At 46.1% G+C, this 288,358-nt stretch overlaps 4 protein-coding genes, 1 non-coding gene and 2 pseudogenes across 16 annotated transcripts; 6 read left to right on the top strand and 1 right to left on the bottom strand.

Annotated features, from left to right (window-relative positions):
- Positions 1-65,902: 65,902 nt before the first annotated feature.
- P4ha2 (prolyl 4-hydroxylase subunit alpha 2) lies at positions 65,903-171,025 on the bottom strand. Of its 10 annotated transcripts, XM_036195828.1 has the most exons (17): positions 107,497-107,743; positions 98,879-99,005; positions 90,383-90,482; positions 89,674-89,770; positions 89,150-89,301; positions 86,451-86,588; positions 82,374-82,613; positions 80,603-80,796; positions 79,693-79,869; positions 72,601-72,671; positions 72,312-72,411; positions 71,504-71,557; positions 71,032-71,091; positions 70,918-70,983; positions 68,872-68,940; positions 68,419-68,515; positions 65,903-66,365 (listed from the first exon to the last, which is right to left on the bottom strand). In XM_036195828.1, the coding sequence occupies exons 3-17, from the start codon at positions 90,462-90,464 to the stop codon at positions 66,295-66,297; spliced, it is 1,668 nt and encodes a 555-aa protein (XP_036051721.1). In that variant the 5' UTR covers positions 90,465-90,482; positions 98,879-99,005; positions 107,497-107,743; the 3' UTR covers positions 65,903-66,294. The 10 variants fall into 10 exon arrangements, with proteins under 10 accessions (XP_036051721.1, XP_036051716.1, XP_036051719.1 ...); XM_036195823.1 differs by lacking the exons at positions 71,032-71,091; positions 107,497-107,743 and adding an exon at positions 170,605-171,025; XM_036195826.1 differs by lacking the exon at positions 70,918-70,983.
- Pdlim4 (PDZ and LIM domain 4) lies at positions 134,501-148,395 on the top strand. 2 transcript variants are annotated; one of them, XM_036195829.1, is made up of 7 exons: positions 134,501-134,690; positions 139,564-139,715; positions 143,343-143,421; positions 147,019-147,200; positions 147,386-147,549; positions 147,857-147,974; positions 148,090-148,395. In XM_036195829.1, exons 1-7 carry the CDS (start codon positions 134,598-134,600, stop codon positions 148,292-148,294), a joined length of 993 nt encoding a protein of 330 aa, XP_036051722.1. In that variant the 5' UTR covers positions 134,501-134,597; the 3' UTR covers positions 148,295-148,395. The 2 variants fall into 2 exon arrangements, with proteins under 2 accessions (XP_036051722.1, XP_036051723.1); XM_036195830.1 differs by lacking the exon at positions 147,857-147,974 and having other exon boundaries at positions 134,536-134,690; positions 148,090-148,160.
- On the top strand, positions 169,719-224,834 carry Slc22a4 (solute carrier family 22 member 4). 2 transcript variants are annotated; one of them, XM_036195815.1, is made up of 10 exons: positions 169,719-171,032; positions 192,871-192,974; positions 195,230-195,384; positions 204,520-204,691; positions 209,309-209,447; positions 215,863-215,963; positions 217,188-217,402; positions 219,321-219,503; positions 221,703-221,838; positions 224,267-224,823. In XM_036195815.1, the coding sequence occupies exons 1-10, from the start codon at positions 170,640-170,642 to the stop codon at positions 224,340-224,342; spliced, it is 1,674 nt and encodes a 557-aa protein (XP_036051708.1). In that variant the 5' UTR covers positions 169,719-170,639; the 3' UTR covers positions 224,343-224,823. The 2 variants fall into 2 exon arrangements, with proteins under 2 accessions (XP_036051708.1, XP_036051709.1); XM_036195816.1 differs by having other exon boundaries at positions 169,721-171,032; positions 209,309-209,435; positions 224,267-224,834.
- On the top strand, positions 181,351-181,453 carry LOC118590456. The gene has a single exon (XR_004945758.1). It is a non-coding gene; the product is annotated as a U6 spliceosomal RNA (small nuclear RNA).
- A 2,861-nt stretch (positions 224,835-227,695) lies between the features above and the next one.
- On the top strand, positions 227,696-255,593 carry LOC118589010 (solute carrier family 22 member 5-like). Its single transcript, XM_036195817.1, has 10 exons — positions 227,696-228,101; positions 229,276-229,379; positions 243,850-244,004; positions 245,061-245,232; positions 246,372-246,498; positions 248,790-248,890; positions 249,958-250,172; positions 252,076-252,258; positions 253,797-253,932; positions 254,283-255,593. Exons 1-10 carry the CDS (start codon positions 227,709-227,711, stop codon positions 254,368-254,370), a joined length of 1,674 nt encoding a protein of 557 aa, XP_036051710.1. The 5' UTR covers positions 227,696-227,708; the 3' UTR covers positions 254,371-255,593.
- LOC118590136 lies at positions 229,934-240,498 on the top strand (annotated as a pseudogene).
- On the top strand, positions 240,395-242,896 carry LOC118589014 (annotated as a pseudogene).
- Positions 255,594-288,358: the final 32,765 nt, after the last annotated feature.

Genomic DNA, 288,358 nt, shown 5'->3' with positions numbered 1-288,358 from the left:
AACTTACTAGAGATAGTAAACACCATATTTTATAAACATTGATTATACATTTTGCTAAAAGAATATAAAATCAATCTCAATATATTTCTATAAACATTGATTATACATTTTGCTAAAAGACTCATAAAAACAATTTTAATGTATTTCCCAAAGCAAAATATTATCTTGATTTTTTTGAACCATGATATTATAATAAAAATAAGGAGAAGGTTAAATAAAACTGCCCTAAATAAATAAAATAAAACATCATCTAAGTAACTTTGAACCAAATGAATCTCAGACTTCAGTGCTGAGGGGATGGCTTGGTGGGTGTAGTGTCTGCTCTGCAAACATGAGGACCTGAGCTGGGACCCTTGGTCCGTAAAAGCTAGGTGCAGCCTGTACATCTATAACCCTGGTGCTGGCGCTCATTGGCCAGCTCAGTTGGTGAGCTCCAGGTTTGGTGAGAGACCATGGCTCAAAAAATAAGGTTGAGAGTGATGGTGGAAGGCATTTGATGTTGACCTCTGGCCTCTTTGTGCATACACATATGTATGCATGTACATCACCTACACCTGCCACATGCACATAAACACATACCTATAATACATACACACACACACACACACACACACACACACACACACACACACACACACAAAGAATATAAAAATTTCAAATAAATAAAAGCAAACACCATAGTATTTATGTGTTAAAAATATTTGAGATGGATTACAGAAAACAATTAATTCAAAGAAAAATTCCAGGATGTAGAAAGTTGCAAAAGTACTGACAACACCCTTATACAACATCTGGATACATTATAAAATCATAACCTTTCCCAAGCCAATCAGAATCCCAAGATCCCTGGGTAACCAAAATGCTTAAAAACCTAAGAGACAGCTAGGTACAGTGGTGCATGCCTTTAATCCCAGCACTCGGGAGGCAGAGGCATGTGGATCTTGGTGGGTTTGAGGGCAGCCTGGTCTATAGAGTCAGCTCCAGGGTAGCCAAGGCTGCACAGAGAAACCCTGTCTTGAAAAAAATCAAAACAACAACAAAAACCTAAGAGACAAACTTGCAGCCCCCAGAATGGTAAGAAATAGAAGTACTAGGTCACCTGTGGCAGAACACAGATAAAGGTAAGATGACTTTATGTAGACCACCTAAGCCCATGCAAAGGCACAGCAGGGCTGGTGTGAGAGTAGGCAGCTCCTGGCATTACATAGTATAAGAGGAGCCTCACTGCTCATGTGGTGTTTTGCACAGGTCTTACTTGCTCATAAAACAGAGTGGTCCCTATCGCCGGGGACCTCTCAGGGATGCCTTCATTTTGAGGCAGACATAACATTCCTTCATACTTCCCACAGCTGGTGGCAGGAGAGTGTAGTCTCCTTCCATAGCGGTAGAACAGCCCAGTGACCTGGGACCAGGTAATTTACTGTCTTCTCATTGTTGACACAGTTTCCAGAGTCTGGAAAAGGACAGCAGAGCACTCTCACTGTCTCCACCACTGGGCAGGCAGTTGTAAACTGGAGGGCGAAGGGTGTGTCGGGAAATATCCCTTAAACATCCACACACAAAGTCTAAAAGCTGTAGAGCAGGACCACAAAACACACAAGCAAGTACTCTTGAGAGGCAGCATCTGCCTTAGGCTCAATGTTTTGAAGCCGGAGGTCCGCAGAAGGCAGCCATAAAGTTAAAAAAAAAAAAAAGACTAAAGTTAGCAATAATAAGAATAGCAAGAATAAGATACCATGGGTTTGAGAGGCAAGGGCACATGGGAGGAATTGGGGGAAGGAGAGGGAAGAGGGAATGATATAATTATTTAAACTAAATTAAAAAATAATTAATTCAAAGCCAAAGTCGCAATTAACTATGTGACCAAATTGCCCACACCAATGGCTTAGATGGAGTACTAGGCACATTGTCAGAAAACACGAGCAATAATAGCAATAATGTCATTGCTTACATGAATTTGCATATTAATCTCAGTGTGTGATCAGAATTAAAGAGGCAGGCATGTTAAGAGACATAGCAATTATTTTAGGAATGACTGATATTTGAAATATCCAATTAGGAATTTACTGTATCTATGGTTAATAAAGTTAATTCTTGAGTTTAGGAAAAGGATGGCATGCATAAACACATAGAGAATTTGAGGAGAAGTTGGAAACCTTAAGATCTGATGGGAATGCCAGAAGTAAAAAAATAAAATAAAATAGAGAGAACCAAGAGGTGCCTTGATGTGCTTATTGTACCCAGGATGCAGCTTCATGGTCTCAATCTATCCTGGAACCTGAGACCTAGTGTGGTGGTGCTGAGGAGTAGGGGGCGCTTTAAGAGGATAGTCACAGAGTAGAATGCTTGGGAATGGGCTGAAAGGCTTCATGAAAGATCTGAGGGACTGACTAGGGACTGCCCTTCTATTACTTCCTCCATGTGAGGACACTGTATTCAAGGTGCTGTCCCAGAAGTGGAGACCAAGCCTCAGCACCTTGATCTTCGTTTTCAGTTGCTAGAACTGTAAGAAAACATTATTACTGAAAATATTAAAAAGGCAATACTTGAATTTGCATATGTGTTGCAGAATATTTGCTTTACTATGCAAAGACGTGTTTTATTTGTTTATGTTGTGGAATAGTTAACTATGTAAAGATGTGCTGCTGTTTTACCTTGCCTGTCTAAGGCACCTGATTGGTCTAATAAAAAGTTGAATGGCCAATAGCAAGGGAGGACATATAGATAGGACTTCTAGGCAGGGAGAGTAAACAGGAGGAGCTCAGGGAAGGAAGGAAGAAAGAAAAAGAGATGCCAGGGAGACACCAGGGACCAGACAGACAGACACAGAGGAAGCAAGAGAGTAGGACATACAGAATGAAAGAAAGGTAAAAAGCCCTGAGGTAAAATGTAGATGAATAGAAATGGGTTAAATTAAGTTTAAAAAGCTAGTGGGACCAGACTAAGCAAAGGTCGAGGATTCATAATTAATAACGAGTCTCTGTGTCTTTATTTGGGAGCTGCTTGGTAGCCCAAAGAAAAAGCCAGCTATATATATATATACCCCACCCTGTGCTGGTCTGTGCAGGTGAAGGGATGTGTAAGCACACGTGCAGCCTCGCAGATCTTCAGTCTTGCTTCAGCACCATTTGCCTCAGGCCCCATTCAGTGGGCTTGGATTTCAGCCCATGACAGATATGTCTGCACTCAAGTCCCAGGTCTGTTTTCCTTGTCACTCCCTAAGCAACAGAGCACAGCTGTTTATACAGAATTTACATGAAGTCTGGAGATGTTTTCAAGGACATGGGACGGAGCTGGAGAGACGGTTCAGCCTTTAAGGCCGTTGTTGTGCTTGTAGAGGGGCCAGGATTTGTTTCCAGCACCCAAATGGTGATTATGATGAACTACAGGGGATCCAACACCTTCTTATGCTCTCTGCAGGCACTGGACATACACTCAGCATACATACATACATGCAGGCAAAACACACACATACAATAACATAAACAAATCTTAAAGAATAAAAAAATCAAGTATATGGAAGAATGTGCACATATGATGGCTAATGCCAACTTGACAGGATCTAAAATCATTGTGGAGACACATCTCCAGACACATCCATGAGGAACCTTCTAGGTTGGGCTAAACCTAGATGGCAGCATTTTGTGAGTGCATAAAATGCAGACAGTGAGCTGAGCACCAGTCTCAGTCTCTCTCAGTGTCTGTCTGTCTGTCTGTCTGTCTGTCTCTCTCTCTCTGCCTTCCAGCTATGGACACAGTGTGAATGGCTGCTCCATACTTCTCCCACCATGCCTTCCCCACCTTTAAGCTGTGAGCCAAAACAAACACATAGTGGCTTTTTTCAGGCATTTTGTCACAGCAGAGACATATAATTGCTACACATAGGTAATGTGAAGATACTATCTCCCCCACCCCCCTTTTTTAAGAAGGAAGGGTCTTGAGCATCCTAAAATGTTGGGTTCCTAGACAGCAGAGTGGATTTTTAAACAAACTATCAATCCAGAATTCCATGACTAGAGAAATAATCTTTAAAATTAATTTTAAAAGACTTGATGGCTTAGAGCAACTTGCACACACACACATGGAGCAGAAAGGACAGGGTTTGCATGTCATCTACCCTTGTCCATGTCCAACCTCCTCCACTGCTAGACCCCTCCCCACAATGGTGTATGTGTTATACCAACAAATCTGCATGCTGACATGTGGTTAATGCTGTAAGTCCACGGTTTACTTTATAGTTCACACTGGGCATGGATATCTGAGGATATTGACAAAAACATTCTGTAGTATCCATAAGAATGCTTCCATTTCCCTATAACTCCTCTTTGTGGTGTCCATTGACCCCTAGTCATCACTGACCTCACTATCTCAAGAATTTAACCTTTGCCAAAATGTCTTAGATGTAGTAGAGACTTTATGTAGCCTTTCAGATGAGCTGCCTTCACTCAGCATGCCCTTAAGCCTCCTCCATATCTTCTTGTGCTCGCTAACTGAATAGTCTCAGTGTAAGAATGTCCCATGTCTTTGTCTGGAGGCAAGCAGGGTTTGGAAACTATAAAAAAAAAAAAAAGCACCTCTAAGCATCTACATGCAAGTTTTTCTGTGAGCATACATTTTTTCACTTTTTTAAGTGTTGGTGTTTTATCTTATTAATTAAATTTGTTCTTTGGCTATTTTATATACTATATAGTCAGGGTTCTCTAGAGAAACAAAAATGATAGAATGAATATATATATATATATATATATATATATATATATATATATATATATATATATATATATATATATATATATGGGGGGATTTTTAGAGGCTGTGTCTAGCTAGTCCAACAATGGCTTTCTCCTGTGGAAAAGCAAGGAATCTTGGTATTTGTTCCTTCTGTGAGGCTTGATGTCTTGACTGGTCTTTGGTCTGTTAGAGTCCCAAAGAAATAGGATCTAACACAGTGAAGGAATGTCTCAGCAGCAGGATAGATGAACTTTCCAGTAAGAGCAAGCAGGCAAAAAACAAGAGTTTCCTTCTCCTATGTCCTTTATCACAGGCTGCTACCAGGAGGTGTGGTCCAGATTCAGGCTGGGTCTTCCTACCTCAAATGATCCAGATTTAAGGGAGGGAGGGTCTTCTCATCTCAGATGATAACATCAAGAAAATTCCCTTACAGATGTGCCTGGCTGCCTGAGTTTTAGTGGATTCTAGGTGTTAAGTTGGTGACCAAAATTAGCCATCACAGTATGACCAGTTTCCTATGTAATGTGCATGTGCTATCTGAGCTCACTGAGAAGCTAGCCCTAGAGGCAGGATCCCCCTGCTCTATTTCAGAGCTAAGCATGTTTGTTTCGCAGTGTCCTCCCTCTCGTGTGAGGTGGGCTAGTGCCCTGACCCTGTGACAGAGTGGGGTGAACAGCAGCCCAGGAAGAAAAACACTGTGCTCTGATGACTGCTAGATGCTGAACCACCCCCAACAGATGGATTAAAAGCACCTGCAGTGTGAAATAGAAGCCAGATGTTCCACAAAGGGAACCTTCATTCCAGAACTCCAGGGGTTGCCTCAACTTCCCCATTTGGTTTCTGCTGGATACTTTGAGTAACTGGTTTGATGATATCATTATCTGTTGCTATCTCTTTCATTTAGGAGTCCCAAATCAAGGGCACACTCTGCTCTGCTGCTGGCTGCCTTACAGGGGTGCCCTCAGACAATTTCTGCTGGATGTTTTGAACATTTCCATGTTTTGCTCTCTGCTGCTTCTATCCACCTGCTACTTGCTATTTCATCTTTTACTTTGGCTTGCTGTATACATTATAAACTCATTCAGAATAAAAAAACATAGCTATCATTGATCGTTCTCCATACTGTACAGAGCACATGTGTGTGTACTGCATTCCAATGCTCTCACTCCCTATCTTCTGTCTCCCCCGACCCTGCCCACCCCTGTTACAAATTCTTTCCCACATAAATGTCTTTTTGTTTTGTTTTGTGACCTGCTGCTTTTAACCAGGGTCACTCATTGTAACTACCCAATGGAGACCGATAGACTCACCAGTGAGTACAAACATAAAGACAACTAATGGTCCTAGTCCTAAATCCTAGTGAACAACAGTTCATCTGGAAGGAGTGAGGCCTCATAAACTCTTTCCTGATCCATGAGTGATAGCTGACAAGCTCAATCTTGTACAGGCCAATTAAAGGCAACTATAGCTACTATGAGTTATTTTAATGACTGCGTCATACTCTGAAGACAGCATTTTCAGCCTTTCTTCCTACCTTCCAGCTCTCATATTCTTTCCACTCTCTCTTCTAAGATGTCCTCTGTCTTAGTTAGGGTTTCTATTGCTGTGACGAGACACCATGACCAAGGCAACTCTCATGAAGAAAACATTTCATTGCAGTTCAGAAGTTTAGTCTATTATCATGGTGGGATATGGTGGCATGTAGGCAGACATGGTGCTGGAGAAGGATCTGTGAGTTCTACATCTTGATCTGCAGGCAACAGAAAGTGAACTGTATCACTGGGTGTAGCTTGAGCATAGGAGACCTCAAAGCCCACCCCAACAGTGACACACTTCCTCCAACAAAGCCACACCTCCTAATAGTGCCACTCCCTATGAGGGCCATGTTCTTTCAAAACACCACATTCTCTGAGCCTTAGAGGGACTGGTATAAACATCCTGATTAGGGCTTAGCACTCAATGGTCACTTAGTCTCAGTACTCGGAGCAGCTGTGAGACTCTCTGTTGATTGCTGGTCATTACAATGAGAAGCTTCTCTGATTAAGGCTGAGAATAATGTCTATCTATGGTTTGTGTCATGTCAATTTAGCTGAACAACAGTAGCAAACTCTCTGCTATGCCTATGACCTCCCAGCCATGGCTTTGTCTGTCTTTGAACTTAAAGTACCAGGCCTGAATTTCCTCTTGTGGAGGAGACCTCAAATCCATTTAGAATGATTAGTTACCCCACTACAGTTGCTCCACCACTGTACCAGTGGACCCATCTTGCCTGGCAGGTTGGTGTTGTAGTTTATAAGAGTTTACAGATGAGCAAGACAGTTGATGCCTTTTCTCTCCTCACAGTCCACATAGCTATGAGAGCTCATCAGCAGGGAGGAAGTTTCCAGCACACTTGTCTTGAGTTCTCTATGTCTTGTAGCCAAGGTGTGTGGTGTCGTCAGCCATAGGGTCTTATCACCACGGCAATAGCCTGTATTGTTTGGGGGAGGCCTGGGACCTCCCTGAAGAGAAGCGTCATGTGGGTTTAAGTTTTCAACGTGTGTGGGTTAATACCAGAGTGTGGTTATTGGATCACAGAGGAAGAATATATTTGGTTTTGTGAAAGCCTGAGATTGCCTTCCAGAATGACTGTAAGTTAGTACTTAGCCTATTTTCAGACCCCGTTCTTTGTTTCTGTTTTGGTCTGCCACTTTCTTTATGCGTTTTGTGATATTCCCCAAGCATCTGAGCCTTCCATTTCTCTCCTTTCTTAGAAGTCATATTTTCTTTCTTTGCCGTCTTAAGTGGTTGCCTTAGAGTTTGACACCACATTTCCCACAGTGTCAAGTCCAGTGTCAAAAACTCACATTGCAGCATGTATGTTACAAGTACCTTATGTACATGGAGTGAAGAAACGTTTGTAATTCTTCTTTCCTGTTGTGGCGTAACTGTGATAGCTCCAATTAAGGGTGAGAAAATTGTGGGTGGGCTCAATGCTAGGAGGATTTGTTTAGCAAAGAGTAAGGCTGTGATTCCATCCGCAGCGATGGAAAAACGGAACAAAGCTCAAAATGAAAAGGTGTTCTGTGCACTTTAGAGGCTACGGCTGTGGACTCCAGACCCTGGGCCTCCACTAAGTCAGTGCAGGATACACCTAACAAAGGTACGTTACTAAGATACATAAAGGGACCCGTTTGTCCCTGTGCACTGGACAGATGTTTAAGCACTGTTAAAACAGTACTACTAAAAGATCTGTTAAAAAATCAGGAGCTGGGGAGATGGCTCAGTGGATAAAGCATTTGCTCCTCCAGCATGAGCACCAGGGGCTCCATCCCTAGAACCATGTAAAAGCTTGGCAGGTGTGGCAGCAACCTGCAATCCCAGCATGTGGAAGGCAGAGACTGGGGATCCCCAGGGCAAGCTTGTTAACTAGACTAGCTAGAATGTGTGAGTTCCAGGCCTTGCTTCAATAAATAGGAAGACATGCGACATCAACTTCAGGCCTCCACACACATGTGTGCATGTCAATATGCATACAGACCGTGCACATGCCCAATTGTTTCCAAAATCACTTACTGCTAATCACAAGTCCTTTAAGTGTCTACTATAAACACTCTTAATTTACATTTTATGTAAATAGGCAAAGATGCTGGGCACAGGGCAGTTTGACTCCCTTGCTGCCCTGGTTGCCTGGAGCTAAGAAACCATCACTCCATCAGCCAGCTGGATTTTCGTTGGGACAGCAGCAGGCCTCTTGAACACTCCAAGGATGCCTCAAGACAACTGCAGTCTGTAGCTGACTGTTGCAACTCCGGCCCTCCTGTATGACACAGAGGAACTACAGATGACCCTCCAACTATTGCCAGCTTGGCGAGAACACACTTCCCATGGTGCTCTAGCAGAGGGACTGCTGCCATTCTGTAAGGGCAAGGCTGGGCTTTGTCCCAACAATCGACTGTGATGGGTCCAAACACCCCTTCTTGGGACGATAGGCCGGCAGTTCAGGCTCACTCAGTCAACTGGGAGGTTTTGAAACCCAAAGAAGAGATCTCATAATGAAAAATCCCATGGAAATCTAATCCCACTGCAAAAGGAGGCCCTCCCCCGAGAAAGTAAGGTGACTGGACTCACCTTCAACTACTGGAGAATAGTAAGATGTAGGGATGGGTACTGGATGAATATTCCCAACATTTGACAGTATGACACAAAAACTGTACAACCAAGTTACCAAGAAAGGATGTGTGTGTATACACACACACACACACACACACACACACACACAACAAAAAAAAAAAAAAAAAAAAAAAAAAAAAAAAACCTCATGTTTTAATTGAGTTTTTAAGGTTAGATATGCCCAATTGTTAATAATTTAAAACTCTGTCATAAGGCTAGCTAAATATAGAAGTGAAATGGAGACAGAGTAGGGGTTGTGGTCAACAAATAACTTTATAAATGCAGAGGGCCAGAGGTTGCCTGGCCACAGCTGTGAAGTAAGAATGCATCTGAGGCTGACATGGCTGCTCAGGGGAAACTACAAGGTCAGTTGTTAGTTTCCTGATCTGTGCCTCCCTAGGAAGTGTCTCCCACCACAGACTAATAGAACCCTTAACATGTTAATTGGAGCTCTAGATTCAGATGTGGTAATCCCAAAACCTTTGACTTAACTGGATCTTTGTGCTTTTAGGGAACTGGAGAGATGACATAGTAGATGAAGAGCTTCAAGTATAATGGCCAGAGTTAGGGTCCCCAAAACTCAAGTAAAAAGCTGACTGGAGATAGAGGCCTGACTGTAATTCCAGCTTTGGAAAGCAAGATGGAGGTGTGGGGGGAATCCACAGCACAAGCTGGCTTGCCGGAGGAGCCCTATCAGCAAGCTCTGGGTTTGATTGAGAGACCCTGATTGAAGTATAAAACAGAAGAGGGCTGAAGGGTGATGCTAGAGTCAACATCAGACCTGCGTTCCGTGGGGAGTCTGTGCCCTGGAATATGAACTTCTCCAGTGTATCTCAGAGTCTGTCCCCTTAGGAGCAGGACCCCAAAAGTGCCCTGAAGATGGTCTTTCTCTTTCCCCCATGTTCTTCAAGTTTTAATAAAACCCTAGCAGGCCATGTTCTGGCAAACAACTGCTCCCAAAGGAAGACTTTGTTAAGAAAACAGAATTTTACAACATTTCAAAATGAGTCTTTTCTTCCCTCTGAGAATATGAAGATCTCCTGGAAGGAAATAGGGAAAAGTGTGGTGGTTGCCTGGGTACCTGGGGGCTTGCTCAGTTTTTACCTCTTAAGTGTATCCACCCAGAGCTCCCAGCAATCGGCCAATCAGGCTCTTCTGTGTCAGTCCTGGGGCTTCTGAGAAGTGGGGCTTTTGCTCTGGGAGACTCTGGGTTGGCTTCATTTGTTTTGTGTTTTGTGTGGGGGGGGGGGTTGCCCTTTATTTTCTCCAGTTTAGGAGACAGAGGCTGTGTTGTGACCTCACTTTCAGACCCCTCGGAAATTGTTTGGCTTTTTTCTCCCAGTCTGACCATCTTTCTACGTATTTTTAGGACACAGTAGCAACTTCTGTGCCGGAAGTTCTAAATCTTTTCACACAAAAGCTGACAAAATTCATTGTCCACAGACTTGTCCCACAAAAGAAATAAAGGTGATTGGAAATAAACAAATGAAGATAATAATAAATGTTTTCAATGCAGGGGTGAAGAAGGGTGGCCCTTACAGAGGGATTGGTTTCCAGCACCCACATCACACGGTAGCTCACAATCATCCAAAACTCCAGTTATAGCAGATATGAAGCCTTCTGATCACCACAGGCACTAAGCACACTGCACACATGGTGTGTGTGTGTGTGTGTGTGTGTGTGTGTGTGTGTGTGTGAAAGAGAGCACACAAGTATGTGTGTATATGAAAGAGAAGGCATACATGTGTGGGGGGGGAAGAATGTGAGAAGATGCTAAACATCATGCTGCAGATCATGCTGTTGCAAATTAAGACCACAATGAGACTCTTACACACGTGTGTTATGCACCTGTGTAAGAACAGAACAATGAGAAACAGAAACATGTATAGTGTCAAATGCTGGTGAGAACAGGAAGTTACAGAAACCTCAATCATTACTAGTAGGAGTGAAGAAATAGTACAGTCATTTTGGAAGATAGTTTGGCAAGTTTCACACAAACCCAAATGCTCTTAACCAGTGATCCAGTAACCACACTGGCTGGTAGTTAGCCAAGTGAGTTGAAAATGGACGCCCCCACAAAAGATTTGCATATACATATTTTGGCAGCTTTATTCATGGTTTCCAAAACATGCTTGCAGCCAATAGATGAAAGGACTGACAAGCTGTAGTACAGCTATACAACGAAATAGTGCTTTGCAATAAAACAGAGCCACTGGGAAATACACACAGAACTGTGGAGGACTCTAAATGTGTATTGTTAAGTGAAAATGCCTCATTGAAGGGCTATATAGTGTAAGACTCTATAAGACATTTTGGAAAAAACAAAACTACAGAGGCAGTAAAGACTAGTGGTTAGCAGGGGCCGGGGGATGAATTGGTGGAAGGCATAACTTTTGGATTTTTTTTTTTTTTTGGTTTTTCGAGACAGGGTTTCTCTGTAGCTTTGGAGGCTGTCCTGGAACTCGCTTTGTAGACCAGGCTGGCCTCGAACTCACAGAGATCCATCTGCCTCTGCCCCTCAAGTGCTGGGATTACAGGTGTGTGCCACCACTGCCTGGCTGGAATTTTTAGAGTATACTTACTCTGTGTGATCCTCTAAGGACTGATACACCTTGCTGAACATCTGTCAAAGTCCATAGACCTGTGTGTCACACAGAGTGAATCCCAATAACCTAATAACTTTGGTTGTCATGAGATAGTAACATCTGCTCATGGGTTATAACAAATGCATCACATGGATGCAAGGTGTAGGAGGAAAAACTGTGGAGAGACAACACAGGGCAAGTGAGAACACCTCCTGTTCAGTTTCTCTGTAAACTTAAATAAAGTAAACCTGTAAACCTAAAAATAAAGCCTAAAGGCTGCAGACAGGACTTCAAGATGGCTCAGCTGGTAAAGGTGCTTGCCACCAAGACTGATAACCTGAGTTCGAGCCACAGGACCCATGTAGTGGGAAAGAAGGGAGATGACCCCCACAAGTTGTCCTCAGAATTCTACCTGCATGCTGTGGCAAGTATGCACACACATACATTTGCAATAAATAAATAAATTAAATGTGACAAAAATATTTAAAAGTTTGAGGTATAGTTAGTTCATTGGTCAAATGGATACTAGATTCAGTTCCCAGTCTCAAAGGTAAAACAAGTTTAACAAAAGCAAGATGACTATTTTGTATTATTAAAACATAATTCAGGGGCAGTGAGAAAGCTCACTGGGTGAAGAAAGGCACCCACTGCCAGGCCTGACCAACTGAGTCTGTTCCCTGGGATCCATAGAGTGTAGGGTAACAATTGACTCCAGCAAGTTGTCCTCTGACCTCTAGACATGTGCTGCGGGGCGTGAGCACTCAGCAGTATACACACAATTGTAATTTTAAAAAGTTTTATAATCACAAGTCAGAGCAAGGCTGGGGTTATATTAATATCAGACAAATAAGAGTTCAGAACAAGAAATCTGAATATGTACAAAAGGAATATCTATATTATAATACCTATGTATAATATAAAAGTAGATGTCTATGCTGATAAAGTGGTAGGTAAATTAGCGCAGAAGATATAGCAACCCTAATTTCCTGTACACTTGACAAACAAAGACTTTCCCAATAAATGAAGCGAAGAGATGACAAACCAGGAGTGTAGTTCAGGCCTGCAGTCCTAGAACTCAGAAAGCTAAGACAGAAGGATTGCCAAGTTTGAAGGCACCCAAGGCTACACAGGGAGACGCTGTCCCAGAAAAACAATATCCCCCCCCCAAAAAAAAACAGGATCCTAAGAGAACTGAGTAGAAATCTATAATTATATTGAAATGTCAACTCTTCTCTGTTGTCAATGAACAGAGGAAATCGATCAAAACATCAAAGTCCTAAACAACACTACTAACCCACTGACCTTGCTGCTATCAACCCAACAACACGGACCAGTCACTGAAGTGGCCACTAGATTCTTGACACAAAGGCAAATCTCAACAAGTTTACAAGCATTTGGAGCACACAAAGAATGTCCCCTGACCACAACAGAATAGAATTACAATTAAATAACAAAGGTATCTGGAAAACCCCCCAAATACTTGATAATTAGGCAACATGCTATGAAATAACTCATGAGTCAAAGTGGAAGTCATAAAGGAAATTAGATAATATTCCCAATAGAGTTGAAACACAAAACAGCTCAAAATCTGTATGGTAACCCTGACTAAATAACCATAGTTTACTTCATCAGTATTGCTGTGTGCCTCTAAATGCTGCGGTACAAGGCCATACAGCCCATCCCTAACTTCATCTAAGTCATAAGAAAGCAGCAGACAAGCCTCAGGTGATGGTCATAGTTAAAAATATCTGAACAGAATTCTTTGTCTTGTCAAGACCGTGGACAATAAGGAAGAGATGACCACAGGACACATGACAAATACATGTTCTGAGATGTCCTGGAACAAAGGAGGGACATCAGCAGGAATGTTGGTGAGGGCTGGGGAGATGGCATGTAGTGCTCTTACAGAGGATCCAAGTTCAGCTCCCAGTACCCAGACTGGGTAGCTCACAACCATCTCTAACTCCAGCTCCAAGGAACACAGAGTCTTCTGGTTCTGCACACAACTGCACCCATGTGGCGCGCGTGCGCGCGCACGCGCACGCACACTCAGAGAAAATAATTTTTTAAAATCAAAGTCAACATAAATAGTGGAAAGTATGCTCAAGTGTCATAAGAGTAGAACTCTGTTACCATTTTGTTTTATTTTGAGACAGAGGTCTCCACATGTAACCTGACTGCCCTTGAACTCACGATCCTCCTCCTGCCTCTACCCCTTGAGTGTTGGGATTGTAACAGTGCATTGGTTTTCAAAATTCTTAAGGCATTAATTCTCTTCAAAATGAGCTGTAGAACCAGTGATAATCCCAACAGGAACCCCAGTATTCATGAAAATTAGTAAGACCTTTATTTACTCATAGTCTGTCTGGATGACTATCACACACATCTGAAGCTGGACAATTCATTGATGAAAGACCTTGTTTCTCATACAGTTCTGAATGTGCAGAAGCCTAGGATCAAGGAGCCTGCTGATTCATTGTCTGTTAGGATTTATTCTCTCCTCCACAGATGGCTGTCTTGCTACAGTATATTCATGTGATGGAAGACTAGAAAGGGTTAACCTTACTCCTTAAAGCCCTTTATAAATCAGTGATCCCAGGAAGGTGGAGCCACCATCTACCCCTCCCCATAGACCCTGCCTCTTGATACTATCATCTCAGAGGGGCTAAGTTCCAACACATAAATTCTGGGGGAAGGACAACATACAGACCAGAGAAGACCTACCAGCAATGAACACTAGAAACTTGAAGCTAGAAAACAATTCCATTTCAAATCGTACACCCAGAGGCAGACAAGATGATTCAGACACTTGCTGCTGAGCCTGAGTTGGTGATCTCAGACCCACAGGGTAGAAAGAACTGACTCCAGTGAGTTGTCCCATGACAGCTGCATGTTCTCTGCAACACGGTCATGTCCCCTCCATCGCTACACATATACAAAAATGAAAAAAAAAAAACAGTATCAAGAAGAACAGCATATGATACATACAGAACCCCATTACAATAGAACCTGAATCCACAGGGAGCTGCAGGCATGAGCCTCTCACAAACTCAAAATGGGGATGTGCCTAAGGAAACAATGAGAGCTCCTTGGAAGGGTTATAAAAAGAAAGTACCTAAAAAACAGTGTATGAGTGAGAGCTTGTCAGCCCTCAAAATAGAAGCACAAAATAAAGACATGTCTGAAGAGAACGTGGAAAATATAAGCATTTTTTAAAAATCCCCAGAAAAGTGGGGCACAGCAAATTCATGGCTGTGTCTGAAGAACGTGTTATCTGTATGTCAAAATTAGAAAAACTTAGTAAAAAAGTAGCCATTAAAGAAAACCCAGAACAACCTAACACTGTGGTCTGCTTATAAACTGTAGGGCGTGTAAGGTGGTAATGTTAATCCTTCCAAAGTTAATTTAGAGAGGCAGTAAAATCTGAATTAAAAAAAATCCCCAGAAATCTATGACTTGATGCAATGGGGACTCAGCAACACTGCATCCTAATTCAGAATCAGAGGAGGAGGAAGAGGGAGGGAAGAGGAGGAAGTGGGGAGGAGGGAGAGGAGGAAGAGGGAGGGAAGAGGAGGAAGTGGGGAGGAGGGAGAGGAGGAAGAGGGAGGGAAGAGGAGGAAGTGGGGAGGAGGAAGAGAGTGGGGAGGAGGGAGAGGAGGAAGTGGGGAGGAGGAAGAGAGTGGGGAGGAGGGAGAGGAGGAAGTGGGGAGGAGGAAGAGAGTGGGGAGGAGGGAGAAGGAGGAAGTGGGGAGGAGGGAGAGGAGGAAGAGGGGGAATGGGAGGAAGTGGGGAGGGAGTGGGGAGGAAGGAGAGGAGGAAGCAATAAGGGAAGAAGAGGAGAAAGGAAGGGGAAGAGGAGAGGGAGGAGATAAAGGGAGTCGGAGAAGAAGATCAGGAGGAGGGCAAAGGAAGGATGGGAAGGAGGAGAAATAAAAAGAGGAAGAAGAAGAGAAGGAGGTGTTGGAGGAAGAGGAGGCTAACTCTGGACTTGATACTAAAATGCAGGTGAAGAATGCGTTGGGATTCCTGAAGAAACAGAAGACAGTGTGAGGAAGCCAGACAATGGTGGATATACAGAGAAGCAAACTCAGAAAGCTGGAGACTTGGCAAAGATTTCTCTGAAAAAGGAGCCGTTGTGTGTGGGCGTGATGACGAAGAGCTGCCACAGTGGATGATGCTGGCCAGGAATGTGCGGCACTGGTGCCTTTTAGTAAGAATGCTATTTCTAGGGCCTGGAGAGATGACTCAGTTGGCCAAGTTCTTGCCACGGAAGCATGAGAAGTTTCATTCCCACCATCATGTAAGAAGCTAGGTGTGGTGGCTTGCACCTGTCACCCCAGCATGGAGAGGCAGGGAGGGACAGGCACATTCATGGAGCCATTGGCCAGTCAGTCTAGCCTAATGGTTCAGCTTGAGGTTCAGGGAAGACCAAGGTTCAAAAAATAATTGTGACTAAGGAACACACTTGACATCCACCTCTGGCTTCCATATGCATGTATAATTTCATGTTTTTTATTTAAAAAGACCATTTCTAAACCCAAATTGTTGTTAGGCTGATCATGTAGATTCTTTCAGGCTTTTCTGCTTTTGGAGTGTGGGACTTTTCCAAATCACGCCACATACTGCCCTCAGATCTGAACAGCCACTTGGAGAAGAATTCAGCAAAGACTAAATCCCTGAATACACTCAGTTTGAAAGTACAATAACAAACAAACAAAACAAAACAAAAAATCTGGTCACTAAAGAAACATGGAACTCAATGTTCTATCATAGGTGGTTTGAAAATGAGGTGGGATTCAGTTCAGAGGTGGGATTCAGTTCAGTTGTGGAAAACACAAGATGCTGTCTCACACTGGCCTCCTGAGTGTGGGGCTTGTTTCTGCTGTGTTTTTGTTACATCCATGCACAAGAGAGGGTCGACAAATCAGAGTGGAATGAGCAAGAAAACATGGGATGAATGTTTGGGCAGGAGATTTAGTTTTGTTTTTTTCAAAGGGCAGTAAAGATGGCTCAATGGTTAAGAGTACTTGTTACTCTTGCAGAAAACATGGGTTCAATTCTCAGCACCTACATGGAGGCTCACAACTGTCTATAACTCCATTTCTAAGGGACCCAGTGCCCTCTTCTATTCTCTATGAGCACTGCATGCACACAGTACACATACATGCATACATAACTGCAGGCACAATACCACATCTACATATGAATGGACTGAAGTTAACGCCCATTATAATCAGTCACTGTTGACTTTTACCCTTGTTGGTTCCTCACTTCCAACTAGTGCCTTTTTTACATTAGCATTTTAGTTTTATTTATATACATAATTATGGTATATGATCATATGTAGTGTATTAAATATATATTTAAAATCCTTGTCAAAGAGAACACTAAATTTGCTGGGAAATGTGGAGTGGCTGAGCAATACTGAGTATTTTTTGAGGTTTGTGGCTATGAAGCATCAATTGTCACTCTGATTCAAAGGACATTTCTAACTATTTGTAAGTGGGAGGGTAAGCTAGGTGGGGGTCCTGAACCCCTGGATAATGTGAAGTCTAGAGAGGAAAGCTTGGTTACTGAGAGCCAACAGTGTAGCCATGCCATGTTTAATACGTTAGGTTTTAAAATGTAGGGCCGGGGAGTCAACTCGGTGCTTATGAGCACTTGCTACCCTTTCAGAGTACCAGAGTTTAGTCCCCAGCACCCACACTGGCCCACTCACAGCCAGCTTTATGGGACTCTAGCTACAGGACATCTGACACCCTTTTCTGGCCTCACATAAATAAAAAATGATAAAAAAAACTGAACAATGCAATGCAATGTTTCCTAACAATTATAAAACATAAGTGGAAAAAGCAAGCCTCTTATGTGTCAAAGAAAATCATCAAGAAAGGGTTCAGAATACAGTTAGAGCACGCATAACAACCAACTTGACTAACTAGTCAAGAATCTAGTAGGTATTTTCCAAAGATATACAAATGACTGGTAGGTACATGAAAAGATACTCAGCAGTATTAACCATCATGGAAATATAATATTAAACCACAGGATATCCCATGAAGCAGGGGCTAGAGACATGGCTTAGCAATTAAGAATGCTTCCTACTCTTGCAGATGACCCAAGTTCAGTTTCCAGCACCCATGTAAGGCAGTTCTGCCTATAGCTCCTGCTCCAAGTGATCTGACGCCCTCTTCTGGCCTCTGTGAATGCCTGTATTTGCTTGTACATACCTACACATAGACACACATATGCATTTTTTTTCTTTATTATTATGTATTTAAATTTTATACATCAGCCATGGGTTCCCCTGTCCTCCCCCCTCCCGCCCCCACCTTCCCCCAGCCCCTCCCCTCCATTCCCATGTCCTCCAGGATCAAGGCACCCCTGGGGATTCATTTAAACCTGGTGGATTCAGTCTAGGTAGGTCCTGTCCCCTCCTTCCAGACTGAGCAAAGTGTCCCTGTGTAAGCCCAAGGTTCCAAACAGCCAGCTCATGCACTAAGGACAGATAATGACATAGCAGAAAATAGTGTTGACAACAGCATGAGGAAGTAGGAACACAGACATGAACTTCCAATTTGTCAGGTAATGAGACCCTTGAACTGATACCATCACTAGAGGAAGTTCACAGCTACCTAGCTAGTTAAACTGGACCCCTTCCACCCAGAAATTCATTCATGTTGATGGAGATCAGCTGCCCCAGAGACTCAGTCAACACTATTACCTAAAAGCAGAGTGTTTGGCCCACCATCATGGGATCCATGAAACATGTCTTCAGACTAAGACATCCACTAAGCAAAATGCATGTGGGAATGGAAAATTGACCAAAGCAACAACCACTGGTCTCATTATGCTATCCATCACCAATAAACTGGTCGCTTGATAGGATAAAGGATGGTCTCTTGAAGCTTTGCACAAGACGTCAGCTTGAAGATTGTGTTCTGAAAAGACAGCTTCCTCTTCCAAGGCTGCACTGTACATCCCATATCATCAAGCATGACATGTAGAATACATGGGTCTGGAAACTGAAGGGTGAACATAGGAATGACCCCTCTGAGTGCTGGAGTGACTCATCGGAAGAGTCTGTTCCCTCCCGTTCATTCTCAGACGACTGCACTATCTAATAAGGTAGCCATCTGACTGTGCGTGGGTGTTTACACTTAAATGTAATTAAAAATGCAGTTCCCCATTCGCAGGTGGCACATCTCAAGCGCTCAATGGCCACGTGAGAAAGTAATAAGGATGTTGGACAGGGTGGAAGGTTTCCAGTATTGCATAACATCCTATCCGACTGCACTGCTCTATGGGCCTGAATCCCAGAGGGAAATGCTTGCATCAGAGGAGATGGGCCATCTCAGTGGAATTTAAATTATGTCCGTTCCCCTGTCACATTGAGGCTCTCATGTTTTGCAGACCAGCAGGAAACATAGAGTCACTATTGGCCAAAGTCAGTAGTCCTACTCATCAAGAGGGGGTAGTGATCCTGTTACATAGTGACAGGGTAGAGTGTGGCTCTAGGTGATTCACTGGAGAACTCTCAGAACTCCCTGTCAATTTTCAGCAGCAGATGGGCAAGTGCACTGTACATGCTTATAGAAGAGAACGGTGAATGGGGACTCAGAGCCCTAAAGGATGAATATTATTTGTTTTTGGGGGGCCCGCCACCCAGCTCCCAAATAAATCACACAGAGGCTTATACGTAATTATTAATGCCCGGCCTTAGCTTGGCTTAATTTCTAGCCAGCTTTCCTTAAATTATCCCGACTACCTTTTTCCTCTGGGCTTTTCCTGTTCTCTTTCTTCTTTAAATCTTAATCTTACTCCGTGGCTTGCTGCTTGTGTAGCTGAGTGGCTGTCCCTGGAGTCCTTCTTCTCTGCTAGGTCTTAGCTCCTTCCTCCCAGATTTCTCCCTCTATCTAGCCTCTCTGCCTGCCAGCCCCACCTATCCTTTCTCCTGCCTCACTATTGGCCAGTTCTTTCTTAGACCATCAGGTGTTTTACACAGGCACAGTAACCCAGCTTCACAGAGTTCAACAAACGCAATATAAACAAAAGTAACACACCTTAAACTATTCTATTACAGATGAAGGTGTAGGTCAGCCTACCCAAGTGAGTGGCTGCTTCAGACTCAAGGTCCAAATGGACAGATCTTGGTGCTTTAGTTACTGTTCAAAGCTCCTTGGAACTCATGCATCTGAAAGTCCTAACTTTGAAAGCTAGGTGATTAGGATTGTCTGTGGCTAGATTCCGGTAAATACGGAGAAGACCATAATTTAAAGCAGGAAGGGCGACTTCCAAATACGGTCTTGATCAGGCTTGCCTTCCCCCTGCCCTTTGTACCTGATTGGCCTCGAATACTCACTTTCACAAGTTGGCTCCTCACCATTCCAGTGTCATTTTCCTTTCAATATTTGATGTGACTTGATTGGTGTGTGTGCAGGTGTATGTGAATGGACATACATGCGTGTTCATGCAGAGAACAGAGGTCAACCTCAGAGGCTGTCCACCTTATGTTTTAAATTTACTTTATTTTTAATTACGTGGGGGAGAGGTGCACATGGGTGTGGTGCTCACGGAGGCATCCGATCTGCCTGCAGCTGAAGTTATAGACAGCTGTTAGCTGCCTGGTATGGGCACTGGGAATTAAACTCAGTCCTTTACAAGAGTGGTCAGTACCTGCTCTTAACTGCTTACCTAATATATTTATGTAGTTATTTTGAGACAGTTTTTCACTGGGGCCTGAGACTCATGGATTCAACTGGCTTACCTGGCCACTGGGCTCTAGGGATTCACGAGTCTCTGCCTCCCTGGAAACAAGATTATAAATACGTGCTGCCAAGCCCAGGTTTTTACATGGGTGCTGGGGATTCCACTAGGGTGCTCCTGATTGCCCAGCCATCACTTAACTGAGCAATCTCTCCAAGTCCCTTAAATTGGCATCTTTAAAAAAAAATTTATTTGTCCCTAACAAACTCCTCCTCCATAGATAATTTCCTTCCAACCATTCTAACTACTGCCTTTACCAGGATTCTGAAATACATAATATTTTATTCAGTATTCAGACTGGGATTTCATCTCCGTAAAGGCCAGACCGCAGCAGCTGTTCCCTTCAGCCTCTTCAGCTCCGACACCACTTTGCACATCACAGGTATCCAGTGTCTAGTCACTGTCTGACTGTTAAGAGATAAGCAGAAGTTGGAGACAGTCATCTTGATAGGTCAACAAGAGCTGGACAAGCTGGAGCATGTTTGTAATCCCCATACTCAGGAGGATGAAGCAGGGGAATTACCATGAGTTTGAGGCCAGCCTGGGATACATAGTGAGACTCTCAAAAAAAAGAAAGGAAAGAAAGGAAGGAAGGAAGGAAGGAAGGAAGGAAGGAAGAAAGAAAGAAAGAAAGAAAGAGAGAAAAGGGAGAGAGAGAGGAGGGAAGGAAGAAGGAAAGAAAGAAAGAAAATAAGAAAGAAAGGAGGAAGGAAAGAAGGGAGAACAGTCAGCAATGGCAAAAAAAACAAACAAATAAACAAAAAACCAAACCACATCTAGCTTCTAGAAAATTGAGCCTCAAAATCACAGCTGTGTGGTAGCGAATGCCCAGTTCTTTCCACGGAGTCATTTATAACGAAGGAAATGGTGGATACTAGGATTGTTCTAGAACATGGCAAGCAGCACTGAAGCCAGACAAGAAAACAAATAAGTGAACTGTAATTAGTGTCAGCTTTGCCCCTGCCTCCTGGCTGTGTCACTGAGGGTCACACAGCTGCTCCCAGAGGCCCACTGTGGCAGCACGGCCTGGGAGAGATCAGTACATTCAGTCCATGGCAGGGTGTGCTCTGCCTCTCTGACACCCTTCTGTGTCTCCCCCATTGCTCCTTGAGACCTCTCAGGTGTGACTGCAGGGCTCTGGTGCAGAGGAGCTGACGTGAGGTTTTGCTGTGGATGATCCATACTGTGAACAAAACACTCTAGAAGCAGGACAAGGAAAGAGGTCCACAACATCATGTGCTTGGTTTGGGTTTGTAAACTTGTTTTTCCTGCTTCACCTTGGAAAAACAAATTGTGAGCACCTTTCTTTAGACTCACGTCCTGAGCCCATGTTCTGAATCATATGTACACACTGCCACAAAGAGAACAATCCATGCAAAAGAAAAAGTACCTGTAAGAAACCTGATCAAATCCTTCGATCAGGATCCTTTTGTCCCCCACTAAACTGTGATGCTGTTACTGAGACCTCTGAAGAGGATCGTCACAGACAATAACCTCAAACTGGGTTTAAAAAAAAAAAGTAATGTAATTTCAATATTATTAGTCATTTCTTCTTAAAAAGAGTGAGTGGGACACAAAACACTTTAGCTCCAGGGCAGAGAGAAATCAGTAAACTTCTTCCCTACTGTCTTACTTTTAGAGTGCTGGAACGTGCCATTCACCCGACAGGAGAAAAGGCATCGGTAGTATTACCCATCTGTGAACTGTGAGTGTGACAATACTGACCGGCCAGGCACAATGTGCAATAGAGGCTGAACTGTTATAAGGATAACCAGCTTCTTTCTGCCTGGATCTGAGGTTGAATCCACAGGAAGGGATTTGTGTTTGGCACTGTAAACCTGGTCAAAAGCCCATGTCTTACAATAGATATGTTGCCAACCTGCCTTCCAAATATGTGTGTTTGTAGCTATAGATCATTTCTGCTCTCAAGCATGGCTAGAGAAGGTGCTTCTGTGGTGGCCAGCAGTTAATGCAGAGACTCAGGACTAGTCAAAGTGCTGGGTTAAGTGACCGCTGGGTGTTCAGTCCTGAACGGGATTTCTATATTAACAGTCTCAAGGCTCGGGGCACATTTTGGAAAGGAAGGCAGAAAAAAAAAATAAGTAAGAGGCAGAGGAGGAGAGAAGTGCTGTGACATGCTTTCTTCTGGATACAGCATGGCCGTCATACTCCTGAATTCACAGCACAAAATCAAATGATTACTTACCTGCAAGAAATCAAACCAACAAGACCAGCCAATATTCCCACACAATGGGTTAAAAAATGCAAAGATGTGAAGATCAAAGGGGTGTGCTGGCAACGTGAGGGGGAGTTACAATTAACATGTATCTGTATGAAATTGTCAGTGACTAAATAAAAGATTTTTTAAAAAGAGTGAGTCAAATCTTCGAAGCAACCACCAGCTAAGAGCGAGTTGTCCCTACTCTGGTGATCAGATGGCCAAACACCCTAACTATCGTGCTAGAACTCTCATCCAATGACTGAGGGAAGCGGATGCAAAGAGCCACGGCCAGGCCCCAAGTGGAGCTCCAGGAGTCCAACTGGTGAGAAAGAGGAGGAGATTGTATGAGTGAGAATTGTTGAGACCAAGATTGGAAAAAGCACAGGGACAAATAGCCAAACTAATGGAAACACATGAACTATGAACCAATAGCTTGAGGAGCCCCCAACTGGATCAGGCCCTCTGGATGAGTGAGACAATTGAATAGCTTGGACTGTTTGGGAGGCACCCAGGCTGTGGGACCCAGACCTGTCCTTAGTGCATGAGCTGGCTGTTTGGAACCTTGGGCTTATGCTGGGACATTTGCTCAGCCTGGAAGGAGGGGACTGGACCTGCCTGGACTGAATCTACCAGATTGAGCTGAATCCCCAGGGGAGTCCTTGCCCTGGAGGAGATGGGAATGGGGGGTGGGCTGGGGGGAAGGTGAGGGCGGGAGGAGGGAGGACAGGGGAACCCATGGCTGATGTGTAAAATTAATTAAATTATAAAATAAAATTTAAGAAAAGAGCAAAGTTGTCTTTTGTTTTTGTTTTTTGTTTTTGTTTGTTTGGGTTTTTGTTGTTGTTGTTGTTGTTGTTTGGTTTTTTGAGACAGGGTTTCTCTGTAGCTTTGGCGCCTGTCCTGGATCTCACTCTGTAGCCCAGGCTGGCCTTGAAGTCACAGAGATCCGTCTGGCTCTGCCTCCCAAGTGCTGGGATTAAAGGCATGCGCCACCACAAAGCTGTCCAGTGTTATCACCCACAGGAGTGAAGGCCTAAGTCTGCCAGGGCCTTCAGAAACAAGAAAGCTGAAAAGCAGGGTGCCCATGACTGAAAGCTATGGGGTGCAACTTGGAGCAGAGATAGGAAAATATCTTGTGTGTATTATCTAGAAGGCCTGAGAGTCATTTCTTAAATCTCCCGTTGTCATTTCATAAAGATTAGCTAAGCCAGGGGGCTCAAGAGCTGGCTGAGCAGGTGTAGGCGATGGCCATGGGAGACTGAAGACCTCAGCTTGGGCTCCAGGACTTGGTTAGGAGGAGAGAAGAGATTCCATGCAGTTGTCCTCTGATCTGCACATGCCCCCCACCATGATAATAATAAATTTAATTTAAAAATAACTAAATAAGGTATGGGGGAGGGAAGACAAAGTAGGTAATGGGGTAATGAATATAAAAATAGGATATATGGAGGTAAGACGCCCAACATTGTATGCAATTAACATGTGCTAGTAAAATCAGCTACAATGGAACAATTACTTTAAGAAGAAAAAAAGTAGTCTTAATCTAGAGGAGGGAATAACAGCTGACTGATAAGACATGGCCCTAGGTCTTGGCCCCTCAGTGGAGAGACTAATAATGTAAGGAGTCATAGAGTGAAGAGGTGTTGGTAACACGGCAGAATCCTGAGGGGCTGCATCCCTTCCTTTCTACCCTACCTTCTCTTTCCACCTCTAGCACCCTTGAGATAGAGGCCACTCCACCAGGCCAATCATTACAATTCAGTTACATGATACAATCTCTAGTATGTGGAAGCTTTAGAAAGACGGTAACTGGGTTATGGAATGGTGGTCCCAGGAGGCTGGAAGGGTCCAGGGCAAAGTTGGCTGATTGACATTAAGATAGTTAGGTCAAAGGAACAGGTTCTGTGTTTGACAGCACAGTGGGCCGATCACAGTTCAGTACAGCCTGGTGTGTGTTTTCCAAGCATCTGAAAGTAAGGAGTTCCAAGGTTCCAGACAAAGAAACCACACAGCAAGGGGTATGTTGACTGCCAGCTCACACTCTATGCCTCTGTTGTTGTACAGTTAATGCAGCTTAAGAAAAAGAAAATGGGAGTCTGAGGCTGTAGCTCGGTAGTGTGCATGCCTAACATGAATGAATCCCTGGGTTACAAACCAGTCCCTGCATGAACCATGCATGGTAGCACATACCTATCACCCCAGGTCTTGGGAGGTGGAGGAAAAGTTCAAAGTATTCTTCAGGAAAAATAACAACAATTTAAAATGAACTAAAGACACCTGGAGAGTGTTATGTTCATGTTTGCTTTCTAAAGACAGATGTTATTGGATCTTAACCCTCAAGAGCTAGATTCAATGTGAGCCTTTCAACTCATGCTGTGGGGGAATTCTTCACATCCTATTAGCCTTACTCAACACATTCAACAAACATCACCATACAATGCCCCATCTGATCAGGTTCCAAAGCTTCAGTCTCAAATGGCCATGAATTTGAAGTGAAAATAAATATGGCAACCTTAGACATTTCTTTTCAAAAGCATGGAAGACAGTTACTGCCCTACCATTACAAATAAGGATGTGGGTGATACGGAAAAACCCATCTCAGGCCATCAATGACCACACCTCCAGGATAAAGGGCGGGGTCAGACCAGAAGGGCAGCCCCAGAACAAACACCAATGTGTGCATTTGTTGATGGTGGCATAGAGGGGTCAACACAGGGAGTGAATTAGAAACAAGAGCAATGGGAATACTACACCCAACATATGCTCTGGCCCAGGACTAGCCACCCTGGGGACAGTCCACAGACTGCTCAACAGGGAAGGGAGGTTAGCTTTTGCTTTCAAAGTGCATGTGGCTTTCTTGGGAAAGTTATTTTGACAGCATCGGGATCGAGAGGGCTGCAGTGGGCAGCAGCATAGCAATGGGATTTGGAGACTAGAGACCCTCAGAATAAGCAGGCAACTGAGGCAAACCGCTCCAGGAAAGGGCAAACAGGAAGCCGAGCCAGGCTGTGCTCAAGACAATCGGCACTTCTCACAACAGGTGCATCTCTTTGGCTCTTTGGCTCCAATAAGCTGAATTCTTTGACCATTCACACAGACTTCCTCCATTTACAGAAATACACAAGGTGGACAAATTCAGGAGGGAACGGGAGAGGGAGGCAGGGAGCGTGTGAGTCAGGAGAAACGGAGTGAAAATGATGGGACCCAGGGGTTGCTCAGACACAACTCCTCTTATCTATGGATATAATAATCATGACAGTTGCTTCTGGTTAAGATATGCCCTGCAAGAAGGTTACAGATCCTCACAGTCGACACCCATGGGGCCCTTGGAATTCTCCTCCCCCACCCTTCTCATCTGACAGTGGGACTCCTAGGGGCCTCCCAATTATTTAAGCAAAACTAAGTGAGTCAAATTCCTGTCTAAGAACAACATGCAGGGTAGAAATCATCACTCCTGGGACCCACAAATCACACGAACAAAACTAGAGAGATAACTCTATGGGTAAGGGTGCTTGCTTTACAAGCAAGAAGACCTGATTTTTTTTTTATCCCAGTACCATTTTTAAAGTCTACAGACATGCCTGTGATTCTGGTGCTGGAGGTTGGGGGCGGGGAGAGAGTGAGGTGACTACCAGGCTTACTGGCCAGCCAGGCAGAGTAGTGGGAAATGGAGGAGGGGGGAGGGAAATGGACTAGTGAATTTCAGTTCAGTGAGAGACTCTGTCTCAAGGGCATAAGGATAAGCTAGGGAGTGATAAAGGGGGACACATGCACACACACACACAAAATCCCACTACACACAGGCACACCATCACATGCACACACACACTCACACACAAGTATGGACAGATGCACATACGGAAGCATAGTGTGAGAGGCAAGCCGTAAACAAGAGGAGGAACACCAGGTGGACACCCTTCCCAGGAAGGGATCATGGGAAGCATGCCAAAGTATGCTACCCACCAAGTTACCTTTGCCTGACCCTGGCTTTTGACGAGGTCAAGAAGAAGCTGAAGTGGCAGGAAAGAATCTGGGACCCTCGACACGGACAACCCAGCTTGCATAGTCTCACTTCACCCCCACTTCCAATGCTCGTGTCCAGGGGCCCTAGACAGAGCCATCATTCATTCTTTTGAGGTTTTATTCTGAACTACTACAGCATACAGTTAAAAACAGCACATTCACAGGTATTTCACCCATGCCTGTCAGTCTGGACATTAATCATAAGAGGCAAAAACTAGCTAGCTACTCACAGGGCTGGCTGGAGAGCTGCTAGCTCAATGGTTAAGACCACTTCCTGCACTTGCAGAGGAACTGAGTTGAGTTCCAAACACCCATGTCGGGCAATGCACAACTGCCTCTAATCCCAGCTCCAGCAGACCCAACACCCTCTTCTCTATGTGTAGGTCACGTGCTACGATACTCACGTGACAAAGGACACATCGAGGGAGTTGATTTTCTCCTTCTACCATATGGGTCCCCAGGATTGAACTCAGGCCCTCAAGGTTGGCAGCAAGAACTTTTCCCCCATTGAGCCCCTGTACCTCCCTTTCTGAGTCAGCATCATATTCTGTGAGATATCTAGGAGCGCAGCACTTGTTTCCATAACAACTGAGTGTTGGCTTGTGTGCAGGGTCCACCGACTGCGCATCCATTCTCTCGGATGGACATTCAGCTTTCTACAGCCTTCTGTGATTAAATGACCCTTTCATTTCAGCTCTGTGCTCACACGCTCAGGTGTGAATGATACTGGTCTTCAGATCAGGGTATAGATAGATACCGTGAGGTCTACACAGTTTAGTGAGAAGCACACAAGATCTGATGACCAGATCTTTACTTTCTTTCAAAGCTTTGTTCAGCTTCTCTTTTAGAATAGTATTGCTTTCCACTATTCAAAAGAAAGGCCTACTCTTTACATACCTACACTTTGACTGGGACGTGCTATTCCCAGGCATGTACTTTGCCAGGGCATCAGTCATAGAAAGCAATATGGAATGCTTTTTTGGTCTAACGACTAGTCAAGGACTCGTGTCCTGGCTAGTTTTATGTGAACATGACGCAGGCTAGACTCATCAGGGGAGGGAACCTCAATTAAGAAATTGCCTCCATAAAATTGGGCTGTAAGCAAGACTGTAGGGCATTTTCTTAGTGATTGATGTGAGGCAGTGGTTATCAACCTGTGGGTCCCTATCCCTTTGGCAAAGCCCTCTCTACAAAAATATTTACATTATGATTCATAACAGTAGCAAAATTACAGTTGTAAAGCAGCAATGAATGTAATGTTATGGTCGGGGGTCACCACAACATGAGGACCTGTATTAAGGCATTACAGCAGTAGGAAGGGTGAGAACCCCTGAGTGGAGGGGGGTAGACCTGTCCCATTGTTAGTGGTGCCATCCCTGGGCTGGTGGCCCTAGGCGCTGTCAGGAAGCAGGCTGAGCAATCCATGAGGAGCAAGCCAGTAAGCAGCACTCCTCCATGGCTTCTGCAACAGCTCCAGTCTCCAGGTTCCTGCCCTGGTTGCTTTTGGTGATGAACTGTGATGTGGAAGCTTCAGTGAAATAAACCCTTCCCTCCCCAACTTGCTTTTACTCCTACTGGCTCATGACAGCAAGAGTAATCTGTAGCTGAAGTTTTTTCCTGTGTCCTACCCAGTCCGCATACAAAGCAATATCCACAGCAGTAACCCTGGCTATGACAATTCATTACTTTCAAAATAGGGTTTTCTGAATTTAACTTCCTTCTGTTGAACATCACACATGGCATTTTGTTGTTGTTGTTTTCAAAACAGGGTTTCTCTGTGCAGCTTTGGAGCCTGTCCTGGAACTCACTCTGTAGACCAGGCTGGTCTTGAACTCCCAGAGATCTGCCTGCCTCTGCCTCCCAAGTGCTGGGATTAAAGGCGTGTGCCACCACCGCCTGGCTAACTTGTTTTATTAGTCCTAGCTGGGCTGTTTGGAATAAAAATCTTTTATAAAGTGGGGCAGTGGAAGTAATAGATACTTTTGGTTGATAATTTTGTCTCTTCTGCCTCTTGACCATTTTCAACAAACACCAGGTATTAGCAGGATGTTCCAGGAATGCCTAATAAAGAATCAGTTTAGAACTGTAGAGACAATGGTACTAAATATCACGTTTTGTTTGTTTGTGAGACAGGGTCTCACTGTGTAGCCCTGGCTGCCTTGGTTTGGAACATGTTGCATAAACCAAGATGATGTTGAACTCACGGAGATCTGCCTGCTTCTGCCTCCCCAGTGTTAGGATCAAAGGTGTGCACCTCCACGCCTAGCTGACATGTAGTTTTAATGGTGGTGATAAATACCGAATATCATCTAAGGTCTTGCTTCTAGAAGGAAAGGACTCCTCTGTGTTGGAAAAGCACTGAGAAAGTATCTGAGAACTCAGACCATTGCACCGGCTTCTGGATATTTTTGACGAAAGAGCTTAGAAAATGTGCTCGACCACAGGTCACAGTGCAGAGAAGGTACTGTCTAGGGGTGAAAAAGGAACCTTGGAAAGTAAAATGTCCTTTAGAGGTTTGGTGGTGAGGAGAAGGAGGAAGTGGCTGAGGGCAAAGGTCTTTTATAAGCATATAAGAGACTATTCAAAGGAGGCAGAACAAGAAGCATCACTAAAGGGACCACAGTTCAAGTAGAAACACTTGCCCTGGGAGCAATGATACAGGAAAGTCCAACACAACAGCCATGAAAATAAAGGAGATGCCACCGCCTATGCTGACTATAAACAGCAAAATACAAAACAAAAACCATTTCTTTAGAAACTGAAAACCCAACAACACCATTAAGCCCTGGCCAAGAAAAAGAGACGATAATAAAATAGTTACTAATGAACTACAGCCAGGCAGTTGTTAATATGATATCACAGATCAGAAATGATACTCATAAGAAAAGCTCAGGAGTAAGAAAGAGTCAATCTCAGGACAGACTACAAGAAACACAGCTCAGAAATGAAGGTTAAATCATAAGGTATCCAAGAAAGAAGGAGATTTGTCCAAACGTGCTTAGAAACACAGAGGTCAAAAAGAAAAAAAAAAAATTAAGAAAATAAAACAGAGATGGGCATAAAAGGAACAGGACCAGAAGCAGTGGAAGACAAATAAACGAGAAACACGGATGTGGATGGAGAGAAGAAAAGGGAAAAGGAAAGCCAGGCTGGGACTGACAGCTCTGTCGGTAAAATAAAATGTTTATCATGCAAGCAAGCGTGAGGACCCGAGCCCACGTGCAGAGACTGAGCATGGCGGCAATTGCATTCGAAACCCAGTTTGGGAGAAGCAAAGGCAGGTGGCTCCTGGGGCTCCAGCCAGCCCAGTTGGTCTTATAAGAAAAACCCACAGCCACCACCTCTCACCTCACCAACTCCTCAGCCTGTCTCCTCCCACCTTATATTCTTCTCTCTGTCCAGCCATATCACCTCTTGTCTCAACCTTCCTAGCGCTGGGATTAAAGGTGTGTGATCCCAAGTGCTAGAATTAAAAGTGTGTGCCACCATTGCCTGGCTCTGTTTTTCTTTTAGACTGGATTAATCTCATGTAGCCCAGTGTGGCCTTGAACTCACAGAAATCCAGAAGGATCTCTGTGTTAGGATTAAAGATGTGTGCCACCACTGCCTGACCTCTGTGACTAACTGTGTGGCTAGCTCTGTCCTCTGATCTTCAAGCAAACTTTATTTCCTAGATTACAAACAATATATCACCACATTTCCCCTTTTTTTTGTCTAAAATAATAAAAGAAGGTTATAAATAATAAGTACAATAACTATATACAATATATACAGGCAATAATTACATCAGCAATATTTATTCTATTTTGGCAAGTCCAAAATGTTGTACCTAATTCACTTTCTAACTTGTATTACCAACAGAAAACTGTCTTTTGATGTCTTTCAAACTGACACACTTTACACCTCTTCATTGAATTTCTTTTCTGAATCTGTTAACAAGAAAAAACTATAACTATCTAATCTTCAACTCCATCACAGACCCAAGAAGGAAATAATATTACCTGAGTAAGCAGGAAGTGCAAACAAGGGACTTCCAAAAACTTGTGAGAAATGATAGAAACAGCTGGCTGCCTGGACAGTCACCCAAGGTTCCTCTGCAACGTTGGGGCATCCATCTTCAGCTTACAGGCCTAGCATATCTGACAGACTCATCTGTGAAGCAGGATCTTCTAAAGGGCAATACTTTCTTTTGTGTCCTGCTTGTCCCATTTGGACAGAATACTGTCAGCAGTCGAGGCAAGGGCAGTTTCTTGCCCTGTGGCTAATTTTTGCCACAAAGAAAATAAACTCCATATGGAGTTTCTTTGATGCCCATAGTCTTCTCTGAAGTAAATTGGTGCTGCCAGGAAAAAACATGTCTCATAGTCATAAAAAAATATGTTATTAAAACATCTTAAATGCCATATTCTATAGATCTCTGAAGTGTTTGAAGACCACTTGTCTATCTAAAATATATCTCTGTTTGACCTTGAAAACATACCTAATATGGCTACAAGTTCAATTATAATAGGTGACTAACTACTAACCTGTATTTCTTTATTATCCTAAATAGTTTGTAACAATAACTTTAAAGGAATAGAAAATGGCATTACATTGTTAAATAAGCTGTATAGGTACAATAACTTGAATAAGAGTAGAAATATATGTACTGTATGTTCCAACAAAAAAAAATCTCAACTTTGTATCAATATATACAATTTGCATATACAAAAATCCAATCTAATATAAAATATTTAAAACTAGTAGTTGCTTTTTAAAAGTAGATTCAGTAATCTACCTTTTTATCTTACAATATCCATTTTCCCTTTTTTCTTTTCAGAGTAGATTCAATAATCTACCCTTTATCTTATATCTATAACCTCTTTTTTTCTTTTCAAAACAAGAACCTTGAATCTAATCTCCTTTGTTTAGCTTTTTTCCTGACCACTACCAATAACAACTTGTAATCAACCACCAAAACAATGAGAAATATCCATAACTCACTGAAAGACCAAAAACCACCCACCCCATCTCTTGGGAATGTGGGCATCGTGTTCTTAAATTTAATTATTACTGTCTGGGGGCTAAGACATCTTTAGGGGATCCTGAAAAGGAAATGTGGGGTTCATTGTCAAGTCCTGGGGGAGGTGGCTGTGTCATTTGTTGTCCAGTCTGCACAATGGGGAAGTGCAGGGCTTGTCTCAAGTCCTGGCTAGAGTCGTCTGTGAGGCTGGATCATCTCAGCTAGCCATCTCAAAATTGTTCTGAGCAGTTTGTAGTCCAAAGACAATCTTTGGGTGTTTGTCAGCTTAATAGTGTTATCATAGTCCATGTGGAATCATCCTATGGAGATCCTATGCAGAGGCAGAGATCCTTCTGGATTTCTGTGAGTTCAAAGCCATACTAGGCTACATAAGATTAATCCAGTCTAAAAGAGAAACAGAGCCAGGTAGTGGTAGCACACACCTTTAATCCCAGCACTATGAAGATTGAGACAGGAAGTGATATGGCTGGGCAGAGAAAGGAATACAAGGCGGGAGGAAACAGGAACTTGTTCTCTTTCAGGCTGAGGAGTTGATGAGGTGAGAGATGGTGGCTGGCTGCTCTGCTTCTCTCATCTTTCAGCTTTCACCCTGATATCTGGCTCTGGGTTTTTATTATAAGACCAATTAGGATTCATGCAACACCAGTTGAAGAATCCCAGGTCCCAATGAGAGACCCTGCCTCAAAAAGTAAGGTGGAAGCCAGGTGTGGTGGTCCATGCCTTTGATTCAAGCAGATCTTAGACAGTCAGATCTCTTATAAATGGTGTATTTTAATTTTTTCTTCAAAGCGTCTATTGCTATTATATAAAATCTTACTAAATTCACTAAATGACAGTAGTATTTGTATTGTTTTAGACTTTCTACATTTAAGGACAATCATAGCTATCTATGCTTTTCCTTTCAAATACATATTGACTTTTCTTGCATTAAACACCAACACCTCTAGTGTGCATGTAAAAAACATGAATACTGAGAAGAAATATCTAGGTTTGTTCCTAAATTCATAGAAAAGTGCTAAGTGCTTCACCATTAAGTTGGGTGTAAACTGGGGAGTTCTCGTTTTATTTTTACAAACCCTTTATCAGATTAAGGACATTCCCCTCTGTTCTTTGAGGTTTTATGAGAAGCAGGTGTTGGGTGTTATCAAATTCTTTTCTCACTAGCTATAAAGAGGATCTTGTAGCGTTTTTTTCTCTTAATTATTTTATTGTGGTAAATTAGGTTAATTTACTTTTAACAGGAAACCAACCTTCCACTAATGAAACAGATCTAATTTGATTAGAGGCTGGCTCCTTTCATTTCTGTTGCTGTGACTAATACCCTAACCAAGGAGCAGCATATGGGGGAAGCATTTGCTTGACTCACAGTTCTAGGTGTCAGTCCATTACAGTAGGGATGTGTCAGCTAGTCACTTCATATTCATGGTCAAGAGCAAAGGGAGGGTGAACACATCCTTGCTTGCTTGTCTCAGCTAGCATTTTCCTCTTACACTGTTCAAGACCCCTGGCATAGGGAATGGTATCACCCACAGTGGGCTGGGTCTTTCCACGCCAATTAAGAAGACAATCCTTTACAGACATGCCCATAGTCCAGCCTTATCTAGAAAATTCCTCAATTAAGACTCTCTTTCCCTGGTGATTCTAGGTGATCAAATTGACATTCAGAAATCGGCCATCGAAGACATCTTTGTGCATTTTGCACATTGTTGGATTCGATGTGCCTAAGATTTTTGATCTGTGTTCAAGGAAGATGTCGCCTAGAGTTTTCCTTTTATACGATCTTCGTTAGATCTTGCTGTAAGACTTTAGGTAGCCTTCTAAAAACAGCTGAAAATTTTTAGATAATCTTTAAAAACAGATCGTTCTTTTGCAAAATTAGTCCAGGACATAGAGAGAGCAAAAGTGACACAAAGTGTCACAAAGTGGAAGTGTTTCACTGCAGGCACAACTATAACACCAGATAGTTCATTAAAGCAGCTTAAAGCACACAGCTATAAAATACGCTTCAATGGTAAGAAAGCTTTGAGGGCCCATGAGATGGCTCAGTGAGTAAACCCTGACATCCTAGGTTTGATCCCCAGGACCCACAGAGTGGGAAGAAGAAAACCAATTCCCACATAGAATCTGCATGTGAGCACCCATACACACCACACAGAGACGAGGAAATTCTCTCCTTCTCACTAACAAAAATAGAAGCAAAGTTGTAGGAATATTAACAAGTAAGATTCCCTGATGCCTTCAATATATCCTACGAGACTGAAAAGGAGAAATAGACTGTTCAGTTTCTGAAAGATCACCACAAATTGATTACAAAAACAAACAACAACAAAAATCCCCATAACTACCTACTAAATCTATTTTAGAAAGAAAAATGCTTTCCATGGAAGCAGACTTGCCCAGAGGCATCAATCACCCAGAATCCGTGTGTAATTTATTTGAGAGCTGGGTGGCAGGCCTCCCAAAGAGACAAAGAGTTAAAAAAAAACAAAAAGCAACATAACATCATCACTTTGGGTTAAGATTCCAGCATATAAACTGGCCGGCTGTGGCGCATGCCTTTAATCCCAGCACTCTGTGAGTTCGAGGCCAGCCTGGTCTACAGAGCGAGATCCAGGACAGGCACCAAAAACTACATGGAGAAACCCTGTCTCAAACAAACAAACAAAAACGAACAAAAAACAAAGAACCAAGATTCTAGCATATAAACATTGATTCAGACTACAGCAGTGACCCTGGTACCCTCTCTGCAGCAGACACTCTCACAGGCTCCCTGTTGTTCAGATGGTCCAGTGAATTCTCAGGGACATTGGTGAATGTCTACTTCTTGGTCTCTGATGGTTCTCATAATTTCTTGCCCTTTCTTCCTCTGTCAACCTCAAAGTACGGCAGCTTTAACTGATGATGTTCACGACAGACACTGAATAGAGGAAATCTGAGGAGGGGAGCGTGGTAACCATCGGGGAAGTCACTTAGGAAAGGCGTAAGAATCCTCTCTATGAAGCCAATCTGACAAGCCTGTTTGGAATTTGAACATGGTCCAGAATAAGACTGTTGTGGTCTGGCTGCGAAATGTGTCCTTCAAGCTGATGGTTGAGCACGTGGTTCCCAGCAGGTGGCGCTCTTTTGGAAGGTTGTAGAATCCTCACTGGGGGAGGTGGGTGACTGGGAGTGGGCCCTGACTTCGTTCTCATAGCTTTGCTCCACTCACTGTCCAATCTCCACTGTAAGATTAGGAGTCTTGCATACTCCCACCACCGTGAAGCTGCCAGCCACCGTGCCGTCTCTCCCACGACGGACTATGTCCCCTTGAACTGTGAGACGGAGTAAACCTTTCCTCCCTTAAGTTGCTTCTTTCCAGGTATGTGATCGAAGAAACAAGGAAGCTGACGCAAGGACTGAGGAGAGAAAGCCTCACTGCTCCCACAGTCCCAAGGGCTCTCGACAAGGCAGGCAGAGTTCTGCCTTTCCCCACCCATCAGCTTACACCTGGTTCCTAATGTTTCTATTACAGTTAACACGTGCCAATCACGCTAGGATGTACACTAGAGTCCCGGGTGACCTGGGTCTTCCCAGATATCTTCAGCCTGAGTCATCGCCTCACAGGCCCTCACCCCTCACAAGGGGAAAGTGCGCTGGACCCCACGGTAATCAAAGAGCTGAAGTCAGGGTCATACTAGGGGGGAAAAATGAACCAATCAGAACTACGGCCCAGATGTCTCTTAGTCTAAGGGACTTACCAAAATGTTCAAGGGAGTTTCCAAAGTCGTGAAGGATATGAAGGATACTTTCATACCAGCCAAGGTCTAAGAATCAGCTCTTGCAAAAGTGTCAGCACACTGACTCAGGGAAGCAGCGAAGTCAAATTGTGTGAAAATCATCCCAAATATAAAACAGGTTTTTGTGATGGCATAGTTGCTTTTAATGAAAAGAAAACACAGGGTAGTTAAATTAGATGTGGCTCATCTATCATTTATGAATCTGGCATTTGACTACTTTTCCCTGAACACAGTACTTGGGACTCCCAACATACTGGTTTCCATAAGGCGTTGCTTGATCTACCATCCCTGTGTCCAGCGAGAACCTCTGCCATTCTGAGCACAAACTGAACAAATCTCACTTGTGTGCTGAGGGGAGCATCTAACATGAACAGGCCCTGGTGAGTTCCCCAAATTTATAAAACAAAATGTAGGTTGTTCCATCATACCCCTTGTTCATTGTCTGCTCTGCGGCTGAAGGTCTGTTTGAAAGGGAAGGGAAGGCACCGTCTGCCAAGGAGCTCCTGGATCCACTTTTTAGAAATTATGTCTGAAACGGGGGTGGGTGGGTATCATCATATTTCATCATACACACATAGGAAGTTCTCAAAGAAAAGATTAGTAATAACAATAATAATGATGAAATTCTGTTTAGTTTCACTTCACTTCAAACTCAAGCTTATCTAGTCATCATAACTTATCTGTGTGTTTGTGGGCCGATCTTCAGGGCCATAGGCAGCAAACACAACCGGCTGTGCTACATCCTTAGTTTGTCTTTCAGTGAGGGGCAGGTGGGAGCGACAGCAGAGGAAGTCCACCAGTGTTCCGGTCGCTGCAGGTCGCTGCAGGCCTTGGGAATCGTGACTCTTAGCCTTGCATCTTACAGCTCTCAGGCAGGCTTAGGAAGGGAGGGTTGACTCCTCAGCCCTTGGCAGCATCTTACGCTGCATCTTCTGGGCAGGCCTAGGTATAGGGATTCCACAGCCTCTTTTTCAGATACGAAGCAGCCAAGGGGCTTGACAATTAATTTAAATATTTATTTATTCTTGGTAGTGGGGTTGAACCCGGGGCCACATGTGTGCTAGGCAAGTAAGTGCTCTCCTGTTTAGCCACAGCTTCAGGCCTGTCTTCCCAGCTCTTCTGCTTGGCCTGCTGAGCCCTCTCATGTCACGGCTCCTCCAACTGTCCCCCTCTGCCATTGCTCCAGGTCCGCTGCCTCAACTCCTTCTGTTCTCACTTTCCAAGCCTAGCCTCTACTACTGAAAATGGGAAGGAAAAGACACCAAGGGGAGCCTTCGCTGGGCCTCATGGGAAGGCAGTACAGGAAGGTGTCGAGAGTCAACTCTCTAAGTGCCCTGCTCACATAATCTGAGAAGGGGTGTATGGACCAACCACAGCACACCCTGCATGAAAACAGGGGTTTGTGGGGCCCTACTCACAGCCTTCAGCACTAGCCAGCCCTCAACCAAGGTGCTCCCCATCTGACCTAAGGGAGATATAGTTGCAGGGTCATCTAGAGTTCACTGAGGACTGTGCTAGCAAAACCCAGTTAGTTATAAACTGTTCCAAACATTCCTGGCTGCAGCTGCACCTGCAAGACCCAGAGACATCTCTTCTGGAGACTTCCATGTGTGTTCAAGACAGCTAGCAGCTGGCTGCTCAGTTGACAGTTCTTTCATACAAGGCAGCCAGGATGGGAAGGAGGAGTCCCTCTGCTGACCAGGGAATCATTTGCCTCATCTCTCATCTTGAAAGTCTGAAATGATAGCTCAACCAGTAAAGTGTTTGATACACAAGCTTGACGGCCTGAGTTAGATCCTCAGAATTCACATCAAGAGAGCTGAACATTGCAGCTGGAGAGACAGCTCAGTGTGTAGGTGTACAGATCGCTCTTGCTGAGGACCCAAGTTCAGTTCCCAGTACCCTTGGGCAGCTCACAACTGCCTATAACTTCAGCTGCATGAAGTTCCAATTCTTCTAGCCTCTGAGGGTATTGGGACTCATGTGTATATAACACACACACACACACACACACACACACACACACACACACACATTAAAAGAAAGGCATAGTAGTAGAGTGGTGTGCATTTGTAGTCCCATCATTAGAAGGCAGAAACAATTGGATGCTTGGGGCTCACTAGCAAGCCAAGCTAGCCTATTCACCCAGTTCTAAACTAATGAGAGACCCTGCCTCAAAAACACAAGGTGGATGGCAAGTAATAACACCTTTCTTCTCCCACTTACTGTTAGTATATAAATAAATTCCAAAGAAGTCCCAAGACTTCCTCAAGTCATACAACTGTAGAATAGAGTCAGGATATGAACCCAGGTATGGGTAACCCCTAAGCTAATTTTTATAACCATGAGACTATATTCACAATGGAAATGGAATAGGCTCAGAGAGAAGATAAACCCTCTTGTACACTGTCAACCAGAGAGACACTTCTGAAGGGCAACCTTGCAAGTCTAGAACATAGCAATTCCATTTTCATGATTCTAAGTCCATTTTTTAAAATGGACCTCTCACTGAAGCTGTTTGCCAAGTGTTTTAAATGCTCGGCAACATGATTTTATTGACATGTGACTCAGATACATAACTGAAATCTACAATACCATTAAAATGAACATATAGGGGGCTAAAGAAATGGCTCAGTGGCTAGATGTGCTTGCTGCTCTTGCAGAGGACCTCTTGCAGAGTTTGATTCCCAGCACACACAATGGGCAGCTTACAAGCCCACCTTTAGTTCCAACTCTGAAAGATATAATGCCCTCTTCTGGCCTCTGAAGGCACTGCACACACATGTGCATACACATACACAGACATATAAAAGTACACATCATTTAAAATTTTTAAGTCTAAAACAATAAACATTTGGTAACAGAAAGGCACAAGAAGCCACAATGTCAAAAATGAAGGTGAAGAAGAAGCAAGAGTAGCAGTAGAAATCTTAAAAAATAAAGATGATTTTGTAAACCGTGAATTGGCTCCTTGAACTTCAAGGTAAGACTATTGCTGAAGACACCACACATTTTGGACACAGGATTGGGAGGAGGTGATCTAGAATTGACTTGGAAGCCTCTTCCATGAGGACCAGTTCTCAGGGCATCGGAAGGTACCATGCAAGCTGCTAAAGGAGAAAAGTAACCCAAGACCCTACCCAGCTGTGGAGCCTAGGAAGCACAACAGTGGCCTATCCAGCAAGCTATCTTTATAACACAATAGTGGCAGTTTCATCTTGTGGGTAACCAACTGCTGTCTAACTGGCCGACTCAATGGGAGGGAATTCAGGCCTGGTACTGCAGACTTCACACACTACCTGTAAGAGAGGCCACAGGCTCCAGAGGAGAACCGACTACTGGTATATATTTTTTAAACCAATGCAATTTCTAACTGATATTTAAATACTCACTTTTATACCCACAGACAAGTGTTCTGTCACTCCTCATCAAAGCAGCTTCTTTTCACACCAGATGGGGACTGTTAGAGAAAGCCACAACTTTCTGTGAAAAATTAGAGCATAAGTGACTGTGGGTGCCCAACCCCAGTGGATATATTTGCAACGCAACCCCTCTACCTAAGGCTTGGGGAGCATCACAGAACGGGGTGGGAGGAGAAGGACTATAAGAGCCAAAGAACCGATGCCTACTGCTAGACAGACATGACAGAAAAGCTGACCCCAAGACACCTCAACAGTATAACAACATTTGCAATAACAACACAAGCCAGCGTGTGGATGGGGGGAATCTCACAAGGCCCCACTCATAGATAAGAGCTGCAGGCAATCAATGGCTGCTGAGAGACAGGCTCTCTCTTCTTCAGGGATGAACCCCAGATGGGATAGGGTAATTTATCCCAAGGGGTCAGCCCTAAACACATCTGCATAGCAGCAACACTGAATGTACTCAGCATGGTGTGTGTGTGTGTGTGTGTGTGTGTGTGTGTGTGTGTGTGTGTGTAAAACACAGGAGGAGTTAAAGGAGAAGAGGAGGCAGTGGAAATTATGTAAATACATTACTTGTATATGAAAGTCTCAAAATAATTTTAAAATTAAATTTAAACAATGAAACTAAAAAATGAATTTGAACATTTATTTTTTGTCTCCATTAATCTAAAAGTCTGAAAATTATTTTGATCTTTTAGGTTCATTCACTCTTGGTTTTCTGGGTTGTTTTGTTTCTTATTTTACTTTCTATTTCTGCTGGATCCAAGTTAAGTTTGCTTTTCTGTTCTAATCGCCTCAATAGACACTGATCATTGATTTGAGATATGTGTTTCTAACGTAAGCATTCACATCTGGAAAGTTCCTTCTCAGCACAGCTTTAGCTATCCCCACAGCTGTCTGCATACTATGCTTTCATTTCACTCACCTCAAAAGATTTCCCAGTCCCCCTTAGGATTCCTTTTTTTGACCCACTGGTTATTTAGGAATTCGTTGGTTAATTTTCATGTTTGTGAACCTCCCAAATTTATGTCCATTATTGACTTCTAGTTTAATTCAATGTCTTTGAAAAACACAGTTTTTGGCTGGGCATGGTGGCGCACACCTGTAATCCCAGCACTCGGGAGGCAGAGGCAGGCGGATCTCTGTGAGTTCGAGGCCAGCCTGGTCTACAGAGTGAGTTCCAGGATGGCCAGGGTTTCATGGAGAAACCATGAAACTAATAAAAGGAAAAAACTATAATTTCTATGATTTTCATTCTTTTACATTCAGTGATGTTTATGTCCTGACATGTAGCCTATTACAACTGAACAATGTTCCATGTAGAAACAAGAAACATATATGTTCTGCTGTTGAGTAGAGAGCTTCATAGACGTCTATTAGTCTAATTGATTTATAGTATTTTCTGTGTCTCCTATTTCTTCATTGATCTGTTTTCTAGACATGTGTGTGTGTGTGTGTGTGTGTGTGTGTGTGTGTGTCACATGCGCACACTTGTGTGTTGTTTTATTTATTTTAGCTTTTTGAGAAAGGGTCTCGATCTGTGGTGTCAGATGCTGTGGAACTTGAGTTCCTTCTGCCTCGGCATCCTGAATGATGGGATGACTGGTATATGGCACCAGACCTAGGTCCTCATGAAATCTATTTCTTCACAGTCTTTCTTCCCATTTTCTTTCTTCTCTTTTTCTAGAACTCCCCTTGTTTATACTTTGGAGTACACTGTGTTTTCCTGCAGGCCGACCTGGCTCTCCTTGTTTCCCTCCATCCCTTTCTTTACCTCAGTCTGAGAAAAGACCGAGTTTTTTTTTTTCTTTTACCAACTTAAATCTGAATGTTGACCTCAGTAAAATTTGTGTTTTAGTTAAAATTTTAATTACTTTTGTACACATTTTTTATCTACTTACATTCTCTATTTGTTAAGAAGACACTCACATCCTTTTGTTCTTTCGACACAGCTATCACTAGTTCATGGAAAATATTTATTAATAGCTGGTTTGGTGTCTTTGTTTAGTAATTTCAGAGTCTGGGCTTCCAGAGTTTCCCCCTCACAGCCAAACTTCCTTTTTCTTACATATCTTGCATTTTTGGTTGACAGCTGGACATTTCAAGCAGGATGATACAAGAACCTTTTCCTGGTGTCCTGCTCCAATGACTTGGTGGTGGTGATGTCCGTTCCATGACTTTGCTGGACTCTGAGTCCCTAAAGCATGCTTTCTCTGTCTTGCGCGGCAATTGACTTCTCCACTCAAGTTAACTTGGTGGCCCACTAATACCTGGAGTGATTTCCTTAGAGTCCCAAACCACTGAGTTCTCCTGCTTTTGCTGAGAGATTTGTGCCTTGGGATACACTTTCAGCAGGCTGATAATTATTTCTACTCTCAAAAGTGTTGGTCCGAAACAGCCTAGCTCAAATTTGGGTGAAAGGAATTCCTCAGGACCAACATCCTCGTCCTTGTTTGCCACATCTTGCTTTCTCTGTGCTGTAGGCTGGAGGAACGTCCCAGTGGATCTTCTCTTCTTGGTCTCTCATTCTCCCATGACCTGTGCCTCAGCTGTTGGGTTTTGGTCAGAGTCCAGTCAGTAAAACAACAAATGAGGAAGGAACAGAGACCACGCCATGAAGTTGGAGACAGCACTTTGGAGAACGGAGCAGTAGAAAGGAGCAGCAGAGAGGACCGCTCTGCACAGCTCCCAGACTGACAACAAGGGCACATGGGAAAGAGGCGCAAGCGTTAAATCTAGAGCCTTGGTTTAAACCTGTGAGTCCTGCAGAGCTGTAAACAAGACCCCAGAAAAGTGCGACCCTGTCCAAGTGTTCCTAGGACTCCAAAGGGGACACCGAGGTCCCAGGACATGGAGCGCCAAGAAAGGAGATGGTTCCCTTGGAGAAGCACTTGTTTGCAAGCATGAGGATCTGAGTTTCATCCCCAGAAGCCACATAAAAAATGCCAGGCATGGTGGCTTGTCCTGTAATCCTAGAGCCAGGGAGGCAGAGATGGGCAGATCAGTGGTGCTTATAGCCCTTGCCAACTTGATGAGCTCCAGGTCACTGAGAGACCCTGTCTCAAAAAGAAAGGTGGACAACTCCTAAAGAATGATGCCTGAGATTGACCTCTGGCCTACACACACATACACATACACACACACACACACACACACACACACACACGCAGAAAGATCACCAACTCTCACACACACACACACACACACACACACACACACACACACACACAAGATACTTCTAGAAGACTGGAGAGAAGATAGAAAGTCCAAACGACTCCCACTGTGAGGGTTTCAGAACGGTTGTGGGACTGATCTGGACAGGAACAGCCCAGCAAACAGAAAGGAGCAGTGTCTCCCTCTACTGTGCTCTGGTCCCTAGTCGGCAGAATCTGACAGGAAACCAACTAACAAAGGGGAAGTGTAGTTTGTGACTAAGAACCACAGAGCAGAGCACAGGAGGGAAGGGGAGTGATAACCCTGATGCCTCCTCCAGTTTGTTCCTATCCAGTGAACCCTCCATTTCAAGCCCCAGTTCTCCATCGGAGCCTTTTTGAGGGAACTATGTTACTGCCTTGTGTTCGCTATCATCATCCATCGTACACACAATCATTTCAAACATGCATCTCTCCTAAGCGTTCACTCTGCTTTTCACTGTCTTTGCTAACAAGATGAATCCTCTGGGGGGACTTAGACTGTGAACTCAGCTGGCAGGAAGCCAAGTGACAAAAGGCAGTGGTTTGCCAAGTCCTGGCACCAGGACCAACCATGCAGAGCAGAGGCCTGGATAGCCTGTGTCTCACCTCACACAAAACTTAAACTCGTACCCTAGTACCTTAGAAGTCTTATCTCTAGACTCAGATTGGGGTTGATGTCTATGGGGCCAGGGGAAAGAGGAGGCTAGTCCTAATCAGCCTGTGGGTGTGAAAGTTACTTTTCATCCCAGAGAGTTTTCCTTCATCCAACAGGACACGTGCTCTTATCTCGTTTCCCACAGAAATTAAGATGCTTGTGTGCCCTGGGAGAAGAGGGAGGCGTTAGTCAGAACGGGATACATGACTTCCAAGCTTGCTTCACTGATGTGAGCACCTCAAGCGAAGACAGGCTCTGTGATCCAGGACTCTTCCTGGACCTCCAGGTGTTAAGACTGACAAGCTCTAATGTTCACATACATCTAGCCTCTGGCTTCAAAATCAGAGAAAGATAAGAACTCCCATAGAGATGTTCAAGATGACGACCTGCACAGTGTTTTTGATCTTCAGGAAGGAGCCTGCATCTCACCTGTCACCTTAATGCTAACTGTGTCATGTGTCCCGAGTGGCACAGAAGCCCTGACAGGCAAAGTCTCTTCAGCACACGGGAACACGCTCTGGTGTTTCAAGGAGTGGGAAGGCTGCAGACAAGACTCCAGCCATGGATCACACTTTGCCCATGATCGGTGACGTTCCACAAGAGGTGCATAACAGTCCAGAGGCCATGATAATATTTAACACCTTACAGAAAAGGACACACCACAATTGTTTGCCTCTGGGGTGACGGGGAATCTTTGCATTGCTAAATTCCAGTCCTTTTATGGCCTCCAAAGAAGTATCAATAGCTAGTCCATTCATACTGTCTGCAAAACACGGGGGAAATGTGTGAATGAGGCTTTCCCATCCTGGTGAAAGCAGGTGTACCCCGGAGGCTGTTTAGTTTCATTTCTACCATTGTGATAGACACCTTAAAAAGCAGTTGAGGAAGGAAGGCTTTAGTTGCCTTACAATTCCAGGTTATAACTCATTACTTAGAGGAAATCAAACGCCTAGTCCCATCACATCTATCAAGAGCAGAGAGAGACAAACATACCCATACCCCCTGCTTGCTTGCTGCTTCTAGTCAGCTAGCTGTCTCCTCTCATACATTCCGGGCCCCCAAGCCAAGGGAATGGCACCACCCAACAGAGGCTGAGTATTTTCCACATTAATTAAAAATTAAGATAACCCTCACAGACATGCCCACAGGCCCACCTGACCTAGATAAGTCCTCATTAAAACTATCTGCCCAAACCTGTTTAAGAGCCTGTTTGCCCAAACCTGTTTGACTGGGAAGCAGCACGGTCTGTCTCCTTGCTTTGGATCTAAAAAGAAACCGGCTTGGACTCACCAAGTTGAAGGTCTAACCAAAAGGGTTCAGATTGACTTCAATATTCATGTGGTCCCTAGCTGCTAGTCCCTAGGATGTACCTCTTAGTGGTGATGAGATACAGGCCAAGAGCTCAGATCCTTTGGTGGTGGCACATGTCAGGATGTCCTTGCAAGGAATCTTTCCTGCATCTGCTTTTCCACCTCTGGTCTGTGACAACTGACAACTGCAGGGATGGTACCTTTGTCTCGGGTCCTGTGGAAACTGCTCATCACTTCTCTGACGGTGACAATCCGAAAGTCATTGCTGTCTGCCATCAGTCGCCATCCCTTCTACACCAGGTTGCCCCTTCCACATTCTGACGCTTTCATGCCCACTGCAAACCAGAGAGTAACTCTGGCCCCCTTTGTACCCATTACCCAGTGATAGAGGACCACATGGCCATAGCAGCCTTGCCACTGTGCCTAAACTATTGGGATAACCAAGTGGTTATGTGTAGAGACAGTAATGACACAAGAGTCCTCGAGTTCATACCATCTTGTGAAGTCTATATATTTATTATTTCCTTTGAGATGGAAGGGCCACAGCAGAAGTGCCCACTGTAGTGAGCTCTAAATGAGTAACAGCAGAGGACTCCTACATCAAACCTCAAGAGTCTGGGAACAAAAAAAATGAATGGTGGTACCCATAATAAAAGCATATTTGTTGTATGTTTTGATCGCATTCTGACGCTCCTGACACCACCAATAAAGTTTGCTTTGAATCAGAGGGCGAAGCTAGCCAAAATTAACCATAGAGGTTTTGGAGGACTGAGGACAGAAAGAGACACAGGAAGTAGTCAGGTGGGTCTTAGAGAGGGTCTCAGCCTCTTGTGGGTTAAGGAATGGGGGGAGTGTGGGGGTCACTGATAGCTTCTCCTCCACTTCTCTGATCATTCAGGTTCTTATCCTGATATTTTTATTGATAAAGAATAATTAAATAAACATTTCACATATTGAGAAGGCACTTTTCCTGCCTAAGAAACTTTGGGGGATTTTCTCTCTATTTAAGACCTTTTGCATTTCTATTGTACATACCTTTAGGTTGGATTTTAGCTAAACTTCTGACTCTCATATACACATACAGTTTTTAGAACAGTGAAAGAGTCCTGTTTGCTGTGCTGAAACGAAAAGTTGATGATGGAAGTCTGTTATGAATGAACTAATAGATAAGTAACTCAGTAAAGGATTACAAGTTTATTTCATATTTTAATTTGAATAATAAAAGGGTTTCATTCTTAATTTTTAAAAAAAGAGTTGCATAGTCATTTAACTAGTTAAAAAGTAACTGCTGCTCCGTCAGTAAGAATCACCCCTCTATGGCCTCCCCCGCACCAGCTCCTGCCTTCAGGTTCCAGCCTTGTTTGAGTTCCTGAGCTGACTTCCTTTGATGATGAGCACCAATACCGATGTATAATCCAAATAAACCTTTCCTCCTCAGCTAAAAAAAATTAGTAAGATGAACATATGCCATCTGGTATATAAATATAGCAGAAGTGGTCTTATAAAATTTTAGTCCTTAAAATATGAAACTTAAAAAATTATTTTTTATTTTGGGCTTCAATGTTTGTTTGTTTGTTTAAGAGTCTTTTCCCAATTGATTCCAGGTTGTGTCGAGTTGACAGTTAAAATTAACCAGGATGGGAGCTAAAAATCATTTGTAGAAAACACTGGCCTGCCTGGTCAGTACCAACAGGTGTGAGAACTTCAGGAGGCGTGAAGCCCAGGAGCCTGAAGCAAGTCATCAGCGCCACGGGGACGATTCACTTCATGCTTTCAGAGGTCGGTGTCTGCACAGCATTTAGTGACATTCCTTAGTCTTCTGTAGTTGTTTTAAGTGACTGATGTGAGGAAACTAATACACAAACACACGTGTGTGGACAACATGGGATGGAAGCCAAATAACTAAGGGACAGTGTAAATGCTTAAAGGAGCCCATGTCGTTACAGGCACCAAAGGAGACTAGACAGTGAAGAAGCATCTTGCCAGGATGTCACCAGGACTTAAGCATGGTATAAATAGTTTGGTCTGAAGATGAAGCAAACAGGCTGGGCACAGAGGTCACACTGGAGTCGGCTCCAATCTCTTAACTGGAGCCTTCGGTGCTCACAGTGATGATCATCAAAAATAGCGTAGATGGGGGCTGAAAAGATGGCTTTGCAGGTCAGAGTGCTTGCTGCTCCTCCAGGGGGCCTAGGTTTGGTTCCCAGCACCCACATGGCAGGTCACAACCACCTGTAACTCCAATTCCAGGGGATCTGATGTCCTTTTACCCCCACATAGACACACACACACACACACACACACACACACACACACACACACACACACACAAATAAGTCTTTAAAAACTGGCAGAGAATTTCAAGGAAATAGGCTAGAACAGACAAGGAACAAACTTGGATTTAACAAATTACTCGGATGTCTCTAATTACATTTGGTCCAAAATCAAGAAAGCAAGGTGTGTCTTCAAAAGTTTCCGATTTCACTAAGAGAATAAACAAAAATGTAAGAGAGCATATTATTTAAAAAGCTGCCCATAAGCAAACAGGGGAGATGAAGCCGCCACTTACCTTTCACAGGAAAAAGTTTTTTATCAGTAGGATAATGTATCAGGCATAGTGATCATTAAGGTCACCTCTGGTTCCATTTGCATCTACGATACTCATCAAAACCCACTTCAAAGAAGAAATACAGGTTTATATTTTTGTGGTATTTTGTGGTAGCTATAGAGCAAGAGATTTTCCATTTATAAGCTACAATATCTTGGGTAAATTAGTTCAACTTCCTAAGTTCTGTATCTTACTGTGTAATGTGGTTAGTGTAATAAGAATTAAAATAAATGTGACATGTCTGGCACACAGCCTTCTGTCTGTGCTAATTAGTCATCATTGTCTCATAAATGTAAATTATCTGATTGTTTTTAGAATTCCCATATTTCCCAAATTCTGCTCTTGGTGTCCTTCTTGCTCTCTACATTTTAAATAATGATTGTAGCTATATTTATTGAGATGTTCCCACAAACAAGGCCCTGTTGTGAATGACAAGTATGTATACATTCATTTAATACTTATAACAATTCCAGAGAGATGAGAGAACTTACCAGAATTTAATAAAGCAGGGAGCTGAACCCTGAGAGTTTAGTAGCCTGTCCAGATCACACAGTCAAGGGTCAGAGCCAAGCAAGCCAACGGTGAAGACCATGCTCAGTCACTGGGCCAGAGCTATCTCAGCTTCAACCACAGAGCAGACACTTCCCAACTCTAGTATTTGAGCACTGTGGAGCAACAGCAACAGAGCTGGAGTTATGTGAGTGTGGTTTCTGTCCCTGTGGGTTGGGTCCCAGTGATCAAAGCTGCAATAACAAAAACGTATTGTCCAATCAGCTAATGGTGATAAAGGTAGGGGTGTCTGCTGCCAAGCCTAACAACCTGAGTTTGATTCCTAGGGACCACAAAGTGGAAGGTGTTCTCTCATCTCTGTGGCTGCATTCATATATACACACTCATTCATGCACACACACTCACACATGCACACAATAAATAAATAAATAAATATAATTTAAACATTTTAAAGTAGGGATAAGGCAAGGCTTCTTTCGGAGAACCCCCAACCTCTAGCACATACTCATTACACAGGCTCGCATACCAATGGCTGTCACCCTTCTTAGGAAGACTTTTCTGTGCCCCCTCAGGCTTGTCTCTACCCTCTGGGGTACATCCTGCAGGTAGAGTCTGAATGAGTTTAGGAAAGGTTATCCCCTCACCCCCCCCCCCCCCCCTTAGCATGGAATAGAGCTGGGGACGTGGAACAGAGTTCGGGGCTTTTTACTTGCTTGCATGCTGGGAAATCATGGAGCCCACCTGTGTGCATGCAAGGCAAGCCCTCTACCACGAGGCTACCACCTCAGCTCCACTCCATGCTTTTAAAGTCTGCTATTTCCTAAGGCCAGCATACCTGGCATTTAGAACATACACTTTGTAAATATTTGATCCTCACCTCAGTCATTAACACACTGTTGAGCCTGCTCAACCAAAAGGCGGTTGACTCATCTCCGACTTCTCTTTTTCCTTCCACAGCACACATGCAACCCATTACCATATCCTGTCATCTTTATCTTCTAAATGGAGGCCAGGCCCAATCAACTCTCTCGGCTTCCACCACAGCCTGTTCATCTCTGCTACTGTAACCTCTCCTTGGATGACGAAATGATCTTGAAAGAGAACCTCTTCCTTCCACCCCCATTAACCCTCTCCTGTCTTTCTCACAGGGCAGCGAGAAGAGAGCCCCCATGACCTACAGGACACATCCCTAAAGCCTTGGCCTGCCTCCATGGGCCTGCATGCCCTCTGGCTGCTTCATCTACTGGATTGTCCTGCCCTACTTTGTCCACTCCGGGCTAACTTGACCTTCCCTGTTCTTCAGAAAGCTGTTTCCCAACCCCAGGTAGTCCACACTTATTATTATCCCCCGAAATTCTCTTGTCCTTGGTTACATTCAGAACTCTAACCAAAGGATTCTACTAGGAAAGGCCTTTCCTGCTCTATGGGAAACAACAGACTCCGGCCTGGGAACAGTGGCACACGCTTGCTGTCCCGGGAGCCTGTTGCTGTCCTCACAAATCCACCAGAATTCAGCCACGGAGGCTCCAGCTTTACAACATCCTAGTCATCCCCACAGTCACTTCCACCTTCTCCCCAGTGCCTCACAGGAGGGGTAAAACTCTAGTTGTGTGGGGGAATGGGGAGAAACAAGCCATATTTAAACAACACCAACGATAACAAAACATACTACAATAATATAAAACATAATACCCATAGTGACTGCTAAACCCTTAAGATGTAGTTACTATGACCGAGGCGCTGAACCCTAACTCAATCGATATGGCTTTGTGGCTAGCAGCTACAGGGCCGGACAAGGCAGTCATGGACAATTATGTCACTACAAAGTGATTACATCTAGAGTGAAGGCTCAACTTGGGCAAACTTTAGGGACAGTATGGGGATGTGACTGCACAGTACATCCTGGAGCATCCCCTGGGCTCCCCCTGTGGATTTCAGTAGCATCCCTTCAATGAAGACAGTTAAAATTATCACCAGACAGGAAGCAAATGTCACCCAGGGGTAAGCTGTCCCAGCTGACAATCCGCTGCTCTAGAGGCAGGAGGGACACCAGAGCACTTTGCTCGAGTGAGCATGTTCATACACAGTGTGTACAGTGACTGACAAAACTGTCTATCTTTTTGCTTTCTGCTGCTGTAATAAACACCATGATCAAAAGCAACCCGGGGCGGAAAAAGGGTTATTTCATCTTATAGGTGACAGTCCATCATTGAGGGACATCAAAGCAGGAAGTTGAGGCCAAAACCTGGAGAGAAACCACAGGGACCACTCTTCCTGGCTTGCTCCCAGGCTCACATGCAGTTTGGTTACCGTTTTTATACAGATCCAGCTCACCTGCCCAGGGACAGCACACCCACAATGGACTGAGCTTTTACATGAATTAGCAGTCCAGGAAATGCCCCACAGACATACCCACAGGCCAATCTGATGGGGGAAATTCTTCAGTTGAGCTTGCCTCTACCCAACTGTGTCAAACTGGCAACCAAGATTAACCATCACACATCCCTGGACAAAATGGAAATTATATACTTAAAAACCTAAGGTGTCCCTAAATAGTGACAGCAAAGTAGAAACAAATCAATGATTTCCTGGTTCCATGGGGAGAAAAATCAATAAAAGAGAGTTCACATGAGTAGTTCACAAGATCCATGAAGAGATAATCTCCACTAATCAGGTTTGTGACCAGGAGAAAATTGATGTTTTGTTTGTTTGCTTGGTTTTTTGTTCGTTCGTTTGTTTGTTTGTTTTTCCCCATTCACAAAGACAGGAAACTCAGAAGCAGAAACTTCCTTAAGGGGAGTACAATTGTCCTTTGAGTCTTTGTGCATATAGTAGGGTAGATAGTTTTAGGACACACATCCCATACCAAAACCTGAAGACCCTCAAGTGTCTTATAAGAAATGGCACAGAGGGAGCTGGAGAGACGGTTCAGCCGTTATGAGCATGTATTGCTCTTGCAGAGGATCCTAGCTCAGTCCGCAGCACCCATGTTGGGTGACTCATAACCACCTATAATTTCAGCTCCAGAGGATCAGATACCATCTTCTGGCCACTGTGGGTACTTGCACTCAGGTACATACACACACACACACACACACACACACACACACACACACACACACAAATATGTATACATAATTTAAAAATAAAATGTAAACAAATAAATAAAATGACCCAACATTGCATATAACATATACACACTCCCCTGGCCTCTTCAGTTCCTCTCTAGATTATTTTTTTCTTTTCTTTTCTTTTTTTTTTTTTTAGCTGAGGCTTGAACCCAGGACCTTGTGCTTGCCAGGCAAGCGCTCTACCACTGAGCTAAATCCCCAGCCCTTAGATTATTTACACCATCTAACATAATGTAAATGCGATGTGATTATTTGGTGCATTGCTTTATTTAGGGAATGATGGCAAGGAGTAAAACCTACACCTGTTCCGTACAGATGCAATTTAAATTATTTTGATGAGAATGAGTGATTTCTTAATACTCTTAGATGGGATGTCTAGATCACACACCCCAAGGCTCAGGGAAGGGCACAGAAAAGGAGATGGAAAGAATTTAAGAATGAGAAGAGGGTGTGGCATGTTGCAGAACACTGGCTAAGGGCCATGGGATGACTATCATCAAACTCTTGAGTGCTCAACAGCTGTGATTTCCTGCGTAAGCCTTGCACAAAATTCAGCCCATCGACATGACATCCATCCAGATGGGGGAGGGGCTCACGGGGTCCCCATCTTCCCTGAGGCTTTATAGGCAGTTAACTGTTGCTGGAAGACAGACATTTTCTTCAGTGATGTAGCCACTGGTGAGTTGCCCATGCTCTTACAGACCTCTCGCTCTTGCTTATGTAATTACACTCATTGGTTCACAAACAACAATACACGAAAGTAGATGAGTGTGGTTATTTAGCTGCTTTGCTTGTTGCCATGACAAACTACTTGACCAAAAGAACTTAAGGAAGAAAGGAGTCATTTTAGCTCACAGTTCAAATGTATAGTTTGTCACAGCGAGGAACACCTGTGTCTTCATTATTGCTGTGACAAGTCATAATCAAGGCAACTTAGAACAGAAAGCACTTATTGGGCTTATGGTTTCCAGAGGGTCAGAGTCCATGATGGCAGAGCAAAGGCATGGATGGCAGCAGGAACAGCTGCGAGCTCACATCTTGACTCACAAGCAGAGACAGAAAGAGACACGGGAATGGCACAAGTCTTTGGAAACCTCAAGGCTGCCCACAGTGTCACACACCAAGGCAAAACCTCCTAATCCTTCCCAAGCAGCTCTACCAACCTGAGACCAAGGATTCAAACAATCTATGAGGGCCACTGACATTCAAAACACCACAGTTTAGGAACAGGAACAGAAGGCAGACGGATGCATCGCATCTGCAGTCAGGACATAGAGGGAAATGAATGCTTTTATTCAGCGTTCTCTCTCTCTCTCTCTCTCTCTCTCTCTCTCTCTCCCCCCTTCTCCCTCTCTCCCTCTCTCCCTCTCTCCCTCTCCCTTACCTTTATTCAGGCAGGATCCCAGTCCATGCAATGGTATTGCTTTCCATTTGGGTGGGTTTTCCTACCTCCCCACCTCACCTTCCTACCTTAGGTAACCCTTCACAGACAAGCCCACTGTAATTCTGTGCTTTTTTACCTGGTCACAGAGGCTGCCCCATAGCCTGGGGGGCATTCTGTTCCCCCAGAAAATGGCTCTGTTCCTGCCACTAAAAGTCGCTTTAACTAAACCTCTATCATTCTAGTGAAACTCAAGATTCAAAGGCTAGGTTGAAAACCTGTGAGCGCAGAGTTAGAGCCGCAACTGGCTAACTTTCTCTCTTGGGTGGCATCCCCTGAAGCCCCTCTCTTCCCAGACTGCCCCTAACTAATAAACCTGTGCTAGCTCCCTCCTTGCTAGTTGCTGACCCTGCCTCTCTGAGCCGGGGTTAATTTTATTTAAATTAACACAAATGCAACGCATCTTTACATAGTTAAACAAATGCAGCATAAACAAAGTAACACATCTTTGCCTAGTTAACCAAATAGTCCCCAATAATTCTGTATACCATCAAGCAGCCATCAAGATTAGCCATCGCAATGGGGACTAGTCAGGAAGAAGAAGGTGATGAAGAAGGGGTGGGAGAGGAACAAGAGAGAACAATAGTCCTGAGAGACACAGGATCAAAATACATTCATGGACACGTAAAATGCTGTGATGAAACCAAGTATTATGTGTAATCAATATACACTAATGACACTTGAGAACAGAACCTGAGCTGTAGCTAAGGGAAGATAATACAGAGGAAAGTATTTGGAAATTGTAGTCAGAGAGACTGAGGAAACCACAGAAGATGCCTGGGTCGTGGTGGTGAGAATAAAGCAGCTACTGTCCTCCGTGACATCTTTATAAAAGCAAATGTTAGGTACCATATTGGCACAAGCACAGAAGGAGAGCCACAACTCAGCCGGAGTCAATCAGAGCACGCCTCACTGACTGCATTACTCTTCCCGTCACACTGGCCCCACATGGTTCACTGTCCAGAGGAATAAAGTCGTTTGTGACAGGGGAGGCCTCAGCCCATGGTGCCCACGGGGAAGCAGAAGTGAGAATGCTCAGCTGACTTCCTTCTTCCCTCTTTTTATTCAGCCCACATGACCGTGCCACCATGTTCAGGGTACACTGTTCCTCAGTGGAACCTCTCTGGTTACCCTCACAGGCACATGCCAAAATGGGCATCATTAACTCACCAAGGAGTTCTACTTTAAAACAAAACAAAGTTTCATTCTGCAGCCCAGGCTGGCATCACACTTGTGGTAATCCTCCTGTCTTAGCATCTCAAGTCCTGGGATCACAGGTGTGAGCCACCACACCCAGCTCCCTGGGTGTTTCTTAACCCAATTGAGTTGACAATGTCAACCATCACACCGGCCATCAAGGCGATGACATTGGAATTGGGAAAATAACCAAGGATAGTTGGTTCTGCCAGAAGAAACCCGAGGCTTCAGGGGCTCCTCAGTCACACAGGAGTCTCAGGAATGCTGTGCCTTCCTAAGGAAAAGAACAGCTTAAACCCGAGTGGTTCCTGAAGGTCTGTGGTCTGTCCTAACTAAGGACTCTGAAACACACAGCCCACAGCTAATCCAAAGCTCACCTAGGCTCCTGGCGGTTCATTCTACGGTGCTAAAGACGATTTCCACAGATCAGACTTACAGATTAGCCAAGGTTCATATTTGGAGGCAGGAAATGATGCCCTCTACAGTGCCCTTCTGCTAATGCACAATTTTAGCATCAGTTTAGGAAGCTTTAACACAAAATCTAAATACTGAACTGTCAGTAGGACCAAGAATCTCTGAAACTGTAGGGAGGTTTTTGTTGTTGTTTTTCAAGGGAAAGTCTTGGACATCTTCAGATTCTCAAGATTCTGAAGGCGTCAGTTACACTGAAAGTTTTAATGGCAATGGTGACTAGGTTTTCCTGCATACTCCAACTTTGTTTCTGTTGCTGTGATAAAATACACCTACAAAAAGTAACTTATGGTGATATTTTATTTGTATTGAAATGTGATTTTATTTGTATGTTAATAAATAAAGTTGCCTGGGGGTCAGAACTAATAGCAGAAGCTTGGTGGTGGTGGCACATGCCTTTAATCCCAGCACTTGGGAGGCAGAGCCAGGCGGATCTCTGTGTGTTCAAGAATACAGCCAGCATGGAGACACACGCCTTTAATCTCAATACCAACCATAGAAGACCTGGAGGTCTGTACAGACAGGCAGTGATGAGGAGGTCATGTGGTTAGACTTACAACCAATGACAAGGCAGAACAGAACGTCAATTAAAAAGGTCAGACACACAGGAAGTAGGTCTCTTGCTGAGGGAAGGACAGGAGCAGCAGTGAAGGGTAAGAAAAGGTTTTTAGCTCTTAGCTATTGCTCTGACCTCTTGGGCTCTCAACTCTGCATTGGCTCTGTGTTTCTTATTTTAAAAAGACTGTTACATCTACAGTAACTTAGGGGAGAGAGGGCTCATTTTAACTCACAATTCTAGCTTATAGTCTGTCCCTGTAGGGAAGTGATAACAGCAGGGGTTTGAGACAGCTGATCACATCCCATCCATAGTCAAGAGCAGAGAGAGGTGAATGCAGGCTTGCTTGGGATCAGCTGCCTTTCTCTACTCTTACACGGTCTGTGGCCCTCTGAGTAGGGAATAGTGCCACCCACATGGGCTGGGTCGTCCCACATCTTAACAATCAAGACACTGTCCCACAGACACGTCCACAAGCCAAACTGATCTAGGCAATCCATAGACTCTCTTCCCTGGTGACTCTAGGTGGTGTCAAGTGGATGATTCAAACTAACCTTTGCACTACATTAGGCCTTATTTGTGAACATTCACAGAATTATTTGTGAGATCCACTCTAGATGTTGGTCCAATAGGTGTGTCCACTAGAAAGCTGGGTAAGAAGGTCTAGACAGAGTTCAATAGGGGTGCAAAAAGCATATATATGTAGTTGCCAAAGCAATGGAACTGAAAAGGAAACAGGAAATGGACAACATGGCACATATGTGGAACCCACAAGGGATGCTGGGAAAGAAAGGAAGAATAGTGAAGCTATCAGCTGAAGGAAAAAATGCTGTCAGAAGTGTCCACCGGGCTCTGCCACAGGTGGACCCAGACAGTTTCAATGTGACATTTGAAGAATGGGAAGTGAGAGGCCATCAATAGGCCACAAGATTTCAAGTAGCTCACTGAGGAAATAAAAATTAACATCACTTTGCCTGGGCGTGATGACACAGGCCTTTAATCCCAGCACCAAAGGCAGGCAGAGTCCTGCGCACTCCAGACCCTATATATAAAAAAGAAGAAGGAAGAGCAACAATGGCTGCAAGCTCCTTGAGAACAGGAGGGGTCGGCTGGAGACAGCACTTGCCATGATGGCATGGATGGAGGAAAGATGCCCTCCCCCCACCCCACCATCAATGCCTGAGGCAGGTGGGAGAGCAGGCCCTGCTAGTCACTTGGTCAACACAACAGAGCCAATCCTGTTAGCTGAGGTGTAGGTGAGCCAGCCCCAAAGTAGTGAGCACAGCCTATGGTGGCATAGGCTGAGGAGAGATGCCCCTCCGCTCCTCCCCCCACACCCATCAACACCTGAGGCAGGTGGAGGAACTGGCCCTGGGGTCATATAAGAGCAGGATAGTTGTCCCTGCCCCTCACCAGCTGCAGCACTCAGGAGAGTGACGCCTGCACTTCGCCAGGGCATCACAGTAGAGCTGGCCCTGCTGGAGAGCTGACCCTGAGGGCATGAAAGCAGGAGAACTGGCCCTGCCCCTCACTCATTGATGCAGGGGTGAACTAGTCTGGGCAATGCTGGAGAGCTCACCCTGGTGATGAGGGCAGGGGACAACCGGCAGGCTGACCAACCCTGCAGCTGCTCAGGTCCAGAACCAGGGTTATGACTTGGCCCGCCCCAACATCCACCCCATCTGTGATCTGTGGAGCATGTGCAGGAACCTGACCCACAGACCCAAAGCTGCAGGGTTTCCTCAACACAGGGCAACAATAACATAACCAAGAAGAGCAGTGAGGACCTCATTGACGGTGTAGTAGAAACCAGGGGCCTCTTTGCAATGAACACTTGCAAGTAAAGAAATATGGACGCAGGGGTTTACTGCGTGACTCACTGTGTCACATTGCAGCTTCCATGATGAGATTTTTTTTATTTTTCCAGTTTTTTCTTCTTTTTTTCTCTTTAATTTTATTTTATTAGGGGAGTATGTGCAGGGGCAGAGGATGGGTGCAAAGGAATGGAGAAACGAAAGGGATCAAGATGCATGATATGAAAGACACATTGAATAATAAAAAGTTAAAAAAAAAACCTTGCCATGAGAGCCTGAGGACCCAAATTTGGTTCCCCATGGAGCCCCCAGAGCTTGCTGGCTAGTGAGAATGAGCACATCAGTGAACTCTGGGATAGACTGAGAGACCCTGCCTCTATCAATAAGGTGGAAAAATGATTGGGGGTGATTTCCGACATCACCCTCTTACCCACCCACACCCCACCCTCGTGCACAAATAGAAGCGATTTTAAGGGGGCCAGTGGGTAGGCTGGTACTTCTGTGCGGTCCTGTTGGCTACACATGTGTGATGCTGGCTAACTGGGGAAGGGGGTAAAACAAGAGATTAGGAAAGACAGATTTCCTGCAGGTGCAGTTTTAGAAAGAGTATGGAAAGTGCTTTAAAGCGGCAGACTGGGGGTTGTCAAATACCTTGGCTCTTCCCTGCTACTGACCTCTTAATCCCAGTGTGTTACAACAATATCACCACCACAAATAAAGTGTTGCTAGAGTTTAGAAGAACAAAGAATCTTTATAGAAGTTAAGAAAACTCTTCAATATGCATCAGCCCTGTGAAGGATGTCCAAGACATACTTGGGTCAACAGTCAGCTGGCTGAGGGTCTTTTGCTCTGCCTGTTTAGAAATCACAGGAAGGCAAGAAGCCTTGCTAACTGGGGCAAGTGGGGATGGGGGATGGGGTCTCTGGCAGCTTCCATTCTCCTCAGCATTGCAGGAGTGGGGACGCGGGGTGGGGTGGGGGGGGGGGGGGGGGGGGGGGGGGGGGGGACTGGACAGGACATGACAGTAGGCAGGCAGAAGCAGCAAGTGGTGCCCTCTAGTGTTACAATATGTGCACGTCTCAGGTTATCTAGACCCTTCCTTGGCTTTTGTTCCAACACTATAGCTCTCTGCCCAGGATCTCAGACCCTTGTCCCTGAGACTTGACAGTTATCCCTGTCTCTGCTACTTCTCTTTTGTATGTTAGCAGATCCACTTGCACTAATAAAAGAAGGTAAGAAAAGACCACTCAAGAGAAGCCTATTATTGGGGCTGATATTGCACATTCAAGTAGCAGTGGAAGAGAATGTAGTGGACTTAGCCTGAGTGGCTTGCCCATATAGCCCAAGAAGGGGTGTTTGGACTGATCACGGACATTTAGTAGGACTAACACAGCTTCCTCTTAGCACCAATCAGAGCCACTGAAACTTGTGGTTTGGACCAATCACAACCTTGCCTCTTAGTATGGTCCCTCTGCCAGACCACAAAAGGAAGTATTTTCCCTCTGGCCAACATGGAAATGCTGCAGGGTCATTTAGAGTTCATCAAGGTTTGTGATAGAAAGACTGGTGGTTTTGAACAGCTCTGCACTTTCAGAATAGAGACAACTAGCTTGGATTGTCATGTGGCTTTTTAAGATGTCCTTGGAGTGTCTGAGGTCTCTGGTACAGGTGTCAGAGTCAACTGGCAGATAATAGACAAACAGTCCTTTTTGCGTAATACAGCCAAGTCAGGAACAGGGTTCCAACACCTGCTAATTTGGGTCAAATTGTCCCAACCCTGTCTTTAATTCCATAAAAAAATAAACATCAGAAGGAATGCTTAGCATCTACAGTTCAAAGATTCCACTATTAACACTAACAGTGGCTTTCATAGAGATTGCTAAGTGCTTACTACTCCCCAGTGCCCAGGGAGAGGTAGGTCACCCTCTCCTCTGCCTCCCTTGGATACTTTCAGGCTCAAGACTCTATCCAACTGCCTCTCAAAGGGACTGAGAAACAGTAAAGGAGGAGGGGGTAGGGGGGAGGGGGGCATCACCTCACCACACTCCAGCCACCCCAGTGCTCAACAGTCCTTTGGAGCTAACAACGTTTCCTGGAACATTGTTCATTCTACCAAACTCACACACTGAAGTCCTAAACCACGGAGTGACTATCCATTTGGAGCCAGGGTCCTCAGGTTATGACAAGCTTAAATGACGTCACACGAACATACCTTACTCCAATAAAACTGGTGTCCTCATCAAGTAGATCAGAGCACAAACACCAGACAAGGGGGTGCCCATGTGCAGGCCAAGGTGGGGGTCTCAGAAGGAATTACAGCCTTTGGAGAGGTCAAACACAGATTTTCATTGTCCATTCATTCAGTTGGCTAGCAGGATTTTGTTTTGGGGGTCCTAGAATGCTAATATACACTCTAATTTTATTAGACAAGCAAGGAGAGGGTTCCTTTTTACAATTAACTTCAACATTGTCAAAAGAGTTCAACTAGATTAAGACACATGGCACTCAGTTTTGTTTTCATTCCACTTCTGTTGCTAAGATAAAATTCCCTGACAAAAAAGGAACTTAGGGGCCAGGCACTGGGGGCACAGTTGGGGAGGCAGAGGCAGGTGGGTTGCTGAATTTGAGGCCAGTCTGGTCTACAGAATAAGTTCCAGGGCAGACAAAGCTATACAGAGAAACCCTGTCTTGAAAGCAAAAACAAAAAGCAATTTAGGGGAGAAATTAAGAGTTTATTTTAGGCTCACAGTCCCAGATTATCAGGGATATCATGGGAGCAGGAGCTGGTCAAGAACAAGGAGAGAATGAATTACACATGCTTGCTTGCTTGTGCTCAGTTCAATGTCTCCACTCTTCTATAGTCCATGGCCCCCTGCCTAGGGGATGGTGCCACCCACAGTGGGCTGTGCCTCCCCACAACTATTAACTAAAACAATCCCCCCCAAAACAAGTCCACAAACCAACACAATCTAGACTCTCTTCCCAGGTGATTCTAGGTGTGTCAAATTGACAATGTTCAACCCTACAGGGCAATTTATCATGGATATTAAGACAAAGGAATAACAGGGGGAGGGTAGTGCCAATTAACCTACATGTCAACTTGACTAAACCATGGTGATCAACTGTTTGATCAAATGCCAACCCAACTTGTCACCTCACGTCACAGAATGCCAGAGATACCATCTTAATTTTGCCAAACAATAGGGAGATTTATGTTGCCAGGCAATCAAGAGGGCTGAAATACCAGACTACCAAAAAGTGGCAAGGGAGAAAAGTACAATGGAAGGCAGTGATCACCAGTTCAGTGAGTATTTCTCAAACTTAGAAAGGAGGAGCCCCCCGCCACACACACACACTAGACATAAGCTTTATAGTCTACAGAATTAAAAAGACTGTAGTTTCTAGCAGTAAATGGCATGAAGTATGAGAAGTAGTGGGATGGCACAAATTAAAATAATTTTTAAAATTTATTTATAAGTATGCATGTATGCTGGTGACGGTACAGGCCAAGACAGTACTAGATCCCTTGAAGCTGCAGTTATATGCAGCTGTAAGCTGTATGACAGATGTGAGTACTGATAGCCAAACTTGGGTCTCTTATAAAGCCCTAAGAGCAGCAAGTGCTCTTAACTGCTAAGCTGTCTCTCCAGCACAAATACAGCCCCCCCCCTTTTTTTTTGAGACAGGATCTACTAGCCATAGCTGGCCTGGAACTCACTATAGACTAAGCTGGTCTCGAACTCATGATGCTCCTGCGTCTACTTTCTAAGTGCTCAGATTACAGGCATACACCACCACACCTAGCTGTCCTTTATTATTATTTTTAAAGCCATTTGTGTATGTCGGGAAGTGGTCTAACAGAGAAGGCAGAGGCTATTTGTCCTCCAAGATTCACCTCTAACACTGTCTACTCTAGAGTGGTAAAAGACATTCCTCACTCTGACCTCCATTCTCCCTCACTCTTCCCCCGCCCCCCAGGCCACTGTCTCCAAGGCAGGAGTCACCCTGCATTATCCCAGGATGTGGTCAGCACTCATGAGTAGACACCGGCACATGACAGATTCCTTAACGGCTGATGCCATGACACTCAACATCTTATAACTAAGTAGGGTATCAAAGACAAGGCTTCCTGTATTTGTGTTATATTTCATGTGGAAGGGAATTAAAAAAAAAAAGGCAGAGTTTTACTTTTAGCCAAGATGTGGTAGATTATAGTAGACCAACTTTTAGGCTCCTATTCTCTTTTAAAAAAAAGAAAGAAAGAAAGAAAGAAAGAAAGAAAGAAAGAAAGAAAGAAAGAAAGAGAGAAAGAGAGAAAGAGAGAAAGAGAGAAAGAGAGAAAGAGAGAAAGAGAGAAAGAGAGAAAGAGAGAAAGAGAGAAAGAGAGAAAGAGAGAAAGAGAGAAAGAAAGAAAGAAAAGAAAAGAAAAGAAAAGAAAAGAAAAAGCAAAAAGCCACAGCAAGAGAAATGACTTGGCAGTAATGGAGGCTCCTCCAGATGGCCCAGGTTTTGATAGGCAACACCCATGTACCATCTGTAACTCCACTCCCAGGGGATCCAACACCCTCTTCTGGCTTCCACAGGCACTGCATGCACACAGTACACATACATCCACATAGGCAAAACACTTGTACTCATACAATAAAAAATTAAAGGGGGGGGGGGGAAAAGAAAAAAGATGGAAGCCAAAAAAAAATCATAAAAATTTGAATAAAACTATTCAAAAATCTCCTGGGAAGCATGGAATTGCTAAATCATAAAGGGTGTGGGTATCAAGACTATGGAGGATGAATCTAGTGTTAAGAAACCAAAAGTCTATGGCTTCTTTTATGTTAAGAATCATTTGCAGATTGGAGACCTGTGGGGGAATGGGGGCCAGAGAAAAACAGAAGTGCACTGGGCAGGATGAGGGCACTTGAAGACAAGACAGGACACTAAGGGAAGGGGACCTTGCTCAAACATGCATCCTGGTTACCCACTAAGACAGTTTCTGGATTCTGGAGCTGCACAGGCTGGAGGTTAGGATGTTAAGCAGGAAAATCTCTGGCTCAGATTCAATTTTTCTTTGAATTTGAATCTTCTTTTCTTTGAAAAGAAGAATGACTTTGGGGACAGTCTAGTTACAAAACTCACGAGTATCTGCTCTGAGGAACTGCGGGTGGAGACAGAGTGGAGAACACTGCAAGGCCAGTGGGGAATCTTAGGGGACCTCAGCCTGGTGGGCAGGGCTACAGGCAGTCAACAAAAACTGCAGGGTCAGGCTTTGACTGCATCAAGGTCTCCTCTGCACCAGGCTTGCTTGCCTTCTTCCTTCCTTCCTTCCTTCCTTCCTTCCTTCCTTCCTTCCTTTCCTTCCTTCCTTTACTTTCTTCCCCTCCCCCTCTCTTTTTGCTTGCCACCATCAGCTCCCAAATCATGACATAGAGACTTACTAGTTATAAATGCTCTTCCTAGCTTAGGCTCGATTTTGGCTAGCTCTTTTAACTTCAATTAGCCTGTTTCTCCTTATCTACCTTTTCCTTGGGGCTCTCTCACTTCGTCCTTCCTTTCCTACTTCTGTGTACCTTCCTTTCACTGCTTCTCCATGTCTGGCTGGCGGCTGCCTGGCTTCTGGCCCCAGGCGTCTCCCTCATTCTCTCCTCCTCCTTCTTGCCTCATTCTTTTTCCTCTCAAGCCTAGCTTTCTCCTCCTACTTAACTTCTCTGTCCACCAGCCCTGCCTATTCTTTCTCTGCCTAGCTATTGGCTGTTCAGCTTTTTATTAGACCAATCAGGTGCCTTAGGCAGGCAAGGTGAAACAAATGCACCACATCTTCTCATGACTAAACACACATCCTTACATCGCTAAACAAATGCAGCATAAACAAATGTAACACACATTTACCCAGTTAAAGTAATATTCCACGGCATAAAGAAATGTAACACAACTTTGCCTAGTTAAAATAATATTCCACAACACTCCTGTGCCTAGAAAAGTGTGAGCCCCCATGCAGGAGGTCATCAACATCCAGGACCTTTATGATTTGTCACACACAGCATTCAGATTTCAATAAAGTGCCAAGAGTAGACCAGAAAAACAAGAGGATTAAAAAAAAGAGAGACACAGAGAGCCACAGAAGACAAAAACCACGGCGTTATCAGACAAGAACTTTCAAGTAACTGTTTCCATTGGTCCAAGAAAAACACGGAGGAAATAAAACAAACAGTTCCCCGGAGAACTAGACCCGGAACTAAAAAAGGCAACGAAGGGGCAGGAGGGATGACACAGCCGTTATAGGGAGCGAGTTGGGGTCCCGGCACCCACACCAGGCGGCTCACAACTGCCTGTACCTCCAGCTCCAGATCTGACGCCCTCTTCTGGCCACAAAGACACATAAATAAAAATAAATCTTTAAAAAACGAAATCAGCTGGGGTGAGCTCAGGGCTGGAAGTGCTTACCTAGAATGTGTGAGGCTCCAGGGTCAATCCTAGCACAGGGAGGGAGCAGGAGAGGGAAGGAGGTCCGGAGAGTGGGAGACGGGAAGGGGGAAAGGAGATGAGGCAAATGAACTACAAAATAGACAAGTGAAATATCCAATCTCGAGCACCTGGGGGGGGGGGCTGAGGGACACAAAGGAAGGCAGGACACATGGGCCAAAGCACATGCTTTATCAACCAGATTTACCGGAGTCTCAGAGAGGAGGGGGAAGGAAAACATTGGCGCAGAAACAATCCTCAAGAGAGGTAATGTCTGAGAAATTTCTGGAACTCATCAAAGACCTCAACTGGCAAATTCAGGATGCTCTTCAAATGCCCAGGAGGAAAACAGGGAAAGGAACCCCATACTACATCACAACAAAACCATGACAAGAGAAAATGAGGATAAAGATGTTAAAAGCCAATGTCAAGATGAGGGGCCACCTTCAGAAGAGCAAGAAGAAGATGGGATAGCCTTCACTTCAACAGAACTAAACATGGGAAAGACACCACAAAATAGAGAAGATAACGAACACAATCAAAACGTCTATGAATCCGTAAGAAAAACTTGAAGAAACCTGATGACCAAGAAGCATGAAAGGGTGTGCAGAATCACCAATAAGCACCAATAGTGCCATCTTACTCAGGGAGGGCTGCCGTAATAAAACACGATACACTGGCAAGATGAGCTGTTTACTGCGCTTATTTCAAGCGGAGTATCAAAACCACAGTGCGAGCAGATTGTCTGGCGAGTGTGTCTTCCTGATTCGTGTCAACCATCTTCTTGCTATCTTTTTACATGACGAGAAGACAGCGAGCTCTCTGGGATGTCTTTCATAAAATCACGTGTGCTGGCAAGTTTCATGTCAACTTGACATAAGCTATAGCCTCCTGAGAGGAGGGGGCCTCAACGGAGAAAATGCCTCCACACGCTGAGCCGTAGGCAAGTCTGTATAACATTTTCTTAATTAGTGATTGACTGAGAGGGCCCAGACCATTGCAGGTGGTGTCATCCCTGGGATCAAAGTCCTGGGTTTCATAAGAAAACAGGCTGAGCAAGCCATGAGGAGCAAACCAATAAGCAGCACCCCTCCATGGCCTCTGCATCAGCTCCTGCCTCCAGGATGCTGCCCTGCTTGAGTTCCTGTCCTGACTTCCTTCAATGATATGGAAGTGTACCAGGCTTTTTTGGGCCACCAACTAGCTCCCAAATCATGACACAGAGACTTATTATTAGTTTTGAATGCTTGGCTTCACTTAGGCATGTTTCTTTTAACTTAAATTAACCTGTTTTGTTTTGTTTCTATGTGTCCCTTGTTTTCTCCTCTTCCTTCTCTTGTTTTCCTTCTTTTTCCTTCCTGAGCCTAGATTTCTCCTCCTACTTATTCTCTCTGCATACTAGCCCTGCCTTTCCCTTCTCTTGCCTAGCTATTGGCCATTCAGCTCCTTATTAGATGAATCAGGTGCCTGAGGCAGGCAAGGTGAAACAGATGCAACACATCTTTATATAATTAAACACACATCCTTACATTGTTAAACAAATGAAGCATAAACAGAAGTAACAACACTTTTACACAATTAAGGTAATATTCTGCAGCATAAACAAATGTAACACATCTTTACCTAGTTAATGCTCTGCATTTCCCCCTTTTTGCCTAAATGAGAAAGGGCTTTAACTTTAACACAGTAAAACTGTCACAACAAGAACAATTATCAAGTAAGGATTACACTTACAAGATCCAGTCTATTTGTATTTTGCAAATTCAGAGAAAATACTCCACTACTTATTCGATCTTGGTGAGTCCAAAGTTTTGTACCTAATTTACCTTCTATCATAAATAAGAATAACTGCAAATATATCTAGTTTTTAACTCATCAAAGACTCCAGAGAGATATACTATTACCTGAGTAAACAGAAAGTGCAGTGCAAGCCACTTCCAAACCTACAGAAATCACAGACATCTGGCTGCCTGGACATTCACCCAAGGTTCCTCTGTAAATACTGGGCATCCAATCTTCGGCCTACAGGCCTAGACTATCCGGCAGACCCTTCTGTGAAACAGGAATCTTGAAGGACTGTCCCGCCTTGTTCTGGCAAAGTTCAGCAGTCACTTTCAGACCCTGGAGGGAGGTCGGGTAGGAACTTCCATTTACTCCTTGTGCGTGTGGGTATAACACGCTGTAATGCATTATGTGGTAACACTTAAGACTCACCAATTACAAGTCTACATTTCCATTCCTAGGTAAATATTCTTAAGAAATGTAACTCAGAAATCATGTGTAAAATTGCTTATCACATCCTTTGTCGTACTATACAAAGACTGAAATGTCCACTGGTAGAGTGTTGACCATATTATGATTTATCTTGAGTGTCAGCGTCATAGAATCTGAAGTCAGCTAAGAGACACACCTCTAGGCAGCTCTGTGAGGGCACTTCTAGGAGGGATTAACGGAGGCAGGAGGACCCTCTTCCACAGTACACAACACCTTCCTGTGGCAGCCCAGATGCAAAGTCCAAAACAGCAGGGCTCCCGCTCTTCCGTACCTCCCGCTCTTCCGTGCCTCCCGCTCTTCCGTGCCTGCCTTTTGGTCTTGCTGGTGAGTATGCCTATCCAGTTGTGGCTGCCACTGCTGCCAGCCTTCACTGCCATCACAACGAAGCTTCTTCCATCTTTCAATGCGGACTGAGGACTGATCACTCTCCAGAAGTCCTCAGGCCTTCAGCACCAGATTGGGACAACTAGTCACAACCCTCCTAGACTGAACCGCTGCTGGTTCTCAGCCTCTCCAGAGTGTAGCTGGCCACTGTTGAACTACCCAGCCTGCATCCTGTAAACCAATCTAATAGATTCCCTTTGTAATATATATTCATCCTGTTGGTTCTGTTTCTCTAGAGGGCCCTGCATGAACTGTGAAAACAAACTCCATGAAAATACAGACAAATCTTTAAAACAATACCAAACGAAAGAAGCCAAACAGAAATATATATGTATAGTCTGACTCAGTCAAGAACTCAGTCAATGAAAATGAAGTTACTGTGTTCAGTGACCTGGCCGGCCACAGGAGGGAAACTTCAATGGTGACCACAAATCACCATCCCACGGTTATCCCTCAGCTTCTTGGACAGGGGAGGAGATATCAGCCAGGAGGGCCTCCCACGTGGCTCCTGAGCGCTGATTGGAAAAGTTCTAGCCAGGGACAACTCAGCGTACACATCCCAAACTGAACACTAACAGCATCCCAACTGTGAGCACACGTTCTTTCTTTCTATGTTCACTGGGTGGCCAGATGAAATTATTTACCTCCAGTTTCCAGAAAAGTACACAAGTCTGGAGGGCACATGGGTGTTAAAACCAGCTTTAGAACCCTAGGCTGGGGCTGTGCTCTGCAGAATGTCTGCACAGTGGAGACACACAAAATGGTGGAACTGGTCAGAGCTTCTAGATTGTGTGTGTACACATTCATGTGTGTGTGTTTGTGTGTGCACATGCATGTGGAGACCAGCTGTCCACTTCAGGTATTTTCCTATATGAGCCTGGTCTCTCATCAAACCTGTAGCTCCCCAAATTTGGCAAGCCCCAAGGCTCTTCCTGTCTCCACCTCCCCAGCACTGGGATCACAGGCATACTCTGCCAGACCCAACTTTTATGTAAATGCTGGGAGTCAGAATTCAGGTCTCTCTCTCTCTCTCTCTCTCTCTCTCTCTCTCTCTCTCTCTCTCTCTCTCTCTGTGTGTGTGTGTGTGTGTGTGTGTGTGTGTGTGTGTGTGTCATTTTTAACTGAGCCAGCCCCAGTTCCTGAATTAAAAACACACAACAACAACAAACCCCAAACACTCCAAAATAAGGCTATTTAAAGGCTTCTGGCAGGGACATTTTATTTTTTGGTTAAAGCCACAACAAATAGAAATGTCATAAAAACAAACCTGTAAACACAGCATCAGAACTTTGGTTTCACTAAAACATCTCCCACCTGAAACATCTGAGGTACGAAGGCACCGAGTGAGGTGCTACACAGTCTGGTTCTGCAGCAGCCACACCAATGCTACCCTTGGAGCCAGGGGAAGCATAGGCTGGCCAGAGTCTGGGGCCCAGGTCATCCAGTACTCGGCCCAGGACACACTCTCTCAAATTCAGACAAACACTGGCTCCTCCAATGACCTGCCTGACAAGAGCTGGAACACACAAAGGAATCCGTCACGCTGAACTTGATGACTAGGCTGTGGAGCCAGGAAGGGGCAGAGCAAAGGACGTCAGTCAACTTCTGTTGTTCCACAAGGCCTCAAGAACTCTTGTCCTCGTTCATGGAACCACTTATTGGAGACTGTGAAGACAAAGCAAGTATGTAACGATCCAAACTATCAGGTCAGCAGCCAAAAAATGAATACTTCCTCAATGACGACCGCTGCCCTGCACTCCGGGGGTAAGACCCCAGAGAGACACAGCTCAGACCTCAAGCCTGCTGAAAACACACAGGCACGCAGGTAACTTTATGTACAAAAGTCGACCAGTGATTCAATGCATGTATGCAGGTTGCCATGGGAATGGAGCCAAAGGGTATCTCACGATGTTGGGGAAGCAGTACTGACACAGAACGGGAAGTCATCCTGGAAAGAGGGCGGGCATATCTACAGCTGCCACTCACTCTAAGTGGGCTGGATGCAGAAAGTGGGGTGGGAAGGTCCTCAAAGGCAGAGGCCCCTCTGCTAAGTGTGAAGGACCTCAAGAGGCTGGGACAGTGGCAAGTAGAAACTGAGAGGACAGGGTGGGGAACCTGCATGCACTGTACAGGGCCTGGCCACGAGCCTCAGGCCCTGTGAGTAACAGAGCAGAATCTCAGTGCTGCGGGCACCCTAGCTGAAGCACCGGTATCAGCGCTGCATGTGACAGGCATGCACCAGGACTCCGTTCCTCAAACACAGACTCTCTCATAAGAATAAAATAAAGTAATGCGGGCAGATGGCACAGCTCACGTCAGGAGCCCAGCAACCTGAGCTTAATCCCCAGAACCCACAATGTGCAAGAAGAGAGCCAATTCTTTCAAACTGTCCTCTGACCTGCACAATTGTGAACATGGCACACACACACACACACACACACACACACACGCACGCACACACACGCACACACGCACACGCACGCACGCACGCACGCACACACACACGCACACACACACACGCACGCACGCACGCACACACACGCACACACACGCACACACACACGCACGCACGCGCACACACGCACGCACGCATACACACGCACACACGCACACGCACGCACGCACGCACACACACACGCACACACACACACGCACGCACGCACGCACACACACGCACACACACGCACACACACACGCACGCACGCGCACACACGCACGCACGCATACACACACACACACACGCACACGCACGCACACACACACGCACACACACACACACACACACACACACACACGCACGCACGCGCACACACGCACGCACGCACGCATACACACACGCACACACGCACACGCACGCACGCACGCACGCACACACACACGCACGCGCACACACACGCACGCACACACACACACACACACATTTTTAAAGCAATGCACTACTAAAGTCAGAGATTTTAAAATGCAGCTTAATACCTGTACGTAACTAAACAGTCTAGAAGAGTTAATTAGCAGCATATATAGTGCAATGATAAATCAGTTAAAATTAAACACTCAGTGCTTCTGTGTGTCGGGTTAGTAAATTAGACCTACACTATCTGTTTTCCTCCCAGATCAGCAACTACCTCATCTTCATGTGTTTACTTTACCTTTCCTGTAAACCTATCAGTACTTATCTCCCACACTCCAAGGGTTATAAATGCGTGTGACCCCTTCCTGTCACATTCTAGTCCATGCCTTTCCTAGCTCTCCACAGCTGCTCCAGAGTCAGGCTCAAGTTCATCCTCTGGGGTCTGTCCCAGCCTCCAATCTCATCTCTCAGAGACCAGTCTCATCTCAGGCCTCCCCTTCTTCAAGTGACAAGGACAGCTAGTCCCCCCAAGCCTGTTACCTAAGATGCTGGTTGTAGCCACAAGTGTCTTGCTGGCCTCAGACAGGCACCCTCTCTCCCTTCTGTTTCCAGCTCTATTCTCCACTAAAACCCTTGCCAGAGCCCACTTCTCTGGAAGGCTACCTGGACCTATGTGCTTATGCAGCCCAGGCTTCCTTGGCTCTCTGAGCATCTCTTGAGCGTTGACAACCAGCTGCAGGAGCTCTGGCTAGGTGGGACAAGCAGCCAAGAAAACCTTTTGTGATGTGCACACCTGACAGCAGTTAGCAGCTGTTTCCACTTCTGCATCTACAGCTGAGGTCCCATCAACACCCCCCTCCAGCCACTCACCCCACTTGCAGCCCACAAGCACGGGGCAGGCCGCATGTCTCGTTCGATAATCACCTTCCCCGCTCCGCAGAAGGTTGTACCAGAATACAGCTGTGCCCTGAGAAAGAGATGAGCTGTCAGAGCACATCTTAAAGATCAGTCACAAGGGCCGGCTCTAAGAATCTAGAACCATCCACCCCTCGGCAGAAATGCCCTTCCTTTCCTGTGTTTGGGGGACAGGGCTCAAAAGCACCTATCCCTCAAAGGGAAGGAAGGTCAGAAACCCGCCTGCCCTGAAGGGTCTTCTCTCCCCAGCCCTTCTCCCTGGGTGGAAGTTGGGACCACAGTCCAGGGCACAGGTGAGAAGGAACTAAGGCACATCACGTTGCAGTCAAGTAGACAGTCAATGGCACCGGGGACAGAGACAAGGTCTGAGCCCTGCTCAAACGTGTGACCCTGAAGAATCACGCTTACCTTCTTGGGCCAAATTGCAGCTCCCAGGTCAGGGAAGACGGTGGCACCTCCAGCTTCTACATCACTCATCTGGGAACATAAGGCAAAGAGCTTGGCCCCTCTACCCAAGGACAGCAGAGCAACAAAGCCTCAAGGATGTAACAAGGTGTGCAGGTCACCCTACACCAAGCATGAGTAGCACAGCCTGGAGGCTCTATGCCTTTCTTTCAGCCAAGAAAGACTTCCTGCCCACAGATTAATCTGTTGTTCCTTGATAGGAACAATCTGAGTCTATTTAGAAAATGTTATCTTAGGCTAGCAATGACTTGGCAGTTAAGAGCACTTGCTGTTACACGCAACCCAGGTTCAGTTCCCAGCACTCACATGGTGGCTCACAACCATCTGTAACTCCAGTTCCAGGAAATCCAACGCCCTCTTCTGGACTCTGTGGGTACCATGCATGCATGTGGTACATACAACATATATGCACACACATACGCAGGCAAATACTCATACATATTAAATACGTATCAAAAAAAAAGAAAAAGAAAAAGAAAAGAAAGAAGAAAACACTTATCTTGACCCTGTCCCCTCTTGAATCCTCTCCCTATGAGGCTTCCAACCTCAGGAGTACCCCCTTCCCTGTGTGGCCATTTTTCTGGCTCTAATCAGACCTCCACCTTCCCAGAATGCTACTCTGCCCTGCTTTCTCCTGTAAATGGCACTCCTACTTGAAGTGTTTTGTTTGTCTATGCTGTAATAAAAAGGGCTTATAAAGCAGTAAGCATTAGAGCTAAGAAATGTCCCATGATGACACATACCAGCCTGGCTGAAGGGGCGGGCACTCAGTTGGCTCATGATAAGGAAGATGAAAAGACCCAGTGGCTTCCCTGGTGCTGGGGTTCAAACCCAGCGAATCTTCAAGTCAGTCTCACGCACCTCTCTCTCCCATACACTAGCCTTTCCCGTTTCCCGACATCCCAAACCTTTCCCCTCCCATCCCCACACACCTTCTTCTTTGCCAAAATATATTCCACAAATTTCCATTTAATTTTCAAGTCTCAACTGACGTGTTGTTTCCCAAATGAAGCCTTTACTGAACCCCATGCCTGGGCAAATTCTTCAGTGTTTGTCTCCATGGTAACTAAATAATAATCTCTCCCATGCTTCAAGTGCATGTCCCATGGCAGACCTCAGATGTCACAACAGAGACCACATAGAACCAGCTCAGCAGTGTATGTGCAGAGCAGTCTCTAGGATAATTAAAACTTAGAGGGGAAAAATAAACTTTGTTTCTAAGTTCCTGACTATGTATGCATCCTTAGAATGGGCTATTACAATGGGGAGAGGTAAACTGAGAACCTATGGATGAGGGGCAAGGGGCAGCAGGAGGGAAGCTGACTACCCAGCCTCCGAGGAAACAGAGGCAGTTTCCATGGAAAAGCACCTCCTGGCCACCTCTGCACTCTGCCAGTGGGACAGAGCCCACCGTGGCTCCCATTCCCAAAGCTCAGAGTAGCCCTGCATCCATCAGAAAGGATGCAGAGCGTGTCACAACGGACACATGTGAAAGATAAGGCTAAGGGAATCAGCCAGCAAGAAGGCCAGACACACCAGGACTCCACTCTGATGAGGTTCTGTGGTCTCAGAAAGCAGGGTGGTGGTGGGAAGGGACGCAGGAATTACTGTTGAATAGAAATAGAGTTTCCATTTTATGAGGTGAGAAGAGTTATGGTAACAGATGGTAAATGATTCACATTAGAGATTGATTTAATAAATTATCACTGAAGCACACAGAGGACTGTTATGATGGCAAGTTTTATATTATGTATATTTTATCACAGCTTAAAACAAAGTTGTGGGGGGTTGGGAAAGAGCCAGGGGGTAGGAGAAGGCTAAGCACACAGATGGGAACAAAAGCCAGCTCTTTATACTCTCACCAGGAAGGGCACTGACAGACCACTCTGCAGCAGCTGACGCTGTGAGCCCTGATAGGGGTGGGATGGACAGGAGCCCTCTGGCCCCAGGGTCTCCACAGGGCCCCTCAGGCGCACGCATCATACTCACGTAGTTTAGAAACGTAGCCACACGATTCCCAGTCCCTAAACGCTTGAAAGCATCTTGCTCATCGCTCTATAAAATTAAGGGAGAGGGAACAAATGGGCCCAGCCCAGTACTTACATAGTTAAGAAACGTCGCTAACCTATTTCCCTCCGTTTTGAGGCCGCTGTCAAAGGGTCGCTGCAACAGACAACAACTTTTATCTAAGTTTGCAACTAACTTACCCGCCACCCAAAGGACAGGGACCAAAAGGGCCGGGGGATGGTTAAGTGTGCCTTCCTCCCACAGCACAGCAGGAATACGGGACAGGGCTACAAAGGGACCCCCAGCAAGAACTCAGGGATGGGGAAGGAGGTCAGAAAAGATTATTTTTTTATTTGCTTTATTATTGGGCCAAACACTCCCCACGTGAACAGGAAACAACCAGGCCCCACTGGGCTCCGCAGGTATTTCACCAACAACATAGTTTTTTCCTGGCAAGGTGGTAGGTGGAGGAGGGATAATGTGGAAGCTGGGATGCTTCTAGAAGCTCCCACCTTCTCAAACCAGCCAGGGCAGAGCCCTCCAGAAATATCTGTGATTGGGGCCTTACCCTAGAGAAGTCAAAGTGGGGTTCATACTGTCCTCCCATTCCATAGTTTGCGACCTGGTGAGAGATTACAGCATTGAATTTGCCAGCAGTATGAAGAGCTCCATAACAGCCCAATGCTCCATGCATACCATCTCCCTAGGCCTGAAAGCAACCCCCAGCCTTTGTGTATGTGTGGTCTATGTATGTGGTGTACGTATATGGTGGGGTGTGCACACGTCTGTGTGCATGCAGAGGCCAGAGGAGGATATTGTGTGTCCTGCTCCATCACGCTCTACCTTATTCCCTTGAGACAATGAACCTGGAGCTAAGCCGGCACCCAGCAAGCCTGTGGGCACTCTCCACAGCACTGGGGTGGCAGGAAAATGCTTAGCCACACTCTGCTTTCTGTGTGGATGCTGGGGATGTGAACTCAAGGCTCATGTGAGTACATGTTCGCTCTCCAGGTGGTGGTACTCTTTCTGGAGGGTGGAATCCTGGGGCCTCGCTGGCATAATCAGACCACTGGATGTGGGCCATGAAGCTTTTCTCTGCTGTTGGTTCTGGCCAGCCCAAGCCCTCTGGTTTCTGGTCCAGCAAAATGTGAACAAGCTGTGTTGCACGCTCCTGCTACCAAGCCTCCCCACCATGATGGACTCAAACTGTGAGCCAAAGCAGACCTCTCCTCCATCATCTTGCTTCTGTCGGGTCCTTTGATTCGAAGAGTGAGTAATGGAGTCAGTGAGCCTTCTCAGACAGCCGGGGAACCTTGGGAGACCACCCAGCCCAACAGAACTCCTTCCAACTCCTCCAGCCCCAAGGAGCAGCCTACCTGCAATAGTTCTGCAGTCTTCACTGTCAGCCCTGTGATATGCTGCATCCGGCGGTTGACTCGGGCTACAACAGGGTCATCGTCTTCCTCTAGCCAGGAGCTGAGCAAGAAGAAAGGCATGGGCAGGCTTAGACGAAGTCCGATGATCCCGTCAAGGCCAGCACTGATGGGCAACACAGGGTAAATGCCACAGAAAGAGGAGGTGCAGCAGGCAGGAGAAGTGGGCATCAGCATTCTTTTGCTACCTTGCTGGGAAGCTGCACCCCACCCCACAGCTACATCTGCTCACCTTTTGGAAACTCTATAGCTGGCAACAGTGAGGACGCCTGTCTTGGGATCACGAACAGTGGCTCGTGCGAGCTGAAAGACAGGACAGAGTTACCTTTTTGGTTTTGGGTGTTTATCCAGAGAACCCTGATCCCAGGGAGGCCAGCCCCATCAGTGGGAAATATCTGGTTCTAGCCAAGGTCCCACGACACTGCAATCTACTCTACACTTTGCTCTGTTCTATGAGGCCTGGCCACACCCTCCTTGCTCATTACCCGCCCCTTCTGCTACTTGGGTCTATGCTGCCAGCCCTGCTATGCCTATGAATTCTGCTTGGTCTGTACATGTATCCCCCAAACTTGGCCTTTCTTGACAGGCCCACACTACACTGCTTGAACACAGCTTTGATTCCGCCACACGCAGACTGACCGACCCGTCTCTGAGCTTCAACCTGAGGCTTCTCCTGACATGGTCAAGTTCGCTCATGTTTTCCTTCTATCCAGACACATTCTGCTGTGCCTCCTGCCCTGCTGGGCTCCCATTGATCAGTAAGTAAGTCAGTCTTCAGTCCCTTGGGGCCCTCCCAGAGTCAACAGAGAAAACAATAGGAATCTGATGCACACAAACTGCTATGCAGAAGCCACCTTTCATGGGCAACTACACACACACACACACACACACACACACACACACACACACACACACCCCTTTCCTCTACCTCATCTCCCCAGTCTCCATATAAAAGCTTAATGGTACTGCCAGGAGGGATATACTTGTCCACAGCAAGAGTACAGGTGCCTTCCTTGTGGTGTGGACTGTCCTAACGGGCTCACATGATGTGAGCTTGGTATGGATGGACATGTTCATGCAGAGGTATATACGGACCAAACAGAATAGTGCTGACTCTTGCTTCCAGTAACTATCTGACTGATGCCTACTAGGTGCCAGGTGGTGACCGAGACACGACCCCTGCCTTCATATAACTTGGTCAAGTGGAGACAGTAGAAAAACAGCCAAGTAATTAAGCATGGGTGAGCTTAACCTCCTGTGGAAGCACAGCCAAAAGGTTGCAGCACCTTGGGTACTGTTGAGAGCCGGGCTGACTCAAGGCTTTCTCTGAGATTCTCGTGTATAGAGAAGGAATGGACTTCCTTGTCTGATCCTTAGCAGATACAGTAATGGCCTGGGGCAAAGGTCTTGGGGAGCTGCAGCTTTGGGACCTCAGAACCAAACTCTGTGGTTACTGGTCCCAAGGCTGTGTGCTTCTCTCTAATGCCCTAGCCCTTGAGAAAGCCTGTGTCCCCGTGTGCAGCATTGCTTGATTAGCTTCCTGCTGACTTCGTCCCACTGTATGAGAGCTTTCCAGTAGCACTCTCTCATTTCTCCCCTGGAAACAGTATATGAGATGCTGGACTTCTTAATAAGCTTGCCTGGCATGAGATAGAGCTTAGAGCCCTCCGGGGCCTACCTGTTTGATCTTCTTTCCCTCTGATCCTTCCTCCTCGGGACCCTGCCACTGAAGAAGAAGCTGGTGGTCCAGGTTAGGGTACTATGTACATTACATCATCAGGCAAAGACACTGGTGCAAAAGGCACTGGCTACAGGTCGAGGCGACATGATGTAGTGAGATGGGAAGAGGCCGAAGGCACAGAGACCAGGGTCTGCTGCCATCTTATGGACAAACTGAAATGGGGACGGCCTCATGCAAGGGAGGGGCATTCACAACGGAGTGTAAGGACTATCGGGCCACCTTATACAGAGAAAGCAGAAAGGAGAGAGGACTAACAAAGGTGGAGCAAGAGTCAGGGCAAAGGATGACAGTGGCCTGGGACAGGAGATGGCAGAGGGATGGAGAAAGAGGAGCCAGATGTCTGGTCCATAAGTACATCGACCCATCTGATCACCTTGCCTCCTAACACTCTCATATGACTAAGGCAGCCAGCATACCCAGGAAAGATGGTTTCCCAGGTTCCTATCTATGGTCCTTTTATCAGCCTAGTGGATGGCCATCCCTGCCCGATAACAGACCCTGCCACCAGACTGTGAAAACATCTAAGCCTCAGCATTGGCCTGGTGCCCAAAAAAGACTTTGGGCAGCTGTGCTCTGCCCTGGGGACAGACGGGGCTATTTTGAAAGCAGACTGGGGACTCACAGACAGCTGCCAGGCATTCCCCACAAGCCAAGCTAAGCTCACTGGCCCCACTTCAAAGCCAGAATAGCATCTGTCTGTCCTGGCCTCCGGAAAGGAGAGGTCAGCTCATGATGGCCAATGTGTATGGCTTGTCACAAGGCTCCTGTTCAAAGCCCAGTTATCCCAACACCAGCCACCTTCCCCATCCCTGCTGCTCATGCATACATGTGCACAGAGAAAAACGCCCAATGTCCTGGACTAAGGCAGGTAAGGAATCTCTCAGGAGATTCTGGCTTGACAGTGCCTCTCTCAGCTAGAAATCAGGAGACTTAAGTTTTCTTCTCTAGAGGACTTTGGAACTGGCCATGAAAGTGACATGACAGGTCCTGGCTAGAGTGCTCCATACACATCAACTAGATTGGCCCTCAGTCACATCCATGACATCAGCAACAGATCCTGTCTCCTGACTGTGCTAGGTCTTCAAACCAAGCTATTCCAAGGTGAGCTCCAGGGCCACTACAGAAACCTATCTTAGGTCTGTCCATGAGTGGAAGTTCTGGCCATCTCAGCCGCTCCAATTCTACTACAAATAAAGCAATAGAAAGCCAGCTAATTCCTCCCTCCCAGTCACCTGTGACAGGAGAAAGCTGGGGCAACAGCAGCCCACAGTCCTCTTCGAAAGAGATTAATGGGACCAAATCATCTATGGGCTAGAAACCCAAGAATAATTGTACCAATATGACGTGTATACAAGAACCAACAGTTGATGGCATACGTAGCAGCAAATACCAGTTGGATTTCTATGATACTCAGAAACAAGACAAGGAGGTCCATAGCAAAAATGTTCTAGAAGTTCCAGGCATATCAATAAGATGGTCAAGGCAAAGGAGCTATAACTACTAGGGAGGATAAAATATTTTCCTCACTTGCAGGTGACAATTGGGTCAAGATAACCCAAGAAGAAGTAACTTCCACCACCACCTCTGACCTACACAGATCAGCTTCCTCAGGTTCAAGGGAAAATGAAGATAGACCTGGAATCTGCAACAGATGACAGTTCATACACATGAAACACTGGAGACAGGTCCTGCCACACCAATAAATACTAGTTACCACTGGGATTTCAAAAATCACAAGGACAGCATGAAATTTGCAGGCAAATGGATGGAACTAGAAAAAAATCATCCTGAGAGAGGTAACCCAAACCCAGAAGGACAAACATGGTATGTACTCACTCATAAGTGGATTCTAGATATAAAGCAAAAAACAATCAGACTGCAACCCACAGAACCATGGAGGCTATATATATATATATGGCATGGGGGACCCTAGGATGACTGTAGCTTATAAGAATGAAGAATTTATACTGTATCAAGCTGATAATAGAAAAATAAATTAATTAATCTAAAAAAATAAAAAAAGTAAAGAAAAATTTGAACTATTTAAAAAAACATTTTGCTAAAGCAAAAAGGGGAAACTAGGGGCTCATCATTCCTCTTCACATTCTATTCTTTTCCTTGTTTTATATATTTTAAATTTTTTATTGGTGGATTCTGCTGGAGTATCCACTGCAGATAAGCACCGGAGGGCTCCTGCTGCAAATCACCCTCTGGAACGATGGAAGGATCTTTCTACTGACACTTGGAGGGAACCAGATCTAGTGTTGGTGTGGGCCCAGGGTTCTGCTTATGTCTTTCCTCAGGACAATGAGATTCCTCATTGGGTTTCTGAGCGCTGTGTGTGCCCTGTGGCTGCAGCTGAAGCCCAACATAGCAGAGACCTATTGGGCCTTTGTGAAAAACTCTCCCCTTCTGATGCCAATGGGGATTAAGAGCCCAATATGGCCAGCTTTGGCAAGCATTAACGTAAGCCTAGGAACTGCAGCCATGCGGTTGGATTCTACAGAAGGTAATGTATGGTAACTGCTTTTCAAGTATGTTTGAGAACGTGTCACCCAGACACCTAGGAGATTAAGGATAACACTGAAGATCACTGACTTCCATTTATTAACAGTAGCATGCCAGCAAAGCATTTTAATTTTCACAATCCTATTCAAGCTGGAGTAGTACCTACTTCTCAGGAGTGGCTCTGTGCAACATTTTTTGGCCTCCTGAAATTCAGTTAGCCCCCTTTGAAGATACCTTAAACTTTGTGAGTCTGAATATAGCCATCATGAGACCATTAGTTCTGCTCCTTGTGAGCTGTCTGTTTTTCCTTTATGGTTCTTAGTTATTCTTTTGCAGAGCTGCCAGCTTAAGTCGTGCTGGGATCAAGAAAAATGGGCCTCGGCAGTTTGTGTTCCTGGAATTGTGTCCATGCCAGTGGATACCCACACGCTCCAGATGAGAATTTGACATCACTGCTGCCGTTGTTGCTGTTATAGCAGTGGTGGCCACCACTGCTACTATTTCTGGGATTGCCATTTCATAAGTGGTTACTACAGCTAGCACAGTGGAGACCCTGGCAGCAAAAGTAGCTACCACAGTTAGTTAATCTTTCATTCTGTTGGGCATGACAAATTTAAATCAATAGTTATATACATTTCAATTGGCTTTGAAAGTTATAAATTTATAAACTCAAGTTCCATTTGCTTTTGGGATACCATCTTACAAGGACTCCAATTTGCAGAAAGGCTCGTTAAGGAAGGAAATGGCTCAGTTGCCTTTAAGCTACCGGCTATGGATGGGTTAAGACTTCTGTTGGTCTTTTCTGTGTCGAACACACAGATTGCAAGCCCAGCGTCACTTAGAGATCTTTGGTAACAGTTAACTCTGCAGCTCTCACACAATTGAGCCTGTATGATAATGAGTATTCAGAGATGGGTAATGCCTGGGGGGCGCTCACCAACCTAAGACAGAGCGCCTGTGTGGCCTGGACAGGTGTCTCCATGACAGGTAAGGTGACCTGCTGACATTCCATGCAACCTAAGTCAGAAGCTCATTTTTTAGTAAAAAGTGTGGGGGGACTTGTAGGGCTCTGGCCCCCATTTTGGGTAACTGTTGCCTTGCTTTCTGACCTTGACCTTGATATCCTCCCTATGCTAATTCCCTGCGAGATTCCACCCTCCTGAATGCTTAAGGGGAAGTTCCTTGTCTGTGTATCCTGCATATTGGGTGTTAACAGCTTAGATGCAAGATTGTAAAACATCGGAAGCAAACTTCTGCCCTCCAGGGTTCTCCCATTGTGCTATAAGCCTGTATTTAAGACCTCCTCCCTCCTTCAATAAACAGAATTCAGCATTCAAAAAAAAAGAAAGAAAGAAATTGAAGACAGCAATGGTCTAAAAAAAAGGAAGTAGTCATGTCATAGGCCTATGAGGATGCTGGACTAAAGACTATCAAATTGTGTAAACAGGAAAATTGTATACTATGTGAATTATCTGTCAATAAAGATCTTATAAAAAATCAATAGTTTGGCATGTTTGGCTAGAAATGTGGCTCAGCTAAAAGAGTGATGGCCTGGCACATATGAGGCCCTGGGTTTGATTGCCAGCACTGTATAAACCAAGTGAGATATTATACATCTATAATTCTAGCCCTCAGGAGGTGGAAGCAGAAGGATCAGAAGTGCAAGGTTATCCTTAGACATAGATAAAACAAGTTTGAAGCCAGCCTGAACTATGTAAGACCCTACATTTAAAAAAATTTAGTATATAATAGTGAATTAATGTAACAATGTAACAAGTTACATACTCCCAAGAAGAAAATTTACAAAAAAAAAAAAAAGTAACCAATGAGGAATAAGCTTAGTAAGAAATGTATTTGAACTGAAAATTTGAACATGAATAAGTAAAGATAAAGAATATCTAGATGGTACTGATGTACACCCTCCTCTAAGTCAAACAGTTCACTCCGGTTTTTATTATCTCACTGCAGCCCTCCTCCCTCACTGCAGCCCTCCTCCCTCACTGCAGCCCTCCTCCCTCACTGCAGCCCTCCTCCCTCACTGCAGCCCTCCTCCCTCACAGCAGCCCTCCTCCCTCACTGCAACCTTCACCCCTCACTGCAGCCCTCCTCCCTCAACCCTCCTCCCTCACTGCAGCCCTCCTCCCTCACTGCAGCCCTCCTCCCTCACTGCAGCCCTCCTCCCTCACTGCAGCCCTCCTCCCTCACAACAGCCCTCCTCCCTCACTGCAGCCCTCCTCCCTCACTGCAACCTTCACCCCTCACAGCAGCCCTCCTCCCTCACTGTAGCCCTCTCCCTCACTGCAGCCCTCCTCCCTCACAGCAGCCCTCCTCCCTCACTGCAGCCCTCCTCCCTCACTGCAGCCCTCCTCCCTCACTGCAGCCCTCCTCCCTCACTGCAGCCCTCCTCCCTCACAGCAGCCCTCCTCCCTCACTGCAGCCCTCCTCCCTCACTGCAGCCCTCCTCCCTCACTGCAGCCCTCCTCCCTCACTGTAGTCCTCCTCCTTCACTGTAGCCCTCCTCCCTCACTGTAGCCCTCCTCCCTCACTGCAGCCCTCCTCCCTCACTGCAGCCCTCCTCCCTCACTGCAGCCCTCCTCCCTCACTGCAGCCCTCCTCCCTCACTGCAGCCCTCCTCCCTCACTACAGCCCTCCTCCCTCACTGCAGCCCTCCTCCCTCACTGCAACCCTCCTCCCTCACTGCAGCCCTCCTCCCTCACTGCAGTCCTGATCAGGAGCTCCACAGATTCCACTTTTTTGAGACCATGCATTTCCTTAAGAACAATCCATACACTAGCCCTTCAACCAGATGAAATGGCATTTGTCACTGAGCTGCCCTGCTCCCAACATGACCTGCTATCATTCATGTTCTTGTCTATCCATCCTGGGTCCCTACTTTTTCTTTTCTCCTCGGTCATAAACCTGCAGTGTCAGCCTAAGTCCACAGCACGTCAATGTATTCACACTAGCTATTGGTGAGACTGAACCAGTGCACGGACAAGCTGCCCCATAGAGGCAGAAGGAGGGACTGCACCCCACCTCACACAGTGCCCCAGCAGGACCCACAGAGACACCTACTTTGGGCTTCGCGATTTCCTTGATCCTCTCGATCTCTTCATCTGACATCACGTCATAGTATCGGACAATGTGTGGGCTATCCCACTCATCTTCCTCTTTGAAGGGGGCGATGAGGAGCTGTGGCACCCGGTTACCATGATGGTACCTGCAGAAGAGCTTCTTCTGCCTCTGGGGCGTCTAGGGAGCACAGAGCATAGGCCTGAGCACCGTGAGCCTTACCCTGGGTTCCAGCCCAGCTGTCTGCACACTCTGGTTTCACCCTCCATGGCCAAGGTTATCCTCAGCTTCACTACAGAAGAAAACCAGAGTAGGAAGTGACCTCACACAAACCATGCAGCTTCCCTTTTCTCCAAAGAGAACCTCATTCCCACAATTCCTGTGGCAGGGGCACTTCCTGACCCTTTTCATGGAGATTTGGTGAACCCCAAATCACTGTGGATGGGGAGAAGCCTTCCCAGACGGAAAACAACCAGAAGCCCGTCTGGGGCACAGGAAAGGTGAGCACCTCCCTCATACTGAGCTGTGAGGATCAGCGGAACCCTAGGGCTCTCAAACATCCTAGCAAGGGTTGCCTTTTTTACCACTGGATCTCACTTGTCATTTACACCATGACTTCCCTGGAGACCTGAGGCATAGCTACACCCATCATTTTATTCCCTCAAACCAATCAGTCAAATGATAGGTAGGCACACTGGGTGGGGAGTACAGCAATGCCCTGGAGGACAGGAATTCTCCCTGGAGCATCCATGGAGACAATCTTCTGTCCTACGCATCAGAGAACACCCACCTATCAGATCAGCCTCAGCAGATGTTGAGAAAAGTGCCAATAGGCCATGGAATTTCCCATGCTGCCTCCCCAGACCAGCACTCAGCTCCCCAGCCAGGCCACCGGCCCCTTCCCAGGTCTCACCAGTTTGATGCCCTCCCCACGACACAGGCTCTCATACACGTCCCTCTCGGGGAGGTAGTCCATAGGCCTCTCGTACAAGTTTTCCTGGGTCGCTAGCCCGGCTTCTGTCTGATTGAACAACGTTTTTTCTCTTTCTTCCTCTAACAGCCGCTCAAAGTACCGCAGATTCCCTCCAGCCCGTTCATGGCTTGGGTCTAGAAAAAGTGAAACGTGAGGGGACAAGGAAACCACAAAATCTGTTAGGTCATTTACAGAAACTGCTCTGTGAGCCGTTCCTCTCCCAGCAGCCCACTGGTCCGCTACGCTCTGCTGGCCGCAGCACCTCACCAGGGTGTGCCAGCCACAGCTGAAAAGCCAACAGAGGCCCTTTCATCTTGTCCAGGGATGAGGAGGACCTGTCATTAAAGCGGAGCACATTTAGCTAGTAACTAGGGGGTTAGACAGAACTCAGAACTAGTGGGGGCCTCCAGGAGATCTCCGGGAGTTTTGCCTCCTCCTTGTGATGGCTGTAGCTACTTGAAGCCATTCCCCAGAATGCAGCCAGATCTAGGGACCACACCACACACTGGCTACAAATAGGAGACAAACTGAGATACAGAAGGAGGAGGAGGAGGGGAGAGGGGGAGGAGAAGGAAGAGGAGGAGAAGGAGGAGAAAGAGAGAAAAAGAGAAGGGCCACAAGGCAGACCAGGTGGCTCAGCAGGTAAAGGTGCTTACAACCAAGTCTCACAACCTGAGTTCAATACCCAGGACCCACATGGTGTAAAAGGAGAGAACTTACTCCCTAGAGTTGGCCCCTGACCATATGTACCCTGTGGCCCTTTACATTCACCCACATATGCAATAAGTAAATGAATGAATGAATGAATATGTAATAAATGTAATAAAGTTTTATTTAAAAATAGAAGAGTCACTGCTCTGGCAGACAACACAGTATCTGAAGCCACAGCCACGGCAGGATTTCTACATCACTCCCCAGATAACAAAACTGAGGCTCAAAGATGTTCAGTGACTTAAGATGAACCCACACAGAAGAGTCGGGTTGGGGGGGGGGGCTGACTCCCGGTCCAGGGCTCTTATTAACTCTTGTGACAGAGTCTACAAGACTCTCTACCCACGTTGGCCTTGCAGGATGCTCAAATGCTAGCGGACCTCACATGCAGGCCCCCTGGAAGGCACTGGCAAAGTCAAGTCTTCGCTGCCCTGTGAAACCCCAGACAACACTCCTATACATTAGGAAAAGGTGCAACTAACAGGCTTTAACGAGCCTTGTTCTGTCCCACATCACAGAACACACAGAGTACAAATGGCTAAGTCCTACTTTAGACCTCAGGCCACCACTAGCTAGAATTACTGTCACTACAGCAATCCAGAAGTATGGCTTGCTTCTCCATCTGTACTTTACACAGTGAAGGGTCTACCCTGCATAACGGTACAAGCACCACAATACTAGGTCCTTATTTTTAAAAGTGCCACCGTGTGCATGCACGTGCACATGCACTTGCACACACATGCCCATGCACATGCATGAGCAACACACGTATACACACAAGGATGTCACGGGCCTTTGAATAGCCATCACCAGCTGGGCATGGCCTAACATCAAGACTGTGGGTAAGGAGCTAGTCAGCAGTTGGAAAGGCAACTGAAATCACTAAGACACTCATCACTGGCCAGGTAATGATTCAACTGATTTAGTTCCAAGAGATGATGGAGCAATGTGGCCAGAAGAGGCAAGTTCCCTCGCTAGGTCCAGTTCCTAACCTCCTTACCAAGAGACAGCAGGCGGCGGGTGAGCTCCACAGCACGGTGCAGATCACCCAGTTGGAAGACAGCATAGCTCAGGTAGTCCAGCACCAGGGACTTTGTTATGGTAGCCTCCTCCCCAGCATCTAGCTGCTTCAGCACCTGCTCCATCCACAGCACCGTGTGATAATAGTCTCCTTCATTGTAGGCTGAGCGTCCCATCCCAAAGCAGTCATCCACACTCAGCATGGCCTGGTACTTGGTTCCTGTAGCAGGAAAAGCAACAGTCAGGCTCTGAAATGCCTCTGGGTTAAGAAGGAAGATGCTCACTTTGAAGAAATGCTGGGCTACTACCTAAGCAAAATCCTACCCAGACTTCATGCCACACACCATGAAATACCATCAATGCAGTGAGCACAAAGACATTGGTTTAGCTTAGGTTAGAGTTCATAGCCAATCTCTAAGCCTTAGACTCCTTCTCTCAAGTGGGAAGGGGCTTTGTGACAGGCAGTTCAGGAATACTACCAAGACATGGCCCTGAGGTCAGTGGGTATAGGTCCTGTGGGTCCAAAACAGAAGATGCATGGAGGGCAGCTGGCCATGGAAGTCTGAAGAGCAGAAAACGTAGATGAATTTAAGAACAGAATTCAGGTGATATGAAAGCCATGGACAAGGGTAGTCACATGTCTGAAAAAGGAAAGGACAGAGAAGGTCCGAGGTTAGACCTCAAGGGAACATAATGTGCAGTAACATGAGAAGGTACCAAGAGGATACAGGTAAAGAACAGGTGACGGATACCAATGGCGACAAAGAACCAAGGCTGCAATCCAGTTGGGACATTCGAGCAACAACTCAGCAGACCTCATGTCTTATGGGACATCTGTTGTGGAAAGTGTTCATGAAGACGGTTTCAACCTGAGGAACAGCAGCAGCTTTAGGGAGATGCAGAGCTTCAGCCAGGCTTGGGATGGCAAAGACAATGTGTTCCTCCTCGAATAATGAGAAGCAGTTCCCACAGAATAAGGAGGGCTAGACCCTCCCCGCAGCCACACGCGTCTCCCTGCTAACAGCTATCGGGCGTGGATGGCATGCTAGAACTACTCGCGTCTCACTCTCTTGGCCTGAGGTCCACAATGGGCCTCTTCCCAGGAGGAAGCCCGCTGCAGGATGACAGCTGCTGCAGAGATCGCACTCTGTTCATCCTGGTGACCCAGAATCTGACGACATGGGATAGGATGTCAGGAAAGTAAACACAAGAAGGAGTCATAGGCAGGCCAAGCATTAGGAGGCTTATGGGAACTTTCCTTTCTTCACAAGTCTCCAAGGATCTCCACTGACTCTGTGGACCCAGGAACCTAATCACAACAGGCTGTGTAAGGAAGATAAGCAAACTGTGCTCTGGACCTGGACCGAACCAGGTCTGTTTGGACCTTGCTGCATACTTACCCATTGAGTGACTCTGCACAAGTTACCCAACCTCAGATTCAGTCCCCTACCTAAATAAATATAATATCTACCCAAATCTATCTAAATAGAGATACCGGCCTCAGTTTTAAAGGACTGGTGTCAAAAAGCTCAATGAGATGACATATGAAGATCTGCCTCGGGATGGGAAAGGCCAGCAGCTACAATCAACATGTCCTGTGAATGCCAAGAATGTGAAGAAGGACTTCCAGAACTCGGCATCCTCCTCAGAAGGAAACTCAAGTGCCGGCTCCATGAACAGTGACAGGTAAGCAGAGTGTTCAAGGACTGTCAGACAGGCAGGAGCCCACAACGGGTAAGGGTAATAGAGCTGAGAGACGCTGGGAACAATGTCCCACGGAGGCAGTGGGATCTCAAAGACCATCACTTATAGGCAGGCTTTGGGGTCACTTCTGAAAGCTAAGTAATGAACTCAAATGGCTGCCTGTGTGTGCTGAGGAGCACACAGAAAATTATCCTAAGTTGGTTGGAGATATGAAAAAAGGTCAGAGGGCATTAGAGAGACAGAATCCATAGGCTTTAAGGGTACGGCTTAGGCCACCAACAGGCAGAGGTACTTTTTGCTAAGATAACAGGCAAAGACAGAGGGTAAACAGTTCAAAACCAGATGGGAATTTCAATTTGGCAGAAATTGAATAAAGTTTGTGCAATCCATGGGATGTCCAAGTAGAGGTGTCTCCAGGCACTGTCCTACCCTGGTTGGAAGCCCAGAGACATGTGTTGACTTGTGTTGCCATCCACGGAGGGCAACACACCAAGTGATGAAAACAGCAGAGCTTACCAGAGGGAGGGACTCACCTGGGGAGGGGCTCACCTGGGGAGGGGCTCACCTGGGGAGGGGCTCACCTGGAGGAGGGGCTCACCTGGAGGAGGGGCTCACCTGGGGAAGGGGCTCACCTGGAGGAGGGGCTCACCTGGGGAGGGGCACACCTGGGGGGGCTCACCTGGGGGAGGGGCTCACCTGGAGGAGGGGCTCACCTGGGGGAGGGGCTCACCTGGGGGAGGGGCTCACCTGGGGGAGGGGCTCACCTGGGGAAGGGGCTCACCTGGAGGAGGGGCTCACCTGGAGAAGAGGCTCACCTGGGGAGGGGCTCACCTGGGGAAGGGGCTCACCTGGAGGAGGGGCTCACCTGGGGAGGGGCACACCTGGGGGGCTCACCTGGGGAGGGGCTCACCTTGGGAGGGGCTCACTTTGGGAGGGGCTTACCTGGGGAAGGGGCTCAAAGCCAACAGTGGGTGGAGTTCTGGAGCGTAAACTCCCTTTGCCTCTGCCCCAACTCAGGACACTCAGGGTCCGTTAACTGTGGAAGGAGGCTGCCAGTAGACAGCTCCCTTCTCTCACCAGCCACGCCTCACAGCTACAAGGTCAAAAGCTTCCCAGAATTACCTTCTTACTCTGCCTCATGGTTGGGTTTGGCCAACACCTGACTGAAGCAGGAATAGAGAGAACCCTCCTCCCGTCAGCTCAGCACAGTCCTCCACACCAAGGCCCTGGGCCTTGAGTAGCCAGTCACAGGACATCTAAGGAGGAAGACAGCTCCTACATCACCTGGGTCTCTCTCTGCTGCATCTCTTCTAGGCTCCAAAGAAGGGACGTGGTATTTAAATTATAATGCAGTCCAACTGAACCCTTGGGTTTATTAGTCTCAAATAACCCCCTAAACCCTGTAAGTTTATAATCACTAGCACTAGGCAGTAAGCAGGGAAAAGGCCAATTAAAAACAAAAACAAAAAACAAAAAAAGAGGAATGAATGGCCAGACATGTGAAAAGAGAAAGAGCAGAGATCGGCACCCCAGAATCCAGGACATCAGACAGAAAGAAACAATCTGAACCAGACTCTACTCCGAAGTTAAAGGGTGTTATGCTGGTAACCTGCCTGCTGGCTTTACTGGTCCTGTGCTCTTGGTGACTTTGAAGAACAGGATTACAGAGGAGAGACACAAAGGCACTGTGGGTTTAGGAGTATGTGAGAACGGAGGGAGGCAGAGAAAATAAATCACTACCCAGCAGCCTTAGCAGGAACGAAGAGATGGACTCAAAAGAGCATTGGATTTAAAGGAGAAGTATGAGAGATGGGCTATGGAGACTTCATGTGAGATCAGGAGAGAGGGGGGGGGGAGAGAGAGAGAGAGAGAGAGAGAGAGAGAGAGAGAGAGAGAGATCGATCATGCAGGGAAAGGGGGTCATAAGCAAGAAATGGGGAAACTGGTGGGGCTACACAGGAACTCAGGGAGAGAGAGCAGAGAGGTAAGGACAGAGTGGAAGGTGGGAAGACTAACTAGGGGGACGTAGGATAGAAGCAGCGAGTCTACAGACCAGCCTGGGACAGAAAGCAATGAGCGGCTGGGATGGAAGCAGGTCTGCCAGCAGATGGGCGATTTTCGGGTGTGGGATGCCGAGGGAGACTCCCGCAACAGCCTCCACTCTCTGTCCGTTCTCTGACACCAGAGGAGACGTCTTGGCTAATATCCGAATCAAGACATTGAGCTAGGGCTTGACACATGGGAGACTGGCATTCAATGGGAACCCCAAAACCAACACCAACAGTGAGTTGTGCCTAAGCCCGTCTGACCTGCCCAGACCCTGAGGAGACGTACGTAAACGGAGGTGCATTACCTGGAAGTTCTCCTCTAGAAATCGTGTCTGGGTCCAGTTTGTACGTGTCCTGAAGTCTCATTAGCGCTCTGGCAGCTCCAGACTCGTCCTCATCAGTGGGGAAGAATTGCCGCTGGACTGAGAGGTTGGCGACAAAACCTTCCAAGTGACAGTGAGAAGAGAGGTCACTCTTAACCCAGGTGACAGAATTCTACCAGGGACCAGAGGCAGCTACTAGAAGGTCTCTGGGCTAACGGGATTTCCCTGTCCCTTCCCTCCAAGGCTGTTAGCCGGCTGTGGGCTCAGCGATGGAACACCTGCCTGGCATGTACTCGGGAGCAAGCACCAAAATAATAGCAGGAACAACAAAGCATTCTCCTTCTTCAGGAGGCCCTCCTGGGGGCTCCTCGACAGAACTTTCTTAGCCTTCCCTGTACTGTTCATTTGGAGTGCAAAGGCTGCTGCACACAGCTTAGCACTTAGAGTCTAGAGTCGGGGTATGTGCTTGTGGCACCAAGACCACAGCCCAGAGCCTAGACAGATTTGACCACTGAAGTGGCCCCAGGTGGCTTTTCCAGAGCCTCAAGGTCTAGTCACAAGCCAGAGACACAGCTCCTGATATTCCAGGACTCCGGGCCTTGCCATGCTAATGATTCAGGCCTTTGAATCTGCCTAAGAACTGAGGACTGGGAGAGAAACTCCGACGCATTCCGTCCCTGGCCCATCCATGGCCCCTTTCCAAGAGTGCTACACCCGCTGCCGCCTCTTCTCATCATGGCAAGCTGGGGTCCAGGGATCAACAAGCTGCTACACTATCTTCTTCGCAACTATATGGTCAGGAACTCTGAAGATGTTAGCATCTATGAAAAAGAAGGTAAGCCCTCCAGAAACAGCCACACTGTACTGTCAGGGCTCCCCCTTAGTTCAAGGGCAAGCATTCAACATTAGAGACAAACAGAAATGACTGCTCTCTGGGCCTGTCCCATCACCTTCCAGGTAATCATAGCTTCCAGATATTAACGGGCGGTTGTTCAGGGACGACAAGATCAGTCAGCAAATCGTGTGCATCAGGACAGGCTTCCTCACCTTCCTCGCCTACCTCTCCAGCAAACAGGAGGAACAGGAGGAACAGCCTGTTCTGAGCTGTTCTGAGCAGCAGGCCCAGCCCAGGAAAGAGGGGGGTGTGGGGTGGGTCTGGGAAAGGCAGTGGCTTCTGGAGGCGGTAAGCTGACAGGCACAGCTCCAGCAAGGCTGAGCTCACCAAACCCTCCCCTGAGACTACCCAGCCCCCAGCCAAGCCCAACCCCAGTGGGTCACGTGGGTGGCCGTAACCAGTCTCAGCCAGAGAGACAGCTAGTCTGAAGCTAATCAGCACTCCCAGCTCAGAGAGGAGGCCCAGCTTGAGGCTGGGAATCCCGTGGCCCACCTCCAGCCCACTCTTCCATTACCAAGATCCTCTCCTCTGGATAAAGGGAACATGTTCACACACAGAAAGCACTACCCCAGAAAGAGCCCTTAGCAAACCCGTGCTCTGCCCTGCCAGTAACATTTCTAGGAATTTAACTTAGAAAAATAATCGGAGGCAGACACCAAAATGCATGTTAAAAAGGGCTGAAAATTTGGAAACAACCCAGGTGCAGTGAGTTGACCAGGCTTGGAGAGTATCGCTGTGACAGATGACTATCCAGCCATTACAACCATGGCACAGCCATGCTTAATGGCATCTGCAGAAGCTGGGAAACCCAGGACTAGGCATACGTTTATGTTGAACCCACACATGTTGTAAAAGACATACATAGGAAAGAATTCAGATGAAGCTGGCCTCAGCCCCGACACTCAGCCTGCTTGACTCACACATAAGCAGGTTCATTCTTTCTGGTGTATGCATGCATATGTGGTATTTGTAAGTGTATGCATGATCTCATGCGGGAGGGTGCACATGTGCACTGGATGTGTATGGAGGCTTGAATTTGAAGTTGTGTGCCTTCTTCAATCACCCTCTACTAACTCACTGAGGCAGGTCTCCAACTGACCCCAGAGCTCACTGATCAACTAGTCTAGCTAGCCAGCTTGCCCAGGGGAAAGCTCTGCCTCCCAAGTGCTGGGATGATACCAGACACACTTGCCTGGCTTTCCACGGCTTCTGGGGATCCAAACTTCAGTCCGCACACTGGCATGGTGAGGACTTTCCCCACTGAGCCATCCTACCAGCCCAAGATTATAGGGTTTCGTAAGTATTCTTTCAAGCTTATTTTATGTGTATGAATGAGTATTTTGCCTGCATGTATATCTGTGTGTCAGGCGTGCCTGATGCCTGAAGAAGTCAGAAGAGGGCAATCAGATCATCTGGGACTGTAAATACAGATGGTTGTGAACCATCATACAGATGCTGGGGACCAAACTTGGTTCTTCTGCAGCCAGTGCTCTTAACCACTGTGTGATCTCTCCATCCCCCAAGATAATAATTGTAATGGAGCTTATCATGGAGCAATTGGATTAAGCATCATGTTTTCTATGTGATAGGGTTTATGTTCCTGAAGTGTGTTACCAAAAGTATATTTAGAAAATGAAGCATTATTAGAAAACGTCATTACCAGGAAACATTACAAAAGAACAGGAAGTGATCGCTACAACATTTTTAAAACAAACCAACAAGGACAGCACCAGACAGAAGCCGACAGGCACACAGACACAGCCCATCCCGGCTTACTGCCCCTCACCTGCAGCCGAGTCCTGCAGGACCAGGTCCCCCAGTGCAGGCCAGTCTGTGTTCAACCGCTTCACCAGCTTATAGGCATTCACAGGATGAGCCAGGTAGCCCTCAGGGTCAGCAGCTGACTTGCTGGTCAGGGCTTCCATCTTGCTGGCCCAGCTGTAGAACCAAAGGGGAAAAAAGACTGCCACACCCACCCACCCCCCAGGCTGGTAATTTCCCTGGTGAGGTCCAGAGCTCTTTCATCAAGAGATAATAAAACATGAATATAGTAACTTCCTAGATACCCCTAGCCCTTAATCTAGGCGAGAGCTGGGAACTCCGGTGTAAATTAAAATGCGTTAAGTAGAAAGGAAAATGGTGGTTGCTCTTAACCCGTACACTCAGCAATTCTGGAGGACTAGCACAAGTTAACTGCAGGTCAGCTCCCCTGGGTCACCTCTCAATGACTTCCTCTTACAGATACAGGGAAGGGCTTGGGAAGGGGGGCAGTAGGGATGACTTAGTGTGGGATCTCAGGACACTGGGCACCTCTTAATCTTGGAGAGCTTGGCTTCCTCCACAAGGATGTACTCCTTCAGAGACTGCACGAGGTCCTTCTCTGCATAAATCAGGTCAGTCATGTGCCCTACAGGAGAGAAGCAAGGGCCAGTGAGAAATGGACGAGGAATGGCCTGCCCAAAATACCAGAAGTGAATACCCCCAGGCAGTGCATGTCAGTAAACCAGGAATCCCAGGGACTGGTAGTTAAAGGTAGTCACTCGCATGGCCATGACCCCCAACCTCAGGAAGATAGATGCTGAGGTGTCAAGAGGATGCCTGGGCAAAGTGAAAGGGCACTGGGGACTACAGAAGGAGGAGCTCTGTCGCCTGGATAGTCCTGTCATAGGGGGAACGGACATCCTAAGGGTTCATCAAACAGAAATCAGCTCTAAACTCTCCGTTGAGAAGGGGAGACTCTGGTCCTTGGAACAGAGAATGTCCGCAACTTAGACCACCCTCTTGCCATCGACCAAAAAAGACCTGAAAGCTACTTGCAGTCTGCACTTTCAGAGAGGAGGGCCCAATTCAGAAAGCTGCCTCCCAAGACATACGTTCTGTTCATCAGGATCTCGTGGCCGTCCGGGGGAGGAGAATCTTCCTAAGTTCCACTTTCCCTGGACTGGCCACAATCAGTGACTGAACCCTGAACGAGCCTCAGGCAGCTGCTTAGGTGAACCGGAGTTCTGGTGCCACATACCAATAGAGGTGAAGAATTCTGCCTGCACCCAGCTCAGGACACCAAACCAGGACATCAGCAACACCAATACCTGGAGCTTCATGATCGGAAAGGGCAGTATCTGTAAGACATTCAGAACAGTCATCAGATGGACACCGTGGAAAGAGCACCTTCAGTTGGCCATGGGTGGGACATGCCTGTAAACTCAACACTCAAGAGACTGGGTTAGCAGGAACAAAGTTCAAGGCCACAGAGCAAGACCCTGTATTGGGGTGGGGACAATTTATGTGAGAAATCACATCCAAACATGCTGTGCACATACATATATACCCTCAAATATGTCACTAAATAAGGCATTCAAGAACCACCACCACCACCACCACCACCCCAGGGAGGCCCACAACATGGAACCAGGGATACTTGCTCAGTTCTGGCTCCTGCCTGGGTTTTGTTTTATTTTGTTTTCCTTTTTAGAGATAAAGTCTCACTATGAATAGACACCAAGATGGCCTAGAACTCACAACCTTCCTGCCTCAGCCTGCCGATTGCTAAGATTACAAGTGTGTACATGTGGCTTCCTGCCTGTCTATCTGTCTTACTTTCCAATACATACGCCAGGATAGTGTCAAGAGCCGCATGTAGGAGGATCCAATCAGAGAGGTAGTTCCCAGGACGTCAAGATCATCGGGATCTCATAGGGAAAGAAGCAACTTTGCAAGGTCCACTCTCCCCAAACCAGTGATGGAGGCCATGCCATCCAGAATGTGAAAATGGACCTCAGGCACGGACCTCCCTTTGTACTTAAACTGAGGGTGGCCCAGACACAAGAGTCCTGTTGCCACATACCAATAAAGGTGAAGAATCCAAGGACCTGGATCCTGTCCACAAGAAAGTGACAGTACAGAACAGACAACTAAGGCAATACGGCCCAGGGGGCCATGCCAAGGTGGGGTATACAGAAGATGGTCAACAGAAGAAGGGGAAAACTGACCTCTGCCAGTCTGCACCTGCCACAGAAGAGTGGTACTTCTGAACAGACACGGCTCTTCCTGTAGTGGGGATCTAGACAGACACCTTCCCTGGCCACTCCCTACTCATTCACAAATATTTACTTACAACCCAGACATTCCAGGCACCAAGCTAGGCGCTCAGGATACAAAGGTGAATCAGTCCGCACACAGCCAAAACATTGGGGCCGGGCTGCTGACATGGGTAAGAGGCCAGGCCCTGCCTTCTCATCCGCCTAGAAACAGATTACAGTTCTGAGGGACACAGCAGCAACCCGGGGCAAGCTTCACTGGCAGCGGGCCTAAGTACACAGTGGAGGCTGCAGGCATGTCTCCCCATCTAGCCATGCGGCCCAGAACGTGATGGAGGGCCAGCACCCCACTGAACCCTTGTTCAGTCTGTCCCTCTTCTTCTTGTTCCAACTCAGCCAAGTCTCTGAAATGGCTCAGATGGAAATTTACTAGAAGAAAGCAAGGAAAAGAAATGAAACACAAATGCCCAAAACTATGAAGGAAAATCTCAGAGTCAGGAGGATCTCTGACATGCAGGCCAGCCAACTGCCCGTCAGAGTGGGGGTGATAAGAGAGCAGGGCTCAAGCAGGAGACCAAAGCAGATCTGGATGAAGTAGGGGTCTGTGCATCCCCCAGCTGTGTGGCCAGTTCCAGTGCATACCTAGTCAGAAGTCAGGCAGCCTAGTCAGGAAAGGGGGAAGCCTTTCATTCCTTTCGAATACCACCCACGGCTCATACCTTACAGCAACCCCAAGAAAGCAGCCAGGTTTCTTTAGTACATGAATGCCTGCTGTCATTTCTCTGGAATGTGCTGCCCGGCTTAGATGAGCCCATCCACAGATCCTGGCCTGGAGACAAAGCCTCCGAGTGTCATACACAGGCTTTAGGAAGTGACTTACCAAGAGCCCTCAAAGCTCTGTTCCGGCAAGGGAAGACAGGCATGAAAACCCTGCCAGTCCAGAGAACTAGGTGCCCCAAGGCAAGCAGCTCTCAGGCTGCCATATCAACACTACCATCTAAGCAGGGGCATCTGCTCCTTTCTCCGACCCCGGGGTCCCCGAACTCAAAAGGCTTTGTATAAAAGCTCACCTAACTAGGGTCAGGTGGAGCAGAAGCATTTACCCAAGTGTAACTGCACTCTATAACATGAAGAATGCCAATTCCCATCTCATAGCTACACCCAGAAAGTGGGAATCCATGTGTCTGCCCAGGGCCAGTGCTGCCAAAAGCCTTCCCAGGAGCCCTCAGAAATCCACAAAGAACAACACAGGAGTTGGTCATGGTCAAATCCCTTTTTATGAAAACACAGCACCAAATGAGAAGAGTTGAGATGATGAGCTGTACCTCGGGGTTTAGAATAATAGCTGTCCTCCAGCAAGTACCCAATGAAGTATTCTTCATCACAGATTTGTTCAGATGAAAAAACGGCAGCTAAAGAGTTTACACTTTGTACAGTAGATTAATACAGACTGTGTAACAATAAACACTCTATGGCCATCAACACAGAATGATCAAAGCAGACCGGCCAAGGCCAGCCATCAATAACACATACTGTATGTTCCATTTTTTGAGAGGAAAAAATGATGTATGTATAAATATATAAAAGGATTATAATTGTATCTTGGTGACATAATTTTCTTTTTCTTTTTTTATTTTGTTTTCCTGATTTTTTTCTCCAAGAAATTCTACTAGAATTTAAAATGTACATATTTTTATAATATGCTTAATATATGAAGGAAACAAAGTAGGCCCTTCTCAACTAAACTCCAAAGGGGCTTTGGCAGTCCTGGTGTCTGGACCCCTGTAGGGAGGTCTTGCAAAACCTGCCAATGTCCCAGCGACAGTAATTCACCCACCAGGCGGCTGGCACCATTTCTCAGCATGGTGATTCCAAGACATACAACCAGAGGTCCTGTAGTGAGCCTGCTCTTTGGAAAGTACATTTATAACCTGGCCAAGTGGCCATGGAAAGATGTTTCCAGCTGCAAACCAGCAGCGTCCTCAGCTTCTCCCCTTACCTCATCGGGGAGGACCCTCTGCCAAGCTCCCAGCTGCAGCCCAAATGCTACAGCTTGTGTTTTAACAAAGCATTTAACAGCCTAGAGACAGAACATGAATTTGCAAATAGATTTCACCTGGCACTGGGCAAAATGCTGTTTGCCTTCAGTGAAGGGATAACGTCCCCCAACGTGGCTCTTCAACCCCCAGTTTCCCACCATGGCCCTGCCTGCCACACAATGGCTAACTCTAGGCTGGCAGAGCTGAGAGGACCCAGGTACTCAGCCAAGGAGGGGCTGTGCACAGGATCCAAGAGGTCCCACCACTGATGCACATGGATGTCTGTACTGGCTTAGAAGTACACCCAAGTCTCATTACCAGACATCGTGCCTCAGCCATCACCCTGATCTACCTCTAGCATACCCTTCAGCCATGCAGGCCCCACCTGCTCTGAGCTCTCCACCTCTGGACTGGCCTCTCTCCAACTCTGTTCTACAAAGTAGCCAGCAAGGCTTGCTGAAGCCCTCCCTTTGGCTCCTACTGCCAGAAAGATACTGTCCAAATACCTTAGCCCGAAGGGCCCTTGTAGCTCTGTGACTTGGCCCTGCTACTCCCTCCAGCCCCGCGGCACCACCGCAGACCTCAAACCTTCCATGACTTCACGTAAAAAATATTTACCTTCACCAAGAACCTTGCAAAAGCCAGATCTCTGTTTAGTGGAGCCAAATGTTCTCCCCTCTCCCAAGAGTCCTCTCGAGTCCCATCTCTCAGTGTCCATTCAAGAAAGCACATAAAACCGTCAGTCACGGAACTCTCTGGCCTTCGATCAGGCCACACCACTGTCGTCAGGGAAAGTGGAAACACAACAGGTCCTGACAAGGACGCATGTGTCAGGTAAAGTGTACCTGTCCTTACATCATCTCTATTCGGAACATGAATGCCGGGAGCCATCAAAGCCACCACCTCCTGCTTCAGTAACAAGACAGAGCAGCAGCAGAGAAGCTGCCAAGGTCCACATGCCAACACTGAGCTAGGTTCCCATTAGGGCCCCGACAAATGGTCTAGTTGAATTTAACTCGTGTGAGCACCATAACAAAACAAAACAAAACAAAACAAAACAACCAAAACTGCACCAGAAGATAAAAGGCATCCATGCTGCCCCATACCCATGCCGTAGGCTCCAAACCTTAGTCAGGTAGAAGATACTGCTGACCCAAACCAGATTCTCTGGTTCCTCCCATTACCTCCAGACTAGCCTCTCCAGTGGCTACTGAAAGACCACCCTGAGTAGTGAGGGAAAGTTAACTTCCCATGAGGCAACTCTGGCTGATGAGAAGTAAAATACAGGAGGGAGTCAGCAGATACTTCCTTCAAATACCTTCTGTAAGAAATGCAGATACTTCCTTCAAATACCTTCTGTAAGAAATCGTCCAGCTGGGCAGCGTGGCGCACACTTTTAATCCCAGCACTGGTGAGGCAGAGCCAGATGGATCTCTGTGAGTTCGAGGCCAGCCTGGGCTAGAGAGTAAGTTCCAGGACAGGCACCAAAACTACACAGAGAAACTCTGTCTCAAAAAACAAACAAACAACACCCCCCCCCCAAAAAAAAAAGAAAGAAAGGAAGGAAGGAAGGAAGGAAGGAAGGAAGGAAGGAAGGAAAGAAATCGTCCATCGGCACAGAGTCCCCACGGAGCATGCACACAGAAGTAGGCCTGGAATGGCTGAAGAGCTAGCAGATCTCCATAAAGAGGGACCCGCTTGCTAAGGTACCACCTCCTTGTTTCCCATCCTCCTCTCCTCTCCCCTCACCCCAGCTGCCCCGCAATACACTTTTCAATAAGCATTAAGCACTTAAGCTCTGCCTCAGGCTCTGTTTTCTGGGAACCCAGTCTAAGATAACCATGGTTTATGTTTCCAAAGATCTTTCATTTCTACCATCTAATTCTCACAAAAACCTTGTAAGCCAGATAATCATCTCTGCTTCAGATACAATACTCCTGCCTGGTCCACAGAGGAAACATTCCAAGAAGCCCAGTGCATGCCTAAAACCACAGATAGTATCAAACTCTGTATATGCTGGTTTCTCTGTGAGTACATTCCTATGATAAAATTTAATTTACAAACTAGACACAATGAAAGCTTATCAACAGAACAAAATAGAATAACTGTAACAATTTACTGAAATGAAATTGCCGGTGTTGCTACTCTTGCATGCTGGGGCCACGATTCAATAGGTTACTTGAGTGCAATCACTGTTCCTACCATACAGTCAACCTGATAAGCAAATGGCTACAAAGGCTGGAGAGCCTCACAATGGGTAGTGTATCCAGCATGGATACACTAGACAAAGGAATGATACCCTGCGAAGACCAGCATAGAGTGACACAGATTCCACCACAGGGCTTAGGGGGGCTCACAGTTGTTTATTTCTATTATTTTCCAACACGTTTTAGACTGTGGTTGACCGTGGATGATGAAAGCTAAAGAGTGAAATCGGGGATAAGGAGGTACTGAGCAGTGTACGAGACACGAGAAAGATCACTGAGCTGTGGATGGTTCTCCATACACCTGACATACGTCAGCAAGTGAAGCCCCCCAACTAAGGCCCCTGTCTGCTAGACGCCGATACCATCCAACCTCACACATGTCACGTCACAGCGCATGTACCTTCCTGAAAGTGGGAAGTCACACTCTACTCAGATTGAAGACTTTCTCATGGGTGTCCCAAAGATACACAAATAAAATAAAGCCTATGACATCCCTAGTTGGAGCCCACCAGGAAAAGGAGAGCCCATGGACAAAAAATAATGGCACAGTTCCCTGAATTCAAGTGGGTAGTCATTTCCACTGGACACAGTATCAGCCATCCCAGCTCTGACAGCCAAGGAGCAGGTAAGTATACCTGCCCTGGGGTAGGAAAGATCCAGAGTTCAATGCTAGCTCCAACTGTCATTTCCTGACCTTGTGACCTTGAGCAAGTCCTAGGCTTCCTGATGCCTAATTTTCTTATTTATACAATGGAGATCATACTACATCCTATACTTGATAGGACTGTCTGTGAACTGAATTTGATGACAGGTGTCAGCAAGCTGCCAATCACTGGGCTGATTCTGACCAATCATCAGCACCAAGAAAATCACAGGAACTTGAGGGGCCCTCAAGTGGGCAGTCGCTCAGCTCAGATTAGCTGCTCTTGGAGTGAGGAAGGCTTATCTGAGGGGGCAGTGAAGACGCCAGACACCAGGGAACACCAGTGGTGAGTGATGTCTGCAGCCTAGGAATGCCAGAAGACACGACGACATATACAACTCAAGAAGAGGCCAGAATCAGATGTCACCAAGTAGACAGCACTCGGAGGTGACCCTGGAATTATCCAATCATAGGCCCTAAAGCCCCTCCCCCCCCAGGAAAGTTCCCTGGCAAAAGGCAGGGAGCAGAACCAATACTCCAAAATCTCTTATCCGTCTGTACTCCTGACCTGCTCATTCCAGGCTCCTCAGAGTACAAGTCTTGGGATCTCCATCATGCCCTGGCTCCCAGGAGTGCCGGGTACAGAGCAGACCATCTCTAGCAAACACTTCCCAAGAAGTCTGGAGCAGAAGCTGGCCGGGACCAGGCTCACACAGGTCCTATCAGAGCCAGGGAAATCACTATCCAACACTTAATCCTCTGCCCTGCAGTGGTACCAGCTGAACAAAACCCTCTTCCCCTAAGAAGTCCAGCCCAGACCTTTTCATCCTGCTCTGCTCTCACTGAGAAGAAAAACTGTCTGTCTATCCCTCACTCCATGTCCCCAGCACAAAACCCATAGACCACAGGACTCGGAAAGTCCGCTCTGCTCTGGGATAGGCCTGTGTCCCACCCTCAGGCACTTCCAAGGTCTAAAGGAATAGATTTGAATGACGTTTTCAAAGATGAACTCCTATCTAAGACTTCACTGGTCTCTCACGTGCCTGCATTACAGCATTTGCTGCCAACCTCCATCTGCATAAAATTAAGCTCTTGACAGATCCCAGAAGCCAGGGACACACCCCCCAGTCCTCTGCACACTATCAGCCAGCGTGGCCATAAGTCAGCCAAGGCCTTTTGTCCAGCCTCAAACCCTCCCAAGGATGCGGGAGGGTGCAGTCAAAAAGGGAAGCTTTCTCAGGAGATGAGGAAACCCTCAATTCCCTCTCTCCACTCATTCTCCAGAGTTGCATGTACCCAGTCTCCTTCTGATGAGCACCCACATGCAGGGCTCCTCCCTGGGCCAAGGCCGGCTGCCAGTGCTAAACAGCAATCTCAGAGAGACGAGGAGCTGCCTATGGGCAAAAAAAATGCCTCCTCCACCTTCTCTCCCTTCTCCCTTATTCTAGCGAGTCCCAGGCACGTTCTAGCCAGATACCAAGCATACACTATTCAAGGAATGACCCACAATCCACTGTGGGCAGTCCAATCTACAGATAAGTAAGTCACTGCAGAACCTGTGACAACGTAGAAGGAACATCAAAGGCGACACACAATGTTTCAGTGAGTTGTCACCACATCTGCCTAATGAGCTCACCAAGCGCTAAGGAGGGTTAGTATGACAGAATCTTCGGGATACAGCCTCCAGCCAACTCCATCCTTGCGACGTGGCTTCACTGGCTGGGCCACACAGTGGACAAGCTTGGCCGTGTGAGAACAAGAAGGCCCCAGAAGAAAAGAATCCAGAGGTCAAACATCCTGTGTATGGAGAGGAGCCCAGAGGCTGGGCCTTGAGGCACACAATCATGGTGAGAGACTATACACCCTGGACACTTTAGAGGCAGTTGAGGTACAAGTCAGAGGAAATCCTGGTCCCTTTAACAAAGAACTCAACCATGGGTTGCTGCAGGTGTGATATCAACTAAGAACAAGCAACAGCTGGAAAAAAAAAAAAAAAACCCTAGTTGTTCTGAGCTAGCACCCTAGGACATTTGAGGGTGCCATAAACTACATAGTGGTGGCCCAGACCCTGCTGTTAGGACCAGGAAACCCTTCCAAGAAGAGGGCTAAGGTGTCAGCAACAGGGTGGTCTGCACCAAGAAGTACAAGCTTTAAAGTGTGATTAAACTGTGGGGTTAGGGGGCCGTCTCGGGAGCAACTCAATGCTCTCCGACAGCACAGTAAATGTTACATTAGAACACAGATGATGACAGACGCACCCACTTGTACTTCCCAGTGACCACCCGGGACAGAAGTGCTCTGACCCACGTCCATGCTTCATCGGTTCAGTGGACCCTCCACATGCAGGTTCTCACTCCTTGGTGGGTGGGGCCGTTGGACAACTACATTGGCCTTTCCCCCATCACCTTCCTTCCACTAGAGTACCACAAAGATGATACTGGCCCGAGTCTGTGGCCACGCAGGGTGCTTCCTCAGTCCAGGTTCCTGAGGGACCACTCCAGTTCACAGAAGCTCCTGCCCCCTGCCCTGAGGCATCCAGACATTCATCACGTCCACACAGCCCAAGCTCCCTACCAATCCGTTACCTACCTTGCTGCTGCTCTGGACCTGAACTTTCTGAGTCTTCCCTCTGCCTGCTTCTGTCCTTGCTGTCTCCCGGCACACGGAAAGCTGTTTGTTGAATCGGTCACCAAATCACCACGGGTCTCCGCAACTACTGAGGGAAAACATCAGAGGTTCGACAGGGATGTCTGACAGATAGGGGGAGGCTTCCTGATATAACGGAGCACAAAACTAGTAGGCGCCAAGCTGGTCCCTGCCAGGCTTGGGAGCCAGAAGAGCAGGTCTCCCCAACCCTAAGCAGCGCCCCCTCCGGGGCCAAGAGGGCGCCTCCGCCTTAGATCGGGGACGACCCTGGGGTCAAGCCGCCCCTTCCCTGGAGCCTGATCTAACAGGCCAGCCAAGTGTCCGGCCCGGCCAGCCGCACGGGCAGGAAGGGCGCCGCCAACCTCACCGCCTTGACCCTGGGACGGGACGCGGGCGGGACAGGAACCGAGGCGGGTGCAGAATCAGGGCGCGGGGCACGGGGCGCGGGGCTGCGTGACCCCGGATTCAGCTCCCGGCTCCGCGCAGGGCAGGTCGCACCGCCCGGCCACCCGGACCCGAGCCCAGCCCCGCAGGCGATCCCCGCAGCCCCGCGCTCACCTGGACACGCGCGGCAGCCGGCGTTTCTAGAACCTCCCGCGGCGTCGCCCCGGCGCGCTCGGCTCCTCCCTCGTCCGAGGCTCCGCCCGCTTGAGCCTCCGCCACGTCCCCCCCTCCCGCCCCCCCCGGGCCCGCCTGGGCCTGGCTCCGAGCCACTGCAGCCTCCGGGAAAGGCCCGAGCTGCCCGCCACGCGCTGCACGTATGCGGTGCCCGCCTCCCCGTGCCGCGTGGGACCCCGCCCGACGAGCGACACCCCCAGCCCAGCCATCCCCGGACCCTCAGGCCTGCCCGCGTCCTCTGTGGTCCTAACCATCCCCACATCCATCACAACCCGCAGATTGCAGGAGGATGGCATCACTGAGGACGGGAACTGAGTGTCCCAGGAGGGGACAGGCTTGAGGAAGAAGAGGGTCTGAGATGCGCTCAATGCAGATGACCCATCCCCAAAGCCTAACTGCATCTCTGAGGGGCTCCGGCTGGCCCGGGGCTTCTGGCGATGTGAGGTGAAGAAGTTGCCACAGCCTGGAGCATCCTGGAGCCACCCTAGGGCTTATCACATGGACCAAAGAGATTGGACACCTCAGGCAGCCCGCCGGGTCTGAGAGACAGACAGCCAAGGAGAAAGGGAAGCAGCCGACCTCAGTCTGAACTGAAGGATGCCCTGGCGGCCAAGCAGGTTCCCACGCCTGCCCTGTGAGCTTGCCTCTTCATGAATGAGGTGAAGCAGTCTGAGAATCTCATCAGGGAGCAGAAGAGCCCAGAACGGAGATGCCCAGCCTGGGGACTGCGCCTGGAGCCTGGTGTGGATTCCCTATAACAGCACGGGCCAGGCGGACAGCCCAGACTGGGAAAGACAGACACACCAAAACACAACTCAGAAAACGCCGCTCAGACACTATCCGTGTCTGTGTTAGCCACCAGCCAGAGCTCAGATCAAACCTTTCCGCATCTGCTATGCCACAGAAAGTAGTCTGCCCAGATCTTCCCATGCCTTCCCCCTCTCTCTTGGGAGGTCATCTTCCTCCTCTCCATGGGCTCTTTCCCATTGGCCTATAAATACCTTCAAGCCATGGCTATGGAAACATAACCCTCATCTCACCCCACCACCTACTGTGCATCTCTCCTCAGCCAACCACGCTTGCAAAAGCTATCTTCTTGGTCTGCCTCTCAAGCCTTCCTGCTCTACAACAGCTCCAAACTAGTGTACTATATTATGTTTATTGTTTTACCTATCTTAAATCACCCTCCCGTGGTGGATGCTCTTTCCAATACATTGTTTAATTCAGTGTGCAAATACTTTATTGAGGATTTTTGCGTCTGTGTTCATGAAGGAAATTGGGGAAATAGTTTTCTTTTGTTGTTTTTGCCTTTATCCAGCTACGGTATCAGGGCAATATGAATTTATAGAATGATTTGAAAGTACTGTTTCCTGGTTTATAGAACAATTTGAGTGGCATTGGTATCAGTTCTTTAAAAGTCTGCCAGAGTTTCGTGAAGCCATCAGGTCCTGGGCTTTTCTTTGCTGGCATACGTTTTATTATTCTTTAATATTATTGCCATTTGTTTGTTTAGGTTGTTTAGATGCTCTTGGCTCACTGCTAGTGTGTCTATTAGTTACTTTCTTCATTGCTGTTATAAAATACCTCACAAAAGCAGCTGTAGGAAAGCAAGTTCTGATTTGGTTCTCAGTTTGAAGGGACAAGCCGTCATGACAGGGAAGGCATGGAGGCATAAGGAGGCTGGTCACGTGGTGTCCACAGTCAGGAAACAGGTAGAGATGGGCGTTGGTGCTCAGCTCTCTTTCTCCTCTCTTCATTTTCTTCATCCCAGGACCCCTACCCCTACCCCTGCCCCGCCCCATGAGACGATCCTATTCACATTCAGAGAGGGTCCTCAGTTAGGCCTTTCTGGGAATGCTCTCAAAGACACACCCAGAGCTGTATCTCCTACGTGAGTGTAAATTCCATCAAGTTGGTAATGAACATTAACCAACACAGCAATTCAAATGTGTCTAGGAATGTGCTTCTAGGAGACTTTCCACTTTGTTAAAATTCAAGTGTTCAGAATTATCCAGTGATCCTCCGGCTTTCAGTGGTATTAGAAGTGTACATTAATGTCTCCTTCCTCATCTCTAGTTTTATTAATTTGCATCGTCTGTCTTTGGTTAAGATGCTAACACAGCTAAGGCTTTATTAATCTTGTTTAACCCGCTCTTTGTTTCATTGATCCTCTGTGGTTTGAATGAGAAGTGCCCCTCATAGTTAATCTCAGGTATTTGAACTCTCGGCTCCCAGTTGGTAGCACTGTTTGGGGAGGGATATGTGGTGCTGACTTGCTGGAGGAAGTGTGTCACTGGAGGCGGGCTTTAAAATGACATAGCCTGACTTCTACTTCCTGCTTGCTCTTTCTGATTGTGTTTGAGGGTGTGAGCTCTCAGCTTCCTGTGCCTGCTGCCATGCCTCCCTGCCACGATGGACTCTCATCCCTCTGGAAGCCTCAGTCTAAATAAACTCTTCCTTGTAGAAATTACCTTAGTCATAGTGTTTTAGCACAGCAACAGAAAGTCAACACTAATACTGTCTTCATTTCATTGATTTCTGTCCTTGATCTTTATTATTTCACTCTATCTTCTAATTTGAGTTTGGTCATAGCCTTCTCTTTATGGCCAAATAATCCAGTAATTTCCCTACTTTCTTCTCTCTCCCGAGAAATACAAAGTGCCTCGGCTACTTTGTGATGCAACCAGCTGTGTGTTTGCACCTGCACACTTGAACTTGAGCTGGGGCCTTAACATTCCTGGCACTAATAAAAGTATTTAAGTTGTTGCCCAAAACACTGAAAGGAATTAGGCACAGGTCTGAGCTAATTTTCTTTTATAGAAACCCCATACCCTGATACCCTCGCACAGACATACCTGGGTAGAGCACTTTGTATTGCTGTCTGCCATGAGTGTACACTGCTGACCCCTCTGTATGTAAGTTCTGCTGATAGAACACATTTGCTGGTGCAAATGTGTCCAACCCGTGGCCCACGGGCCACATGAGGCCAAAGAGACCTATGATTTCAACCCAACACAAAATTGGAAACTTACTTAAAACATGAAAGCTGTGTGTGTGTGTGTGTGTGTACTCAATTGTTCGGTTTTTGAGAGTGAACTTGCAGATTTGCAGATGACAATGTCATGTTGCAATGTCAAAGGGAAATCCCTTACAAGGACTCCCCAGCCATAGGTACGGATAAAGTGAAACATCGCACAGCACCCCACACCACCCAAACTGCTTCTGCTCCAACATTTCTTCTGTCTCTGGAAAGGAAATCACCATCTCCCATGGTCTTCCCTGTCCCTAGGAGACATCCCTGACCAAGGGCTCCTTGACTCATCCTCCCCCTCCCCAACCTGAGGGAAGGACCTAGTGTTAGCACAAGGGAAAGCAAGAACCTCTGTGCTGGGCAAACAGAGGACTGGATGAGTGAGCAGTCACTTGTGGGTGCAGTCCTTTCCTCTAAACAGGGGCTCCTCAGCCTCTCCTGCCTCCACATGCCTGTGGTTCCTATCCTGGGGAAGGGGAGCAGGAAGCTGGGGTCCCAGCACTGAAGCCTCCTTAGCTGCTGGTGGTTGAGGCTTTGGCAAATATTGCAGCAGTTATAGGTCTGGTCGGGGTTTACAAACTCCTGGTCTTGGATGGCATTTCCCACCTCATTCCCTCCTGAGTCAAGCCATGATGCACAGAGCACTATATCTATTGGTACATATCTAATGTGTGTATGTATGTATGTATGTATATGTATATTATATATACACATGCATGCATATCTATAGGATATGTCTTTCCATTGGGCCCTGGGACTAACTCTGCATGTATCCCAAGCTCCTCTTCTTTCTAGGAACTGAGAAAAATGGCTATGTCCCAATTCTCAAGGCCAGAAGCAGAGGGCAGGCAATATAACCTGAGTGAGGCCACCTAGTGGTGGCCTTAAGCTTCAAAATGGCGTTTATCTGCTACCTGGCAGATCCTTAGAAGCCTGGAAGGCCAGCCCTGGGAAGGATCAAGTAGGTGCCTTGGTCTCCTCTTCCCTAGACCCTGGGCTATTTCCTGGGTGAAAAATCTAAAGCAGTACCCTGGGGTGGCTTTAAGCCACCTCTTAGCTACTTCCCACATAGACCACTGTGTAATTACCCAGCAGATCTCCAGGAGGCACCCAAAGTATAAATGATGACTGTAGATTTCAGCTTCTTCCTGTACTTTGCTTGATCCTGGTCAAAATACTGCACAGTGTGAACACCCAGAGTGCCAGGAGTTGTCAGCTCTGTATGGTGCTAATAAATGAAGAATTTTAACATCTTTATTACATTTTATTTTAGTGGGAGAGGGGAATGCATATGCTGCAGCATACATGTGGAGAATAATTTTCAGGAGCTGGTTCTCTACTTCTACCTTTTAAAAAAGTTTTGTTGTTGTTGTTGTTGTTTTGTCTTGTTTTGTTTTGCTTTTAGTTTTTCAAGACAGGGTTTTTCTGTGTAGCCCCAGCTGGCCTAGAACTCACAGAGATCTGCCTGCCTCTGCTTCCCGAGTGCTGGGATTAAAGGTGTGCACCACCACTGCCTGGCTCCTTGTACCATTTTATCTGGGAGACTGAACTCAGGTCATCAGGCTTAACCGCAAGCACCTGCTGGCCTCAAACACAGCTACTGGGAAGTGTACGATATAATGCATGCTTTTAAGATTATCATAGTAGCACAGTAGCTCCTCTGTCCCTCTGCCTTCAACCCCAGGACCACACTGGGGCTGGGTATGAGTAAAGTGAGGAAGAGGTCAAGGGTTGAGGATAGCTACTGGACATCTGACTTAAATATGACTGAAGAGAGATTTTGTGACTTTTCAGGCTGGGTCCGGAAGACAGTAAACCCAGAGAGGAGAGCAGTGAGACCAGATAAAGCCACAGAGGTCAGGTGAGGTCATCCACTACCTCATAAGCTGCAGAAGGAAGTTGGGGGTCACGCTGACGACAGGCGGCCATCACCCGAAAGTGAAGGCAGAGCAGGGGAGCAGGATCGAGTTTGAGGTTGACAAAGACTATCCTGTCTTCTTCTCTGGTGGAGGTGGGGAAGAAGAAAGAGGAGAACTTGAAGTTGAGCAGAGAGAATACCAGGGTAGGCTAGGTGACAGCTGGTGATGACCTCAACTGGGAAATGGCAATGGTTAGAAAGAAAAATGCCTGGATTTCAGAATTCACCAATAGCCAGAATAGGAGAGGCCAAGTTCCTTCCCTTGCTCATTTAATGTTCTTCCCCCATGTGGAGTTCCATTTAAGCTCCACTACCTAGAGCAGGCCTTGTTAAAGGATGGCCAATGCCAATCCCCAGACAGAACAAGAGTTCTAGCCAAGCCAGCTAACTCCAGAAAGCACCCCAGCCCGCTGTGTGCCTAATCACAGCTCTGCTTTCCCCAATGGGAAGGCTCTTTTTTCTGTAAGGCAGCCACCCACTTAATGACGGTCCAGCGCTAATTCTCCCCGCTCCACCCTTCTGCTCATGGGCCTCATTTTCTGCTCCTATTTTTAAATGAAAGTACCTCCCTTGACTATAAATGTGTCTGTATGTCACCCTGCATATGTTTGATGTCCGCGACTCCACCCGTGAGTGACTCTGGCCTAGTCAAATTGTGTGAATGGTGTACTGCAGCAGCTGGGGGGGGGGTGTGTGTCCCCATTCCCACTACTTGATGGCTTTGCATATTCAGGACTTCTCCTTCTCCAATAGACTGGAGGCAGGTAGTTTAGGACCCTGGGGCCCTATCTGTGTGGGGCTGTGAACACTTCCCCTTTGGCAGCCTAGTTCCCTTGCCTGCACATGCTATGCACACACACTCCTCTCCAAACCATGAACCCGGCAACCTCAGAACCCTCTTATCCCCTGACCTCTGCATCAGGCACACATACTCTCATCTCTGAACAATAGAATAAGTTTCCCTGCCCCTTATAAAAATCTAATTTAGACAGTTTCTATTCAAGTGTATTCCCAACATACTCCAGTATGAAAAACAAAAGGACTAATCTAGCCTGAACTGGTTTGTGATACATTCACAGTAAGACAAATTGTGTCCTCTACTAAACTTTTAGGGGGAATCCCCTGTTTACCGTCTCAAGCCTGTGCCTTTGAGTAATTAGGCTGGCCCTTGATTAAAAACCAGATGCACCAGGCAAGGACAAGCAAGTACAGTTAGGAAAGATGATTGTATGACCTAATCTATCAATCAAAATAGAAAACTACCCAAACTACACTCCTTAATAACCAGCCTCTTCCCATCTTGAATCTCATAAAAGGAAACTGAGTTAGCTTACTCACGCGGCCCGCTGATGGCCCTGACTATGTATACCTCTGACTTTCTATGGTGATATATTGTGCACCCTAATAAACTTATCTGAAGATCAGAGGACAGAGCCAGCCACTAAATTAGACATAGAGGCCAGACAGTGGTGGCACACACTTTTAATCCTTTCACTCAGGAGGCAGAGATCTGTCTGGATCTCTGTGAGTTCAAGGCCACACTGGAAACAGAGCCAGGCAGTGGTGGCACACACCTTTAATCTCAGTGCTGGGAAGCACACACACCTTTAATCCCAGGAAGTAATATGGCAGGATACAGAAAGGTATATAAGGCATGAGGAAACAGGAACTCACTCTCTTGGGGCTGAGGATTTCATAGAGGTAAGCTAGTGGCTGGCTGTTCTGCTTCTCTGATCTTTCAGCTTTCACCACAATATCTGGCTCTGTTTCTTTTTTTTAATTTATTGTAAGACCTTTTAAGGTTCATGTTACACTGTTCTCTCACTTACATGCCCAGCTGACACTCCTGGAAGTGTATTCCTCCATAATCTGTGTTAATACTGTCTTTGCTCCAGACAAACTTCCTTTGCTTCTTTTGCAAATCTGTGTGAGCCCTCATTTTCAATTCTCTGAATAAATTGCCAAGAACCTGGAAAAACCTAGTCCCGATTCCAACTGCCAGTAAAAGTTGGAAATAAAGAGAATTAGATAATGTGTACAAAATCACCACATGGGGCAGCAGGAGCTAACCCTAACCCCAAGCTGCCACACACAATTCCAATCAGAGGAACGTGGGACACCTTCAGTAGTCCCTGACTCACTGCACGGGGCCGAGACATTCATTCCCCTGGACTCTCTGGCCACATCATACCATGTTGGACATATTCCAGAACACTCATATCCCATAAAAGCACATTTTTAACCGTGTAGACACACGGCTGACCTTCAATGGACTCATTTCCACATCAAGATGTAATATTTACCCACATACAGTATTTGTATTTTCTATATACATTTATATAGAAAATATGGTATTTTCTCTTTTTGTAACTTTCTGCGTTTTTCACAACTCAGACACTTGTATAAAACTCTGAGAAGCTTGATAGTCCCTGTACTTCTGTGTCTGCAAGGAGAAAGAGCAGATAAGAGGCCTCTCACTCGTCCAATACACCGATATAGGCCACTCACATGTGTGCAAGCATGCTCATATGTGCCTGTGCAAATGTATGGATGTATGCACACACACACACATGCAGGCATGCACACAAGAACTTATACAAGAGGGAGAAATTCACATGTGCGTACATTGGCTTTGTCCTCTCAAATGACAAGGACAGGTTTGTCCTCTGTCCTCTATTTCTTCCCTTGACTCTGACCTAGAAATCGAATCTTTAAACCGGAATGGGGGGTGGGGTGTACAGAGATGGCTCAGCAGCTAAGAGCACTTGCTCTTACAGAGGACCCAGTTCAGGTCCCAGCACCCACCTGACAGCCCACAACCATCCCTAACACATATTGAGGGAATTTCATGCTGTTCTGAATTCTGTGGGCACCAGGCAACCAGGCACACACTTGATGCACATACATATATGAAGGCAAAACACTCACACATATAAAATAAGAATAAATCTTAAAAAAAAAAAAAAAAAAGCCAGAGTCTGACTTGATCCTTACCCTTACCCTGAAGCAGTCATCTGAGGGCCCAGGCCAGCAAACTGCATTCCTCCCTCATCTGCAGGATCCAGCATCCTGGTTGAGGAAGGACAGCTGGAACAGTGTCCCTTCCTGGCTGAGAAGTGCATGATACAAGTACAGAGAGTAGAAGGGCCGCATGCTCAACGTGGCTACGCCACGGGACACTATGATGGATGGCAGCCGTCTGGGACAACCACACTCTCTCAGCCACCAACAGCCGCAGGCTGGACTCACCCCCTTTTTTTCATCCAGAAAGCATTTCCTCATGCTCCTCAAAGTACCAGGCGCTATTTGTGCACTTGGGAAGGAGGGGCCTTTGAGGCCGCCCCCGAAGTGTCATAAAGATGGCCACCAGAGGGCGCATGAAGTCCACTATGGGCCACTCACGTGTCATTGCTGGCCTTGCTCTAAGAGCCCTCCTGGTAGTCCTCTACTCCGTCCTCCCATCCCCCAACCCTAATTTAACCCTTCCCATTCCATTAACCCTCTATATCACTGTGTTCTATCTCTCTTGAAAGCCCCCTGCCACGGCTCCTTACAGATTTTCTGACCTCTATGAGTATTTCAAATGGATCACACATATTTGGTGATTCAATGCTAAACATCCACATATGAGGAAAAAAATGTAACATTTGTCCTTCTGGGTCTAGGCTATCTCACTCAGAACGATTGTTTATACAACCTACATATGTATTACATACATAAACATGTATTACATTGTTTCCATTTACACATGAATTTCATAATTTCACTTTTTTCTTAACAACTGAATGATATTCCATTGTGAGAATGTAAACATTTTCATTATCCATTCGTGGAGTGATGAGTATCTAGGTTGCTTCTGATTCCTACCTGTCATAAATAGAACGGCAATGAACATGGATGTAGTTCTCTGTAGTAAGACACAGAGTCCCTTGGGTGTATGACCAAGAATGATATAGCTGTGTCATGTGTTGATCTATTTCTAGCTTTTTGAGGAACCACCACACTGGTCTCCACGGTGGCTGTAGCAATTCTCACTACCACCAACAGTGAATTAAGTGTTCCCCTTTTCCCACACCCACACCAGCATCTATTATCTTCTTTTTATCTTAGTCATTCTGACTGGGTAAGATGAAATCTCAAAGTAGTTTTAATTTTCACTTCTCTGATGGATAAGAATGCTAAAGAGTTTTTTAAATGTTTTCAGGCCATTTGGATTTTATCTTTTGACAGCTCTCTGCTTAATTTGGTGTCCCATTTCTTTTTAATTGGGTTGTTTTTGTTTTTGTTTTTGCTTTTGATGTTTACTTTTCCCAGATAACCCATTTTTAAAGCCCATCTGGGACTGATTGAGTGCCCGGGTTTCCAATCTGACAAGGTTCAGCTAGGACCCTTGCTTACCACATCATTATGAACAAATGTGCTGATAGATGTGTTTTCCAGACATTAGGGAGTAACTCCAGCCTAGGACTTGCAGTGCAGAAGATAGGGAGGATGCTGGGAAAGCTCCAAACCTTTGCTCAGCCTGTGAAAACTAGGACCCTCAGCAGCCAGCGAAGTTTACTTGAGCCTTGGAGGCATCCAGGGATGGCAGAGCCTGTGACCAAAATCAAGAACTATCATGCATAAAAGCCAGGAAAAGACATGGGAAGGCCACTGGCAGAACTCTGGACAAACCCAGAATACCCAGGCTCCTGTTGAGGTGAGCGACTCGGGAGCCACAGGACTGAATCTCTGTCCTTCTCTGGGTTCCTAGGGTGCTCTGTGCTGCTTCTGTGATTGGGCTATGAATTAATGGAGCATTCCATTGTGCTGAGTGTAAATAACATGCGCAGTTGCCATCCATGTTGGACAGTGTGATGGTTTGGATGAGAATGGTCCCCATAGGCTCATATATTTAAATGTTTGGTCCTCAGTTGGTGAAACCATTTGGAGAGGATTAGGAGGTGTAGTGTTTGGGATATTTGATCGGCACTGTCAAACTCCAAGACTGTGTTAGAAAAATTAACTTTGGATCAGGGGGCAGAGCCAGTGACTAGTTGACAAGAATTAGCCAGAGCACGAAGCACCCTTAAGACTGATAGAGAGACACACAGGAAAGAGAAGGGAGGGACTTAGAGATTCCAGGCCTTTTTTTTTGCTTTGGGACAGTGTGGAGAGACGCTTCTCTTGTTGGGTCTCGCCTGAAAAGGAAGGTCAGCAGGTTGCTTCTGGCTTCTCTGATCTAGTAGGTTTTCACTCCAACATCTGACTCCCAACTCTTTATTAGTAAATAGAACAACTTAGATAAAAACAACAGCATGGCTTTGGTGGAGGAGGTGTGTCACTGGGGTGGGCTCTCAAAGGCCGGCACCATCCCTCTCCCTTTCTATCCTCTCTCTGCCTCCTTATTGCAGATACCTATGTTAAGGTCTCAGTTACTGTTCCAGTGCAAAACCTGCGGCTCTGGCCCTCCTCACCACGATGGTCACAGACTCACCCTCTGAAACTGTAAGCCCCAATAAACCTTTTCTCTTATAAGTTACCTCAGTCACATGTCTTTTCACAGCAATAGAAAAGTAGGTATGCATGTGCTCAGTGTCTGCTTGTCCCACCAGATCTCCTGTCCTCACTATTCCCCGATTGTGTGTACCAGTGACATCAACATTCTCCTGCCACATCCCTTCTGACTGAACCCAACTGTGGTGGTTGAAAAAAAAATGGCCCCCAAAGGAAGTGGCACTATGGGGAGATGTGGCTTTGTTGGAGTAGGTGTGGCCTTGTGGGTTGATGGAAGTGTGTCACTGTGGAGGTGGGCTTTGAGGTCTAAACTTTTGCTTAAGCTTCACTCAGTGTGACAGTCGACTTCCTGTTGCCTACAAGATGTAGGACACTCAGCCAACTCTCCAGCACCAGGTCTGCCCGCATGCCACCATGCTCCCTGACATGATGATAATGGATTGAACCTCAGAAACTATAAATAAGCCCCTCTCCCCAATTAAATGTTTTCCTTATAAGAGTTGCCATGGTCATGGTGTCTCTTCATAGCAGTAAAAACTCTAACTAAAGTACCAACTAATGTTGTATGTCAAGTATGGGCTGGAAAGAGAAAGTGGATGTGGAGGAAGCTACCTGCACCTATTTTTGAAGGCCTGATTCAATGACCAAAGAAAAGTCTAGCTGCCCTGGCCACGCTTATGAATAGCAAGGCCATCATCCACTTACTCAGCATGGAGCTTCTAAAGCCCCTCTATACCTCATATACACTTAATCCACCAATGAATACCCACTGATGTCCTCACTGGGTACCACCAGGCTAAAGCTCAGATGGGGCTGGAGAGAAGGCTCAATGGTGAAAAGCACATACTGCTCTTACAAAGGAGTTCTGTTCCCAACCCCCATGCCAGAAGGCTCACAACTGCCTGTAACTCCTGCTCCAGGGGGTCTGATGCCTTCTTCTGGCCTCCATGAGCACCTGTACTCACATACACCTACCTACCTATCTACCTACACACACACACACACACACACACACACACACACACACACACACACGAATGTAATTTTAAAATAAAAATTTGAAAAGTCTACCCAAGCCAGGTGGTGGTGGTGCACGCCTTTAATCCCAGAACACTCAGGAGGCAGAGGCAAGTGGATCTCTGTGAGTTTGAGGCCAGCCTGGTCTACAGAGTGAGATCCAGGACAGTCAGGACCATTTCACAGAGAAACCCTATCTCAAAGAAGAAGAAGAAGAAGAGGAGGAGGAGGAGGAGGAGGAGGAGGAGGAGGAGGAGAAAAGAAAAGAAAAGCATACCCAGAATTCATGTTGTCATTTGGCTTTTGTGGGAGAAGAGGTCGTATGGGTGAAGAAACTGACAGTTGACCCCAGGGATAGAGGTCACCTACAGAAGGAATGACTCAGGTGGCAACATCAAGTAGAGGAGTGACATGCGCTCCCCCAAGTAGCTGGTCACAGAAAGAGCTGAGTATTCAAGCTCAGGCCACAGAATGAGCCAAGTCTGAGGTAAGAGGGTGGGGGCATAACAGCAGGGTATATTTATAAATAATAAACACAGTGTGTTACCCAGATGACACGTGCCACAAACTCCAGTGTACTATTGTGAATTGAGACTAATAATCACTTGAAATAGTCACCATTCACTTTTACCCTCATATGTACTGTTTCTAACACCATTTGTGTCAATGGCAAACTACCCACGTTTCCCTGACAGATTTCTGTTAGAATTCCACACAGTGAGGGTCTGTGGATGACATATTTGGCCTTCATTTTTCAGAAATGCCTTCTGCACCTGACATCATTTTGAAGGCTATTTTTACTGGGCAAAGAAATCTGGGAGCTGGAGAAATAGCTCAGTGGTTAAGAGCATATGTTGCTCTTCCAGAGAACCTACATTCAGCTCATCAACCACAGGGGGCAGCTTACAACCACCTGAAACTTGAGCTCCAGGGATCCAAAGCCCTCTTCTGGCCTTAGTGAGCAAGTGCACACATATTTGCATATGTACACACAAAGAAACACACACATAAATAAAGTAAATGTGTCTATGTTAACAGGGCTCCTTTTTTTTCCCCTGTAATTTAAAGGCGTCATTCTACTGTCCACAAATTCCATCATTCCTGTTGGAAAGCTGATGGCCCTGCAATGGCTCTGCTGTTCCCCACATGGACTTTCAAGACTTACTGTGCTCTACACTAGCTAGACTATGATATGCCTGAATATCTTTCCTTCATACTCATCATTTGCTGGCACCTGCTGATGTTGGAAAACTCTTGGTCATTATCTCTCTTGATATCCCCTTGAATGATGTCTTGGATGTCAATCATGCATATGTCATCTTTTTGACAACACCCCATGTGTCTTACTTTTTGTTTGCTTTTGTTTCTAATCTGTGCACTTTAGTTTGGGCATTTCCTAGTTCACTCATCATATCTTCTTCTACATCCATTCTATTCTTAAATCTGTAAGTCCTCTTTTCTTTTTTACATGTGCATGTATGTGTATGCACAGGTGTTTACATTTGTGCATGCAAGTATGTATGTGCGTCCATGCATACATTTGTGTGTGTGTGTGTGTGTGTGTGTGTGTGTGTGTGTGTGTGTGTGTGTATTGGGGGCAGAGGCTGACATCCAGTACCTTCCTCCATCATGCTCCCCCTTATGTCAAGTCAGGATCACTTGAACCGGATCCTGCTGATTCAGCCTTGTTGAGCTAGCCAGCTTGCTCCAGGAATACCCTATCTCAGCCTCCCAAGTGCTGGGATTGATGGAGGGCTACCACACCCATCTGGCATTTGTATGGGTGCTGCAGTCCTCATGCCTGTGTAGAAGGTGTTTCACCTACAAAGCTGTCTCCTCAGCCCCAATACTTAATTTCAGATACTGCGTTGCTCAGCTCTCTAGGTCCAGCTGAGTCTTTTATATTGAGATTCTACTTTAAGTGTTCTAACTAGTCATGTAGTTTGTTCTTTTCTTCTGTTTTCTTAAACATTTTAACCATAATTATATGGAGTTCCGGGTTTTCTGTCTATTCTTGTTGTCTTTTCTCTTGGTCTTTAGTCATTTGGTCCATATATTTTGGATAACTTTTGGCAGACAGGCTACCAACAGACCACCTGACTACTGTCAGGGCCTGACTTTATGCTGCATGTGGCAGGGGCAGTTCATTTTCATCCTAGGAAAAAGCTATATCTATCTATCTATCTATCTATCTATCTATCTATCTATCTATCTATCTATTATCTATCCATCCATCCATCCATCCATCCATCCATCCATCCATCCATCCATCTAGCTAGCTCTCTGGCTCTCTGGCTCTCTCTTTTTGGCTTTCTGGTACTCACTCTATGTCTCTCTCCAGCTCTCTCTCTCTCTCTCTCTCTCTCTCTCTCTCTCTCTCTCTCTCTCTCTGTGTGTGTGTGTGTGTGTGTGTGTGTGTGTGTGTGTGTGTCTGGCTCTCTCTCTCTCTCTGCCCCTTCTCTGTCTGTCTGTCTGTCTGTGCTGGGATCAAACCTCAGACAAGCTAGTCAAGCATTCTAACCAAGCTACATCTTCAGCCCTGTTTTATATATTTTTCTAATGTTTATTGTTCATTTTGGCAAGACAATTGGTTGGACATGTTTTATCCATCATGGCCACAATGGGAAGTGTTCCTCAGTCTACTTCTGGTGCCAAGTCAGAAAGACCTGGAAAGGGGTAGAACCAATGGACCTGACTTCCTGGTTTCCTTTCCTTCCTATAAAGTTTTAAGTTTTGCGTAGGTTGCAACCAAGACTGAATGGTAAAAAGGTTACCACCTCCCTGCCATGTAAGAAATTCCAAAACCAGACAAAACATTTATAGCAACTGTGAGGTCACTGTCATTCTTGAGCAGGGAAACACACAACGTAATCACGACACTTACCAATGAGTTTTTGGTTTTTGGTTTTGTCTGGAACTCTTACCAAACTCTGGCAGAGGGAAGCAGCCAAAACAGAGCAAAGGTCTCAATGAGTGGAGAGAAGAGAGCAGAAATAGAGTGTGTATGCTGAGGTGGCTGAAATATGTTGGCAGGGCACCAGAGAAGGAGCCGCCCTAAGAAGGAGCCCCACAGAGCAGCACAGAGGTCCGTTAGAGACTTCTGTCTAAGGTGCAGACATCACACATACACATGCAGTGTCCTGTGAGTCTGCATACTGAATGAAGTCTCATACCATGCTGGCACCTGTTCTGATCAGCCAGAGAGGAAATTCCTTCCTAACCTGCTGAGCACACTGAATGTTCCATCAAAACCTTATACATGGCTGGGGAGATGGCTCAGCTGCTAAAGGGCCTGTCTGGTGGGCTCAGGAACCTGGATCCAGTCCCCAGAACCCACATGTAAAAGGCCAGGAATAGTGTGTGTTTATAATTTCAGACCTGAGGAAGCAAAGACAGGTGGATCCTTGGGGCTTGATGACCAGCCAGCCTAGCCTACTTGGCAAGCTCCAGGTCAATGTGTATAGGCTAGAGAGATGGCTCAGTGGTTAAGACTGTTCTTTCAGAGGATCCAGGTTTGGTTCCCAGCATACACATGATGGTTTATAACCCTTTCTAACTCCAGTTCCAGGGGATCTGATGCCCTCTTCTGACCTCCATAGACAATGCATACACTCGATGCACAAACATATATGCAGGCCAAATATTCACACATAAAATAACATGAAGAAATCTAATAAAAATTCTAGAGATTTATTTGTAAAAAATCAAGATATATGGCACCTGAGGAATGACACCTGAGACTGGCCTCCATGTGCACAAAGGCACACACAGACCTGCACACACATGAATATGCACACACATACCCCCCCCCAAAAAAAAAAACTTAAAAAGTTTACCTCCTCCAAGCAGGAGTACTCTTACTTAGGCCTACCCTAATAAAGTCTAAAACTAAAACTCAATAGAACTAAATGGAGCTCCTGGTAAATCTGCTGTCTAGTGAAACACCATTCCTTAGAGGAGAAAATAACACTAGAACTCATAACAATGACATATCTATAATTCCCATTATCTGATCAAATACTATCAGGCATGTGAAGAAGCAGAAAACACATACATAACTATATTCATCAGGGTTCTCTAGAGCCACAGAACTTATAGAACGACTCATCTATCTAATCTATCTATCTATCTATCTATCTATCTATCGAGAGTTTATTGGAATGACTTACAGGCTGCAGTCCAACAATAGCTAGCTTTGAATGGAAAGTCCAAGAATCTGATAGTTGCTACGAGACTGTGTGTCTCAGCTGGTCTTCTGTTTATGCTGGAGTCCCAAAGAAGTAGGCTCCAATGCCAATGAAGGAATGGATTTGCCAGTGAGAGCAAGAGCAAACAGGCAAAGATAAAAACTTTCCTCCACCAAGTCCTTGTATAAGCTTCCAGCAGAAGGTGTGACTGGGATTAGAGGTATGTCTTCCCACCTCAAGATCCAGATCAAAGGCCTGTATCATCTAGCCTCAAGATCCAGATCAAAGGCATGTTGTCTTCCTGCTTCAAAATCTGGATCACAGGTGTGCCCTCCATTTCTGGATTGTAGTTCATTCCAGATATAGTCAAGCTGACAGCTTGGTCATCATAATAACTAAGAGGGGAAGCTATGAAAAATAGATCCAGAGAGCCAGACATGGAAGTGCATGTGCACCTGCAATTTCAGCACTCAGGGTTTGAAGCAAGAGGGTCAGAAGTTCAAGGCCAGCCTTGGCTGGGTACATAAGACTCCATTTTAAAGAAGCAGAATGTGGAGAAACAGCTTGATAGCTAAGGTGTCTTCTGTGCAAGCATCAGAGCCTAAGTTTGGATTTCCAGAATCCACCAAAAAGCCAGGCATGGTGATGCATACCAATTTCCCCAGCTTTGGAAGTAGATCAGAGAAGCTCAATGGCTAGCTAGCCTAGCTACTGATGAGTTTCAAGGTACAGTGAGAGACCCTGTCTCCTAAAAGAAAGGTCGAGGGACTTGAGAGATGGTTCAGTGGTTAAGTGCACATTCAGAGGATTGTTCACATTCAGAGTTCAATTCACAGCACCAACATGGAGGCTTACAGCTGTCCATAACTTCAGTCCTGGGGAATCCAGTGCCCTCTTCTGGCCTTTGCAAGCACTAGGAACTCACGTGGGACACAGATACACATCAGACAAAACACCCACATATATAAATTAAAAAAAAAAAAAAAAGCTAGGTGTGGGCATGTTTAAGCCAGTAAAAAACTAAAGGTATAGGGCTGTAAAAGGGAGGTCACAGGACTTGCTGGCTGATAGCTTAGTTCCAGGGTTCAGTAAGAGGCCCTGTCTCAAGTGAATAAGATAAAGAGAGAGTGATAGGTCAGGACACCCAATGTCCTTCTTTGGCCTCTGCAGTCCCACACACCTGTGCATGCACTGCATACACAGGTGTGTCTGCTCTCTCTCTCTCTCTCTCTCTCTCTCTCTCTCTCTCTCTCTCTCACTCACACACACACACACACACACACACACACACACACACACACACACCAGAATGATATATTCAATAGTAGATATGCTATGAAAAAATCAACCTAGTGTTCTCTGTCCAAGGAAATTATCTTCAAAGCTGGGATGAGAAATATAAGCATTTGCCACTGAAAACAAAGTAATGCGCAGTAGATTTCTTGGTACTGAAAGTGTTAGAGGAAGTTCTTAAAGGCAGAAGGAAATGGTATCTGATGGAAGCTTAGTCCTAAAGAAAGGCACACAGATTGCTAGTACACATAACAAGTAAATAGAAGAGAGGTCTGATAGTTAATCGTGTCAGCTCAACTGGATTCAGAATTACCATGGAAACAAACTTCTGTGAAGGATTTTCTTCTAAGGGTCAACTGAGGTAGAAGGATCCATCTAAATGTGAGTGGTAGCATGCCATGGGCTGGGGTTCCTGAATGAAGAGAAGGGAACAAGTGAGGTAAGGACCTGAGTTCATTTCCCTCTGCTTCCTGACTCCTGCCACCACACCTTCCCACTTGGACAACTGTACCTTCCAACTGTGAGTCAAAACTGAAACCTCCCTCCCTCTCCCTCCTCCCTCCCTCCTTCCCTCCCCCTCTTCCCTCCCTCCCCTTCCTCCCTCCCTCTCCCCTCCTCCCTTCCTCCCTCCCTCCCTTAAGTTGCTATGTCACCTGTTTTAGTTACAAACGAAATAAAAATAAATGCCCCAAACACCACCTCCAGAAATGACAACTGCTGGAGGGTGGAGAGCTGTCTCAGGAGTTAGGAACACTTGTTGCTCTTCCAGAGGACCAGGTTCAATTCCCAGCACCCATTTGGTGGTGCCTCACAACCATCTGCAACTCCAGAGATGCCAAGAAAGCCTGTGGTACACGGACATCCATGCAGACAAAACACTCATGCACATAAAATAACAAAATAAATAAATACTAAAAAACCAAAAATAACAACTGTCAGTGAATCTTCTCGTATCTTAGCTAGAACATATTAAGTACTACAGCGAGAATCTTCAGGATAGGGCAGCTGTTGGAGTAATCTGGTAATTTGCCATTTACCTATCATCTGGACATTTAGCATGTCTTTCTTGTCTGATGTTGTTCTTGTTGGTTATAGTTCCATTTTATGTTATTACCTTTTGTTTTTCCTGAACAATACTTGATGATCATTCTTATTGTATATAGTTTGCATTAAGTTTAGAACCTTCTTATTTAGACGAAAAGGGAAAATGTTGTGGTATTTGCTCTGCCTCTGACCTTGGGCTATAGGGTCTGAAGGGGAGGTGCTTCTTGCTGCTGTATGTGACCTCTTAAAAGGAAAGGGACCCTTCTCCCTGCTCCCTGCTTCCTGGACTGATCAAATCACCAGGTGGGTTGGCTCCCCATCAGATCAGAGGATGACTTCAGCTGTCTATCATTCTGTATTCATAAGTGTATTTCCTCAACTTATATCTTAATAAATCCCTATTTCCCATTAAATAGACTCATGTGGATTGATCTTAATAAGTGGCACCCATGTGACAAAAAGACTCCACACTCCCTCTTTGCTCAGAGGCTCATGTGCTTGCTACAAGCCTGCCTCGATAGCACCCCTGAGCCACTCAGTCCCAACTGCGTGGATCTGAACCCCACGTGCCCCCACTGGAGCTACTCACGTGACCAAACCCTAATGTCCAAGGGTAGCTGCTGGTGAGCTTCTCCACTCTCCAGAGCCCATGCACATCCCAACCCCCCACCAAGAACTGCTCAGGTGACTGACCACCTGTATTCAGCAGCCATGGGAGGAGACTGTAGGCCAGGCAGCTCACGCCCAGGCCAGATGGCTCACATGACAGCAGTTCTTGCAACCACTCAGGTGACTACCTGCATACAGCTGCCATGTGGGGAACCTGCAGGCCAGGCTTCTCATGCCCAAGCCAGGCAGCTCATATGATAGCACATCTTGTAACCACATGCATTCTGTGGTGGATAGAGCACCATGTCAGAGAAGAAGGTGCCTGTGTTAGGCGCCTTTCTAGTTTGTGCTTGTAGTGACTGGATTGGGACACAGACCCATGCCTGGTTAGAGACTGCCAGCAGACTGTTCCTTCTCTTTTAAAACTGTGCAGTGTAGCTGCTGTCAAATCCACCTTTGGAAACTCCCGAAGCCGCTGTCATGTTGTGCACACCTTGGCAGACTGTCTGCAGGTGTCCCAGACATTAATTGTTTGGTGTATTGCTTCATTTGTTGCGATTCCGGCAGCCCTGCTCTGCCCAGTAGTCGTGGGTAGGGGTTGCCTGGGTTAGTAGTGTTTGATTCACAGAGCTCATTCAGGAAGCTGAGTCAGCTCACACCAGACAGACCTGCCTTGTACACTACACCTGCGACACCTACTGGCCAAACATCGCTTCTATACCGCAAAACCAACACAAGAACTGGAACATCTGGAGCACCTAAGACTCTTAGGACCAGCGCTCAAGGAGTTCATCTGAGGTAAAATTACTCGATAATTTTAAACCTTAAACTGACTAATAAATAAACAAATACAATTTTTCTTCACAAATTTTGAATATTTCTAAAAAAAAAAAGGCAGACAATATCACCACTCAGGAATTTAAAAACTTTTTTGTTTGTACCATGAATGAAATTTTACAAGACATATAGAACCTTCCTGGTTCAAATACAATGTTCATCATATTAACAATTAGCACAGTGATTCATCTCATATCATTGAAAAGTTGGCTTAATAACAACAGCAAAAATGAGACATTAATGGGACAGGAACAGGCTTTACAAAGTGGTGATGAGGACTTGAATAGAGGGATTCTTGCTATGGAATCTGCTAATTTACCACAGGAACTTCAGTCCCTTAATAATAACTGGGCAACCAGATTTAATTCTATTAATAATAAATATGAATACTTAATGGATAAAACAATAACTCTTCAGAGCAATATTAATGCCATTGAGATGATTTCTAAGGAGAAAAGATCATCGCTAATTAATAGAATAAAGTCTTGGGAATCATATGTTTTTGATGAACATAAAAAGTTGTATAATTCCATGAAATCTCTAGAATCCTTTGCAAGAGAGGAGGGCCAAACATTCCAAAAGGTGGTAGTTAATTGATTTCAAGTTCTGGAGGAGTCTCTCAGTAAGGATAATAAAGAAATGAATAAGCAGAAGGGCAAAGCCATACAAGTAATAACATCACCAGGTGGCTTTTATAAAACGGCTTATACTGTCACCATCTATGAGAAGCCAGCAGATGATACACATCCTGAAGAATATGTAGAATATATCTGGCAACCTATTCAAATGAGGGATTTAAAACACAATAAGGAGGCTGTAGTTTCCTATGGCATACATTTAACATATGTAAAATAGATGTTAAATACATGATTTTCTACAAATAGAATCATATCAGATGACTGAAATTGGTTAATCTCAGCTGTATTAGAATACAGCCAGCAATTACAATGGAAAAGTTGGTTGAGAGAAGAGGCTAAAGTCCTTGAACAACAAGGTAAGATAAATAGTTTTGAGATCTCCCAAGATCAAATTCTTAGTGAGGGCTGTTTCACTGATATAAAAGTACAAGCTACCTTTGATGAGCATACATTATCCTTATGCCATACAGCAGCTTTAAATGCTTGGGGAAAAACTCCAGAACCCAGAAAACCACCTGAGCTACATATGAAGGTCTTCCAGGGGTCAAAAGAACCATTTACTAATTTTTTACAAAGACTGACCAAGGTTATAAACAAGCAGTATCAGACTAGAAATTAAGACAAATATTAACTCAATCTTTGGCTTTTGATAATGCTAATACATAATGCAAAAGAATACTTACATTTTTAAAGGTCAGGTCAGTATCTTTGGAGGAATGGAATCAACATACAAATGGTGTTGAGTATCTTAACTATGGTAATGAGGCTTGGATAGGAAAGGAGATTTCTAAACATGGAAGGAAGCCTCAAAGTACAAAATGTTTTAACTGTGGTATACCAGGTCATATGAGAAGAAAATGTACACAGGGTGCTCCTAAAAGAAATGCTTCTTCTAGAAATAACCCAAACAGGAGACCTTAACCTTCTGAATTATGCAGAAGATGTGTTAAAAGTCAACTGTAGCTGGAATTTTCTCTAGTCCCACCTGGCCCAACACTCCCCCAGCTGCTTATAAAATAATCACTCAGAGGCTTAATATTATTTACAAACTGTATGGCCTATGGCTCAAGCTTCTTGGTTAGCTAGCTCTTATAACTTAACCAATTTCTATTAATCTATAAGTTGCCACATGGCCATGATTTACCAGTACTTTCACATTTTGCTTCTCCTGGCAGTGGCTGGCGTCTCTCTAGACTCTGTCTTTCTCTTTCCTGTCTTTCTCCTTGGATTCCCTGCCTGCCTCTAAGATGTCTTGCCATAGGCCAAAGCAGCTTAATTATTAACCAATCAGAGCAACACATATTCATAGCATACAGAAAGACATCCCACAGCAGCTGACATTGGTCCAATGAATACAGATCAACAAGAGACATATGAGGCAACCCTTTGCCAGCGGGAAACGCTTCATGGGGGCTCTTGCAGGCCCCCAAACTGAACTATATATATAGTCACTGACTCTCAATATGCAGAGAGAGTTGTTTTACATATTGAAACTGCTGAATTTATTCCTGATACCTCAGAATTAACCTCACTATTTATATAATTACAGGAAATCAACAGAAACAGGGAACATCCTTTATGATATAACATACATCAGATCCCATAAAGGTCTGTCAGGTCCTCTAGCACAAGATAATGATGAGACTGATCAATTATTAATAGGTAATGTTCTAGAAGCCTCAGAATTTCATGACATGATTGCTCCTGGCAGCACTGATCTGATCCCAAGAGAATGTTGGGCTTCTAAGACACTCTGTATGGAAGTTTGTCTTCTTCTTGGCACAAAATGGCCTGCTGGGCAAAGAACTGCTCTTGCCTTGACTGCTGACAGTGTGAACGCTGCCCTTTCTGGATGAACAGGACACAAGGAAGAGTGACTACTGAACCTTGTCAAGACAGGGTAAGATGGTCTTTCAAAATTTCTGCTTCTGAAAATGGTCTGTTTTCTATTCTAGGCCTGTAGCCAAATTGGATGCCCCAATGTTGCAGAGGAACTTTGGATGACTTTCCAGGCAGTCAGATGTCTCTGTCATTTCTAGAATTATGGAATTTACTTGCAATGCACTTCCTGTTTATTTAGGTAATATTATATCCTTCTGGGGTTTTTGATGGAGCTGAAGACTAGACAGTTATAATTATAATTTTCCTTGATTATGATAAAAGATAAATCAGATATGAAACTTTAGACACGCAAATGTAGGATAGATGGTAGAATATTTTCTTTAATTTTGCCAAATACAAATAGAATAGATATTGTAACTGTAATTCTTGCTTGATAACTGTTCTATTACATGTAATTTTACTATGTGAAAGTTAAAACCTTCCTTTTTGATTAGACAGAAAAGGGAAATGCTGTGGGATGTCTCTCTGTGTGCTGTGAATATGTGTGGCCCCCACTGGATAATACACAAAGCTGTTTTGACCTATGGCAAGAAAGCTTACAGCCAGGTGGGAAATCCAAGTAGAGATAGAGGGCAGAATCAGGAGAGATGCCAGCGCACCACCCAAGAAGCAACAAGATGTGAAAGTACCAGTAAGCCACAAAGCAATGTGGGAACACATAGATTAAAATAAAATAAATTAAAATATCTCTAAGTTGTAAGAGCTAGCTAGCAAGAAGTCTGACTCATAGGCCATACAGTTTATGAGTAATATAAGCCTCTGTGTGTTTACGTGGGACCTTGTGGCTGTGGGACATGGGTGGAAGAGGTTCATCTCAACCGTAGGGCCCAGCAGGACCAGAGAAACCTCTGGCTACATTTGGTGCCCAACATGAGGCAAGAATTTCCACCCAAAACCTGAGAAAGCTTTTTTAAAAAAGATTCTAAAATGGAGCTAGAAACATCTTCCTAGTTATTTTTCTCAGGCAAGCCATGATACAGAGACACTATGGCATGCAGGCTTGAGCCATAGTGTGGTGGGTTAGCAGCATATGGGCTTGACCTACAACATGGTGGATTTCCACCACGGTACACAGAGGTGTCTCCAAGCCACATAGCATGCTGCATGGCAGATTTAACTTTTGCTAATATAGACCAAAAAAAAAAAAAAAAAGGTTTCTGGGCTACATGTGCTGCTTGTTGGAGGTGTAGACCCACTGCTTCCAAGAATTGGTGGCAGGCATACCTCTGCCATGTTGGGAAGCTGAGATGGGCAGAATCAGCAGCCAAGGCTGACACACTGGTCCTAGCCACACAGCTTAGCAGTTTAAAAATCTCTCTTGGTCAGAGAAGGATTATAGATTCACAAAATGATTCAGATGGAATAAAACTCTAAATGGTTTACAATATATGTAAAAATGAACGTATGTTTGGAAGAGAGGAAAAGGAGTATATGCAGTTATATTTTAAGAAATACATAGTTTTAAAAAATAAAATCTTTGAAAAGACAATAAAAATAACATAAAAGTTAAGCCACATAAAGATGAAAATTACACAGAGAGCCTAGATTATGTTGTCTTTGGGATTTTTAACTGGAGAGAGACATATGATTGTAAAGGCTGCTGAGTTAAACCAATGTGTATATTTTAATGGTATATTGACTTCGAAAATTATGTCTAAGGACACATTGCTTTGGAAAAGAGATTCTGTTTTTGTTTCCACTGAAGATGAGAACCTTTTGGATTGCTTCCAGGCTAATATGGTTCAATCAACTAAGACCCCATGAAAGGTAGATACAGCCTCACATATTACTATTGCCAAGATTTAACTATAATTCTAATTTTTCTCAGGATCCCTCATAAGATTTCCAGCAACCCCAACCAACAGGAAGTAGTATGAGAGCTATGCCCAAACTCCCAAAATATTGTTTATGAATGTTTATTTTTATTTAAAGCTGGCTGATTATAAATGCAATCACTTTCTAAAGAAGAAAAGTGGATATAGACAGGATAGGATAAAAGGATAGATTGTTGAATCTACTTTGAAAGAGGAACTTGCTTGAAATGTTTTATATTACTATAGACTTTAGTTTATTGGTACAAATTTAAAGCTAATTTTGTTATATTATATATATTTCTACTCTTGTTTAAGGTGTTTAAAATAAAAAGAAATACAGATTAATAATTAGTCATCTATGATAATCAAACTTATAGTCATATTAGTTAAATTTTCTGGGCATATATAGATATATTTCAATTAGGTAAGTAATCTTCAAACACTTCAAAGACCTACAGAACATTTAAAATGTTATAAGAACTTGGACTTTTCTGGACAGTGAGACAGGTCTGCTCCTGGCAGCACCAATTACTTCAAAGAGGATGATGGGCATTGAAGAAACTCATGGAGTTTGCTTTCTTTGTGGCACTAGGCAAAAACATGTGCTTGCCTTGACTGCTTGACAGGATCCTATATAAACTGGACATGTAGGACCCATAGGAAGGTGACCACTCAACTTTACCAAAACAGGGCAAGATGTTCCTGTTTCACAGAAGAGACTGCCAGACATTCTGCAGCACACAGGGAGAAGCGACTGATGAACTTTACCAATAGGCAAGACAAGACTTCAAATTTCCTGCTTCACTAAAAGGTCTGCCAGAGTCTCTAGACCTGTACGCTGGAGATAGATGCCCCAACATTACAGAGGAATTTTGGATGACTGTCCAAGCAGCCAGATGTCTCTGTCATTTCTAGAATTACTAAATTTGCTTGCAATGCACTTCCTGTTTACTTAGGTAATATTATATCCTTCTAGGGTCTTTGATGGAGTTGAAGACTAGATAGTTATAATTTTCCTTGGTTATGATAAAAGATAAATTAGATATGAAACTTTATACACACAAATGTAGGATAGATGATAGAATATTTTCTTTAGTTTTGCCAAATACAAATAGACTAGATATTATAACTGTAATTCTTGCTTGGCAAATATTCTATTATATGTAATTTTACTATGTGAAAGTTAAAACCTCCCTTTTTGATTAGACAGAAAAGGGGAAGTGCTGTGGGATGTCTGTGTGCTGTGAACACGTGTTGCTCTGACTGGTTAATAAATAAAGCTGTTTGGCCAACGGTGAGGCAGAGTAAGGTGAGGAGGCGGCACATTCGAACTGGAGAGAGAGGAGAAGGAAGGAGAGTAGGGTAGATGCTGTGGGCCACCACCAAGAGAAGCAAGATGGGAAAGTACCGGTCAGTCACAAAACCACATGGCAATCATAGATGAATAGAAATGGGTTAATTTAAGATGAAAGAGCTAGCTAGGAAGAAGCCTGAGTCATAGACCAAACAATCTGTAATTAATATTAAGCCTCTGACTGGTTATTTGTGTACCAGCGGGCAGGAAAGATTTATCAGGCTACAACTGGCTCCCAAATGTAGTGGCAAGAATTTCCACCTAAAGCCTGAAAGAGCTCTAAAAAGATTCTAAAACAGAGCTAAGAGGAGTTTCCCAGTTCGTGTCTTTCATGCTGGCAGTGGTACAGAGACTCTGAGGCATTTGAACTTGAGCACAGCATGACAGATTCCTGCTACAGTACACAGAGGTGTCTCCAAGCCCTGCAGCACTCTGCAAGGCAGATTTAGCTTTTGCTATATGGTTTCTGGGCTATATGCTGCTTGATGGAGGCATAGACCCACTGATTCCGAGAGTTGGTGGTGAGCATAGCTTCCTGAGCTGGCAGTAAACGTACCTTCACCATGTGAAAACCAGAGCAGGGTGGAGCCATCAGCCAAAATCACAGGTTCAGTCCTAAGCCATGCCGCTTAACAATTTAAAAATTCTCCTGGTCAGAAAAGGATTACAGATACACAACAGGACAGATTCAGATGGGGAAAAAAACAAAAAACAAAAAACCTCTAAATGGTTTACAGTGTGTGTAAAAATCCTCACAGGCTTGGAAGAGAGAGGAAAAAGAGTATAGGCAGTCATATAAATAAATAAATAAATAAATAAATAAATAAATAAATAAATAAATAAATAAATAGTTTTAAAAAATAAAGTCTTGCCGGGTGGTGATGAAGCACGCCTGTAATCCCAGCACTCGGGAGGCAGAGGCAGGTGGATCTCTGTGAGTTCAAGGCCAGCCTGGTCTACAGAGCTAGTCCAGGACAGGCACCAAAACTACAGAGAAACCCTGTCTTGAAAAACAAAAAAAAAAAATAAATAAATAAATAAAGTCTTTAAAGAGACAGTAAAAGTAATAAAAACAAATAAGCCATGTGAAGATGGAAAATACACAGAGTCTGGATTACATATATTATTGTGTTTTCTTTGAATTTTATGACTGTTAATGAGCTAAGTGCAGAAAGATATTTAATTGTAAAGGCTGCTAAGTTAAACCAACACATGTATTTTAAATTTGGGGTCTAAGGATATGTTACTTTGGAAAAGAGGTTCTGCTTTTGTTTCCACAGAGGATGAGAAGCTGTGGATTCCTTTCAGGTTAATATGGTTCCATCAAGGAAGACCCAATGAAAAATCTCCAATGGGAACAGATGGCCCAGATGATCCAACATTTCAGAGCGCCTCTGTTGCAGTTTCCCCTGAGTTCTGCATCCTGAAAGCAAGGCTGTTGGCTGAGATGATCCAGCCTCCCAGACTACTCCAGTCAGGACGTGACCATAATTCTAAATTTTCTTTGGGTTCCCATTAGATTACCAGCACCCAATCAGCAGGAAGTAGCCTAGAAAACTATGCCCATATTCCCAAAAAAATGGATTATGGATGTTTGTCTTTGTTTAAAATGTTGGTTACAAATTGTTATGGATAATGGTCAGAAAAAAAGCTAAACAAAGGAGATTAGATTCAGGATTTTTGTTTTGAAAAGAAAAAAGAAGGAAATACTGGGGGATAATGCTCTTGTACGCTGTAAAGATTTGTCACTACTATTGGTTTAATAAAACCCTGATTGGGAGTTACAGGTGGCTATGAGCTGTCTTGTGGGTGCTAGGAACCAGACCAAAGTCCTCTGCAGGAGTAGCAAGTGCTTTTAACTGTCAAACCACCTCTCTAGCCCCCATTTTCATCACATGCTAAAATTATCTATGACTTGGCACTTCAGAAAAGCTATGGGTTTCTCTCTATACATATGTATGAATTTATTTCATTCTAGTCCACCCTTATGGATTCTCCACTCTTCATAAGAGTTTCCCAATTGGTTCTCCTGGACAGTCTAGATGCACTAACAATAACATCTAAAAGAACGGCCCTTTGCCTCTGTCTACTACTTGTTATGTGTTTCCTTTATGCCCTGCCCCCTTTGGCAAGGTTTCTCTGTGCAGCCCTGGCTGTCCTGGATCTCACTCTCTAGACCAGGCTGGCCTCGAACTCAAAGATCCTCCTGCCTCTGCCTCCTGAGTGCTGGGATTAAAGGCATGCGCCACTACCTAGCAGTACTTATCTCTTATTTCTTTTTATCTTATTTTCCTAGTTACAACCTCCAGAGAAACACTGAGCAATAATGGTGGAAAGAACATTGTTTGGAATCTGTATTAATGGAACTTTCTAGACTGTTAAGGCCAACACTGGATTTTAGGTACTGATATTCTCTCTCTCTCTCTCTCTCTCTCTCTCTCTCTCTCTTTTCTAATGAGAATTTTTCCTGTTCTTTATGTTTGTGGATAACTGGTAAATTTTTATAAAATATCTTTTGAGATAATCACAAAACTAACTTTTTTCTTTTAGTCTGATAAATTAATAATCAGATTTAATGAGGCCCAATCAATTTTATTAATTCCAGAAAAACAATTCCCACAATGATAACCATGTTTCCCTATTGGCTACACTCAGCCCACCATTTCCTACAGGGGCTGATTGGCGTTAGGACTTCAGATCCCCACGAGGCACTGTGGAAGCAGTCCACCTCTCTCTGGCTCTAGAACACCACGCTTCTCTGAAAGAGGTCACTTGTTCTCAGTCCCTGGGCCAGAAATACTTCATGCTCCAAAGCCTGATGTCACAGCTTTTTGAAGTCAGCTTGTCTCGGTCCTGAACACAGCCACTTCTCAGAGCTGTGAGTCCCAGAGTGCTTGCCACGCTTCCACAATGCTCGTCAAGCCCAGACCCAGCCCTTCCTCTCTTTTTTCCCTGAGATGAAACACGTTCCTCTTTAGCCCTCCATACGAGTTCTTCCTTTGCATTCTCAAACTCTCTTGGGATAATCTGGCTTCCCATGTGGGAGAGGTGGGCATGGCCTCTCTATCCCTTGAGAGGTCTACCTTCCCATTAACACTGTGATTTCCCAGAAAGCACCTAATCTGGCTAGGCATCCCGTAGGTTGAGGTTCAAGATGCATGAACACTCCACTGCCCTTGTTGGTGAGCGTGAGAGCAGCCTCCCACACCTCACCGCTGAGCCCAGATATGTCCAGCAACAGACTTCGCTTTGGAAAACAAGGAAAACGAGAAAGAATTGTGAAGCTTTCTTAGGAGCCAAGAAAATAGCCACCCAAGATATAGGCTGACTCACAGGCCCTGCTCTCCTCCACTGCCCCAGTCACCTCCAGAAGCCTCAGTCCAGCTTCACCCTCACAGGCCTGGATCCAGCCTTTCCTGCTCTAATCCCCATAGCTCCTTGCACCTGGATTCCCAGACCTCTGGGCCAGCTGGCAGCTGCTAGCCTCCAGCAGCATGCCTCTGTCCCTTTCTCAAGGCAACATGGGAGGTCAGGCTCCCACCAGATGGTCACAGTTGGGGTGTCCAGTAGCCAGACCTGGAGATGAGGTCAGCCTTGAATAGTCCTCACCAGCCTGTGACTCAGTCACCACTGGCTACTGGGTACCATTAGGCTGAGCACTTCACCAAGACCAATCAGAGTAAAGGAACCACCCCTGTGATAGGGACCATCACCCTCAGGGACAGAAAGGATAGGGTGAGCGGCTGGGGATACAACTCAGTTGGTAGAGTACTCCCCTAACATGCTTAAAGCCCTGTGTTTGAGCTCCAACACCACATAAAACTGTCATGGAAGCACATGTCTGTAATTCCAGACCTTGGCAAGGGTGGAAACAGGACAATCAAGACTGGAAGGCTACATATTAAGCAGAGGCCAGCCTGGCCAATAAGAAACCCTGTCTCAAAAAGCTTAAGAAGTATAAAGAAAAAAGGATGGAGCTGAGAAGGTAGACTGGAGATAGGCCAATGCCTATTGGAGCCTCTGCCCCATTAGCATCATGGCCTCATGACCCCTCAGAAGCAGGAAACAGAGGCCTCAACTATGCTAGTGAGAAACTCAAGGGCAATGGGAGGTTCCATCCTGAAAAGAAGAGCCAGGAATTTTCATCTTTGCAGTTTTTTCCAAGTGAGGCAATACAGTTGTGTGTGTTACAAAGGCGTAATTGTTCAAATCTCAGCCCTAGAACAGTGCCTGACACAGGAAGGCTCAAAAATAACCACTGATGAAATGGACAAATCCTAAATAGCATGTGCGGTGATACCGGAAACACCATTTTCACATCTCTCATTTCGATTTTACTGGAAATGTAGAAATAGAGACATGGTCTGGAGCTCCCCAGCAAGCCCAGGCGCCCTGGATGTCAGCTCCAGAGGTCGGTAAAGGGCAGAGGGTCCTCAGGCTTGAGAAGAGATGGTCCTGGTCAGGCCACTGCTAAGTGTGTCTGTGGATGTGGTCACTAGAACAAGACTAAAGTCGTACAGCCGCGCTAGGAGTCCAAAGCCCAGTGTAGCCATGGATGGCAATGCGTCAGGCGGGAGCCACGGTAACTGGCTTGCTGTGGTGGCTGGCAGTCCCTGTTCTCGGCCATCTCTGCTCTTTCTGTGTTTCCTTTGCTGTACCACATGGCAGTGTCTCTCTTTACTGGGCTGGGAAAGGAAGGATCATGAATCCTTGCTTTCATCCGAGAGCGGCGACGAGCAGGCCATGGCCAAAAGTGTTGAGGCTGTAGAATGAACACATGTCCCAGTTGCTCATCACAGAAGCTGATTCCCTTCTGAGAGCTGGTGTACCTGGACTAACAGAGACCTTCAGCTGCCAGAGGAAGCCCAACACCCAAGAGCTCCTCATGTGGGGCTCTGTTTCAAAGTACCGTGATTAATTTTCATATTTTCACTGTCGGCTTGACTGAGTTTGGAGTCACCTGGGAGACACACCTCTGGTATGTCTGTGAGGGCATTTCCAGAGAGGTGTGATTGTGGGAGGGAAAACCCACATGGGAGTGTGGCATCATCATCCCCCGGTCTGGGGAAGCTGAACAGAAAGGAAAAGGCAAGAGTGTGAGGTGAGCACATGCATTCATCTCTCTCTTCTTGACTGATGAGGTAACATGGTTGTTCACCTCACGCTCTTACCTCTCTTGTCTTCCACACCATGGTGGTCTGTGGTCGCAGTCTGTGAGTGAAAATAACCCTTTCTTCTTCAAGTTTTGTTTGTTTGTGGTTTTTTTTTTTTTTTTCTTTCTGGTCAGGTATTCTGTCATAGCAACAAAAACAAAAAGTAGCTGATGTGGAGACTACAGGTAGAATTACAACATTTGGAGCTGGGAGGGCCTGGGTAACCCTGGGCAGGCTGCCTGCATCCTTCGTCCTGAGCGGCAATTGGGTGAGTAAAAATGAGGGTCACCCTAAGGCAAGGGTGAGGCTGTGCTGTCTTTTAGGACTGCTACCTCAAGGTCTCAGTTGCTCAATTCCCAGTCACGTGGGTTTCACCACCAACACGACTGACTCAGGGCTGTCCTGTCACCTCCCTGTCAGGGCTGGGCCACCTAGTCTCTCCCACCTGCCTTCTGCCACCCCTGCGTGAGACGCTATCCACCCAACACCCTTCTTCTCCCAGGCCTCAGGGCTAGGGCCTCACAGGCTCAGCTGGGTACACCTGTCCCCGCCCTGCCACCCAACAGTCTCTTTGTTGGGTCCCAGAGCAAGCTGGTTTCCTCTGAGTCTGAGCAGGTCTGACGGGGTGACAGCGGCGCAGGTTTGCGGTAACTACAAGGACGGCTGAGACACAGCTCTTCACCAGCAGAAAGACTATAGCAGGAAGACGCCCACCAGCATCTATGCTCCAGATCAACCACTTGAAACTGTGTGAGCTTGGGGTGACCCCTCACACCTCCCCCAAAATCTGTTTTCTGAAGAGCCTTGTTTCTGCTTTTGTATCTGCCCTGGAATCTGGCTCGGGGCCAGCAACTAGGCCCCTGTTGGCAGAATCGGCCTCATTCCTGTTTGGCCCCTGGGAGACGGACTCTCTCCAGAGCTTCCAGCATCTCGACCCCCTTAAAGATGGTACCTGGCACCCCAAACCCCAGCCTCTCAAGTCCCATTGACCCAGTATAGGCTAGACACGTAGTCAGCATTTCCTACGTTGTTGTTGAGGGATTAAATGGCATAAAACTGGAGCCGGGAAAGTCCCTTAGCCACAGCCACGCCCTCTTCTGTGTTCTGTGGAACCAAACACAGCTTAAAGGCCAGCTGAGCTGCACTCTTGATAGAGTTTTGTCCTTCCTGGGCATGCTGGGCATGGTTCCCAAGCCACCTTACAGACTGTACCACTCCAGCCCTCCTTCCTTCCTGGTCCATGCCTCTGGCGGTCTACCCTTTGCAGAGTCCCCAGACCCTGCCTAGGGCCTGACTTGACCCCCTATCACTACAGTGACAAAGATCTAATCCCTCAGGAGGTCCAAACAGCCCTCCCATGACCCGTTGTCCTATGTGTATACAGACTCACCAGCACCTGACCTCAATCACAGGCTACTGAGAGACACAACCTTGGGGAGCCAGAGGTAATATGGCCTGGAGCTGGGCCAGACAGGACACAGAAACAGGATTTTCTCAGTTTGCTCCTCTGCTGGCTCTCTGGGATCCTGCCATAGTCAGAACTGTGGACTGGGCACAACAAAACGAAAGGACCTGCCTCCAAGGATGCAGCTCTCCGGCTAGGCTAGTGGCTGGGGAGAGAGAGCTGGATCTTGAGGAGGGACACGTTGGCTCTGGGATGCTGAGCCTGAATAGAGCAGGCTCCACCCACAGAGCAGTGACCACTAGGCCACAGCAGGTCAGTGTCTTAGTCCTCTGGCCAGCACTGGGGCCTCACCAGAAGGTACTTCAAGTGTAAGCTGGCCCATCAACTCTACCCATCCTACTCATGGCTGTGTGCACCCCTGGACAGTCTGAGCTGAGCATTCCCTAGGCCTGAAGTTGTTCCGGTCCCACCCTCCCCTTCACCCTCGGCTCAGGCCCAAGGGCAGCTCCCAAGGGCGTATGCTTCTGCTGGAACCTGCCAGCTCTGCCAACCCATCAAGGGAAGAGCACTGTGGTTTCCTCTGGCCTTGGACAGTCCTGGCTACACAGAGGGCCTAGGCATCATGCCCTGAGCCACTTGGGGCTCCCTTGAAGGACAAGGCTACTAAGTGTGGTCTCTAAGAAAGCAGAAGCAGAAGTCTTCCTTCTCCTAAGCCCCCTCATGCCCTCCTGGTCTCTTTCTGAATCACGGCCAAGGTCTAAGCTAAGCTAATGATTCCCATAACAGTTATGGCATTAACATAGCCAAAGTTAATAGCCAGGTTCTCTGTTGGGTATTGGAGAAAAGTGAGATAGACACAGTTCTTGTCCTCATCAGGTGTCTCAACCCCAACGCTTGGCAGACCCAGGCCTTGGCACATGGAAGCCACTCAACACAGTTTCGCTGGATGACTGAGGAATGCATGGAACAAAGAGTCTGGTCACACTCGGTAGTCCATATGCCGGAAGACTCATGAAGTCATTAGAACAGAGGTGAGCTATGACCAGCCACCACCCATCCTCACCTTAAGAAAGCCTCTAGCTTTCATGGCTACCTTGTGACTTGTTACCCCACCACCACCACCACAGGGATTCAGCAACACAGCAATCGCCCAGGACCAAGGCCATTAAGGCTGGAAGGGAACTCTCAGAGGCCTCCAGGAAGGGAGTCTTAGGAGTGTTGGAGAGGCCACAGGATCTGACGCGTAGTTGACCTGCTGTTCCAACCTCAAGTTACCTCAGGAATAGCCACACAGTATGTCCACTGCTAAGGATTACCCCCACCCCCTCCAGGAGCACAGCTCACTCAGGCCTCTCTCCTATGGGAGAACGCTTTTAGAAGTGGCCTCTGATGCTCTTAGGTGAGGAAGTCACCAAGAGCCCATGTAGATGATGGCAGCCATGGACCTGCATCCTTCTAAGCTGCCCAGGCCCTGCACAATGGCATGGGGAACTTTATAGAGCAGATTCTAGAACCACCTTCTTCTCCCTTCTCCATCATCTCCAGTCCTGTGAGAGAAGCCAGCAAGAAAGGAAATGCCAGCAAGAAAGACTGGGATGCCAGCAAGGTCATGGACAGGAAGACTGAACACCCCCCTCTCCCCCCCACACACAATAATGAGAGATTTCAGGACAGGAAGATGGCAGGTCTTGCAGATGTATGAATCAATAGAGAGAAACAGGAATGTCTGAGGAAAAGTTTCCAGAATCCACTACGGAGTGCATTGGTTGGGAACCTGCACGGATTTCTGAAGAACTACCTGCTCTTCCCCCTCAACCCCCAGCGAGGTTCATCTCACTGTCACATTTGCTATGGCTCTTAAGAATCCAGGCGAGGGGTCTCTGACCATGGCCCACAGTGTACACTCAACCCTCAGTATAACCAGTAGGATCTAAATGCTGGAAGCTTCTGGTCTACAGCCCTGAGAGACCATGCAGAAAAATGGCCTCTCACCTGTGTCTGTCTGTGTGGGGCCCATGTTTGCCTGAGACCAAGCACAAACCTCCTCTGGCACACAGTAAGGTGAGCCCAATGTCTATTCTCAATGTGTCCTCCTCACTGCCCCACCCCCACTCAAGATGCATCAATGTCTTACACACTATGCATGCCACTTCTCCAGCTGAGGAGATGGCAGCACCCTCCCCACCAGGAAGACATCCCTGGATGGGACATCCTTACTTTGTACCTCTCAAGCCATAGGTCCTTCTCTGTGCCAAATGTTGAAGATCTAGTAGTCCCTCACACCTGTGAGCATCCTAACCCTTACCTTCAGCCAAGAGGGCACACTAAGGGTTGCCAAGAATATTGACTAAGCTCGGAGCCTCCTCTGGGTCTAGAGAAGCAGGCGGTGTCTGATGTAGAGATACTGAGGTACCCAGAGAGTGGTCTGGACAAACCATGGCACCTTCAGAAGCTGTTAAAGGACATCCCCGCGGGGAGAGAGGGGCCCCGAGGAGGGCTTCCAAATACTTCCACTCGAAGACAGTCACTGTTCCAGCCACTCTCCTTTCCAGAAGGCCGAGACACAACACTCCTTGCAAACAAGATCGCTCCAAGAGAGATGGCAGTGAGAAAAGGCCCAAGAAGCGAGAGACCTGGAAAGATCACGCACCTTGCATATAGATGCCAGAAAGAGGTCAACTCCTCTAGGAAATCAGCCTGCCCTCTGCAAACTAGTTTGGACAGCTTTCTGGTTTTGCTCCACTCACACCCACCCCCAAACCCCGTAATAGACCCACTGCTTGCTGCTGTCCTGGGTCTGTGACCCCAGCCCAGGGCTGCTCAGGCCCAAGGTTCTAACAGCGGTGGTGTTCAGAGGGCTCCACATGCTCAGAGGTAGGGAGGCAGGTCGGCCCGCCAGAACCTGGAAGTGGTTTGGGAACAAGGCACGGCCCCATCCCCCATCAGAGCCACCGCAGCCTGCATCCCTCCCCGGGCTAGAGCACCGGCCCGTAAAAGCGACTTCAAAGGGCCAGTGCCTGGTGTCTGAGCTTCCACAGCCGGCTCGGCTCCGCGGCCAGGCGGAACCCAGACATCTGAGCGGACCCTATTCTTTGGGGGTTTCAATAAGTGGGTGTGGGGGGGTGCAGCCTGAGAAAGTGAGGGGCGGTCCTCGGAGCCCCCAAAGTGGGAGGGTCGGGAGTCCGCGGGGCCAATCGGTGTGCGCAGGGCGCGGACACGGAGGGGGGTTCGGGGGCGGGTAGGCCGGGGGCGGGGCGCGGCGGCCAGGCGGCGGCAGTGGCGGCGGCAGTGGCGGCGGCGACTCCTCCGTGTCCGACTCCAGCTGCGGCTGTAGCTCCGGCCCGCGATGCCCCATTCGGTGACCCTGCGCGGCCCTTCACCCTGGGGCTTCCGCCTGGTGGGCGGCCGGGACTTCAGCGCGCCCCTCACCATCTCGCGGGTGAGTACGAGCCCCGCGGGGCAGCGGGGTGGTCCCGGGACTGAGTGAGACCTTGCCCTTGTGGTAGACCCAGGACCCAGATCCTCGACGTGTCTGAAGCTTGAAAGCAGAGGCTTGGTCTGGGTGACCTGCATGTAGTGAAGGGAGTTCCAGCAGAGCAGCGCAGCCCCACCCCACCCCCTTCCCGCACAGTCTGCCCCATTTGGTGGTGAGACTCCCCAAGAGTTCACACACCAGCTTCCCGCTGACTTTCTTTAGGGAAAGTCACTGTGGGCCAGGGAAGAACCCTCAGACTTGGGCCAGGAGTCTGGACAGCTCTACAGAGGCCCAGAAACTCCTCAAACCCAATCCTGCCTAAAGTTTTGGGGCAAAGTAACTGAAAGCGGTCTTCCCCTACCAAAGGTCTGGGTGGCCCTAGGGGGTCTGCTCTCCTGAGAAGTCCGCCCACTTCCCCAGTCTGAACTTCAGTTTCTCTTCTCTGACCAACAGTCACTCTAGGGGAGGGACTGTTGGCCTCCAGGCAAAGGAACCAAGGACCAGAACAGCCCTAGTCCAGGTCCTCAAGGGTCCCAGGACCATACTCTGCTCCTAGACCTGGGGCAGAAGAGGAAGAGAAAGGGGCCCAGCCCTGGAGAGGCAGTTGGTCTGAAGACAGAGCAGGGGAAGAGCTCAGGCCCTGAGGCAGGGATTCCCCAGATTTGGAGCCAAAAAAGAAGAGAACCCAGGCTCTGCCCTTGGTGGCTCCCAGTCCAGAGGGAGGACAGATATGGACATCCCTTCTCCCCACAGAGGCTCCTTGAGTTTTGAGGGACCCCTTCTCCCACTCTGCTGCTTCCTCTGGCCCTGAAGGCTAGGCCAAGCTTTAGAGACATCTCAGTTCTTGGGAAGAGATAGACACCCTGTGGGTGTGGAATCGTGGAATCCTCTATATGGGAGCCTGGGTGACAGGCAGGCCCAGCTGTCCTAGGAGGCCTCCAACATCTGTCTTCACCAGCAGGTCCCTGGGGCCAAGTGAGGTCTGCCTTCAGCACATCCAGGAGACTTTCATCTCCTTGTTCCCCCTAGCCATCCCCACACTGAGTGAGTGAGTGTGTGTGTGTGTGTGTGTGTGTGTGTGTGTGTGTGTGTTGAGGGGGGAGCATCTATGTCTGCCTGGTGGATCATGCTATGCATCTGCAGAGGAGGACTCGTTGAGGGTGTTAGGCCAGCCAGCAGGCCAGGCACCCTGGGTGTGAGGCCGCTGACAGGCTCAGTGGCCACGGCTGACTGCTGCAGGCGGCTGAGAGCTAAGACATCTGTTGCCCACGCGGCTGCCTGTCCAACAGGGAAAGGCCTCCACAGTCAGCAGAGGCTGCCCCGGCCTTGTTTGGCACTGATGGGGGCTTGGTGGGAGGAGGTCCAGGCCCCTGGTGGACAGTTTCGGAGAGAGGAATCCTCTTTATCCCCCAAAGTCATGTGGCAGTAGCTCCAACCTAAGGAGCCAGGATGACTGAGCCTGGGTTAGGGTGGGATTTGGGAGATTTACAGAGCTGGGGAGACACAGGCCACAACTTGCCTAGCAGGTACCTCAGGGGCAACACCACAAGGACTGGTGATGTGTGGGAGTGTCCTCACTGAAGGGCTTCTAGATCCCTTCCTGTGTCCTTTCAGAGCCCCTTCTGTTTCCAGAGGCCCCCTTCCCCAGAGTCCAGTAGAAAGGGACAGCTTCATGTAGACAGTAGGGGGGCTGATTATTAAGCTAGGCTGGGAGCTGACAGTCTTTGCCCAGGTAGCCTCTGGGATCCTCAAGAACAGCATACAGGACTTCTTCCTTATAGGCAAACTGTAATGACTACTGGACTTTTCCAAGCATCACAGTATGCCAGGCCCCACCCTATCGAGTGTTGGTACCAGCACCTTCCCAGCAACCATTCCTTGGAATGAGCATTGCTGTATGCCCAGCCTCTTGTAGAGATATTATTTGCCATGATTGACTCTGGAAGTCCCCGTTACAATCCCTAGACTCTTGGCCTCATGTTGTAGTTGGGACACCAAGGCACAGAGTAATTAAAATACACAGAGAAGGGGGGTATGAGCTGGAATCCAGGCCTGTTTGGAGTTTGCTGTGACCCTCTGTGGCTCCCACCCACCACAGGCTTCTGCAGTGGGCACAGCAGGGTCTGGAATGCAGCAGGTGAGAGGCTGACTCATGCTCCAGATTTCCATCTGTCCTCACTGCTCCCATCCTTCCCCTGTCTGTCTGGTTATCTTGTGCGGCACAGCTGGATGACTGACCAAATTCCACCACATCCAGCGATTTCCTTGTTTAGAATGTTCCACGGTTCCCAACCCCATGAGAAATGCCAGCGTCTCACCCCAGGGCCTATAGACTCGCCACATCTGGTCCGCACCAGCTCTCTTACTGGGTCCCTTTCACTTTCCCTTCATTAATGATGATCCTGCAAGTCACACAAGCCTCCCTCCTTCTCTCTTAGATAGGTCATTGTAATGCTGGGTTATCACCTGGAGCGTTATCTTCACGCTCTTCCTTTTTTCAGAGAAGCACAGTGGTTAACAGTGTAAACTTTGGTTTGGACCCAGTTAGCTAACATTAGAATTCGGACTCAGCCATTTATTAATTAAACATTTCTTTGTCTTCTTTGGACCTCGGTTGCCTAGTCTAGGAAATGGGCTTGCCGTGAGAATTCAGGAGACAATGCGTGCAGAGGGCAGCTGGGAGTCAGGGTTTCCTGGCTACGCGCCCTCTTTGACCAGAACTCCCCAAGCTCAATGGAGCTGGCCACATCCCAGCCACCTCTGCTTCCAGGAACTTCCTCCACCTACCGGGACCTGAATACACCCCTTGTGCTGGCTGAGTCATCTTGTAGCCAGCTAGCCCTGAGGAAGAAGACTCCTGTCCAGTGGAGGGACTGGGCCAAGGTGCTCCTGTTCCAACCCCCTCTCTGTCCATCTGTAGGTAGCATGAGAACAGCTTTGGCCTCACCTGGTGACTGAGAGGTTACCCTGTGCCAGATATGACAATGTTCTGGCACAGATCAGGTATCCATGAAGAGCGGGGAGCTCTGACAGAATCTTGACAGGAGAATGGGACTGGATGGTGCCAAGTGGGCACCTGCCCCAAGAGGACAGGCTTGTGCAAGCGCCTGGTGCCCAAGCCCAGCAAGTGAACATTTATGGTGGACTGGTTGGCTAGGGCAGCATACTTTAGAAGAGAAGTTTCCTTGAGCAAAACAGGGAGATAAGACAGTTGGTGAAATGCTTGTCATGTACACACAGACCTGAGTTTAGTCTCCAGCCCCCACCCAAAAAAGCCAGGTGCACAGCTGGGGAGATGGCGGCTCAGTAGTTAAAATGCTTGCATGAGGATCTGGGTTTGGATCCCCAGGACTCATGTAAAAGCTAGATATGGTAAAGCATGCCTGTAACCTTAGCACTAGGTTAGGTGGTGACAGGCAGATCCCAGAAGCTCACTGGCCAGATCGTCTAGCCAAAAATGGTGAACTCCAGGTTCAGTAAGAGTCCCTGTTTCAAAACAACAAAGGCAGAGTGCAATAGAGGAAGACACTGATGCCAACCTCTGGCTTCTACACATGCACACCCAGGCTAACACACACACACACACACACACACACACACACACACACACACACACACACGCATATACATGGGGGTGGGAGGAGGAAAGGGGAGAAAGAATATTTCTTGAAGCAGTCTATTTCAGGGCAAGGCAGCTTGGGCAGTGCCCACACCAAGCTTCTAGCCAAGGAACTGCCAGCACCTGGCTTTGTCCACTCTCTATTAGAAACTGGCTGAGCTGAGCCTGCCCCCGTTGCCAGGAGCTCCCACCCCCAGCTCCACTGATAGAGACAAGGTCATTGGCAAGTCTCGAGTCACAGGGAAGTAAGTGCTGTTCATTCTAGGCTGGAGTGAAACCCCTTGTCTGTTCCCAGTCTGTTTCCAGGGTGCCCTGCCACCTCGGTCCCCCAGGATTCTTATTTAGACATCTCTGTGAGTCTTTCCCACCCTCATCACATGACCTTCATCAGATGACCAAAAGTGCTTGAGTCTGTTGGGTCAATAGAGAACACTAGGGGTCCTGCTGGGGAAGCTGAGTTGGAGTTATGACCTCAGAGTACAGGGTGGTAGCTGTAACTGGTTGGCTTTGAACTTGCCTAAGGAGGTGATGTACTCACCTCCCCTTTTTAATTGTAACGATGCATCGGCAATGCAGGGGTGTAATAATGAGGGCACAAGGAGGTACTCTCAGAGGAACTGGGCTCTACACTGAGGCCTAGCAGAGGAGTGGGCTAGTTAGTAATCAGGGTTAAAGAATCAGAAGATTCCAGTGCCAGTTGGAAGGAGCAGCATTTGGGGAAGTTAAGATGTGAGTGCTGTCTGGTGCCTTTGAATACCCTGCAGGTGTTTAGATGGCGTAACCATAGCATGGTGGAGCAGGTGAATGTTTGGTAGGCACAAGAGATCAATAAGTAGGGTCAAGGGCTGCTCGAGTGTATTGTCAGTGTAAAATACTTAGGATATGTCCATGCTCCGTGCATGTCTGGGCATACATGTCTTGTGTGTCTGAGTGTCCCTTGCATGTCTTAGTGTCCCTACACAGACTATAAACTAGCATTCCATTTGTCCCAGGCTAGAAGAAGCCCCTCATATATCCTTACATCTACCTAGGTCTGCAGGGGCTGGAAACGGGCCTTGAAATGAGAGGCCACAAGGGGACCTCAGCCAGCCTCTTGGCTTGCCTACCCACAGGTCACACTGGCACTAGGCCACACCGGCCAGGTTCTGAAGTTGAAGGGAATCTGGTGCAGAAGGCCATGTGATAACTGTGCCAACCACATGATTTGTCTGACCACAGGTTCATGCTGGGAGCAAAGCGGCCCTGGCTGCCCTGTGCCCAGGTGACCTGATCCAAGCCATCAATGGTGAGAGCACAGAGCTCATGACACACCTGGAGGCTCAGAACCGCATTAAAGGCTGCCATGATCACCTTACACTCTCCGTGAGCAGGTACAGATGGGCAGGCTGGGCTGAGAGGACATGGTGTTTGTGTGGGGGTGGGGTGGGCGGTGCTGGCCAGCCTGGAAAACTGAGCCAACGCAACCTTTCTGCCTCACCTCGGAGCACTCCATCGGGGTCCAGACCTAGGGATTGGTGCTGTCATGGTGCTTGATTAGCCCCGGTTAGTTCAGAGTGCTTTGTTGCCTTTGTGGTAGCAGAAACAAGATCTTGAGCTGGATGGCACACACCTATAATCCCAGTTCTTGGAAGGTTGAGAGAGGAGCAGCAGAAGTTCAAGGTTAACCCGAGCCACGTAGTGAGATCTTATCTCAAAACAAAAATCCAAAACAAACAAAAAACAACAACAACAACAACAAAAACACATCAGTCCTTTCTCCTCCTCCAAGGGCACAGTTTGGTGACCAGCTCATCTTCAAATTAACTTTAAAACGTAAAACCTAGTATAGGCCCACTTTATAGATGAAAGTAGCAAGGTAGAGGACACTTAAAGTCACATAACCAACCAGGCCATAGAGAGTAAGTGCGCATGCTGTCTCTCTCTCTCTCCTCCCCTGTTCCTTCTCCTCCCTCCTTCCCTCTCTCTCCTCCTCAAGTGTCTGCCAACCTTTCTGACCAATCCCACAGCTGTTCTGCCTCAACAGCTGTCTTTACCAGGCCCTATGACTCTGCTCTGGTTAAATCTGGATTTGGAACAAGCTTTCCTTCGGTGGACCATGTAGTGCTGTGCAGGCCCGTCATGAAGGGAACTGTGTCCCAAAGATGGTACTGGGATGAAGATTCAAGCCTCTGCCTTGCTCAGGCCCTGGCTCTTTAATCAGTTCCCACAAGCAGTTGGCTCAATTCTAGCTGAGTAGGATCTCTCCATCCACCTTCCCTGCCTGGGTCCAGAGACACAGCTCATTGCCATATTCACCGCTAACAGGGACTTTCCAGGACCCCCTGTGGATCTGTGTGGGCGGAAACCATCCCCAAACCACAACACAGTTAACCCATGCTGGATTGATCCGTTGGTTCAGAGCCTTTAACACGATGAGGAGGGTTATAAGGTAGCCCTTGTTTGCGCCTGGCCTGTGACCAGGTCCCTGTTTAGGTCAGGAATCTCAGACATTCCCTGAGCTCTGAGCAGCCCAGCTACAAGTCTATGCTCCATTTGACACACAAAGAACTCCTCAGCCTCATCTAGACCCTTCTATCTAAGGTACCCACTGGAGTTCCATGAGCCTGTGTTTCCTTTCCCATACATCCCGTTCCTCACTCTCTGCCAGACTGAGGCATGGCTGGTTAGGGGAAGCTTTGCCCACAAGTAGCCTCTGAGGCCTCCCAGCTTGGCTGGGTTCCTGGGCCTTGACTCACCTCTGGCTTTGTTCTCTCACTGAATGAGGGCAGCCCTAGTGATGGCAGAGCTGTGGGGAGGCTCAAAGGGTCCTGAGTCAGGAGATTCCCAGAGAGAATGATGTCAGGGATGGTAGCAGGGTGGAGGTCCCCCTTCCTTCCTTCCCTGGTCATTTGTTCCGATCTAGGCATGGAGGGAGCTAGGAGGCCACTTCCCTGTTGCATTTTGGGAATTACAGCCTCAGAATGCGGAATGTGGCCATGGAGCTGAAGAGAGCACATGGTCCATGTTACAAGGGCATCAGCCTTCTAGCAAGTGCTTTTACCCTCCCAACCCCTCCCCCCTCCCAAACTTCTTCAGTCCCACATCAGGGGCTGCCTTATGATCTTGACACTGAGTGGTGAGGAAGTGCCAGGCTCACTCACTCAGAATGAAAACCCAAGGCTTTCTCTCTCTCCACCATCTCCGATCTGCACACACTAGACTTGGGGGAATTTGGCAACATGGCTACCTAGACTACCTACAAGGCCTCTGTCCCTGCTCCCCGTCCAGCTCACTCCTCAGGGCTTATGCCAGGGCACAACACATATCTTCCACCCCCTTTATAGGCTCTGCAGAGGATCAGCCTAATGACCTGCTACATGAGGGACTTGGCGTTCTGCTTAGAGCAGCTTCCCTGCCTCTGGGGCTCTGCTAGCTCCCCCACAGACTGAAGGGTGCAGGAAAGCCCTTGTTTCCCTCTGGACTTACCTTACCAAAGGCAGGCATCCAATAATCCACATCATGTCACATCTCTTGGGCCTGTTCTGTAGATCAGGCCCTTCCTTATGCCAACTACACTCTGCCACAAGTAGTCTCTGTTGCCATCACTTGGTACCTCTGCATAGCCTAACCCTTGCTTCTCATCTTGTTTAAAGATGGGCAGCTGGAGTCACCTGCATAGCCTGAAGTGGAGCTCAATGCATAACTAACCCCACCCCCACTCCCACCCCCCCACCCCCGTTCTTATCTGAAACCCTGGGTCATTCGCATGGCACTGGGTAAGGTGTGCTCTCTGACCCTCAGGCCCCAGGCTTGTGCCATTCTGGGCAGATGTTTAGAAAAATATAAAGAGCCAGACAAGGCCTCCTGGTGTGTCACACTGGAATTCAGAGTAGGTAGAAGATGTGGTTAGACCTCTTTTAGAGGAACCTAGCTGAGTGGCTAGAGCCAAAGCTGTGAGGAAAGGCTTGGCCTCCAGAAGATGGGGAGCAGAGTAGACAGGGGTGACAGAGCAGAGTCGATGTGGACGCAGTATTAAATCACCGAGCTGGGTGTGGTGGCACACACTTTTAATCCCAGCACTGAGGAGACAGAGGCAGGTGGATTTCTGTAAACTCACGGCTAACCTGGTCTGTATAATGAGTACCAGGACACTCAGGGCTCCATAGAGAGACTTGGTCTCAAAAAAAAAAAAAAAAATCCCTGAGCCAACAAGAGAAAGGAGGCAGGCCTGAGCTCTGAGAAGCCCCGGGAGGCCTCTTAGTTGAGGGGCATCATCTCCTCAGTCTAACCAGACTTGCTATACATTGCCTGCCAACCCACGGTCCACACACCCTCCTGCCTTGCCTCTCAAAGAGCTACTGAGTGGCAGGGCTGGGCCCGTAGCCTTTAGGCCCGCCTGTACTGCTTATGGCAGGCAGCTTTACGATGTTTTTCTCCCTCCTGAGTGGTGTTTGGCTTTTGGTTTCTATGGCGAAGCAGGAATTTCCTAATGGCCTGTTTCCCATCTGGGCTGGGCAGACACCAGTGATGACTCTGCCTGAGTGGGTGGAGGCAGCAGGAGGGGAGGTGCTCCCTACAGCCTCCATTTCACCTCCCTGAGAGCCACCCAGGCCCCGGCCAGAGGCTATGGAGGTCAGAGGATGAATGGACTGGCTCCCGGCTAATCCATGTGTGAGGCCTCGCTTTGCCTTGCTCTGATCTGAGCCTCCTGGAGTGGAGTTTCTGCAGGCCACAGAGAGGGAGAAGTGTCTGAGCTGCAAGCTCCTCAGGAATGACATCAGGAAGGCATGAGGCCACTGGCAGGGAAGGGAACACACAGCCCTGCCTCAGGAGGGTGGCAGACCTGAGCTGGTGGATCCTTGCGTCAGGAGAGACACCACTGTGCTAAGCAGGGAAATGCTGAGACATCACCCTTCTCCCTGTCTTGAGCCCCAAGCCTAAACCCTTCTGTCCCTGTCTACCAGGCATGGGGGGAACCAATAGGCAGACATGTCTCACCACCCCAATTCCTGCTGCAGGCCTGAGAGCAAGAACTGGCCCAGTGCCCTTGACGACAAGGCTCAAGCACATAGGATCCACGTTGACTCTGAGTCCCAGGTATGTACAGACACTGCTGGCCTGGCCCAGCTGGCTCAGAGTGAGACCAGGACAGAGGAGCTAGGCATGATCCAGATTTCACCCGTACCGGTGGACTTCTCACACTAATGCTCAGAGGGCCAGGACATACACTGAAGTGGAAGGCTGCTCTATCCCATGCTCTTGAGGTGGTGAGCACCTGCAATGGGTTTGTCCTGACTCTAAGTAATCCTGCGTTCTTGGCAAGGGTGCCTGTGATGGACTGGGGCTGGGCTAGGCCTTGGCTCAGGCTTTCCACACACTGAGCTAAGGTTTCCTCCCATAGCCAGAGATGCCAGATCAAAAAGAAATCAACAGGCTTGGGGAGAGAATGGGGATGGGGAGGTGGCAGCCTAGAGCAGTGGGTGACCTTAGGCTATGGCCACTCCTGACTTGTGCCAGCCTTATGTACTCTGTCTGAGGCTAGAGAGCTCTCATTTTGTGTCACTTAGAAGTGGCAGCTGATGACCTGTCCTCAGGAGAGTGAGGGAACCTGGATGCTTGTATCTCATGAAAAGGGTAGCCAAGTGCACCAGACTCAGATACCTAGAGCTTGTTCCATAGCTGGACAAGGTGGATCCTGGGCTAATCTGTGGTGTAACTTGATCGAGAGCACACAACATGAGAGGCCTGCTTTTGTCTATGTTCTTCATACGGAAGGAAAAGAACCAGGGCAGAGAGAAGAGGTTTTAACCAGAAGTCAGACAGGGCTCCCCAGAGGAAGGATATCCAAGCCCAGACCTTAGGACCTAGACAGAAGGGTGTGGGAAGAGGAAATGTACTCAGAAAGCCCTTGCAAGCCTAGGGGTGAGTGTGCCGTGGGGTCGGAGAGCAGAGCAGAGAGAGGATAGGGATGGAGGAGGCGTTCTTTGCTCTATCTGAGGTCCTACAGGCAGGGAGGAGAGGACAGATTGGGCAGAAAACAGCCAGGCAACAAGGTGGGCAGTTGCTGTGAGAAGCCCAGTTCTTCTCAGGACACCCGTGCTGAGCGGACAGCACAGACATGGTTGGGAGCAGAGGGAATCACCAGAGACCAAGGCCGTGACCGGGGCCTGCTCCTCTTTGGGGCTGGAAGGCTGGGGTGCAGAATGGATCCCCTATAGGCTTGGGAGGCTGGGGCTGCACAGCGGCCTCCCTATGGGGTCAGGTGGCCAGGGCTGCCGAGCAGCATCTCCTGCCTCCATTCTTTTCCTTCAAAGGCCACTCACTGTGCCTTGCAGTGGTGGCCCTTACTGTAAGGAGAGTGATTTTCCACAAACAACAGAGTACCCCCAGCTGCTGCCCCCCCTTTTGTACTTAAAAGGTCGTGGGCTCCGTGGGTGGTGACAAAAACACCCTACCCCCTATCCCCCCCCACACACACACACAGGGCTGTGTCCCCAGGAGCACAGACACAAGGCTCATTGTCCCAACTCTGCTCCCACCCTCTGAGTGTGGGGGTGGGGCTGACTAGAACAGGCAGAGGAGGGAACCACACTTAGCCCTAGGCCAACACAGGGCACCCCTGGCATGCATCCCCTAGTGGAATGGGGCAGGTAACTGCAGCCTTAGGACCACATTCTCTACAAGGCCACCCTCTTTTCTCAAGGCCCACGTGGGCCACCCAGGGTGGAAGAAGCAGAGCACTAAGGAAAGCTTAGGTGATGGGGGGTGGGGGAGGGCCTTGAACACTGGAAGCTGAGACTCAGCCCTGAAGAGAGCCTCCTGTCCCTCTGGCTGCAGTGTTGACCTCCATTCATGGTGAGTGTCCTGTGTCTAGCCACTCTCTCACCAACATTCTTCGGAGACTTCACCAAGCACACCAACCAGTACCAGGCTGTAGCTCAGAGCAGGGATCGTCAGGTGTGTGGGACACTGCCGGCCAAGGAGAGAACGCAGAAGACAGGGCGTGCAGGAATCCCCATGACAGCCACCCAGCCTGACACTGTGCTCAGCGCTTGATGTTATCAGTCATCCCACTTCATCCTGAGGAGCCATGATAGGATAGGACCATCCACATTGTCCAGGTTAGGGGAAGAAACAGGATCAGAGAGGTGACTAACGTACACCAGGGGGTGACAGAGCTGCCGCTCAAACACAGACCGAGGTCACCACTGAGTTCAGACCTAGAGAAACTGCTGCATGGGTGGCCATGGGAGGGGCCATAGTTCACTGATGACCCTGCAGTCGGCTCCCACACCCTGCTGGGTGTGTGGGGGGGGCAGTGAGTGAGGGACCTCCATCCTCCCAACCTCTGCTTCCTGACTCCCATTCCCCATTTTTCCACTGAAGTCTCATGCAGAGTTCAGCCCCACCCCCTCCCCAGTTATACCCCTACTGACCACAATCCATCTGGTCCCCATTAGAGGCCCGTCCTGCCTGCCTGCCTGTCTACCCTGCAGACACATGTATGAGAGTGCTCAGGTTTCTAGGGCCTTTCATTGGGGACCAGGGGTCCTGCTGCTGCTGCTGCCGCCGCCGCCGCCACAGCAGCATTGATAGGGCTCTACCTGGCCTGCAGGCCTCTTGCCTTTCTTGAGACTTGAGGGGGAAAGAGGTGCCCTACCCAGCTGATCAGGAGTAATCAAGGCAGAGCCTGGCAAGCTAGACTGCTCCAGTTCTAGGAACTGCCTGAACCCCAGCTGGTCTCTTTCCTGTTAGGGAACTTGCCCTTTCCTTCCCCCTACCCCCAGGCTCTCTGTCCACACTGCAGAGCAGAAAGGCCTACATATATCACCCCCTAGACTGAGACACACCCGTGGCCTGAACATGAGCTTTATCCCCTAAATGAGGCTACTTCACCTGCCAGCCCAGGCTTAGCCACACGGCTTTCCCCAGGATGACTAGCATATGTAAATAAAGGTGTATGTCGTGAGATTGGCTGGTGTATTGTCCTTCCCCGTGTATGTGTTTTTAAATGCCCTTGTGAGGGGATGTGTGCCCTTGTTCATATTGTTGTGGGCAGGCTGTGTGCCTGTGGGCTGAGGTCAGCACCACTTCGGACTCTGCATGGACACAGGCACCCAGACCCTGTTCAGCCCCACACCACAAGGCCCACCCTGTCCTTACAGGCCGAGGGACAAGCTCAGGCCACTCTTCCTCCAGTTCTTTCAACCACAGACACTAGGCTGTGTCGACTCCTTGTCTGCTGCTCCCCCAGGAAAGCTGCAAAAGTGGGGGGCAGGAATAGGGTGCAGGTCCAGAGAGGCTGACCTCATGGCAGCACCCTTGCATCTCAGACTTCCCTCTGGAGGGCCTTCGCGAAAGCTCTTAGGGCCCTTTCCAACTATAGGATAAGAGTTCCTTTCTGTATTTCCAGCCATGGGCCCCTGTGCTGCTTGGGTATAAAAGCCCAGAAATGTCAGAGGAGAGGTAGCTAACCAACATAGAGGCCTGGCATAGCAGGGTGGGGGAAAGTCCATGTCAACAGGAACAGCCAGAGGTCAGAGGGCACCTAGTGCTGTTACCATAGCCTAGGGATGTCAAAGCAGTGGTCCACAGTGGACATAGAGGCCTGGCACAGGAGGGCGGACAAGGAGAGTCACCGGGAGTGGTCAAAGGTCAGAGGACCTCCTAGTGCCTCAAGCCTTACTCTTACAGGATGGCAGTCCAGTGACCAGCAGGCGGTCCTCAGTCTCTGGGACTGGGCTGGAAGACAACAGATCAGGCCTGGGCTCTCCATACGGTCAGTCACCTCGCCTTCCGGTCCCTCACAATGGCAGCAGCAATGAGGTCACCCTGCCAACCCAGATGAGCGCTCTGCATGTGTCTCCACCTCCCAGGTAGGACAGAGGCCGGGCCTTTGAAGTCACACCCAGACTCATCCTAATCCATCAAATCTCAGCCATTTTCATCCAGGGCCCTGAGGCTTGATCTTGGAGCCTCACATTGTTATAGTCCGACTTAAAAGGCTGTTAGAACCAAGACTGGAATTACCACTCTAGCCTTCCATCTCTCTCCTGCCCAGTGCTGACACAGCCAGGGTTCTCCCTCGGAACCGAGACTGCAGGGTGGACCTGGGTTCAGAGGTCTACAAGATGTTAAGGGAGCCAGCCGGGCCAGCGGCCTCGGAACCCAAGCAGTCTGGATCCTTCCGCTACTTGCAAGGCATGCTAGAGGCTGGAGAAAGTGGTAAGGCTCCCAACACCTTATCTCAGCTGCCTCCCCTCTCCCTGCAGGACCCCAGCTTACCCTCCACACCTCCAACCCCAACTGATCCACACCTTCCAGCCACCTGCCCCTCCTCAGCTCCTGTCTGTGACTTCACCAAGCCTTCACCCTCTGATTTCCACTGGACCATCATGTGGCTTTCCCTTAACCTCAGACCAACCAAGTGCTTCCCCTCTAGGCTCTGACTAGGCCCCAGAAGCAACATCCTGCAGAAGTGGGGTTCTTATCCCACCTGCCCCATTCATACCACCTGCACTCTGGATTTCAGGGGAGCGGCCTGGGTCTGGTGGTCCCAGGAACCTCAAGCCAGCAGCCAGCAAGCTGAGCGCTCCACTGAGTGGCCTGCAGGGGCTACCAGAGTGCACGCGCTGTGGCCACGGGATCGTGTGAGTACCCACCCTGCCCACCAGCACTACCACAACTCCACCCTGTTCTCCAGGGTCCTGGGGGAGGTCTGTCCTAGTATATGTCAGTCACCTGTCCCTCTTCCCCCCACATCAGGGGAACCATCGTCAAGGCAAGGGACAAGCTCTACCATCCTGAGTGCTTCATGTGTAACGACTGTGGCCTGAATCTCAAGCAGCGTGGATACTTCTTCCTAGATGAACGGCTGTACTGTGAGAACCATGCTAAGGCGCGAGTCAAGCCGCCGGAGGGGTATGATGTGGTGGCCGTGTACCCCAATGCCAAGGTGGAACTCGTCTGAGCTGGGAAATCCTGCCTCGCCTGCTTCATTTAATGTCCCCTCATGGCCCGTGTAAATATATGTCCTCCTGGCCTCTCTAATAAAGTCTGCTTGCCCTGGAACCAGTTGGTGTCTGGCCTGCCAACCTCCAGTGCAGGCCAAGGTTCCAATGTCCCTTAAGATCAGTTCAGGCCCCAGGCCTGTCCTACACACTAGGTTCTGTGGTGAGCCAGACAGGTTTCCTGTTGTTCCCACCGCCTAGGCTGGATGGCAGACTAAGTCATAAGAGGTAGCTCCATTAATACGGAGATCTGGTGCTGCGGTGTAGCAAGGAGTTTGGCCTGGGTGAGGTCAGGAAAGATGATAGCTGAGACCCAAGAGATGAGGGAGGCAAGCGTTCTCCACAGAGTCAGGAACTATTCGAAGATAAGCGTGGACCATGAAGGCCTTGGTGTGCCTGTTGTCAGCACGAGTGGTCAGAGGTGGCCCCTAGCAACCTCCATGGGTGGTACCCACTTCCTGATTCTCTCTCTTCCCAGGTTCTTCCATCCTTTCTGTCCACACAAACTCATCACCACCACCGTTTCCCCTCATCTTCTTCATCCTCCCACTAGGGGGCACGCTTGATCCTTCCATGGTGAGACAGAAGGCAAGAGTTTTAGAAAGAACACGTGCTGGGGAAAGAAGAGCTCGTCCTGTCTCTAGGATGCTTGGTCCAGTGTCAGTAGAAATTCCACACTCCTCGGATGCTCCTCCTCGGTTCACTCAGAGTGGTCTGCCTTGCACCTTTTGGTTACATAAGCCTATTCAGACTCCCACTTTTAAAAATAGGAAAGTTACAGAGTTGACGCGTGACTGTCGATAGCTGTGTTTTGTACAGTCTGGAGAATGACTTACCGCAGCCATATTTTTGGTTTTGAATGAGTGAGTCCATTAAACATACAGTAATGTAAAGTCAAAGAATAAGTGGCAGATGGGGGATGGTTAGAAGCAAAACAGAATCAACAGCACTCAAAACGCCACCCCCCCAAGAATCGGCGGGGGGTGGAGGAGTGGGGGGGTGGGGGGTGGGGAGCCCCTTTAAGGCAGTCAGCCCGAATTTCTGATAGAGTTCCCTCGGGTGAGGCTTCCAAACGCAAGGACAAACAGCAGCAGGTAGAGAGGACGAGAGGACGTCATCAAAGGGACCACCCCAGCGTCCAGCAGAAACTGACTGGGGAAGCCGAGGCAGTAATTGAACCGGCCAGGTCGTAGCTGAGCTTCAGCCCCTCGGCTGCAGGCGCTTTCCTATCGTGGGGTAGTTACAGGAGTTACGCCTGCTGGAGGTGTACCTGTTCTCGGAGGCGCTGGCTTCTCACTCCTGGGCTGCTGTGCTGCTCTTACCTCCCTGTCAGAGCTAGAGGGAAAGTCCATCCACAGAAAGGGGGCCCTAGAAGGCATTTTGAGGGGGGCTGGAGAAATGCCTCAGCAGTTAAGAGCATTGGCTACTCTTCCAGAGAACCTGGGTTCAACTCATGGCAGCTCACAACTGTCTGTAACTCAAGTTCCAGTGGATCCGACTCTCTCACACAGCCACACATGCAGCCTAAACACCAATGCCCATAAGAAGGCACTTGGAGAGAAACATGCTTGGGTCTGGAATGGTGGAGAGGAGAGCGACCCTGATTCCAGAGTTGGCTTCTCAACAGTTTACCAAGTGTTGTGCATTCCAAGCCCACAGCTGTCCCGGATCCTAAACCTGTGGATGCATCTCTCTGCTTGCTTTGAGTAAGAAGCTCCTCCTGTGGCCATTTGTTTAATGAGCCCAGCTAATGTCCGTTTGTGGTGAGTATTCTGGGCTACCACAGGCAACAGGAGGCTGTTGTCAGTTCACATTTTAACCATCCGCCTGCAACAGGACCCTCTTCCTCATTCTCTCCGACATTGTTTTCACACACTGCATATGGTAAATAAAGTGCGTGTCCAGGGCTGGAGTAACAGCAGGGAACGAAGTGCTCTTCCCCCGCTCCTGAAGAGTGTTTCTCATAGAAATTACTCTAAACTTTTTGCCCATTTACTCCAGGTTTATTTAACTTCTTATCAATAACTAATAGGAATTTTCCATACCCCACTCTGTGTGTGTGTGTGTGTGTGTGTGTGTGTGTGTGTGTGTGTAAAACATATCATTTTTTCCTTGTGTGTACACAGGTGGCTGGAGACTAGAAGCTGATGTTGGGTGTCTTCCTCTGTTGCTTTCCAATCTAATTTCTAATACAGGGTCTCCAACCGGTTCAGTGAGATCAAGCTTCAGGTCAGCTCCAGGCTCCGCCTGCCTCAGTCCCCCCAGCACTGGGACCCTAGGCGAGCTTCTCCAGCACTGGGACCCTAGGCGAGCTAGGCGACCCTAGCATTGGGATTATAGGTATGTGCCACCACACAGAGCACTTTACATGAGTGCTGGGGTTCAGGTCCCCTTCACCAAATGAATCATCTCTCCAACCCCCTACCATCCTCTCATAAGAAGGCTTGCAGCTAGATTTTATTCCTCTGATCTATTTGCTGTTCCTGTGATATCATGTGGCTTTAATTATGACTGTGTAAGAGTTTAACAGTTAATCTTTCCACCTCATTCTTCCTGCACAAACATGTCAGAGGTATTCTTGTTCATGTCCAGTAGTCAGTGACCAGATGTGTTGTGCTCTGGGAAAAAACAAACAAACATCTCTGAACCATGACTGGGGAGCTCCCCGGATCTAGAGAGAGAGCTGGCGTAGTGGTATTTCCTCCAGAGACTCTCTTCTCCCCCCCCCCCCCCAGATAGTCAGTAGTTCTGTCCCCATGGCCTGCACCACATTTTCTCCGTGAGCCCAGCCCAGAACTACCTCTGTCCTGCCCAGACCCCAGAGGGTGTGGGAGCTCTGGGGTCAGCATCTACTCTTGCACTTACATGTGTGCTTTTACATTCACACGCACACACACACAGGTGCACACACACACACACACACACACACACACACACACACAGGTGCCGCACACACATACACCCACATCCACAACCCACAACACAACCTTTCTCTGTGCTTCCTTTGTTGTCCTCGCTCCCACTCCTACAAGCTTTCAGTGGGAAGTAGGTCCTGGAGAACAGCTGCCCAACTCCTGCATCCCCAACCTCAGGGCATGCATTCAACTAAATAGTGACCAAGAACCTCCTATGCGCCAGGCATATTAGGAAAACATCTTGAACCTATAGAACACAGACAGAAACTGGAGCTGGACATGTAGCTCCATTGGTAGGGTGCTTGCCTAGCATGTACAAAGTCCTGGGTTCAGTTACCATCATTGCATAAAATGGGAGTGGTGGTGCACACCCATAATCCCAGGACTGGGGAGGCAGTGGTAAAAGACTCAGAAGTTCAAGGCCACCCTTGACTATGTCGAAAGTTCTAGGCCAATCTGGGCTATGTGAGATCATTTTCACACATACAAGAGCACACACTGTAAACAGCAATGTGGAGGAAATGAGGATGCTGAGTGAAAATGTATATAATTAGCTTTATATGAGAGCAGGTGACATGAGCAGGGACCTGAGGGTGTGATGAGCACCTGTTGGCTAGCCCAGGACAGGCAGAAGGAGCAGAAAAAGCAAAGGTCTTCAATGGGGCAGAGGGAGAAGCTATACTGAGTTCTAAGAACAGTGGTAGGTGTCTGGAGAGGTGTGAGTGAGGCGGGTGACGAGCAGGTGAGGTCAGGGCGATGTGGGGGTGGATAGGATACCTGTGTCAGTCTTGTAGACCTTGGCAAGGATTTTGGCTTGTACCCTGAGACAGGAAGCCAAGAGCTGGCATAATCTGGACTTAGGGTTTAACCAGGATGGCTCTGGCTGCAGCGGGGGGGGGGTGGGGGGGGGTGGGGACTCTTCTGTAAGGGGGCAAAGGTAGAAACAGGAAGCATGACTGCCTCCATCCCTGACTAATTCCTAACTAGGCCGCTTCCCTCCACCTCTGAAGCTGCACTTGTCCATGTCCTCTCCATGTCCTGCCCAGGCTTTGTGACAGCCTGGCCTCCCTGTCTGCAGGCCTGTCCTCAGTCATTGCCCCATGTAAGAGGAAAGAGATGTTTGAAAGTGACAGGGCTGTGTCACTTCTCTCTGTTAACTCTTTCAGGGCTCCCTGTCGCTCACAAACAAAGCCTAAGACCCCAACCCCTGCTCACAAGTGAGGTCCACCCTCCAACCCCCTGCTCACAAGTGAGGTCCACCCTCCGACCCCTGCTCACAGCCCTAGAACTCCAGTGATGCCAATCTGTGCTCAGCATCAAGCCCCCCTACAGTCTCTCCCATGCTTCCTTGATCTTGGGAATTTGAAACACAACCTTGCCTTCTGCTTCTCTGAATGAAAGAAAAAAAAAAAAAAAAGCTGTCTTACCCCTCCCCTTACTCCCTGAGAACCAAAGGGCCAGGGCAGGAAGGGCACAGATACTTCTGTGGGCTAGCATCCTGCAACCAAGGACCCTGGTCAGGCTCACCTTCACAAGACCTGCTGTGTAATCAAGACTGACCTTGAACTCCTGATCCTCCAGAGTCCAGTGCTGGGGTCACAGCCATGTACCACCACATCCAGCTCCTTCCAACTTACTTCATGGAAGCAGAGCCTATAAACATGTTGGAGGGTAGTCAAGAGGTGTCTGTATTGAGTACTGTCCTAGGTCTCATTGCCACTGTGGAGAGCTGTGTCTGGATCGCCAACGAAACAGACCACATCTGCACTGGTGTCTGACCTGGACCCATTTGGGGCTGTAAGGCTGTGACCTCCATGGTTCCTACAGGGACCAGGATTGTCCTCAGCTACATACACTCAAAACCCCACTAGCCAGGTCTGTGTATGTCTGTCTCCCCAGGCACTCAGAGATGGAGGCTTGGAGGAACTTAATCTAAGCACCAGCTTCTTTAGGACAGAAGCAGCAGTGGATGGACAGACACTCTGCTGCTTTCTGGGGTGTGTCTCACCTGTTGGCACTTGGGAAGCCACCGCCCAGCCACAGACCCAGAGGAAGGAATTGCACTGAATGATAACTATAATGAGGCTGATGTGTCCCAGGCCTTCCTGCCAGCCCTGTTTAATTACTCTTATCCATCTTCATTCCCTACATCAACCTGAAAGGAAGAGAGATGATCCCTGTCTTGTGGATGAGCTCAGAAGGGCTGATGGACTTGCCAGGTCCCACACTCTATAGCTAATCTCAGCAGCAAGGAAAACCAGGGTGGTTGCACGGTTCCTCCCTGAGGAGTGCTGCTGGCTCCACCAACAACCTGGTGGCTGACCAGGCTGCTTCATGATCTGTCTCTGATTGGCAAGATCCCCAGAATAGCTCAGAGCACAGGCTCGCTTGCTCACTCAACACAGACCTGGACCCCTAACCCACCTGGAATTCATGACAGTGGAAGGCAGGCCATGACAACATACATAAAAGTAGGAAAGGTTTCTTTTGGTTCACAGTTTCCATCCATAGTTGATTGGCTGTACTGTGCTGGGCCTGTGGCAGAATCATAGATCACGGATGCATGATGCAGGATGCCTGTTCACGTTATGATGTCCAGGAAAAAAAGAAAACAGAGAAACGGGGTCCCCAAATCCCCTTCAAATGCATGTGCCCAATGACCTAACTTCCTTCTGCTAGGCCCACCTCCTAAAGGTTTTACTGTCTCCTAACAGAGCCGGGGCTGGAGACCAAGACTTTAAGATATAAATCTTCAGGGGACAGTCAAGCTATAGCACCCCATTAGTGAGGACAAGGCTGGTGCCCACAGCATCTGATCAGCATCTCTGAAATGAATGAGCCCACTGGATGAGCTGGGCCCTCAGGGCTGGGTCATAATACCCACTGAAACGGCCTCTCCTAGCTCCCCAGTGGTCTCTGGAGCTGCTGAGAGACAGCTTGGCATTGCCCACTCCCAGGCTCACAGGTTCTGATTGCCAGAACCTGCTACATCTGCCATGGAGAGATTTCTGTTCAGGGACAATCTCAGCCCCGATCTCAGCCCTGGCTCTCATACAATATCAGAGGCTGGACGGGCACAGTTAATCAACAGGCAGAGTGCCAGCGGCTAAGTGAGGCAGGTACACACACACACACACACACACACACACACACACACACACACACACCATGCTAATGCTCTTCTAAGGCATTCTTTTTTCAGCTGTAGCTAAAATCTCTGAGGATATGTTTTGTGTTTCACTGACGGCCTCCACTAGGCAGGAAAGTTGTTACACAAACAGTATTGAGATGACACTAAGAGAGAGGACCGCAGCCGGGCAGTGGTGGCGCGCACTCCTTTGATTCCAGCACTCAGGAGGCAGAGCCAGGAGGATCTCTGTGAGTTCGAGGCCAGCCTGGTCTACAGAGTGAGATCCAGGACAGGCACCAAAACTACACAGAGAAACCCTGTAGTCTCAAAAAAAACCAAAAGAGAGAGAGAGAGAGGACTGCCAAGGTGTCTCACAAGAGTGTGCTGACCACTGGCTACTGCTTGACATCATGTGCTGTGTGAGTTTTGCCATCTTTATGATGCAAGCTGAATTAGCCCCGGAGTATGCCTGTCCACCATTTTTGTTGCAAACTAAGTACAGTTTTACCTTTTTATTATTTCTATTTTATATAAATTGGTGTTTTGCCTGCATGTATGTCTGTATGAGGTTATTGGATCCCCTGGAACTGAAGTTATAGACAGTTGTGAGCTACCATGTGGGTACTGGGAGTTGAACCCAGGTCCTCTAGAAGAGCAGCCAGTGCTCTTGACCTCTGAGCCAGACCCAGTTTTTTTGTTTTTTTTTTAAAAAACAATTTATTTATTATTTTTATGTACCTGCATGTATGTGTGTGCACTGTGTGTGTGCCTGGTGCCCATGTGGAGATCAGAAGAGGGTGTCAGATCCCCTGGAACTGAAGTTCTGGATGGCCATGAACCAGGCTGAAAACCAAACCTGGGTCCTCTGCAAAAGCAACAAGTGCTCTTAACCACTTAGCTATTGTAACTAGAAGTTTTCCTGTGTCCTGCCTGGCCCACGGACAGGACACATCTCTCTCACCCACCAGTCCCACAAGTCAACACACAGAGGCTTATGTCAATTAAAACTACTTGGCCATTAGCTCAGGCTAACTACTGACTAGCTCTTACATTTAAACTCAGCCCATTTCTGTTCATCTATATGTCACCACGTGTTCTGTGGCTTTACCTGTGTGCCATTACATGCTGTTCCCTGGCTGGCAGGCTGGCATCTCCTGACTCAGCCTTCCTCTTCCCAGAATTCTCCTTATCTGCTTATCCCGCCTGTACTTCCTGCCGGGCTACTGGTCAGTTGGTGTTTTATTAAACCAATGTACAAAAGCATTACTCCACAGCAAGCTATCTCTCCAGTCTTGCTTTTTTTTTTTTTAAAGACAGACTCTTGGGCTGGAAAGATGGCTCAGCACAGTGGTTAAGAACACTGGCTGCTCTTCCAAAGAACCCAGGTTTGATTCCCAGCACCCACATGGCTATTCACAATTGTCTGTAGTTACAGGGGATTCAGTGCCTTCTTCTGGCCTTTATGAGCACTCACATGGTAGCAGACATACATGCAGGTAGAACACGCATACACATAAAATAATAATTTTTAATATTTAAAAAAAGGATCTCCAGGTTGGGGATTTAGCTCAGTGGTAAAGTGCTTGCCTAGCAAGTGCAAGGTCCTGGGTTCGGTCCTCAGCTCTGGGGGAAAAAAAAAAAAGATCTCATTACTTAGCCCAGGCTGGCCTGGAATTTATTTTATATAGCCTGGGATTACAGGAATGTGTCACCATGCCAGGCTCCTCCATCTTCCCTTCTTTGAGCATGATTGGAAATGTCCCTGTCCCCCAGTGCTTCCCCATATGAATATGTGCAGGCTTTCTGAATAAAATGCTGGCAACCCCCAGAGCTCAGGAGGGCATCCCTGGGGAATTAACTTCTGCCTGCCACACATGATAAACCCTTCCATGGTTGACTCCTGATCATGCTTACTCTACTTCAGAGTCAACAGGGTATAAACAAATTGGCAGCCCAGATGTGACATTACCTCTTTAGGGCTCATAGACTCATTTTCCTGCTCCCAACAAAAGAGGTCATGAGCAAATGGGGCTTCTCTGAGAAGAGGCCTTCTACACTGCTGGAAATGAGTCCCAAGCCAGGGAGGGGAACACGAGGCCCTGACTCAGTGCTCCTGCATGGCCATCATGTTCTTCCATGAATTTGGTGGCTTCTCAGAGTATCCACTCAGGTGTGTCCTCAAGCCAGGAAGTGACACCTTAGTCACACAGTAGCATCTTGATGAAGGAATAAAGAGGCAGAGTGACCAGAACAGCACTCAGCCATGTGTCTGAGCCTGCCTCTCCACTGGGACACTGGACTGCCTGCAGGCTGATGCCTATGGTTCAGTAGAAAAAAAGGTGTCCCGGTCCTGATTAGAGGCTGATCAGGGAACCCTGAATATAGAAAGCCTCAGGAGAGGTCAGAAACAATGAAGAAAGATTTTTCTTTGTTCTAGAAAACCTTCTGAGACAAGGATGGACTATTCAGGAAGTACTTCTATCTGTTAAAGGAGGTTCCACAGGAAGTGTGAGGTTTGTGGATTTCATTTCTTGGCTTTATGGGATATATTTATCAAGAAAAATACATACACCTGTATTGTATTAGTTGCTTTTCTATTGCTGTGAAAAAAAATGCCATGACCAAAGCAACTTTTAAGATAGTGTTTAATTGGGCTTATGGTTTTGGAGGATCAGAGTCCGTGGCAATGGAGCAAAGCCATGGTGGCAGGAACAGCTGAGAGTTCCCATCTCAAAACTCAGGCAGGAGGCAGAGGGTGTGCTAGGGATGGTGGGTGACTTTTGAAGCCTCAGAGACCCACTCTGTGACATAGCTCTTCCAACAAAGGCACACCTCCTAATCCTTCCCGAACAGTTCCACCAATGAGGACTAAGTGTTCAAGCATACGAGCTTTTTGGGGCTGTTCTCATTCACACCACTATACATACTTTTTAAAAGAAAACCCCAAGTATGAGTACGCAATTTCATGGTTCTAAAATATTAATGAAAATGTTGTAGCTATGTAAAGAATTGTGGGGTTTGTACTCTCTTCCTGTCTCTGTCTCTCTGTCTCTCTGTCTCTGTCTCTCTGTCTCTCTCTGTGTGTGTGTGTGTGTGTGTGTGTGTGTGTGTGTGTGTGTATTTGTGAGATTTCTTCTCTTAGTTTCTCTTTTTTGCTATTAAGTAGCCGAGATGGGCAGCAGGTATCCACCCAGAGGAGAGTCAACTAGGGCGGGTTCCATTGTTGGTAGGGCTACTAAAAGTAGATGTTTAGGACTGAAGGTTTGAAAATAGGTCTTCAAATTATAATACTATCTCGCAAATAAAATTATTGTTCAAGAAAAATGGGGTGAAATTTCCTATGTGTATTTATAGTCTCATATCAAAATAAAAAAAAAAAAACTAAGCAAAATGAAGGGCAAACCTTTGATTAAAAGGGAAACACCCTCCCAGTATTTGAAGGCCCTCTTGAGTATGACTCGCTCTGCCTCTGTGGGTCAGGAGAGATATGACCTCCACTGCTCCTTGGGTGTCTGCTGAGTAAAGGATCAGCCTCTGCCTCTGCTACCCCAGGTATCTCCCAGAGAAGCTGTACCAAGATTCTCCCCTAAACCTATGGAACCCCTCTTCCTAACAACATCACTAACTATAGGACCAATTCCAAGGCAAGAAATGGAATATTTACCCATTGCCAAGTTCCATCCGAATCATGGCCCATCATTTAGGGAAGCTAAGGCAATAACTCAAGCAGGGCAGGATCTAAACAAAGCAGGACCATGGAGGAACGCTGCTTACTGGCTTGCTCCCCATGGTGTGCTCAGTCTGCTTTCTTATATGACCCAGGACCACCTGCCCACAGCAGTCTGGACCTTCACACATCAATCATTAATGCACCCCCCTACACACACACACACATACACACACACACACACACACACACACACACACACACACACACACACACACGCCTGTAAACCAGTCTCATGGAGGCATTTTCTCATCTGAAGCTCCCTCTTCCCTGATGACTCTGGCTTGTGTCACGTCGACAACAGCAACAACAAAATCAACACAAGAGGGGTATGAACCAAACCAGGGGCAATTCACCATCTTCCCCAGAGTTGTGTCAGGGCGCTTGTGATGTTGCTCCATGAAAGGCTATCAGTCTCTGAAGCTCACCTCTGAAAATGTCTTAGCTCAGTCACATGAAGCCTGAGGACTAGGGTGAGCGGGACAAACTATCAGCATAGAAGTTACCTCAGAACAAGCTAACAGATAAATGCTTTTTAAAACATGAAACCACACCTGACAGCTGTAACTAGAGTTTTTTTCTCTGGGTCCCACCAAGCCCCAGCAGTCCTGTAGCCCATTTATAAAATAAACATACAGGCGCTTGTATTATTTAAACTGCTCAGCCATTAGCTCAGGCCTACCATTGTCTAGCTCTTGCTCTTATACTCACCCCATTTCTGTTAATCTACATGTCACCACGTGTTCCGTGGCTTTACCTGCTGCCTTTACATGATGCTCCCTGGATGGCAGGCTGGCCGTCTCCTCCTCTCTGCCTTCCTGTTCTCTCAATTCTCCTCTCTGCTAGTCCCACCTATTCTTCCTGCTTGGCTACTGGCCAATCAGTGTTTTATTTATCAATCAGTCATCCACAGCAGATAGCACGCCTTTAATTCCAGCACTCAGGAGGCAGAGGCTGGCAGATCTCTGTGAGTTTGAGGCCAGCCTGGTCTACACAGAGAGTTCCAGGACAGCCAGGGCTGTTATACAGAGAAACCCTGTCTCAAAAAAAGCAGAGCAAAGCAAACAACCAAACCAAACTAACCAAACGAACAAACAAACAAAAACTGGCTGCTCTTACAGAGGACCAGGTTCTGTTCCCAGCACCCACATGGCAGCTCAGAACATCTGTAACTCTAGTTCTAGAGAGTCTGATGCCTTCTTCTGGTCACCATGGGCACCAGACATGCATACTGTGTACATACATGCATGCAAGCAAAACACTCACACACAGAAAATAAATGTAAATAAATCTTTAAAGTAAGGCTCAATATGCTTCGTCAGGTTTTCCATACTATTTCCATCTTACTGGTTAAAAACCCAGGGATGGAAAGATATAGGATCTGTGGGTGATAAATGAAATTATATAAAATATTCATCCTATTTTTTCTAATCTCTATGCTTTATTGGCAAATCTTCCTGGGGTTAAGTACAACACTGTCCTGGATTTAAAGGGCTCCTGTGTCCCACAGGACTTTGAGTTATTTGCCTTCAAGTGGGAGGATCTGAGACATTGCAGGACTGCATTCCCGAAGGATTCAAATTCTCCCCATAAAGGACACATCATACTCTCTCCGATCTCAGGGATCATGGAGGAGAGGAGGGCAGAAAGGTTGTAAGAACCAGATGTTGAAGGAGGACAGTTGCAAAACAGTGTCTTCTGGAAATGAGAAGATCGCTGCACTCACGCACTGTGGTTGCCTCAGGACTGAATCAAGCCAGCTGACAGTCCAGCACAGATGGGGGTGGGGCTCACAAAGCCTTACCCCTAGGTGGCATTTGATGGCTCCTGGGGGTGGCGTGGGGAGGTGAGTTTTCTTCAGGGATGTGGCTGCTAGTAGGTTACCTAGGCTTCCAATGGATGGCTCTATATCCATGAGCATAGGGAGAGCACTACCTGGACTCAGTGAATTGTTAAAAAGATAAAAGGAAGAAGACATAAGGTTGGGAGGAATGTGGTGAGGGGTCTGGGAGAAGGTGGAAGAGGGTAGAGGAGTGGATGTGGTTAAAACACATTGTATAAATGTATGAAATTCTCAAAAAAATAAATTAAAAATACATTTCAAAAAGAGTTCTCCCTACACATTTCAGAGAAATCTTGAGCAAGAACTGAAGACGATTCAGTCTGGAAGATGAACCTCGTTACCATAGATAGACAAAGTACAGTGAAAGCCAGTCTAAGGAGACCTCTGACAGAGACACAGAAACAGTTTTAAACTCGTTGGCTGAAAAGGGCTCAAAGACCTCCAAGGAGAAGGCAGAAGCATCTCAAGAAACGGTGAAATGCCCGTTCCAGTCTGGTTTCTGTTACTGCGATAAGCACCGTGCCCCAAAAAGCAACCTGGGGAGGAAAGTGTTTATTTCAGCTTACAGACTGATGGAAGCCAAGGGCGGGAGATTACAGGTTGATGGGAGCCATGGAATCAAGCCTTTAATAAACTCAAGAACAGGCTGGAGAGATGGCTCAGCAGTTAAGAGCACCGGGTGCTCTTCCAGAGGTCCTGAGTTTAATTCCCAGCACCCACATGGTAACTCACAACCATCTGTAATGAGATCTGGCACCCTCTTCTGGCCTGCAGACATACATGCAGGCAGAACATTGTATACATAATAAATAAATAAGTCTTTTTTTAAAAAGAATAAAAAATTTTAAAAGCCAACGTGGAAGCTTGGGCTTGGACATGTAGTTCTTGTGCAGGAAGGTGAAGACAAGCTGACTCCAGACCTCGCTGACCAGTCATCCTGGCCTAATCCTCAAGCTTCCAGTCCCCAAGAAAGACCCCATCTCAAAAAAATAAAAATAAAAAATAAAAAAACTCAAGAGGTCGCCACTGAGTGACCTTGCATTCAGTCTGCCAGATTAAAAATAAGCCACTTGATGGATATGTTCATGAACAAGAGATGGCAACTGGTGTATTGGTGCAGTTGCTGGATCCCTGAAGAGGGATGGTGGCTTATTTCTCTAAACCATTAGTTCCTGTGTGGTGGGGTTAGCCACCTTCTTTGAGGACAGTTGCTATGACTTGCCTTTTCATTAAAGAGGCAGCAAACTGTGGAGCACTGGCAGATGCAGTACTAGGTCTCTGTTGTTCTAGACACAAAAGGCCATCTCTGACTGCAAAGCAGCTGAAGGTTACAGACCACCCTTTCCGTCCGACTTCCAAGACCCTCAACCCTACTACTCTGTTACCTGGATCACAAGAGCCTCGAGTACAGAGGTCCTCAATCTGTGGGGTCCGGACCCCCTTGGGGTGGAATAATCTTTTCACTGGGTCTACCTAAGACCATCAGAAAACACAGATATTGACATTATAGTTCATAAGCAAAATTACAGTTAACAAAGAAGCAATGAAAATAATTTTATGGTTGGGGGTCACCACAACATCAGGAACTGTATTAAAGGGTCACAGCATTAGGAAGGTTAAGAACCATTGCTCTACATGACTGCCTGGAAGGGAAGGATCCACCATACCCAAGCAGGTAAGACCTGCAGGCAACCTTTGTGAGATGCTGGAGAGTGTGGTCGGTAGACAGAAGCACTAACATGACCACAGAGTCATCTGTGGTTATAGCTTCTAGACCATGGTGTGCCTAGGAGTTCAGTGAATCAGCAGGTGGCCTGGTAGCACCTGGCATTTACTGGGCAATCTCCCAGATCTAGGCCAGTTCTCTGACCCAGAACCTATTGCTTTAAGGCAAAGCCAAGCATCTTTCTGGAAGAACCAGTCAGTGAAGCCAAGAATGTACACAACAGTGATTTTTCCATGTCACTTCCCATAAGGGATCTGTGGCTTTTCACCACAGCAACTTTAGTGGTGGTGGGAGCAGGGGTTGGGGTAGGGAGTTGGGGAGAACTAGCCCTCTTGAGTAATGTGGAGAAGAGTAGGAGCTGGTGTCCATGATGGAGCAGGAAACATGTCATGTTCTCTGTTACTATTTGCATGAGAAATGTCCCCTCACAGGCTCATATGCTTGAACTCCTGGTGGTGCTGCTTGGGGAGGTTTTGAAAACCTTGAGGCAGGAGTCATAGTGGAGGTGAGTCCCTGGGAGAGTTCCTCTGAGGTCTCTAGCCCAATCTCATTTCCATCTGGCTTTCTGCTTCCCACTGCCATCATGGCTTCCCACTGCTCACACTCCTGACAGCATGGCTTCCCACTGCTACACTCCCGACAGCATGACTTCCCACTGTTCACACTCCTGCCATCATGGCTTCCCACTGCTCACACTCCTGCCCTCATGGCTTCCCACTGCTCACACTCCTGCCCTCATGGCTTCCCACTGCTCACACTCCTGACAGCATGACTTCCCATTGCTCACACTCCTGACAGCATGACTCCCTGCCACAATAGATTGTTTGTAGCCAGCATTTTCCTGGGCCCAAAGCCGCTCTCAAATAACCACTCAGAGTCTTAATACTAATTATAAATGCTCTGGCAATAGCTCAGGCTTGTTACTAGCTAACTCTTACATTTAAATTAACCCATATTTCTTATCTATGCTCTGTCACATGGCTTGGTACCTTTTCTCAGTACAGCATGCTCATCTTGCTTCTCCCTGTGTCTGCTTGAGGCTCCTCTAACTCATCCTCCTTCTTTCCAGCCTCCTCTGTGTCTGGCTGTCCCACCTATACTTTCTGTCTAGCTACTGGCTAGTCATCTTTTTATTAAACCAATCCAAGTGGCAAATCTTCATAGTGTACAAAAGGATCATTCCACAGCAACTGTATGCCCTGATTCCTGAATGAAAACAAGCCTCTCTCTCTCTCTCTCTCTCTCTCTCTCTCTCTCTCTCTCTCTCTCTCTCAGTTTCTAAAGACAAGGTGTCTTACAATAGTAAGTCCTGGAACATACTCTGCAAATCAGGGTGCCATTGAACTCAGTGATCCACCTGCCTCTTAAAGGCACGCACCACCACTGCTCAGCAAAAATAAATCTTAAACTACTTCAGAGAGGCATTAGGTCATGGTGGCATTTGGTAACTAATAAGCTCCAATTAAACAGGATTGGGGGCTTATGAGAACTAGGTGATAAATAAAGTTCTTAGATAAACAGGTGCAATAACTCCCAATAAAAAAGAAAGTTTCTAAGGTATTCTAAATGTGATTGCAAAGTCTAGGGAATGGAGAGATGTGACAGACAGCTTTCCATCTCTATAGCAAAACATCTGAGATGATTTGCTCATAGTTTGCAGGATCCAGTCCACATTGATTGGCCTACTGTTTTGGGCCTGTAGCAAAGAAGTACCTCATTGCATGGGTGTGTGGCAGAGCAAGCACCTTTACATGAAGCAAAGGAACAAAAGAGAAGCAGGAAGGAGTGTGCGTGTGTGTGTGTGTGTGTGTGTGTGTGTGTGTGTGTGTGTGTGTGTGAGGGTCCCTCTGAGAGCACACCTCCAATAACCTAAGGTTCTCCTGCAAGGCTCATCTCCTAAAGGTCCAGCGATCTTTCAACAAGGCTACCGTGGGGACACACAGCCTGTGGGAAACGTTTAAGATCCCAACTACAGCAAGGTAGGGAGAGCTTAATGGAAATCAGTCAGGTACCATAGGCAAAGCCAATGAAAAGGCTGCATAGAGAGATGGCTCAGTGGTTAAGAGCACTTGCTGCTCTTGCAGAGGACCAAAGTTCAGTTCCCAGAATCCATGTCAGGAGGCCTACACTTGAATTTAACTCCAGCTTCAGGGGATCCAATGCCTTCTTCTGGTCTCGCCAGGTACCCTCACACATGTGCACATATACGCAGTCACACACACACGCGCGCACACACACACACACACACACACACACACACACACATAAATAAAATGAAATTATTTTTTTTCAAAAGGTTAGGTTGAAATTTTGACTTAAATCTCATCCTTGGCAAATCACCAGGGCCATTTTGTGTCCTTATGTGCAATCATTCTGGCCTGTTGGGCCCACTTCTTCCCTGATTATGATTGCACACAAGAAGGTTTGTTCAAGTATAGCACAAGTTCCCCACCACGTGGTCCATATAAGCAGTGTTTTCCTTCCAAAAAGTTTAAAAAAAAAAAAAAAGGAACTCTGTAGTTGAGCTTTTCTTTGTGCTGCCAGCTCACAAAAATCCATAGCATTGTAAAATATCTGAGACTAGAGGGTGGTTGTTTAAAGTAGATTCAACAATCCATCCTTTAATCCCATCATTTCCATATTACATTATATATTGTATATATTTTTATTATAAATTATATATAGGTCTTTCTGTTTCCTCTCTGCTGTCTGCTCTGCCCTACCTCCCTCCCCCGCTAGGCCTGGCTCCTCCCTCCTGTCCCCTCTTCTCTCTAATAAAGCCCATCTAACTCTGGTAAAAAAAAATTATATATAGAAATGATTGGATAAATAGAAATAGATACATTATATATTATATAATTATACAATAAAGTTATATGATATAATATAAATATTATAAAATATAATATATAAAAATAAATATATACTTATATATTATAAATTAAATTAGAAATGATGAACTAAAAGATTGTTGAGTCTACTTTTAAATATCCACTAGTTTCAAATATCTTACATTGGTATGGATTTTTGTATATCGATACAAATATTTTTGTTATACTGTTATATTGTTTTGTTATATATACATATGTATACATATATGTATCTACTCGTTTAAGGTATTATACCTATGCAGTTCATGTTAAAAAGTTATGTAAAGTTTTAGACTTTGAAAGTTATTTAGGATATTAAAGAAATACAGCTCAATAGTTAGTCATCTATAACAACCAAACTTAAGAGTTGTATTAGGTATGTTTTCAAGGTATATCAATAGAGATATATTTTAAATATATATCTGGTCTTCAAATACTTCAAAGACATATATAATATGGCATTTAAGCTGTTTTAATAATATAAGGCTTTTCATGACAATGAGACTCATCTGCTCCTGGCAGCATCAATCTACTTCAGAGAAGGTGATGGGCATCAAAAAAACCTCCATATGGAGTTTGCTTTCTTTGTGGGCAAAGAAACTGTCCTTGCCTTGACTGCTGACAGTATGCTGACAGTGTGGACAAGCAGGACACAAAAGAAAGCAACTGCCAAACTTGGTCAAGCCAGGGATGAATAGTCCTTCAAAATTCCTGCTTCACAGACAAGTCTGTCAGATATTCTAGACCTGTGGGCTGAAGATGGATGCCCCAATGTTGCAGAGGAAATTTGGGTGACTGTCCAGGCAGCCAGTTGTTTCTGTCATTTCTCTTAGTTTTTGAAGTTGTTTGCTCTGCATTTCCTGTTTACTCAGGTAATATTATATCCTTCTCAGGTCTTTGATGAAGTTGAAGACTAAAGAGTTATAATTATAGTTTTCCTTAGTCTTGAGAGAAAGTAAATTAGGTATAAAACTTCAGATTCATCAAGAGAGGATAAGTAAAGGAGTATTTTCTCTGAATTTGCCAAATACAAATATACTGAACATTATGAATGTAATTCTTACTTGATAATTGTTCTTATTGTATCTAGTTTCATTTGTTAAAGTTAATACCTTTCCTTTCTATTTATAAAATATCTGATAATTGTTCTTAATGTTATTATAGTTTTACTGTGTTAAGAGTTAAAACCTTTCCTTTTTATTTAGACAAAAAGGGGGAAATGTTGTGGAATAATCTTTTTGTATACTGTGAAGATGTGTCACTCTGATTGGTTTAATAAAAAGCTGAACAGCTGATAGCTAGGCAGGATTTCCAGGCAGAGAGGACACTGGGAAGAAGGGCAGAGACGCAGAGCAAGCAGGATGGGCAATACAGAGATAAGGTAATAAAGCCACAAGACAGAAAGTAAATTAATAGAAATGGGTTAATTTAAGATGTAAGAGTTAATTAGAAAAAAAAAGAGTTAGTTAGAAACAAGCCTAAGCTAAGGCCAAGCTTTCATAATTAATAATAAAACTCCATGTCATTTTTTTTTGTGTGTGAGCTGGTGGCCCAAAAATAAAAGTCCATCTACAAACCTCTTATCTCTAGACCCAGTAAATATATTTCCAATTGCTTCCTAACATTATTGATAATGCAGTGTAGGGGTCTCTGTGACCACCACAGCCAGCAGTGTAACGATCCATGGGAGGCAAGGAGGTAGCCCAGTTCAACATAAGTAGCTGGTGTTGATGTATTGAAACACAGCACAATTCAGTGAAAATTTTCCTAGTGGTAATTAACTCAATCTATGTGCACAATAAAGCTTAAGACACGACTATATCAAAACTCTTTGAAAAGTACATGTGACATCTTCCATAAAGATAGGTTTTATAGATTGACAAGTTCATGATAAGGGTCTGGGGAAGTTCTGGTACAAAGGTCACCAGGCTATTAACTATGTTCACTCCAAGCCTTCTTTTGACTTTATATCCATACCGTCCATTCTGCTTGCTCTGCATCTCTGCCCTTCTTCCCAGTGTCCTCTCTGCCCCCAAATCCTGCCTGGCTACCAGCTGTTCAGCTTTTTATTAAACCAATCAAAGTGACACACCCTCACACTATACAAAAAGAAGAGCGTGAAAATTGAGCTGAACACAGGTGAGTATGCATGCATTCATTTCTCTCTGGTCTTGACTGTGGGCTATGATTAGTTGTTTGAAGTTTCTGCCTTGACTTCTCCACAATGAGAGACTTTAACCTGAAGTTGTAAGCTGAAATAAACCCCTTTCTCTCCTAAGTTGCTTTTAGTTGGAGAATTGTAGCACAGCAACAGACATGGAAGCAGAAAAGGTCTATAATATATTGCTCAGGAAACCTTTTCTATGACAGATCCCTTGGTCTCAAGAATATTAGTTTGGGGGCTGGAGAGATGGCTCAGAGGTTAAGAACACCGACTGTTCTTCCAAAGGTCCTGAGTTCAATTCCCAGCAACCACATGGTGGCTCACAACCATCTGTAAGGAGATCTGGCACCATCTTCTGTATATGAAATAAATAAATAAATAAATAAATCTTTTAAAAATTAAAAAAAAAAAAGAATATTAGTTTGAAGACCAAATGAAGCCCTCAAACTTATCCCAACCTTTCTGGCCAGTTTATTAAATCAGAACTGAGACCAGGTGAGGTAGAATTAATAGCAACATGAAAGCCTTTCTTCTCAGTCCATTATTAACAATGGCTATGGTTGAATACCTGCTCTCCAAAAGAAAAATCATGTTGGAATTCAATTGCATCAGGACGATCATGGGAGGTGGAGCTTTAAGGGAACAACAGGTCCCGGTGTTTTGTTTTAGCACCCCATCACTCTAGCAGAACGCCTGATATAATAAAGAGGGAAGGATTTATTTTTGACTCACTGCTTCAGAAGGGTCAGTCCATCCTGGTGAGGAGATAGCATGTGGTTTTCCTGGGAAAATATCATGAAATATCTGTTTACCAGATAGGGCACTCCAGCAGACCAGAGAAATGATTCCATCCAAGTCTACCTTGATGCACCAATGAACACTGGGAACCAGGCAATGGGCTGTCAAAGGTGTGTATAGTACAGATAGCCACATAGGAGCTGGCCATCGTCCAGATTCTAAGTTGTATTAGCAGGCTGATGAGCAATTCATCATAGAACAGAAGTGGTAGGTTCCAGGTCACGTCTAAGCAGGTCAGTAGGGTTTGTGCATGTATGTCAGCCACGGGTGGGTCAGACACTGCCTCAGTTATACCAGCATTTCTCCCTCAGCTCAAACCTTATGAGGTAGTTCTCTGCAACCAGCTGATGGGGGCAAAATACTCAGCCCTGACTCCCACGTGTTAGCTTCCTGTGTTGATACTAGCCAAAAGTCATTGCCACACATCTTAGGGGTGACCCTAAAGAATGCTGAAGGGAATCCTTCTCACACCCTAAACTACACTCAATTTTGATTCATTTTGTATAGAGGGAAAACGGGCTGATTTACATACTCTGTCAACAACTGGCCAACAGCTGAGTTGATTGACCGGTTCAGCTCTCCCATCCAGCCTGGAAGTGCAGGAGTGGCCTAGTGGAGGTCGAACTACAATATACTGCTTCTTCCCTCAGAGGGACCAAACTCCATTCTCCCGTAGCAATGAGGGTGATATGAAACTGAGACAACTGAAGAGGGGGAGGCACTCGCTGCCTGCTGGTGAAATACTTGAGGGACATTAGGAAACACAGTAGGCAACGATTTGATCTGGGTGCAAGGCTGCAGTGGGAAGACTCCTCAGGCCCAGAGGAGTTTAAGAACTGCCTGGACATCTTGGCAAGATCTGTGTCTACTCAGTTGGTAGAGTGCTTGCCCAGCACCCACAAAACCCTAACAATGTATCAGCCAGGCATGGGGGTACACGTTAATTAATCTTTTTAAAATAGTAGTATTACTACTATTTTAATGTCAATCAACTAATATTTAATATTTAGTTGATTAATATTAGTATTAATTTTTAATGATATAGTTCATGTTATAAAATAAAAATAATGTCAAAAACGTTTTTTGACATAGCATCTTACCATAGCTCAGGTTGGCCTGGAACTCACAATCTTCCTGCTTTAGCCTACCCAGTGCTAGGACTATAGGTCTACACTACCATGCTTGACCACAGTATCAAAATTTTTGAGACAGGATGGGCCTGCTAATTCATCAAGAGGCCTCAAGAGGGTTCCTCTCCACAGCTGGGCACTGACCCTGCACACTGACAAGGATGAGCTCAACTTCAGGGTCCTGTGGTGACTTCATTTTTTTTCATTACGCATTTTCCTCAGTCCTTTGCTTTCGTTCTTTGGGGATCACTACTCAAAAATAATGCTTCATATAAGTGCTTGTCTACTTGTGATTTTTAGTAGTTTGAGGTAAAAGAATAAATTTAAGTAAGATTCTAACAATAACATTGCACTCAAGAGATATTTCAAAAGTATAGAAAACCTATGAGCAATTTCACTGGATTAAAAAGCACAAACCAAGCCAGGCATAGAGTCACACACCTTTTATCCCAGCACTCAGGGGGCGGAGGCAGGCAGAGATCTGTGAGTTGAGGCCAGCCTGGTCCACATAGGGAGTTTTAGGACAGCCATGGCTACATACAGAGATCCTGTCTCAAACAAACAAACAAATAAAAATAAAAGGCATAAACCAGCGTTGTCCTGGCACATTAGGCAGCATGGTCTTAAAGGACAGGAAAGGAAACTGAGGTTCTAAGTGGTGGGAAGCCAGCCTAATCGTAGTGGGTCAGACTGGAGGAGCCTACCAAAACCAAACAAGAAGAATAAACAGAAGTCCCCCGGAGTTTCTCGCAGTGGGTCTGGAGAAACAAGCCGGTTTGTGCAGAGATGGGCTCCTCAGCCTGTCTGTATCACCAGCCCCATGGACCACAGGCCACAGGCTCCAGCCTAGGCTGGGAACCCAGTGTTCCCAGGGCCTTAGTTAAGGTTACTGAGCAGAGAGAGAAAAGGGCAGTCTCGGCCCTCCTTTGCCAGATCTGAGAGCCAAATCTCACTAGTTTGTCCTCTCTCTGTTCCTCCCTCCCTCGGTTCCTGGACAGGGAATGGGCCTTTCTGCAAATAGAAGGCCTTTCTGTCCAAGAAGGCTTTGGCGCCTTGCCGCAATAAAGAGCCCTGGGCGCCTGAAGAGTACAAAAGGACAAACATCAGAGCCCAGACGTGGTGAAAACGTGACTCCATTGCTATGCCCCCACAGTGGGCCAGCGGCGTCCCCCTGCTATCTCCTATAGAAGCCCCAGGGAATCTTCAAGAGGACACAGGGACAACTCGGAGGCCGGTGACCCGGCCTTTTTAGTCCAGGGCACGTCTCTGACTCAGCATGACCTCGCACATCCCTTGCAGGCTCCCCGCCACTGTTGCCGCTTTTCAAGGTGAGGATCCTGCTGTTCCAATGACGCTTCTCCGCACCCCGCCCCCGCCCCACGCTGTCTGGTGACGGACTAGAGCCTTGCATGCTAAGACACATAAGTGAGCTCCCACGCTGTTGTGTGTCACCCACAAAGGTCTCCTGCGAACGCTGACTTGATTAACTGTCGGGTCCGCCCGCCAGAGCTCAGACTCCAGACTGGGAGAGTGGAACAACGGACTCCTGCCCCGGGCTAGGCTTGGCAGGACGCGGACATTGAAGCCAGGGTCAACCCCTTAGAGACCTTGCTCTCAGGACGCGGCTCCTCCCTGTCGCTCACCCTCCCACGTGTGGCTGAGAAATCCGGAGCTCCGGGCTCGCTGCACGCGCGTTACACAGCAGATCCCAAGCGGGAGGCCCAGTTTGGAAGGCCGCTGGGTGCGGGGAGCCCAGCAGGAGGCGGAGCCGACCCCGGAGCACCGCCCCTGCTGGAGCGCACTGGCCTCCAGGTGCCTCGCTCGGACCGGGGGTGTGGTCCCGAGGACTTGGCTTCCCAGAGCTCAGCACCAGCCCCTGGGAGCTTTGCGGCACCCGCATCGCATTTGCACGCAGTCACCCCGGGAAGGCCCCCGCCGGGCGCCTCAATCACCAGATCCCTTCTTACCCGCTAGTGCAAGTTGTGAAGGAGAGGCAGGAAGCATGCGGGACTACGACGAGGTGACCGCCTTCCTGGGCGAGTGGGGACCCTTCCAGCGCCTCATCTTCTTCCTACTCAGTGCCAGCATCATCCCCAATGGCTTCAATGGTATGTCAGTCGTGTTCCTGGCAGGGACCCCGGAGCACCGTTGCCGGGTGCCTGACACCGTGAACCTGAGCAGCGCGTGGCGCAACCACAGTATCCCGTTGGAGACGAAGGACGGGCGACAGGTGCCCCAGAAATGCCGCCGCTACCGACTGGCGGCCATCGCCAACTTCTCTGCGCTGGGGCTGGAGCCTGGACTGGACGTGGACCTGGAGCAGCTGGAGCAGGAAAGCTGCCTGGATGGCTGGGAGTACAGCAAGGACGTCTTCCTGTCCACCATCGTGACTGAGGTAGGTGGCAGCGCCTTGCTGGAGAGAGTCATTGGGAATGGAGACCCCACTGCATCGTGCCCCCAACAGACCCTGCCAGTGCCTGAGTCAATGTCACACTCGGTCTCAAACGTGCCAGGCACAGAATGGGGTTTTGAGTGCGTTCTCAGCACAGGCTCAGAGCTGATGAATTTCTGCATGCCATGGAGGGGATGGAAAAGAGAGTTGTCATCAACTGCCTTTTCCTTTCTGTGTTTCACAACACATAGAGTTTCCCAAGAGCCTCAGTGCTTCCCTGGGCAGGCCAAACCCCATACTGTGTTGGTATACAGTCAGATATTTCCTTGCCACAGAGGAGAAAAGGGATGTGGTGGTCTGTTGAACTCAAGTGACACACGAAGGATCTTGAGACAGAGAAGGGCCTCTGTGTGGAGGCCCCAATTTCTCCAAAAGGAGGCAGCTGTCCCTTGACATTGGTTGGATGCAAGGAGCCAAAAGTAGAGCCTGACATTTGGATACTTGTGGAGGACCAGTTCTCTTGTGGGAAGTGTCAGCTGGTGGGCAGGAGCTCCAGCTGGGACCACCTACCTCTAAGTAGTCTGGGAAGGGGTTCCCTAAGTCATAGAATCTGGATGTGGACCTACTTCCCCTCTGTGTTTCCTGCTGCACATTTGCTAAGGGCCAGGTGAAATTATTAGGTCAAGACACATACTCTTTCTGAAAAGAGCATCCCCAAGAACCGATTTCCTGCTATTGTCAGGCGGGTAGATGTCCTGCTTTCCCACCTTCCAATGCTGCCTCTGTTCCCTCTTTCTCCCTAGGGGGTTAAAAACAACAACAACAATAACAGGAAAACTATGTTCCTCCCAAGGGGGTAGGGGGTGGACAACTAGCAGCAGCTTCGCCTGCTTCTTTATCTCTTTCCCTCAGTACCCTGTTGCAGTCATCAAAAAAAATGTGTCTGGCCCTGGGGTGTAGACAGCTAGGGTGTGGGTCCCACCTGCAGAGCTCAGATGCCAGCTGTGTTGTTGAGAAAGTTAATTAACTTCAACCCTACTTAGCAGTGGACTTCAGAAGCCAAAATTCAAATCATGGCTTGTTTCATGTGTGACACTGGGTAAATAAACTCCCTTCTCTTCATGGAATAACTAGATCTGGAGGTAATGCAGGAAGGGGACCTAAATGTGAGGCAAATCTGGAGATAAGGGATGGTCCTGTTCAGCAAAAAGTGGCCAGTTCTGGGAATGGGAGCCCTGTAGATGGGGTAAGTGGCACTCAGAGGAGAGTAAGAGGCTAGAGCTGCCTCTAGGGCCAGATTGTGGGTATTCTGAAGAGGTGACTGTATTTGGAGGATGGTAAAAATAGCAAGCCTGAGATTTGTGCTTATATTTTCTTCTTTTGAGACAATGTCACTGGATATAGGCTTGTCTAGTCTGTAACTCACTGCATAACCCAGTCTGGCTTTGAACTCACAGTGATCCTCTTGCCTCTGCCTCCTAGATACATAGAATTATAGATATATGCCGACTCTCCCAACCCTGTCTGTGTTCTTAGAGTCTAATCTAGCAAGACTGGGAGAAAACCGTGGAAGTCACTTCTGCAAGAGAATACTCAGTCAGGAGTGGCAGCTGTGGAGGATGCAGGGCCCAGGGAGAGTGGATGAGCCTGTGGCCCCCCTCTGGGTCTCTCATACTAGCACCCTGCCTCTCTTTGGTCCTCGGGGACTGTGCCTCTCCAGCTGTGCCTGGCCCAGGGGCATCTAAGACTGAGAGCCAGTCCATCCTTCAGTTCTGAGATTATTCCCTGCATCTAAGTTGGAGGTTAGAGCCACTAGCTGCCAGCTTCACAGACATCTGGACTAACCTGGCTCCCGTCCTCCTCCTGGATGGTTCTGTTTGTCTGAGGATATGGTGTGTGTGGGGGGGGGGGGTGGATGGAGAACTACCGGCTCCTGAGTCCATTGGTGCCTCACCACGCTGTCTCCAGGGGCCTTTGGGCACACCTCGCGATTCCTACCTCACATACCCACATGTGCACACTGTGACTTGCTTTGCTTCACAGCCTCTCTCTCCCTTGCTTGCTTTTTTTGGATGGTGGGAGTCGAAAGGCCAAGGGCACTGGTGACTGGAAAGAGAAGGAAAGGCAGCCAGAAGCAGGGTGAGTAGTGTGGGGTGGGTCTCTCCAGAGGGTGCAGGAGCTCAGCGTCTGGGTGACAGCTAAGCACAATGGAAACAAAGTATTGCGGAGAATGTGGGGAGGATGGAATGCCCGTGTGGTACTGGTGAGAATGTCACTCAGTTTCAGTTTCTGCAACAAATACCCGACACCAGCAGTTTACAAAGAGACAAGGTTCAAGCCTAGGATCAATTGGCCCTGTTACTATTGGAGCCCGTGGAGAGTGTGTGCTAGAGGGAAGCAACTTTCATGGTAGGGAGGACAGCAGGGTCCCCAAGTCCCCTTCCAAAGACCTAGCTTCCTCCCAGTGGGCCTCACCACTTCTAGAGCAGATTCAGGCTGAGAGCCAAGCCTTCAACAAATATCTTTAGAGAAGCATTTAAGATCCAGCCTCTGTCCCAGCACCCAAGCAACAGAGGCAGAAGGATTGCTGAGTTCCAAGCCGATGTGGGACACAGCATGAAACCCTGCCCCCAAACAAAACCAAACCCGAACCGTGGCAGAAGGTACAATGACACAGTTGCTGTGAGAACAGTGTTAGTGTCCTTCAAAAAAATTAAAAATAGAATAAACTGGGTGTGGTACATGCCTATAATCCCAGTACGTAGGAAATGAAAACAAAACCCAGTCATTCTTGGTTACATAATGAGTCCCAGAGCAGCCTGTGATACCTGAGACCCTGTGTCAAATAATAATAATAATAATAATAATAATAATAATAATAATAATAATAATAACAACAATAATAATAGAATGCCCATACAATCAACCCTTTGCACTTCTAGGTAAATGATAAGTTTTTGCATCCCAATAGGCCTCTCTGCCGACTGAGCAATCCAAATCAGACTGAATTACAAAAAGCCCAGGTTTAATGGGTAAAGTGTTCCCGGATGATTCTCTGGCCCTTCAGAGAGGAGTCAGGGACAAGAGATTGGAAAGCCACATGTCTGTTTTCTGGGATGCAGCTTAAATACCCTGTGGAAGTGGTCTTGAGTCTCTCTGGGGGAGGAGAGGTGTTTGGCAGGTTTGAGGAAAGAGATAGGGGAGGGAAGTTGAGGTGGATCTTCCACCAGATCATTCCAGACTCTTTGGGTACATGGATGCCAGGGTGCCAGGGATTAAGGTGGAACTCCCACCCAAAGAATAAACACCAACAGAGTTGAAACAGGGCCTCAAAGAGTTACTTGTTAGGCTGGGAGATGGCTCAGTGTAAGAACACATACTGCTCTTGCAGAGGACCACCGTTCAGATGCCAGCATCCAAGTCAGGGGGCTTACAACTGCCTGTCACTCCAGCTCAGACACCTGCACTCTCCCATGTGCACATTCACAATTAATAAATATTACAAATTACCTACACATCCATGTTCATAGCAACATTGTTCTCAAGAAGCCAAAAGATGAATGCACCCTGATTTCCATCAACAGCTTGAATGGATACACAAAATGTTGTATATATGAACAACAGAGTTTGATCTCACTCAAAGAGAAAGCAAGTTGTGGGCACAGGCTCTATGAATGACTGGGGACAACACTATGCTTAATGAAATGGGCTGGCCCACAAACGCATCACTTCACTTACAAGACTTAGGTAAAGCACAGACGAACATGATCGCACAGGCCTGGAATAGCACTGAGGGGGGTGAGGCAGGAGGATCGAGGTCAGCCTGGAATGCAAAGACTCTGTCTCAAAACATGAGAGAGACAGAGATGGGAGGAGGTAGAAAGAAAGAAGGGGTGGGATACGAGATGATTGTGGGGTTTTGTTGCTTAGTGGGTTTCCCGGCACACAATCATTCCCAGCATTTTTTTTAAAACATGGGTGGTGGGGTCTTCTTTCAGAGCCTCATGCTTACATCGCCAGTGCTCTTACACACTAAGCTATCTATCTGGCCCTCTTTATACAATTTCTTAAAGAGTAGATGAACAGTGTCCACCTAGAGAGATGGCCTCCTGTAGATGGGCTATATCACTTGTGGCACCAGCAAAGTGGCATCACAGGTGAGTAGTGAACAGCATTAAGACAGACCCTGGTCACCCTCTTGCCTGCACCTCTGTCTGGGCATTGTGGGTATTTGGGGAGTTTTCTCCAAGGCTTGGGTTGTGTCAGATAGAAAAGGTGATGGCTGAACCCCTGTCCACAAAGATGCAGTGCCAGGCCTCTGAGAATAAGACATGTGCCAGAACCTATGTCAGTGACAGTGAACAAAATGACCTCATCCTTACAGGGTGAGCCCAGGACCTCTGACAGGTCCCTACATCCTGGCTGGCCAGGGTAGACGGACTGTCCTCAGAATGTGCCTCTGCCTTGTACGCCAGCACCCTGATATCCTCCAGAAGAGAAAGGGCCATTCAAACTGTCCCTGGACCCCTCCACAGGGGAGGGGACTCACTGTATCATCCAGGTTGGGCTCTTCTTGACTCTGGCCCCCAATGCTGGGATTGCAGACATGTGCCACCACACCCAGACCTTCTGTTATCCATTTAAATTACCCATTATGCATTTATCAAAATCAGGAAATTAACACTGGTCAAAGTACCACTAGTGTACTGTGTTCTGATCCAGTCCACCATCCCATTACACTTAGCTGCCATGTCTCAGTCTCCAGTGTGAGACAATTTTTCTGCCTTTCCTCATCTTTTGTGACCATGATGTGTTTTGGGTGTTGTTTTAATGAATGCCCTGCAACTTGGGTTTGTGTGATTTTTCTTACAATCAGATTGCACTATGCAGTTTGGGGTAAGAATACAACAGAAGTGATGTATTTTCCCAGCCTCAAACCAGGTATATAACCAGGCACATGCTGACACTGTCTGAATTACCAGTGATATGAACTATAATCATTTGGTGAAGGTGGTGTCTGCTGGATTTTTCCACTATTATTATTAGTGTTTTTCTCTTTCAGAGTTAATATACATTTGAAGGGAGGTGCTTGGAGATAATACAGATTTTTTCCCACTGAGGTTAGCACAGATCTCCAGACCTTGACTGACATGACTAATACTGTAGTCTTTGCCTAGTGGAAATTTGAGATGATTCTAGAAATAAAGGTTCCCCTCCACAGCCATTTATTTCTGTGTGTATTTATTCATGTACGCACGGGCTCATACTTATTTATTTCATTAAATCAGCTATGTCTAATACTGTCCTTAATATTCTGTAGCTTCAGCTTTTCACCTTAATTATTTAATTATTTTTCACTTTAAGGAAAAGACTGTAAAAATACAAGGTGAGTGTTTTCTGTCTCTGGACTCTGGGCTAGAAGGGTCTCTGATCACCCTGGGGAAGGGGTGTCTATCCTATCTAGTAGCTAAGTTACCCACAGGGTGGGGTTAGTGCAGGAACAGAGAGGTGCAGGGATGTGTAGGACTTGGGATAGGAGGCTTCTGTTGGGGAAGGAGGAGCCCTGAGCACCCTAAACAACCGTGTGAGGATGGGTGATTTTCACTGAGACCTACCATGGTGGTCATACCTTTATCTTGAGGGTCTTGATTTAGTCCTCCATTGCTTATACCTGAGTAAACTCAGATGCCTCCTGCCCTGAGGCTGAAGGAGCAGGGAGGGCAGGCGAGGGCATGAGCTGGCTCTTGGATTTCTTCTTTCCTCACAGAACACCATTAGGTATCCTTGACCTTAGTCCACAAACTGGAAACACCTAGAAAGCTTCCTGTGAAGCAGACCCGGATCCTCCTAGGCTTTGTGCTTCAGAGGCCTGGGTCCTGAGGGCCAACCTGCTCAAAAGGCCCTTCAGTAGCCTAAGAAGGGACTGCTGTCCCACCCTAGCCGCATCTGGCCTCGTCTGCAGCTGGCTTTATCCCTGGGGATGAGGTAGCTGAGGGTGTGACCATTCCCTCAGATAGAACCTGCAGCAAACGGTGTGTGCCCCGAGAGACACCAGCTTTGTGTCACCCTGCCTGGGATCAGGACACTGGTTTCACTCATAGCCCCAAGGTGGGCCAAGTTCTCAGAGGAACGTGGGGCCCCATTCCAAACTCATACAGTGGGAAGAATCGAGACACTGACTAAGGGCCACTCCCCAACAGTGGAACTTAATACAGACTGTTTCCACTAGGGTCTATGTGGGCCTGGCCAGGGGACAGACCTGGAGGAATGGGCAGTTTGCTTTCATGCTGCCCTGGTTACTGGGGTTGTACAGGTCAGCCTGGGCCCCGGCAGTCCTAAGGATGTGCTCAGCCGCTCATCCCAATAAGCAAATATACAAACCAGTACTGGTGAAAAGCAGGAAAAGGAGATTATTCAGAGCAGCCACATTAGGAAGAGGCACCAGAAGTCCTATGACAGCTCAAAAGTCCACCACCAGGGTCCTGACATGAGGCTCAGGTTTAAATGGAGGGCAAGAGCTCTGCTCAGCTAAGGAGTCCTGGTCGAGGTGTGGTCCTGCCCATCTTCACTATCTGGACTCCAGTCCCTCCTGCAAAGTGAGCTGACAGGTTGTCAGACTGTGTGAAATTTATTTCCAGAAGACAAATAGGCCCTCTGGCTGGCATCAGCATCTCAGCCTTTTCCTTCTCCCGGGAACTCCTAGGAAAATTACAATTTCTTCAAGTCCATTGTTTCAGTAGTCTGCTGGACAAAGAGGGGGGTACAGGTGTCCCTTTAGATTATCTTCATTCCTGCCAGGATGGTTTACCCTGGGATACTGATACTGCTGGTGGCCAGGGTGAGACACTTGTGCCCTCTCTTGAGTCATTAGACTAAAACAATGGGCCCCATGACATCGAATTGGTGGCTTGGCTGTCAAGATGGCTTGAATATTAACTAAATCCCTGGGCACTCAGATGTGCCCTCATGGTTCCAAAGACAGTGTGCCAGCCAGCCCCCAGCAGACTTGATTTTCAGTCAGCCTTTAGAAAGCATGCCGGAAACCAAACAGAGGAAGACTGGGGACTGCCCGTGGCTCTGGCTTGTGTGTGCTTCCCTGTTTATTAGCTACTTGGTCGCCTTGCGGCTGCGTCCCTCTGACAACTGGCACTGGGATGTTAGAATGCACCTTTGTTCTCAGGCTGTTTTACCTGCCCCTGCTGCCAAGCCTCCAGATAAACAGACTTTGTTCATCCCTCCCAGTGGGTAGCAGAACCCATAGACAGAGTCCAAGGTGGCATGGCAACAGAAATCAGGCAAGCTGGGCAAGAGGGCCCTGACAAGTGCCATGGGTTTCTGGCAGCACTACCATCCTTCCCTGTTGCTGGCTGTTTTCTTACGTGTAAGGGCTGTGTTGGTAGCCGATGCATGTCTCCAGAGCTCTAAAAAGACAAGAATCTACCTCTATTTGTGACCTAGTCAAGTGTAGAGGGCATTGGAGTGGGGTGAGGGGCATGTGGAGAAAGGATGGGTTTACTCCTATTATACCACAGGTTGCCAACCTACTTCACTCTTACAGGAAGTATGGGTAGCCCAGGCTGGCGATTCCTGCTCAGCGTTTGCAAGATAAGAGGGCAGGCAGATGTAGCAGCCCATGCCTGCAATCCCAGAACTCAGGAAGCAGAAGCAAGAAGATCCCAAATTTGAGGCCAGCCTGGGCTACACAAAGAGATCTTTTCTCAGAAATAAATAACTAAACAAGTCACTGTGCCTGGGGCTAGCCTCATACTAACACCTTTGAGGGGTTTTCCTCTGAGCAGCTGTTGGTACGGATGCTGTCTATTTGTTCACAGCCTCAGAGTAGGGCCTGGGAGGACCATGGTAGACCCTGTCACCAAATACAGGGACGGAGTCAGGTCCCTTAAGGCCTCTTCTCTCCACAGCTCCCTCTCCCAACCCCACCTTGTTTCTCAGACTTTCGGCTCACAGCTGTTACCCGGGCCTCATGCTCTAACCCGGGATGGAAGACCTGAATGAGTAAAAGAATGGTTTTCTTCACATTTTTGGACCCCAAAGGGAAAACTTCTCAGCTTATGCCCACCTTGTTTGTAGCAATATTGTAATTTACAGAAAGGATTAAGCAAAAGCCTACGTAGGAGGCTGAGGTGTAGCTGACACGTTAGAGTGCTTACTCTGGGTTTGATCCCTGACATTGCATAAACTGAGCATGTCAGCCACACCTGTAATCCCAGCATTTGGCGGGTAGAGGCAGGATGGTGAGGAGTTCAGGAAGTTCTGCTGCGTGACTAGTTGGAGGCGAGCCTGGGATATGAGAGCTTGCCTCAGAGGAGAAAACAAAAGCTCGCATATGATTGATTTGTCTGCACAGGCAGATTTGAGGGTGAGATAAGTTAACCAGAACTGTGAAATTAATCTTTTCCTCTAAGACAGCTCCTCTTCCGGCCAGGGCTTTCCAGTCTGCTCTTCACTGTGGCATAGAACTGCCTGGATACAAGTTAATTTCATAGGTTACATTACACTGTTACACAGGCAGTTGTTGTTGTTGTTGTTGGTGGTGGTGGTGGTGGTGGTGGTGGTTGTGGTGGTGGTGGTAGACCCCCAGGCCTCTTGCACACTAGATGAGTGTTCTCACACTGAGTTACATCTCCAGCCCCAAACATGCTTTTAGTTGTGGCCCAGCCTCGGGTAACCACAGAACTCCTTGCTGGCTCCTCTCCACCTATGGTAGCTTTTCCTGTAACCCAATTTAAGGGAGGAAGACACTGAGAACATTATTCGTTTCAGTGGTCTCTTGTCTCAGTTGTTTATAAAGAAACATAGGAGCAGGGTGGTGGCACACACCTTCAATCCCAGCACTTGGGAGGCAGAGGCAGGCGGATCTCTGAGTTCAAAGCCAGTCTTGTCTATGAAGTGAGTTCCAGGATGGCCAGGGCTACACAGAGAAGCCCTGTCTCTAAAAACCAAGGAAGAAGAGGAGGAGGAGGAGGAGGGAGGAGGAGGAGGAGGAGGAAGAGGAGGAGGAAGAGGAAGAGGAGGAGGAGGAAGAGGAAGAAGAGGAGGAGGAGGAAGAGGAGGAGGAAGAGGAAGAGGAGGAGGAAGAGGAGGAGGAGAAAGGAGGAGGAGGAAGAAGAGGAGAAGGAGGAAGAGGAAAGAGGAGGAGGAGGAAGAGGAAGAGGAGGAGGAGGAAGAGGAGAAGGAGGAAGAGGAGGAGGAGGAAGAGGAGGAGGAGGAAGAGGAGGAGGAGGAAGAGGAGGAAGAGGAGGAGGAGGAAGAGGAAGAGGAGAAGGAGGAGGAAGAGGAGGAGGAAGAGGAGGAGGAGGAAGAGGAGGAGGAGGAAGAGGAGGAGGAGGAAGAGGAGGAGAAGAGGAGGAGGAGGAGGAGGAAGAGGAGGAGGAGGAAGAGGAGGAGGAGGAAGAGGAGGAGGAGGAAGAGGAAGAAGAGGAGGAAGAGGAAGAGGAGGAGGAGAAAGGAGGAGGAGGAAGAAGAGGAGAAGGAGGAAGAGGAGGAGGAGGAAGAGGAAGAGGAGGAGGAGGAGGAGGAGGAGGAAGAGGAGAGAGGAGGAAGAGGAGGAAGAAGAGAGAGGAGGAAGAGGAGGAGGAAGAGGAGGAGGAAGAAGAGGAGGAAGAGGAGGAGGAAGAGGAGGAGGAGGAGGAAGAGGAGGAGGAAGAGGAGGAGGAAGAAGAGGAGAAAGAGGAAGAGGAGGAAGAGGAGAAGGAGGAAGAAGAGGAGAAGGAGGAGGAGGAGGAGGAAGAGGAGAAAGAGGAAGAGGAGGAAGAGGAGAAGGAGGAAGAAGAGGAAGAGGAGGAGGAGGAAGAGGAAAGGGAGGAGGAGGAAGAGGAGGAGGAAGAGGAGGAGGAAGAGGAAGGGGAGGAGGACGAAGAGGAAGAGGAGGAAGAGGAGGAAAGAAAAATATATGAGTAGAATAAGTAAATAGCCAAGAAGGCAAAAAACAAAAAAACAAAAATCTGAAGCAAAGTATTTGCAAATCATGTATGTGACAAAGGAGGATGGGGACATGGCTGATTCATTAAAAGCAAATACTGCTCTTGCAGAGGACCTGAGTCTGCTTCCCAGAATCAATGTCAGGCAACTCACAACCATCTGTAACTCCAACTCCTGGAGATCTGATGCCCTCTTCCAGCCTCTGAAGTCAGTGTGTGTGTGTGTGTGTGTGTGTGTACATGTACGCGCGCGCGCACACACACCCACACACACAACTCACTCTCTCTCTTTAAAATAAACATTTATGTAAAAACATATGTGACAAAGGACTTGTATCCAGAATGTGAAAAGAACTCTTACAATTTAATAAGAAGACATCTCACTTTGGCAGCACACTTACTAAATTTGGAATGATACAGAGAAGATTAGTGTGGCCCCTGAACAAGGATGACATGCAAATGCATGAAGCGTTCCATATTTTAAAAAAAGAAAAAAGACAAGCCAACTTTCATAAAGGAAAAAAAATCATTTTGTCATTTTGGAAAATAGGTATTTCTCCATTCCAAAGAAAATTTACAAATCAGTAAGTACATGAAAAGGTTCTCAGACTTTCCAACAGCAGTGTGATATATACCACAGGTCCTGTCGAAACTTACTAACTAACTCTCTCTCTTTCTCTCTCAAAACTAAAAAAAGCTAAGAGCCACAAACCCTCTTCTCCCCCACACACTGACACAGAGAGATGGATACAGCCAAGAAAACAGGGTTCTTACTCCCTGTGACTCATAGTGTTCCATCAAGAAAGGCCACCAATGCCTGCCCCACCTCATCCCTGCATTCCCTGAGCTCTGCGTTGCAGAGGCTAAAACCCCAGTGAATGCAGCCAGGAAGTCAGAGGCTGCCATCCTTTCTCCACCCAACCCCTCTGCAAACAGGGGCAGCTCTGTCCACCAGCCATTAGGTCCAGAATCCCAGGGCCTTGGTTGCTGTTTGCCCTGCTTATTTCTGGGTCACAGGTTCCATGCAAGAGGAGGAAACCAAGCCGGAAAGCAAACCAAGCAAGGAGAGAGAGACAGAGAAACAGAGACACCAGGAAAGACAGAGACAGAAATAGAGAGAGGGAGGGAGATACAGAGAGATACAGAGACAGAGAGAGCAGAGAGAGACACATACACACACAGAAACAGAGACACAGAGAGAGAGGAGGGAGAGACAGAGACACACGCACACAGAGACAGGGAGACAGACAGACAGACAGACAGACAGAGACAGAGAGAGGCCAAAACCACACAAAGGCCTGCCCACACTTGGCAACTTCCTCATGAAGAGGTGCCAGCCTGAGAAACGGGCTGCTTTCCCTGCCCACTAGTCTTAGGGTTCCACCTAGCATGAAAGTGGCCGAAAGAGCACAGAGCATTGAAACTGTCTCCACACAGTGGAAGAAGCCTAAGATTGCTCCCATTTTGTGGGAACTCAAAGGTATCTGGAAGAGAGCAACCAGCTAACCCACAGGTCACCTCATCACCAGAAAAAAAAAAAAAGGAAAAGGAAAAGCACCTGAGAGCAGCCTTTCTGAGGTCAGAGGAAACCTCAAGTGACTCCACCCAGTGTCTCACCAGAGGTGACCCAGCTTGGTGGTAAACATGGGCAAAACTGAATTCTATTCCATCAGGAAGTGACGCAGCCTTGTAAACATGAAGGAGAGAAACTGCCCAGACTTCTGCTTCTTCAATTTTTAACTTTTATTTACAATTCTCAATTTATTGAGTACATGTGTGTGTGTGTGCACATGTGCATGTGTGTGGCTCGAATGTGTAGACATCAGGAGACAACTTGCAGGAGTCAGTCTTCCCCTTCCACTGTGTGGGTAACACGGATCGGTCTTGGGCTGCCCAGAATTGACAAGTGTCTTTATCCACTGAGCCATCTTGCCAGTCCCTGCTTCTTCAATTTTAATGAAGACTTGAATGGTAAACTCCAAAATATGTATCTATTTTACATTATTGCACTTTTAATTTTTTTTTTTTGTTTTATGTGCATTGGTGTTTTACCTGCATGTATGCCTGGGTGAGGGTGTCAGATGCCCTAGAACTGGAGTTACAGACAGCAGTGAGCTGTTATGTGGGTGCTGGGAATTGAACCCAGATCCTCTGGACAAGCAGCCAGAGCTTTTAACCACTGAGCAATCTGTCCAGCCCCCATTATTTCATTTTTTAATAATGTCTTAAATGCTACTTTATACTTCTTCTGCATTTTTGTCTGTGTGTAAACACCTGATGCCTATGTATGAGGTGCAAAGCCAAGGGGAAAGGCTAACTAATCAGTGGGGAATGGAAAGGGTTAACCAATCAGTGGGGAGTGGAAAGGGGCCAGAGGAGCTGTGCAGAAGGCCTGCTTGTCAGATTTAACAAAGACTGCTCTTAAAATATGTTCAAAGAACTAAAGGAGACATGGAGGCCATCCTCATCAAATACAGACAGACCATCAATAAAGGGACAGTGTGTGTGTGTGTGTGTGTGTGTGTGTGTGTGTGTGTGTGTGTGTGTGTTTACAAAGGAAATAGAAACTCTGGGGTGAATAAAAAAAAAAAACCAAGAAAGTGTTGGTGAAGAATTGGACTGGCAGAAGAAAGAAACAACAAACTTTTAGATAGCAGATTGGAAATTCTATATTTTTAAGTACAAAAGGGGGAAAGGGCTAACAAATGCAAAGAGCCTTCAGGGAAATGGGGGGTGCCACTAACATCAATATACACACTAGAATACTAGAGGAAGATGAGAAAAGACCAGGAAAAATGCTCCAAGAAGAAATGACTGGGTTGGGGATTTAGCTCAGTGGTAGAGCCCTTGCCTAGCAAGCACAAGGCCCTGGGTTCAATCCTCAGCTCAAAAAAAGAAAAAAAGAAAGAAAAAGAAATGACTAAAAATCTTACAAATTTGATGAAAAACATTAATCTCCACATCTCAGAATCTCAACAAACTCTTAAGTACAACTCTTAATAGGACAAAGAGATCTGCATTCTGCTATGTTATAATAAAAATACTGAAAGATGAACACGAAGGGAGAAATTTGAAAGCAGCCAAAAGATGACTTGTCACATACAAGAGAACTCAATTAGCTCCACATACAATTAGCTTTTCATGCTCATAAATAATAGAAGACAGAAGGGGTGCTGGTGATAGAGGTAACATTCTAATTGCTGCAAGGTTGGTGTGTACCTCTTTAATTTTGACCATCCACTGCTGGTGGGGTTGAAAAATAGGATTGCAACTTTGGAAAACAGAATGAGAACTCCCCTAAGGCTAAACATACACCTATCATATAACCCAGCTGTTACACTACTATGCATAGACCTAAGGGAAACGAAAATATATGCCCACACAAAATCTTGTACATAAATACTTATGATGGCATTATACACTGTAGCCAAAAAATGGTGCAATGTCTATATATTTAAATATACAAAATTTAAATATATAACAAATAACACATGCTATATCAATATTATGAGTATTATCCATCTATAAAGAGGGATGCAGTACTGATCCAGGCTTCCACAGCATGAACTTTGAAAGCATCATCCTAAGTGAAAAAGGCCTATAATAAAAGACAGCATATCAAGGCAAAGATGTGGTTCAGCGTCAATGTGCTTGCCTAGCATGGGCAAGGCCCTCTGTTCAGCCCTTAGTACTACAAAACAAACAAAAATCAAACAAATTAAAGACTCTATGGTGGGCTGGAGAGATGGCTCAGAGGTTAAGAACACCAACTGTTCTTCCAGAGGTCCTGAGTTCAATTCCCAGCAACCACATGGTGGCTCACAACCATCTGTAATGAGATCTGCGCCCTCTTCTGGCTTGCAGGAATACATGCAGGCAGAACACTGTAAACTTAAAAAATAAATAAATCTTTAAAAAAAAAAAGAAAAGAAAAGAAAAAAGAAAGAAAGAGGCTGAGCAAGCCATGGGAGGTAAGCCAGTAAGTGGCACCATCCATGGCCTCTGCATCAGCTCCTGCCTCAAAAAAAAAAAAGCCGGGCGGTGATGGCACACGCCTTTAATCCCAGCACTTGGGAGAAACCCTGTCTCGAAAAACCAAAAAAAAATAATAATAATAATAAGGTATGAAACATCCCAAGTAAAGAAACCCACACAGTCAGAAAATAGATATGAGCATGTCATAGGCTGGGAAGAGAAGCAAACAGGGTTGCCTGCTAATGGGCTTGAGATCTAGTCCAAGAGCGATGAAATACCCTAAGAGCAGAAGATGTTGGACTGGAGAGCTGGCTCAGTGAGTGTAGTGCTTGCTGCCCAAGCGTGAGGCCCTCCCTGAGTTTGGATCCCCAGAACCCATATAAAGTCAGATGCAGTATTGTATGTTCATGATCCCAGTGCTCCTACAGACAGATGGGAAGTGGAAACAAGAGGACCCCAGAAGCTCATGCGCCATTTAACCTGGCATACACAATAGTAACCAAAAAGAAACCCTACCTCAAACAAGGTGAGATGCCCCAGCTTCTCCTCTGACCTCCACACAAGGATCATAGCAATCAAGCACCAGCATTATCACACAGAAACACACAAACACACACATAAGTGCATGCATACAAGTGCATAAAGACACAAGGACCATGGCATTCAGGTACTAGCATTATCACACAGAAACACACAAACACACATACAAGCACACAAAGCCTAGGAGACACTGCTACACTCAGCTCTACGGCTATATTAAGAACTGCAGAACTGCACATTTTACAAGCATGACTTCTGTTACGTAAGTTATATCTCAACAAACCTATCATTAACAAAGGAATTAAACATGGGGGGGGTGTTTGTTTCTGGTTTTGTTTGTTTGGGGTTCTTTTGTTTTTCGTTTTTCGTTTTCTGCAGATGGTCAAGAATTTTCAGCCAAGTTATAAAGGAGCTGGGGTGGATATGTACTTGGTTGGTAACTATTATTACCCCTTCCTTTCTTTCTGAGAGGAGGGTAATCTGAGTGCACACTGTCGAGACCCATTGCTAATTGATAAGTGGACCGATGCTAACTTCTTACTCACAGTCATCTCTGGATTAAGTCTGCTTATCAAAGGATTTTATATCCTATGGTAAGAGCTTTCTAGCTTTCATCATACTTGAATGGAGGAAGTTTTATTTCTAAGGTCTCTTTCCTCAAGCCCAGTTCAAGAGCAAACACTCTGCTTGTTATCCGTGCCACTTAAAGTCACGGCTTTCCTTAGCGGAGGGGCACGGGTCATTTGAGAGGGAATCTTATCTTAAAGCGGTTTTCATTTATACTTCCTGTCTCAGGAGGGACTATGGTTTCTTCTTGAAAGATGAAGGAGAAGGAGGGCTGGGGAGATGGCTCCATCAGTTAAGGCGCCTACCTCGAAAGCTTGAGAACTGTCTTCGGATCCCTGATACCCACATAAAAACTTGACATGATGCTGTTTGTGTCCCTGTAACTCCAGAGCTGGCAGGGCATGGAGACAAGCAGATTCCACCGGCTTTCCAGCCAGCAACTCTAGACGAACGGCAAGCTCCAGGTTCAGTGAGAGACCTTGTCTCAAAATACACACAGTGGAGGAAGACCTCCATGTGTACACACATAGGCAGGCTGGCCTCTGGCATGCACAAATGTACCCATACTCACAGTCATGTGTATCTGTGTACATACACACACTTCACATACGTGCAGTTTTTTGTTTGTTTGTTCTTTGTTTTTAATGAAGAAGTAAGGCTGATAGAGATGAATGTGTAGGCAAAGTCACATCAGAATTGCCAGAATCTAAGAAAACCTGTATTCTTTGATTACCTTCCAGGGTTTTCAGTTTTGTGCAGGACTTATCTTTATGGTCCTTCACCGCTTTGGTACAAGCTGAAACTGCCAGGCTTGAACTACTCGGAGAGTTGAAAATCAAAGGTGCCTTTCAAGTATACTGCATGGTTCTCCCTAGCCTCAGAAACACATTTCTTTGTTACTTCTAACTGGTTAGTATTCATTCATTAACAGTTTAGGTATGTACCAAGTGCCCAGCCCTGTGTTGTTCTGGGCCATCTAAAACACAATTGTACTGATTATTCAGGTATGGGAGCGCTAGCTTTCTGATAGAGGATAAGAGGGGAGGCTGCCATTTGTCTTTCTCTCTACTAGAGAGCAAGAGTGAAGTAGCCCATAATAGATCCTGCTCACAGGGATGCTGGGTACATGCAGACACACGTGTAGAGCTGGTCTGGCTTGCTTGACCTTGAGCCTTATGAAGGAAAAAAACTATGTCCTGTGCCCAACAAAGACCCTGGCCTGGGGCAGGTATTTAAGTCAGCTGAATAAATGATTAATTAATTCCTTTGACCAGTCCACTAAAAAAAGAATTTGAATGAGTCACTTCATTGCTCCCATGCTTTCATTTATTCACTTATGAAACAAGAAAAAAGAGAGTACCCATCCCATAGGACAATGTTGAGCACCCTTGAAGCAAGACAGTATGTACACTAATCATCTGGTATAGTCACTGGGTATGGTGGCACAAGTCTGTAATCTTTGCACTTGGGAAGAACAGAAGTTCAAGGTCATCCATAGATACATATCGAGTTCAAGGCCAGCCTGGGCTGTCTGAGACCTTGTCTCAAAAAAATATGTACTATGGTTGTTATGGTGGTTATTCTTATTATAATTTATGTTGGGAGATGTAAGAAGCCAAGTGTGACCTCCATCTCTTCTTGCCTTTTTGTTTTCCTCCCAGCAGTGATAAGATTGAATCCAGAGCTTGTATATGCTGGGCAAGCACCCTGCCATTGACCTACAACTCCACCCTCTTCCTCATGACCTTTGTGAGCTGTTTTTATCTGTCGAAACAACTGAAAGACATATGATGCAGCTAGGTAGATCACACTCTGCTCTATTGGAGGAACCTCTGATACTCTGATAAGAATAATAAGTGTGCTAGTTACCAGCACTGGTTACCATGCAGAAAGGTCGTGAGCCATGACAGAACCCAATATCAGAGCTTTATTAGGAGGAGGGGGTGTGCAGAAGAACCAGGCCTGAGAAAGGAGCATGTGCAGAGAGCAAAGAGAGAGGGAGATAGAGATAGTGGGGTAAAGAGAGAATAGAGAAGGGAAGGGGTCTGTGTCTGGCTTTTTAAGGAGCAGGTGGGCTTACAGAGCTACGCCAGGCATGCGCTGACCATGCCGCTCGCACGTAGTCACCAGCGCACACTGATGACTTAAGAGGCAAGACCCTTTGCTTAGCTCCTGAACTGCGCATATGCAATCACACAGCTGGAGTGGGGGCAGAATTCTAGCAACCTCTGTCTTAGACCCTGACGATCTGGGGGGGTGCACATCCAGTACTCCTCCCCCTGCCTAGCCACATTTCACTCTTACCAGAAAGGAAAGGGGGAGCCTGTTTTGAAAACATTAATGTTTGGCTTAAAAGGACATTCCCCAGAACAAGGCCAGCCAGCTTATTAGAGGGACATCCACTTTCGGCTCTGATCCTCTAACTAATAGTGTGTTTGTGTGTTCATGTGTGTTCACGTGGGTAGGATTTCCATCCCATCAAGAGAAACAGGTCTTTGAAAAGATTGACTATGGCACTGTTACCACAGAGAGTTCACTAGGTCCTGGCGAGTGGGGTTTCCAAGACACATCCCTCAAATCCCAAGGGGTTAAAAGCAGTCAGGGCCTTGCTTCCCCAACAGCAGACCTTTGGATGGAAAGGCTTCTCTTTGTACTACTGCTTGGTTTGCTGGACTCTAGTCCCACAAGCCCCAACTAGGACTTTGTCTGTAAACCTGAGCTCCTCACAGCTTTCCAAAGAGACTCTTTGGGCACAAAAACCCTCAAAAGGGAACTGGAGCCTGGAGCAAACCATGGACAGCCAGTGTTGTCTAACCACATTTACCAGGGTCCCCAAAGACATACAGTACCCGATACAGGACTGGGGCAAATGGCTACTGCTGTGTTTGTGGCTGGTCAGGACACCTTGTTGGGCACCTCTTCCTCTGCATGGAGGGAAAGAGACCCACAGCCATGGTCTCCAGGAAAGAACTGCAGGGAACTGAATCAATCTCACCCTCCCCAGCACCCATGCTTCTGTCCAAAGAAAACAGGTTTGATTACTGTCCCCAATAGGCTACCTTCATGGTGTCCCACCTGTGCAGTCACACAGGACCCCCCCACTTGATCACAATGTTCTTTGTGTTTTGAAATTCTTTTTTTTTTCTCTTTATTCCAAAACATTTTTTTTTTTTGAAACAAGGACTTTCTATATAGCACAAGTTGTCCTCAAAACTCTTGATCCTCTAGGCTTGCACCACCATACCTGTCTGGAAACCCTGAATTTCTGGCCTAGGAAGATGGCTCAGCCAATAAAGTGTTTGCCATGCAAGCAGGATGACCTGAGTCTGAGCCCCAGAATCCATGTGGAAAAGCTCAGCACAGTGGAGTACATTTGTTATCCCAACACCGGGGAAGGTAGACAGAGAGACCCCTGGGGCTTTCCTGACCAACAGGCCTTGCCTAATTAGTGAGCCCTGTCTCAAAAAATAAGGTGAGGGGCACCTGCAATTGTTAATGTTGACTTCTGACATGTGCATGTGTGCATATGCGTATGCGCACCCACACATGCGTGTGTGCACACCCACACACGAAAGAAAGGAAGAAAGAGGGAGAGAGAGAGAACTAAAGAGAGAAAAAGGGAGAAGTGAAGGTCATCTAAATTTTGTACTTGCCATTTTTGAACTGGGGATCCAGCCAGCTCAGTTTGCACTGGGCCTACACATTAATAGAATTCCCACCCACTGTTTTTGCTCATGCTGGGTCTGGCTCCATCTCCATCAGTCTTTCTCTTTCCTTTCTGTCTCTAAGTCCATTTATTTATTCACACACACACACACACACACACACACACACACATATTTGTTTGTTTGTTTTTTGGTGGTTTGAGACAGAGTTTCTCTTTGTAGCCCTGGCTGTGCTGGAATTCACTATATAGACCAGGCTGGCCTTGAACTCAAGGATCCACTTGGGTCTACCTCCCCCAAGTGCTGGGATTAAAGGCATGCTCCACTGTGGTGGCCTCTAAGTCCTTTCTTTGCCTCTCTATTTCAAAGTCCTGACAGTGAAACATTTTTTTAAAGCCACAAAGCAGAGAACATTCCACTTGGAAGCTCTTTGCTGTCCAGATGCAGCTGAATAGTGATGGCTAATGGCTGGCATGGTTAATACCACTCCTGGCATAAGATTTGTTGTGTTCTGCACAAGGCTGAATGCGGTGACCAAGGCCTTCTACCCTAGTCCTAAGCAATTACCTTCTAGTGTCACATGCCTGGAAGAAGTGTGGGAACTCTTTGCCCTGCCCTTGGAGATGCAATGATGTGCCTCTGTGTGTCGGGTGTGTCAAGCTGCTCTCTAAGTGTTAGCCAGCTACTTTTGGAGGAAGGTAGCCATTTACTCAGATACATCTTGACTATCCCTTCTGGTCTATAGACCAGCAAAGCACAGGAAACTGGCTGGACAGCAGTAGAGGGCTTGTTGTCTGCCTTGTCTCTCAGAGCCCATTCAGGGACCTCAGGTCCATTTTCATTTGTGAGTAATTTACTTTTTAACCTTATTTCATTTATTAATATTAGTGTGGGTGGATGAGTAATATGTATGTGTAGGGGGAGAGTGCATGTACCACAGCGTGCATCTGGAGGTCAGAGGATAGCTTTGTGAAGCTGGTCCTCCCCTTCCACCTTCACGTGAGTGCCAGAAATTAAACTCAGATGGCCAGGCTCACTCAGCAAGCACCTTACCCTCTGAGCCACCTTGTTGGCCCCATTTCTGGGTAATTTATAAAGAATGAAGGCTTGAACTCAATGAGTAAGAACACTTGTTGTGTGGGTGCCTGTAGACCTTAGTTCAAATCCCCAGGACTCATAAAAAATTCAGGCATGGCTGCACATGTCTATAGCCCGACATTAAAGGCTGCAGAGAAGGTACGCATTGGCCAGCTAGCATAGTCTAATCAGGAGCTTCCAGTTCAATGAGGGGCCCTGTTTCAGGGAATAAGACAGGAAGTGATGTAGAAAGACACCTGATGTCTTCCTCCACCCTTCATGTGTGTGGATGCACACTCACATGTATGTAACACACACATACACAGATAGAAAACCATTATACACATACCAACACAGTGTAGAATAAAGGTTTGTTCAAATTGAGGTTATGAGTGTTGAGGAGTTCAAGGCCAGGGGCTGTGTCTAGTCTGGACCTTCTTGCACAGGACATCTCATAGTGAGACAGAAAACTCACTTAGATCTGTCCTCTTACAAAGCTGCTGTCCCTTTGGGTTAAGCCCCACCCTGTCGCCTCATTTCACTTAATCACTACCCAAAATTCCTACCTCCAAACACCATTGTTGACTTAAGTATGTTAATTCCTTAATCCCTTACAATAGGGATTAAATTTCACCATGAACAGTCACACCATACCGCCAGGTGAGGTAACATCATTCCAGTTAGCCTGAGATTGAGCCTTGGTTGCTTCTGAAGGCTGGAGAACTGACTTCCTGGTCCATGTTTTTCTTCTGCTGAGCCATGCTTGGACACCCTACCAGCATCATGAGGCTGGAGTGACCCTTTAGGAAGGAAGTCTATGGGGATCCTTAGGTCTCAGGACTTGGGCATGCTCTTGCTCTCAGATCACTGGGGGTCACAAGGCCCTTCTAAGGCTGAGCTGCTGGGATAGCCAAAGCCAGCTCTAGAACCCCACTGCCACAGGTAGACCCTGGGACAGGACAGTCTGCTGTGACTCCTGACCTGAGTTTTTATAGGCCCCCCCCTAACCTTTTTGCCCTGATTGCCTTAGCATGTTGGCCTATGCTTTTCGTTTGTCAATGTTTCTAGACACACCTCTCTGCACTACAGAATATGATATGGCATAATGCATATGTATGAATTAATTTAAATCAACTACACTTTGATGGCAGCTATGGGGAATACTAACAGAGCTGCTCCACAAATGCCATGGATATCGGATGCCCACACAGTAGAGCAAGGGGTGGGCTGGAGGGTCCTTCTCCTTTGCTGGCTTATCTGGTGACACACTGCTCCCCCACACACCTCAAGCTCTGAAACCTCTGCACCTCCCTCGAGACTGGGCTGCATTGACTCCAGTGGATATCTGGGAACAGAAACTCTGGTAGAAACTGGTTTTATGGATCCACCAGCAGGAACTTGTTAGTGTTTAGTAGGAGCCATAGGGCCTAAGGACTGGGAGGGCCCACACTGCTGGGAAGGCTGGGTGGGAGGGAGGGCAGAGGAGTGGAGGAAGGAGGCTTAGACAAGCCTTGAAAAGGGTGGTAGGGCTGGCAGTGCTGGAACAGTGGTCCCTGGAGTGGGTCAGATGCTCCGCGTCTCGGTTTGAGGGGACCAGGGAGCCAATACTTTCCTGAGAAGTCTTCTTAAAAAATAAACTCACACAGCACTGTTTCCACTGTTCAATACTTTATGCCTGGACCAACTAGCTAGGTCTTCTGCTCTCCTCTTCTGGCTTTTCAGATCTCTCCCTCTGTGCTGCCTCAAAGGGACAAGGGTTCCTTTGCTTCATACTGCTTTGCGGTTGAGGGCTTGTCAACCTTCTCGATACATAATGTGAGCAGACTGAAGCCATCTCCTCCCTCCTGAAGAGGTAGCTAGTGTCTCAGTGGGAGACGTGGCATGCCCCAGGCTACCTGTCACATTGACTGCCAGAGTCAAACCCAAAGCTGCGAGGCCTGTGCCCTTTGCACAGAGCCAGCAGGCTGGCACAAGGGAGGACAGTGCACCTGGCATCCATCTGGCGCTCCTTGGAGTGGGGCACGGGTGGGTCCTGCTGGAGGACTGGGCTCACGTTGCATGCTGTCTTGTTGGCAGTGGAATCTGGTGTGTGAGGATGACTGGAAGACACCCCTCACCACCTCCCTGTTCTTCGTAGGCGTTCTCTGCGGCTCCTTCGTGTCTGGGCAGCTGTCTGACAGGTAAGCATTCTGGATGGGGAACACTGAGGTGGAGCTACGTATCAGTCCACAGCCTATCTTGACCTAAGACCAAGTTCATAGGCTTTCTACACAGAGAAGAATCCTCGAGGCACTGAGTGGGTAGTAGGAGAAGCCTAGCACTTGGTAGGCTGGGGTCTGAGGAGAGGATTAAAGGTTCAATGTCAGCCTGGACTCTATATCAAGACCCTGTCTGACTAACTAAATCAATCTTTCCAGAAAAATCCAGTACGCAACCTTGACAGGAACACCCTACATAGTAAGACCCGGCCTATCTAACTAATGGGGTGACTAGCTAGCTAAGTAAATAAACATGTCTTTCACAGATGACACTCATATGTAGCCCTAGCCTCAGCATCCTGCCAAGACCCACTCTGTCACACTCCAGTCTGAACTCAAAGGCTTTGACCAAAGAGATAGAAATATCGACTCCACTAGAAAGTGGGGCCCTTTTACCACAACCCCCTTCACAGAACAGGATGCTGATATCATCACTGCCCCTGACTCTGCCCCCAGTTCTTGACAGAGCCGGGGACAGATGACATGTTGTTGCTACACAAACAGCCATCGGCATTAGTAAAGCCCAGTCGAATCAGCTATGCACTCTCTGATCCTGGGAGCTGAGCCACAGCTGGGCCTGCAGCCATAGGCCTGACCCAGGCTGGCTGGCTTTGGGCCACCAAAGCTTGCAGGCTTCATAGGGACAAGATTGCAGTTTTCCAAGATGTGTTCTACCCGCCCTATGTGTTCTCTTGTGGCCACAGCAGGTGAGAATGCTGAATAGGTAGATAAAGCTTCCTGGGGATCTGCCCCTCCCCAAAGCTTTAAAGCCCAGTGGGAATGGGGCAAGAATGCTCCACTCTGTCCACTGGTCATGGTCAGCAGTTAGGCATCTATACTGGCCTGCCTTTAGGATCCTGACAGGATATACCACGGCTGCAGCCACTAAGAACATCCCCTCTGTGCATTCGCTACATTTCCTTATAAAAAACCAAAAAGGTGGGGCCTTGCTCACCTCCTGTCTCTTTCTCTTTCTTCACTCTCCCGGGGACCGGTCTCTGCCCCTTCTCTTCCCTGTTCTCTGCCTCTTCTCTCCCCTCCCCTCAATAAAGCTCCCACGCGGGCCCTGTTGTATGGTGTGACTCCTTCCCACCGTTTTTAAAATATGACAGTCACTGCCAGAATGAAAAAAATAAACGGACCAGTGACACACCAGGCATAGCTGAGCATGACATCTTTCCATAGAGCAGTGGTTTGCAGTTTTAGAGACACAGAGACACACCTGGGCAGCTGCGTGTGGGTGCTCCTTGACCTTCCCTAAGCCCTGGCCTGATAAGCCCCCCTCTGCCCCCCAAAACTGACAAGATGAGACTGAAAGAAACTCTGCACACACCACATGTAGAGGGCCAGTCTCCCCTCACTGCCTGTCAGCGCGCATAGAGAGGCCCAGGGGCCACATCCCTGTCATCAGGGAGAGCGGGGAAACAGGAGTACAGAATCCAGAGCCGGGATTCTAACTGAGTGCAGAGCACTTTCTCACCTCTGTAGTCATGAAGGCCTAAGTTGAACCATTGTAAGTCAAGGACTGTCCATCATTTTTAAAGCTCTCTGGGTGGTTCCAAGTGCAGCCCAGGTTAAGAAGCAAGAGCCCTTAAGGGTGTTTCTAAACTTACGGAATTCCCATGTGGGTGATATAAGAAGTATCTGCAATCTGCACTTTGTGTTTTACCCACTTTTCATAAATGGTGACAGTTTCCACCAGTGGCCCCTCTTTTTTGAGACAGGCCCAGGATGGTTAAAATCGCTATGTAGCCAATGGTGGTCTTGAGCGTCTGATCCTCCTGCCTCCGCCTCTCAAGAATTACAACTATGCACCATTCTGGGGCTCAAAGCTAGAGCTTCATTCGTGCTGAGCAAGCACTCTGTCCATGGAGCCCCACCCAGGCCCTCCTATGGCTCCTTCTAAAGATCAGGTGGGTCCATGTGGTCTTCACAGGAGTTGTCCGTTTTCTCCAGAAGCAAGGCTTGGCACCTTGGAAGGTAGTTCCTGGGCAGGTGGATTCTGGAGACCTCTCTGAGGAGGAGACTAACAGGATATTACAGGGAAGAAAAAAATCTGTCTGAGTCCTGAGACAAGACAGACCCTACAGTGAAGCTAGGCTTGGTGTTACAACACACTCTGAGTTATATTATGTTACGTTATAGTATGTTATGCAATGCTATGTTATGTTCTATAGGTTCGGCAGGAAAAAAGTCCTCTTTGCAACCATGGCCGTGCAGACTGGATTCAGCTTCGTGCAGATTTTCTCCACCAACTGGGAGATGTTTACCGTGTTATTTGTCATTGTGGGCATGGGCCAGATCTCCAACTATGTGGTGGCCTTCATACTAGGTAGGAATGACTTTTGAGACTTGGGCCCCCTTCTTCCAACCTTGTAAAATGCCAGGCAGGAGGGAGCCACTGAGTGTGTGTGAGCCCAAAGTATCCTCAACTTTGGATAACTGTGGGGTTTTTTGGGGGGTGGGCTGCAGTTATGGGCACCTTGATCCAGTCACAGCAGGACAGGGCTCACAGGGGGCCGTCTGTCCTGGGCCAGAATGTGGCCAAAAACAAGAGCTGGAGCTGGGAAGAAATAGCCACACAACTGCTGAGACATCCTCAGGAGCTAAGGGCTTGGGAGAGGAGTCCTGGGGAGAGGCAACGGGAATATGAAGTGTGTGGTCTGGGCTATGGAGGCACAAGGCTGCTGGCCTACAAAGGGACTTATGGGGGGGGGGGCATTGATAGGACATATATACAGAGGGAAAGGCACTTGCTCCATAGCAAGAATTTGTCCCAGCTAGACAGTTCTGCTCTGGCCTGAGTCTGGGTCCACACCCAGAGCACATGAGCTCTGCACAGGACAGCTGTGCCTCTCTGATAACAGCCCTGCTGTTGGAAGGCCAGGCTGAGGGAGGGCAAGCCCTCAGTTACTAAGCCTTGGGGAGGCCATGGATCCTCTCCACATTTTCTGGCATGGAAATGAGGTGAGCTTCATGGAAATTGTTCGGGGCTGTTTGCAAATGTGTGAGCCCCACCACCAATATACTCTGTGATCCCCCACCCTGAGGAGAGGAGAGGAGACACACCCCAAGCACAGTGAACACCGAGTCCTACAATCTTTTTAGTACAACCATTCCAGTTGACCCCAAAAGTATCCCGGTTTGTCCCCATTGTCCCCATTGTCCCGCATAATTACTGACTGTGCCTCTTTACCAGAACTCTAATGCCTTTCTTGCCCCTGGCTCTGTGGCTCTGATTGCTCTCAGGAGCCTGTGACTCACTGGCCTTGGCAACAGTGTGTTCTGTTAGCCAAAGACATGCACACCCTCTGTCAGGTTGCCAAGGTGGGATTGTCCAAATTCCACTCCTTTACTTATTGGTGAAGGGCTTCTTGGCACAGGCCCAGTCTCGTGTCCGAGGAGGGAGGACACACAGGAGGAGACAGAGCAAGCAGGAGCCACGCGGTCCCAGTAGGTAGCCCTCTATGGAGCAGGCCCTGGCATGAAGAGAGCGGTTCTCCTCTGTAGGCATGAGGAGTGGAATAGGAATTTCCCTGAGGTCATCTGTGAGGCTGCACACAGGAAGCAGAGACAGGTGAATGCCAAGTTTTAGGACAGCCTAGGCCGTGTAGCAAGACCATGCAAGGCTCATAAAAGCAAAACAAACAAAACTCACCATAAGAGAAATGGCCGTTTCTGTAGAAGGCAGAGAAGTTCATTCAGAAAGCAAAGAGCTGCAAACAGTGAGTGGTGTGACCCTGGGGGAGGACCTGAAGGTCACCCTGGATAGAAGGACAAATCCAGAGCAGCCCAGGCTGGGGGCAAGACCCCAAGCAAGCAAGGGGGTCTGTGTCATGGAGTCACACTCTCTGATGCATTTTACTTATTTAGTGTGTGTGTGTGTGTGTGTGTGTGTGTGTGTGTGTGTGTATGTGTGTGTGTGTAAGTGTGAGCACAGGAGTGTGGGCAGGTGGAAGACAGAGGGAAACACCAGGTATCTTTTACAATCACTCTCCACCTATTTTTTGGAATTGAATGTTTTTTTGTGTGTGGAAAGGGATGCACACATGCCATAGCACGTGTGTGAAGGGCAGAGAACAGCCTGCTGAAGTTCATTTTCTCCGTTTTCCGTCTGAGTCCCTGGGCTTCACCTCAGATTATCAGGGGCCAACAGGCTAGCTAGTCACCTTATCTTTTGACATAAGATCTTACATTGAACCTGGAGCTCCCAGGCTAAACTGACTAGTCAGCCCACACGGGGGATCTTCCTGTCTCTGCCTCCCCAGCACTGGGATTACAATCACATACTACAGTGCCCAGCTCTTTTAGGTATTAGGGATTTGAACTCATTTTCTCATTCCTTCATGGCAAGCACTTTATCCACTGGCTCAGCCTCCCAGGACCCCAACCCCAGCTGTTCAAGTCACATAGAACAAGACCTGCTTCTCCAGAGACACAGGGACTCCAGCTCTGAGAGCCTCTTCTGTGAGAGTGGAGCAGTACCACAGCTCTGGAACTACTTCCCACGGCCCTCCCTCCTCCCCACATGGCCTCACCCTCACATGCAGGGTAGAGAAGAAGAGGGCCAGGTCAAGGGTAGGTTGAGCTGAGGTGTGTCAAGTCAACAGCCAAAAGAGGGCTCCCTGTCTGTTGGGTCCACACCCCTCACCCTAGCAGGCTCTACAGGAAACTGCTGACTTTAGGTCCTGGGATAACACTTGTGTTAAGACCTTAGGTCTGAAGACCTAAGAGTGTCACTGGAAACTGATCTGTCCCAGAACAGGCAGAGTTCCCAGGCAGCTCCTGCAAGGGAGGACTTGGGGGAAGGACAGACATGGTAGCTGCTGGTTTTCCTGCAGCCCAGCAGCGCCCTCTGGTGTGTCAGGACTAGAATAGCTACATTCCAGGGGCGTTGGTTAGGGTTTTTCCTTGAAGCCAGATCTGAGAAGTTCTGTCCCTGCACTTCTATCCTCCGGGCTCTGGGAAAGAATCTGGAAGCTTGGGATGGTAAAAGCTCAGCTTGGAAATCAATCTTTGCACTGATTGCAGAAGCTGAATTCTTCCCAAAGCAGTACAGAGTCTTCTTGTGGGCTGCTCTTAAAACCTCACCAGACTTGCCAGAGTCTTAGGGTTATACAAAAGGCGAGCCAAACCTATCCCCAAAGCAACACACAGATGGAGGAAGTGGGACTCGAGATCAGGGTCAATGACCCTCTTGAACCCCATCCTTCCCCCAGTCTCCATGTCATCCTCAGGCACAGCGCCCTCAGCCTGCCTGCAGACTTCTGGGTAAAATGGCAGCAGCCTCCTCCTTCATCCGCTGTAATGAGCTGCTTCTCTGTTTTCCACAAGAAAACCTAACCACCTCACCACCTCCTGTCTTGACTGATTCATTAATTCAGTATTTTCCAGCACTTCTAACATCAACCGCTATCCCACACCCACCCCCACCCCTGCCATCCCGTGCTATAACAGTTCTTAGACATGTTAAAGCTTGCTTCCTCTGGCCTGTATGCTTCCCTTTCAGTAAGTATACAACTGATGGCACCTTCTACGACGTTGGCTACCAGGAATCTCAGATTTCTTTGAAATTGGACTACATCATCAGTTATGCAGCTTTTATCAACCACATATTTATCTTTCACTTATCAGTTAAAGTATTTCTCCTTGTGATATTGAGGATCCAACCACAGGTCTCCTCGTGCACTGTATACTGGATGTACATGCCAGCCCTTAAATGATTTGAACTTGAAATGTAACTTTGTCCTGTCTATTGGGATAGAATGGCATAGCCAAAGCTCAAAAACAAAAGTCATATTTCTGTGTCATGGCAGCAGGACATGAGGCCCCTGGTCATATTGTGTCATCAGTTAGGAAGCAAAGGGAGATGAACACCTGTGTCAGCTCTCCCTCCCTTTTATTCAGCCCTGCACCCTATCCCATACCCTGGTGCCATCCACTTTTAAGGTGGATCTTTCCTCCTCAGTTAACCCAATCTAGAAACTCCCTCACAAGTATACCCAGAGATTTGTCTCCTAGGTGATTCTAGACCCCATCAAGTTGACAAGCAATATTAACCATCATCAGGGACTTAGCAGAGAGGAGCCCACACTCTCTCCCCATTGTGATGTAGGAAACACCCCCTCAGCCCATCCTAGAAGATATTCATTTCCTAGGCTTGTTCCCTAAACTAGAATCAGCTGCAGACCCTGTTGCATCGAGGTGCATGTCCTGCTGCTTCCTCACAGTGTGTGCCTAGTGGTTCCTGGGACTGACTGACAAAGTTTTGATGCCAAAGGATGGGAGCCTCCTGAGTGGAGGAGGCAGTTAGTAGCCATGATCTGCTAGGGCTGCTCATGGTCTCACCAGAGCCGGGACATAGCTTTGATTTGGATGTGAGATTTTTGCTCTCAGGAAACACTGAGAAGCCAGGCTTTGCCGGGGAACATGAGCCTATGGTGCAGAGGAGGAGGGTGGGGATGTGGTAAGCAGAGCTGGATGTCATCTCTACCATGAGTCTTTTTTCTGGGTGAGCACGAAGAGCTTATTGAATCTGCCAGATTTGGGGCCCTTTCCTGGTGTTCCATAGAAGGAACTGCTTGGCTCTTAGCCAGTTTAATGATCACCCTAGGAAGGACTAAAAGACATTCAAAACCTCACTCATCTCCTCTTGTGTCTCCACTAGCATCCTAGCTGAAGGACTGGTCCATAAGACCATGGGTTTGGGGCTGGAGAGATGGCTCAGCGGTCAAGAGCACTGGCTGCTCTTCCAGAGGTCCTAAGTTCAATTCCCAGCAACCATCTGTAATGATATCTATCATGAAGGCAGAACATTGTATACATAATACACAATAAATAAACCTATTTTAAAAAAAAAACAACCATGGATTTGGCCAGGCAATTTTCTTCTTGAAGGCTAGACACACACATAAGTTGATAAATATGACTTATATTCTGGCTACATCACTGTGTTGGGGTTTATTGTTTGCTCTGGGTTTAAGGATTTTTATTTATCTGGATTTTGTTCATTTGTGTATATGCATGTGTGACTGGCATGTGTGATGTTCATGTGTGTATATGTGCATGTGTGGTACTCTTGTATGTGCATGTGTGGAAACGAGAAGTTAATGTCCTATGTCATCTGCTATTCTCTCTCACTGGATCTGACTTACCCATTTCAGCTAGACTTACTGGCCAGGAAGCTCTCAGATCTCCTGTTGCCATCCCCAAGTGCTAGAGTTAGAGATGTGTGCAGCCATGTCTAGTTTTCATATGGGTTCTGGGCTTTGAACTCAGGTCCTCGCGCTTGATCAACCACAACTTTACCCACTGAGCCCCCAGCCTCTGTGTGTGTGTGTGTGTGTGTGTGTGTGTGTGTGTGTGTGTGTGTGTGTCTCATGTAGCTCAAGCGGGCATTGAACTCGTAGTGTATACAGCCTGATCACCTTCCCTCCACTTCCTGAGTTCTGGGACTCTAAATGTGAGGTGCCACATCCAGTTTGTGTCAGTCATTGTCACTGATACATGAATGTAGAGAAGTGGCTTTAACTCCTTATGTCTCAGAGGAATATCTGTAAGAGCCAAAGAGATCATTTATGTAAGCATTTGGCCCAGCATGGGGCTTAAAGAACTGCCCGGAAATGTGACAGCTGTGGAGGTGATGGCGACATTGGTGGTAATCATAATGACCGTGGCAATGACAGTGATCGTGGACATCTTGGTTACTGTGCTGTGGCTGTGATAATACACCCTGACAAAAAGCAGCTTTGGGAAGAAAGGGTTAGCTTTGGCTTGCAGTTCCCGAAGGGCTACAGTCTATGGAGGTGAGGAAGGCATGGCAGCTGGGGCAGAGGCTGACCTGGCAGTCAGGAAACAGGGTGAGAACATCTTCTCCCCACATAAGAAGCATAGAGAGAAAGAAGTGCAGTCAGCCTAGAAAACCCCAAAGCCTACCCTTAGATATACTTCCTCCAGCAAGGCTCCATCACCTTCCCCAATAGTGCCCTCAGCTAAGGCTAAGTGTTCGAACACACAAGACTACTGGGGACATTTCTCACTCGGTGACAGCAGTGTATAAGGAAGGGAGAGACCCTAAAGTTATGGAGCATTAGGACTACTAAGGAGTTGTGCATACAGTCCACCTTGATCCACAGGCTGGCAGATCTGTGGTACCTGGTGCATAGTCAACTCACCCTGAGTCTGTTAGCATCTGCTCTAAACCATGTCCTAGTGCTACAGTTTATCTGCTGGCCTCACACATAAACAAGTCCCACTTAGTCCTCTGTGCTTTTCGTTTCCATGATCAGATTCTCTGCTTCTAGATTTCTGCTTAGGAAGAACACACACACACACACACACACACACACACACACACACACACACTCGCACCCCACATACCCATTCATTATCATATCATAATCTCAGACAAAGACAGCCAAACCATTGTAAAGTGTGTTCATTCATAAGGAAATTGTACTCATGAAACTCAAAGTAATCAGACACCACCCTAGGGAAAGTCTACAGGCAGAGAGGTGGCCCTGGGGTTAGAAGTCTGGTCCACACTGGAACTTGGGAGACTTCCAGCCAAAACTATGATGTTCAACCCCAGCCTCAGCTTTCTCCAGAAACTGAAAGAAAAAAATCAGAAGGAAACCACAGAGGAGTATGACTCCCTTTCTCCTTTTTATTCAGTCTCTATGGCATCCCATGCACTGGTGCTGCCCTGTAGATGTAACCGGCTTGTTAAATAAGAAACACAGAACTGATTGCAGAGTTAAAAACCACGAGGTCAGAGCAAGAGCGGAAAACCTTACCCTTCACTGCTTCTGCTGTTCTTCCTCTCCGCAAGAGACCTACTTCTCTTAAAGACTTTCTGTTCTGTTTTCTCATTGGTTGTAAACCCAGCCACATGACCTCCTCATCACTGCCTGTTTGTACAAACCTCCAGGTCTTCTATGGTTGGTATTGAGATTAAAGGCGTGTGTCTGCCATGCTGGCTGTGTCCTTGAACACACAGAGATCCGCCTAGCTCTGCCTCCCAAGTGCTGGGATTAAAGGCGTGCCCCACTACTGCTCAGCTTCTGCTCTGACCTCAAGGCAACATTATTGACATACAAATAAAACCATAATGTCAATACAAATAAAATATCACTATATTCCCCCTTTTCTATTTTAATAAAAAGAAAAAAAAGGAAAAAGTTATAACTAATATAAGAAAAACTATATACAAAAGTACAATAACTATATACCATATATACAAACAATAAATACCTAAAAATGTCTAGTCTATTTGTATTTGACAAATTCAGAGAAAATAATTCCATTATCTATCCTATTTTGGTAAGTCCAGAATGTACCTGATTCACTTTTTATCCTAACTTATATTGCTAACGGAACTGTCTTATAACGTCTTTCAAATTTATACACTTACAGCTCTTAATGAGTTTTTCTGAAATCCTTAACTGTTGGGAACCAAAAGTTGCTGGCCTGCAGAATGGGACACTTAACAATGATAATTATAACTATAACTAACTGATCTTCAACTCCCTCAAAGACCCAAGAAGGAAATAATACTACCTAATAAAAAATAAAAACAGGAAGTGCATGCAAGCAGCTTCCAAAAAAAAATGTGAGTTGACAGAAACAGCCAGCTGCCTGGACAGTCACCTGAGGTTTCTCCACAGTGTTGGGGCATCATCTTCAGCCTATAGGCTTAGCGTACTCTTTTGTGAACTAGGATGTATACAAGGTCAACAGTTTGACTTCACATTTGGTGACAGCAGTCCATGTACCAGAAACATCTGAATTCCATTAGTGTCATGTCATGATTCAGGATTTTAAATTCTGGAAATTATTGATGTTTTTTCAATTCAGCTGTCCATTTTTCTTGGCTGTGTATATGTGGCTTCATCTTGGCATCCTGTTCTTCTCCACATCCCTCTATTAAACGCCAGTCTACTATTGAGAGGGGTGAGCTTAGTTATTCTTCAAGAATAACTGTTTCATCTGCTGTTCCATTGCACATCAGAAGCCATCGGCCCATTCCCTGTTCAGCTGCCTTCGAAGAAAAGGGCACGGTACCTTTTACAGATTGCAAAGGTCACTCACTTCAGGGATGGTGCCATATTGTCCTGGCTTCAGAAGATGCCTTTTGTTAAAGCCACAACCACACTTGTTTTGGCAAGAATTGGTAGTCCTTGGTTTCATGTCCTGTCTGTCCTGTTTGTCAGCAGTTGATTAAATGTTAACCCTCCTTTTTTAAGAAAAAAGAAAAGGGGAAGTGCTGTGGATATCACTCTGTGTAAATAAAGTGCTGATTGGCCAGTAGCCAGACAGGAAGGATAGGGTAGGCGGGACAAGGAAGAGGAGAAGGCTGGGAACAGAAAGGCTGGGAGGAGACTCTGCCAGCCGCTGCCAGGAGAAGCAACATGTAAAGACAACAGTAAGCCACAAGCCACGTGGCAAAGTATAGACTAACAGAAATGGGTTAATTTAAGAGTAAGAGCTAGACAATGGTAGGCCTGAGCTAATGGCCAAGCAGTTTAAATAATATAAGTGTCTGTATGATTATTTTATACGTGGGTTGTGGGACCGCAGGAGCTTGGTGGAACCTGGAGAGAAGCTCTCCAACTACACTGCCCACATTTAGGAGGGGTGTTCCTAGCTCAGTCGACTCAATCCAGAAACTGACCGACATGCTCAAAGTGTTGTCTTTGGGGTGATTCTAGATCCTTCAATTTGGTAATCAATATTACTAGTGTGGGCAGGCCCTACACAAAAGGTGAAGCTCGTGCCCTTGGCCATACCTCTGCCCTTAGGTCAGTGGGCCCAGGGTGGATAGACTTCTAGTGTGCTAGAATCTGGACCTAAGTGACACCACCATCTCTGAAGACCTGCTGCTAGTGACCTGCTGTGCTGCTTGCTGCATGGGACAGAACCAGCTGCCAGCATATCCTTCCCCAACACTGCCAACTGCACGTGGCCTTGAGCCTCTGCACTGGTCACTGGGTGTGTGCCTAGTGCCTGGGCTGCCACTACAGGGACAGCAGAACAGTGCTCCTTCTATGCTGTCCCATCAGAGAGCAGTCTGCTTGGGGAACATCAGCTCCAGTGCTGGTTGCCAGCTCTGGGAAGCTCCAGAGGCAGCTCACTTCTGGGTATCATGCCTGAGGGTTCAAGGACAGGAGTGTGTCCTGACAGCTGGCAGCACCACTGTTGTCTCAGTGTCTGTTCACACACAGATGAGAGTTGTGGACAAGCGCCCCACACCCTGACTCCCACCAGTGTCTCAAGAGCCATTCTTGTCTCCCAAGACAGTCTGTGTCTCCCACTGGCCTCTGATTCTGAAAATGCAGCATTCTCAGAAGGCAGGTGTTTCCGTTTCATTGGTAAAGCCCTTGGTAAGCTTACACGGCTTCAATCCTGTCTTGAAAAGCCAACGATGAAGAGGGTGGAAGCGCTAATTCTGCCCCCTTGTTTTGAACAGGAACTGAAATTCTGAGCAAGTCAGTTCGAATTATCTTCTCCACATTAGGAGTCTGTACATTTTTTGCAATCGGCTATATGGTACTGCCGCTGTTTGCATACTTCATCCGAGACTGGAGGATGCTGCTGCTGGCCCTGACACTTCCTGGGGTGCTGTGTGTCCCCCTGTGGTGGTGAGTACAACCACCATTCCCGGTCAGCCCTCTGCTGTGGCAGGCAGGCTCCCCCAGAGATGAGCCCACTGCTCATCTAGCTGCATCTGCATGCTGTCTACTGCAGCTCGCCCTGGTGCCTCCAAGCTTGCAGCACTCTCTGCATCTCTGGGAGTGGGCACATGCACTGGACAAAGCCTGGTTCCCAGGAACTCTAGCCTTCTTCCAGATGCTTCCCACTCCAGCCTCATGCCCGTTTTCATGTTGTCTGTGGAGCTGGTACTATTGGGCAATGTTGTTAACCCTGACCTCGGTTTCGGGCACTTTCTTTAGAAATCCTTTCTCTATCCAACCACGTTTCAGTCTGCCCCAGCTGCCCATGAGCTCTCCATGCAAAGTACAGAACCAGAAAATAGTGCCCTGAGCATGTTTACACTGTTTTCCTTCTTTTCCACAGAACAGTACCCACCAGCCACTCTTAAACTGTGTTTGCATTTCATTAGATATTGAGAGACTGATGGTAGGTAGCTCAAAGGCAGCATACCCAAGGCCTGTCTCCAGTAAACTCCCCACAAATGGAGTGTTATACATTGTGTTGGATATTATAAGTAATCCAGAGATACATGTACACAAGATGTGCACAGGTTATATACCAATCTTACACCTATCTTATTGAAGTTGTTTTGTTTTGCTGTGCTGGGGATGGAACTGAAGACTTGTGCATGCTAGCAAGCACTCTTCCACAGAGCTACACACTAGTCCCAATTTTGATTGAGACAAGGCCCTGCGATGTTACAGAAACTGGTCTCGAGCTCCTGGCCTCAAGTGCTCCTCCCACCTCGGCTTCTTAAGCAGTTCGCCCACAGGCACACAAACCACTATGCAATCTGATGTAAGAGCTGAAATGAGAGAACTTCGGCATCTGCCAGGGGTCCTGGGACCAATTCTGTAGAGACCAAGGAACATGTACCTGTTCTTCATAATTAGTATCGACGGTGTACTTGATATGTACATATGCTTTGTTCTGAGAAATGATAATTACTTTTCAGCAGCATCTCCTGTATTCTAGGCTTGCCCTGGACTCCTCAGTATGAGCCAAGGATGGCCTGTATTCCTTCTGCTTCTACCTCCCCAGTGCTGCGTTAACAGGTGTTAGCTACCACAAACGGTCTATGCAGCGCTGGAGATAGAGCCCTGAACTTCACGCATGCTAGGCAAGCTCACCCTGAATCATATTCCCAGCTCCCCAAATTAGTTGTGTTTGAACAGTCTTAGAGAAGGTATGATTTCTCCTATGGCAGCCCCCCACACAATGGAAACATTTGTTTTAAGATGGAGATTGAACCTAGAGTCCTATGCATATGGGACAAGTGGTGTACCACCAAGCTGATGCCCTCAAATGCTTCCCCAGTCCAGCTTTGAAACAGCACTTGTGAGAATAGCCAGGTTTGGAGATTCCTGACTAAGTCTTACCATGTAGGGATAAGTGGAGGCTTGGGGGAAGAGAACAGATTTCTTGTTTGTTTGTTTTTGTTTTTTGAGATAGGGTTTCTTTGTGTAGGCATAGCTGTCCTGGAACTCGCTTTGTGACCAGGCTGGCCTCTAACTCAGAGATCCGCCTGGCTCTGCCTCCTGAGTGCTGGGATTAAAGGCCCGCACCTCCACCTGACAAGAACAGATTTTGTTTTAGTGGAAATAAAGTACTAGCCACAGCCCGTCTTCAGAATGTCCCTTCTTTACTCTCTCATATGTAAACAAAAGGAGACCGTTTGCTCTGATTTTCACTTCCTCTCTTCTCTAATTCATCTCCGTTTTATTGTGTTCTATCAAAATCCAGTCTTCTAGAAATGACCCACTTTACTAACTGCTCAGTTGCCACCGGCTTACATGACTAAGGTAATACAGGTTTCTTTGGTCACTTTGTGGAATTCACAGTTTGCTTCTCTTGGTGGCCCTGTGACACCTGCCTGGGAAATGGCTGGAAGGACCTCCATCACTCTGCAGCTGTCACGCAGCCACAGGAGTTGGCAAGTGTACCCTCAGCCTGAGCTAAGGGGATGGCTCAGCTGGCCTTCTCTGCTGCAGGCCGCAGGAACATATCATAAGAACTCAGCTGGTTATGGCAAAGTCACTACCTGGAGGGATCAGGGAATTCCTCCAGAGGAAGCCAAATTCCAAGGAGCTTTTGGTGTTACTTGGCTTGTTATATATCAGCTGTCTTCTGTTATGAAAATCATGTGTGCCTTCATAGTTTTCCCCATTGATTTTTCCCTAAGAAAGGCTAACAGTGTGGACTGATCACTCACTCTCTGGACATACACATTCCAGGTATTTGGAGAACAGCCTCAGGAAAGGCTTTCTCTGAAATTAGATATCTCCCTTGGCCACTTTTAGGGACTAACAGTAACAACAGTCCACATGCAAGTCTCCTGATTTAAGGTAAATTCCACAAGGAGACACCGCCTGGGTCAGGTGGACGTTAAGTACTAGCTTTACACAATTTAGCTCGGACCCTCCTTTCTTACAGCCTTACTAACTTTATAGACCTTTAATCCTTACCTAACCACTTCTCGGAATATTTAGATAACCTTCTGCGCTGACAGCTATACCCAGCCAGAACCCCAGTTCAAGCCTCCTTGTAATTATCATCATTGGCAGCATCCGGCCAGGTCCATCCCCAGATGGAGGAAAGTACCTTATCAGAGATACCTCTGTACTCTCTAAGAACAGACTTAAGCATCCAGGCTACCTGTTTGAGAGGGCCTGGTGGGTGTGCCAATTAAGCTTTACTTCTTCCTTTCCCAAATCTTACCTCTAGTTCCAGATCTCCCTTTAACTATCACCAGAGGCATCTAGCCATAGACAGGTTGCCTAGCGACCAAGCACACCTTCCCCCACCCTGAAAGAAAAAAAAGCAAAACAACAGATAGCTTGTACAGATAGGAGCCACAGGAAAAAAGAAGGCAGTTTTATTTTCTCCCACTGACCTAGCAACTTATAGATTCTTAACATTTTCTACCAATCATGTTTAAGATTATAGTTGAGCACTTAAGATTCCTCTTCTTAGATTTTACCCAAATTTAGCCTTTAGTTAATTCATTAGTCACTTCCCTTTTGGGTTGCAAGTGATAATTAACAATTACTGCCCTTTGTGATTCTTATCACCCCTCCCTTTGACCCTGGAAGCCTGGTGGTCACTGCCTGAGGAAAATTCTTACCTGCCTTTATGATCCTGTAGAATTCAAGCCTGGTGATCTTGCTCAAGTAGGGGATTGCTATTGCTTGGGTTTATAACTGGATTTCTGGAAGACTTATGAGAGACTTGGAGGACAGAAAGACAGAGAACAGAGAGGGATAAGGAAGATTTTGACCAGAGAGAACGTGTGGACGAGATGGAAGATGAGGAAGAGTCAGATGGGGAAGTACTAGCTGGGTAGAATGAGATGAAAAGGCCCTAGGTGAGGAAGAATTAAAATGAGAGAATTAAGATAGAACTTAGAGGGAGCAGTAGATAAATATTGAGAGAAATCAGGCAAGAAAGAAGCTAGGCACGAGAACAGAACTGAAGCGGTGTAAATAGGCTGTTATTCCAGAGAACTAAAGTGAATGGACTAAAGAGCTCGGTGTGCTGAGATTCTGTTTCCTGAAAATAGTCCTCACCATTAGTAGTTCTCTCTCCTGAGCCCCTGGGATGTATAATAATAATGGTCCCTCGAATATTATACAAAACTCCTCCAAGCTCTGCTTCCTTTTATGCCCAGACTGCTGTGGTTTTACAGCAGTCACGTTTCAGAGTGAGGCATATATGAAGGTACAGGTGGAATTAGTACTGGGAAAAAATAACCTTTTCTGGTTTGTTTTGCTTTGTTTCTTGTTTCACTGGAGTTTGAAAGATCAGTTAAATTTTTTAAATTTTATGCATATGGGTGTTTTGTCTGCATGTGTGTCTGTGCACCATATATGCTGGTAGTGTCTGGGACAGCCAGAAGCAGGCTCAGATTCCCTAGAATTGGAGTTACAACAGTTGTTGGCAACCATGTGGGTACTGGGAATTGAACTCAGGTCTTCTGGAGGAGTAGCCAGTACTCTTAATCTATTAATCCTTGAAAGACAGCTTTTTAAGAGCTAGATAATATGCTGATTTATCTGGAAGTTTCCTCTGGAACCCAGGCTGAGGGTTAGTAAGGACGGGCAGGCCATGCTCCTTACCCAAAATGTTGCGGTAACAAAATACCTGACAAGGAAGGAAGAGTTTACCCTGGCTCACGGTTTAGGGGTACAGTCCATCACCACAGGGAAGCCATGGCAGCAAGAGCCTGAGGCTGCTGGTCACGCTGTCCACAGACAGGAAGCAGAGAACGTGAGTGCTGGTGCTCAGCTCACTTTCTCCTTCTATTCAGTCCAGCCGTATCAGGGCATGTCTTCCACCTCAGTTAACTCAGTCTAGAAAGCTTGCCCAGAGGGTGATATAGATCCATTGAAATGTCATACTGTACCCTAGAAATAGCATCTATGTGTTGATTAAAACTAGAGTATTTGCAACATTAAAATGACCTAGGACCATTTTGCTATGTGTATTTGCTAACATCAAATCTTGTGGTTATACAAAGGTTAGGAACTATTGCAAATGAATTCTAGGTTTATTCCCGAATCTCCCCGGTGGCTCATATCCCAGAGGAGATTTGAAGAGGCAGAACAGATCATCCAGAAAGCTGCAAAGATGAACAGCATCGTGGCACCCGCAGTGATATTCGATCCTCTGGAGGTGAGTGAGCAGGTGTGTGCAGATGCCTCCTTTTGAGATCAGCTCTGCAGCCTTTCTTTTATGGAAATTTAATGTAGCTCACTATTTGTGAAGTGCCCATAGTGCACCAGGCACTGCACTGGGCATCAGGGATGTAATCATGATTACATTATCAAATAAAATCTTGGGAGGTATGGTGCTGCACACCTGTTGTCCAGCCTTCTCAAGAGGTGGAGGCCTGAGACTGAAGTACAGGCACTTAGGCCCAGTTTGAGTAACATAGTAAGATGCCATCTCTCTTTCCGAAAAATATACCCAAAGAATTATTTATAAATTAAAAACAATGTTAGGCATTTGTGATGTTTTGGTTTGGTTTTGGTTTTTTTGGTTTTTCAAGACAGGGTTTCTCTGTGTAGACCTGGCTGTCCTGGAACTTGCTCTGTAGACCAGGCTGGCCTCTGAACTTGCAGAGATCTGCCTGCCTCTGCCTCCTGAGTGCTGGGATTAAAGGCGTGCACTACCACTGCCTAGCTTGTAGTTTGTTGCTGTTGTTGTTGTTTGTTTGTTTTTTATTTTAACTGTCTTTCAATTCCTAAGCCCAGTTGTTGATTGGCAGTTTTATTTCATTAGTACATAATTTGTGTGATTCTTTGTGAATTCTGAATATTAGCCCCTTGTCTGCACTGTAGCTGGCAAAGAATGTCTCCCATTCTATGAGGTATTTGCTCTGTGATCATTTCCTTTGCTGTGTGGAAACTTTTAATTGCATGTTATTCTATCTGCTGGTATTTGGGGATTTTCCTGTACTGGTAAGGCTCTGTTCAGAAATTTCTTCCTTACCCCAATATCTTGAAGAGTATTTTCTTCTAGAAATTTAGCATTTCCAGTTTTAAATTAAGACCTTTCAATCATTTTGAGTTGAATTTGGACAGGTGAAAGATAGGAATTTAATGGTTGGCATTTGCACCTAACCATTGCAAAGTTATATGCTGATGATATTTATAACATAGTTTTTTATTCTTTGGGAACTTCACATCATGCACCCGAGTTCTATTCATCTCCCAGTCCTTCCATGTTTGCCCTTCACCCCTATATCCTTCTCCCAACAGAAGAAAAACAAATCCACATCACTCTTCCATCTTTCCCTCCTCTCTATCACATAATCCTTTATTGTGGTGGCATTGAGAGCTGTGATGTGTCACACAGTATACCCTTTTGCTCAAAGAGCTTTTCTTGCAAATGTTCATTGCAATGAGCTATTTGGTCTGGTTCCAGGCCTCTGGCTTCTTCTGGTACATCATCCGTACTAGACCCTCACTGAAACTCCTCTTGGATGTCCTGTTATTGCCGCGAGTCATGGAGCTCCTACAGCTTTGGCTCTGCAGGACCAGTTCCTTCACGTGCTCCAGCAGGTCATGGATGGGGTGGATGTATGTGGAGGTGGAGGGAGGAACTCAAAGCCCTGGATGTAGGCCTGGGTGGTAGCTGAGTTGGTCAGTCTGGGCCTCCACAGGGATGCCCCCTCAAGGCAAGGGGGAGAGCTACCTCTCCCACACTCACCACAGGGGCCAGTTCTCCTGCTGAGGCTACCTTGAGGAGCAGGCCCAGTTCTCCTGTGCCCAGGTTACTGGGGGTAGCTCTCCCATGAGGGGTGGTGCCAGCTCTCCCACTGGGGTGGCTGGTGAGGGTTGGGGCCAGTTTTCCCAGAGTTATCAAGGAGCAGGGCTGGCTCAGCACAGCTCTCAGACCTCAACATGGCCCCAGGTGGCAGACCAGACCCCAAGCATCTGCATGGCCATGGCCCTCAGCCACAGCTCAGGCCTGGACAACACCATGGCCTTGGGTGGATGGCAGTGCAAGCCACCCAGATCATTATGGTCCCAGTGGCAGCATGGCCCTCAGATATCAACATGGCCTCAGTGGTGGCCCAGACCATAGACATCCATATGGTCCTTGCTGGCAACACTGGTCATGGACATCAATACAGACTCCAGCTGCAGTTGGACCACCAACCCAGAGGTCACCATGGCCTCAGGTGGCAGCACGACCCCTCCAGTCAGTATGGCCTCAGCAGCAGCATTGCCCTTGGGTATTAACATGGTCTCAAATGGGGGCCCAGACTATAGGCTTCCACGCACCCTGGCCTTCAGTGGTAACACCAGCTATAGACGTCAACACCGACCATTGTGGCAGCAAGGCCATGGACCCAGACATGTCACTCAGTGGCAGTCTGGACATCTCATGGCTTCAGGTGGCCACACAGGCCACTCACACCAGCCTTTTCTTCACTGCCTTCCCATCTTCAGTTTCCCCTCTCTTCACAGCACATGGACCATTCTGTAAGACGAATTGCTAAATGGTCTTATCAATAAAAAAAAAAAACCCAGAGCCAGATATTGGGATGAAAACTGAAAGATCAGAGAAATAGAATGAGCCACAGCCAACCTTACCTCACCAACTCCTCAGCCAATCCTGTTTCTATGAATCCTCAGACTGAAAGCCTCTGAGTACTCACCCAAATGGATCTCAGCTGAACTGCTGCTAAAAGGCCTCTAGTTCCTGGTCCTCACGCCTTATATACCTTTCTGCTTCCTGCCATCACTTCCTGGGATTAAAGGCGAGTGTGCTTCCCAAACAAAGGCATGAGTTCTCAAATCCTGAGATTAAAGGTGTGTGCCAGCACACCTGACTCTGTTCCCAGTGTGGCCTTGAACTCACAGAGATCCAGAGTGCTCTCCACCTCCAAAGTGATAGGATTAAGGGTGTGTGCGAACATTGTCAGGCCTTTGTGTCTAATCTAGTGGCTGGCTCTGTCCTCTGATCCCCAGATAAGTTTATTAGGGTACCCAATATATTGGGGTGCACAATATATCACCACAGTATTCTGCTTTATCTCCAATTTCTCCACCATTTGCTCAAGGTAGTGACACTCACTTGCATGGCACCCAAGGCAGGCCTCTTATATTGATGATTTTTAAAATATTTGCCATACCTGGAAAAAGTGCATCTGAGGGCTGGTCAACCCTCAGTGCCCACTGTATCCTGGATTACACTTAAAGCCTGAGAGTGCAGCAGTACACGTCTTCAGCTCATGGGTCTGGCATGCTCAAGGCCTCAAATACCTGAGAGCACAGGCTCGAGGCTCCATTCCTGAAGGCAGGTAGCCATGAGGAAAAGCTGATATATTATGAGGTTTACTTACATTGTGATAGTGGGGACATTGGGGGTATCATATTGTGCTGGCTCCTAGAGACAAGAAAACTGAGACACAGCCCTCACACTAAAGGATCAGAGAATGTACTGAAGGAGGCAGGAATTGGTGCAAAGGGAAATGATGACCGAGGAGAGATGCTCAGAACCCCAAGGAACAGATACTGCATGCTAGCATACACAGGAAGACAGCAGCAGGGGCCAAGGCCTGAAGAGGCAAGTTCACACTTGGAGGACAGTGAGACTAACACAGGTGAGTAGAGAGGTTACAGTACTGCTGGCCAGGATGAGGGAGAGAGCCCTCAAGACACCGGAAGAAGACTCTGTCTGCACCAGTGGTTTGCATGGTGTGTGGTAGGGCTTGTACAACTGGTTTGACCAGCAAGCAGGACTCTGTGGGGAATGGTGGACATGTCAGTGGTACACCCTCAGGATCTCAACCATCCCTGGCTAAAAGGACCCTTTTCCTGAAGCAGCTACCTAGGCCACAGCTGGAATCTTCATTCCAATGGCCATGAACCCAAGCTCGCAGAGGAATGCCTGGACAAAGCATCTTTAATCCTTTGCTGTTTGGATTTAAAGTTCATCCCTGTCCTAGTAAACTTAACTGGATACAAGAAGGACACTGGTCATAAATAATGCTTCTGCCTTTCAAAGCCATGTGTGTGTTCATATTTATCAGATAGAAAGCTTCATTCCTATATTCAAGAAACGTAGTGTGGCAGTATGGTTATGAAGATAATATCCACACAGAGGGAAGCATCATAACATTGACATGAGCAAAAAGGAACAAAGTCCAGAAACATAAACCCCTGATGGGACCTTTTTTCTGCTTGTTGCGATGTGCATCTCTCTTGAACTGGACACACCCACTAAGGGAAATGGAGCCCTTGATTTCCTAGCCCTGCCATCTCCCCCGCTCACCACGCACTTGGACCCTATGTAAGAGGATCTGCACCAGCCAAAGAAGCCTATTCAGAATGCCAGTGAAGAGACCACAGGGTATAAGGCAGTCTGCCTGACTCAGGTGATGCACATGTTAGTCACTACTAGAAGGTCTAGCTATGAGCTTCATTTTTCAGAAAAGGAGATAGAAGCACAGAGAAATGACTTACCAGAGATCACACTGCTACTGAGCTATGATTTTCCTGGGTTTCTCTGGGATCAAGTGCATGCTCTAATGAATGGCAATTTTCAGTTTATGTCAGGGGCTGTAATGTTAACTTGGACAGGAAGCCATATAGAGTCCCAATGTAAGATTCAGAGGAAACTTGCCTGAGGGGACCTGGCCATCTGCATTTCAACAGAGGCCCTATGGAAGTGGGATGTGTTGATTTAACCTAGCCTTTAGGTCCTGTGTTGTAGGTGGAATCCCTAAAGCCCTGCATGGAGCCTTCCAATCCCCATTTTCATGAAAAGGGGGTTAAGCATCAAAGCTGAGAGCTATGCAAACGAATGTCTAACTACCTGGAAGAAAGAGGCTGACACCTAAGGACAACCTGCTACAAAGGGCCATCTTACTTCCTCACAACTGAAATGCTTCCTCAGTCTCTTACAGCACACATGCCATATGGTCACAAGACTCCTACCTTACCCCCAGGAGATCCCCTACCTCACAGCCATACATCTTTTTCAGCCTCAACTCTAGTCAGCTTGGCTATCTAAATCCATAGCTCATGGTAAATGGGTGCCAGTGAATGAGAAGTGAGAAGATAAAGACTGGCATTGGAAATGAGAGAATCGTCATTAACCGCAGATGGATAGTCTGTCTCCTTCTTCAGTGGAGAAGTGATAACAATAATAGTTAAGATGTCGTGGGCATTTATGATGCCGGGTTTTAGGTATTATTGAATTTCTTCAACCCCCAATTACATCTTACAAGAGAAGTAAACTCAGGCTCTGAGAAGATAAGCAGTAGTGGACCTTAGCTACCCTGAGTCTGGTCTGTTTTAAGACACGGTCTCATGTAGCTCAAGCTAGCCCTGGACTCCCTATGTAGCCAGGGCTGGTCTTGAACTCCCAGTGCCACCAAGCCTGACTTCAGAAACTTCTCTGATGTTAGCAGACAAGGACTGGGAATATAGCTTAGTGCTGGGGTGGGGGTGGGGGGGTAACTCTAAGCATTTTGGAGCTTCATGGCTCTTTCAACTCAATAGGCTTTACAGATCCCATCCCAGTGTGATAAAGGCTACTCACATGTGAAAGTTAAGTGGAGGAAAAGCAGGTCAGCACTTAGCAATGAGGCTAATGTCATTTACTTTGAAGGCTTCTATCTAAAACGGGCTACATTAAACATTAAAGCATTAGAAACTGAGGAAACAATATGGAAGACATGGCGGAAGGAGCAAGAGCCAGATGAGGAGGAGAAGTTATGTGAAATGCTAGCTTCTGGACATGACACAGCCATTGCACTAAGGAACCCACAGCAGCAGAGGTTACCTGCAAGACCCAGGCCTTCAAACCTCCCAGTGGGAGATCCCATCAACCCTTGGTCCTAGCTGAGGAGCTATTGGTAGGTAATGGCTGCTGGAGGGGATGATGTAGTCATTACCTTTGTGGGTGTAACCAGATGTGAAAGGAGGAGGAGATGCTGGAAAGAAGAAAGATTCCAGAGGGAGCAGGGGGTGGGGCAGAGGAAATACGAACAAAACCCATTAGAGGCATGCATGAAATTATCCAAGCCTGAATTTAGAATTATGTTTTAAATAAAGAGTTAGAATGAGTACCATATTTGGAGATGTCCTTGCCGCCCTCCATTTCTGGATCTGAAGGTATATCAGAGGTTCTATAAGAGTTGTGTGAATGGGCCAGGGTATAGTTCAGTGGATAGAGAGCTCACCTAGCACACACAAAGCTTCAATACCCAGCATCAAACCTGGCATGGTAACACACACCAGAAATCCCAGAACTGTGGAGGTGGAGGAAGGAAGATCCAAAGTTCAAGACCATGTTCATCTGCGTAGTGAGTTAAAAGCCATCCTGAGGGATGGGGATTTAGCTCAGTGGTAGAGCGCTTGCCTAGCAAGCACAAGGCCCTGGGTTCGATCCTCACTTCCGGCAAAAAAAAAAAAAAAAAAAAAAAAAACATGAGACCCTGTCCTAAAAGAATAGTAACAGTAATAATGATAATGATAATAATTTTAAATTAAGTTAATAAAAATGAGGTGTATGCCCAAGTTTTTCTCATAGGTACTTCCTGCCTACTTCTTTGTCTGATGGTTTATTTATGTTACTTTAGCTACAGGAGCTAAATTCCTTGAAGCAGCCAAAAGCCTTCATTCTGGACCTGTTCAAGACTCGGAACATTGCTACAATAACAGTGATGTCTGTGATGCTGTGGTAAGCAAGGAGTGCTCTGGGAATACAGGCGTGTAACAGCCCAATTTGCAACTGATTTTCTTTAGTTTGAAGGAATGTGATAAAACCTAGGCTTGCCCTGCAGCAAAATGAGTATTGTGAAATTCTAAGGTCTTTAGACATGTCCCACTGATTGATTGGACGGAATACTGGGACAGGTATAGGTAACAAGTCTGCAGTATGGGGATTCCACCATGGAAAGAGATGGGCTTGAGGCTGCAGATGCCCCTGGGGACCAAAGCAGCAGTGTTAAGTCTCCACCTGCTTTCTGGAATTGAGCAGCGAAGGTAGTGTAACCTGCCTCTCCAGTAGCAAACTAACACATGACTTTAAGGCACAGAAGTAATGACCTGACTTTCTTAACTAGATTTAGTAACAAATCTTCAAAGAAATAAGGAAGGAAAAATAATAACAACCTATCTGCCCCAGAGATAGCAACATGCATGCGCGCGCGCACACACACACACACACACACGCATGCATGCACGCACGCACGCACGCACGCACGCACGCACGCACGCACGCAGCTGTGTACCAGAACTGGCAGGCTCTCTATTTTAGAACCATGCTGTTTCGAAATTAGAAAAACTGTCAGTGTGAAATATCCTGGACCATGGCCTCTGCAAGCTGCCTTCATTCTTAGCTATCTGCACACATCACTCATGCAATGTATCCAGCTGATGGTACCAGGGAGCCAATAATCACTAAGACCTCACTCCATCCAAGCTGCTCTTACGTCACAAGTGAGTGTCACTGAACACCTGCACAGTAAAGTTCACTGTTTCATGGTGCTTTGGATTAGTCCTATGTCCCCACTTGCTCTAATAGATAGAGACCCAAACATGTTCCTGGAAGTCTTCTTTAGAGATGTATGCTCTCCAGTCATGCTCAGATGTCCTAGTAGAAGCATCTGCACTGTTGACTAGTGGTTTATTCAGAATGGCACTGTTCTACAACACTTTCTGCAGACACAGAAATATTTGGGATCTGTGTTGTCCATCATAGTAGTCACCAGACTCATGGGACTACTAAGCACATAAAGTGTCATTTCAACTGAGAAATTTATAATCTCACTTTAGTGTATTTCCATTCAAATAGTCCCACATGACTAGCACTTGCTTAGAGGACACAGGACCAACTCATGACCATCACAAGAGTTTAGAGAGCCATGGGCCATATTTTTGTGATTGTATCTTTGTCTTTCAGGATGCTAACCTCAGTAGGTTACTTTGCTCTGTCTCTCAATGTTCCTAATTTACATGGAGATATCTACCTGAACTGCTTCCTCTCTGGCCTGATTGAAGTTCCAGCTTATTTCACAGCCTGGCTGCTGCTGAGAACCCTGCCTCGGAGATACATTATAGCTGGGGTGCTGTTCTTGGGAGGAGGTGTGCTTCTCTTGGTCCAAGTGGTACCTGAAGGTAAGAAGTTAGCCCAGTCTAACAGCATACTGGAATCCTGGATACATTAATGGTCTAGAGTATCAGTACTGGTGACTAGCCTCTCAGGAGTTCCCACTCCCCCATAACACAGCTCTGACATCACCCAATGTTCATCAGTTGGATAGGCAGGTGACAGCTGACTGAGATACTTTCTCTGTTCCTAACAACTGTCCCAGGAGGGCGTGGTGGCCCACCGCTAAAATCTCAGCACTTGGGAGGTAAAGGCAGGAGGACCAGTTCAAAGCCAGCCTCAGTTGCATAGCTAATTTGAGGCCAGCTCAGGCTGCATGGGACACTGTCAGAGTTTTTCCCCTAGGTATTTCCTGCCTACCTCAAACAAATACCAACCAAACCAGCAAGACAGTGCAAGTAGAATGGTCCAGTGGGTAAGAGCGTTCTCTGCCAAGCCGAAGACCTGACTTCCTTCCATCTTTAGAACCCCCATGGCAGAAGCAAAGAACTGACTCCAGAGTCGCTTCCTCTCATTACACACATGTCCTGACACACACTTGCCCATAGAAATCACTAATAAATGTGGGGGTGCTGCAGTAAGACTAAACAATGACAAAAACTCCAAAGGCAAAAATAACACAGGTATAGCTAGAGATTTCTCCAGTGCCACCAGGGGCCCCGCAGCCACTCAGACCAAATAAACACACAGACGCTTATATTAATTAAAACCGTTTGGCCTAATGGCTAAGGCTTCTTGCTAGCTAGATCTTACACTTAAATTAACCCATAATTTTTATTTTTGTTTAGCCATGTGTCTTGGTCCCTTTTTTCAGTTCTGTCTTTACATTTTGTTTTCTCTATGTCTGGCTGGCGACTCTTGACTCAGCCTTTTTGCTCTCAGCCTTTTCCTCTCTCTTTGTCCCGCCTATACTTCCTGTCTGGCTACTGGCCAATCAGCACTTTAATTTAATAACCAATCAGAGCAACACATGCATAGCATACAGAGCGATATCCACAGCACATAGGGGTATAGATTTCCTTTTCCTAGTGTGTATAACTTTCTACTTTTGTTTTTTTTTTTTTTAAAAAAAAGGCTGATATATTACTAATACATTGTAATATGCAAAGAACAATGTTTGTTTTTGTGGTTAAGTTTTTAACCCCTACATTACTAAGGTTTAAACCCAGTGTCTTGCACCAGCCATGAACAGTACCATGGAGTCATATCCCCAGCCCTTTGTTTATTTTTATATAAAGGCAAGATCTTGCTAAGTGACCCATACTGGCTTGAACTCATTATACAGCCTAGGCTAGCCTTGAATTTGTGGTCCTCCTGCTTCAGCCAGTGAAGTATTAGTAGTTGGGATTATTAGCATGCACCAGGAGCTGGAGGGATAGGTCAGTGGTTAAAGTGCATGAAGATCAGAGTTCAGATCCCAGAACCCACATAAATGCTGGGCAGGCATGATGGTTCACCTGTAACTCTAGCCTTGCATGACTACACACATACAAAGTCATGCAAACAGCACATACATGTGCACACACAAAAAAATGGAAAAGGAATTTTTTAAGCATGTATACTGAGCCCTACTAGACCTAGATTTCTTAATAATTAAAAACAGAGAAGGAAGGACTGTCCCCTCTCTTTAAAGATTAAGCTTAACTGTATTAACATCTAACAACTCACATGAAACTGTTGTAGCAAATACGACAAGTCGACAGAGGTCACGGTATACATTAATAATCCAAATTAAGAGCAGCTCAGAGTCCAAGGCCACCCATGGCCTTCCATCTTCCACCACCTGGTGATGAGGATATTTGAAGACAGTCTTGTCTAGCAGTACTTTGAGAGGATCACCACACTGCAGCAAAAAAAGGACAATAAAGTAACTGAATTCAGTATCGAGTCTAGAAACACCCTGTCTGAAATAAAGCTCTTTTCCAGATTATAACTTGGTGTCCATCGGCCTGGTGATGCTAGGGAAATTTGGGGTCACCTCTGCCTTCTCCATGCTGTATGTCTTCACTGCAGAGCTCTACCCAACCCTGGTCAGGAACATGGCTGTGGGCATCACCTCCATGGCCTCTCGGGTGGGCAGCATCATCGCTCCCTATTTTGTTTACCTGGGTGAGATGCATCTTGTTCTATCTTGAAATAATTGGAGGGGTTTTTTTTTTCAATCTATGTGCATGTTGCATGTGGGTGTTATGTGCATTGTGTGTGTGTACAAGGGCCTTCTTTGGCCAGACCGTTTACAGAAGAAGTTGGTTTGGGTCCTGTGCTGTCACACTAAAGCTGAATCACTTCTCCATACTCTGACTGCTCACTTTTACAGCCCCGTAGCAGGCACATCTCATCTTAAAGGCCTCGAAGTTTCTTTTCATGACTCTCAGTGACCCCGTGGATGTAGTAGTAAGGATCCTCCTGCTATGACTCTGTTAGATTCCCTCCACCCGTCTCTCGGTTTAACAAATTTTGTATTTTATGTGTACAACTGTTTAACCTGAATATAAGCACTTTCGTACCTGGTGTCCAGGGAGGTCAGAAGAGCATGTCTGATCTCCTGGAATTGGGAGTTATGGAAGATATGATCCACCATATGGGTGCTGTGAATGGAACTTGGACCCTTTGCAAGAGCAACAAATGGTCTTAACCACTGAACCATCTCTCCAGGCCTGAATTGTTATATGGATAACCTCCTCAGTGTGAGCAGGAAGCAGGCAAAGGGATGGAAAGAGCAGAGGTTCTAACCAGTGGACACAAGTTAGGATTCCTTGGTCTTGGTGGAACCGGCCTTCAGGAGGGCTGGGAGAGCATCAGCAGTCAGAAACACAGTGTAAGAATGAATGGTACTCAGAGGGTGCTGTGGACTCCTCTGCAGTGGTTTGGTGGCTAGGCTCAAATTTTCTTTGTGGTGTATATGAGTTCTTTATAGCATAGAGAAGTTAGCCTTCTGTATACATTTTATATATGTTTTATAAATATTTCCTAGGTAATCACTTACATTTTATGTTTTTCTTTGGGGTTTTTTGTTTTTGTTTTTTCAAGAAAGGGTTTCTCTGTCTAGCTTTTGAGCCTGTCCTAAGACTCACTCTGTAGACCAGGCTGGCCTTGAACTCACAGTGATCAGCTTGCCTCTGCCTCTTGAATGCTTGGATTAAAGGCATATGCCACCACCACTCTGCCCAAGACAGAAATATTTAGTTCCCGTCTAATCAAATATAGCAGTCCTTAATAATATTAAAAGGGACTTTAGTGGGATGTTGTGCAGTGTTCTCAGCCTGGTCTTCATTAGGAATTGACTGATATAAACAGACTTCCTTATTTTTCTTGCTCACATGTTGGTTATCTACTGGATCCAACACACACACAAACACATACAGACACACACAGACACAGACAGACAGACAGACAGACAGACACACACACACACACACACACACACACACACACACACACACCAGAGATGACTTCTCAGAAGAGGCACACTCTAAATCCATACAGAGAAAGCAACACATTTTCCTAACTTTAACGCACCCTGCACAGCTGCCCTGAGCACAGCATACTGCATTGGGTGATGCCATTTCTCATTATACTTCTCAACTCCACTTAAATGATCCAGTGCTGGGCCACCGGCTGATAAGAAGCAGGGCCCTGATAGAGCCTTTAGCATAAGAAGCTATTCCTGTTAGCAATACAAGGCCACAGAAAAGTCTCAAGAGCAGTGTTTACCTTATCGACCAAAAAATACTACATGCATGGGTGTGCTGTCTTCCATTGTCTCTGTGTGCAGAGGAGCAGCAGGATGGCATCTCTTTTCCTCTGTCTCAGGGGCTCCATGAAGGGAAGTGGAGTAGGGCTGGCGTGGGGCTCAGTCAGTACAATCCTTGCCTACTAAGCAAGCGCAGAGCCCTGGGTTTGACCCCCAGCACTCAATCCATGGATGGAGTCACAGAGGTGAGGGCAAGAGAATCAGATGTTCAAAGTCATCCTCTGCTACACAGCTCAGTCCTCTCACCACCCATCTCACCTGACCTCCACCTAAGGAAGCTTTGATAGTGAAGACATCTGTCCAAGGAACATCTGTCATGTACGGTTGGACAATCTTAGAACCTAAGAGTATGCTAATGTACAACCAGGGGGTAAATAATTGTAGGAGTGCAGGCCATGGCATCCCACTGGAACAACCTCTGGTATTTTGCTGACTTTCCTTCTTCAGAAAATGTTGAGCTTCAATCAGCTCTCATGGCCTGTCTGCACCTGAACAAAATGACTCCCAGGAGCAAGCCTGCATCTAATTGATGTTCTGTGTTTGGTGTTTTGCAGGTGCCTATAACAGACTCCTGCCCTACATTCTCATGGGCAGTCTGACTGTCCTGATTGGAATTGTCACTCTTTTTTTCCCTGAAAGTTTTGGAGGGACTCTACCAGAGACCTTAGAGCAGATGCAGAAAGTGAGAGGGTAAGTAGTAAAAGGATTGGGAGGATAAACATGGGGGATTATCTACCATGCTCTGACAAAGAGGAGTGTGGGTGGAGATTGATGGAGGGCACTCAAGACTATTGTTGAGCAGGCCAATTAGAGTGGCATGGCAATGCTGTAGGGACAGAAACCAGTGGAGCAGGACAGAGTTCAGGACGAGGCCCAAGAAAATAAGAGAATTCAGAATATGACTTCAAACAAACAAACAAACCTATCAACTTAAAATCCATTGGGAACAGCCCGGCACACACCTGTAGTCCAAGCTTCAAGGGAAGGTAAGGTTAGGGTCACATGAGTACAGGAGTTCGAGACCAGCCTGGATCTAATAATGAAGCCCCTCAATGTCCTTTCATCCATATATACATTCATGCATACATATGTAAATAAATCAGATATTTTTAATGAATGAAAATTGAGTCCTCCCAAATACACTAAGATAAACTCCAGGAAAAAAAAATATATTTAGGACTAAAAATCAAAAATCATGAATCTACAAGAACAGAACAATTTGTGTAAATGTGAACTGAGCAGAGGGCGAGAGACAAGATCAAGATTTAAAGGTCATCCTACATAGTGAGATCCTGGTCACAAGCCAACCAACCAATAAACAAAAACCAGTAACAAAATCAAAGTTGTGAGCAAGGGAAAAATATGTGAAGCACAAATGTAGACAGAGGCTGAAATCCCAAGTCCTGCAGTCTGTGAGGAAAAGGTTATCCACAGCAAAGGACAGGAATCAACGGCTCAGAGAAGGTAAGATTTAAGTATGCAACACACATGAAAAACAAGTCCCTCATCATATGTATAAAGAAATAGAGAAGCCAGTGAGGTGGGGCAGAGGGCGAGGGTGCTTACCGCCAAAACTGATTGCCTGTGCTCCGATCCTTGAACCCAGAGTGGAAGGAGAGAATTGATGTCCCCAAGTTATCTCTGTAGTAGATACTGTTCTGTCGCTGTGATAGAATACCATGACCAAGAACAGCTTATAAAGAAAGGGTTTATTTTGGCTTATACTTCATTAGCATCCATGTAAAAACCAGGCATTACTTCTGAAACCCCAGTACCAGAAAAGCAGTGGCAGGGCTGACCCTGAGACTTGCTGGCCAACCAATCTGGTCAAATCTTTGAGCTCCAGGTTCAGAGGGAGGCATTGCCTCAAAAACTAAGGTGAGGACACCCAACATGCACCTACATACACATTCGTGTACCCACACACACATACAGGAACACAAATCAGGATGTTCCTACAATCTGCCTCAATTCTGACACTACAGTCAGCCTCAGACCCACCTTTCTCAAACTGATGGTGCCTGCCATAGGTCACTCTCACTAATGTCTCACTTGGCTACAAAACCCTGGGGTCCCACAGCTCCAATCTGTGTTCAGTCATTTGTTAGAAAGGCTCACAGAGCTAAGAGAAACACTTCCCTTGCTGTCACTGTCTTAGGAAGAATACCAGCAGGTGTGTGCTGGAAGACCCTGAGCATGGGGCTCCTGCTCTTGTAGGTTGGGGTGCACTATTATCCTGACAGCAGAGGCGGTCAGTGATTCAGAAGCTCCCCAAATCCCACTGTTTGCAGATTCTCCATCCTGTGGGCTTAATTGGTCATTAATCCTATACCCACCCTGCTCTTCTCTGCAGAGGCTGAGAGAACAAAGCCAAGAAGGTCTGTGCTCTTAAGTCAAAGCTTCTTCCTTCAGGCAGATGGCCCCGTGCTGGGCTAGCTAAGAGCCCCTCAAAGAACCAAAACAATGAATCACCCAGATCACTCAGGAAACCACAAGAGGCTTAGGAACTCTGTGCCAGGAAAAAGAGGCAAAGACTAAACACCCCGAATAACACAGCTTGCCAGGAGTAAAGCTCAGTGGCTTGGTGGAGAAATTGAGATTCTGAATTGTACTACGCTGGCTTCAAATTCCCAACTCATGACATAAAGTTGAGGAAATTATTTGTTTTCTCAACCCTCAGTCTTTCCACCTACTACATGGGAATATTTCACACAGGTACCTGGGGTTTCCGTGAGATAAGTGTTAGCCATGGCTGGCCATAATAAAGCTAAGTCTGTATGTGTAGATACTGGTCTGTTACAAATTTGTACAGGTACCTGCATTTGGTAATTCATCCAATCATTCTAATTCCTCAGTATAATTCTCCAGTATTACCATGAGCTTCCTGCTACCCTCTATCCTTTCTTTGGGGAAACTGAAGAGCTTAGATTCCAGGCTTTGTGTTTAATCAAGAAAGTATCTCCATATCATAAAACATGAGGTCTGCACCTGCCAGCTTCTTTAGAGTTCTCATGTTTTTCATTGATCAAACGGGGAAATGTTTTCTGATGTCAGTCTGGTGTTTTAAGAAGAAGAGTCCTAACTGTTTCATTTTCTTCAGCCATTATTTTATTTTCAGGTTCCCATGTGGGAAAAAACCAACAGCCTCAACGGACAGAGAAGAAAACCCCAAGGTTCTAATCACTGCATTCTAATAAGGTTCCTCAGTACCTGCCAAACTGGAAAACAGATGTGTAAGATGAGCTGGGTGTGATGGAATGCACCTGTGATTCCAGCACTGTAGCGGGGAGCCAGGAGAATCAGGAATTCAAGGTCAGCCTTGGCTACATCAGGAGTGCAAGAACAGCCTAGACTACAAGCAACCCTGTCTCAAGAAAACAAACAAAATCAAAGCCTTTCCTGCTGAAAGGGACTAACAGAAACAATGAACATTAAGCTGGACTTGTGGAGAAATACATCCTGTCTTCCAAACTCCTGGGCCACTCTTCCAGATCATCTTCTTGTTTTTTACGAACAAACATTTCTAAACTGTCTTGACCACTAACTAGTCAAAGAAAGAGGTTTGTAAGATTTTTCTTGAAAATGTGTTAGTCAAGGATTGGCAAAATCCATATTAAGATTAACACACATTTCCAAAATGCTATCCAAATAAAATTGACTGTATTATCACAACTATTAGATGGTAACAGTGCATGTGCACAGACGTGTGTGTGTGTGTGTGTGTGTGTGTGTGTGTGTGTGTGTGTGTGTGTGTGTTGAACTCATAGGGGGCTGTAGGCAAATGATTATTTGGACTGCAGGTTCTGAGTCTTTGGTGTATAATTGCCATCCTGTGCTAAAGAGTCTGAGAGTTATGTCAAGAGATGTCCAGTTCACCCACTGATAGTCTGCAGACTCTGCTCAACACTGTGTCTTCAGGCTGTGTCACCCAATCATAACATTGACGCAGACAAAGAAGTCTTTCCAGATCTGAGAACATGGCTCAGTTAGCAAAGGGATGATGGAGCATGAGAATGTGATGCCAAAACCTAAGAAGGCTAATGTAGCCTTTATAAAATAAAACCATGACGAGTTTTGTTTTTTTGCTTAGTTTTGTTTTGTTTTTTAAGAGCAAACTAGCATGCATAGGCCCTGGGTTAAATCCCCAGAATAAACTTAAAAAAAAAACAAACAAAAAACAAAAAAAAAACCAAAACCTACAGGAGAAAGCAACAAAAAACATTGAAATGCATTTTCATAAAATAGGAACATCACTGGGCAGTGGTGGCACAGCCAGGCGGTGGTGGTGCATGGCTTTCATCCCAGCACTCCAGAGGCAGAGTCAGGCGGATCTCTGTGAGTTCGAGGCCAGCCTGGTCTACCAAGTGAGTTCCAGGAAAGGCGCAAAGCGACACAGGGAAACCCTGTCTTGAAAAACCAAAAAACCAAAAAAATAAAAATAAAAATAAAAAAACTTAAATAAAGAATATAATATATTTCACTACTTTCCATGCCAATTGTGTGATGAAATGATAACATTCCAGATAAATGGGGTTAAATATATTATTACAATGTATTTCATACTTTTTAAAGAAAAGTTTTCTTACAGTGGTGGCATCAAACTCAGGGCCTGGCACATGGCAGGCAAGCACCCTCCCACTGAGCCATACCCCAGCTCACTGCCGGTGATATGCAGCACTGCTGGGTAGAACCCAGGACACCCACTTACAACTCAATTCCACATATCCCTGCAGGGGACATAATTATAATTAAAATTGTTTCTTCTTTATCTAAAATTTCAGTATAACCAGGTATACTTTTTATTTCATTGGAAATTTTATTCACATGGCTAATTTTAATTGTGACAGTCAATGTTATCAGCCTTAAGGCATCTAGAATCATCTTAGAGAGAGGCCTCTAGGCATCTCTGTGAGGAAGTTTCTAGATTGGGTTAGTTGAAACGGGAAGACTAACCTTAACAGTGGGCAGCATCAGTTCCATGGCCTGGGGTCCAGGACAAAATGAAAAGGAAAAGGCAAGCTGAGGACAGATGACAAGTATCCTCATACAAGCCTTTCCAGAGTGACTGACTACCCCAACCAAGAGTCCAAACAAACCTTTCTCCCTTAACACGATCTTGTCTCTGCAACAAGAAACGTTACTAATACAACAGTCACCAAAACAATTTTAATTATTATGTACACCTGTGCACACCTGATGTCAAGTGGACATTTGGGTGGGACATGAAGATGGTCATTTGGGGTCAAAATTGCAGAAAAGGCCAGGGCAATATATCAGGACCCATTTCAAAAAATAAATATAAATAAAATTATACATGTAACTTCTTCATTTGACAATATTACTTTAGAATCACACACTTGCTATTTTTATACTTCATCTTTTTTAAAATTTTATGATATATTATTTGCATAAAATAATGGGTTTCTTTGTGAGGTTGTGTGTTTGTTTTGAGACTGGGTTTCATTGTGTATCCCTGGCTGGCCTGGAACTATGTAGACCACAGAGACCCACCTGCCTCTGTTTTCCTAGTGCTAGGATTAAAGACCTCTGCCACCAAGCCTAGCAGGCTTTTTTCTTTGATATTTTTACCAGTCAGCTCCTGAGTTAACTGTAAAAATAACTAATTTGAGGGTTTAACCCTAGACTTAGGTCTTTAAAGTCTCAAAAGCTGTCTCGATTATTTTTTTAATAACTATTATAGTTTTATTTTATGTGAATGGACATTTGCCTGCATGTATGTCTGTGCACCACGTGTGTGCCTAGTGCCCAGTAGGCCAGAAAAGGGCTTTAGTTCCCTCGGAAGTGGAGTTACAGAAGGTTGTAAGCCACCGATGTATGCTGGGAATCGAACTCAGGTCCTCTGACAGAAGAGACTGTCAGCGGGATACAATCCCTCTCTGACCCATAACAAAAGCTTGAGAGGGTATTTAATACTTAAACTCTAAGCCTTCCTTCCTCCAGGGAACACCAGACTTGGGCACTACCTCTCTAAAGGAACCCGACTAGAGGGCGTGGCCTGGGAAGACCCGCCCCCTTCCCCAGAAGCCTCTGCTTCCTCAGGGCGGGAATTAGAGGCCCCGCCCCCAGCCAATCTCTACTCTCGAAGATTCCTCACCACAGGGCTGTGCTCCACGAACAGCGGGGTCGGTGGCGAAGGGACTCCGGGCCCCCCTCACCACCCGCCTCGTTCTGAAGCCAGGCTCCACCCTGCTTCTGCACCGCCCGGGCAGTTCTGAGACCCGGGCCAGGCCCGCCTCAGGCATCTGCGGGTCCAGCGCCCAGCAAGGGTGGCCTAGGCCAGAGCCTGTCATGGCCTCACGCCCTACGTATTGTTGGCGCTGGCCGGTCTGAGGCGGCGGGAGGAAATCACGAGCTTTGCGAAGGTCTGCGGATGCCGTCCTCGCGCCTCTCTTAGACAGGTGACTGGGGCTCCGCGCGCATGCGCATAGGTACGCCCCGCCCCAGACCCGCCCCCAGACCCGCCCCCAGCCTCAGCCCCGCCCCCGGCGCCCAGATGTCTTCAGGTTCTAGGCCAGACGCCCTGAGCAGCTAAGGGCTGTATGTCTCTCTACGACGAGGTGACCGCCTTCCTGGGCGAGTGGGGGCTCTTCCAGCGCCTCATCTTCTTCCTACTCAGCGCCAGCATCATCCCCAATGGCTTCACCGGTTTGTCATCCGTGTTCCTGACGGCGATCCCGGAGCACCGTTGCCGGGTGCCTGACACCGTGAACCTGAGCAGCGCGTGGCGCAACCACAGTATCCCGTTGGAGACGAAGGACGGGCGACAGGTGCCCCAGAAATGCCGCCGCTACCGACTGGCGGCCATCGCCAACTTCTCTGCGCTGGGGCTGGAGCCTGGACTGGACGTGGACCTGGAGCAGCTGGAGCAGGAAAGCTGCCTGGATGGCTGGGAGTACAGCAAGGACGTCTTCCTGTCCACCATCGTGACTGAGGTAGGTGGAGGCCCCTGTCAGTGTCTGGTGACAACCGCGGGCGACGGTTGTAGTCCTTCCTCCAGCGCACAGCTCCCTGGTGATGGGCATCCTCCAGTCAGGACTCCCAGGAACATAAATTTATGAGATGACGTCTAGCCAGTGTGTCCCTCAGAGTACAAGTGTCAGGCTGGCCATCGTCTTTAGAGCCCCTAGGAGGTGTCCTGAGACCCTGAGTGATGCGACCTTGTCTAGTGATGGGATCCAGAGGAGCGGAGTTGGGGCTTGGTCCAGAGAAGTGCCGCCGTCTTAGCATTTGTGTTCAGAAAGGAAATACTCTTTGCAGAACTTTTCCAAGTTGAGGAAACACATGTCCCAAACGCTCTTCCATTTCTCTAGTTACTCTTTCCTCCTTCACCTGTCCTCACCCAAATGAAGTCTTGTCCTGCCCCGTGAGAAATTGTTTTCCGTTTACCTGCGATGGTTATTGTTATTTCTCAAGGACCCCTGGGTCTGAAGATCTATCTATTCAGGGTGACTTTATATGGAGTCTTTTCCACAGTATTCTGAGACAAGATCACTGGCAAGGTTTAATTATGGCAGGTAACCTTCATGTAGAGAGTGATGGAACCTAATTCCTCATTCCTTTGCACTTTCCTCTTGGGTGACTCTGATCCCTTGCAGTCTCTTAGCTGGGGATGTGACATGCTGTTTAATGGGGCATGTGGAAGTGTTTTGGGGGACTCAGGCACCAATGGTAATTTCCTGGAGTCTCTGTAGTACGAATATGCAGAACAATGAAAAAAGTCATCTGTGGTGGTGGGAATGAGAATGGCCCTGATAGGCTCATAAATTTGAATGCCTGGTGCCCCACTGGTGGAACTGTTTGGAAAGTGTTGGGAGGTGTGGCTTTGTTGAAGGACCTATGGCCTTGTTGGAGAAGGTGTGTCACTGAGGGTGGGCTTGGAAGTTTCAAAAACCCATGCCATTCCCAGTTACCTGCACTATGAAAGATAAGATGGAGAGGGAGAGGCTACCTGCTTTCTCTGCACTGCTGCCCAAGTGAGCCATTGCTTGTGTTAGTGAGCTCATATACTCAGAACATTCAGGGATGCAGCGTATGCCAATTCATTTAACAAGAAGCCTTGGATTTCAGACAAGGAATGAGTAATGCATCCCTTTCCTCTTCCTACAGTGGGACCTGGTGTGTCAGGATGATTGGAAAGGCCCGTTCACCACCTCCTTGTTTTACGTAGGTGTGTTGCTGGGCTCCTTCTTTTCAGGACAGCTCTCGGACAGGTAAGATGCCCAGTACTAATCAAGGAGTATGTACCTGGCTTTGACTTCAACTGATGGTATTCTCTTAGACCAGAGCCATTCATTTCAGAAGCAGCAGCATCTATGTCTAGCATAGACTTTACATATCAAGTAAAATGGGCCAACAACCTCCCACATCATTTTCTAATCCTTACTGAGCAGAGAAACCATTGCTAGCCAAGCCATGTGTATCCATGGCCCAATGACCAGTTGATTTTCCATGATTCACTTCTGCACAAGTGTGGCCCCCTTTCCCTGGGAGAATATTGTACTCTCCTGATTGCTGAGAAACAGAGAGAGAGAGGTTGACACTATACATGTGTGGATGCACTATATTGTAGAGCATGGTAGTACCATGGTGGCCACCCTTGAATTTGGAAGATAGGGTTCTCTCTCTCTCTGAGCAAGGTGAGAGAAGATAGAGACCTCACTAGTTAGTGGTGTGAGGAGCAGAACTCTGGTGTCCCTTAGGCAAGTGGCCTTCGTTTATGGGACTTACTGTATGACAAGGAGAATGAATGTTATTTGTTAAAAGCATGGTAGTTGTACAGTTTTAAAGTTTTATATGTTTATTATTTAATAATTATTATTTATTTAATATCCATTAATGAATGGCTCAGAGAACTTTAAAAAAAAAAATCTTGAAATTAAAGCAGCTCTCTGAGCAAGTTGGCTAGGAGTGAGGTTGGAGTGACTCTCGGGCAGCCACATCTTTCCCGACAGGATCTTGCCACATTGGATGTCACCAGGTTGACACCGCTTTCACATGAAATTATCAACAGACATGCTACAATTAATATCGGTACAATTGGTCATGTAGCTCATGGGAAGTCCCCTGTGGTAAAGGCTATTTCTGGAGTTCACACCATCAGATTCAAAAATGAACTAGAGAGAAATATTACTATCAAGCTTGGATATGCTAATGCTAAGATTTATAAACTTGATGACCCAAGTTGGCCTAGACCAGAATGTTACAGGTCATGTGGAAGTAGTACACCAGATGAGTTTCCTACAGACATTCCAAGGACCAAAGAGAACTTCAAATTAGTCAGGCATGTTTCCTCTATTGACTGTCCTGGCCATGGTATCTTGATGGCTATGATGCTGAACGGCGCAGCAGTGATGGATACAGCTCTTCTGTTGATAACTGGTAATGAATCATGTCCTCAGCCTCAGACTTCTGAACACCTGGCTGCCATAGAAATCATGAAACTCAAGCATATTTTGATCTTACAGAATAAAATAGACCTGATAAAAGAAAGTCAGGCTAAGGAACAATATGAGCAGATTCTCAAATTTGTACAAGGAACAGTAGCAGAAGGAGCACCAATTATTCCAATCTCTGCTCAGCTGAAATACAATATTGAAGTCATCTATGAGTACACAGTGAAGAACCCCATCTCATTGTTATCAGGTCATTTGATGTCAACAAACCTGGCTGTGAAGTTGATGACCCTAAGGGAGGTGTATTCTAAAAGTATTCTAAAAGGAGTGTTAAAGGTAGGCCAGGAGATAAAAGTGAAACCTGGTATTGTTTCCAAAGATAGTGAAGGAAAACTCATGTGTCAACCAATCTTTTCCAAAATTGTATCACTTTTTGTGGAATATAATGATCTTCAATATGCTGCTCCAGGTGGTCTCATTGGGGTTGGACCAAAGATTCTTGTACACTTTGTACAGAGCTCACAGAATGGTGGGGACAAGTGGTTGGTGCAGTTGGAGCTTTACCTGAAATATTCACAGAACTGGAAATTTCCTATTTCCTGCTTAAATGTCTTCTGGACATACGAACTAAATGAGACAAGAAAGAGCAAGGTCCAAAAACTGTCTAAGAATGAAGTGCTTATGGTCAACATAGGATCCCTGTCAACAGGAGGAAGAGTTAGTGCTGTCAAGGCTGATTTGGGCAAGATTGTTTTGACTAATCCTGTGTGCACAGAAGTAGGAGAAAAAAATTGCCCTTAGCCGAAGAGTTGAGAAACATTGGCGTTTAATCGGCTGGGGTCAGATAAGAGGAGGAGTGACCATCAAGCCGACTGTAGAGGATGACTGGAGAATCCAAGTTAAACAATGCCTTGGGGTGGAATCGGGTTTTCTTTTAATATCTAGGGGTATATTTTCAAAGCAGTACTGGGGAATTAATTTCATAGCTCATTACCTTAGTAGTAGCTGTAAGAATATTCTCATATTTTGGTGATGAATTTAACCTTAACTTCTAATATAGGGCTATCTGAAATTTTCCTGGTCCTGCCCAGCTCCTACAGCCCTGAGGCCCCTTGGACCCAAGTAAACACACAGAGGCTTATATTAATTAAAACTGTCTGGCCATTAGCTCAGGCTAACTATTGACTAGCTCTTACATTTAAATTAACCCATAATTCTTATTTATGTTTAGCCACATGGCTTGGTACCTTTTCTCAGTTTTGTCTTTACATCTTGTTTCCTCTGTGTTTAGCTGGCGATTCATGATTCTTCCCAGAATCCTCTTTCCTGCTTGTCCCACCTATACTTCCTGCCTGGCTACTGGTCAATCAGCACTTTATTTATTTACCAATTAGATCAACACATTCACAGCATACAGAGCAATATCCACAGCATAGGGCCTACAAGTAAATGTCAAAAGTGGTATACTATATACTATATTGGATTAAATATACATTTTAGCAGAAGTTACTCATTCCAAAATAATGTCTGATTTATCAATGAGTGGAAAGTTTGAAGTGAAACTTCACTACAACCAGCCTTTACTATAGCACGCATATCATGAACCTATCTAAAATGAAAATGGTCTCTTCCTTCATGATTTCATCTGTGAGTGGCTCCATGGTGAAGGACAGTTGTTGCTGTCAAAACCAAGGACCCACACTTTCTGTGACCCACTCCCTTTATTGGGTCTTCTGTTATCTGAAATTTGAAGGGAAGGAAGACCAATGGGCTCAAATGAGCAAGGCTCTTAGAAATTGAGTGCTCATTCCCTTGCTATAGGCGACCATTTGCTTTTTCCTAGATGGGACCAGGGGAATCCAGCACCAGAAGGTTTCGCCCTCTTCCAGTGTCCTGAGACTATGTCTTGTTCATGCCTAAAAATCTCAGTTTTCCCTCACTGGCAAATAGTATTATAACAGTGGATAATAAATGATAGTTGGCCAGGCAGTGGTGGCACATGCCTTTAATCCCAGCACTCGGGAGGCAGAGCCAGGCAGATCTCTGTGAGTTTGAGGCCAGCCTGGGCTACCAAATGAGTTCCAGGAAAGGTGCAAAGCTACACAGAGAAACCCTGTCTCAAAAAACCAAAAATAAATAAACAAATAAAATAAAAAATAAAAATAAATGATAGTTGACAAAATTCTGTCCAGGTTGTGTTTTCTGGGGTCTTTGTTTTAATACCAGAGTCTCCTGCATAATGAACAAGCACCCTACTGCTGACTAGTGCCCTTAGCTGTAGTAGTTGGTAGGATTATGGTGTAAATTGTTCTATTAGTAATCTTTGAGCCTTGGAAGAGATAAAGATTGTTCAAAAGCAGAGTGTATTGGTTCTAAGTTTATCCCCCATGTACCTGCAATTTTCCTGTGCTATGCTTTTGAATTAAATCATGATTTTGCTTAATTAGATGCTGTTAGAGCAGTGATTTCCAACTCTAGCTGACATAAGAATTGCTGGAGAATTAAAAAAAAAAAAAAAAAAAAAAAAAAAAAAAAAAAGGCCAGGCAATAGTACTGCATACCATTAATCCCAGCACTATGGAAGCAGAGGCAGGAGGATCTCTAAGTTCAGTCCAGCCTTGTCTACAGAGTGAGTTCCAGGACAGCCAGGGCTACACAGAAACCCTGTCTCGAAAAGCTGGGGTGGAGGGGAAGCAACTCCCCAGAGTTGAGAAAGAAGTTTAGGAAGTTGAGAAATATACATACTGAATAATGATGTCACTTACTCTGGGTAGTTTGATACTTGATACTCTTGTTTGCTTTTCTCTTGATTTGCATAAAAATGGGATTTAATTCCACAATTACTGTTTTGTGACCTTTTAAATACTGAAGCTGCCTTATAGAGGTATAGAACTGTGGCTCAGAGTCTTTAAGAGTTTTGAGGAAACTATTGACATTACGTATTTGATTGACTCTGAAGGGTTTTATTGTAGCATAAACACATTTAAATAAAACAAGGTTCTGAATGAAAAAAAAAAAAAAACGAAAAAAGAAATTGAAGCAGTGGGAAGTGGAGCAACCCTGTAATCCCAGTATTCAGGTGGCTGAGACCACAGGATTCCAGTAGTTCAAGTCCATCTTAGGCTATTCAATAAGAACTTGCCTCAGAAACCAAAAGTAACAACTCGTGAAATTATATACAAAAGGTTACAGATTATATATGAGGATTTGTTGTTGATGATGATGTTGTTGTTGTTGGACCAAGGTTAGTAGCTTTTGGGAAGTTCTCAGAAGGATCTGTTATGCTATGTCCCTTAAATTGGAGCTTTGGGATCTATCGCAGACACCTAAGGTCAAAAGAGAGGCTTTCCACAGATCTTTGGCCATGGTGGCTGGGATAGAATACTTCTAGACCCAATAGAGGTTGCTGCAGTATCCTCCTAGATAGCTGGGAGGTTAGGGAAAAGTTCAGGCTGAGACAGAATGTCATCTGTCTGGGGAGCAAAGCTGCATTGCTCTATCACATACACTCAAGGTGATATGATTTCACATTTATATCTTTGGATCACTACCACATCATTATTCATCATTTTTGAGTTTTGTGTGTTGTTTTCTACATTTTTATTATTTTGTGTATGTGTAATGGAAGAGAGGTGTGTATACCAGCATGCCAAACATGCATTTGGAGGTCAGGAGAAAACTGTGGAACCCCACTTTTAGTTCCAGGGATCCAACTGAATTCATGAGGCTAACACAGCAAGCCCTTTACCTGCTGAGCCAACCATCTTATTGGCCCTTGGTTTTGTGGGTGCTTTTTTTTTTTTTGAGACGAAGGCTTTTTTGCCCTAGCTGACCTGGTACTTTCTATGTAGGGCAGCATGAAACTTGTGGCAGTCCTCCTACATCACCTTGCTGGTGCTAAAAATAAAGGGCTGTGCCACCACTCTCAGTAAATGAAAACTTACGTAAGTATTTATCCCACTAGATTTATTTCCAGGAGTCATATAGTGATTAAAAACAAAAATACTCAGCTGCTACCAGGTGTAAAGAGGTCAGTAGGCTGCCAGTTGTGGTGTCACAGCCCTTTAGTACTTGGGAGGCAAAAGCAGGTGGTTCTCTGAGGTTGAAGCCAACCTGGTCTACAAAATGGGTTCTAGGACAGCCATTGCACAAAGCAACACACACAAAAAAAAAATATTAATAAGATAAAATAAATAAGGAGGTCTGTAGGCTGTGACCATAGATTTTTCAACTCTGGCTGAGTCTGAAGTACCTCGCTGTCAGGGAATGATATTTCTCGTAATCTAGTAACATGCATCAATCTATTGCTTTTGTTGGTTTAGCATGTAATGCTAAATATGTAGTATGTAATGTGTGCAAAACGCTCTTCTAAGTACAGCATACCTTAAACACCAAACAGATAACCATATCCTCACAGCCCTCTGAAGCAGGAACTGTTATTCCCATTTTATAAATGAGGAAAATAAAACACAATGGTTAAGTTCTATGCCCAGGGTTACAGAGCTGGCAAGTGGCTGGTTGTATTGAAGCCCAGAGATCCTTGACCACTGGTTTCTGGACTACCACTAAAGACCTCTGCTCACCTGGAACTTGTCTTTGGCAAGGCAGATAAATGGATTCAACTTACTGAGGGAGTGATTGTTTTCCTTAGCTATGGGAAACAATACCAGAGAAGGACAGAGTGCTGTGGGAGTGTCTGACAGGGGCCAGAGGAGGTTTTACTGAGAAGCAAAGCATGAGCTGAAGCTGAAAGATGACTAGAAATTTGTTGTCAAAAGCAGTAAAGAGATGAAGAGATTCTGGGCAGAAGAAGAGCCATATGTTAAGGTCTAGACAGAAGCTTGGGAATAGAAAAAAGTCCACTGTGGTTGAGGTCTGGAGAATGGGGTGAAGACAAGGGCCATAAGGCAGGCAGAGGCCTGAGCAGATGGACAAACTGGACTTAGCTGAGACCAAAGTGAGGCATTTGGGTTCAGGCACAGAGCAGTGAGGACCCTTGAGAGTTGTTTGTTGTTGTTGTTGTTGTTGTTGTTTTTAACTTGAGTGTGACTATCAAACAGGCATTTTAAAAAAGAATTTGACAGTCTTGTATTGATGGAAGGAAAATACGAGACACTTTTCTCTCTCTCTCTCTCTCTCTCTCTCTCTCTCTCTCTCTCTCTCTGTGTGTGTGTGTGTGTGTGTGTGTGTGTATATATGTCTGTGTCTGTGTCTGTCTGTGTCTGTCTATCTGTCTCTTTAGTTGTTGTTGTTGGGCTTTTTTTGTTTTGCTCTGTTTTTTTGAGACAAGGTTTCTCTGTATGACAGCACTGGCTATCCTGGAACTCACATTGTAGACCAGGCAGGCTTCGAACTCCTTGAACTCCATCTGCCTCTGCCTTCTGAGTCCTGGGATAAAAGGAGTGCACCATCACACCCAGTTTACAAGAAAGATATTAAAGGGACGCGTTAAAAGATCTCCAGTGGTCCATGCAAAAGATGACAGGGGCTGAGCGTAGGACCAAGGCTGGAGAGATGAGGTAGTGGAGTCAGCAGGACTTGCTGACTGGTCAAATGTGGAGAGTGAGGAGGGAAAGGTCTCTGGCTTTCATAACAAAGTGAGGGAGATTATACCCTTTTCTAAGACAGAGAACCACATTTGCAGAGGAGACATTGAATTCAGTTGGAAGGTATTGAATTTGGGGTGATTATGAGATTCCTAATTGGAGAGATTCAGTGTGTTTTTGGATGGATAGCTACTCCATGATTGGTTCCGTAATGGCAGAGGAGTGGCAGGACCAGGCTGAAAGGTCCTTCATGTAGAAGTGAGGAATTCAAGAGTGGAATGGACACTGAATCTCAGAGAAATTGAGCTGATGTCAAAATCAAGGAGGAAGTGCCCCAAGCTGGGTATAGAAACCATGCCAGTTGTGTCCTAGATTAACTAGATCTTTATGAGCCATCTTAAGAACCTGTGTACCATTCATGGAACACCATGATCACCTGAGGAAAAGTGTTTAAGTTCCACACTAAAGGGTTTACTCCCAAAGAAAAAATGGAAACAAAATTCATGAGCATCCTACAGATGGGTGATAGAGTGTGTTGGAAAAAACCTCTTCTGAAATTTTTGAGGCAGGGAGCTAGGGATGTATCCCGGTTTGTGAAGTGTTTGGCTAGCGTGCATGAAATCCTAGGTTTGATCTACACACCAAATAAACCAGGTGTGGTGATGCACCCCTGTAATTCCAGTACTTCAAAGATGGAGGCAGGAGGATTAGGAGTTTAAAGTCATGTTCAGTTACATAGTGACTTAGAGGCCAGCCTGGGATATATGACATCCGTGTGTGTGTGTGTGTGTGTGTGTGTGTGTGTGTGTGTGTGTGTGTGTGTGTTGGCTTTTGCACCTGAAACTTCTTTTAAGTTAGCTTACTTAGCCTGTAGCCGGAAGTTTTCCTGTGTCTCTGATCCTACCTGGCCTGTGGTCAGGGTGATTCTCTCCCACCCACTGCCCGCAGATGCTTGGTCCCAAGTAAACACACAGAGGCTTGTATTACTTACAAATGTATGGCCTATGGGTGAGGCTTCTTGCTACCTAGCTCCTATGACTTAACTCAACCCATTTCTGTTAGTCTATATGTTACCACATGGCCATGGCATTACCGGTCTGTGGGCATCTTGTTGTTCCTTGGGCAGCGAGCTGGCATCTCCTCTGACTCCACCCTTCTTCCTCTCGTCTTCAGTTTGAGTATACCACCTAACCTTATCCTGCCCTGCCATAGGCCAATGCAGCTTTATTTATCAACCAATCAGAGCAACACATATCCACAGCGTACAGAAAGGCATCCCACAGCATCCGCCTGTAAATGAAAGCACTGAAGTGCTGTGTGCTGACTGCACTCCTGGCCTGCAGCTCCCAGCACTACCCACCCTCAAGCCTGCCTGCACAGCCAGAGAAGTGCTAGGGCTTGTGAGGTGGGCAGCTCTGCTACTCCTGAGTGCCAGGCTGATAACTGAACCAAATTATGGCCTCAATTGGTTGTTCAGAGTACCAGCAGTAACTTTTTAATATGGGAGAAATGTTGAGTTTTCTTCCTGGCATAAAACTAAATCTAAATTCAAATGAACTTGAAATAATTTTATAGTCATGCCTTCCCTCCCTGGCAAGACAGGGTTTCTCTTTGTAGCCCTAGCTGTCTTGAAACTCACTGGAGACCAGGCTAGCCTCAAACTCAGAGATCTGACTGCCTGGGATTAAAGGCATGCACCACCACTGCAGGGCCCATTGTTGTGACTTTTATGTGACATTTTAAGCTAACTTTATGGATTATGAGAGACTCAACACTGGGAAGAAGTAGATTAATGTTTCCTGGCTTTGTAAATATGTATGTTTGCCATTTCGTTGACAGCCTTTAAAAGTGAGTTCTGTCATAGGGACACACACAGTGGAAGGAGAGAACCAACTCCAGCAAGTTGTCCTCTGACTTGTGCATGTACCTCTGTAGTTCACATGCACCCCACCCCATCCAAAACTATAAGAAATTAAAAATGAAGTTCACATGAGGTTTTCTGGTCTAAGCCCGATCTATATGGTAAGACATATAGAAACAAACAACAAACCAATTGAACACAAACCAATTTTTTTCTTCACACCCTCCAGCTGCCCAAGAGTAGTGGTATGAAAGAGTTCCCTAGATCTCTGTTATCCTGAGCAGCCTTTGGAAGGAAAGGAGGAGAGTTTGCATTGGTCTGCCTTGTACCTGTAGCATGCCCTCCTTACAGAATAGTGCAAGCAAACGGGAGTGTCCTTCTTCACTATCTAATAGCCTGAGTGCACTTTGAAGTTTTTGGTTTCTTACTTCCTTCAAAGGCTTCTGCTGGGCAGCTAATGCCTGTCACTCAAGCCCTGTGTTCATCACATACACACACACACACACACACACACACACACACACACACACACACACTCCAGCCATAGTGTGTGTTCAGAATCTGGCTTCTGTCTTCACTTAGTGCTATTTCTTGGCCACACAGAGAGCTCCTGGTGGCAGTTTCCATTACCTCAATTCCTGTACTTCCTTCATAGCACCGAAGAAAACTAGTGAATGGAAATTGATGGTCACTCGTTCTAGACAGAATGCTTCCCCACTGCCAGCAGTTACTTTTCCTTTGGACCTCATCAGTGCCCACTATCAAGGAGATCATCACAGGATGCCCAATCCCTACCTGTTGTTGAAGGGGTGTGGATTAACTCAGGTCCCTGCTTAGAAGAGACAGTACACTTTAAGGATGTTTTTAGCCTTGCCTGCTGCAGGGGGCCCCAGCCTCTCATGGCTTGAGACACCCTCCCTTAGTTCAGGGAATTTTTGTTTTGTTTTGTTGGTTTTTTTTTTTTTTTCAAATTTACACTTTTACGAAGTTGATTTCCATATCCCCAAAACATCCTGACTAAGCTTGCAAAGAGACAATGCCAAGTGCAAATTCCCATTTAAGGAATATCACAGTGTGCCAGATTTTTCCCAGCCAAGTTTTGCATAGAGAAATTCTCTTGTACCCTTGGGAAATTCTCAGACAAAATTCACATAGAGGGCATCAAGAGAAACAAAAGGTGAATTAAGGCTAGGTATTAACACTCTGGAGCCAGACCAGGTGTAGCCCAGTACAAATTCTCCCATGACCTACCCTTAGAGTCAGAGTCCCTTTGCTGTGGCTCTGGGGACCTGGGGACCATGTCTTTTATGCACTTGTCTCAGTGTGTATTGGTGTGTCTGGTAGCATGTTAATTAAAGTGTGATTGGCATTGTTTCACCAGACAGTAGTTTCTGGAGGGCAGAGGTGACACTCTTTGAAAGCAGAAATATTCCCAGTGTCTAATATAAGAAAGTAAGCATTCGTTGAATGCACATGGCATGAGCCAGCTCAGACCAGTCTCAAGAGGATCCACCACTTTGCCCAGATGGACTTGTTCCTTCCTTTTGTGGCACCCACTTTAACAATAACAAACCAGCACACACGTTGTTTGGCTTGTTGGTTGGTTTCAGGTTTTTGTTTTGTTTTGTTTTAGTTTGGTTTTTGGTCTTTCAAAAGAGGGTTTCTCTGTGTATCCCTGGCTGTCCAGAAACTTGATTTTGTAGACCAGGCTGGCCTCAACTCAAAGAGATCTGCCTGCCTCTGCCTCCCAATTGCCAGGATTGAAAGTGTGTGCCACCACCACTCGGCTACAAATTTGTTTTTTAAAGTGAGTAAAGATACAGAAAATGTCATAGAATGAATGTGTGGTTTCATGAATTATTCCAGGAAATAAGCTGAAAGCTTTTGGACTTGGAGTTCAGAGGTGGGAGAGGGATTGAGGTGGGTTGTTCTTTTGGAGTAGGAGGTTTATTAAAGAAGTTGCTGACATGACAGACAGACAGACAGCAGCATGGCAGGAGTTTGGAGAAGAGTTCAGGCCCACATGCACAGTGGTACTCCCTTCTCCACTTTTCATGGCAAGGCTGTGGGAAGGAGATTGAAGTTTCCTTTTTAGCCCATGGTTGACTATTGTGGAGAGTAATCAGGGAGCGAGAAGGTCAAGAATGCAGGTGATGGCTAAATATCTCCCTTGATGGGTCATGACTGAGGGATTCATTAAGGATAGGGCGGGTAAGACTCTAGAGAAATCCGGGGTTCAGCTGCCCGGCCAGCGGAAGCGCGGGTGACCCTATGAGGCGGAGTGAAAGGTTAGGGGCGAGGCGAGCCAAGCTTCCCTGAGGAAGCAGCTGCAATCGTGAGACAAACACCTCAACCTTCTACACCAAGTTATGACCACCGGCCTGAAAACACTTTCATCTACCCGCAGCGCCCTTAGCTTCCTGGAGCTAGGCTTCCCAGTGACGTCATTCCCGAGTACCTCCGATTTCTGCTGGAGGTCCTCAACTCACCTGCCAGCCCGCCAGTTCTTCGGGCTTCTGCCAGCTGCTGATGCAGGAAGTGGGCCACCAGAAGGAAGCAGCATTAGCAGGCTGTTCTGTCAGTCATCCTGGGGGATCTGAGGACTGATGAGTTTCATGGAAGATTATAGTAATGAATTCTTCACTGATCTGAAACTGCGCAACACAAAAATTATCATTGATGGCTATTCTCTTTTCCACCGACTTTGCTTCAATTCAAACTTGGAACTCCGGTATGGAGGGGACTATGATTCATTTGCAAATGTTGTACAGAAATTCTTTGAATCACTGTTTGCCTGTCATATTTGTCCATATGTTGTATTAGATGGAGGATATGACATTTCAGATAAAAAGCTTGCAACTTTGAAGGATCCAGCTAGAGAGAAGATCCAAGTGGCCTATTCCCCTTCTGTTGGTGGGGGTGGGAATGTGTGTCCCTTACTCATCCAAGAAGTGTTCATCCAGGTCTTGATTAGGCTTAAGGTATGTTTTGTCCAGAGCTTTTCAGAAGCAGATCGGGACGTTATGACACTTGCCAATCATTGGAACTGTCCTATGCTATCATCAGATAGTGACTTTTGCATTTTTGACCTGAAAAGTGGGTTTTGCCCACTGAGCAGCTTTCAGTGGGGAAATCTGAACATTGTTAAGACTACACAAGATTACTATATTCTCGCCAGATGCTTTCCCCTTGATGCATTCTGCCATTACTTCAGCAACATGAACAAAGCTCTAGTACCTCTCTTTGCGGAGCTATGTGGAAATGACCATGTTAACCTGCCCGTCATAGAGACATTCAAAAGTAAAGCGCGTCTTCCTCTTAGTTCTAAGGGGAGGAGATATCAACGAGTTGTGGGACTTCTGAACTGGTTGTCTCATTTTGACGACCCCACAGAAGCATTAGATCATGTTCTGAAGTATCTTCCCAAAAAGGGTCGAGAAGATGTCAAGGAACTTCTCTGCTGTTCCATGGAGGATTACCAGCCTTCCAGGTGAAGCTGCAGGACTTCTTCCACTGTGGTACTTATGTCTGTCCAGACGCTTGGAATCTGGGCTTACCAGAGTGGGTACAAGCAGCTCTAGCCAAAGGCCAGCTACCACCTCTCGTCAGGGATGCTTTGGTGCTCCCAAAGGGCCTTTCTTCACACACAGGTAGAAAGTATGCAGCGACCAAATGCCCACAGAATAGCTCAGCCCATCTGGCAAGTCATCTATAGGCTTCTTTTGAATGCCTCATCACATCCAGAAGATATATCCCAGAATACAGTGCCTTCTCAGCCTCTGGCTTTCAATGAAGTGGAAAGAGTTAATAAAATATCAAAATATCAGTTGTTTATGCAAAGCAACTACTCAAGGATCATTCTGACTGGAGCAAATTGACGGAGCTCCCCTTGGCTAGGTGGCAGATGCTTCTGTTCGAAGCCCTGAAGGTCAAACAGGTTGTCCTGGAGTCCATCCCTACTCTGCTGCAGTTGCCCGTTGCTGTCACTTGTTACTGGTTGCAGTCCACAGAGGCCAAGGAAAAGCTCCATCATCTGCAGGCCTTACTGCTGGGGAAGCTGATGGAGCCCTTGCATGCCACATCAACTGCCCTGGAAATATGGACACCGCACCAGGAAGGCTCGGTGCTCTGCTTCCTGCTAATTGTGGAAGGTGAGGAAGGTCCACGGGGAGGTGATGCCAAGATGCTGTATGAAAAATTACAATAGGTGAAGACACCCCTATGGCCTGGTGCCAGACTGGACTTAGACACAGCTCACGTCTTCTGTCAGTGGCAGTGCTGCCTCCAGATGGGGCTGTATCTCAACCAGCTGCTGTCCACTCCTCTACCCGAGCCAGAGCTAACTCAGTTGTACAGTGGAAGCCAGGTGCATGGACTCTGCCAGCAACTGCTAGCATCCACCTCTGCAGAAAGCCTCCTGAACATGTGTCCTGAGGCAAAGTAACTTTATGAACATCTGTTCAATGCCACAAGGTCATATGCTCCAGCTGAACTGTTTTTACCAAAGGCTCAATCAAACTCAAAAAAGTGGAGGCAGAAGAAAAAGGCTGGCAGCCAGTCAAAGAGCCAAGTGGGAACCGCTTCAAACACCAGGCACTGGGATGACAAAAGCAATCGGTTCAGGCTGTTAATGGTTGAAAGCTTGGAGGAGCATGTGGAGACCTCAGAGCTTGAATAAACAGTCTATAGCATATGAGATTGGTGGTTCTAACTTAAAGACAGTTGTCTTACCTCCCTTGAAACTGACTTGTGTCGGGGGCTGGAAAGACAGTTCAGATGTTGAGAGCACTGACGGCTTTTGCAGGACTTAGGTTCTCGACCCTACATAGAGGCTCACAGCCATCCGTAACTCTGGATCTAGGGCCTCTAATGCTCTCTTGGCCTCTGAGCACCACACAAGCATATAGTGCCCAGACATATATGCAGACCAAACACCTATACACATAAAATAAAATTAAAAATTTTTAACTTAAGGAGGGAAAATTAGGTTACTTGCTTGTTGACCTTTTACCTTCTCAACAGGTAAATGTGCTTGCTGTCAAACAGAATGACTTGAGTTCAACCCCCCAGTATTGATATGATGGCTAGAGCGATCAATTCCACAAGTTGTCCTCTGATCTCCAGATGGCTATATCCCAATCAATAAGAATGAAAGAAAACTTGAAAACAAAAAAGTTGGAAGTCTGAACTCGGGTGTACATAAGTAGTAGAACGCTGGCCAATAACAAAGTTTCGATCCCTGGTACCACAGAAGAAAGCCTCAAGTTGTCCCTCATGGCTGCTTCATCTGCCTACAGTATTAAAACAGAGTGCACACATTTACCAGGCATATCTGTTACCACATTGCAGGCTTTACCCACGTCTTTGTAAATATACTTTGTCCCTGAATGTTATGTACAAGTGACTATTTTATGTTTATCAACATATATCTGTGATTGTCTGTTGTGTAAAGTATACAAAATTTCTGTCATGTTTTTATTTCTCAAACCCCTCTCTAAAATGTAAACAAATACAGTTAAAATGTTTTAACTTGTGAAGGAGTATACTCTATATGTTATAAAAGTCAAATTGTAATGCAATTATATATTTGAGTTTTTACCTGTATTTTTATCTTTAAAAAGTATTATGAATACGTGGATTTAAACATAACAGATGCCTTTCCATTCCCTGCAGTCACTAGCATCACTGTGGCACTGACTTTGGAGCAGCTGAGTGTCCAGGCTACACTTCCTAGGAAGTGTGGAATTCAGTGACAGCGTGGAGACTGGGAGAGTGGGACTACCCTGATGCCAGTCCTTGTGACAGGAGAAAGCACCTCTCAGTGGAGCCTGTTGCTGCTGCCTCTCCCAGCTGCTTCTCTGTGATCCTCTTTCCTCCCCAGGTTTGGACGGAAGAATGTGTTGTTTTTGACCATGGCCATGCACACTGGTTTCAGCTTCCTGCAGGTCTTCTCTGTGAACTACGAGATGTTTACTGTGCTCTTTATCCTTGTTGGCATGGGTCATATCTCCAACTACGTGGCAGCATTTGTCCTAGGTATGGGCATGAGTTGGAGGTTACTTCTAGATACTATGTTTTACTTTTCTGGATACAAGTCATGGGGGGAAAGTTCCCTAGTAAATAAACCTAGTTTACCCGCTGGGAGATTGAGCCCGACAATGGTTCCTCACTTCTGATTTCCAGCTCTCTTCTGGCCTCTGATTTGTGACCCTTTGGGCCTATGGTTCCCATGGAGCGTCCATTTTTAAGGACTTGCACAGCAAGGGCTTAGGTAGCTGAGGAACGAAGGAAGCACACCACAGGTGGATGGGCTGTGGTGGGCAGGTTCCCCAGGAAAGGGAGCCACTACAGAGCATTGGTGGCTATCAGTGTCTGCCAAGGAGAGTGAATGGCCCAGTTCAGGTTCTGGTCAGAGTTCATTCATCCTTGGAGGCTCTCTGACTCACACAAGCCACCTTGTTCCCACTGGAAAGCTTCCAGTCTCCCTCCCCATTTGGAAGAGCCTTGCTTAACTAATCAGATCACTGGGTTCCTTTCAGTTGTATTGTGGAAAGGATTTTTCTTTTTTTTTTTTCTTTTTGGTTTTTTGAGACAGGGTTTCCCTGTGTAGCTTTGCGCCTTTCCTGGAACTCACTTGGTAGCCCAGGCTGGCCTCGAACTCACAGAGATCCGCCTGGCTCTGCCTCCGGAGTGCTGGGATTAAAGGCATGTGTCACCACCGCCCAGCAGGATTATTATTTTCTTTTCACATCTGCTAGAACATTTTTTCCTCGAAGGATAATAGCATGTGTGACCTTACTTTTGGTGAATTCTTCCCCATGTAAGGACTGACAGGGGCCTAACACTGTTTAGCATGTGACTGAAGATGATGATGTTTTCATGAGAGCACTGTTGCCTGGGGACCTCAGAGGAACACCCCAGGAGCAAATCAAAGCAGACTTAGATCAGATGCAGTCCCTCCCAGGGCCTCAGAACACAGCTAATTCTGGCTCCCTCCTTGTCTCTATGTTGAAAATGATACCACAGAAGATTCCTAAGGAAATAGCCCTAATTAATGATTAACTTGCCTTCTCCCTTGTTTTTTTTGAACAGGAACAGAAATCCTTTCCAAGTCCGTCAGAATTATATTCGCCACCTTAGGAGTGTGCATATTTTTTGCATTTGGCTTCATGTTACTGCCTCTGTTTGCATACTTCATCAGAGACTGGAGGAAGCTGCAGCTGGCCATCACTTTGCCAGGGGTGCTGTGTGGAGCTCTCTGGTGGTGAGTGTGGCCTAGCCCCTTGGGCTGCCTGCCCGTGGGGTGGCTTCCATCTCATGTCCAGTAGAGGGCAGCAATAGCCCCCAAACCCAAATTCTAGATCCCAAAAAAGGGTGGTGGAATTTATTTATAAATCATGTCACAAAGTCTCTCCATACTCAGAAAAAGCCTGCTTGTCCTGTGCCCTGTTCTAAGTTGAACTAACAATTTGCTGCAGGCAGATAGGGGCCAATCTAACCTTTGGGAAAGTCTCAGATCCCAGGAAAAGACAGCAAGACCTGGGCTGTAGCTGCTTGATGCTAAGGCCCCAGGCCATGGGTGTGGGGAGGTACAGAGAGGAAGAGCTGCAAAAATGAGCTTCCCTGAGTGGCTTTGCAGAGGAATGCAGGCTCCAGCCTCACCTCCAACAGAGGGGCATTAGGCAGGCAGAACATAGGCCATTCTAAGGCATGGAACCTGACAGAGGAACCAGGCAAGAATCACCCCTTACAATAGACTAGACTAAGGTGAGATCCTCATCCATGTACATTGGCAAGCACCCTGGAGAACAGTGGGAGAGGAAGAAATAGTGAATGCATCATGGCTCCTGATTATGACAGAGGAGGGAGGGCTGCCTGGTCACAAGGATAAGGAGTAATCCGCTAAGACTCAACACACCAAGTCTCCAGCCTTGATAACCGTGCTGGTTTGTATAAAGAGACTGGTGGGTCTGTTGACTAAGTCAGAGGTGGAATGAGTAAGAAATGATGTTAAGTGATCGCTGCAGAAGTACCTGTGGATCTCAGGGACAGAGTAGAAAATAGCAGGGTCTGGGTGTGCCTAACGCTCAGCAGAAGCCAGGCATCAGCTGCCCATCTTGTGCTTGTCTCCTTAAAGCCCAGAAGGGCACCACTACTGCAGACAGGCAGGTACCAGCCAGAGTAGGGATCTCCTTGGGATGTACAGGATGCTTCAAGTTTTGCTCAGCAGAACTCATACCTCAAGTAGCTACTGGGCCATCTGTTTCTGGCTTATGAACACCTGACACTCCACACACCTAGCTCTGCATCTGAAGCCTCATTTCCCTTCTGTAGTTAAGCATGGCCAGCCCCTAGGAGAGCAAGTGAACTGGAGGCCTCACTAGATTACACTTGTGCTTCCAGGTTTATTCCTGAGTCTCCCCGATGGCTCGTCTCTCAAGGCCGAATTAAAGAGGCAGAGGTGATCATCCGCAGAGCAGCCAAAATCAATCGGATTGCCGCGCCTTCCACGATCTTTGATCCAGATGAGGTAAATACCTTGTGGAAGCTGATGGAGAGGCTCACACTGGTAATTTTAGGTCAGCAGAATACAGCACAGCTCACAGGAGCTCAGCCCTTACTCTACCCAAACCCCAGCCATCCCTAAGGCAAGGTCTGTTAAAATGCAGAAGTTATAGGAATGAAGAGATGATTCCATCTGTAAAGTGTTTACCACACAAGCAGGAGGACCTCAGTTCAGATCCCAACAACAACCAAAAGGCCAGGCATGGCAGTGTGCCTGTAATCCCAGCACTGGGGAAGCAGGGACAGAGGATCATGGGGGCTTAGCAGGGTTAGCTGGTCCAGCCAGCTAACCAGTCAGTGAGAGATCCTGTCTCAAGTAGAAGGTAGAAAAGTGATTGAAGATGACACTAGGTCAACCTCTAGCCTACATAACACACGCACGCACATTCCTGTGGTGCATACACATATACATCCATGTTCATGTATACACACAAACCTCAGAGGCTGAGGAATGGGTTCCAACTACCTAATTCTCTCCCATGGGTTTTCCCCCCATGCTTCCTTTAATTCCTATCCAAGTAATGATATTTTTTAACAGTTCTTCTTTTTTTTTCTTTTTCTTTCTTCTTTTTTTTTAAAAAAAAACAAAATCAAAAAAAAAAAAAAAAAAAAAAAACCATGGATTCTCATTATGTGGTCCTGACTGATCTGGAAATCTGTGTAGACCGGATTGGCCTCAAACTCCCAAAGATTTGACTGCCTGTGCCTACCAAGAGCTGGGTGTGAAGAGATATGCCACCATGTCTGGCTTAACCAGTACTTTTAATATTAAAATACCTTTCATTAGAAAGAGGCGTCCATCAACTTTAGCATTCTGAGAAGTCACTGTTTCTTATGCCTCAAGTTGTAGATGGATTTGCTTTGGGCCACCAGCTCACGAATAATGGCATAGAGACTTATTATTAATTATGAAAGCTCAGCCTTAGCTCAGGTTTGTTCCTACCTAGTTCATATAACTTAAATTAACCCCTTTTTTTTAAACTACATTCCACAATGTGACTTGATAACACATCTCTCCGTACTGCCCATCCTGCTTCTTCTGCTCTGGCTCACCTCTGTCTTTCTCTACTGGCAAGTCCCACCTATCTCTTCTGTCTAGTTGTTGGCCATTCAGCTTTTTATTACACCAATCTTAGCAATACATCTTCACACTGTGTACAGATATCCCACAACATCAGCAGTTGTCATCAAAAGAGAATCTGAATTTAGTACATTTGCACTCAGTAGTGTTCTGTCTCTGGCAATTGTTTTTTCCCATCATGCTGGATCCAAGCCTTTTCTGATGGTCACCTTTTTCCTGTTCTCATATGCCATGGGTGGTTTCTTGTAGTATAAGTAGCAAGCATGTTTGAGGTGATCTGTTCTCATGAGGACTTGGAGCTTGTGAGAGAGGAAGCAGTTGTTATAGGCAGCCAAGATGCTGAGAGCTACCAAGAGTCCTTAAGTGGTGGCCTGGCAGCAGCAGTCACTGAGCATGCTCTAGAAGGGCTCTGAAGCACAGAAATCAGGGCTGGAATTTGACTGAGGGCATTTGAAGTGAGGTGGCTTTGGTGACATTTAAGTAAAGGGTCAGCCTGAGTAAACCCTTTAGCCTCATTAGCATCACTGATGAAATCAGTGAAATTTCTCTGAGTCCCAAATTGACCTTGTGCTGAACTACTGTGTGGGTAAAAACAAGCTCCGAAGGTGTATTAGCAAAGAAAGAGCCTCGGTATGTTTAGACATGTGGTTTAGTGATGGCCTTGGCTCTGCTGAATCTCATAGAAAGTTACTCTGGGTGAAGTGTGGCTCAGTTCTTCTATTGTCAATTTCATTTTTTTTTTTCTGGAAGAAGACCAATAACTACATGGTATGAGGACTCAAAGTATTCATTCCATTAGAAGTCAGTTCAGTAAAATACACAGCCTTATTTGTCTCTGACTAAGATGGCAGGGAGTCAGCCTTGCATAGGAAACCTCAAAGGCTTCCCTGAGGGTGGCAGTGAGGATGGGCAGGGTGATGCAATGAGGTGGCAGTCACCTTGGGCCTCTACAATTGCTGGATTCCTCTCTTTATCCCTCAAGGTCCTTCCTTGCCTTTGTCATTGACTAAGCCTACAGGGGCCTCAGACAGCTCCCTGGAGTCACTGTACTGCTGCTTTTCAAGGAAGAACCTTAACATGCTCCCTAACTCTTGAGAAGTAGATAGTGAAAATGATGGGTTCCAGGTCTCCAACTTTTTCTCCTTCCTATACCATTAACTCTATTATTCCTGCAGTTACCAGACCTAAATTCCAGGACACGTCAGTCACACCACATTTATGATCTGATCCGAACCCGGAATATCAGGATCCTCACCATCATGTCCATAATCCTGTGGTGCGTAAGTGAGACCTGCCTGAGCCTTACCTACTCTGAGGACTCTTTGCTATAGACATGCCTCAGACCCAAGCTGAAAACCTGTCATCACATGATGCAAGGGTGGTTCCTTGTGATGGATGGCAGCCTCAAGGACATGACAGTTCTTATGGAATGGAAACCCAGGAAAGGAGAGATGGTCATGGAGGCTGTTAGGATCTAGGGATCCCACAAGGGAATCCCACAGGTCCTTGCTTAGTTGTCCTGTCCCTTGTCCCCTCCCTCAGGAGATTATCTGTGGAAATTAGCCAAGAAGAGACTGACAGCACCGCTACTGTGCGCAGGGAGACAGAGGAGCTCCCCCACAGTGGGCCACATTGTCTATCATTTGCACACACACCCTGTACACCCCTTCCCCAATCCTGGCTGTTTCCTCTCCAAAGCGTTCTCTGTTGATGACCCACACTCTCTGGCTGGGGCAGTTGGGGGTTTGAAGAAGGATCTCAGTGAAGACACTTTATCCTTTAGGTTCCAGAGGCTGCTAAGAGCTTTTGGGAACATGAATGTGGGCAATGGCCCTTCTGGGATGTTCATAGAGCAGTGGTCTCAACCTTCCTAATGCTGTGACCCTTTAATATATAGTTTCTATGTTGTGGTGACCCCCAACCATAAAATTATTTTCTTTACTACTTCATAATTGTATATTGCTACTGTTATGAATCGTAATGTAAATATTTTTGGAGATAGAGGTTTGACAAAAGGGTTGGGAATTGGATTTTGTAAATCTTTGTTGTAAGATTTTAATGGTGAAATGCAGGTTGGTACTTTCCCCTAGTGATTAAGTCAGTGTTAAGTGCTGAGGACACTTTCTTTCTGAAATGTTCTGAAGGTGCATCAGCAAATGATTTACCTTGGGAAAGTTAACTTTTGTGCTGGGAAGTAAGGCACAGGGCAAAATCTACTACTGCCCTCCCAGTCCTGCATCAAGAGCAGCAGTTCAGAACTTCTGGAGATGAATGTTTTTCAAGGTGTATGGGTCTGGAGAGATGGGTGCCGCTTCTCCAGCTCTCTTCTGTACCCTGTTGCAGGCTGACCATATCAGTGGGCTATTTCGGACTTTCTCTTGACACTCCTAACTTGCATGGGAACATCTATGTGAACAGCTTCCTTTTGGCAGCGGTTGAAGTCCCAGCCTATGTGTTGGCCTGGCTGCTGCTGCAGCATGTATCCCGGCGCTATTCCATGGCTGGTGCCCTCTTCCTGGGCGGCATTGTCCTTCTCTTAGTGCATCTGGTGCCCTCAGGTATGGACGCTGTTTTTGCAACTGACTCTTCTGTGTTCCATTTTCCTTCAACCAGGAAGTAAATACAGTCAGGACATTAGATCTGTGTTACATGTGCACATTGCTCATTTAAAAATCAAGAGATGGTGTCAAAAAGTCAGAGCTTTTGGTGTGAAGAAAGCATTGGGCTGCTGGTTAATTAAGCCCTAGACCCAAGTTAATATGTTCATACCTATCTTCTTCTCTTGAATTAGAAAAAGTCATCATACTAGGTCTGTTCTATTTATTTATTCAAGCAATACCTGGAGTGGGTCTGATGGAGTCTCTTTCTAGTAGAGAAGAAACAAGTTAATAAATGCTTATTACTCTTCAGATGTTGTTACCTTCTGTGAGTAGAAAGAAAGGAAATTGGAGCTCATATAAAGAATAGTCATGGTAGCATCCTGAACATGAGATATTCAGCAGAATTTAAATGATGTAACAGAACACCATAACAAAGTCAGGAAGAACCTGGCATTGGTGGCTCACGCCTTTAATCCCAGCACTCAGGAGGCAGAGGTAGGCAGGTCTCAGTAAGTTCAAGGCCAGCCTGGTCTACAACGTGAGTTCCAGGAGAGCTAGGGTTGTTAAACAGAGAAACTCTATCTTAAGGAGGGGAAAAAAAGGAAGGAAGGAATAAAGAAAGACAAAGAAAAGGAAAGAAAGAACATTTCAGAAGGTTTGGTTAAAAAAAAAGAAAAAGAAAAAGAAAGGGAAAGCTAGGCATGGAGTGTCACACCTGTAATCCCAGCACTTGGGAGGAAGATGCAGGAGAGTGAAAGATTCAAGGTCATCCTTACCTATATGGGGACTCTGACGTTGCCTGACCCACTTCAGAGCTGTGAGAGGGAATGAGCCCAGTGTGCTTCAGAGTGAAAAAGGAACTGGTAAGTGATGAAGAAGGAGAGGGGAAAAGAGAGCTCAGGCTATGGGTAAGACTGTGCTGGTAAAACTGCCTTGGTATCCACTAATAGACAGGTGGGACCCTCTCTGACAAGCTGTGGATGACAAGCCTTATTTGTTCAGTACTTACCAGAATCTTTCATGCCCCTGAGGCTTCCAGAAGCTCTGGTGGTTACTTTGAGGTAACCTGTGGTACTGGGACCCTCTGCACAGGAACAGGCTTTATGGAGAAGAAGGAACCTGGGAGTGGTTCAGGTGGCTCTCAGCTGAGCTCAGAGCGACCTGTGGCTAATAGTTGTACTCAGTAGGCAGTGAAGTCGATTGGAGGGTCATCCTGAAGGTCAGATGGTTTAGAGACTTTTTCAGTGACTTTATTACTCTATGTTTGGGAGCAGGGGGACATGTTTCCCACGTGGAGAGGTCAGAGGAGAACTTGCAGAAGGTGAAATGAGTCAGTTGCCCCTTTTCACTCTATGGGTCCTGGGAATCAAACTCAAGTTCTCAGGCTTGCCTGAAGGCCCCTTACCCACTGAGCCACCTCAAAAGCCCAGATCTGTGACCTTCTTGAGTAGACTGTAAGCACGAAGTGAGCAAGAGCTACACTCTGCCATTCATGTACAAGTCCTTGGTTAATTCCACAGTGCCCTCAGTGTGAGGGTCTCGGGAAGTAGCTCATCCCTAACATAGGATCACTTCTGGAAGGCAGGCAGATTGGGCTGAGGGGCACATGTCTAGGCTTCTAGGTTGATGAACACATTTACCCTCAGTGAGACTAGCTGAAGTGTTCAGTCACCTTTTAGTAATCCGTTTAGAAAGAAATCTAAGCCATTGGTGTTTTCCTCCGATAGAAAAGTATAGAAACCGACCAACTCTGTCTACCCCAAATCAGAGAGGAAGTGGATTCAAAGGGGAAGAGAACTCCACCAGAGTGGCCTTTACACTGGTCTTTCTTACCTTTGCTATCTTTCCTTTATCTCTCCAGACTTACTTTTTTTGTCTACTACCCTCGTGATAGTGGGCAAGTTTGGAATCACCTCAGCCTATTCCATGGTCTATGTGTACACAGCTGAGCTGTACCCCACTGTGGTCAGAAACATGGGTGTGGGGGTCAGCTCCACAGCATCCCGCCTTGGCAGCATTCTGTCTCCCTACTTTGTCTACCTTGGTAAGTATCATAGTGCACTGGAGCAATGGATGGAACAGAAGCTCTGAGTAGCTTTAATGTGAGTTGGACATACATGCCTGTAGTTAGCAGGAGGCATCCGTTATTGGGATCCTGGCTGGAGGAGGTCCTTTCCAAGCATAATATGGAGAAGGCACCCATTCCAAATGGAAAATAACTCACAGACCATCTAGATGGGGATGAGAAAGTGTGGGAGGGTCTATTTCAGTCTCCCAGACCCTCGATCACAAACTACAATTTCTTCATCCTAAGAAATTCTTTAGGGAGCCAGTATACTTTGCTAGAGGAATTTCTTCTTGGAGTTAGGAACATAAGGAGAAACCTGTCCATTCAAGAGGTCTGAATGAGGGGCTGACGGTTGCCATAACTTAGAACACTTTTGGGGGGGACCTGACCCCACGTATTTCCCAGGGTACTCTTGAGGAGTGAGGAATAAGAGATTTAGATAGAAATGTAGAAGGGGGAGAGACGGAAATACAGGATAGCCTCAGGAAGGCCTGGATCCTTATCCACTGGCCCTTCCAGTCTCTTCTAAAGGGCTTTTTAAAGAGATGCCAAGGGGTGGAACAAAGGACCTCCCCCAGCACAACCAAGTGCAGACCCTTCCAAACACCTGGTAACCACACACATGGACAGTCCATCCCCCTATGCAGCCCTGCTGTGTAAAGCAAGCTCAGATCTCACTAGGAAACCGCTGTGGGTTCCCACACACTTCATTTATTCAGTGTATATGGAGGTCAGAGGACAATTTAGAGGAGTCACTTCTTTCTTTGCAACATGTGGATCCTGGGAATTGAACTCAGGCTGCCAGGTTTAGCAGTAAGTACTTTTACAAGCTGAGCCCCCATTTTACTTTTCAAGACAGGGGCTCACTAAGTTGTATGAGCTGGGCTTGAACTTGCTCTGTAGCCCCAGCAGCCCTTGAACCTTTGCTCCTCTTGCCTCAGCCCCACCCCACCCTCACCCCCCACCACCCGGTAAGTGGCATAGAGGCCTTCATTGACACTCATGACAGGGTGTTTATGCCCTGTAAAGATCTGCCTTTTGACACTTTATATAGCAGGACTCCATCCTGGAAGCTCCTCCTCCTCTGCATGTCCCTAGCTCTGGAGAGGACCTGCCAGTGTCCTGAGAGTAGTGGGTACTCTGAAAGCTTGGTACATGGCTAATGGGCTGCAGCACCTTGTCTGACCTGAATGCACATCACACTGTGACACTCTGCAGAGGTGGAAAGTTGCTTTGTCCTGGGCAAGTACCTTGTGTTCGTTGGGAATCCTGTGGCTTGGTGACTCTGCTGCCCTATACATCTCCCTTGTCCATTGTGGACACTGCTGGATCTCTGGGCACAATCCAGGTCTGGGTTCTGACACCCTCTGGATAACAGACTTCACTCTAGCAGCCCAGGCTTTGGGAAGCAATGAGACCAACAGGAAGGCAAGCCCTATATAGACTCCTAAAAGATTAAAGGACCAGAATAAGACCAAGTCTCACTGTAACCTGGATCCTCTGCTCGACCACAGGTGCCTATTACCGCTACCTGCCTTACATCCTCATGGGAAGTCTGACTATCCTGACAGCTATCCTCACCTTGTTCTTCCCAGAGAGCTCTGCTGCTTCTCTCCCAGACCACATAGACCAGATGCAAAAGGTCAAAAGGTAAGCTGTTTCCCTCCTCACACTGTAGATGTATTTGGTCAGGTTCTGGCCATTCTTAAGGCCTCAACCCATTGAAGTAGTGCTCCCTGGCCAGTGTCTCACAATAACTGGACTACTTTAACCATGGTGCTATAAGGGTAATGGCCTGATCCTGTGAACAGGTGTTCATGTGCATGCCCATGAAAGCAGTGGCTCTATTTAGTGCAGAGACTACAGGAAACTTGAGAATCTGCCATGTCTTTTTGTTTTTCTTTCACTTTGTTTTTCTCTAGACCTGGCTTCTTTGTTTTGAGACTGGTAGGTATCTTTATAAGATTTGTAAGTAACGTTTGTTTTGCTTGTTTTAATAGAATAAAACAATGGCAAACCCAAAACCAAACAAGGATGCTAAAAGATGGTGAGGAAAGCCCAACAGTCCTAAAAAGCACAGCCTTATAACACCTCTCCAGAAGGTGAAAAACGAAACAGACCACCTGCATATTGTTGAAACGCTGTCAATGACTGAGAGCTTTTCTGTTCTGTTGACCTTGTGTCTAATGTGCTCTGTCCTGGATGGGTGAATCTGTCCTGGAGAGCCAAGCACAGACAGCTTGCAAATCCCATTCCAGTGGTGGCCTTGGCCCTTCCAAAGAAGGTAATGAGTCTCTTGAGCCAGTGGGACTTGGAAGACTTGCAAAACACCTGCTTGACTCGCTTTGCTGTCTTAGAAGACTGAGAAGGCTGCACAGATAGAACTGCAGGTCTGTTCCCCTCCTCTCCCTAACTGACAGACTCACAGGAAAAGGAGTAGACGTCTCTCAGTGGCAGTGCTCTTGGCTAGGATGCACAGGGCCCAGAGTTCCATAGGAAGGACCAGATGGAAACAAACAAAACTTCTTCAGAAATAAAGGATTCCATGGGAGTTTGATTTCTCATCTTTTCTAAGTTACAAGAATCCTTACTGTGGTACATAACGTCAGCAGTGTATGGATTGTGACTGCTCAGCCCCACGGCCTGGTGGTGTGTGTGTGTGTGTGTGTGTGTGTGTGTGTGTGTGTGTGTGTGTGTGTGTGTGCTCAGAGTCCTGGACTTGTCCAGGCCATGAGAAATCCACTGTGGAGGCCAAGGCTTGTGTTCCTCTGCTGTGTAAAGCAGAATCCCTGGCTACCCCAGACACTTCCCTGTCTCTTGAAGGGAATGTGTGGGTGACAGAGTGTCCCTTCCTCTCTCAGCACTGTCATGGGGGTTGTTTTGCTTGTCATCTACTGTCATATCGCGTGTAATTCACCCTTCAGCAGAGACTTGGGAACAGTGTTTCCCAGCCCTGAGTCACCCTGGCTGGTGTTCAGCTGCCACCATGGAAGCCTTAGCCACTGTCACTGCTCTGAGTGCCCAAAACAACAACACTATGCTTGTTCCTTTTACAATGTATAATCATGGGGAAAATTACAAGAAAGAAACGTAAACTGAGTTCCAGTCTCTCAGAGTTGCTGGCTGCAGTCATGTAACATCAGCAGGTGTTTTGTGTTCAGTGTGATTGTCTCCTCTTCTGATTATGTTGCCATGGTACTCCTAAAGCACACGCTTCCCCTACTTTAAAGAAGAATGTATTTTGTAGAAACTACTGAAGTGCCTTGGGCAATGAGATGGTTTTAATAAACAATGATTTTTTTTAAATAATAGCAACTGACTACAATCTTTATTCCTAGTATTTGATGGACCCTTGCCACACCAGCATGCAATTCTTCTGTAGCTAACTGTAGCAGTTGTTTGAGGTTAAGAATTAACTAGTCCTGTATAGTAGGCATCTACCCCATATTGACCATGAATTGTACCAGCCTGGTGCACTTAGCCTCGTCTCCCCAAAAACATCCTGATCTTGGAGCTTCTGTACAGTTCCAGACTCTACCTGGGAATAAGACACTGAGGAGCAGGAATGCAGAGCAGGGAATGAGGGAGGACAGGTCCTAGGATGCCTTACTGTGTTAGGTAGCACCAAGGAAAGAGGACTGCAGTGAGCTGACTCTGAGGAAGCCCAGGAGATGCATCTCAAAACCATCTGCACCATGAGAAAAGTGGGGAGCATTTGCCTCTCCTCACCCATTCAAAAGGACAACATGGGGGTGTCTGTTCCCTACACTCCCAGTTCACACAGGCAAGAGTCATACACAGATGCTGTCCCTTGGATGGAAAGCAGGAAGCTATACACTACAGACCCAAGTGAGGCCCTGCAGGCTGCACCTCATCAAAGCTGGCCAGAGCCTGCTTGAACTGGTCCTTGGAGCTACTGAGTAAGTGGTAGGGCAGAGAGCAGTGGGCTGAGGTGTTGTACAAGACACACATGTTGTTGATGAACAGTGTTTTACAGGGTAATCTGTGCTGGAAAGTACGAATGGACCTAAGTCCAAAGCTCAGCTGTTGGTTGGACAACTGAAGGCCATGTCACATGACAAGCAGGGGCCTCTGGCTGTAGCTGGAGTTTTCTCCAGTCCAACTGGCTCCTGCAGCCACTCAGACCCAAGTAAACACACAGAGACTTATATTACTTATAAACTGTATGGCTGTGACAGGCTTTTTGTTATCTAGTTTTTGTAGTTGGAGTTTTCCTGCCTGGCCCAGTCAGGACAAATCTCTCTTACCCGCCAGTCCCACAGTCGCTCAGACCCAACCAAGAAAGCACACAGAAACTTATATTGCTTACAAACTGTATGGCCGTGGCAGGCTGCTTGTTATCTACCTTTTCTATCTTAAATTAACCCATTTCTGTTAATCTATACTTTGCCACATGGCTTGTGGCTTACCAGTGTCTTTACATGTTGCTTCTCATGGCGGCGGCTGGCAGTGTCTCCCCAGCCTTCTACTTCCCAGAATTCTCTTCTCTCTTGTCCCGCCTATACTTCCTGCCTGGCCACTGGCCAATCAGAACTTTATTTACACAGAGCGATATCCACAGCAAGTTTTTATATCTTAAATTAACCCATTTCTATTAATCTATAAGTTGCCACATGGCTTGTGGCTTACAGGTACTTTACATCTTGTATTTTGAGGGGTTGTGAAACCTTTTAAGAAGAGGAGCTAAGCTAGTGAACTTTGGCTACTAGAGTTAGGCCTTTAAAGATTATACATGGGCCCTGAGTTACAGCCTACTGTGATGTGGCAAGCCTCTTCCCAATGTTACCACCAGTCCCCTAAAGCATCTATGTTTTTGTTTTGTTTTATTTTGTTTTTGGAGACAGGGTTTCTCTGTGTAGTTTTGTGCCTTTCTCTGTAGACCAGGCTGGCCTCAAACTCACAAAAATCCACCTTCCTCTGCCTCCCGAGTGCTGGGATTAAAGGCGTGCACCACCACTGCCAGGCTCTTTTTTGTTTTTTTAAACAGGGTCACTCTATATAGTTGTGGCTATCCTGGAACTCATTGTGTAGATCAGGCTAGCCTTGACCTCACAGAGATCTGCCTGCCTTTGCCTCCCTATTGCTGGGATTAAAGGTGTGAGCCACCATGCCCAACCCAAAAATAAAATTTTACAATACAACATTTAAAAGATAAACAGTTCATCTAATTTATGTGTCCTAGGAATCAATTTTTGCACAAGCAAAAGCCTTTACCTACTGAGCTGTCTCTTTGGCCCTGGACAAATATTTTAGTAATTTATTCCTTAATAAGAAAGCTGTCATGAAAAGGCTTCTGTGTGTCGCTGTGTGTTCTTGAGATTGAAGGCAGGGCCTCAAGCATGATATGCAAGTGCCTTCCCACTTTAGGGTCTAAAAAAACAATACATACAAACATACATATTTTGTATTAAATTAAAATATATAATAAGTTAATTAAACATATTTTTTTAATTCTTCATGTAGCCCGAATGTATTATTTTCAGTCCAAGCTTCCTAGTGAGACCTAGAGTCCCTGAACATGTGACATCCCAGAGAGCTCAGTGTCCCAGCTCAGGTAGTCAAGGCTCATGAGTGCTCAAGCCTGCTTCTGTAGGAACAGCCTGTGGAGGTCTGAGGAGCTCTGTCTGCACAGGTGATTCTGTCACTCAGTGAAGCTGACAGAACTCAGTGGCAGGGCCACCCTGCACCTCTCCAAGGGTACCTTGCTCAGAGAGGCTGAACTTGGGGTGAGAATGCCTTTGGTGAGCAGGTACTTTTCACTCCAAATGATTCCCATCTTTGGGACTGAAGCAGAGGCAAGACCTTTCACCAGAGAACACTTGATGTCATTCACCCTTGATGGTTCAGGTACAAATTACTCCTATTTTTGCTATCTTTAAGGGATGGGAGCTTATTTTTTTCTCTAGAGGGAAAGAGCTCTAACACTGAACTTTAATCAGAGAGAGGATGGTGGTGGAGCAAAGCTTTGTAGATGAGACAGCTGCTGCCCTCGGGGCATCCACCTTCCCCGGCAAGAAAAATTGTACAGATGTGCTTTCAGTAGAGAGCGCCTTCAACCTCAGCACCCTGTAGGCAGAGGCAGAGGAGATCTCTGAGTTCCAGGCCAGTCTGGTCTACACAGCAAGTTCCAGGTCTCAGCCAAGAAAGACCACACAGTGAGACTGTTGTATAGCAGAGAGGAAATAGATGGCACAGGTGCCATGAGCTGAAAGTAAAGGGACCAAGTCTTCAGACACTTGCTTACGTTTAAGTGCCAGCTTTTTGTCTGGCCTATGGGAGCAGGAAGCCCCTTGTAGTCAGCTTTTGTCTCTGTAGAAGTTTATTCCAGCCAGTCTCAGCTCTGACCCAAGGTCCACAGCTGGAACAGAACTTGATCTGATCTTTAAGAAAGAGGTCTGGATTTGAGAAAGGGAATCAGATGTCCTAACTTTATAAAATATGGGTCTCCCCGTACGTCATCCTATTGAGCATTGCACTGTTTAGTCAATGTTAGTTAGTTAGAGAATTGCACATTCATTTAGTAAGCCATAATAATTGGGTTTTCATCCCTTGTTTTGTGGCTTGCTTTCATAAGCTATTCCTCTTTCCAGGACTCCTTTCTCATTCTAAGTCAAAATGGAGCAGCAACCATGACTTCCTTCTCTTCCTCTCAATTGCTGGGTGATGTTCCAAGTGTGACCTACCACACCTTTACTTTCTGTCTCTATAGTTTTACATATTTCAGGCAATAGCATATGAATAGGATTATATGATACATAACCGATTGCTACTGGCTTCTGTCAGTCATAATTGCTTTGAGGGTTATTTGCATATGACACGTGTCAGTAGCTGTGATGCTATTCTTGGTTGTCAACTTGAATATCTGGAATTAACTAAAACCCAAATGACTGGGCACACTTATGAGGGTTTTTTTTTTCTTAATTAAATCATTTGAAATAGGAAGACCCACTTCTAGTCTGGATCTTTGAGGCAGGAAGATCCACATTTAATGTGGACCACACCTTATGCTGACAGCCTGTATGGAGGACATGGAAGAAAGAAGTTCTCTCTCTTTGCCTGCTTGTTCTCACTCTCACTAGCAAGTCCATTCCTTTATTGACATTAGAACCTACTTGAGGATTCTGGCATATACTGAAGACCAGCTGAGACAAACCAACCTCGTGGACTAAATAGTTACTGGATTCTTGGCCCTTCTGTTCATAGGCAGCCATCATTGGATTAGCTGGACCACAGCATGTAAGTCATTATAGTAAATCCCCTTTCTATATATAGATTTATTCTGTAAATTCTTTTGCTCTAGGGAACATGACTAATACAAGAGTTTATTTTTTATGTTCCCTAGTAGCACTCCATCTTGTAAACTGCATTTCACTCGTCCGTTTGTCAGTCAGTGGACATTTGGGTTGTCTCTGCTTTCTGTCTGTTATGAATAATGCCACTATGGCATTCATATACAAGTGTAACAGGAATTCCTGCAGAGCACTGTAGCTGCCTGAGTCCAGAAGGTTAGCACAAATGTGCCTTTTGTGTCCACTACCTTCTGTGTAAATCTTATCTGAATGCTTCTTAAAAGGTTCAAAGCTATGCAAAACTTGGTTGTGGGAGGACTCAGAAAACTAAGATGTCTTGTGACTGGGAACTGCTTTGGCATTTTTCTCTTTGGGGAGCTTCAGATAAGAGGTTTTGGTATGCAGAAATTGACCTGCTAAGGTGTAAATTGTATAACAAAAACAAAAACAAAAACAAAACCAAACAAAAAGCCTTTTGCAAGCTACAGTCAGTCAGTTCACCAGAAGCTGATTCCCCTGCAACTGCAAAGGCTAAAAATCATCCTAGAGTGACCCTGTTTCTTCCATGGACCTGAGTGAAACCCAACACCTGGCAACATACAAGTACTTTCCTGAACATACATCTTCTTTTACAATCTCAATGATTTTAGTTGTTTTATTCTGCTGTGCCATGAACTCATAGGGAATTGGATCCACAGCTCAGCTGCTTTCCTGGGTTAGCACATTTTGCTGCTCTGGACAGAGCAATCTGGCACTGTGATGGAACCCAGGAAACTTTCTCTTTGGCTCCCTTCTTTTTCTAATAATTTTCCTTCATGCATTTCAGGAAACTATCCCAGCTCTTAGAAAACTTAATGTGCTCAGCATGCTGTTTATTCTCTTGGCAAAAATCTGCCCCTAGCTGTTCATTTATAAGGCCAGCAGCATGCAGGGTAGCACAGGAGACTCCTCCAACTCTGCTTGGGAAACGTTAGTGGGGTGTCCTTTCTTGATAATACCTGTTCTGTTGTACCTGCTGAATCATCCTTCAAGTCACACATAGGCTACTGAAGGAGTAACTCTGTGTTCTCCAGAAGGCAGCTACCTGGGCTGAGCTTCTTGCTCCCCAGGGCCCAGCATTTAGCAGATCACTGGAAGATGGTGGTTCTTTGTAGAAAACACACCCTTTTCTCCAGAATATGTTCTTAAAAGTGGAACATGTAACTCTGTTAGAACGTTCAGGAACCTCCAAGCTGTTTTTCTAGAGTGACTCTACCACTGTCTAGCAATTTCTGTTTCTATATTTTCTCCTGACTTTAATTTTCCTTCTTAGCTTGTTGTGCATATTTACTTACTTATTTATTTACTTACTTACTTATTGAGACAGGATGTCACATAACTCAACCTGGCTTCTAATTTCCTACATAATAGAATCTGACCTTGAACTCCTAATCCTCCTGCCTCCACCTCCTAAATTGCTGGGGTTACTAGGCATGTGCCACCACAGCCAGCTTGGATTTTTGTTTTAATATATAGTTTATATTAAATATATTAAATATAATAAATAGTTTGGCTGTTTTACTAGATATCCTCCTGAAATATTGATTGGAGTTGAACTGAAACCCTAGCTCAGTTGTTCTCAAGCTTCCCAATGCTACGACACTTTAATACAGTTTCTCATGTCGTGGTGACCCCAACCATAAAATTATTTTGTTGCTACTTCATAACTGTAATTTTGCTACTCCTATGAATCATAATGTAAATATCTGGTATGTGACCCCCAAAGGCGTCTCAACCCACAGGTTGAGAACCCCTGCCCTAGGTGGATCTGGGAAGAAGTCAAACCTTTCCATGTTAAGTATCCATGGTTCCTCTTTGTTTTTTCATGCTATCTTTTGGGGCAATGAGCTTATTGTTTTACTTTTACATGTGTTTAGTTATTATGTATGTAGGTGGGAATGTGTGCATGGAGGCCATAGCACAACCTCCAAGAGGCTGTTCTCTCCTGCTAGTGTATGTGTTCTAGGAATTGAACTCCGTTCTCAAGGCTAGCTAGCACCTTTATCACCAAGCCATATTGCTTGCCCCGCTCATGCTTTCTTTATACAGTCTTTCCATAGAGTTTTTAATTTTCCTCCTCAAGATTCTTATCCACTCTTTACTAAGAGAATTCTTTGATTCTGTGATATTACTATGGCAAATGATATCTTCTTTTAACACATTATTGTTGTACAGGACTGCACTCCAAATCAAACAAAAAACAGCTATGCTTGATTACAAAAGACCATCCTATCTGGGGTTGTTAACTGTGTATCCCTTCACAGAAGGCCAGGGAGGGTCACCTGAGTATCCACCTACTCTCTGCCACCTGTTGAATGCAACCCATTCCTAACTGCATGTGGCCTCAGAGGGACTAGAGTGTACAGATCAGGAAGACCAGAGGAAAGGACCGTTCTGTCTATGTGGCAATGGGAAATTCTTCATCCCCAATGCATACTTTCCAATGTGGCCTTTTGTGTGGGAAAGACAGTGCCTACATTTCAGTAGTAACCCCCTCATCTATGCTCTGTAAACCCAGTAAACTCATGGTTCCCCAGAGAACGGTGGCATAAATCATACCTAGCTTTGTCATTGGGACCTTAGGAGGAGTGCTAGACTTTGATTATGTTTTCCCCAGGGAAGGAATTTAGCATTAGTTGTTTACTATGCATTTTCTCTTACTTACTTAGTTGCTGGCTTGTGGTGAGAACAAAGGCCATCAATTGCTTTTAGTTTGGTCTCACATCTTTCTACCTTTCTGGGCTCACATTCATTCTGACAGTTTTTCGGTTGGTTATCTTGAGACTCCTGTGTAAATGGTCATGCCACTTGTGAATAGTGATAGTTTCTGCCTCTTCCTATATCATATTTGTTTCCATTTCAATCTCCTCATGGCCTCTCCTGCCTCTATAATTCCATGACATGATAGGAAGAGCAGACACCTCATCAGGTTCCACTTCTTAAGAGCTATAAAAATGGCTCAGCAGTTAAGAGCTGCTAAGACTGCTCTTCCAGAATATCCAGGTTCAATGCCCAGCACCCACATGGCAGCTCACAACTGTCTGTAACTCCAAGATCTGACACCCTCACTCAGACAGACAGACAGGCAGGCAAAACACCAATGCACTTAAATAAGAAGAAATAATTTTTTAAAAAAAAAGAAGAACACAGTTTCTTTATTAAGTAAGATGTTAGCTGTGGATTTGTAGAAGGTAGCCTTTATCAACCAAAAGAAATCCCTTTCTTTGGGCCCTGAAATCCCACTGAAAACAGGCAAAAAGCAACAACTTCCTTCTTCCATGTCCTTTGATATGGGCTGCCACCAGAAGGTGTGGTCCAGAGTTACAGTGGGTCTCTCCACCTCAAATAATCCAACCAAGAAAAGCCATGTAGCTTTGGGTTTTAGTTGATTCCAGATGTAGTCAAATTGACAACCAAGATGGCCATGATAAGTAGCAACTGCTGAACCATCAGTCATTTATGTGACAGTTTTATAACTATTAAAATATCAGTTGTGTTTTTTCATTTCCTCCTTTTTCTATATAGACTTTTTATTTTTAATTTTGTGTGTGTGTTGGGGGGTGCATTCATATGACTCAGCATGTATATGACAGAGGACAACTTAAGAGGTTCAGTTTCTCCTTCTACTATGTGAGTCCCTAAGACTGAACTCGGGTTGTCAGGCTTGGCAGCAAGCACCTTTGCCCTCTGAACCATCTCATCAACCCATTATCATCATCATTATTATTATTATTATTTGCAGTTTGGGAACTGTCTTAGTTAGGGTTTCTCTTGCTGTGATGAAATACCATGACAAAAAAGCAAGTTAGGGAAGAAAGGGTTTATTTGGCTTATACTTCCACATCACCTTTCATCCATGAAGGAAGCCAGTACAGAGACTCAAACAGGGCAGGGACCTGAAGGCAGAAGCTGCTTACTGGCTTGCTCCCCCCCCCCACCCCCCTGGCTTGCTCAGCCTGCTTTTGCATAGAACCCAGGACCACCTGCCTGGAGGTGACAATTGCCCAGAGCCACAATGGGCTGGGCCCTCCCACCTTATTCACTAATTAAGAAAATACCCTACAGGCTTGCCTATATCCTGATATTAGGGAGGCATTTTCTCAGTTGAGGCTCCTTCCTCTCCAGTGACTCTAGCTTGTGTCAAGTTGACATAAAACTAGCAAGCACAGAAACCAAACCCAGAACCTCGTGCATGTTAAGAAATGCTCTGCATCAAGCTATAGCCAGACCCATACATGTTATTTTAGATACCTAAGAGGAAGGACAGTTGCCCCCGAGGATCTTATATTGCTCCTGAAGCTGGAGTTCTAGCATGGTTGGTAGACTGCTTACCTAGCATGCACCAGGCCCTGGGTTCCATCCATAACTGTATAAAAGTCAGTGTGGTGGAGGCAGGAGGATCAGGACTTTAAGACCATCTACAGCTACATACTGAGTTTGGGGCCAGCCTGAGATAGATAAGACCCTGTCTCCAAGAAATAATAATTAAAAAAAATAAATAAATAATAATAAAAACAACAACAAAGTTTGTTCTTGCCTCTTAGTAACACAAACACTCCTCCTACACTGAAAATACCAAAAATCCCAGGCAGAGAAGGCTTTGTAGGACCTGCCCTGGGGCCTGTTGTAAGTTCCAGCTGGAGGAAAGAAGATAGGTGTCTGTCCTAAAGACGCTAGTGAGGAGGGGGTGAATATCTAGAGCCATCACACTGGATAGATTGGTTGGACAGATTTGGAAGAGGTGTGAGATCAACTTTGATACCATAAAAAGAAAAGAAAGACACGTGCCTGTTGTGGAAGAGGCCGCAGCTGTGGGCACCTTGAGCCAGTCACAGCAGGACAGGGCTCACAGGGGGCCGTCTGTCCTGGGCCAGAATGTGGCCAAAAACAAGAGCTGGAGCTGGGAAGAAATAGCCACACAACTGCTGAGACATCCTCAGGAGCTAAGGGCTTGGGAGAGGAGTCCTGGGGAGAGGCAACAGGGATATGAAGTGTGTGGTCTGGGCTATGGAGGCACAAGGCTGCTGGCCTGCAAAGGGAGAGGGGGCAACAGGGAGCCAGAGCAGCCCAGGTTAGGAGCAGTGAGGGAATCTGTGCCAGGCAGTCAACCCTCGGATATTTATTTATTTATTTATTTATTTATTTATTCATTCATTCATTCATTCATTCACTCATTCATTCATTCATTTATTCCTTTCTTTCTTCCTCCCTTCCTTTCTTTTCTTCCTTCTTTTTTCCTTCCTTCCTTTCTTTCTTATTAGTTTAGTGTGTGTGTGTGTGTGTGTGTGTGTGTGTGTGTGTGTGTGTGTGTGTAAGTGTGTGTAAGTGTGAGCACAGGAATGTGGGCATGTGCGGGCCAGAGGGAATCATTGGATATCTTTCACAATTGTTCCCCAAGCTATTTTTTAAATTTTTAAATGTTTATTTTGTGTGTGGAAAGGGGCGCACACATGCCATAGCACGTGTGAAGGGCAGAGGACAACTTGATGAAGTTCATTTTCTCCTTCCACTGTGTGTGTCACCTCAGATTATCAGGATTGGCACTGAGCCAGCCAGCTAGCCATCTGCCTTATCTTGCAACATATGCTCTTACACTGAACCTGGAGCTCTCGGGCTAAACTGACTAGTCAGCCCATCCCAGGGATCCTCCTGTCTCTGCCTCCCCAGCACTGAGATTACAGGAATGTTCCACAGTGCCCGGCTCTTTTAGGTGGGAGCTAGTAAGATTTTTTTTCTGTCAGCTTAGCAGCTACAAGTGAATCTACAGATATTTTAATTATCAACTGAGGCTCCAGGACCTCACAGTCAGTGCCCCTTGGACTACTCAAGTTGTGGCCAGGCAGGGCTTCCTGTCCAACAGCCCTGGCTGTGCCACGGTCGTTATAAGTAAGTTTAACTTAAGTCTATATGGTTCTATTTATCAATAAGACTTGGGTGAAAATCTGCTAGCTCAGAGAGATTGAGTAGCAACTAGCTGACCTTGCTTTTTGGCAGTTTTTCCTATTATCCAATGTCTCTCCACAGCTGTTGTTCCTTTCTCATTAGCATTTTTAAAATTTAAAGTTAATAAAGCATTATGTAATATATTTCTGGGGGTCTTTATTACCCCTTTCTGCTTATTAAGCATATCTTTTAAAGTGCAGTTTGATCTTTATATAACTGTTTGTCCTGTAGGATTGTGTGGTATACCTGTAATATGCTTTATGTTGTAATTAAAAAAAAAACTGTTTCATTTTTTGTCAGTCTTAATTTGTACAGGTATCTCCATAATGGCCATGACTTCTAATAGATGTGTAATTACAGAATCGGCCTTTTCAGAACTTAAAGCAGTTGCCCATTGAAATCCTGGATATGTATCTATGGTATGGTACATATATTTTAATTTTCAAAACTCTGCAAAATGAAACACATCCATTTGACAAATTTCATTTCTTTGAATACCTTTTGTGTTACTTCCTATAGGTAATGGAGTTTTATTATACAAAGAACAAGTAGGACATTTTCTTGTAATTTCCTTGGCTTGTTGTTAAATGATAGAAAAATCTTTCTTCAAAGTTTTGCTGTTAAATGGTGTTTCTTATAAAATGCTGAGGGTTGGGGATTTAGCTCAGTGGCAGAGCACTTGCCTAGCAAGCACAAGGCCCAGGGTTCAATCCTCAGCTCCAAAAAAAAAAGAAAAGAAAAGAAAAAAGAAATGCTGAGGCTTCTAGCACATTTCCTGCCAATAGTTGATCAATTTCATCATTACTTTGTGCTAGAGGGCCAGGTAGACCCATATGGGATGTATGTGTTATATGCATGGGATAATTTCTATTCCTGATTACTTGTAGCTGAACAAATAACAAATTTAATTCTAAATCATCTGGAATAAGTTCAGCAGCTTCAATATGTAAAACAACTCTTTCTACGTTTTTAGAATCAGTAACTATATTAAGAGGTCCTGGAAAATCTAATAATACATCAGAATAGTATAAAATTCTGATTTTTAAACTGAACTATAAGGGCTTTGAGCCACTTTACTTAATTTTCCTGACTTATAACCTGATTTATTTGCATTAGTATAGAATTTAGGGGCTCCAGAAATTTGTGTTCCCTTTATTTATATGAGGGAGAATACAATTAGTTCATTTTATAAACTGAACTCTCTGCTTTGGGGATATTTGTTGCAAATCTCTCCCAAGAAATTACTGCAAGCACTTTTCCAGTGTTCATTTTCTGCCCAAAATGAGGCAATCTCAGCGTTAGTAAAATGTATCACAATTTCTGCTGGGTCTGATATAATTCCTGATAATTGATGAAGTCTTCATTTTTCTTTCAGAATCAATTCAGAAACCTTTTCTACATAGGTTTTTGATTTTTTTTACTCCATTTGTGTGGTAAAAAATATCCATTCTAAGATATTATCTTCTCTCTGCATAAGAATTCCTGTAGGAGAATGCATAGAAAGTAATCTGACCAGGATACAATCAAGCTCTGGATCTAAAAGACCCACATGTTCATCCTGTAATTTCTTTTCTACCAAAGTCAATTTTCTCTCAGCCTCAGCTGTTAGTTTTCTTGGACTATTTAAGTCCTTATCACCTCATAAAGTTTGAAATAAATTACTTAGTTCTTAAGAATTATGGGCCACAGCCAGTTAATATCTCCCAGGAATTTTTGAAAACCATTAAGAGTTTATAATTGATCTTTCTTGATTTGTGTTTTCTGTGGTTGAATTTTCTGCAAACCTATTGTATATTCTAAATAATTAATAGAATTGCCTCTGTGTATTTTTTCAGGAGCAATTTGAAATCCCCAGCAAGGCAAAATACTCTTTACTTCTTCAAACATATTTTCTAAGATATCTGCATCTGAATCAGCTAGAAAGATATCATCCATATAATGGTACATTATAGATTGAGGAGCTGTTTACAAATTAGTTCTAATGACTACTGTACAAAATAGTAACATATGATGGAACTGTTTAACATTCCTTGTGGAAGCATTTTTCATTGATAGCTTTTAACAGGCTGGAAATTATAAGTTGAAGGCAAATTTTTCTGTCCCATTCTTGTAAAGGTAAGTTAAAAAAAAATCAGTCTTTTAAAGCATACACTATAATAGACCATCCCTTAGGTAATAAAGAAGGCAAGGGAATTCCAGGCTGTAAAGAGCCCATTGGCTGAATCAGCTTGTTTATGGTTATTAAATGTTATCATTTTTCATTTTCCAGATTTCTTTTTAATGACAAATATAGGAGAATTCCAAGGACTGGTCAATTCTTCAATATGTTGAACATTTAGTTCCTCTTGTACAGCCGTTCTAATGCCTGCAATTTTTCTGATGTCAAAGGCTATTGTTCCACCCAGATAAGTTTTTCAGTTAGCCATTTTAAAAGTAAAGCTGTTGGTATCTTTAAACAACCAACAGCTGTTATGCTCTGCTTATGTAGAACCTGAATGCTCTGTAACTGTTCTTGATAATAACTTTAATATTTCTCTCAGACACATTTTTTATTTTATGGTTTGTTTCTGAGATTGGAGGAATGTTAATTGGTGTATTCCATTGCTGCAACAAATCACATCCCCATAAAGTCATTGCTATATTAGCCACACATGGCTATCTGTCCTTCTGGCCCTATGCAATCAACCCATCCTGCACTTTGTTTTATCTGAGATAATGTTCCAATCCCTAGAAACTGAATATTTAACTCCTTAAGAGGCCAATTTTGATGACAAGATTTTGGTAAAATTATTGTTACATCTGCACCTGTGTGTATCTAATCCTCAATTTCAATGCCATTTAATTGTATTTTTAGCTTTAGTCTCTGATCATTTACAGCAGTTTGCCAAAATAATTATTTTCTGGACTTTCCTGAACTTTTTGTTTTATCTATTGAAGCTGTTCACATCCAGAGAAGTATGATTTTTTTTTTTCTAACAATAGGCATTAAATCTTTTAATTGCTCTGTGGATAAGTTTCTCTGATGCTGACAGGAAATGATGGAACAAAGTTTGATAATGGGGCCTGCAAGAGGCCCCTCACAGTGTTTCCCCTGATAGCAAAGGTTTACTTTGCCTGTCCCTTGTTGATCTGCATTCATTTGGCCTTTGCCATACCTTCTGCATACTCCAGAAGGCTGGGGCCTTCTGTTTTGATTATCCCTAGAAAAAACATTGTTTTTAGGAATGCCTTGCCTACAATCCCTTTTCAAATCCCTTGTTTACCACAATTACAATGACTGACATTTTGAATTTTTTTGAAATTTTTAGTAATCACCCTTTTGTATTATTAATTAGCATTTTCAAAAGCCAAAGATTCAATTAATATTGGTCTGACTTCTGGATCTGATATCATTCTATTTACAGCTAAAGTCAATCTTTGTGAAAAATCAATGAAGGCTTCTTTGGGGCTTTGTATAATTTTTAGTAAATGACTCAGTCTTCTTTCCTGATTCTTTAACCCTGCCCCAAGCATTCAAAGCTGCTATATGGCATAGAGCCAAGATGTTATTATCAAATGTAATCTGTCTTTGCAAATCAGCACACTGTCCTTCACCAAGAAGCTAGTCTTGGGAAATGTCAATACCTCTAGCCCTGTTTCACTGTTCTATGATCCCAGCTTCCTGTTTTCACCATGTTATCCATTGTAACTGAGGACCAGCTTCCAATATTGCTGTAACTAAATCTTTCCAGTCTTGTAGAATAATTCTGTTCTGAGTTACCCATGAACTTAACATCTGCTTCACAAAAAGAGAATGCACAACATATGAAATTATTACTTCTTTAAATCTCTTCAAATCTAACATTTCTATGGGATCCCAGTTAACTTCTGCATTGCCTTGGGAGTACCTATCATCTGGTGTTCATTCTTGTATGGAAACTTGATAAATTAAGGTTGGTTTTCTAATAACCTTAAGACTCTTTTCTTCAGTTTCATACTGCAATGGTGTGGTAGGTTCTGCTCTAAATTCCTCTGTCAGTGCCTGAGTATTTTTCTTATTTTGATTAGTAGATCTTTCTAAGGCCTGTATCTTATCAGTAGTAGGTCTTTCTAAATTTTTTATCTTATCAGTCAAATTTTCATATTTGGCACAGTTATCAAATTGCTTTTTAAGGATAAAATATGAATTACCAAACTGATAGTAATTACAACCCCCATTATGTCAATCCCATCTAAGTGGTTTATCCCCTCGTTTTTTTTTTTTTTTTTTCTATTTGCATCCCATCCATAGTAGCACTATACAGAGTCTTAACTCTCTACATTGTGAGATTTCCAATTCTTAACATAGGAAAGGTTTTTCTTTTTAATATTATTTAACTATTTCCTTAGGGACTTCCTAATTGTCTCACCAAATCTACTGACTTCTCAGTTTGTCCACAGCAACACCATCAGCAGCAGGCTTGAGCCCCTCCCACAATTTCCAAGCAAGCCCTCTTTCTGGAGTCTCACAAGCAGTTTCAGAAAGGCCCAGGTGGTGACTATGGATGTGCTACCTGGCATGACTTCTCTCTCTGTGTAGTGTACCGTGAGTTAGAATGCCAAATGATGTTTTTCTGTCAGCTTAGCGGCTGCACATGAACCTACCAATATTTTATTATCTGTAGTCCCAGGGCCCTGCAGTCAGTGCTCTGCTGGCCACTCAGACTGAGGCCTGGCAGAGCTTTAGGTCCTGTGGCCAAGGCTCTGCTGCAGCTGTGATATTTAGGCCTAAATTAAGTCTGTATCATTATATTTATCAGGAAGACTTGGGAGTCAAAGGCTGGGGTGAAAACATGTTAGCTCAGATGCTATGGGATGTCTCTCTGAATATGTTTTATTACTATTGGTTAATAAAGAAGCTTCTTTGGCCTATAGCAAGGCAGGCTATAGTCAGGCAGGAAATCCAAACAAAGATTCAGAGAGAAGGGGACCAAACTGGGGAGATGCCAGGGAACCACCCAAGTAGCAAGATATGAAAGTACCAGTAAGCCACCAACTATGTGGAAATACATAGATTAATAGAAATGGGTTAATTTAGGATGTAAGAGCTAGCTAGTAATAAGCTTGAGCCATAGGCCAAACAGTGTTTAATTAATATTAAGTCTCTAAGTGATTATTTTATAAGCTGCTGCAGGACCAAGCAGGACAGAGAAAAGGCTATGGCTTCATTTGGCACCCAGATGTTTGGTAAGAATTTCCACATAAAACCTCAGAAAAGTTTTTTTAAAAAAAGGTTCTAAAACAGCCAAGAGCAGCTTCCTAGTTAATGTCTTTCATTGCAGGCTGCAGTACAGAACCATGTCCCCTGGCCTCAGCTGAACATGGAAGACCCCCGTGGTCTCTTACAGGTCATGGTACAAAAAGGCTTCTCCCAGCCAATGCCTGTGGGCTTGAGAGCACAGCTGCAGGCTTAAGAACACAACTGCACACTGCTTAATACTGCTTCCCAGAACTGGGACAATAAACATAACTCTGGTACCTCCATCATGAAGCTAGGCACTCAAGGAACAAAAGAATAGGGCAGAGCCAGTCACCAAAGCTGACACTTTGGTCCTAGCCCTTAACAGTTTAAAGCAATTGTTAGAAAAGGATTATAGATATGCATTAAAGACAAATTCAGACAGAGAAAAAAAAACCTCTAAATGGGTCACAGTACTGCTGGTTAAGCGGCACTCATAGCTGGCCGCTGCCCACGGCGGCCATGCCGACAGAGCAGAGTGCTAGACGGAAGAATCATGAGCCATGGTTACCTTTCTAGAGCTTTATTGGGAGAGAGAGGGAGGAAGGCAGGTATGGAGGGAGACAGAGAGAGAGAGAGAGGGAGAGAGAGAGAGAGAGAGAGAGAGAGAGGAACTATTCAGAGGGAGGGAGTACAGAAGGAGAAGAAGAATGCACAGAGGAGACACCTGCTTTTTAAGCTGGAACGCCATCACAGGCTGGTGATGTAATTAAGGACAGAATCCTTACATCCCAGACTTTTGCTTATTATTTAAAAAAAAAAAAAAAAAAAAAAAAAGGCAGGTAGATGGGAATAGTCGTTCCTGCTTCCAGCTGATTTTTGGACGTTGGCTCTTTGGGGAATGGAGAAGGGGAGTCTTCCAAGGTAGACAGGCATTGTGGGATGCTATCTGTCATCCGTTTGCTCTGGAGACATGTATCCCTCTTGGCTGTAGCTGGGAAGTTTTTGTTTGACAAGATGCTGGTGACACAGAAAAAAGCTTAGAGAGAAAAGAATCATTATTATTTTATGTTGACGTTTATCAGAGACAGATTATTTTAAAGCACCTGTTTCCTTTACTAGTTCAGCATCCAGGAGACAGGTGATCAATTGTTAAAAGCATCTCATAGTAATAGATGTTTACATTAAAGTCTTTTTGTAGTGCCTAGACACTTTTGGGTCTGGGGGTGTAAATACCTTTTAGCTGTTTCTTACTTGATGATCTCTGGACTCCGGTTCTGTGGTGGTCCTGTACCATTAGCTGAACAATGAGTTAGAACAGGGAACTGGGAAAAGAAAAGCTTCTAATGCATGAGAATTTATTTTTTTTTTTGTAATTAGGGACAAGGCAAAGATCAGGGCCCTGTCTGTATGCACATGAAAAACACAGGCAGTAACTCTGAAAGTGCAATTAAATCTGGTAAGGGGGGTAAGGCTGTTCTCTGTACCCAACAATAGAGAAGGAGAGGTGACATCCCAAAACTCCCATGACTGAGTCAGTGGTTCTGGTGTCCAGAAGGAAGGAAAAGAATTGCTTCCCTGCTGCATTTTGGGTTCCCTGCCCTGTCTGTAGCCAACCCTATGTCTGCTGGAGGTCTTAGCTTGATGTACCCATGCATCTTGGCACCTGGGGGCAGTCAGCTGACTGGTTTTCTTTCTAGGTAGCACTTTTAACAAGGCTGTTGATGGCCTGGCAGGGCATTCGCTAGCCCATGGCCTTTTTCCTCACTTAAAACATGGACTCAACAGCTTTTGGGAGTCAGCGAGTGCCAGCACTTGGCAGTTTTGTTTTTGGACTTTTATCTCTTCCCTGGCGCATGTTAAATGCCACAGATGACTCTTTTGCCTATGGGGTCAGGAGCCTTGCTCTCCAGATGCTTAAGTTTTAGTTGGGGAGGTGTGGGGAACAAGAGATGGATTTTACTCCATGTCCTGAATTTTTTTTTCCTGATGATTGATGACTTAAGGACAGCTTTTGGAAGATCTGCCAGGAGGCAGACTATAAACTGATCCTTTTGGGAGACTTGTCTGAGGCTATAAGCTGATTTTTTGCTTTGGAGCCATCCTGACCATTGTAAACTTATTTGTATGGATCTTAGCTGCTTCTAGACCTGTCTGTGTCTCTCAAGGCAGTTTGAGAATGAGTGGGTGGAGTTAAGGTGAATTAGGGCGAGAGACTTAGAAACCACTCAAGCCGGTGCATTTGAGCCTGCCCCCTGCCGGCGGAAGTCAGACAGAAAAGCTTGCACATGGCAGAGGCAGAAATGGGGAAGGAGAAGGGTTTATATCTTCAGCAGAAAGCTTGGGGATAAAGTAACTTTTTTATTTGCCTGTTTGCTGGCAGAAGTTCCTGTGATTCTGTCATGTGGCCAGATTTACCGGTACCTGCCCCTTTGTTCTATGGCTTTTGCCCATTTGCTGGCAGAAGTTCCAGAGACACTGTTATGTGGCCAGATTTATCGGTACCCGCCCCTATCCACCAATGTAAGTGGTAAATATATCCACCCCTTTTTCCCATGGCTGTAGCCTAGAGAAAAGTTAAAAATTAAAATAACAAACTGGGATCAGACTCCAACCTCGAGCATCCCCAAGACTGAAGAGGGATCTATGAATCAGCTCAAGTTCCAGTCTTCTTTGTCAGGGGATGGGAAGAGCAGCAGCTGCGCTGGAGTTGGTCCATGGTGGACCGAGACAGCATTTACCCCCTAGTCATAAGCGGAAAATGCGCCTGCTGTTGTCAGCACAGCCTGAGGACAACCCCCCGGGTGTCTCAAAGAATATAGCTCAGACTACAGCCGTGAGAATGGCGGACTCAGTCACTGTGGTGAAGAATCATGGCAGTAGCAGTAGTGGTAGCTGTGTGGGGGTCCAGCGGAGGCGAGGGACGGTGCTCTTGCAGTCTCGCTGGATGGGGGAGGAGGCGACAAGTGGCAGCAGTCAGCAGGGCCTTGGTCACAGTACCAAATGTTAGTTAAGCGGCAGTGCATGTGGCTGGCTGCCGCCCATGGCGGCCATGCCAACAGACAAGAGTGCTGGATGGAAGAGTCAGTGCACCATAGTTCCCTTTCTAGAGCCTTATTGGGAGATAAAGGGAGAGAGGGAAAGAGGGAGAGAGGGACCACGTGGAGGAGAGAATACAGAAGGAGGGGGAGTGTGGAAAAAGAATGCACAGAGGGGACGCCTGCTTTTTAGGCTGGGATGCCGTCATAGGCTGGTGATGTAATTCAGGATAGAGTCCTTACAAGTATGTTTTAAAAGTGTACATAGGCTTGGAAGAGAAAGGATGAAAAAAGAGATAATCATAAAAATAAAATAATGTCTAAAAAAATAAAGTAATAAAAAATTAGCCACATGCCAGGCAGCGGTGGCACATACTTTAATCCCAGCACTCAGGAGGCACAGCCAGGCAGCTCTCTCTGAGTTTGAGGCCAACATGGTCTACAGAGTGAGATCCAGGACAGGCACCAAAGGTACATAGAGAAACCCTGTCTTGAAAAAAAAAATTAGCCACATAAAGATGGAAAATACACAAAAAGTCTGGATTATGTATATTATTATGTTTTCTTTTAATTTTTGACTGTTAATGAGCTAACTGCAGAGAGACATTTGATTATGGGGGCTACTAAGCTAAACCAACATTTTAAACATCTTATATTCAAAATTTGGTCTCAGGATATGGTGCTTTGGAAAAGAGGCTCTGCTTTTGTTTCCACAGGAAGCAAGAGTATATAGCTTCATTCTAGGTTAAGATGGATCAGATTCGATCAATCAAAACCTTGTGAACCTTGACAGATGGTATCAATCAACAAAGGTAATAGCTAGTCTTCCCAAGACTTGACCATTATCTCAAGTTTTCTCAAGATCCCCATAAGATTATCAGTGCCCCCTATCAGCAAGAAGTAATCTAGAAAAGTACACCAAAATTCCCAAAATATTGTTTATGGATGTTTGTTTTCATTTAAAGGGGGTTAGTTATAAATGGTTAATGGTCACAGTCAATCTCTTTCTAAAGAAAAAAGGGGGATATGATATAGAAATGATTAAAAAAGGGTAGATTATTAAATCTATTTTAATCCTAAAAATAACTGTTAATCTCAAAATACTTTACATTGGTATGGATTTTGGTTTATTGATAGAAATTTAAGGTCAATTTTGTTATACTATAGTATATTCCTACTCTTAAGATATTATGTTTATACAACTCATTTAAAAATGTAATGTATAGTTAAAATGCAAATTAATAGTCATCTATAATAGTCAAACTTATAGTCATATTAGTTAAGTTTTCTAGATATGCAGAGATATATTTCAGATAGATAGGTAATCTTCAAACACTCCAAAGACCTACAGAATATGGCATTTAAAATGTTTTAAGAACTTAGGCTTTTCTGGACAGTGAGACACATCTGTTCCTGGCAACTCCAATTACTTCAAAGAGGATGATGGGCATCAAAGATAACCCTTATGGAATTTGCTATTAATGTGGCAAAGGCTAGCCCTTTGGGCAAGGAACTGCTCTGGGCTGGACTGCTTGATAGTATGTTATATAAACTGGACATGCAGGACCTATAGGAAAGTGACCACTAAATTTGCCAAAACACGGCAGGTTGGTCCTTCAAGTTCCTGCATCACAGAAAAAACTTTATTGGCAAGTGTCAGACTGCAATTAAAATATCCCACAATGTGCTAGGGATTTGAACTCATTTTCACATTCCTTCATGGCAAGCACTTTATCCACTGGCTCCGCCTCCCAGGACCCCAACCCCAGCTGTTCAAGTCACATAGAACAAGACCTGCTTCTCCAGAGACACAGGGACTCCAGCTCTGAGGGCCTCTTCTGTGAGAGTGGAGCAGTACCACAGCTCTGGAACTACTTCCCACAGCCCTCCCTCCTCCCCGCGTGGCCTCACCCTCACATGCAGGGTAGAGAAGAAGAGGGCCAGGTCAAGGGTAGGTTGAGCTGAGGTGTGTCAAGTCAACAGCCAATCGAGGGCTCCCTGTCTGTTGGGTCCACACCCCTCACCCTAGCAGGCTCTACAGGAAACTGCTGACTTTAGGTCCTGGGATAACACTTGTGTTAAGACCTTAGGTCTGAAGACCTAAGAGTGTCACTGGAAACTGATCTGTCCCAGAACAAGCAGAGTTCCCAGGCAGCTCCTGCAAGGGAGGACTTGGGGGAAGGACAGACATGGTGGCTGCTGGTTTTCCTGCAGCCCAGCAGCGCCCTCTGGTGTGTCAGGACTAGAATAGCTACATTCCAGGGGCGTTGGTTAGGGTTTTTCCTGGAAGCCAGATCTGAGAAGTTCTGTCCCTGCACTTCTATCCTCCAGGCTCTGGGAAAGAATCTGGAAGCTTGGGATGGTAAAAGCTCAGCTTGGAAATCAATCTTTTTTTTCCCCTCCGAGACAGGGTTTCTCTGTGTAGCTTTGCGCCTTTTCTGGAACTCACTTGGTAGCCCAGGCTGGCCTTGAACTCACAGAGATCCGCCTGGCTCTGCCTCCCGAGTGCTGGGATTAAAGGCGTGTGCCACCACCACAAATCAATCTTTGCACTGATTGCAGAAGCTGAATTCTTCCCAAAGCAGTACAGAGTCTTCTTGTGGGCTGCTCTTAAAACCTCACCAGACTTGCCAGAGTCTTAGGGTTATACAAAAGGCGAGCCAAACCTATCCCCAAAGCAACACACAGATGGAGGAAGTGGGACTCGAGATCAGGGTCAATGACCCTCTTGAACCCCATCCTTCCCCCAGTCTCCATGTCATCCTCAGGCACAGCGCCCTCAGCCTGCCTGCAGACTTCTGGGTAAAATGGCAGCAGCCTCCTCCTTCATCCGCTGTAATGAGCTGCTTCTCTGTTTTCCACAAGAAAACCTAACCACCTCACCACCTCCTGTCTTGACTGATTCGTGAGTTCAGTATTTTCCAGCACTTCTAACATCAACCGCTATCCCACACCCACCCACCCCTGCCATCCCGTGCTATAACAGTTCTTAGACATGTTAAAGCTTGCTTCCTCTGGCCTGTGTGCTTCCCTTTCAGTAAGTATACAACTGATGGCACCTTCTACGACGTTGGCTACCAGGAATCTCAGATTTCTTTGAAAGTGGACTACATCATCAGTTATGCAGCTTTTATCAACCACATATTTATCTTTCACTTATCAGTTAAAGTATTTCTCTTTGTGATACTGAGGATCCAACCACAGGTCTCCTCGTGCACTGTATACTGGATGCACACCCCAGCCTTTAAACGCTTTTTGCTTGAAATGTAACTTAGTCCTTGTCTATTGGGATAGAATGGCATAGCCAAAGCTCAAAAACAGACATTTCATTTTCTGTGTCATGGCAGCAGGAGTGAGAGGCCCCTGGTCACACTGTGTCACCAGTCAGGAAGCAGAAAGATGAATGAGTGTCTGTGCCTAGCGCCCTTCCTCCTTTTCTTTCTTTCTTTCTTTCTTTCTTTCTTTCTTTCTTTCTTTCTTTCTTTCTTTTTTTGCCATCAATTTTCCATGCAGTGATGCCTTACACCTTTAATCCCAGTATTCAGGTGTTAGAGGCAGTTGGATCTCTGTGAGTTCGAGGCCAGCCTGGTCTACCTAGCAAGTTCCAGGAAAGCCAGGACTACATCAAGAAAACCTGTCTCAAAAAAATAAAAAAGCAAAAGAAAGAGAGAAAAAATTATTTTTAAAAAATCCAATGTTGGTATTATCCAGAAAATATTTACAGCTTTATTTATAATTACTATAACGTTGAACTGTTGAAATGTGTTCACTGAAACATTTTGCTTACATTAATGCCTTACATCTTACATTTATATTAAAAATTCACACACAAATGAAAATGGATAAACTACCAGTATCTGGATTTCTGCCCCCTATTTTTCTACTCACAGTCATATACTTAGGTACCTTTGACACCATGGAAAAAATATCTCTAACATTCAGAACTACTAATAACAGGAAGAGAAGGAAAAATTTATTTTTGAGAATGAAATGTTTCTTCTCACAGTGGACTCTTTAGCATGTTCCCTGCATATGCGGCCTGCTAGCTGGATATCTTTTGACATAATTGTTACATGTTTGGCACGGATAGCACACAGGTTGGCAGCTGCCAAACAGCCAACCAGCTAGGCCTCACTTGCCTCCTGCAAAGCACCAATAGCCCCACTCTGTAGGCACAGAAGTTTTGAAGTCCTGAGCAATTCCTAGCACCTGACACTGGAAGGGGGCGCTTCTGAGTCAGAAGTCCAGTGGACTTCTGATAACGTCTGATTGCACGGAGAGCCACAGCACCAGGCCTGTAATCATGAGGTTTCCTCACCCCTCCAGTAGAGGGCAAACTCTTGCAACTGGCTTTTGTAGCCAGTTTTCTGGGTGCTTCACCACCTATGGATTTGCAGGCTGTCTGCTTTGTACAAACCATGGTATGGGCACCTCCTTCCTTACCCCCCTTCTCCTTCGGCTGGAGCTGTGCTAGTGAGAGGTGGTGCTGGCACTAGAGTGGCATTGGTGGCTGCTACCCCCTTTATCCCTTTTATTCAGCCCTGCACCCTATCCCATACCCTGGTGCCATCCACTTTTAAGGTGGATCTTTCCTCCTCAGTTAACCCAATCTAGAAACTCCCTCACAAGTATACCCAGAGATTTGTCTCCTAGGTGATTCTAGACCCCATCAAGTTGACAAGCAATATTAACCATCATCAGGGACTTAGCAGAGAGGAACCCACACTCTCTCCCCATTGTGATGTAGGAAACACCCCCTCAGCCCATCCTAGAAGATATTCATTTCCTAGGCTTGTTCCCTAAACTAGAATCAGCTGCAGACCCTGTTGCATCGAGGTGCATGTCCTGCTGCTTCCTCACAGTGTGTGCCTAGTGGTTCCTGGGACTGACTGACAAAGTTTTGATGCCAAAGGACGGGAGCCTCCTGAGTGGAGGAGGCAGTTAGTGGGCATGATCCGCTAGGGCTGCTCATGGTCTCACCAGAGCTGGGACATGGCTTTGATTTGGATGTGAGATTTTTGCTCTCAGGAAACACTGAGAAGCCAGGCTTTGCCGGGGAACATGAGTCTATAGGGCAGAGGAGGAGGGGGAGGATCTGGGAAGAGCTGGATGTCATCTCTGTCATGGGTCTTTTTTCTGGGTGAACACAGAGAGCCCTTTGGGGGGGCCCTGCTGCAAGCCACAGGAAAATGCAATAGAATTCAGCTGCTATCACAAAAGCTATTACTTGGAAAGGTCAAGGACTTTTCTGAAGGTCAAGCCATGGCTTAAGAAGTCTTGGTGATATTTTAGCTTTTCTATATAAATTAGTCAATTCCTGAAATGATTTCCTTGTATGCTATGTATGATTCCAAGAACTCCTAACAGTGTATTTATCTGAAATACCTATCAAGCATCCAAGGCCAAACGATCTCCTGAATTAAGGTAAATTAAGCTCAGACCCTGCTTTCTCATACAACCTTAGTGATATTTATACTAACATCATAGACTCCTAACATTTACCTCACCACCTCTAGGAATGTAGTTTGAGCACATAAATTCCCTTTTTCTGGTATATTAACAGATTTTAGCTCTTAGTTGACCTCTTCCTTTACCACTCTCCTTTTGGGTTGAAAAAGAAAGCCTAGTGGTCACTGCCTGAGGAAAACTCTTGTCTGCCTTTGTGGCCCTGTGAGAATTCAAGCCTGGTGACCTTGCTTTAGCTAGAGCACTGCTATTACATGGGTAGATAAGAGAGACTTGAGGATTTTGACTGGAGAACTAGAAGAATGATGTGGAAGATGAGGAAGAGCCAGATGGGGAAGAATGAGAGGAGAAAGACCAAGATGGGGCAGAACTAGGATGAGAGAATTAAGACAGAACTTAGAGGGGACAGCAGATAAGTGTAGAGAAATCAGGCAAGAAAGGAGCTAGGCATGAGAACAGATATGAAGCTGTGTAGACAGAATTTTATCCCAGAGGAATAAAGTGGATAGATGAATGAGCTTGTGTAGTTAGAGTCCTTCCTGCAGATTATTCCCACCATTCAGCTTCTCTTCTGGGCCCCTGGGAAGAAGATTAAGGCTGGACCATAATAATATTTGAAAGGTCCCACCACCCAGCTCCCAAATAAATCATACACAGTGTCTTATTCTTTCTTATAAATGCCTGGCCTTATCTTGGCTTGTTTCTTGCCAGCTTTTCTTAAGTTGAAATTATTCCATCTACCTTTGCCTCTGGGCTTTTTCCTCTCCTTATGTCTATATATCTTTTTCTTTCTTATTCCTTTGTTGACTGTGTAGCTGGGTGGCTGGCCCCTTTCATCCTCCTCCTTTGGCTCCTTGATCTCTCTTCTTGCTCCTCCCAGATTTCTTTTTCTATTTATTCTCTCTGCCTGCCTGCCTAGCCTTTCTCCTGCCTTGTTATAGACTGTTCAGCTCTTTACTAGACCATTGGGTGTTTTAGACAGGCACTGTAACACAGCTACATAGAGTTAAACAAATGCAACATAAAAAAAAAATTGCAACGCATCTTTGCATCATTAAACAAATGTTTCACAGCATAAACGAATGTAACACTCTTAAACTAATATTGTATAACAAGCCCAGATTGGATCCTAGAAAGAGCTAGGGCACCATGACAAGAGGATGCTGTGCTAGAAACCAGACCTAAGTGACACCACCATCTCTGAAGACCTGCTGTTAGTGACCTTCTGTGCTGCTTGCTGCACAGGACAGAACCAGCTGCCAGCATATCCTTCCCCAAACACCGCCAACTGCACGTGGCCTTGAGCCTCTGCACTGGTCACTGGGTGTGTGCCTAGTGCCTGGGCTGCCACTACAGGGACAGCAGAACAGTGCTCCTTCCATGCTGTCCCATCAGAGAGCAGTCTGCCTGGGGAACATCAGCTCCAGTGCTGGTTGCCAGCTCTGAGAAGTTCCAGAGGCAGCTCACTTCTGGGTATCATGCCTGAGGGTTCAAGGACAGGAGTGTGTCCTGACAGCTGGCAGCACCACTGTTGTCTCAATGTCTGTTCACACACAAAGGAGAGTTGTGGACAAGCGTCCCACACCCTGACTCCCACCAGTATCTCAAAAGAGCCATTCTTGTCTCCCAAGACAGTCTGTGTCTCCCACTGGCCTCTGATTCTGAAAATGCAGCATTCTCAGAAGGCAGGTGTTTTAATTTCACTGGTAAAGCCCTTATTAAGCATATGTGGGTTCAATCCCCAGTACTAAGGAGTGTATGATGGTTCAGGTAGAGTTTCTCTTTGGAAAAGAACCTTTTTATTTGTTTTGTTTTATTTCTTATTTCACTGGAGTTTGAAAGATCACTTAATTTTTTTTAATTTTTTTTTATGCATATGGGTGTTTTGTCTGCATGTGTGCCTATGCACCATATGAAGGCAGTATCTGGGACAGCCAGAAGAGGGCTGAGCTCCCCTAGAGGTGGAGTTACAGCAGTTGTTGGCAACCATGTGGGTACTAGGAATTGAAACCAGCTCTTCTGGAGGAGTAGCCAGTGCTCTTAATCTACTAGCCCTTGAAAGACAGCTTTTTAAGAGCTACATATTATGCTGATTTATCTGGAAGTTTCCTCTGGAACCCAGGCTGAGAGTTAATAAGGAAGGGCAGGCCATACTCCATAAAACTCTGTGCCCAAGAGAAGCTCCATATTCGTTACCTTTCTTGTATCAGTCACAAAATACCTGACAAGGAAGGAAGAGTTTACCCTGGCTCACGGTTTAGGGCCACCTCCCATGACCGCAGGGAAGCCATGGCAGCAAGAGCCTGAGGCTGCTGGTCACGCTGTGTCCACAGACAGGAAGCAGAGAACGTGAGTGCTGGTGCTCAGCTCACTTTCTCCTTCTATTCAGTCCAGCCGTATCAGGGTGTGTCTTCCACCTCAGTTAACTCAGTCTAGAAACTTGTCACGAGCTCGTCTGACTCCTGGGTGATCCTAGATGCTGTCAAGTTGATAGGATTGACCAACACAAACACCTAGGTATAGGACAGCAGAGCTGTGTTCTGCAAGAAGAGAATCTACTGTCATTATCACCATCATCCAACACCCTTGTCCCTTTCCACCCTCTTGAGTTTATCTGAAAAGTAGTTGGTGGTAGAGAATTCTCTTAAGACACAGGCTATTTTGTACCTCTGTAGAAGAATGATCTTTGTCGTCTTTGTTCCCAGATCTAGTTGTCATTTTGGCCTAACGTTTCTGTATTCCTGGAAAAAAAAAATGTTAAACTCAACCTTATACCTTATGGTTCTAGCAGAGGCAGAAGGAGAAACTGTCACAGAGTCCACACACAGGTCAAGAGGTATCTGCCTGGCGACCACAGCAGGGATCCCTGATCCTTAGTGCCCAGAATTCAGCAGGAAAGGCCCCTTGTAAAGGTTCTTCTAGGAGCTGGAGAGATGGCTCAAAGGTTAAGAGCATTGGATGCTCTTCCAGAGGTCCTGAGTTCAATACCCAGCAACCACATCATGGTGGCTCACAACTATAATGCTGTCCAGAAGGCCAGCCTCCAACAGCACAAGGCCCAAAGGGACAGCATGGCAACTTTTTCTATCTGAAGGGTTAGGGGAAAATAAACTCCCCCCTTTTTCTGTCTCTCTCTCTCTGTCTCTCTCTCTCTGTCTCTGTCTCTCTCTTTCTCTCTCTGTCTCTCTCTCTGTCTCTCTCTCTCTGTCTCTCTCTCTCTCTCTCTCTCTGACATTTTGTTTTGTTTTGTTTTTCAAGACAGGATTTCTCTGTATAGTTTTGGTGCCTATCCTGGATCTTGCTCTGTAGACCAGGCTGGCTTCGAACTCACAGAGATCCACCTGCCTCTGCCTCCTGAGTGCTGGGATTAAAAGCATGTGCCACCACTTCCCAGCCACACACTCTCTCTTGGTTTCATTTCTTTATTCTCTCATGTTCTCATCATGTTGTTCTCTCTTTGTGCTCCATCCTATTGTATCTTTTTATAGTTTATATAGCCCAACAAATTCTTTCAGGCAATAAGAATCACAAAAAGATCACATTGCAAAGGTAAAGCCATGACTAAAAACAGAGACATCCTGACAACTCTCATACAATGTCTAAGTAGCCTGTCATGAGCAAGCAAGAAGAGTATAAGCTTCTGATTATCCAAAAACATCTGTAGCCCTCATTTGGGGCTACAGAGTCAAATTATTTTTTATAGCCTTGACTAGTCAGAATGTATTTTCATAAATTGAGGTCAGGAATGGGTAAAAGGAATTAATCATTTGCCAGCTAACAATAATTGGGCTTTTGTATTGATGACCTAGCCAGACAGCTCAGTTGTATGTCCTTGCTTATCTCAGATAGTTTTTATCTTAAAAAAAAAACCATTAATAAGGCATCTGGTCTATCTAAACTAGTGTTTCTCAGCAATAAAATTGAAGAAATTTGAGCCATTCTGGCTCCCAGTAATCATTACTTTGAGCTATGATCAGAAGTAGTTTTTAGAAGGAATTTATGGGTGACTACGTAGCAATCCTTTTATTCCTTTTTATTCATCAAAATTATACATATTAAGGAGGAGTCATCTTTCTGACAGTCCACAGATATAAATGCCCAGTAATAGATTGAGCTGTAATCATGAGATAAACATATTACAGTGCAGGTAGTGGGGAAAAAGATATCCTGGTGCTGTGGGATGTCTTTCTGTATGCTGTGAATATGTGTTGCTCTGATTGGTTGATAAATAAAGCCATTTGGCCTATGGTAAATCAGGTTATAGCTAGGTGGAAAATTGAAGAGAGACAGGAAGAACAAAGGCAGAGGTGGAAGGGCACCATCCCACCATCCAGGGAGCAGCATGTAATGGCACAAGGTAAAGCCACATAACACATGGTAACAAATAGATTAACAGAAATGATTTGAGTTTAGCTATAAGAGCTAGCTAGCAAGAAGCTTGAGCCATAGGCCATGGCCATATAGTTCATAATTAATATAAGCCTCTGTATGCTTATTTGGGTCTGAGTAGCTGTGGGACTGAGAGGGACACAGGAAAACTTCCAGCTACATCCTGGAGTCTATATTCTTGTAAGCCTTACTTGAATGAGATATGCCCATCAGAGAGTTTTTCTTCTGGTGGGCTGATACCTGAATTCCAATTGCCACCTGCTATTGCTCTGACATGGCCACAGCATCTGGCACAATCATCTATAATAATATCTAGTGCCCTCTTCTAACATGCAGGCAGAACACTGTATACATAATAAATAAACCTTAAAAGAGAAAAAGAGAGAGTTCTTCTGTCACCCATGGACTGGCCCAAGGGCTAGGCCATGGGCACATTATACCGAGGACAAGGCTGCCCCAGGCAAAGGGCAGCCAGAGGCCAGCACTAATGAGCTGAAGGCTTAAGAATAGTATTTCCATTTTCCTATAAAAATAAAAAAATGAAAGAGCTCTTACCTGAACAGCCCATCCTTGATAGTGAGACTTGCAAAAGCATCAGCCAGTAGACCAGGGTGAGGAATGTCTATGCTTGGACAGCTATGTATTTGCTGCCTGCTTAGAATGAGGCAGACTCCAACAGTACCCCATCGGTTACATCTGAAGCAAATCTACAGAGACTGTAGTGTGCAACCTCACCAGGCTCCACCAAGTCCAAAATAACCAGGTCAGCTTGAGATGTTGCTCCAAACATCAAGGCAATTTGAAAGCACAGATCCATACCCCTAAGGTGGAATAGGCTGAGGATGGGAAGGGCACCTATACAAAACCACTGCAGGTGGTCTGGGATTTTTTTAATGCCCCAGTTTCCTATTAAAAGATTAGGGAGTTGGGGATTTAGCTCAGTGGTAGAGCGCTTACCTAGCAAGTGCAAGGCCCTGGGTTCAGTCCTCAGCTCTGAGAAAAAAAAAGGCTAGGCAGTGAATGGTCACAGATGTAAGTACATATATGTATTAGAGGACAGGGTCATCAGTGAAGAAGAAGGCCATACATGAACTACACAGAAATCTCTGCAATGCCAAGCTGATCAAATGTGAGAAAGCCAAGGTCATTGATGGCTTCAGAAAGGAAGGAGAAAACCACAAGGAGATAGAGGACCAGCAGTTCATGGTCATCTTCTACTATATGGTAAGACTGAGGCCAGCCTGGGCTACATGGGGCCCTGAAGAAAAGGGGGGGGAGAAAAACCAAGGAGGGGGAGGAAGAAAAAAGGAAGGTCAAGAAAGAGCAGAGGAGGGGAGAATAAAGGAAGGAAGGAAAAAAGAAAAAGAGGATATTTCTAAGCATAACCTGGCAAAGAAAACAAGACTAAGCCTGGAGAGTAGCTAAGAGAGTCAGAGAAACACAAATTAGGAGCTCAGGCGATAGCTTGGTAGATAAACTGTAGGGAGCACAAAGTTCTTTGCTCCCACAGATCACTGGGAAATCTGGGCTACTTGTCTTTATTGTTGTCTGGTCCTTTTTTTCTGAAAACACACAAACTTTTAAAGGCAACATATATATCTTCATTAACACAAGTATGGAATGTGCGGCGTGCCCAAGTCAGCTAAAGATAATTTTGTTTTATATTTAGGTAGGTAAAGGGCATCTGTCAACTTTATAAATCCATTTGAAATGCATATCCAAACTGTAATATATTAAGCCATAAGGACTCTGTAAGCAACAAGACTTATCATGACTCGTCCAGTCTTAAAGCTGTTCCCATGCAGAGGGATCAGCATACATGTCACCTGTCCTGTAGTCTTTCCTGGCTTCCTCCCTCATGTCTGCTGCCAAAATCCTCAGGAGGTCCGTCATCACACACACACACACACACACACACACACACACACACACACACAAAATGTCAAATCTGACCTTTATTAATTTTGAAGGAATCCATAATGTTGATGAATTTCTAAATGTTCTTATTAAATAAAAAACACAGAGCCAAATATATGGGTAAAAGTTTTAAAGATCAGGGAAATAGAACTGGCAGCCACCAGCCAACCTTAACATACCATGCTGCCTTAGCTTCTCCAAAGCACTACTTCCTGTCTAACCAGGCTTTTATTGCCCTGCTATTCTGCCCTCTCATTGGCTATCTTAGCCCAGCTACCTCACTTCCTTGTCACTGCCTGTCTGTACAGGCCTCCAGGTCTCTATGGTTAGTACTGGGATTAAAGGCATGTGTCACCACCCTAATTGGCCTTGAACACACAGAGACCCTGCCTGCTAAGTGATAGGATTAAGTGGGTGTGCTACCGCTGCCTGACTTCTGTGTTTACTTAAAATAGCTAGCTATTTCCTCTGATCTCCAGGAAAACTTTATTTATTAACATAAAAATAGAATACCACCACATTTCAGCACAAATAAAATATCACCACACCATAGCTTTTCATTTCCTGTGGGAACAAAAGCACAACCTCTCCCCCAATGTAACACATTTCCTGATTTCCATTCTGAAGCCAAGACATCCCTAAAGTATATAAGCTGATTTAATTCAGCAGTCTCATCCACAATCCAATATCTCTCAGCAGCTGCCATTTGCTCATCAGCATTCAAAAATTCAAAGTCAACAAAGCAACATACAAGATCTAGGCACCCTGTGTATTTCCCATCTTTATATGGTTTATTTTTTTTATTACTTTACTCTTTCTTTAAAGATTTACTTTATTACTTTTAAACTATTTATTTTCTTCTATGATCACCCATATTCTGTTCATTCTTCAGCACCTAAGCACCTTTTTAGGCATACTGTACCTTTTTAGAGGTTTTGTGTGGGGACCCAGCTTTCTGCACATCTGCAGTGTTCTCTGATTGCGTGAGCCAAGCAAGCCTTAAAAGGCTAGTCCATCCACTGCGTGGTTCTCCCTGGTGACTGGGATCCAGCCAGCAGACAGCATGCACACACATGTACACACCCACCTGCATACACATGCAGTGTGCACACATAACACAAAAGAATTTCGAAACATGTCTTTATTAAATCCTACGATAACTCCCTCTCAGTCATCTTCAAAAAGGCTAACTAATCATTGCATGTTGTAGAGATGCAATGAAATTTCATACTGTGCCCTAGAAATAAAGTTTATGTCTTGAGTAACAATAAAAAAAAATTCTTTTAAATCAGTATGCTTACAATATTAAAATTATCTAGGAGAGCCATAGCTGCTAGTATCAAATCCTGGATTATGAAAGGTTATGCACTGACTTCCATCCTTTCCATGGAGGAAGGAGAGGACTGATTTCAGCATTTCTTCCTCTTACCATGCACTTGCCCTGATGCACACATGTCCGCAGAAATAAATAAACAACTAATAACTGTAGGGGTGGTCCAGTTAGACTCAACAGTAACAAAAAACTCCAAAGCCAAAAATAACACAAAGGGGGACATATTTCCTTATGTGACTTTCTCCTATTGTTAAAATACCGGCTGATATATTATTGATACATTGTAATATGCAAAGAACAATGTTTCTTTTGTCTCTCTTTAACTTTTTAACCCTTGCAGCTTTAAATCCAGGGTCTTGGCACTAATCAAGAATTCTACCACAGAGCTGTATCCCCAGCTCTCTGTTTATTTTTAGAGGCAAGGTCTTGCTAAGTAACCCAGTCTGATCTTGAACTCATTACATAGCCCAGGCTAGCCTTGAATTTTTCATCTTCCTGCTCCAGCCAGTGAAGTATTAATAGCTGAGATTATTAGCTTGCACCAGGAGCTGGGGGTAGGCTCAGTGGTTAAAGCTCATGAAGACCAGAGTTCAGATACCAGAACACACATAAATGCTGGTTCACCTGTAACTCTAACTTTGCATGACTACACACATACAAAATCATGCAAACAGCACGTACATGTGCACACTACATGATAAAAGGAAAAATAATTTTTTAAGCATGCACCACTAGACCTAGATTTCTTAGTAATTAAAAACAGAAAAGGAAGGACTGTTCCCTCTCTTTAAAGATTAAGTTTAACTGTATTAACATCTAACAACTCACCATGAAACTGTTGTAGCACAAGTGGACAGAGGTCACAGTATGCATTAATAATCCAAAATAAGAGTAGCTCCGGGTGGTGGTAGTGCACGCCTTTAATCCCAGCACTTGGGAGGTAGAGGCAGGTGGATCTCTGCGAGTTCAAGACCAGCCTGGTCTACAAAGTGAGTTTCAGGAAAGGCGCAAAGCTACACAGAGAAAACCTGTCTTGGAAAGAAAGAAAGAAAGAAAGAAAGAAAGAAAGAAAGAAAGAAAGAAAGAAAGAAAGGAAGGAAGGAAGGAAGGAAGGAAGGAAGGAAGGGAGAGAGAGAGAGAGAGAGAAAGAAAGAGAGAGAGAGAGAGAGAGAGAAGGAAGGAAGGAAGGAAGAAAGAAAGAAAGAGAGAGAGAGAGAGAGAAAGAAAGAGAGAGAGAGAGAGAAGGAAGGAAGGAAGGAAGGAAGAAAGAAAGAAAGAAAGAAAGAAAGAAAGAAAGAAAGAAAGAAAGAAAGAAAAGAGCAGTTCAGAGTCCAAGGCCACCCATGGCCTTCCATCTTCCACCACCTGGTGATGAGGATATTTGAAGACAGTCTTATCTAGCAGTACTTTGAGAGGATCACCACATTGCAGCAAAAAAGGACAA

This window comes from Onychomys torridus, chromosome 8, assembly GCF_903995425.1.
Source record: "Onychomys torridus chromosome 8, mOncTor1.1, whole genome shotgun sequence".
Classification (NCBI taxonomy): domain Eukaryota; kingdom Metazoa; phylum Chordata; class Mammalia; order Rodentia; family Cricetidae; genus Onychomys; species Onychomys torridus.
The sequence above is the reverse complement of the archived record's forward strand: the minus strand, read 5'-3'. Positions and strand labels throughout refer to the sequence as shown.

What these genes read in the sequence shown, in the direction of transcription:
- P4ha2 (XM_036195828.1), bottom strand. Translation starts at nt 90,464, where the DNA reads ATGAAGCTCCAGGTATTGGTGTTGCTGATGTCCTGGTTTGGTGTCCTG. An exon ending in AGGAAATCGCGAAGCCCAAA is followed by an intron (nt 72,672 to 79,692) that starts GTAGGTGTCTCT and finishes CCTGTCTTTCAG; the next exon opens with CTCGCACGAGCCACTGTTCG. An exon ending in TAGCGACGTTTCTTAACTAT is followed by an intron (nt 70,984 to 71,031) that starts GTAAGTACTGGG and finishes TTAATTTTATAG; the next exon opens with AGCGATGAGCAAGATGCTTT.
- Pdlim4 (XM_036195829.1), top strand. Translation starts at nt 134,598, where the DNA reads ATGCCCCATTCGGTGACCCTGCGCGGCCCTTCACCCTGGGGCTTCCGC. An exon ending in CGCCCCTCACCATCTCGCGG is followed by an intron (nt 134,691 to 139,563) that starts GTGAGTACGAGC and finishes GTCTGACCACAG; the next exon opens with GTTCATGCTGGGAGCAAAGC. An exon ending in CATGTGTCTCCACCTCCCAG is followed by an intron (nt 147,201 to 147,385) that starts GTAGGACAGAGG and finishes TCTCCTGCCCAG; the next exon opens with TGCTGACACAGCCAGGGTTC.
- Slc22a4 (XM_036195815.1), top strand. Translation starts at nt 170,640, where the DNA reads ATGCGGGACTACGACGAGGTGACCGCCTTCCTGGGCGAGTGGGGACCC. An exon ending in CTGTGTGTCCCCCTGTGGTG is followed by an intron (nt 204,692 to 209,308) that starts GTGAGTACAACC and finishes AATGAATTCTAG; the next exon opens with GTTTATTCCCGAATCTCCCC. An exon ending in GTGATGTCTGTGATGCTGTG is followed by an intron (nt 215,964 to 217,187) that starts GTAAGCAAGGAG and finishes TTTGTCTTTCAG; the next exon opens with GATGCTAACCTCAGTAGGTT.
- LOC118589010 (XM_036195817.1), top strand. Translation starts at nt 227,709, where the DNA reads ATGTCTCTCTACGACGAGGTGACCGCCTTCCTGGGCGAGTGGGGGCTC. An exon ending in CGTGGCAGCATTTGTCCTAG is followed by an intron (nt 244,005 to 245,060) that starts GTATGGGCATGA and finishes TTTTTTGAACAG; the next exon opens with GAACAGAAATCCTTTCCAAG. An exon ending in CGATCTTTGATCCAGATGAG is followed by an intron (nt 246,499 to 248,789) that starts GTAAATACCTTG and finishes TTATTCCTGCAG; the next exon opens with TTACCAGACCTAAATTCCAG.